The following is a 228,985-nucleotide window of genomic DNA, read 5'->3' on the forward strand; positions in this document are numbered from 1 at the left end:
TTGTATTGTCTGATATATTTTAATTACGATATAAATTATATTTTTATAAGGTGCTGTATCGTAAAGAGCTATATTTGGGAATTTGAGATTGCATCAAACATAATATACTCATTGAATAAGTTGCGCAAACTGATTTGATGTAAACTCTGGCCGAGCAACCGAATGAGCTGCCAGATTTGTATTATGTCAAAGTGAAATTCTATTCGAATAAATTTATTTATTTATCCTGTTATCATTCCAACAGTTGCATGTATATTGAATATATCTCTACGGCTATTATGAATTGTACTGTCTCAGTGACGGGTAATGTCTTATACGAAAAATTGTGTATAAGATGTTTGGCTGTATTTAAGGCGGTCATACACGAAACTGCAAGTCTGACAGGTAATAGCTAGTGCTAAATGCCTATAACGCATATATAAATGTCTATAACTAGAAGCAGATATGACCATCGGCCAAAAGGTCTTAAGTCTGTGTCACCCGTCGTACATAAAGTTACGCGTATGACTACTTTAGAATGTATGTCAATGTGTTTTATAAAATGTATCAATTGTACCTAAAATAAATGCCTTGATGATGTTAGTTTACGATCATAGATTAAGAATATATCGTGATTCAATATTCTAATTTCGAATGTCAGAATTCTGACGTGATAAAAGGTATCGTTCAAATGTCATAGCAGTGAACTATTGTTAAATATGGCATTGAGATATCTTGTCGAATTTAATCGACGGGTACTAATACTACGAGAATTATTATTATTCTCGTAATACGAGAGCCCAAAAGAAATAATGGACCGATAGTCTTGTGCTATGAAATATATATAAAAATGTATTCTCATTTGATTGATTCCTGAGATTGTTCATCTTCTTCAAAATGTGTCTACATTTTACAAAATTTCAGCTATGAAGTAGTTTTACAGTGGTTGGAATAACTGCATCGAATTTGCAAACCGTTTGCGTATACGTAGTAAATACGTTTTTGATTTTCAATTTATTTTGTTACTATCAATGAATATGTGCCGTAATTCATGCCAGTATGAGTTATACCGGTCGGTTTGCAGTTTCGATGAAGTTGTGCCAAACGCACTGAATCTGCTTCAAACTGCAATTTTAAAGTTGGCGTGCAGTTTTAGTGCAGACCGTATGTGTGGTAAGTGACCGAATACAACACCCTTTTTTATCTAAAAACGAATCAGATACACATTTTGTAGTGTCTATTCTTAAACATTTGAAAGAATCATGTGTGTTTGTAAGTTTAGGTACAATATGCGTTTTGCGAAAAAAGATCCGAAAATTATTTAAAATAAAAATATTGTTATTGGCATAAAACTATCGGTCGATAGATATTTCATTGCTGTGTCATATCCTTATATCCTTTCAAAAGGCAATACTTTAGAGTGATAAAATTTACATATTTAATTCCGTAAAAAAAAATAAGTTTACTAAAATTAATATTTTAATAAAAATCTAAATGAGATGTGATTATTCTATCAGGCAAATACTTGTCTGAACACAGAGAGATTTGGACTGTATAACAAGAGTTTATAAGATGTTCGATTAAATTATTATACAAAGTTGCAAGGCTTAGTACGATCCTCGGTCAATATTTCAGGAAATTAAGACGAAAAACTCGTGTAGTCCACATCTTTTCGTGTATATCCTCATATTCAAAATACAATTCTAAATTATATCCATATAGTTACATCAACGAATATTTAATTGATGAATAATATATGTACGATAATTTATATATAAAAATGTAATTGTATGTCTAAGTGATTAGATATTTGAAAATAAATTATTTTTGTTTTAAAATTGTATCTAATGTATATAAAACGCCCATGTCATCTGTTATCCCTTACTTAGTGATCAATTAAAACTTGTATCGAATCAACTGATTGTTTGAATATAAAATCGATTAATGGGTACGTTGGTGGCGATTTATCGGATTATGTTTTATCTGCGAGATAAAAATTAACGTCATTAAACACAAATAACAAAATTATTTGTTTTATCTGTAACAGAAATATGGCCTAACTCTTATGTCTATATTTAATCAAAGGTAAGTTTGGATTTAAAGTACGTATATATTGATTAATTTCTTGGGAATATAAAAGTAAATAAAAAGTAAATATATAAATCTTATTTATACATTCATATCAGAAAATAAATTATTATGAATGATGATATGATGATCTTGGTGCCCAAAAAACATATAATTCGCTGTTTTGTGCTCCGTGGTACATCAAACCGCCACTACTGAGGAGAGATTAGACTTTGATATAATTAAGAATGAACGGCTTTACACCCTTTCGAAGCCAGAGGTGTGTAACATGGCCAAAAAATCGTACTAACATAATCAATACCTTAAAAAATTTGACGGCCCGACTCCAGGCTCAAGTCCTGAAAAGTCTAAGAGCCCCGAGAACTACAGCCATTTAAACTAGTCACTGTATAAACGAAGCAGTCATATGCGTTTATCAAGAATAATATACATGTGATGTTAAAATTAATTAAATTAAACTTGGTTACCTTTTAAAAGTTGGCTCTAGAGAGTTCCTCCTTATTTTTTGATTAATTTATGTCTACGACGAATTTATTACAGGTATTTATATCGGGCGTTTTCTTCGAAACGAGAATGGTCGCTTGAATAACGAGTAACATTTTTATTAATTTATATATAAAAAAAAGATAAAACTACGGTAATATATGTTATCACAGAATATTCATGTTTTATTATTATTATTTTTATTCTATGGTTAGAAAGAATGTTACTTGTGAGATGACGTCCAACAGAGAAGTATGGAAGAAGAAGACATGCTTCGCCGACCCCAAGTAAATTGGGATAAGGGCAGGAGGATGATGACTCTTTAATACCAGATACTCATCTGGTATCAGCTAGCCCTTATAGCCTTACTGCCGCATGCAGTCCAAGACCAGTGATAATCTATCATCTAAAAATCCAGATAGCATATAAATCCGTCAGCCGTTGGATTTTCCGTTCAAGATATTTCCTTAATTTATTCCTACGCTGTTTATATTCTGATCGGATCTGAATATTCGAATTGTCGTCAGTTTTACCTAATCCAAGCTATGCAATTATTTCCCTAATGGTATGTGGTTACCGTTGCAGACATTAGCGCCATATTGCGCCACTAACCTTGACAACTGAGATGTTAAGTCCCTCGTGTTTGTTACACTGGCTCACGCACCCTTCAAACCGGGACCCAAAAATACTAAGTACTGCTGCTGTTAGAATATACGATTACTGGGCAGTACCCACCCAGGCGAGCACGCACAAAGTCCTACAAATCATATCATTCAATAAACTAAAACAACGATATAATTTGATAATTAAAACCCGAGTGTTCTTTCATCATGTAAACCCTTTTAATTGAATAAGTATTAGATTAAAACGTCAAAATTATTCATCACTACGTTCTATGAAGGTGAGTTTGATATTGTTTGTTTGTTACCTACTTCCTGATTGTCATAAGGACGAAAAGGAATAACTCAGACCTGAGAAGAATTTATCAAAAAGAAATTGTTCAGTAGATACTAGGTATATATATTGAATTAATAATTTTTAAGTAATTGTCAAACCAAAAGTAACCTTGAAGCCTTCTTGAATAAGTGTTATTTTGATTTGTACCGTAAAGGTATCCGTGAATGTAAAAACCAAACGATGACTCGAGTTCCAATGGTTGAATCCTGTAAAAATTAGGTAAACAGTCCATTTCGAAGAACATTTTTGCAATTTTACGATTGTGTTTGCGGTGAGTTTTGAGTTTGCTTACAGAATGAACTGTAAATGCCCGTCATCAAACCACTAACGCGCAGATTTGAAATATTGAACATTATGTTTATTGAAAAAATATAATTTAATATACACTAATATGGAGTAAAATAAATTATAACACAGACATTCGAAAATATAATAAATATATTTTTGCTCCGTTTGCACACACAAGGAAAACCGACAAAGTATGTAGTATACGCACTCCATACAAGGGAATATCTAGTAATCAAATCAAAATTATTTGCTCAATATATAAAATTACACTTACTTATTGATTGTTCTGACTATCACTGGTTCTGAAATGAAAATACCTTGACCTGAGAAGAACCGGCGAAATAAAACCCAGCCGGTTTGTTTTGGTTTTTATCAATCAAATATATTAAATAGCCACGAGGCGATCGTATCATTCCAAAGTTGTACTATCAACTATGAAATAATAAACATTTGCATACAAGCGTTACTTTCATAAACCTTGCCTCACAAAACTGTTACTGACTCTGCAGCCTTAAGCTGGACGGAATCACAGAACTATATGCTGTTTGCCGACAAAGCATACGTCACATACATACGCGCGACAATAGATTATACGTGTCACGTGACTAATCAGGAAAGTTTAATCTTCATCTTAATCATAATCATCTTAGTTTTGCTGTAATATGAAAAACAAAAATAACGTGAAAAAAACATTTTAACATATTTGAATGTAACGTCTTTGGGAAGAGGTTTTATTACGTATGTGATCAGCTGCTAACGTCAATGTACTTAAACGAAATTGTGCTACGGCAGTATTACCGACGTCGCCCGTAAGCGGTATTATTCATATAATATAAACAGGATCTGACACAGGTGCGGCCGTGGCCTTATTTACACAGAAGCTGAAAGAGTCCTCTTAAGTTATTTTACTTGGAATATTACATTTAGTTCTTCAGACCGACCGGGCTGGGATAACGTAGCTATAATCATCTTCTTCGAAATCCAAGACATATTTTTGTCTAATTATATCGTTTATTTTTTTGTAAATGAAGACTGAAAAAGTATGCCTTTAGGCCATAAGGGTCTTTAAAAAAATTAAAAAAGCGGCCAAGTGCCAGTCGGACTCGAATACGAAGGGTTCCATACCATTGACTAGGTAAACAACGGTAAGTACACATATTTCATATTGTAACCTTTTTTAGTTTCTCTTTTCCTGGTGTCTCTCTGTAACCATGGAGTCTGACTGTATCCAAATCTTGCAAGCACAATTCGACTCATTTCGTGGTTTTTAACATAAATAAGTAATAAGGTAATATAATGCCTAAAACTGAAATGAAAATAAAAATGAAATGAAAAATGAAAAATGAAAAAAAATATATCCCGCTGAGTTTCTTTCGCCGGTTCTTCTCAGGTCCGAGGTGCTAAATTCCGAACCGGTGGTAGATTTTTGACAATCAATAAGCAAGTGCAAACACTTCTATATTGAATAAAGATTTTTGACTTTGACTTTGACTTTGAATGCAAGTGATTACCAGATAGGTAGGTAGCAAAAATCCATCGGACAGGGCTAAAATATTTAATTGTTAAATAAAACTAAATATTTTATGAATATTTTAAGCGTTTACCTGGAGCTGATTTTAATAACGGCCAAAAAGCAGCAAAAAAAACCACTTGAGAGAGCTCAAATATTTTTTGATTATAGTTTTATTATTAAATGAAAAATACAACTGGATATTTTGTAAATATTTCAAGTGCCTACCTGTTGCCATTATTGATATCGAGCAAAAAAACGAGTTTATTGTATTTGTTGTTATAGTGGCAACAGAAATACATCATTCATGGTTCTTGAGATACAGCCTGGTGATAGACAGACGGACAGACAGCGAAGTCTTAGTAATAGGGTTCCGTTTTTACCCTTTGGGACCTTATAGTTAGCGGTGCGCTGAAAATGTACAGGATAGGCATGTATTCGCCTGATGTTAAGTAAAAAATTAAAAGATCTTGCAAATCTATAAGATATATATATAATTAAGATATATGTCAATGTCCGAATTTTTCACAAAGGATACACAAAGGATACCTTTGAATCCGAATTTCCAAGAGTAAATTAGAATTAAACTTTTCTTTATAAAAAGTCTCAAGAACCATCCACACGCGCCTTAAAGGCACGAATGTAATTACCTCGGTTATTGGAATGTCGTTTATTAATAGAATATGTTTATTCTAAATAAATTCATTTTAAATTAAAAGGAACAACATCGAGATATATAAATTAAAACAAAAAGAAATTGCAATTGAAATAATCTCAAAATATCTGTCAGTTACTACTTACTTAAATTTTTATCTACGAGTATATTTAATCAAGACAGAAAAGCGAATATTATGTCACAATTTAATAAGTATTAATAAAATAGATATTAATAAAGGATTTCGTTGTTTTATTTCTCTTTTGAAAACTTCAATCTGCGTCTGTATAGGATATCACGCCCAATCGACTCCACTTGAAAAACTTATATTCGCTCTTAAAGATCTTGATGAGAGCTAAAATTCGTGTAAGAACTACTTATAGAACTACAAGTGAAGGAAGTGAAACTTCTTTGCGTCAGAAACGCTTCATGCATACTTACTTACGTTCTACTCAAATTTGACCTAAAAATTCTACTTTTATCGCACCTAAAGCAGTGCTTCAGAGAAAAGTAATACATTGTTAATTAATTTCTCCTCTAAAAATTTGAACGAGGTATATTTAAGCTGAGTTTGAAACTAAGCTTAAAATTTCAAAACTATTTCATTATTTGTTATACGAGTGAAATGTAAATTAATTGGGTATAAATTGAAAATAAAATCAAATATTTTACATAACTCTTTAATTAAGAGCATATTTAGGATTTCCTATTAATATCAAAAATGTGTTGCTAAATTTCACTAATTACAATTATTTTCCCCAAATAGCCTACATGGACATGATATTTTCCAACATTCCATCGGACATTTTTATAAAACGTCTTAACCTTACGTCAATTCTTAAATACAGTGTCCTACATTTGTACTGTACCATTATGTCATGACAATTATCTTCCAATGTGTACTTTACCCTAAACCAAGGGTTAATGTTTATATATTCTCACTAATTTACCCGAATGTAACTACTATTTATTGTACATAAAATTAAGACTATTTCATAAATATAGCATGTAATTAAAACACCGATATTTAAAATCCATTTATGTACAGCCTCGGATCTAAGGGGAGATCTTAAACTAGATTTTATAATTTAAAAAAAAAAGTCTTAATATTTAAATCGTTACATAATTATTAGAGTTAAATAATTATTAAAGATGTGAAATGGTTCAAGAAATGCCACAAATTTCCTACAAAGTACATTCTTAGAATTTTTAAAATCAATGTTTATAATTTCTAGAGGGTAAGGGAGAGGACTGTTAAGTTATTTCTTCAGCTCAGAGAGATCTTAGACCCGAGGCTGTTTGTTTATTAAATTAAATATAAAAATAAAACGTGGAATGAAGTTACAGATTTGGAACGCGCCGTCGGTAAAAGCCGTAATTATTATACGAAGGCATATTTTTCTTATCGTCCGCTTGATATTTAGCTAGCAATAGAGGCCAACTTTTTTCACCTTCTTGAATGTTAGGATTCGCTTCCATTCTTTGACGAATCTTCGCAGCCTTTGCGACAACCTCCGCGTTTAACATGTTTTCAAGATATCGTAACTTGTGCGGAAGAATTATCTTCGTTACCTAGAAAAAACGAATGTTTTAATTTATTTAAACATGTCATTTTATAATGCGGTATAATTTCTGAAGTTTATTATATAACGTTTTATTACTCGTGTTTTATAATAATATTTCTTCAATCACTGAAGTGCCTGAAGCATATTTCATTACCATTCCGCGTAGTTGTCTACAAGACAATTACTTATATACGTAATACTTAAATAATACTTTCAAGGAGATGAATTGTAATTTAAAAACGACTTTATATCGAAAAATTAGTCGTTGGCAATTTCTTGGGTGATATTAATAATAATATATTATATATATATGTTCAAAACAAACACAATTAAATATACGTGCTTATGAAACGAAATTTTTGAACGTTAACAAATGTTGAAATTACTAATGATATAAACAGAGCAATTAAAACGGGCCTAAAATTAAGTTCAAAGAAATCGTGAAGAATTTGACTGTGGGCCAACTTTACAAGAATGGCAGTTTGGGAAAGAGAACACACACATGATGCTATCTCTTTTCAATAAGCTAATATCGATCGCGGTTTTTGGAGAAACGTGAAATTCATCCTGTAAAAACGACGATGCTTGAAATTTGCTTTTATTATGAGTATTGATTTTAATTTGAAAAGATATACGAACAAATAAAGATGTAACTATTACTAAATATGCAAAGTCATTATTTATCTCCGTAAATGTAATAAAATATAGTAATGCTGTAGGACTTTTTGAATGGTTAAATTATAGTTTAGTTGTAATGTTTGAATTGACTCGATTATAGTTTTATAATAACTTTATTTTTAGTGTATGACTCTATATTATACATGGTATGACTTCGACACCACGGTAAAAGTTAATACATTTTTTAAATCTTCACGAAGAAGGTCTTAATACTTTTGTTTACTAAAGTAAACAGTGCTGCAGAACATCAATTGGTATTATTTACTCTTCAACCATTCACCGTGATATTTGCTGTAAGATATTTGAGCCCGGATAATATTTTATATTTTACGCTTGTTTATAGACGAATGATATCACATTCTTTTTTTAAAACTATTGACATCTCATTTGACATCGAATATTAAGCAATGGAAATAATTTAAAATGTCATTGAAAAATAAAACATACCGTGCACTTGTCATCTGTTAGAAGACAAAACTTAATCAGTCAAGCGAGTCAATCATACGAATGGATTAGTCAAAATATAGTAAATAAGAATGAACGACATTCTCGTGAATTTTTTACGATCAATTTATACCAATAAAATAGTGGTATATTATTAGCAGCTATCTTTAATTTTTTTACATTATTCTTCATCGGATGATGGATTCTAGATTATAATCAGATCGTTACATTTCATACTTTAGCAGCCTGTAAATTTCCCACTGCTGGGCTAAGGCCTCCTCTCCCTTTGAGGAAAAGGTTTGAAGCATATTCCTTATATAGATTAATAAGTTATTATTTATAAATACAGAAGATCATAAATAATATAAACAGACAGAGTCTGCCGTGTTTCTCTAGTAGGTACGGCATAATATTTTAGTAAAATGTAATATCGTAAGCGGTCTTAGACCAAGGTGTGTTTAGAATGTCAACACAAAGTTTGTGGTTCCGACAAAATAACACGAGGAACCCGCTGGGTTTAATAAGTATAGCAAATTACGGCTTGGTTTTAGTACAGTTTGCTACTCTACAAGCAAGTTAATTTCATGCCAGATAAAATTAATTTACGAAACACAAACAGATTCGAGGAGAGTCGAGGTGAACTGGTTGTATCGTTATGCGTTTCGCAGTAAACAGACACATATTCCGCCGTGATATAATTTTGATGGAGAGTTTTAGATAGCGTTTCATATATTTTGATTAAGATATTATTTATATTTGCTGTTGGTACCGCTCACTCATAGGTTATTCTACCGATTATTATCTCCCCAATACGAACAATATTTATAGATTTTTAGATTTTTTTTCCAGGTAGTGGCTACACACACAGGGGATATAACGTCTTAGTTTCAATTGTCGATGTAAGGAATGGTGAATATTTTTTACAGCGCAATTACATTACATACAGCGGTAGGGACCACTTTCCATTAGGTGGCCTATATGCTCGTCCGCTAAATAATACCATAAAATACTGACCGATTTTGGTCGCAGTGGCCAAACTCAATCTATCATAATCCGATGGCACGGCTGACGGCATATCCAACACTTCCGGAAAGAGTCTCAGCGCTAGTTTTACATGCTAGTAGGCACGGGTGTGCAAATAATTCTAACTTTCAAAACCCGGGCCGATGGTGTAAATTTTTCGACGGAAAAATGCAATATCTTTTTTCCGACCTAGCTTTGAATCAAATACCTCGGGAGATGTGTCCTTATATCTAGCCACTAGACCAAGGAGCTGCTTCACTGGGACCGTAAAAAGTATATAAAGCCCCAAAATACGGCAATATAAATTATATCTGTGTTGTGGTGAACAAAATATTGAGGGAATGATAGTTATTTAGTTGACCTGAAAAACTACGTATCATCGATAACAAGACCCAATTAGGGAATTCCTTTTAAAAACATAATAAAATTGTAAAATATTGTATCGTGTGTGTATATATATATTTATATTATGTAATAGGTAGGCGGACGGGCAAATGGGCCACCTGATGAGCCTTGGGAGCTTGGGACTATGGGCCTATGTTATGACCCTTGTGCCTCTTGTTACACTGGCACAATCACCCTTCAAACCGGAACACAACGATACTAAGTATTGCTGTTTGGCAATAGTATATCTGATGAGTAGGTGGTACCTACTCAGACGGATTTTCACAAAGTCCTGTTCATTCTGAAAATTTTGACTAGAGGAATTGACAAGCATTCAGAAAATTGGTGGCAAATTTTCTGGAACAGACCACTCGAAAGAAGTAAATATCAGTTAAAAAATGATTATTTAATAAATATCGGATTGAAATATAAGCAAACTGTGCACGAGACTCAAAAAGCAGGGTTTGTTTGCATGAACCGTTCGTAACATGATTTTAATGGAAAACCAATCGTTTTGCGGGACGAAACGTGCACGCAGCATACAAAATAGCTTATTTGTATGTAGCACTTGTTTTTAATGGGAAATATTTATTAATGAAAATGAAAATGAAAATTACCATTTTATATACAAATAGCCGTGATAGCCCTGTGGTTACTAGGCGTGAATGTTATCATTTGATTCTGAGTTCAAACCCGGGGCAAGAATCATTGAATTCGCGTCCTTCATAATTATTTATAATTCATCTCGTGCTCGGCGGTGAAGGAAGACATCTTGAGAAAACCTGCACGGGGTGCACAGCTCACATTGAAGCAGCGTGGTGGAGTGAGCTCCAAAACCTTTACCCCACCTTAATCCTTTACTCATCAGTGGCACCGACTGTTACTTACACAAGTAACATTTTTTTAATTTGGAATAATGAAAATGACTTGTTTACCTTAAATAACAAAAAAAACTGCATCATATTTGTTCAGTATTTCGTCATTCCAAATACTGGTTCATATACTACAATTAATTTGTCATCAATATTATAAAGAGGAATGTTTTATTATATAACAATAAAAAATATTTTAGCGTGGAGCGGAGGCACAGCTTGTGTCCGTATATATACTGGTTTAGTACGTAGGCAGGTTTTCAGTTAGGCATTACAGCAAAAAAAAACATCTTTGTTAGTAAATACTTATCTAGTCGAATCAGCTTATAGCCATTATTAATAGTCAACGTTGAATTATTAATTAGATGACAATTAGCTTGAACCTAAATCGATGATAAGAATTACTTATAACCAATAATCCCAAGCATACTCAACAGCAAAGTGACCCAGAGGAAGAATTCAGATACAAAATATTTAATTAATTTTCGAACAAAGTACTAACACTGAAAACGATATTGTGCGAACACGCCCTGAACTTGACGTGCGCAATAAATCCTCAGGGAGTCGTTAATTAGCAAGTAACGCCTTTTAAAGAAATTACGCGTCATTTATATATTAGATCATTACCATCTCGCAGGGGTCTTTAAATTAAAAAAATAGGAGGGGGCGAACTTTTATTACATGGGACGTCATCATTTTGCATTAGAAATTTATTATTCAAAGAAGTATGTTGATATGAGTAAAGGTTTTAACTGATTATAATGAACTTGAAACTCACTTCAGTAGGGTTATTCTGTATCAAGAAACTCGAATCTCACCGCAGAAACTGAGCGTGAAATGTCAGTGTTGTATGTGACACGATTATAATAATTATATAATTCATAGGATACACATCAAAATGGCGTATCACTGCAAGTCGGTTGTCAACATTTCACGAGTGAGATACGATGTGAATTCTTAGAGAATCGCAGATCACGAGCGTGATCTTTCTTAATGTGATATGCAACATTCACTATAATAATTATAATGATCAAATGGCTTAACGTTTCCAAATGGCTTATCATCGCAAGTCGCTTGTCAACATTTCACGAGCGAGATAAGAAATGAAGTCTCACAGAAACGCCTGTTGTCGGAAGTTGTCAAGCAGTCAATTGTCGAATATAATGGCACTGTGTGTGTGTTATAATCTATACCTATAATAAATTGGAGTGTCTGTTTGTAATATTAAAATAACCCATTTTTACCAAATGCGTATGTATGTGTATACGGTACATATACCAAAATAACATTTTTTACAATTTTTGTCTGCCCGTCTGTCTGTCTGTTTGTTCCGGCTAATCTTTGGGATGGCTGAACCGATTTCAACGGGACTTTCACTGGCAGATAGCGGATGTAAAATCCAAATAATCCAAATAACTTAAATTCCAACAACGCGCACGAAGTCGCGGGCTTAGCTAGTTATATATATAATTTAAAGGTAAAAACCGTCAAATATTAGATACCATCTGTTTGCTAATGTCTTTATAACGAATTTTACTAAAAGTATCAGATTTTCTTTCTTATATTCAATAAAAATTAAGAAACCACATCTATGGAATAACGATAAATATATTTACGGGTTCTATCGATTACTATAAATTGATTTGTGTTACGTATGAAAATTGGCGAACTGATAATTTACTTGATGGATGGGCTTAGAGCGAGCCCGCCAGTCTAGGTACACAGTAATATTTAGTCCTGTTGTGTTCCAGTTTGATGGGCGAGTGAGATAATGTGACATCTTTATCCCATTGACGGGATGATTAATATTTATTAACAATCAATTTTTAAAGGGTTAGGTTAGGTTAGTTTTAAAGCTATTACCAGTTGACCATATGACTTTCACAAATTAAATACGAAACGAACTGAGGCCTAAACAATCAAACAGAAGGCTGTAAATTGTAATGTTGTCGAAAATATCCGTTAATCCATCACCGGGTAAAGATACCGTTTCTGACTGTCCCTTGAGAACCCGTTCATATGCCGAGTTAAAATGTATTTTATACGTGAACAAGCGATCAGCATCCCCAGTTTCATTAAAATTTATACAATCATTTTAACGTAGGCGTGTAGACAAAGGGCGTTAGTTGCTTATACCCATATATGTACATATCAACAAATTGATGGGCACTACACACATATATTTAGATATATATTTATTTAACATTAACATCCTATAAATTTCCCACTGCTGGGCTAAGGCCTCCTCTCTCTTTGAGGAGAAGGTTTGGAGCATATGCCATGCTGCTCCAATGCGAGTTGGTGGAATACACATGTGGCAGAATTTAGTCGAAATTAGACACATGTAGGTTTCCTCACGATATTTTCCTTCACCGCCGAGAACGAGATGAATTATAAACACAAATGAAGCACATGAAAATTCAGTGGTGCTTGCCTGAGTTTGAACCCGAAATCATCGGTTAAGATGCGTTCTAACCACTGGGCCATCTCGGTCCCTCGGTTATTTTGTTTTTCTTTATTATTTGGAATTGGTGATTACGATTTCAGTAAAACAAATTGTTAACTAAGTAATGGTATTGTTCAGTTCGTCATAGCAGCTGGATAGATTCAACCATACCTCGAAATAAAATCAATACATTGTTATCGAAATGATCTTATCGTCTTTCTTGGCAACGTGGCGAGTGTCAACATGCAGTAATGGCTTGAATTGACAATTTATGTATATAAAAATGTATTCCCATTTCCCTTGGTCACGCCATAACTTGAGGACGACTTTAAAGATTGCATTGACCTTTTTTAAGGAATATACCCAATAAATTGGAAATACTCAGAAAACTTAGTGCTTTTACCGTTTATTAACAGTTTTTACGGGTTTTCCAATGAGGGCTGTTAGTAAACAAGACAACGTATGTTGGGCCATCTTGTTTATTACATCTCTCAATAGAGTTTTTTTTTATATCTGTCTTAAATCAAAAATTAATACAAAATGTATAGAATTGTAAAGGTAGAAATGTTATGAATAATTTAAGTGATTTAGATAACAATAAGGCCATACTTACGATATTCGCCGTGAAATACAATAACAAAAGCGAAATACTCAATTTACAGTTTCGCATTATCGATTCTTTGTTGCTTATCACTTAACTGGTATTTGCTAACGAATGCTATCGAGGAAAGCTTCTGTTTATGAAACATTCTTCTGTTTGTTGTATGACTTAAACGTGACCAATAATTGTTTACGTTTTAACATAAAGCACTTTCATATGACACACAAAACGCTGCGTTTTACGGTTACTATTTAAAAAAATTGAAAACTAAATTGTCTTTTTATTAATTATTGTAATTGTTTATTATAGATTGAACGAAAAAATTGTAAGCACATTTCATTGATTTGTGTTGAAAATAATAAAATACCATTTTCATATAACAATGTAGACACTTAGATTAAAAACACGAATGTAATCGAAAAGTCGATCAATAATATAATATCAAAGTATATTTTCATTCTTTCGGTAAAAAAATACTTTTTTTTTTATTAAAAGTAAATATAAACTAGATAATAAATGTATACGTCAACGTGAAGTTTGAATTCTAATACTACGAATATTCAGTTAATTTTATACTCAGCGATTTTAATAGCAGTGTGAGATTACCTTAACACCAGATTTGTACTCTTAGTACTGTACTTTGATTGCTTAATGTTAAACAGCTTCATGTTATGTAACGGATAGATTTTTAAAAAGAGTTTCATTTTGATTTTAATTAAATCTGAATAGATACGATAAAAAATATTTTGTTAAAATTCATTACACGAACTCTATATTAATTTATCCTTACTAATATTATAAAGTCGAAATGCAATGCTCTTTCATGCAAAAACTACTGAATAGATTTTAGTGAAACTGTACAATAATATAGCTTATATATCAGAATAACACATAAGCTTTAAAAAGATATTGTGTGAATAATACCTGACCAACAATTAAAACGCGAGTGAAGCCTACATACTATTAAAGCCCAAAAAAGATTTTTTTTTAAGGTTCGATGACTAAAATCAAGAAACGTTTCCTTTTCCTTACAGATGAAAAAAATGTCTACGAGGCGTAGCTGCTACGTCAGCGTCTACCGTGTTCAATGTTCTACCTTGATTAATTATATTACTAAATATCTTGGACTATTTTTGTCTCGTGTTCTTCAATCCTGTCCACTTCACCCTGAATGATTTTTTTACTACGTCTTATATTGTTGTCTCACTTTGTAACTTAGGCTCCTTTTCACTTATGTCTGGGAAGCGCGAGTGAGTCATGGCACTGAACACGTTTGAAAAACTTTAGTTTTCAGCTTCAAAGAGAAAAAATCCTTTCCATTTTGCAGTATTTAATTAATATTTTAATAATGCTTAAACTATATTGTGTGTAACGTATATTAAAATAATATTATAATTCGTTATAAAGCGCTTGCAATTATGAATATTTTTTTAATATCAAAAGTATATAAATAACACCCTGTATCATGCTGCGATCCGCATTTTTATTGTAAATATGATTATTTATAGGGGCACGCATCTGCGTGTCCGTATTGTTTCAGTGAGATAAAAGTAAGGCTGTACCTACGCATACGAAAAAATAACAATAGAGATGCCAGTTTTGTTGAACGTTTTATTCTTTCACTGGACCAAGTTTGTATATTGGTTTAGCAAGGGATATATTCTGGGCCTAGTAAAGATTTGGTTCATTCTTATTCTAATCGAAGTGTCATCAATTTATATAAATTATTTAAAATTCTTAAAAAATATATCTGTGACTTGAAGGAACATACAATTTGTTGCTTTTTACTTTTATTTATATATTTAAAACATTTCGCGATAGTAATATTGGTAGCAAAAGTGTTATTTTATTTTAATTTTATTTTCAGTATGACGACCAACAGTAGACACAAAATCACATAAATAAAAAATAAAAAAATACATTTCAAAATTATCTTGGCCAATGTTCTAATATTTACAGGATTATTATTTATTTATCTATATTATGCATGACTGTTACTGAATTACATTTGAACGACTGGGTACATTCTAACAAAATTTGCTATGGACGTCGATTGGAAATGAATGTTTACTGGAGTAATTAAACATATTTAGAATTGATAGCGAGCGATATGCGGTGATTATTAAATATCAATAACGCTATTTAGGAAAATTATAAATTATTCAATATAGACACATACTTTTAGTTCTTATTCAAACGTAAAAGTAAACGACGAACGATTATTATCTAGTAGGATATAAAATAGTAATTGGATGAAACTTTTGTTTCAAGCTGTACGTCTATATATGGCATTGATTTTGAGATTGAATAACGTGTAATGAAATTAATTATTTAAAATAAGTTTATAGAACATATTTATGTATACCATCAAGCTCCCAAATTAATGAGAGGTCTTTCTACTGATCTGTCTGCACAAAGACCTACCAAAAACAAAGACACTGTATTGATGCGTGTTTGAGCTAATTTTATAGATCTAGTGGCATAAAATCTTAGACCGCATTGACGCTATAAAAATTTAACTAATATTTTTTTGTGTGACTGCTTCTAAAATACAATAAAAAATATATTGTTAATGGATATACTCATGTGTCTCAGTACTCTATGTTTTTAACGAATTCATCTCAGATAAATAGTAATAAATTTCATTACAGAAACGTAAATTTCTTATAAGATGAATTAATATTGATACAATAAATCTAAGAATACGCATTATTTGTCAAACTTTGAAAGGCAATCCCATTACAATAAACCTCTTAACATCTACATAAAATAGATTTAGTGTTTAATAAACAAATTCTTACTTGACATAAGCGAGATTGTTTGAGCTCAGTTCAACTAAACTAAGTACATTAACCAAATAATTCCATTGCTTTAATAACGAAAATGTTTTGTTGTAATTCGTACTTTGTATATAATAAAACAAGTTGGAAGGTATTTAGGAATTCATTGAGAACTACATTTCTATAAATAATTAATGTGATTATAATTTTTTTTTAAATAATTTCGTAAATGTTTTCGTCATTTGTTGCTTTAAGTAGTTCTGATATATATATCTATTGGCGCGTCTTAGACTCGAATGCCGTGTCGTCAAACGTCATGACGCCCTCTCATGCCGTCATGCTCACTCGACGCTGCTCTCCAGTGTGTGCGTGGTGCGTATATATACACTAAATCACTTCTCTGTGTTCCTATTGATACAGGACACAAAATATATTTATCTTTGTTTACAAAGAAACTTTATTTATATGTATTAATTTATTACATTTAAAAATTTACATTTCACATCTGCTGGGCGTCCCGTGACGGTCACATTTCGCTTGAGAAATATTTTCATCGAAATGTATTCGTACATGTGTATTTTATTAAAATATATCGAATCAGAGGCGATTTATAAATTTCATCAAAGAAAGCGCTTAACTATGCGACGTTGCAAACTTACAAACTGCTTTAAATCAATCAATATATTTGAACTCTCAGCGAATATTCTGCTGAATATTCATGTTATCTTAATAAGAAACGTAATATTTCAGAACAAGTACAGCTGCTGACGAGTAGACGGACTAAAATGAGATAAAATTGTATTCAATCAAAGAGTTTTAAACATACCTATGTTTGCATGATTGTATGTTTTTTTTTTATGGCATTGGTTGGCGGACGAGCATATGGGCCACCTGATGGTAAGTGGTCACCACCGCCCATAGACAAAGGCGCCGTAAGAAATATTAACCATTCCTTACATCACCTATGCGCCACCAACCTTGGGACCTAAGATGTAATGTCCCTTGTGCCTGTGATTACACTGGCTCACTCACCCTTCCAACCGGAACACAACAATACAGAGTACTGTTATTTGGCGGTAGAATATCTGATGAGTATGATTTTCTTAGGACGTTTTCAGTAGTTATGAATCAAACAAGATTATATTTGTGATGGTAGTTTCTTATAGACTATAGAAATTTACTTTTTTATAATTGACTAATTATTTTCATTTCAGGAAACGAGTAACAAATGTGCTTTTCGCTGGACCTTCATTCATTAATCGTAACTAGCTGCTTGTCCCGACTTTGCTCGGCTATATTACAGATTCTGTAATTCATGATATTTTTGAAACTATTACCGTTAACGCAGCGCACGCAACGGGGTAACGGTTCCCCCATTTTTGCAACATTTTTCATTGACCCTCCGCTCCTTTTAATTGAAGGCATAAAATGATTTTTTTTCTAATTGGACTAGTCATTCTTGAGATTAATGCGTTTAATCAAACAAACAAATAATCTCTTCAAACAAGCATTATAAAATTAATATAGATATGACAATTCTATAAAAAAAATTGAGTTTATAATTCATCTCGTGCTCGGCGGTTAAGAAAAACATGGTGAGGAAACCTGCATGTGTCTAATTTGAAGGAAATCTGCCTCATGTGTATCCACCATCCCTCATTAAAGCAGGGTATAGAATTACACCTAATATGCTCCGTACCTTCTCCTCAAAGAGAGAAGAGCCCTTAGCCCGGGCTATATAGCAGTCATGACGATTCTATATAACTTGTAAAAGCCTACATTAGTGTATTTTTATATTGAACGTTAAAATAGAAATTGCAACTTCGAATGACTGTTATTTTAATACAAAAAACTAATTTTAATACAAAAGACGAACGAAGTATTATTCACAACCGCTCGCTCGTAAACTCGGTGTGAAAACGCAACTCTATATCGCCTCTCGCGTAAATACGCTGAAACTTTTTTACAAGCCGACAGTATTATGCGAGTTTGACACGTGATCGGCTTATAAAAAAATATTCGTATGAATTAAATCTTCTAAAGTTCAAAGTCAGCATCGGTACTAGCGGGTTGTACCGCACGAAATTTATACAACACACAGACCCTCCATTTTACTCTCTCGAGGGATGAATTAAAAAAAAGCAAAATGGGTAGCAAAACCGCTAGGTTTGAGCGTGTGGAGGTAACAGATATCTATATTTGCTATATTGATATTATATGTTTTTTTAAATCTTTTTTTATCCTTTTGTATCTGTGTTAAGATTTCTTGAAATATCTGTGATATTCAAATATGAGTCTATATTTTATTTAGAATTGTTTTGATCTTATTTATATCTGTCGTTGCTTTGTATCGAATAAATAAAAAAAAAAGACACATACATTTTTTATTCTTAGTTGGACGTTTTGTAAATCGATCTGATTGCTTCTTCTCTTCATAAAGATTTTTGTGTAAAACAGCTTCAAAAGTTAAGTATGCAAAAGCAACAATGGTAAGGTGAGAACTAATCTAAACATAATATAAATAATGATTTCATTGATATATTTTCGAACTCTATTACACGAGAAATGCATATTAATTGTATTTGATTTTAATAATAAAATAAAATAATAATAATCATGCATCACTTACATAGAAGCGAAACTTCTTAAATATATCGCTTTCTCTCTCTTTACGTCGTATTCTCTCTTATGTACCGGAATGACTAAAATTGTCGTCATCCTATCATGCATACATACAGATACAAAAGGATTATCGTATTGCTGCCAAATTACTTTCGCTTCAAAAATATTTAATAATAGAATCTCTCATGTAATGATTTAATATAAACATATGTATATCACCGTAAAATTCTAAATACCGTTAGATTATAATCTATCTCGCGCAATTATTATCTGTCGAAAAATTGTGAACGGTTATTCAACTTACAATAAAACATACAATTTAGATCGTTAGAAATTCTAACTAATATATTTATTTTTTAGCATTAGCAGCCCGTAAATGTCCCACTGCTGGGATATGATGGATGCGGAATACACATGTGGCAGAATTTCGTTGAAATTAGACACATGCAGGTTTCCTCACGATGTTTTCCTTCACCGCCGAGTACGAGATGAATTATAAACACAAATTAAGCACATGAAATTTCAGTGGTGCTTGCCTGGGTTTGAACCCGAAATCATCGGTTAAGATGCACGCGTTCTAACCACTGGGCCATCTCGGCTCAATATATTTATAATTTATCTTTAATTAGCTTCGGTAGATTATAATCAACCAAAAAGTAATGCGTTAAATTCTAAATGCGTTTCGGTTCACAATCTTTCGAAAGTTTACAACTTTACAAGATAGATTATATCCTAACGGTATGTATAATTATACGTCGACATATACATTCCACCTATGTTCCCGAGTGCAAACCCCTTGAGCACTCAACCTCCAATTTGAAATTCGGTGGCTATGGGATGTATTTAAAAATTTACATTAACACGGCGCTTACTTGCTGTGTCTACTTTAAAAATAAACACACCCAAAGGACACGAGAACGAATTGACATTATATGCAAATCTTTTAAATCCACACTCGGAGCGGCTCCGTTTAATTGTAAAACTCGGTTGAAAATAGATTTATTCACTTAAGGAAAGAAAATTGCAATATTATCTAAAGTGAAATGTTTGATTATAAAATATATATTATAAGCATAGATTTAAGTTGTTTTTTTAACAATATGTTTAAATCGATTGTAACTTACATTGGGCTCAGGAGCATACGTAAAAAAATATATAACTCTTTGTACGATAATTGTCTACTGAGAATATTTAAAACTATACAAATGAAAGTAAAATATACATTAAAATTACACATATATACGTTGGGACATTATACAGGTACATTAAATTTAACTTTTATATAAAATATGGCCACAGCGTGTTTTAACTCATTATAATGTAAGCTGTAAAGCCTTTAACACAGACGTACGGTTCAAAGCACGAATAAATCTCACTGTATATTTATTTTGTATCTATTTATTTATTTGAGGACGTTTACCTACTAAATTTTATACCTATACTACAAATCTAATACTGTAAATAAATATCTCAAAAGAATTTGATGTGGTGATATCTTGGTGGAAATATTAGGAAATTGTTCCCTTAAGTGACGTTGCTAAGCAGTGGGACAGTAACTTAGGTAGTTGTAGCCTATCAAAGAAGGGGTAAAGATAAACATACCCTTGATTTACATATTCCGTGCGACTTGCTAATAGTGATATATTATTCACTACAAATAGTTGATGAATATATCTTTATTTACGATACAACACAACTTAACTACTCATATTTACATTAACTTGACCTTCTAAAAACATAAGATAGACTTAGCTGACATTCAATATGCTATTAATGTTAGTAATACATATAGAATCACTTAAACATAAGACGTTGAGTGAAAATAAACTATAGGTATATTATTCATGTGCTATGAGTTTCGTTTGGTATATATAGCACTCTCACTTTACTGCACTTTGTTATAGGGTTCAAAATTAAAAACTAGTACTTCAACTTCCGCCTTTATTATTCTCAAATACGCAACGTCAATATTTGTTACTATTCACATTATATATTAAAAAGAAATGCTAACGATAGCTTGATTAAAATTGTCACAGCGCCATCTAGTATTAAAATTATGAAATAACCATATTGACATTTAGACAGATTTAACTCCTTTTGAAGTGTCGTGATTATGAAACAGACATGTACGATACAGGACGATGCGGTGCGTAGTTCTGTACGCTAGAAGATAAAATAATTTAATTACTTGGTACGTATGAATCACCATATTCATAGCGTTTGTCTCCTGAGAACGGAATTATTCCATAACAATTGTTTATAGTACCGTGTGTAGTTGGTATTTATTCATTTGGTATGAACAGATAGTTTATTTTTTATATCTAACTCTGAGATGACATTAAAAATTTATTTCTAGAACAAACCAATGATTCTCATTGGAGACTTTAGTTTCTGCAGCCGTATAAGCTAGTTATAATGAGAGTTTTTTATATTATACTGAGTTTATACATGTTTAAAATAGAAAATGAAAAAGTTAAGTCTAAATTATGTACGAGATAATTAAGTGTTATCATATAAGAGAGAGTTACACGTTTTACGTAATTTTGTAATTTTATAAAGCCGTGCATGTTTAAAATATTAGTTAAGTACGCTAACCGTTTAAGGGTTGACGGATTTCATTCTCGTAACCGAGTTAACGAGCAAAGTCCGTAACTAACATCTCATTCAAAGTTAATCAGTTATCCTATTAAGTGCTTAACACGGTGGAAGTGAAAAGCGTTTTTTGTGTTCATAATTTAGGCAAGATATTTATAAATTTGTATATAGACGACGATTTGTATATTATATTTAAATTTGCAATGGTGTATATATATTTTTACAATGTTTATGTAGTTTCGTATATATAATCATGTAGACTCTACATTATACTCTAACTTGTAGAGTATAATGAACCATAAGTAAATGGCTTTTGCCGCGCGAAATTTATATAACTTTAATAATAGCATACCACATTTGACCCTGTGAATTAGTAAAATAGTCCCGGGACTCAAACTATCTTCACAAAAAATTACATCTAAAACGGTTCAGCAGTTTAAGCTTGAAGAGGTAACAGACAGAGTTACTTTCGCATTGATAATATTAGTACGTATTGTGCCTTATTATTATTTTTTTATGTGATAGGTGGTAAACAAGCAGCTTTTCCGTGAAGGTTCTACTATAAAAATCATGGTTTCAAGAATTCTAGCAGTATATTTCTGCGAATCACAATCCCGATTTTCTGGTCGAAAAATGAATCCTGTCACTAGTGGTAACAAATGGTCTGTTATATCTATTAAAAATATTTTCCAAAGTTTGTTCCCTTTGACATATTCGATCGCATAAGCATTAAGTCACAATGTTAAAAGATCATATAAATTAACATAAACAGTTTTAGAAAATCATACTTAAAACGAATTAAACACGGATTATATTGACAAACCAAATCATCCGAATAATAGACATCGTTTATCCCTCCTGATGTATCAATCGAAATGAAATTGTGATTTATGTGTTTATGTGTATATATGTAATGTGTCCGTGACATTATTGAGGCATCGATATCCATAAATATAAATTATCATACGTGTAATGAAAAGGCAAAATGGTAAGGCGCGTTTCACGGTAGACGTTCGAATATCAAGACTTGCTTAGTTGCCTAAACGATTATTAAATAAACATTAACTCTTGTGATAATGTTTAAGCTGAATAGTATTTTATGGCTTGGCTTCATGACGTCAATTTATCGCTCGTGCTGCCCCGTGGATTGTAACGTGATGATATAGTATATCGATTCTATTTTTTTAAATATTATTATTACAAATACAATCGCCGGTATTGTACATAAATACAAATGCAAACTAAACTAAATTGTAAGCAATTTGTGTCGATTTATGTTATTCGACGGTAGAATGAGTTTGACGGCGTAAGCGAGTGTCATGCCGTTACCCCTAAGCGCCGATAGATGTTTCTACTAACCTATAGACCATACGGTGTATAGGACTGACTACAGAGTCAGTTGTTTTGATTGAGTGAACGTAAGTTATATGATGATGAACCAAATTCATGTGAAATTGGCCTGAGTCGTTTTAAATCGTTGAGCTGTTAAATCGAAAGTGTTTCGTATATACCTTTATAATATGAATATAGAAAACGATTTTTTATCCCACATATTTTCCGAATAAAGAATTAGTCTAGCAGTGTTCCAGCTTAAGGCCCGAGTAAGCCAGGGTTAGATGGTTTATATGCGCAGACATCTAATCATAAGTTCGCCTATGTATGATTTAATAAATACAACCCTCTGAAAGATATTTAAAAATGTACATAGTAAATTCTTAGTGAAGGCTTTATGTCCTCTTGAAAAAGGCTTAGAGCTTATTCCACCCCGCTGCTTCGGTGAGAATTGGTAACACACGTGGCAGATTAAAATCCGAAAACTCAATGATTAGGGGTAACATGAAGATATGGAACCATTTAGACTTTTATTTATTGAAGAATTATAAGAAAAAAGATACAAATACGTTGAAGCATGACAAAACTACTACAAGTAGGATCTTTACAAGCAACGCGTGTATCAACACGAAATGGGCGCTTACGATGACCCTGCACCAAATGCAAAAGATATGCTACAAGCGTGCTACGATCGTTACGAACGGTCGTAGCATTAAAAAAATTATAAGAAGCGAATTTAAAAATAAAATTAATACCTTGGGCTATTTTAAAAGAAGCAATCAACTATTTTAATCCGATACTAATTTCGAGAAATTGCCTCATAAAAGGATTTTCTTTTAACCTATTAATAAAAACCTTTGGCTTATATAATAAAGGGATTATGAGCTATTTTCAACTTTGAAATGCAAAATATGCTTTTTATGGGTATTAAAATAAAGCTATGACGTGTAATATGAGAGAGCAAGATACATATTGGTACGGGCTCGCTAACCAGATCAAGTAGATGAGCACTTTCTCAAGAGTGTAGACTTAAGTGGAGGTTGGGGGGGGGGGGCTCAGTCATCTTTACATAAATTATTGAAGAGCTCAGTGGCATAGGTACCGACTGCTGATGAATACGCTTTGAAAAGTTTTAGTAACAGAGACGAATTGGTGGTTTGGTTTTTAAAAGATGTCTCTCTGTCAATGTTTGTTAGTTCAGGTCACTTTGCAGCTGCGGACGATACGCAAATGTACGCAAATGTACAAGGCATGATATAAAGAATTGAACTTCTATAGTTTTGATAGTCTAATAATCTCAGTATACATAATACTGAGATTATTACATTTAAAGACACTTTCTTTATGCCTCGAACTTTTGTACCCATGTTTAAATCTTGCCTACGTGACATTATTATATTATATTTATAACATATAATATTTTATGCATACATATATTTATATTTGTATTCTAAGTATAGCCTCTTTGTAGGGAAACTTCTTTGAGCGCATCTAGAGCACAATTTTAAAAGTCAAATTTGAGTGCATAGCTCTTGTAAAGGTTTTAAATATTTCGAAGTTTTATCACGTGTTCCGTATATCTTGTAACAGACGCTATATACATTTTATTCAATGTAGGTTCGATTAATTAATTAACAATAAATAATTGAGTAATCTTTATATACACGAGTACGACGCCCTGGAGTGACACGAAACTTCTGAAAACTGCTGGATTAGTTATTAGAAATTAGTGATTTGTATTTGATTTAGATTTTTAAGTGACCTTGCGATCAGATTCCATATTAGTTTAGGCATCAAAATATGAAATAAATGTAATTATTATTTAATTCGTACGAAGTCGAGTAAGAGAAACTTGTCATTTAGTTATTTATAAAATTTATAAATAAACACAGAACTTTGTAATGTCGATTCGAATCTATCTTTACAAGAGCCGCATATTTCCTGCCCATTCAAGAATATATAAAAGGCAAGCACAAACTCTATTATCGAAACATATTGGCACCTAAACGTGTAGCCAAATATCATGTAAATACGAATACTATATTCGAGTTATGAGAACAACATAAAAATACGATATTGGTAATATTTTATACGGTTTTTCATATCTCAGAGTATTTTACTGGTATACGGAGGGTACGGTATATTTTATTATTTGTGTAACAATTGTAGTCATAGTATATTGTAGGAATGTTTTTTTTTACAAAATAGGTCGCGCCTATTGGTCAGCTGGTTAATATACGCTGTGACAAACATTAGTCATTTCTTCCATCGGTTACTTTGGGAATTAAGATGTTAAGCCTCATGAGCCTGTAACTACACTGACTTCATTCACATTCAAACCGCAACACAACAGAAGTAAGTATTGCTGTTTGTCGGTAGAACGTCTGTTGAAAGGGTACCTACCCAGGCAGACACGCGCAAAGTCCTACACCAAGCGTAACTTATTACCAATAATAAAATTAATGTAATTGTATTCCACGAATTTCTTACTGATAAAGTATTTTGAATAATTAATATCTACTTATAATTGTACTGGTGACCATTTAAATACTAGCTACTGTTAGCTATGTTTAAATGGTTAGCATCGCGTCACCATCGTACTACTAGCAAAAATAAAACACATTCTCTTTATTGAAAATTTTAATGTGTTCCTATTTCTTCCTTTAAATTCATAATATTTTCAAGCCCATAAAGATATTGTTCAACAAACAAAAATAACATAAAGGCTGCAACAAAAGGGCAGTACGGTATGTCAGCGAGCACTCTGTGGCTTAAAATTCGTAGTAGTTTACGCTTATGGCTCTCAGAGATAATTTAGAAAACTCGACATTGTTCATCAATTTATTTAAAGTCATTTCTCGAAACATTTATTTTTATTTAGTTAAAATCAACTTCAAATATTATTTCAAAAATACTAATATTATAAATGCGAAAGTAACTCGGTCTATCTGTTACGCATTTACGGCTTTACTGCTGAACCGAATTCGATGTAATTCGTTTTAAAGTAAGCTTGCACTTCAAAGAAAAACAAAGGCTACTTTTTTATACCTTAAATGTATGGTTCGCACCTAATACGAGAGCGATATATATATATATATAAATTGGAACAGGACACTACCTGTTCCCACCATTATGAACACTCACAGCACAGGCTCGCAAGAATGCAATTGTTTTTTTTTATTAATAAAGGCCATAAGATAAAGGTGATAAGGTTAAGTATGCAATAAATGTAAATATTTTAGATTTAATATATCGCGTGGGCAGTTTTTAAAATTAGCAGAGATGGGAGTTATGATAAGATAATTTCTTTTTTACGGGCTATTTCACGTTTGTTCATCTAAGCCGAGTTGTTTGAGATGGACTTCAAAGGCGTGTACAAGTTATCGCTTAATTTAACTTTAAAATATTGCAAGATTTCTATTGAACTTTGTATTCAAGTTTTATTATAAATTAAATTTTTATTCGAAATCATTTAATCGTAATGTTTGAAATTGTTTTTATTATAAAATATGAAAAAAATATTAATTTTGGAAAAATATTTTCATTTTCAAACGCCTTTAGCTTTATCTATTATAATCTATTTTATTCTCGAAATAAACAAATGAATTCAATTTAATACAAAAATAAATTATGTTCTCATTAGGTATATGTAAGGTAAAATAACACTAAACATACATGAGCATGTTATACTTCTACAAAGTATAAAATTCCTACAGTAATTGAATTTAACAATAAAAGAATCAAACTTATCATCAAAAGAGCCGTGTAACCGATCGGATATCTCATCGGGAACATTATTTAAAAACTCACCGAAAGTTTCATCCTCAATTTCACCAATTCAATTGGATTAGTTTTAAAAATTCTGCCATAGATGTCTTGTACTCATAAGCAGAAGTATAAAGACTAAATTTCATATTTTTAATTTTAAAAAATGACGACCATTCCATGCGAATTCTCATCCCGATTTTCTCACGCTAAGGTAATAAATAAAAAAAAAAAATACATTTGTTTTAATTCATAAATAGAAGAAAAATACTGATTTCCATATTTCTGATACGGACAGAAACACAAGCTATCAGTCAGTCATTTTAAAGTAAAAATCATCAATAAAGTAAAAAGTAAAAATTTTATCAAGCCGACTCGATATAAACCCGGTACCACATCAAAGTATACGTATTTTAAAGACACATAGATCATTAGGTTTATCCCTTACTCAACCGTGTCTGTCTGATTAATTAAACGTGTTTACGACCTTTGTAATAGTCGGCTCAAATAATGTAAGACTTACGAGGAGTTCCTCTTTACAGTGTTACACGGTTACGGTGTTAGTACTTGATAACTATCAATAAAATGTTATAAAGATCGTTGTATGTATAGTCGAAAGTGTCGTTTGTCTAGTGTCTCTTATAACTTTGTAGATTATGAAAACCTGGGTTCAATCCCGGGGTCGGGCCAATAAAAAGTTTTGAGTTAGAACGTTGCGTTTTCAACTTGCCTCGGAAAGCGTGTGTGTCTTGCACATGCGGGACGATTCTGTATCCCGCATTTTCGACTTCACAGGACTCTTTCCGTTCGTGTGGGACTGTGAAAGTAAAGAAATAATTAAACAATTTGAGTTGTCGTATACACTTGTGCCCTATAATGTGTTTGCTGGACTCCCCTGAGAACAGTCCAGGGTCATTATCATTATCATCAACATATAAAATCAGTACCAAAATACGGTACAGTGTACTCATAATCGATTAGCGCCACCTATTAGCAGTATATTAAACACGCTTAAAAGAAAATTATATTTTTTAAGTCACAAATAAAATTATTTCTTAGAATTATAGATTTATTTATAGATAGCCAAATTTAGTCGCTCCTCCCCATTTCTTAATCTTTATAAGTTAAGAAACTAAGCTAAGTCTATCACATCACGTTTTTGGCTTTTCTTTATAATGTAAAAGTGACTTTGATCGTTCTGCCTTACCGCCTAGACGACAAAATCGACCGTTCTGAAATTTAGAACACCGATATTTTATGGAGACGAATATAGACTCTGTTTTGTCTCGATCGAATAGAATTATTAATAATATGAACTCGAATTGAAAATATCACTGTATTAAATTTCAAAACTATTTCGTCGATAAGATCCAGTGCACAATATAGATCTTGAAAGATTGTTCGAAATAGTCCGCGCAATAACATGAATATTGGTGATGGAAGAAACAACACTCACAGATTTCAAAATGTCGTTAGTTACAAATAGTATAATAATTGACGACCTCCTTTGTCGAGTAGTGTTTACGCCGGTTTTCATGGGTACGCCACTCCGAGGTCCCGGTTTCGATTCCCGGCTGAGGCGATGTAAAAAAAGTGCATTAGTTTTCTATGTTGTCTTGGTAGACCCAAGAAGGTGTTGGTGGTACCATCGTTACTTCTGATTTTCCATAACACAAGTGCTTTAACTACTTTATTGGGATCAGAGTAAAGTATGTGATGTTGTCCAATATTTATTTATTTATTTATAGATTATAGCGTGTTCTATGATAAATTGGTCGCTCAGAAATTACGTGAAACATTGGGTGCGTAGATATCCTTTTACGAACAAAATGCAGCGATAAATTGTTACACTGTTACAAACACTTTTGTTATGTATTTATAATTATATTTTATTGTTACGGCTTAGGTTGGACAACTAAGAGAAGTGTACGGTTAAAAAAATATACATACTTATATGGCTATCTTAAGGAAGAATTAAGATGAATCATATCTTTTTTTTGCTTGTCCGCTTTTAACATAGTTTTAACATGTTTTAATATTAATTTAATTAGTATATGCTGCATATGAATATATTTTTACCTTTTGTATGTTTAGCATTAATATTAAATTCAATAATTAATAACAATGAAAAAAACGATAATTTGTTTTAATTTTTTACAATTAAAAACTAGCGAGCATCCGTTACGTTTTAATTATGAGATATCATGTGTCAATGAGAACGAATTTTTGTTGTATTTTAAATCTAACTTATATATGAATTACATTCATATAGTTATTCTGATAGAACAAACTCGAAACCCACCGTAGACCACATTCGTCAAATATAAAAAAATAATTAATCACAACATTGAAACGCATAAAAAGAACACGGTTTTTAACATTTTATAAGTATGAGGCGAATTCAGTCTTCATAAAATATCAAAGCTGTCTTTACAGAATCAAACAGTATATCCATATGTATTATATCTTAAAAAGTATCCTCTTGTCATAAGTAGAAGGTGAACTTAAAATAATAATGACAACGTTCTTAACGAATTTGTGCACGGACAATCTCAATGATTAAGCCTTCTGCCCTGAATATATTAAAATACTCATATACGTAAACAAACCTAGAATCTGTGTTTATTTAATTTTAATATCTATAAAATATACTTTAGCACACAAGTCCTTAAATATAAACAAAAATATATCTTTTTGTAATATATATTATAAAAAATATACTTACCTAAATAGTGTATAAAATAGTAAAATATGAGTTTATACAAATGATTATTGAACAACAATATATAAACATATATATATGTTGATTTTCTTACCGAATTTCTAGACATTGAGGCCTGCTGTTAGATATCGTAGCGCACAGGTGCACGGTGTATTCCCTTACCGACATGCTCAGTTGAGACGGATATCCGGCACGACCGGCGGAGATCAGGCGCAGAACCAACGGATTTACCAGATTTCCGAGACACGGCAATAGTATCGACTCACTAACCCAAGCTGATTCATTCAATCTTTTTTTACAAAAAACAATTTTAATAATTTAATTTAATAATTAAATTACGTTACGTCCTAATTTGCTAATTTTATAGTTAAATTTTATAGTGAAACTTTAATTGTATAAGATTTTGTATGCGTGTTACGTTGTGAGTAGAATAAAAAAAATAATTTAAACTCCTTCATTTTGTCATATGCTTACGTTTTGTAAAGAGGCATATTTATCTAGTTACATGTGGTCTATTAATGTTGTGCTATTTTACTTTAAAAAACAATTCCTTCACGTCAGAAAAATAGGAGGCAAACTCTTTTACTTGCATACAGGAGAGAAAGTCCTACAGAATTGGTTTGATGTTATTCAAATGATCCCAACGAGTTTCTAAAAACTTTTACTCACATTTTAAATATTAAAATATACAACTTAATGTAAGTAACAATAAAAAATTGATTGTTTAATATAGGATAGAATATTATTGTTTCTAGAATATATTGTAATAATCAAAAGTGTATTTTAAGTAAAGTTAAGCATAATCGCTTTATTGATAAATAAATAAATGTTATTTTTTTATTATTATCAAATAATAAAATAAGTGAAAAGTCAAACCAATAAGGTCAATGAATAAATTACTTACAAGAATTCGTTTTTCAATTTTATTTCATTCATTCCTTCGGGACTTATAATGTATTTTTATTTCTTAACCATTTTTTAAACACTTACACAATAACTTAAACGATAAATATTTTTTATATTTATTCGCGTTCGCTGGAACCCAGGTCCTTGGAATGTGCATCTTTATAGGATAGTTACTAGATCAACGAGCCACCAATTATAACTAACAAACACATCCTTTCAAATAATAAAATGTAAGAAATTTATAAGTTATTTTATTATTATACTTATTGCTGATGCATTTGTGACGTATAAAACAATTTCGATGTACGTTTCATTAGTAACTTAGTATCCATTTTCGCCCGACTCCTTTTTCGTCGACGTCAACATAATATACCGTTGAAAACGCACACTCGCGACGCAGAACAATAGTTCTCGTAACATTATTCGGGTTAACGTGAAACCTAATCATACACATCCGAGGTCTAAAATTTGTATACAAACTTTTAAACTCAATAAAACCGATGTCAGTGTTGGTCGACGAAATTCACACTCGTTTTAATTCAGGAATATTTCCCGTGCTCCGAAGGCTCTTTTTCGATTGATCAATGTAAGAAACATTTGAGATATACACAATTATAGCGTATATAGGAGTTTTGGGCGAAGGGACGAAGTATTTCGAGGGGACGCTACCCGGGCTTAGAAATAGAGACGGCAGTAATATTGTTATAGATATTCGATATTTCGAGCGTTCGTTAATGTTTTTGAAAATTTATTAATAATATCTCTTAATCAGCGTTCATACTTGACAGTAAACATCGATCGATCCAATTAATTTTAACACAATATTTTATTTTTATTTAATCAACATACGTATATTTTTCTTAGTTATGTTGCAGCTTTTGGTTTACGTTAAAACTAAATTAGTCTATTGCAATATCAGTTGGTGAATACTGAAGTTTCAGTTCATTAGCTACGTTCAGTTCGCAGTTAATTCAAAACATTTGAGCGATACGTGCGCTGTGTGCAATCAAAACATAATACAACAACTGAATAATAATAATATATGCTATCTGCTGCAGATTTCTAGTCAGACGCGGCGTTCAAATGGCAACATGGATGATAAAACAGAAATAAAAACCTCTAATGGGTGCGTTAGGGAGGCTAGATCGCAGCGTCCCGAGCTTATACGCATAGGGCGGTAAGGTGTCGGTAAACGTAGCTATAAAACTCGGTACGTCACTATAAGCGAACTTACTTGAATCCAACGGAGCTGCGGAACGCTCGGAGCGTTCAGTCGGTTCTCGCGACTACCAGCGGTAAAACGCGTTAGGCTCGGGACGCTCGCCGAACCCAAAACTTCGCGCTCATCAATAAACAAACATACCTCCGCCCTGTCTTTCATTACAGAAAGGTCAAACGCCCCGCGGTATGGACTGAATAAGTTCAATTATTTGTAAATATGACGGTTAAGACCGTTTTAAAAATTTATTTTATGTTCAAAATCTACAAACAGTAAAACTTCATCACCGCAGTCATCACCGATTAAAGGTATGTTTTTATTCTAATGTATATTTATATAAGCGTTGCGAAAATGTTTTAAAATTTGCGACTGTTTACAACAAGTTCTAATTATATGTAAAAACTTTTTCGAATACTTTCGCGAGACGTAAATAGTGTTTGCTCTATTATTTGCTTTGAGATTAAAATTATATGGTCTTAAATTAAATACGACGTGAATTACAGTACTTTTGCGAGAGCAGTTTGTAAAATAGGAATCCGCGTCTGATAACTGTGATTTAGACGTCTAAAACTTTTGGGCGACGGAAAGAACTCCTATAAAGATTATTTAAAATTTAATGACATTTTATTCTTTAATATTTGAATTTTATTTTGGAATATATTACAAAGACATTTTAGATTTCACAAGATATCGGTATACGCTTTTAATATCTGTAGCGCGACCGTTCACATATATATAAATATAGAAAAAAATGTCCATACGCTTTTGTTTCGAATAGAAAAGTTAAAATAATTTCTAATGCTGCTTATGCGATCCATTTTTTTTATTATCTGACACGCGCACCGCGAACTTTTTATTCTAAGTCCTTAAATATATAAAAATATGAATTAAAAATAGTTAGTGTATAAATCACAACCACGTGGAATGGTGGCAAGAAAGCTAGCAGCACTTGAATAGGTTGAATTGAGCCTAAAATACTAAGTATATAATTACCCTGTTTAAATATGTTTTATGTCGTTTTTTAGAAATTAATTTTATATATCCTGTATGTTTAATATTTAAATTAATTTCACTTTTAACGTAGATTTGTTGCGGCATTTTAGGTGTCTTATTTAATTAAATATTGTCATAAATATTTTAAATACGTGCTTGATTTAGCGCATTTAAAACGTCTTATGTCCTTATTAATTTCAGTAAGTTCGAAGTTCTTTTTTATGTTAGTTAATATTTAGATTATTAAATAAGGCTGGGTGTGTTGGAATGCAACTATTCCACGAGAAGTGAAGCATCGTTATTTGCACGCAAAGTGGTTTCAGATAGTATTTGAATAAAAAAATGTAAACGTGTACGTACTATAATAATATCAACAGGCTTAAATCTTCATTGAACGAGACCATTTGATTCATTTTTTCTCGATACAAACGCGCAAAAGCAAAAAGATTCGTTCGTTCAATTTCATTTCATTTCTATTTATTGAAAAATATGTCTTACATATAAACAGTTAGAGCTTATTTTTGTTGAATCGTAATAAACATGAAAAACAATGAAATATACATTGCGGCACTTGACGGGCATTAGTTACTACTTATAAAAATAATAAATCGATGTAATGCATTCACAACTATTACGTTATTTTGAAAACAAAATTTACGAATATTTCGAACGAGTTCCAGAATTTCTCAGTACAAAGATTTTTACCCCTTATCTTCGAATAGCTGCAATGAGGTCCTATAATAATAATATAGCATTGCAGCTACTATAATAAAAGTATAGACTAATTATGTCATAAACAGCTCCTTCGAGCTTAAATGTGCTAAATGTTCGAGCACCATTTACTTGAATACCAAAATTGATACTAAGTGTTCCGTGCGCAGTGGGTTGAACCGGTTTTTTATGTCATGGCGTACGTGTAAGCGGATTAGGAAATGTATCGCCTCTGACATACCGTCAGAAAATACGAATCATTCCTCATCACCAATACGCATCAACCGAAGGGAATGAAGACGTTCCCAAGGTTGGTGGTACATCGTCAAGAAGCAATAGTTAGTACTGTTCTGTTCCGGTTTGAAGATTGAGTAAGGTAACACAACTACTGACAGAGACCTGTTGACTTACTTACCCTGTCTGTTTGGCGGTAGAATATTATCTGTGAACCTAGGCAGACCGGCTTGCACAAAGCCCTACCAAAAAGTAATGATATATTCTCTATAATCATTCCCAACAAATGAGACCTGACGCCAACAAATTTTTTCGCATCCGTCCGGTAGATACTAAAATTCGCAATCAAACCAACTCAACTGCTTATATACAAAGTACTAGTCGCCTACGGGTTCAATCGCGTTTTAGGGGTCGTTCGTAACTATTATTTGACTTCGCTCGGTTCGTACCAAATTTTTATCAATTTGAAATCAGTCGTTTGGGCGTGAAAGAGTAACTGACAGACAGACACACACAGTTACTTTCGCATTAATAATATTAGTATATATTAGTGTAGATATGAAACGTTGTTTGTCCGTATCTTGAATTCAAACTACGACTATAGCCAATCGAAGAAGAAATAAAGATAAACAAACCTTAGATTTATGTTTTCCTGTGATTGGCTAATAGCTCCGCTATTACTATAAACAGCTCCTGATTAATATATCTTTATTTATAATACACCATTTAATTTAACTACTTATAGGTACCTACTTTACTTTTATTTCCAAAGTTTCTTTATCAGTGAATAAAACACCACTCATTCCCAAGACAAAGACAGTTTATTAACTTGTATTCCTAGTCTTATATAATTTCCTTTGACAAAGGATAGCGTGATGCAGAAACACGAATAAAATGAACCACGACATCTATTGATAAATAATAGAAACTAAATATTCTTCGATATTTAGAACGTTTTTCGCGAATCCATAATGAATGTCATATTTTCTTATTATTATATTTTATTATTCAAGCTCTCGACCAATGATGTCGCGTCGGAGCGATGTCAAATGTTATTTATTTTGTGGTTGGAATAGACTTTAGATATCCAATTTTATAATATATAATATTATGGATAACGAATATATGCTTCAAATTATTGATATGAGTTGAGTTTTTTTAGACATAGCTTATTCAGTCAACGTAGTTGGAGTGTACAATGTCGGTGCGGGCGCTTTTCAGGCGATGGCTTCCAAAACAATAACAGGCACACAAAAACTTTGTACGTCAAATTGTTAGCCGTCCACAATGTCTAAAGAATAATCTGGCGGGTCCAAATATTATGTTTGGATATTTGTTTTGTTTACACGATTAATCAAATATTTTTGGATTTGGGACGGTGAACGAACTACGAATGGATAGCATGACTTTGTCATGGTGGTGATGTTCTCTTGGCCGATTTTGACAACATACTTCCCAAGGAAACTAGCCAATTGAACTATCTAAACTTCGAGCTGACCGGAATGAACTCAGGCGCAGAATCAACGAATTTACGAGCTTTACGAGGCACGTTGTCTATCAATTTCTGGATTTCAGGCTCCTATTGAGAATTTTTTTTATATGAACCCAAAACTTTTTTGGCCTGACCGTTATAAACCCTTGGCTTTTGGATCTAAAGTTAATAAGATATCTTCTAATAAGAACGAAACATTTATGTCTACGTGATAAAGACTATATTATTATTATTTAAAAAAACACATGCGGTTTTTGTAGTTTCCCGTGTAAAGTCGGAACACATAGCTAGTAGTTAAATACCCAACGGTTCAACCTAACGACTCTCTAACATGCGAACTTTTATATAGAATTTTTGTAAGCGCCTGTACGTTTTAGAAAGAGCAATACGTTTTGTATATTATATCTATACTAATATTATAAATCCGAGAATACGTCTGTCTGTTACTATTCACGGCTAAACCACTGAACCAATGTTGATAACATTTGGTGCGACGTAAGTGAGTGGGTGTACGTGTACCCATGGGTGAATTTGTAGATTGAGGGTTGTATGCTCTTTAAAGATATTTAAATCAAAACAATGAATTTTATTCAAGTAAAGTATATAATAAAGTATTTATGAATCGTCAATATTTCAACTCTACTACTGCTTCGGAAAGCAGCCTCCAGCGAGAAGAAACGACAAGAAACTCGCATAGTTGTTCTTTAAACCATATTTATTAGTCCATAAGCCCTGTGATTGCGCCCGAGTCTAAATCTAGGCGTTTTTTTTCAAAACGTATTATTTTAAATAATGATAAGATTTGTTGATTAATTTAGTATATATTTTTTTATTTGTTAAATGATAAATTGATTGTGTTTGCCACTAACTAAACTTAACGCAGGCAATGCAGGTTTAACGCATAAGTTAGAAAGAGTGCTAAACAAATTATCCCTTTGTGATAAAAACATAACACGATACTGGTTCAATTAGAGTATTATTATTAGTTATTTCTTCTTGGACTAATTATCTCCCAAATAATGGGGCAAATATTCCAGTCACACGGGTCAATGACCAAGTGTATCTGGGGCGTGAAAAAGTCAGTCAGTACAGTCAGTCAGCTCATTATCAGATTCTAAAAACTTACGTACTATTCGACAAGTATTTAAAATAGCAGCTTTTTGCATGGTGATGTATGTGAGAGGTGGTAAATCAAGAATTTTTAAACTTTGGTGTAAGTGTTTAGGTATGACTCCGGTAGTGGAAAGCACGATAGGGATAATAAAAACCTTATTTAAATTCCATATTCTTATTATTTCTTCTTTTAATTCTGTATATTTATTGATCTTTTCCGTAATAGTTTTTAATAAGTTATGTGTGTTTGGAACAGAAACATCAATTAAGTAAGCTATTTTAGATGATTTGTTAACTAAAGTTATATCCGGTCTATTGTAATGAATCTTTTTATCAGTAAGAATTGCTCTATCATAATATATTTTTATTTCTTCATTTTCTAAAACGGGGTTGGGTCGATATTCATAGTATGGTTTTAGTGGAGTATTTGTGAGGTTATATTTGTGTGCAAGTTTTTGATGTATGTAGTGAACTATTTGGTTGTGGCGATGGGTGTAATCTGTTTGAACTAGAGTAGGGCAAGCTCCTGTAATATGTTGTATATTTTCTGGCATTCTGTGACATTTTCGACATAAATCTGATTCTATTGATTCTTTAAGTATATATTTTTTATAATTTCTTGTATTGATAACCTGGTCTTGAATAGCAATTAGAAAACCTTCTGTTTCGGGGAAGAGGTAACCTTTTTGTAACCATTTATTTGACGCATCTAAATCTATGAAATTTTGCTCTAGATCGTGGATATGCCTACCATGTAGTTCTTTTCTTCTCCAATCTTTAATTTTTTCATTTATTTGTTCTTGGATAGTTTTAAACTCTTTATTATTATTTTTTAGGTTTAACGGTGTGAAATTATCATCAACTTCTACTATAGCTGCATGTATCTTACTAGTATTTGCTTTATTGTAGAAAAAATTTTGAATATTATGGATTTGGTTTTGCCAAAGAATTTTTAAATCAACTACCCCTCTTCCTCCTAATTGTCTTTTCAACGTTAATCTTTCTATAGCTGATTTCGGATGGTGATAATTATGTTTAGTTAGCGTGACTCTAGTTTTTATTTCTAAATTCTTAATATCTGTCTGAGACCATTTGATTATCCCGAAGGAGTAAGTTAGGACCGGAATAGCAAAAGTATTTATTGCTTTTATGAGATTTCGCGAATAAAGATGTTTTTTGCACAGCTGGTTTACTCTTTTGATGTACTCAGTGGTAAGATCTTGTTTTAATTTTGAGTGATTAATATCCTTAGCTTGAAATATACCCAAATATTTATATAAGTCCCCTTCTAACATCTCGGATATATTTATTTCCTGACTAATTTCATAATTTTTCTCAATTAATTTTCCTTTCTTTATAGTTAAAGTTTTGCATTTATCTAAGCCAAAATTCATATTTATATCTTTACTAAATTGCGCTGTAATTTTTATCATTTCTTTCATTTCTTTCACAGATTTACTAAATAGTTTTATGTCATCCATGTACATCAAATGAGAAACCGCTATGTCACGTGTTAATTGGTATCCAAATTTAGAATCTGATAGTATTCTAGATAGAGGATTTAGGGCGAGGCAAAACCACAAAGGACTGAGAGAGTCTCCTTGGAAGATGCCATTTCTAATATGGATTTCGTCACAACTGATTTTAGATGTTTTTGTTGTTAAAGTTATTGTGGTTCTCCAATTAGACATGGCCTCTTTCAAAAATTTAATAATATTAGGATGAATCTTATATGTTTGTAAAATTTGAACTAACCATGAATGTGGGACACTATCAAAGGCTTTTTTGAAATCTATATATGTGACATACAAATTTCTATTAAATTTATTTGAATGTTTTAGTATGGTTGAATCTATAATTAATTGCTCTTTACATCCTCTGTGGTTTCGCCTGCATCCCTTTTGTTCCTCTGACATTACATTATGTGCTTCCAGGTGTGAGACTATCTTATTGGTAATGCAGGATGTGATTATTTTATATATTGTTGGTAGGCATGTTATGGGACGGTACTGTGATGGGTCGTGGGTGTTTTGGTTTTTTGGTAGCATGTAGGTCAAACCGGTTGTTATAAAATTTGGGAGTGGAATTCTACAGTTAATTAGGTCTGAAATTATTTTTGTTAGAATATCATGTAATGACGTAAACTTTTTATACCAAAAATTATGTATCTGGTCTATTCCAGCAGCTTTCCAATTTTTCGTTTTCTTTAAAACTACAGTTAAATCATCTAATTTTAATTCTATAAATTCCATCTGTTCCATATAACCCCACTTCTGATTCTCTTCTTCAATCCATTTTGCCTGTAAATTGTGGTCACTCCTTTTTTCCCAAATCCCTGCCCAGTAGTTTTTAAGTTCATCTTTATTTGGTATTTCTTCTTCATTGTTTGTACTATTCGAGGTACAACTATTCAATGACCTGTAAAAAGCTTTTTCGTTGGTACAATATAATTTATTATCTTGTTTTCTATTAAGTGCTTTCCTGTATCTTGCAAGTCTATGTGATTTTAAAGATAGTTTCTGTTTAAGAGTGTCGATATATTCTTCTGGTTTCTTGTTTTCTCGTTCGTGGATAGTGTGCAATTTGGTATTTTTAAATATTATCTCTACTTTTTCTACTACTTTTTTAGATCTATTGTCTTTTAAATATTGAGTTAACCTACCAATGTCTGCTCTAAGCTTTTTTATATCGTTTTCTAATCTATGTTCCCAAGCTGGCTTATGGCTCTTTTTCTTCTGTATGCTTGAATCTATATTTCCTGACTTAATTTTATAGCCAAGTTTTGTTATTATTACTAAAGCTGAACAATATATTAATGTATGTAAATGCAGTAGGTCGGAATCTAATGAAAAAAAGGTAGGTAGTATATGAGTATTGAATGTGTAAATCAGATCATGAAGTAATTTACTCTCTTTTAATCGCGGTAATTTTGGTCGGGTTTTAGGATCAGTACCTTCAAATTTAGTCAGTGCTGTTTCTAAAAGATTCTTTAATTCTTCAATGTTTTCTTGTTGTGGGTTTTCTAAGGTTGTAGATTGAGTATATTGTACTTCTGTATCGTGAACTAGGGATGTTAAATTTGTCTGTGTAGAAGCATCAGATTGTGTAATATTGTAAGTTGTAGGGCTAGTAGTATTGCGTGTCTGAATTAACGGTTGTGATTGTAAATGGGGTGAATGCAACGATGTATCTGTTTGATTATTTAAATCCACTTCCCTTCTTAATTGTTCAGCAATTTCTGATTTAAGATGTGCTATTTCATCTTCACTTATTAATTTATTTCTAATTATTACTCTTCTTTGATCTGCGATACGTTGTTGACTTACATTCCAATCCGGATATTGTGTTTTAAATTTGTCGAATAGCCGTTTAGGGTACATAACTTTATCAGTTTCTAATTTTGTAATATAAAGATAAGTACGCATAATAAACAAGTTAACTTCTTTGTCCCACTTCATGCGTACTCTGGGTTTACCAGCCTTGGTGGTCGCAGGTTGTGAGCTAGCGGCTCCCTGCAAAACATCCTCAGTTGGCCTGTTAAAACTAACAGCAGAATTTTGATTAGCACTAATAACGGGTAAACTATTGTCGGCTGTAGATAATTGTTCGGGGGGAACCCGCCTGCTCAGTCCCCCACCGCCAGTGGATCGCATGCTGTAACACCCAGCACTGGCTCCAGGTGTGCCCCGGCGACCCCCGGGTAGCGGCCCTATACGTAATCTCTCTGAATGTTGCTCCATGTTTGATGGGTTACCATATCCTTGTTTGCCGCATAAGTTTCAAATGTATGCGTGTCCGCCCCCCACGTGGTCTGGTGTTCGACTCGGACGTAAGGTTGGATTTTGGGGGGCTTATTAGTTATTATTATTATTATTATTATTATTAGTTATTACATAGACGCCGACTTTGTTTTAACGTTGTCTGTGAATAATTTTAAATACATTGTTTTGTAACTATTCCAATAAAGCTATTAACGATACACTAAAAAAATTCGTAGATAATCTAAGCGTAAAATTTTTTTAGTCGATTTTGTTCCGCCTAAACAGAATTTCAATATAATTGAAGGTACATAAATAAATGCAATAAAACCGTCCCGGATCAAATTTAGCTTCTTAAATTATTTCCTTTTCAACAAAATGATCAACTTTATTTTTCAAAAACCGTAAACTATAGTGAAAGAGTAATCTTCGTGTTGACCAATTAATAGCTGTATTCACAGAAATCGGAACAGGTTTATGCATTTTATAAACTGTCTCTCTGCTTGAATCACTGTGTGTAAAATGATTTACGTGCTGTGTCTGTAACGATATTTTTTTAAACAATTACATTTGAATTACAATTGCCTCTATAGCTTTTTTTTTACATTACATTAACAACCTGTAAATTTGCCACTGCTGGCCTAAGGTTCCTCTCCTTTTGTATATTCCACCATGTTGCTCTAATGCGGGTTGGTGGATACACATGTGGCAGAATTTCGTTGAAATTAGACACATGCAGATTTCCTTATGATGTTTTCCTTCACCGCTGAGCACGAGATGAATTATAAATACAAATTAAGCACATAAAAATTCAGTGGTGTTTGCCTGCGTCTGAACCCGCCAATAATCTGTTAAGACGCGTTCTAAGCACTGGGCTATCTCGGCTCGACGTATAGTTTTATAGTTTTCGTAAACTTATAATCGATAGATTTATTATAAACAAACCACGCGACCCGGCTTCGCTCGGTTTATTGCATTTATTAATAAATAAAATGGTATAATATAATTATTTAAAACATAGCACTCAGGAACAATACAGTTTTAGACGAGAGTTTTTTTTGGTATTGTTTAATTAGTTCCTGAGATGAACCCATACACACTGACAAATAAATTTTACCTCCTTATATCATTAAAGATTAACGCTGCATCACATACCTCAGATATCATACGAAAGTTAATTTTATCAAGACTTATTTTAAGCAAGAGGAGAACGCAATCAAAATAAAATAATATTGTTATTTATTGACATTGTGGCAATTCGTTGCTGTAAAAAGTAATACTGTAGTTTTAAAATGTAATTTATGAATGTTTAACGTATTTCTTAACATTTCAACTTGAAAATAGAGCATCGTAATTTATAATAATTCCAGAGTAACGTGAAACTCGAATAACAAAAGTGTCCGATGTCCGGCTAACGCAATTGCTGATTCGATGCAATGCGATGCAAACGCTGGCCTAAGCGTGCATTTCAGGTAAATATTTTTGCTCATACGTAACATCGCCTGCGCAAATGACTGCGCAAATAACTAGTCTTTATAATTAGCCGTCGTATACGAAATTAGGACATTATCATAACAGTTTTGAAATATTAGAGCACTTTAAATGTGAATATTTTTAATCTTATTTTTAATGTTTATCATATATCTGTGTACGGAAATTAAATAAATCATTCAATAGCATATTGGTGCTAGAGTGGACGGATACGAATAATACGGCTTTGATTTGTTTTTTTAATACGAAAAACTAATACCGACTAATACCGCAAAAATCTAAAAGGAGGTAGAGAACCTCCTTTTAGATTCTAAGTAAGGATTTAAAACGAAGTTTAATTATTTCAAGTCCCCTAACATTTTCTCACTTAAAGATAACTTACTTTATTCGATATATATAACTTCTGACCCGCCCCGACTTCACATGGATGCAATTTATTAATAAAGAAAATGATAAACACTTACATAGCTTTCTATCTGAGAATAAGTACTAGAATTGGATAATAAGTTCGTCCGAAGATTAACCCCTTTCATACAAACAAAAAAAGTGTACTTCTTTTAAATATACAATACTAGCGACCCGCTCCGACTTCACACGTGTGCAATGCTGTGATACTAAATATACTACAGAATGTCTTTATATACGACGTTCACAGTTTTTCAGTCATTAGAACCGCTATGTCCTTGAATTTTAAATCCGTAATATCTTCGAAATTATTCATTAAAATAACATGCTGTAAGTGTCGATATCGATCTATATTAAATTCACAACATATTTAAGGTACTTAATTGGATAAGGATTAATGTTGTATTGCTTAAAATCGTTTCGCAAAAAGGCATTATTTCTAGTAAAAAGTAAAGGATAAAAAATGCTTACTGCAGGTAATTCCTAAGAGATAGACATATACCATCGCGGAGTTTTTGGAGACCTTTTTAAAGTGTACTATATGCAATGCAATGTGTATATAAAAGATTTAAAAATGCATTTAATACAGTTGTATTTTTTCCTCGTAACGTAATTTAACATTACACACACACACACACACAGCAAAATAGTATAAATTTTTCAATCGAATATAATAAACACTAATATTAAATAAAATGAGGCATAAATTTTTATGTATAGATTTCACAACGGTGTTAAATATAAGAAAATATTGAAACACGGACTGCAGATACTAAATAGCAAACGGACGTCAATGTTCATTCATTGAAAATTCATATTCCACTTTATATATAGCTGGCATAATAGATCGGCTATAAATGACGAAACGAGACTGCTTGGACCGGTTCGAATTGTCTATTGAAGTTTTAACCAAGTCTGAAATAAACTTCATCCAAATAACATAAAATATTTTTATTAAATTAGCTTAACCTTATTATGATCTACTGTCGGTTTGTCTATTTTGTTTTTTATAGAAGATATTTATATATAGCCGTCTCGTATCATAAATTATAAAATCTACCTAATGCAGTATTCCCATAACAATAGCTAAAGCGTTACAAGTTGAGATTTAAGTGTAAACATCGGCGACGCTCTTCACTCTCGTGGCCATGGTAAATAATAGAGCGAGACAGATATACATTTAAATGGACAATGTACTGAAACTATTTTACAAAAGCTGAAATGCGGACAAGTCGACTGTCAGTATGGAAAATAATGAACTCAACGATGTATTACCAGTACAGAACCATCCAAGCCTTTGTGTAAAATCTTGATGTGGGAAAACGGTTAATTAATTTGTCCAGCTAAATAGCTTAAAGTTGGGAGGCCGACATTATAGCCTGTGCCCAACAGTGTGACATTTGCGCATGTCACTCGATAAAACAATCATATATATTATTTTATTCGAATTGTACTTTATTAACATTGAGCTTAACGAGAAATTTTGTGTCGTCATTATACACAATAAATCTTATTGTAGTATGTGTATTATTTAATTTTATTATACCAGCTCGGGTGATTATGTTTTAATTTAAAAAAAAAAAAAAAACAATTTTTATATTATAAAATCAACAGTCAATTAACAATATACTCGTTACACGTGTTGCGTACTAAATTTTCATTAATCCGTTTTTAACCCCTATATTTATTAAGTGTTTAATGAAAATTCGTTTATTATAAGGTCTTATGATTATGAATACAAAAATAAACATCCTCTGACGTTTAATTTGGAAAACAGAACGTGGTGTAATCAAAGATACAATTGATTGGTGCGACGTCATTGCTCACTGTAGAACGTGTTTCGTTGCGTTTTCATTGAAACCGTTGGCAAATTGTATGTTTGCAAATATTTGTATTACCACTAAATACATTTTATAAATGTATTTTGTATTTACAGAAACTTTTGTTTTGTGTTGACAACACTATACTAGACCTATTGTAACAAAGTCACATGAAAAATCTGAGAATTTAATTTTAATTATTATTGACAGTGTAAATGTTACATAATGATACATTTTCTTAATGAAAACTAAATATGAGATATGGAATTTTACTAATTAGAAGACATTATATGCGTTGTCTTACAACGGATCAAAATTCCAATATAATATATTTACATATTGAAATTACAAAAACAATTCGGTCAAGTTTATAGTCTTAATTAAATCTTAATACATAATTAAAATAATAGTTTTTACTATTTTTTAAAATATCTATAGATCCATGTTTTGCGAATGTAGAAAGGAAAACTTCAGATTTACATAAAGGGTGCGATACTAAATATAAAAAAATTTATCGCAGATTTTCAACAAATTGATTGAAAGTTTTTTTGAGAAGTATTTTAAGTCAATAATTGTAAGCTATACTTGTAATGTAAAACCTCGGTCAGACACGATGAAAAGATTTCTTATATACAGTCATGTTATAAGTCAAATGATATTACGTTGGCATTCAGACATTGGGGAAACAGTTACTCTGTCGTTAAAATATTGGTACGGATATATTTATCCAATTGGACAGTGGAGTTCAAATGGGAATTGGTCTGTCTAGTAACTTGTTGCCTCTTTAATTAGACTTCTGAGAGTAAATATTAACATATGAGAACATATCAAAATGAAGGCAGGTTAAATTAAGTTACTTCTGTAACTTGTTTGATTGATATTAACATAATAAGTCTTGTCTAGATTACTTTACACTTCACATATATTAACTGCCTGTAAATATCCCACTGTTCGGCTAAGGCCTCCTCTCCCTTTGAGGAGAAGGTTTGGAGCATATTCCACCACGCTGCTCCAATGCGGGTTGGTGGATACACATGTGCAGAATTTCGTTGAAATTAGACACACGCAAGTGATGAATTATAAACACAAATTAAGCACATGAAAATTCAGTGGTACTTGCCTGGGTTTGAACCCGAAATCATCGGTTAAAATGCACGCGTTCCAACCCTTGGTCCAAGTCTAGATTACTCAGACGCTATTTCACACGATTGGATATTACATTGATAATTTTTTTTTAAAGTTATTCATTTATTAATAAAAGACAATCGTAATAAGCAACATAATTTTTTTTCAATTTTACAACTCGTAACAAAACCTTATAGAATTTCCATAAAAGAGACTTTTATTGTTTTCTCTGACACACTTTACATCTGTATTTAGTGAGTACGTCCCATTTCTTGTACGCTACGATCCATAATAATAATTCGGAGATCGACCACGTAATGTTGATCGAAATTATATTTTGTTTAACAATAAGTTGCATTACTTTAATCGTTTATTCGTACTCAATGAATAAATAAATACAAACTATTGACTATCAAACTTATTCTAAAAGTAAAGTGTGACTTTTATTATTTAATAAAAATAGTCGTACCCTGATATACAGATGTACTTTCGATTAGTCCTTATTTTTACTTCGTATTTTTCTATGAAACGACTGAGTACACGAAAATTTTAATACACAAAAAAATGTTAATTTTCTCAAGACCTGCATGTTCTATAGATACCATTAACCTCAAGATCAGTATTTATTACAATAAACGTGAAAATGATAAATCTTCTCTTCTCTATCTCTTATACTTGAGTTTGAAAATGTTAACTGCAAGTATTTTGATCACTTTCGTTATTAGCGCGTCAAAATATACGTATATGAATACAGAACAATTGGAGGCGTGAACTAAACAGAAGTTAATTTTGGACACTGCATCTATAATCTCTTTATGCTAAAACATACTTAGTACTGACATTTAAAGCAATTAAATTATTATTTATGTACTAATTACGTACTAGTTATCGCCCGCGTTTTAAGGGTTGCTCGTCAGGCATTAAACAAAAAAGTAGTCTATGTCCTTTCTTAGAGTTCAAGGAAACTAAATTTCATAAATTTCAGTGGTTTGCCGTGAAAAAGGAACATACAGAATACATATATAATATTAGTATAGATGTACTAGATATCTAAAATCGAGTTACAAGGACAAGCGTGTGCGTCTCTTAGTGAGAGACTAATGACCGCAAATAAATAGGTGAAGTTCAAGCGCTGCCCAGCCGATGACGCATCCCCATATCCGACACAATGTTAACTCTCTGCTCCTGTGTTTCGCAATGAATTTTACACTTTTGCTTTATTTGCTATCGCGGGTAGCCGTCAGTGTTTGAAGAAATCGAATTGATCTTTTATATATATTTTATTTTGTATAATTAAAAGTCATAGAATAAAAGTTGTAGCTTATTATCGTAGTAATATAGTTCTACGAGGTGCTTTACAAATAATCCGGTTTTATATGTGAATATTTGTACAAAGAGATTCACCTCGAAACAGAGCTTGCATGGTTAATTTTTTTTTCGTTCTTTATATTTTTCTATCGTAATATTCCTAACACAGAGAACATATATAACTTTTCTCGTCTTATTTTCTAATGTGATACAAAACCCTCTCGACGCGAGTTCGACTAGCACTTGACCGTTTTTTTTTCATACTTATACGTTTTTTCATATATATGTCAAACATCATAGAAAAGAAAATGGGGGCTTATAGCTATTAAATGGTGGTTCATTTTCCCGTCTGCCATTCCGCCGTGAATAAGAAAATGCATTAGTAATTATCGTATGAATCCGGACACTTAATTTCAGTCTATACACATTAATGATGTCACGTCAAACAAATTGATTTATACAAACGATGTATCTGCTTCGTCGGGTTTTGACTAATATCTGTTATAAATTATTATCTATGTTACGTCATCACAAATTCAAAATGGCGGGTATTCTACCGCCGCCATTTTGAATTTTGAGCTCTCATGTCTATACCGTATACAAATAATATTTTGTACTTGAAATAAAAATAAGATGACGTTGTTTCGTATAGATTATAATATTCTTGGTGGTAGGGCTTTGTGCAAGCCCGTCTGGGTAGGTACCACCCACTCATCAGATATTCTACCGCCAAATAACAGTACACTGTATTGTTGTGTTCCGGTTAGAAGGGTGAGTGAGCCAGTGTAATCACAGGCACAAGGGACATAACATCTTAGTTCCCAAGGTTGGTGGCGCATAGGTGATGTAAGGAATGGTTAATATTTCTTTCAGCGCCTTTGTCTATGGGCGGTGGTGACCACTTACCATCAGGTGGCCCATATGCACGTGCGCCAACCAATGCCATAAAAAAAAATAATTAAATGTATATTTATAATTATTATTATTGTTTTAATAACGCCGTGTGATTTTAGCTGAGTAGAATTAAGTACATTCATCTTAAATCTTTGTGTGTCATAAGAGTCGCTAATTTTATTCTGAGTTAAGCTCCAAGATCTTTATTACTTTGCGTAAGAAACCATATTGTGGTAGAAAAAGACCATCAGGAGCAATCCCATGGGCTAATGAACGCGGTCATTGAAGTCAGCCATATTTGTTATCCTGCCGTGATATGTGATATATTACCATAATCACGCAACATAATACTTAATTAAATTTGAAGTAACATTTTTTTTTTTTTTTAGATTTTAAGAAGACTAAATACAGAACAGTCATTGGTCCAGTATGGTCTTATCGTGGCGATTAACCAATGAGGGATCAGATGTGCATTATTTCGTCTGAACATATTTAATATCGGGTTATGTAATGGAATTACCATTCAATCTACCTCAGACATGAGCTTACGAAGCGAACAAAGAGAAGCCTACTTGATTAAGCAGTAATCACTGATCGCTCAAAGGAGTTTTAATATTTTTTTAAAATATGACTGAATCATTCATAGGTTTCTGAGGCTTAAAACTGTGGTAACAAAATTTATTTATATATTGAAGGCCAATACTACCTTAAAATATGTTGATACTAAAAATACAATAACTAGAAAATAAAAAAAATACCGTTTTTCATTTACTTTTCCAAAATAAAAGTATATAGAAGCAACACACAATTGTAATAAAAATGTTAATCACAAAATAATTAAAGAAATTACTCTAATATGTAAGCAATATTAATATATATATATACCAAAGAAAACTAACTAAATTTATGTATGGCGACGCAGACTACGTAGGTGTGGTTGTGCAATAGCGCTAATCTGTAATAAATATGTACTACACAGACCTGATGATGATCCTGATCACGTCGAAATTCTCAAAATAAAATAGCCAACTGCGCAGACCATCATTGCAGTGCACAATTGTGTGCGCAAAAACATGTGCGCCTATTCCCTTATACTCATATTCCGATGAAAGAGCAAATCTCACACGACCGGAAAGATATAAGCGCAAAGTAAATCACAATATTACTGATATTATAAATGATTAACCCATAAAGCGTGACTTTGTTATAATAACTGAAATAAATATACAAATATATGTTTGGATATAGTTAGGCGGACGAGCCAATGGGCTACCTGATGACAATGGCGCTGTAAGAAATATGAATTGCTCCGTACATCGCCAAAGCGCTACTAACCTTGGGTACTAAGATGTTATGTCTCTTGTGCCTGTAGTTATACTAACTCAGTCACCCTTCAAACCGGAACACAACAATACTGAGTAACCAGGCGGGTTAGATTTTAAGTGGCGTTTCAGAGAGTGTTAAAATTATTATGTTTGTATTTACTTATCATAACATTTATAGAGAAATGACAACAAAGCGCATTTATGGAGTAAATTAGCGAGCGAATATTTAAAAAAAGAACTCATATATTTAAGTAAAATATTGCACAAATTATGTGTCTAAATCGTGGATCGTAATTCGGATATTCGCAAAACATTGAGTACTCGCATTTTTATTTTATGTCATACTTCGAGTTTAAGGAAAATATCACGAGGGAACTTACACGTGTCGGATGATATTTTGCCACATGAAACAATTTCCGTGGCAGGCTTCTGTTCAGCTGAGTGAACATTTATGGTTTGTTAATGCAATACTACTACTAAGCCCTTGTTCCTGAAAAGTTGGTCAAAGTAAGATTGTCTAATTGGCTTAATTTGATCGCTCGTTGATTGCCAACTATATCATCGACTACCACTGGCCAATCAGAATCAAATTAGTTCATTTGACTTTGATAATTGAGCCTCGATAGTGAATATACCGCAGACCATATACAACCTCTATGGGGATTTAATTGTGTATACTCATATTTTAACTCATTCGGTTAATATTGCAACATTTGGAACATAATGTTAAGGTTTAATAAAGGTGTATTGTTGTTGTAAACTTGATTGCACTAATTCATCACACACGAAGTAAGGTGAAATAAATAAAACAGAAAAAATTACAATGGTGCACTTACGCAACAAGAGATATCTTTTTCAGGCAACCTTTGAGGTACTGGGACAATAATAAATCAAGTTTGTAGATAAAAACACAAATTTATAGCAGGCTTGATTAGATCAGATAACAAAAAGAAATCATTAATAAAAATAAGAAATCTAAAAATGTATATTATTAGTAGCTGTGCCCGCGACTTCGTGCGCGTTTGTATTTAACAAAAACATTATTGGCTCGCGGTACTGGACATCGCAGCGTGACTTTACCATTATTTTATTGATAATTCTAAAATAAAAGTAAGTTACTCCTTATTACATTAGCAAGTCAAAGTGCCGTCAAAATCGGTCCAGATATTCCAGAGATTAGCCGGAACAGACAGACAGACAAACCGACAAAAATTGTAAAAAATGTTTTTTGGTATATGTACCGTGTATACATACATATGCATTTAGTAAAAATTGGTTATTTTAATATTACAAATAGATTACTTGGTGGTTTACGGTTTACTCAGGGGTAGGGCTTTGTGAAAGCCCGACAAGGTTACCACACACTCATCAAATATTCTACCGCCAAGCGGCATTACTCAGTATTGTTGTGTTCCGGTTTGAACGATGAGTGAGCCAGTGTGACCACAGGTACAAGGGACAAAACATTTTAGTTCCCAGGGTTGGTGGCGCATCAGCGATGTAAGGAACGGTTAATATTTCTTACTGAGCCATTGTCAATTGGCGGTGGTGACCGATCACCATCAGGTGGCCCATTTCCTTGTTCGTATATATATATATAATAATAATAAAAAAAAAACAAAATAAAATTATTCGTTAATATTTAGAAAAATAACAATGATATCAATATTGCCAGGATAAAAGACCACGTATCTAAATCAGAATCGAATCTAAAACATAAAGCTCAGAAAAGAAATGAATTATCAATCGAACTTTCATTCGAATCAAGTCGCGGGAAAAAAGCTATCGCTAGCAATTGACCTACTTTCAAAACACGACTCTAAGTAGGGTGATGCCGAATGAGAATGACGAAGTCTGTCATAAAGGAATTATTTGACAAAGATATAAGTACGTGTAAATAAGGATACTGTATTGATATTGAAATGATATACGAGAAATGGGCGCTCGTAACACAATTAGCGTCTTTTAAAGCAGTGGATTGTATCTGCATAATTATATTATATCGACTGTATAGGAATCTCGTTTTTCAAATAGGTATTTCGAGTTTTATTATGTGACCTTGACAATATGTAAGGTAATAGTAGCCCGTTAATGTCCCATAATGTCGTTATGGAGGAGAAGGTTGCCTACATCACGCTTCTCCAATAAGGTTGGTAGCAGTACCTCATGATGTTTTCCTTCACCGCCGAGCACGGGCTGAGTTATAAACACAAATTGTGCTTGACTGTTGGTTTGAACCCGCATATCAGTTAAGATGCGTGACAATACGTGAAGAACACTAATTGAGGAAACGGTACAGTAGAGATAGCCAACTTTAGATGGGATGAGTGAGTCTAGGATATGTCTAGAAGTGACAGAAATGTGAATTATAATATATACCCTAAGCAGAACTTCAATACAGTACGCGGGCTCATTCACCTTCCGAACTGGAACACCAAGACACCGATTGAATTTTGATACGCCCGGTATCCCTTGGTACTGGTGCACGGAGTCGATAATAAGTTATTGAGTTTGTGTGTCGAAAATTCTCAGTAACAGTCCGGAGTCTAGAAGCTGGAAGTCTCACGCGTGAACTCTTTCTGAGAGTGACGGAATAGATAATGCACCGGTATTTGCGCGCTTGTACACTAAAATATATCTTGGGTAGTTGCATAGTCTTCTTTGAGGTAGGCCAAACCAAACGATTTTGGTTGACCGATGTCAAGTCATAATTTGATGCTCAACCAAGGCATATTTTAGCTGCAGTCCTATCGCTGGTTTAATAACAATTACGATGTATGATACCGACTCTATTTTCTAAAATCTAAATAGAGTGTGTCCATGCCTTTCAAGTTTATCCAGCACTCTTCAACCATAGATTATTTTTTTTACGTTTCAGAATTTCTGGAAACACCTTATTGCTTACATTGTTTATTTTTTTGCAAGAATATTAAAACACTAGATGAAAACCCGCTCGGTTGAAATAAATGAAACTAAATAAATACGGTTTATAATATAATTTTCATATAACATTTTCATAAACGTTGTGATTATCAAATATCTATATTTTCTATTTATCTGGTGAAAAGTAATGATAATCAATCTCTACACAGCTTTTTGAATGCAGCCGTAAACGTCAAAAATGAGCGCCCGTTGAATTGTCATGTCATTGAATTTCATGGATTTAATATCGAAATAAGTATGTCGATTATATGAATTTTGTGGATATATGTTAATGATCTATAATTGTGAATAGGTTTCGATCCGGTCTATCCGTAGATCTGCACGAAATTAATAATATATATATATATCATCATTACATAGTATAAAAGAAAGTCGCTTACCGCTGTCTGTCCCCATGTATGTTTAGATTTTTAAAGTAACACAACGGATTTTGATGTAGTTTTTAATAGATAGATTGATTCAAGAGGACGGTTTATATGTATAATACATGCACATTATAGTAGAGAAACACCGATAATTTTAGAGGTTTTTGAAGTGATGTCGTAAATAAACACATTTTTTGCGCTTACATTGCAAACGCTGGCTGGTCAATCAAAATAATGTACTACAGTATTGTACACCTTTAAAAGGTCTTCAAAAAAGCCCGTGGTGGTATATGTCTATCTCTTAAGGATAGCCCACTACAACCATTCTTTATCCTTTACGTTTTACGAGAAATAATGGCTTATTTTCGAAGCGATTTTAAGCAATATAACATTAATTCTTATCCAATAAAGTACCTTAAATACATTGCGCATTTAATATAGATAAATATGGCCTCTTACAGCATGTAATTTAAATGAATATTTTCAAAGATATTACAGATTTAAAACGTAGGACCATAGCGCTTAGTATAATCTAACTGAAAAACTGTGATCGTTGTAAGAGATTCTGTAATATATTTCGTATAAAAATTGCACCCGTGCGAAGCCGGGGCGGGACGCTAGTTATACATATATATTATAAATGGATACTTTATTGTATCTAATGTTAGGATCTAACAAAATGTTAACAAATCAACACGTCCTTATATATTATTTAAATATTTTTATTATAAAATAGAACGACCTGTGTTCGTATTGCTTTTACTGGTGACAGGTTCATTGTTAGTCCCGAGAATCGGAATTGCGATTCAACGATGTTGCTAGCTTCCTTGTTACCATTTAACGTCAATCCAGTCACGATTTTAATAGTAGCAACACAGTAGCACGGATGAATGTATAATTATGTATGTATGACCTAAATTTAATCATTTTTACTCTTTTGTTTCTACATTATATATACATAAATTAATGTTGTGTCGTATGTGTATGTCTTTGTATAGTTGGTGTCGACAGTTCAGAAGGTTTTTATTGTATTACAATTAACGTACGATAGCTGCTTGCGATTCTTTGGGAAAGTTTTATGCTTTAGTAATTCTAAAATCTCTACATAGTATAAAATAAAGTTCCTTTGTTTTTTTTTTTATTTTAATATTTTTTAACATAAAAGTTGTAAGTTATGAAGCCGTGTGACGTCAGGATGCGTAGCTAATATTAATTATAAAATTTATTATTCGTACAACAGAACACATTTATTTATTAGAGTTCATGCTTGTTCTTTTTAGAGTGTTAATTACCCAACCCCTTGCTAACAATAAATAATAGTTGTATTACAGTTCCATAAGTGCACAATGTTTTGTCTTATTTTCTTCAATTACAATTTACTGATGACAGAAAGAGATAAATTGCTCTGTATCCACTTATAGTCACGCAACGTTTAATAGCATATTTATAACCATGACAATATTATGTTTTAACAAAAACATTATTAAATTGTATTTATATACATTTTATTATCAAAATCAGGATTATTCAAGATAAGTGGGCGTATATTCAAACGTTTTTATTTTTGAAAGATAAACAAATTAATGAAACAAATCAATTTCAAGTTTTTTTAATTAAACAAATCAAATACACAGATAAATTCACGATAGACGTTAATATCGATTTGTTAATATATCACATCCACAAACACACATAAATCACTGAATCTATTACAAAAGAATAAAGATAATGTCGGAAATTAGCGATATATAGCGTGGCATACATGGTGCGCGGGAATTCTTGAATGTATCCGTCGATCCAAGATGGCCGCCCTGCTACCATCAACGTGACGCATCACTAGAGCGCCGTTCAACTATCATTGACGCTTTTTTCCAACCAGTATAAATAAACAAGATGGCGCATCATGCGCCCTCATATTTATCTTATTTACTACATAAAAAAATTGCATGTGATTGTTAGTACTCCGCAATTTGTATGGTTAATAGTTATTGTTATTATGAAAGTTACGTAAGGGCCGTGATGGCTAGTCCGAAGTATATTAATATATTTTATCATCCATATTTTTTTACTAGAGAAGCCAGGATGTTATTTGCTAGTATGATTAACCCACGGCAGCCGCTCCCTTTAGTGGTCAATAGAGCACCCAGCGGTAATCAATTTTAATTGTTTCATGTCTCTTTCGAGGTGAATATTTTGAATCTGTTTCATATTATTCCAAATTAAATTCTCCCTTACGGAATCTTGTCTATATTTTATAGTTTTGTCTGCGTTTATCGTGGTAGCATCCGACTGACAATTTTCTCTCTGACTGCGCTGACCTAATTGACTATGTCTCATAAAACATATAAACATACTTTATGTCGGAACTCACCTTTCTGAAAAATATAAGCAAATATAACGAACAAGTTATATGTTAAGTGTAGCAGTAATTTTGTTGACAATTTAAATTTCCTATCATAACAATAGTTTGATATGTTATTTTGATTCCACTGTTTGCCTGTAAGTTTTACACAGCCTACCAAAGGCTGGTGATGGTGAATGCTTATATAATCAGCTTTATTTAATAAGGCTTTGTCGGCCATTAAAATAGAGCAATAGAGCATCTTGGTGGAAAATGCTCCAAAGCTTCTCCTCAAAGGGAGAGGAGGCCTTAGCCCAGCAGTGGGGAATTTACAGGCTGTTAATGTAATGTATGTAAAACTATGAGATAAAGAAAAAAATCAAACTAAATTAGCTTAGAATTGTTTATCTAAAATAAATTGCATTCAATTATGAAAATAAATAAATTTCATATACGTTGGAACGTTTAAATGTTTCTAGGACGCATAGAAATTAATATTTCCGTGGACATTGTGTTATTACATTATCAATTTATGTTTGTGTTTGAAATTGTTGATATTAACCAATTTCGAAGGCAATTCAAATACAATATTAACGGGTCCGCTAATTAATCGCTTATTAAATAAAATTACTCACTAATTATTTCGTAGTCAATAATTTGGAGTGCTACTGCCAATTAATTGCTGATAAAAAAAATGTCGTCAAAATTAAATTAAATAAAAAAATATGAAATTGTTTTTAATTTTATTTTTTATGTTTAATATTGGAAGATGCAGAAAGATATCATTATACTATAGAAAGCCACCACTTATCATAAAAAATCTCTTTAAAAAAAAAAAAAAAAATATCTATTATTTTATCTCTACTGGTTGAACGCCTGCGTCTTTGCTTCACTTAATTACACTTTTTTATTTGCTAACTAAGCAAATATAGTCATAGTATTATATGTTTTATTCTTCGATGTCTTCAGCATTCAAGGCGTTCTTGCCTTTATCGACTTTTGAATGAATTCCGACGTGAATTGAAAGTTTGAGTGTCACTGTTCTAGAGTTGTTCCTATCTTTACCACAGATCCCTCCCTAATAATCCTTCCTTACTTCTCTCTATTGATCTCATAACTATCAGCGTTTTGACCGTGTAAGGAATTTTTGTCTTTGTCAGTGGCCAGTTTACTAGCAAAAGAAAAAGTTCTCATCAGTTGGTGGATTTGACCGCCATATTGTATCTATAAATATATGCATATACTACAAATGTATATAGAATTAACTATCCGTTGATTGTTCGAAATTATTTACCGGTGGCCAAAGTCTTTATGTTCCCTATTACAAGGAGTAATTACAAAGGCTCCTATATACTGAAACCGTTTAGAGCATTTCCGAGCTCTGGAGATAACTGAGCTCCTAAATCTGGGAGTGCTCAGATTTTCGTACTTGAATTTTACACTGGCATTGGACCAAATTTGAATTTTACACTGGCATTGGAGTTTCAAATTTCGTTTGGACCCTAAAGTTAACAGTAAGGAAACAGATTTTACTTCCAAATAATAATATGATATCATCCTTTTATGTGACAAAGTCCTATATAATATCTCTGTCTTCAAATAAATTACTTTTTTCGGCCGAATTAATTATATTTGATACTTTTGCGGAGTAAAGATAACTTCCGTATAAATTTCAAAATAAAACTTTTCTCATCAAACGAAACTCTTTGCTTATTGTTGTAAGTTAACCTTATCTTTTGTAAATCATATTGTTAGACTCCCAAATAATTGAAGGGTTATTCTTGAGGTTTGACAAGAATAGCAATATTCGTTTCTGAAATGTCAGAGTGAGACGGAATACGATGTACGTGTGTTCCATATTAGCAATCGCATATTTTGGGAAAGCCTATTTATTACATTAATATTTGATAAATACTTCCAGATGATTTAATCACTAGCGACTATGTATATATTGCGAAAAGAACAGATGATCTAGTTAGAATCGAGTTAGAATCTGGATTCCATGGAAGATAGCAAAATGTTAATGCTAATTCAAGTTATAACCTAAATTGTTTATTATTTCTAGACCAGTAAAAGGTAAATGCATGGGCTTTCTCATGTGTGAGTGGAAAATCCAACTGACACTGAAGCAACGCATAGGAATAAGATTCAAATCTCAAAAGAAGAACAGGAATTAGCCCAACAGTGGGGCAGTTATAAGCTGCTACTTCTACTTTATATTTATACTTATGTCAAAATTAAAAGTCATCATTACATATTATAAAACAAAGTCGCTTATTACTATCTGTCCCTGTGTATGCTCTGATCTTTAAAATTGCATAACGAACTTTTATGCGTTTTTTTTAATAGATAGATTGATTCAAGAGGAAGGTTTATATACATGCACAATATAGTAGAGAAACACTGATTATTTAAGAGGAAGCCGGGGCGAGCCGCTAGTAATTAATAATAGCAAATCGTGGACTTGGTATGGTAAGGCTTTGTGCAAGTCCGACTGGGTATGTCCTACCCAATATATTCTAAACTGTAGTCCTCAGTATTGTTGAAGGGTGAGTAGGCCTGTGTAATTTCAGGCATATGGGACATAAAATCTTATTTTCCAAGGTTGGTGGCGCATTGTCAATGCAAGGGATGCTTAATATTTGTTACAGTGCACACAGGAGACCACCTATAATCAAGTGGCCCAATGAATTAGTCTGCCTTACAGTGAAAAGAAAAAATGAAAACTTGATTAATAAGCGCACATCAAGAAGCGAGACGTAATTTAAACATCGTCACACTAATTTTCTAGTTTTGATAGAACAATTAATAGTGCTAACACAAAACAATTCCTCTAACTACCGACCCAACATCCGCCAATCTTCAAACAATACAATGATTGCTCTTGTCACGACAATGGCATCCTTTATCAAGCAAATGAGATATGTCAGGAGAAATTCGTAGAAATAAATCTCATGTCTTTTGTATTTATGCTAGTAATAAATGTCATTTAAATATATAGGGTATGAATTGTCAAGAGTATCAAACGTACGTGCAAGATTTTGAAGGAATGTTATGGTGAATTTCTCGTTCCGTTAATATCCACTTTAATGTGATTAGAATATACAAATCAAGGTTTTCTGATTCAAACACAAATTTCGTTGGATTTTCATGTATTAAATTTGTGTTTATAATTTCTGTCTCGTGTTCAACGGAGAACGTCGCGAGTAAGTCTACATATGAGGGAAGAAAATCTGCCATAAATGTATTTACCAACCCTCCTTGGTACATCATGATCGATTATAAAATATATATTTATTGTATTATTGACATATTTGAGTTTGTGGGAGTTTAAGTTAACACCTCAACTGTTAATCTTGGAAAGTGGAGTTTATAGTAGATTTCAAAAGTGACTCTCGCGCCACCATACTTGATATTCTACGACGTTTGTGTATGAACTACGAACTGTAACAATTTGAATCAGACGCACTGCATTATGCAGAACCGGCTTTTAGACACGTTGAAGGCGGCTCAATTGCTTTGATTCAATTGTTTGCGATGATACATGCCTGTGGCTACCGTAACTTACGAGCCGAGGAAGCACAATAGTTTCTAGGCCCACATTTCTATATGCCCACTGAATTTTTATCTACTTAAGTTGTATTTTTTAATTCATTTTATGCTCGGCGGCAAAGAAAGATGTCGTTAAAAAAAAATTACGTTTCGTTTGAAAATCTGCCACAATATATTCATCGACACACATTGTAGCAGGAGTGGAGGCTATAGCCCAAGCATAGTAGATAAATTGGCTTTTGATGAATAGTTTACATGGCTTTAAATGTAATGTATTTTCAATAAAAATCAAAAACCTATATAAATATTAGACAATGTTGGTAGTGTTGCGAGCTTACTTGGTTTTCGTGAGAGCAAAAGATTATACACATTAAATATAGTTTTTTACTCTTAGAGCGCCATCTATTGTTATAAAAATAAACTTACACTGCAACTCGCTCTGTTTCAATTTAAAGTATGTTCAACTTTTCCTCCGTTAAACGTTTGCGGATTCCATAGTTTTTTAGGGTTCTGTTGTCATAACGACTGTATTATATTATTGTACACATTATGAATGTTTGCCATTTTTTTATGGTCGATTGTTTTGGAGCATGTTGCGTATGGTATATCAATAGCTGAATAATTTACTATTTAATATCAATTTGACTTTTCATGTACAGAACCAACTTAAAAGTCAATGTTACATTTATTTTTTGTACTGGGATTCGAGCCGACATGTTACTATATACCGTAGTATGACATGATTTGCGGCTGAAACTTTAATTTAAAAACTCATTTATTTTATTGTGAGGTATTTTTTTAAAGCCATTAATGTTTTTTTTTTAGTTTTTGTAACGTTTTGCATGCGACTTTAATTGAACTACTGGCGTCCTAGTTACACATCAATATCGATTTATGATGAACGATTAAAAATATGTATGTGATTGACATCACGTGATCACATTTTGACGGAGAGACGATAGAATCTAATCGAATGCATTTATCTAAGCGCGATGTATAAGAGATAAAATTTAGAACCGCAGAAATTGCATCAGTGAAGACAGGACGGGTCGCTCGTCTAAAATACATTAATTTTAAATCTATATTTATAAACGAGGCGTTATTTCTTTTGAATTATGATAAAAACAAAAACCAACCAATATACATTTATACATAGCAATCATACCAAAACACGCAGAGCGTTTCGTAGTTTTTAGTATGTACTATTATTGAATGAAAATCACAGTGCTGCATTAATAATAATACTCATTCCAATTTATGACTAATCACGTGACAAGCATGAATATCATGTTTGTGTATTTTATAAATATATATCCTACTTTAAAGAGCCTACTTGAATAAAGTATATTTTAATTTCGATTTTTATACAGACGTTGATTCGTCTTGGTCGTTTGAGTACACTAACACACACTTTTTAAACTAACTTTTAATTGATTATTTATTCTGCTTTTAAATATAGAGGTGAGGTTAAATGCATATTCATATTTATAAATATGTATAAACTCAATTGCATTTCCAAGATGCGATTATTGATTCACCAAACGTGTTTGAACGTGGGTGTCACGGGTCGCCCGCAGGAATCATGAAAATTGATATATATTGACAGAAGCTATCATTAATAATAAGGCCGGCAACGTGGTAGTCACTTCCCATCAGGTGAGTCTCCTGCTCGTTTGCCACCTTTTTTCATAAAAAAAAAATTAAAAAATCTTAAAAAAAATTAATATGCAATAAATTAATTCGAAAAACAAAGAGATCCGTTACGGAATAAAAGTATTTTTCAATGTTATTACAAACGTATAAAGCAACGAAATACATACCCATAAGAGTCGGTCTTATCTCCGCTAATAGATGATTTACATAAATTTCCAGTCGATAAATCTTTAATAAAGGGTGTCCTAAAAATATGTATGCTTGTTGATATGACTGGCTTGCCATATCTAGCGCTGTGGTTGCGGCAATAATATTGTTAGCCTGCAGCGACAGTATGATGTGCTTATTCACCGAAAACGGCTTTCGTATTTGAATTCGTCTTACTGAAATCGACTAACAATTTGTGATCTTACAGAACACCTGGGTGATGAAATTCTAAAGATTTCTATAAAATTTAAAATTATGCCATTTAAAAAAATATATCCAGCAAGCGAATATTAAATAATAGTAAGAGATAAATAATAATAATAATAATAGATAAGTTCTTCTCTCTTAAGGAGTAAGTTTGCAAATTCAACACGCCGCTCCAATGTTTGGTGGGCTTGTGGCAAAATTTCATCCGACAATTGACATGATCCCGGACAGATTCCGTAGAATAATTTCTTTGGAATTATAAACACAAATCAATGTGAATACTTAGTGTTTGCACGGATATCAACCACTGATGTTCAGTTGAGATCCACGCGCTCTAACCCGTGAGTCATATCGTCTTTTAGATATTCATTATGGTGCAATCACAGGTCGTTTAGATATAATGTGTTTATTTATCTTATATTAAAACTTTTAATATATATGTATATGTAATAAAAATTGCCATTATAAGTAGTTTTTAATACATAATATATATATATACATAAATATTTAAGTAATTAAAATGTCGATTGTTCGTTTCGTTACTTAACTCTACAAGTTCAAACGATTTTTCTTCGCCTAAAGTAATAAAAAATATTACGACATTTAATTAACGCTAATTTCCTTTTAGACAACTTAATATCCGAATAGATGTCTACTTATTAGATGTAGCTACGCTGGACGTAAATTAAAATGTATACAATATCTTTATTAAAACATATAATTCATAATAAAGTCTATGTCATATTTCACGATATAGCTATCTCCATATGATCTTCGAGTGTTATGTGTTATTTTATTATATAACTACATTTTTATATTACATTATATTAACAGCCTGTAAATTTCCCACTGCTGGGCTAAGGCCTCTTCTCTCTTTGAGGAGAAGATTTGGAGCATATTCCACCACGCTGCTCCAATGCGGGTTGGTGAAATACACAAATGGCAGAATTTCGTTGAAATTAGACACATGCAGGTTTCCTCACGATGTTTTTCTTCACCACTGAGCACGAGATGAATTATGAACACAAATTATATACTAACATAATTATCTAAATATATATAAAATATTTTATCAATTCTTGTTTTACTGAAAAATACTTCTAATTCCATTATTCATAACTAAAGAATCAATTCCAGACAATCGTTTGTATGTTTCCATTTTAACAATTTGTATTATTTCCGTTGTAGTATTTCTAGTACCTATTCACTCGAGAAGTGCTTAGACCGACAATTTTCTCTCGACATAATAGACTTTATTTCAAAAATGCCATAACCTCCTCTTACTGCTAGCTCAGTGGATTGGTTGTTAAGATCTTAAGGTCTTAGGAATGTCAGTTTTTCTTTCTAGATAATATGTTGAGGAACAGCTCCGATTTTCAAAATTTGGGAGGCCTTGGAAAGCAAGCAAACTGGTCTGTACCTGTTGGAAATTGAGAGAGAAGATTTAAAGAAAGCACCGTTGCGTTTGCATAATACTATTTTAATATATTTTGCATTTAGTAGGTAGGCTGCAAATGTGCCAACTGATGGCGATTGGTTATCACCATCGCCCATTATCGCGTAAATATTGCGCTGTAAGAAATATCTTGGACCGACCTACGAATATCTGATGAGTTGGTTGTACCAGCTCAAATGGACTGGCACAAAGTCCTACCACTAAGTAAACTATATGGTATATGTATGTATATCTATTGAATCGTTGGCTAGTCTGCGTTAAGAATGGACACCAATGCCAAAATACACGATAAAAAGTATGACGTCACAAGTCTTGCACATAAATCGTACAAATATATCAAATTCTCAATATTTGTAGATTGTATTAGTGTTTTAGTATTGTAATGTTTATTTTTTATCACATTTAGAGTCATTTCTTACGATATATTTGATAGAAAACTTTATGAATCTTAAATAAGTGAAATAATTTTTATCGCATTATTTTCATCTTGAAACCATTAACGGGTTTGTTGTTTCGGTCTTTGCGTAGTTATTGCGGAATAATTAAAACAAATAAAAGTTATTTCGTTTAAAAATATTTGTGGGTTCATTCAATTTTGTAAATTCTTAACGTTTGTAATTAAAATTTTAAAGCGAAAACAATTGTTCGTTCAGCGGAATTCATTCGTGTTATTTCGTTTGGAAAGTACAATTTGATTTCTTGACTTACGTCCAGCTTAACCTAAATATTATTCGTGAAAATATTGTTTTAATATCATTCTTGTTTTTAGTCGTGAACACATTTATTTGTAATTCTTTTTTAAGAATAAGCAAGCATTTATAGTAGATAATCTCAAAATAAAAATCTTATATCGTAAAAATCCTTTGAATTGCAAAGTATCAAGATTAATCAAATGTCAAGTTTAGGAATATAGATTCTGTCTAGAATCTCCGGCAAGAAATTCCGTACTTGCTCTGTTCATATAATATTTTGTATCAGATACCATAACATATTATATTTTTCAATGAAATTAATAAATTCTCTACGATTTTTATCTATAAAATCCTGTACGGAATTATATGGCTGATATCTATTGGCATTTTGAGATAAACTTTCAATTTGTTACTTGGCAGCTCTTATCACGACCAATATCGCTTTAGCAGTTAATATTGTATTAATTATATTAATATGGATTACTTACGTAAAGTCATTTATTTAAATATGGATGGTGATAAATATTTCTGGGATTATAACTTCCACACCGTTTGTCCGATCACCACGAAAGTTGGTGCATACATGTCTTTTTTCTACTTGACCTAGGTCGGGCTGGGTACGGGCCTACCTCATTACCTCATTACCCCTCAACTGAAAAATCTCTTACCGGTAGCATTCAAATTGTTTTGACCTACAAGGTCAAGGCCTCATAGGCCTAGAGTTCAGTCAGTTCTTAATGTTGTCACATGCGTGGGTTGTCTTGTCTGGTGCTATCAATCCTCCAAATTGTCGTCAATACTCTGTCGGGTCAGATGGTCGGCGAAAACAAGGTTGAGGACGCCTATAAGGTGGCCTTGCGTGTAGAGGTTCAATACCGTGGAGGTTTCACACACATTGCGTTCGTTGAGGATTATTTGTATTTATTTTTTCTTAGAGATGCTAAGCACTTTGTTCAAATTTGCGGCTAGATGGCGCTGTACCACATTAGCTACTATGCTGCGCAACGGATCGCCATTAAAATTAGTATCAATATTACCATAGAATTGCAGGGAACGTTAGTTTATAAAAAATCTAGACAGATTATTAATTAAAAAAAAATATTGACCGGAAAAATATACCATAAAAGGCATACAATTTCAATAATCTTTTAGGTATATTTGAGTTAGTGAGTTTATAAAATTTAACAGAAATTGGTCCGTTATATTAAATACAAAAGTTTGGTTGTTAAATAAGTGTTCGATAACTGATATAGATCGTTAATACCTATTCAGAAAAACGTATACCTAAAGACGCACTGCGTTTGGGTAAAGGGCTTAGTAAATAATATATGCACACAACGTATACGACGGTTTTGCTTGTGTTTATATAATTCATGACCTTATTAACATTTAAATTTCAATTGTATTTTTCGATATTTTGTTCAAACAAAGTTCACGTCTAACGATTGTTTCGATACATAAGACGATTGTGCCGTGAAACGGCAGAGATTGAGAGATTGTGTCTTGAACAAAATAAATTTTAATGAGATGTTTCTCAAAAGTAGTTTTGCAAGAAAGGTCAAATACAAGAGAATATTTTTGTCGAATCAGTTCTAAAATACTTTTAAATTTAAAAATCGAATGAGATATTGTGGCGAAGGTCTCGAGCTTAGTGACCATTATATTTATAAACAGATATAAAACAATGTGATATTAGCATATTGCTGTCTCTTTCGGTATTTTAAAGATCATGTATAACATCTCTTTATTTTCGGAAATAAATAAATAAAAAATGAATAGAAAGCTTTTGTGGTTGCGTTGTTGAAATTTCATGTTCACTGTCAACACGAGTTAGTCCCAAAATTTGATGGTACATTTTTTTAAGAGACATTTACGCGCAATATCTTTCGCAATTCTACGAACATATGATACAATATTTTGGTATGCTTAGGAAGGTATTTGGCAGAAAAAAGTGTGACTTCGGGTTACCTCGAAATAAGATTATATAATAAACAATTTTTGTACTTTTTATGGTATTTTCAGTAGGACAACCAACAGTAGATATTAAATTTATTATCTATTATTATCTATACAAATTTATATTATTATTAAAATGATATAAAAAGTGTATAAAAAACTGGAATAATTTACATAATTCTCTAAATTAGTTTAAGTGAAAAGTTTTTTATCAATTAGATTATTAATTTTACGATAGTCTGAAAAAACAAACGAATGACGATGTGAAGTAATGTTCGATTTTTCTTCAAAAACAAACCAAACTACTTGAAGCAATTAAAGACTTGTAAATGTCCAACTAAGACCTGTTCCTGTCCAACGAAATTTGTATGTAATAACATTATAATATTTTTTGTCAATAATAAGGCTCCCCTTGTAGCCTCTTAAGTCTCCACTCTTTCGCCAAACCACCTCAGCCATTATAAAGTAAAAGCAAGTGTATTACCTCGAGATATTATAAAAAATAAATCTCATTTCGAGCTTAAGTCTTAAACTCAAAATTATAATATTTATGTTATGAATTTCGACACGTGAAGTCCTGGAGCTACGAAAACTGTGGCCCCTCTGATCTTGTGTATGAACAACAATCACGTCAGCCGCTTCGGCTCCTATCGCCTGTGCTTTGTTACAGCGGGCGGGGGTTACCTCCCTTCGCTTCTTGGGTTTACGAAAACATTTTACGAGGCACACAAGACAACTCTCTGACAGTTCTCTTTGATCTACCACATTATTTGAGAATTATGGCAATTTTCAGAGAAATGACTGGCTCTACACGAGTATTGTACTGGCAAACAAGATCAGTATCAAATAAAATAAACGTGAAAAATATAAATCATTTTGTTTTTCGATCAAATGGTTACTTTATAGTAAGTGGTGACATGCAGTCACTAACTAACTAACTCAGAAATTAGTCGGTGAGAAAACCAAATACTTTAATAATAATAACATTAATTTTAGTCTAAAACTTGAACTCATATATTTAAACATAATTTCTGTTTTTGGTTTAATCTCGTTGTTCGAAGGAAATTGTTTCCATTACTTAAATTCATTTGAAGGCGTTACCCATAATAGAAGCGGGAATAATTTCAATGTTATGCATACCACAGAAATAGTCATTGCATTTTGGCTCTTATTATCTAGCAGCTAAGGGTTATATTACAATATGTTTAATAATTGAAAATATTACAAGATAATTTACTTGTATCTACGTTATAATTTTTAAAACATTCAAGTTTTTTCTTCCGAAAATATAGTTTTTTTTATGTATCTACCTTGAATTCTGTCACCAAGTGAGTTTTGGAAATAAACTCAATTTAATATTACAAAAAGGAATATCTCAACTAAGAAGCAAGTTTTTATTGAGTTTAATAAACAGTTAAGATTATAAATGAGAGTGTAACATACTAAATTTACTTGAATTTTATTATGTGGATTTTATTCATTGCTACGCATCTTTTGAAACAAAGTTCTTTTGCGTGACTTACAGAAGAGCGTATTGACAAAATTCGACACTTTTTCCTATCTTTTTTTTTCAATGATATATAAACTTTTTATTTATTCTTTGAATTCATAAATAACAATTTTACATTATATAATTTAATTATACTTAAACGTTGTTTATTTACTGAATTGTTTCAGTCATTTCACATAATATATGGCAGAAGCAACTTCTAAGTTCCGAACGGGTGTCCTACTTCACATCAGGACTAACGCTGGTCCATCATTATAAAATTAAGTATTCATGTAATGTCATGTAACCAAAGACCTAGAAAATTGCATAATAAACGGAAAACTAACAAATTATATTCCTGTTGTATTACAGTTGGAAAGCAGATGCCTTAATTCACATTAGAATTTTCTTTCCTTGAATTTGTTCATTGAATTTTATATTGAAATTGAAAACGTTACGTAGAAAATGATACATCAAATCCATCACTTAAGTTCGTTCAGAAATTGTACTTTGTAGTTACGTTCTAGATAATTTTTTAATGGTTTAACTTTAAGTGAGGTTTACCAATAGGGTTGTTGTTTCAAAGCTTTGGATATCAATCAAAATCGTAGAGTATTTTCCTCTTTTGGAATTTATTTGCCAAGTATATTGGGCATTAGTTATATTACGGAAAACGTACCGTATCAACTAAATATGCGACATACGGACGAGACAAGCGAGAATAAAGATATCCTATTGGTTAAAATAACCAATAGGATATCTTTCATCGTCTTTCGTCGTTAGAATATCTATCATCGTCGCTAATCTGCCATTGGGCTGATAGGTACCGGTACTAATAGGTATTTTAAAGTAAGTGATAGAAGCAATAACAGATGTATTTTATGGCATAATTATAGATTACTGGTAATGAATAATAACAAAAAAACAATAAAAACAGAAGTTCCAAATCACAGTTTTAAAATGCGGATTATTATGAAAGAACTTTGGTCTTTTCCAATAATGGTCGATAAGATTACACTACAAATGGTATCAGTACTGTTCCACAACAAGTTCACGTGGCGATGGCTTGAATTCAAGATGTGGTGTGGTGGAGGTATATGTGAAGGCAACTTCAACCGATAAGAAAGATATTGAATTGACTGGCATTTATGTCTTAACCATATTTTACCGCCTAAATGTATATTTTTAAAGTAGATTACAGTTCTGAACATGTATTTTCAGAGTTAAAATGATCCGATTGACAGAATAATGTTTGAAGAAATTAGATAAAGTGATTCAAGTGAGCTCTTAGTCTGACTTGTTTCGTTGAAGTCAGAGCTCTTCAAGATTTGGTTTCTTTCAAATCAAACAATCTTATCTAAATTCACAACCTTATTTAGATCTATGCGATTTGTCCACTGTAATATAATAATGTCCGTTTGACCGATTTCAGCCGCGTCGGTCCGTCTCAAGGGAGCCCGGTTAAGGTGATTCTCAGTCCCATAATCCAATAGGATAGCAAATTCAACTCGATAAAAAAATGGCTGTTCGTGCTTTCCGGCGTTTTCAATTTTCAGACTACGGCCTGCTTTCAGAAGCATTAGGAAATTGGAAAACATTTTATTGGCCTGTCATGGGGTTTGATTGCATGATCTCGAATTTCGCGACCACTATTAGACTAACGTCATTATAAAATGATTTATTTAAAGTTATACAATTTTTAACAGATTATTATCAAAGTATTCAAATGATTTGAGATTTATTTATTTAGTGTTATAGAAAAATGGAACTCGGCCTGTATTAAAGTGGCGTTTGGCAACCCTATGCAAAAAGGGCTATCTTACTCGCCAATGCAGTAATTGCAGACTTACCTCGACTATTCTATATCATTTCTGTGATTGTTCTTGCCTTGAAGTTAATATAGTCCAAACAGATAACAGTTTTAATCGTAGTATCTGGTTGACATTTTTATGTATTATTTAACATATCATTTTAATATTCTTTGTAGGAAATTAAATATCTGTTAGAAGAAGAGCATCATTTTTAAATTTCGAATTTGTAAGTTTTTCTAATCAAATTCGGATGTGAGACATTTCAAAAATACAACGTTTTCTTAACTTTTTTTTTTATCTATTCGTGAAACTAACGTAGTTACAAAGGCAGTAAGTTAAGGGACATAAAAGTTATTGCTTATTGGTTACCTTATACGGCCGCGGCTCATAACCTCATAAAGTTGGACCAATAACAGATATTGTTTTTTGTCAAGATTTATGTGTACTAACCGTACAGACTTGCGCTTGATCTTTCTGCGATCGTTATACTTAACCAACAATACGCACACAATTATGAATATACATAACATTACCCATTGTTATGTATTGAGCCGAGATGGCCCAGTGGTTAAAACGCGTGCATCTTAACCGATGATTTCGGGTTCAAGCTCAGGCAAGCACCACTGAATTTCGTGTTCTTAATTTGTTTTCATAATTCATCTCGTGCTCGACGGTGAAGTAAAACATCGTAAGGAACACTGCATGTGTCTAATTTCAAGTGTCGAAATTCTGTCACATGTGTATTCCACCAACCCGCATTGGAGCAGCGTGGTGGAATACGCTCCAAACCTTCTCCTCGAAGGGAGAGGAGGCCATAGCCCAGCAGTGGGAAATTTACAGGCTGCTAATGTTATGTAATGTATGTATGTATTAAAGAGCGATATGTAACATTAAAATTACCTTCTATTTATTTCTTTTTGCACGATTTTATTGTTCATAATTGAAGAAAATGACAAAACTATTTAAACATAATTGTCGAGCCGTAATTGGGTAGACTTGAAAAGTTTGTAGTTTGACGTTTGTAATTATAATCTCATCAAAACAGTGATTACGAAGGAAATGGAAACATTTTCGATCGATTTTTGATTTTCGAATTATAACTAGGTCGTTGTCGAGATTTTTTATTGCCTTTATCTAGTATGTAATTTTGATAATGTTTTTTCGGGTAGAGATATCGACTCCATAGAGTTATATTATTATTGATTACATTATAGTGACGTTCAGTTCAGGACGTATAGATTGTTTGTTATCGTTCGGTTGTTTTGAAGGTGTTTCACGTGATGTAAACAATATTCAACCTCATCGATCTAAATTATTCTGATACTCTGAAGTGGTGAGTTTTGTTTGTTCGTTGTTTTTGTGAACTGATGCATTATGAAGTGATTTAAGTAAGATTTGAGGTTTAAGAAAAAACGCCGTAACATATATTATTATAAAAGCAGTTGGTTGATAATTGTTAAAAGTCAAAACTTTTTATAAAATGTATTTTATTTTAAGAATGCGTTTTATGTACAAATACAAAACGATTTACAAACTTTGAGCTCACGTATGTATATATAAAAAATAAACAGAGGGCTTACGGATCGATGTATTTTTAGCTTAGGGTAAAGCTGGCAAAAACGGAAGGATCGCTTAGCGTGATAAAAAACACCTTAATCGTATCTGTGCGAAGTTAAGGCAGGTAGTACGGCTTGCTTAGCTGGAGTGAAAGAGACAACTGATTACCTATGGGGTTCGTCTTTTAGGAGAAATATTTATTTCTAAGACTTTTCACATGTCCTCGCAATTTCGGTTAAAATATATAAAATATATATATATATATAAATATATATAATATTATATTACACGTTTTAATGAAAAATGATATTTTCATATGCAATTATTTGGATTAAATGCTTACAATCATATACAATTGCATCACCAGTTTATGAAATAATTTAAAAAAAGTACGTAATTCTGCGAATTCTTAATGTATACACAGTACTTTTACATTATTGTATTAATGTTTTAGTATCTAATTGGCGGTTTTGTGGAAGTAAGTCTAGGTAGGTAACATCCGCTCATCATAAATTATACCAAACAGCGATAATTAGATTTCTTGTGTTCCATTTTGAAAGGTCATTAAGCCATATGGTTGAGTAGTAGTAACTACAGACACAAGGGATATAACATCTTAGTTCCTAAGCGATATAACATTTTCTTTCCCAAGGGATATAACATGTTAGTTCCCAAGGGATGTAATACCTTAGTTCCCAAGGGATATAACATCTTAGTTCACAAGGTATATACCATCTTAGTTCCTAAGGGATATAACATCTTATTTCCCAAGGGATATAACATCTTATTTCCCAAGGGATATAACACCTTAGTTCCCAAGAGATATACCATCTTAGTTCCTAAGGGATATAACATCTTAGTTCCCAAGGGATATCCCATCTTAGTTCCCAAGGGATATAATACCTTAGTTCCCAAGGGATATAACATATTAGTTCCCAAGGGATATAATACCTTATTTCCCAAGGGATATAACATCTTAGTTCCCAAGAGATATACCATCTTAGTTCCCAAGGGATATACCATCTTAGGTCCCAAGGGATATAATACCTTAGTTCCCAAGGGATATACCATCTTAGTTCCTAAGGGATATAACATCTTATTTCCCAAGGGATATAATATATTAGTTCCCAAGGGATATACCATCTTAGTTCCTAAGGGATATACCATCTTAGTTCCTAAGGGATATAACATCTTATTTCCCAAGGGATATAATATCTTAGTTTCCAAGGGATATACCATCTTAGTGCCCAAGGGATATACCATCTTAGTTCCCAAGGGATATACCATCTTAGGTCCCAAGGGATATAATACCTTAGGTCCCGAGGGATATAATACCTTAGTTCCCAAGGGATATAACATCTTAGTTCCCAGGGGTGTTGGCGCATATTATGAGAAATAATAATTAATATTTCTTACAGCACCAATTTATCTTGCCATCAGTTAACCCTTTTGCCAGTCCACTTGTCTACGTGACATAAAATATCAATATTTACAAACAAGATACATCTGCAATTATAATAATTATAACAATTATGATATAAGGTTTTAAAGGTTCTATATGATACGTATAACAACTTTGATCTAAGCTCTTTTGTAGTGAATGTTGGCAAGGCTTTAACGCTTGTACTAAAACTTTGTGTGGTCGCTTTGTGAATTCTAAAAATGTCTAAGCGTAAAAAATTATACATAATATATTTATTTGCTAAAAAGAAAGGGAAATATAGAGGCTTATTTTTTATGTCTATATTATGATGTTAAGATGCGAGTATTCTCTTGTATCTATTATACCACCTAGTTTCTACTGTATAATAAATTGTTTGTCGACTGAATCGACTTCAAAAAAGGAAATTCTCTATTCAACCCGTATATATGTAATTTTCTCAAAAATTAATTATAATTTAAATGTTGACTAATTATGTTTACTAACGTAACTTATATTTAAATGTTAGTAAAAGACGGGAAAATATTTCACCTGAAGGTAAGTGGTTACCCAAAGATAAAACACAAAAAAATAATGAAAACATGAAAAAAAAATTGTTTACCTAATTATAAAAAAATCATTAAATACCTTTTTACAACTTAACTTTTGTAATTATATTATTTGTAATATAAAAAGTATCTGGGCGAGATTCGCTTTTCAGGTGAGACAAGTTATATTAGAGCAGTGGACTGAATGAGTCACGGCGACTGTAGCCCATTAGTTGGATATTTACAGGACGACTTAACTTTTTATTCTACCGTCATTTTTAAAGGATTTATAGATAAAGATTAAAGCAATCAATCGGTATAATAACATTGGATTGAATTGATTCAGGCTCAATGATAAACACAATATAAAAGCACGATACTAAATCCGCAATATGTAAAGAGTGCCAAGATTGACAGCGCCCATCGTTTTTAAAATTTATTTCGTTAAAAAAGTAATCCCATCCCATTGACGATTTTGACGCGGAATTTTGTTGAAATCTAGGAAAATATTGTTAAAGATGTAAATTGGAATTTTTAATTCGGGAAAAAGTGATGAGGCCTTTTAAAATTGGCATAACTTTCTGCTTATTTTTTTTTATTAGTCAACGATATTCCAAATTCAAATAAGCAAGTAATTGGAATTTTATATTATAAACTAAGCTATTGTACTAGCCCAAGGTCGCTCAAGCAACGGTCTATATATCGTATAAGCAAACTAGTAATTATGTAATTAATTCCTAGAATAATGAATGGAAATGTTATCGTTATCGCAGCATTATGGTCGATAGCGAAAATAAAACTTCTGGCAACGATGCCTCGAAAATAGATTTCAGATTACCGTACCTCGGACTAGCCGTCTAGGCAACGGTATACTTAACGGTAACTTTATTCTTTGGTACTGGACTGGTTAAAATGTCCCTAATTGTGACTTAGTAAGGTTGTAAAGGCTTTTTGATAAATTTATGTTAAAGTACAAAGCTTTTATCAGCTACATCTTTAACAATTGATCGTTCTTCCAAAGATGGTGCGAAGTATATCCGTTGCAATATAAACTAACTCGTAGATGCATAGCAGATTAAGTACAAATAGGTTACCTTTTTTTACATCAGAATTTAAACATCCAGTTAAGGATCAACTTACGAGATAAGTATTAATCGAAAATTATATTATTATATTTATATATATCCACAACAATATATGGGTACATATAATAACTAGAAGTCATTAACTAGCTCACTTTATAATTGAATTATATATAAATTTCTTATTTCATGTATTATGATGGCTGCCCGACTAAACAGAATTGATATACAGGAGGGAATGGCTGCTAGGATTCTCGACACCGTTATAGGACGCCATGATTTATACAGTAATGAGCTGATATGATTTGCTGTCTTATTCCTTTGAAAATAGGTTATATTATTACCAGATTATTCTACTCGCAATGTTTGTTTAGTTGATCATCATTTAGTAATGTTCAGATGATGTTATTTTATACTAATCCTGGCGCGATTCTATAATCAGGATCGGCTCCAGACAAGACGCAACTCAATTACCTGGTTTTAAGTAAGAAACATTACAAAAGCATTTTACAAACATAAGATATAATAAAATAATCATTTTAAGGTTGTACTGACTGATTTCAGTCACGGCACCCTATCATTATGGAGACTAGCCAAATAGGTAGGACGTATTATAAACACACACTGTACTATGTGTCAGCAAACACAAACACACGTACACGCTGTTACTACACTCTTATGATGGGAAGGCAAATCCGACACGAGCAGAAAATTTCCATGCGCGTGCTGGACTGTCTCATGTACTATCCGAGGCATGGTATACGCACTGCCGACTTCCACGCTTGGAACTACTACTGAAAACGTTTCGTCTGATAACAGATTTAATTTATTATGTTATATTTAGCAATCATTTGTATTTAATTCATTGTCAAATTTATCGATGGTTGCCTAATTTGATTTGTAAGTGGAATGTAACACGCCATGGTATTCTAAATTGATGACTATAATTAATTCGAATATATTATTCCGTAAATGCCGCTTGAATAATTAATGCCTACTTAACAATGATTTGCGCGAGCAGTCAATTTATCGGTTATAAAACAACTAATACGTACTTAAATGTCATAAAATATTTTGATACTATAAAATGTTGATTGTTTAATAATAATAAGTAAATCAATTATTTGATTATCCTTGAGCAAGTTGAATTGTCTGATGTTTGTTGAAAAAAATGTTGTATTTTCTCAAATGATGCTTAATTTGTGTTTATAATTCATCTCGTGCTCGGCGCTGAAGGAAAACATCGTGAGGAAACCTGCATGTGTCTAATTTTAACGAAATACTGCCACATGTGTATTCCGCCAACCCGCATTGGAGCATGTGGTGGAATATGCTTCAAACCTTCTCTTCAAAGGGGCAGGAGGCCTTTAGCCCAGCAGTGGGAAAGTCAAAGTCAAAGTCAAAAATCTTTATTCAATATAGAAGTGTTTACACTTGCTTATTGATAGTCAAAAATCTACCACCTCTCACTCATAAATTTACAGGCTGCTAATGCTAATGCTAATGCTCTCAAATGGAACATACAAACTGATATATGAGTGCAAAGCATAGATACTGGAACTCAGAGAAAACATTACATTATTTGATTATTTATGATTTTCAATTATTTTGATTTCAATAATCATCATCATTTCTTTATTTCCATCCAATCGAACCTTATTCCTTTGATACAACTTTTCACTTGCGGCTTCGCTTTCGTGTTAGTTGGGTGGGGGGGGGGGGTATTCATCGGGGTCCTGTAGGTTTTAGTTTTCATTAAGGTTCAAGTTTGCTTCATACCTAATTTCGTCAAATTCGGTTCAATGGTTGAACTCTTAAAGTGTCCCAGACACACAGACAGTCAGGCAGGCAAAAGTTATTTTCGCATTTATAATAATCTAGAGAATATATATGAGATTAATTTTGGACCAATTTGTTAAAAAAACGCACATGTACTGTACAAACTGCGGGCGAAAATGAGACGCGAAGTGCTATTACCAGAGGGTAGCTCACAGGTTCTACATGTAAGCATGTGCTGATTTTCTCACGAAATTTCCCTTACCAACCGATAACGCAACATGTTGTAATCAGACAAATACTTTATTAGTTTTAGAACCCTCAGCGACCGCGCAAGATCAGTAATTTACATCAACTGGATCGTTAGGAATTCTCACTAAACAAGCTTCCCCATATTATTTTAAGAAATAGAGCAACTCGCAAGTCGCGTTTACTTGTTTCGTTAACGGATAAAAATTGTCATAATAATCCTTATAATAATTATGATAAGGATTACCAATATAAATAATTATTAAATTGCATTTTTTTAGTAAACCACTCGTTTATATAACAATACAATTGCGTTTAGAATATTTTTACACTGACCACGTGATCGTTTTCGTAACATCAAAACAGTGCGTTGATTGTTTTAAGCGGTCGTATATAATTTTATGTTTGCTTCAATGGTATTTGTGTAATAATTCAATTCGTTTGGTTATTATGAAACACTTTACGATAGCAGTACCCCATAAATAGGGTTGTCACAATTTATTGGCATTCATTAAAAAAGGCAAAATGTGTAACAAGTTCTTATATGTGATAATATAAAATACATACTTTATGTTTTCACGTGAAGCTATGTAAATGTACGTAAATTCATTTTTTATTAGGGACACACATATATAAAAATAAATCATAATACACATAACATGTATTAGTTGAATTTATAACTATATTTATTATGAACATCTAATTTAACATAAGGACAGTTATTAATGACTAACGTTTACTTTACATGTACAAAAACACCATTAATTTAAATATTAATCCAACAATGTCAACCCTAGCGTTGTTGACTATTATTCAATCATGGCGCACAATGCGCCTCGCGTTCTTATCCCCTAAACATATTAAACATTGTCTAAGCAAAATATTTGTTTTAGCGCTCAACGAAAACGCTTGCTATAAAACGTTGCTCATAATTTAACTCTCACTAATACATCATTGTAATTTGATTACGTTGTTCATTTTAAACTTAAAACTCATTCTTCGTTCATTCTACTCTTAAAGAGTTCGATGAACCGTTAGTAATGTATTGAATTAAATAATTAATTAACCGTTTAACATTCTTTAGCCCGGCTTTGTTTCATCAATTAGAATTGCTTATTCTTTTTTTTTAAAGGAATTTGTTTTTTTTATCTGTTCTAAATTATTTTTTCATTTTTCTATATGTGATTTGTGTGCTAGCTATTAGTATACAGATATTTAATCCTTGTTGTACAAACACACAAATAAATAAACAATTTAAAAAAGAATATAATTAATTATTGTATCGTAAATTTTTAATCTATATCGTACGTATTGGGATATATATATTTGATGTGGACTTATTCTATCCGAATCCGAATCTTATTCTATTAAAGCTGAAACGGATAGCTATATTATTAAAAATTTAGACATTACAATTTTTAAAGTGATACTTTTCAGGAGTGCTACTTTTAGTACAACAAATATAGTTGTTTAGTACGAGATAATTGGGTTAAAAGCAAAATAAAGTGAGTCGTATATTAAATATTTTCTGAACTAGATTTTAAAATAATATATAAATAAAACTAAAATCGTTTCTTATCTTTATCGCTTAAGTCGAGTCAAATAAATCGTTTGTTTATTTTAGTGTTTAGTTAAAGTTTCAAAATAATACATTTGTACAAAAATATTTGGAATACAATGCTAAAAATTAATTTGAAACTTTGTATTTTCACATCGGTCGTTGTGTATCGAAAATGACTTTTGATAAAACTAATTATTTTTACATGATTGCGCACCTTGCGAATGAAACGATTGCATTCAGGCTTAATATTAAATTTTGTTAGTGTAATTTATAATTGTTAAATTTGAGATGAAAATACCCGCCGAGTTACTTTCGCTTCTTCTCTGTTCAGTGATTATTTCCGAACCGGTGGTAGATTTTTTACAATCAGTAAGCAGATTTAATGTTGCTATATTGAATAAAGTTTCTAACTTTGACTTGATTTTAACTGGCTAACAAATCCAACTTCGCTCGTCTAAAAATATAACTCAATGATTATCGGGTATGTTTTTTATCAATTAACTCCTAAATACATAGGATAAAAATACAATTCATTTTTAATTTATGATTTTCCTATTAACTGCCCCTTTGTTGGATTCTTTGTTTCGTTGCTGTATGAAAGAAGGACAGACTAAAAAATCATTAAACATTCTTTTACTTTTATCTACTTATAAATAGACAATGAATGTTCAGTACTTTTTTCTCTTTCTTTTATTTCTTTCGTAACTTTATATCGTTTAGTAATAATAGATTCGTTATATATAACTTTATAGGAAAAAAAAAATTATAAGAAAAAATAATTTTTAAATATCTCACTGCTGGACTAATACCTCCTCTCCCACTGAGAATATTTTTGGGGGGGATTTATATCACCATGCTGACTCAAATTGTGCCGGTATTGCACGCGAATTAAACGCAAATTATGCACACGAAAATGTCATTGGTGCTAGGTTGAACTCGGAATCATAGGCTAAGATTCATACGTTTTAACCACTGTCACATTTCAGCTCGGCTTTTTTTGACATTAGCAGCCTGTAAATTTTCCCACTGCTGGGCTAAAGGCCTCCTCTCCCTTTGAGGAGAAGGCTTGGGGCATATTCCACCACGCTGCTCCAATGCGGGTTGGCGGAATACACATGTAGCAGAATTTCGTTGAAATTAGACACATGCAGGTTTCCTTACGATGTTTTCATTCACCACCGAGCACGAGATGAATTATAAACACAAATTAAGCACATGAAAATTCAGTGGTGCCTGCCTGGGTTTGAACCCGAAATCATCGATTAAGATGCACGCGTTCTAACCACTGGGCCATCTCGGCTCTTAGCATTTTATTATGCAAAAGGTTAGAAGACAAGTTCTTGAACTGGATTCAAACTTACGTTGTTAGAAGTTCAAACTGTACTTTGTTTTGGTCAGTTAATAAAGACTTTTATTACTATTATAATATTATTACATGTTTAATGTTCTGTATTATCGGAACAATTGTGGAAGCAGTATGTAACTTTGGCATATACTATGCAGCCGATGACTCGAGATCGAGAAATGTACCGTCATATAGTTCGCCTAGTACGGCGGGTAGTAACTTAGAACTTGGTTTTAAGCTTGCTTGCTAACTGACAGTTACGTTTTTTACTATATTCCATTTATGTATTTCTTATATCATTAAAGCTGTTGATTGGTTAAAATGAATTAAAATATGTAAACAAAAATTGTTAGTGACGATCCGGGGTTCATAAAAAGTTATGTTTTCTTTTGAAAAATTCTCAGTCAGTCTTGCTTCTAAAAAAAAAGAAAAGCCGTTGTTCCTGAACTGGTCTTGGTGGTACTAGTGGTGGTGGTGGCGGATTTACTGTCCCATCTGATTTTAAGAGTGAGTGAATAGAAAATACGACTTACGCAAATACTTGTGCGTTATACCATACTCTGCGTGCTGTCTGGTCTCCTGTAAAATACCGTCGCAGCCGAAATCGGTCACGAAGGCATCTATCTTTTCATTATATTTTTGGAGTGCATTACAATCAAAATATTATATAAGATGCCTATGGGCAACAATTATAACTGAATTAGGTCCATGGTCGTCTACCTACCCAAATGAAAATATCTTTTCGAAAATACTTTTATGTAGCCCATGTAGTTAAATCGATAAAATTTTGCCTAGAGATAAGCAAAGATGATCTTGGGAATATTTTAAGATTGCGGGATCAAATCAGGTCATTCGAACCGGTGAAGAAAAATATCTATAACAATAAAATATAACTTTATTCTATAGTAGGAAGTATTTTCCAAATGCAATACATTTTATATCAGTCGCTGGACTCTTAGTAGACACAATGTTCTTCTTTTGTTATCGTACTATGACAACTTCAAAGGCGCTATTTATTTCAGTAACATCTTGTACTTATAAGTTGAACATTTATTTTTATCATATGATATTTTCTCGTTTAAACATAGTCAGTATTTCTTTCCTGTACCTTATTTTAATTTTATAGTTGCCAAAAGAGCAGCAGGCTCACCTGATGGAAATTGACCTAATTTGAGTTTGTAATTATCTCATTATAAGTGGTGAAAGAAAATATTTTGATATTAAGGGGAACAGTCTACTAAGTCGTAACGGTTACGATACGAGAGAGTGTATTCCGATCCAATTTTGATTATTAAGCTCAACTGAATCATAATTATTGTATTATTTTGTTACTAAATACTAAACCCTTTGTAAAAATGATGATGAAATGTAAAAATCGACTTTATAAAAATGTGGTGGTAGTATGTGGGAGGGGGGGTTTCTGAGGCCACTTAATTCCATTCCATTACATTGACAGAAGCATGATAAATTTACATTATTTGCAGAAAGTATTAATATTTTTTTATATATTAAAATATTCCTTTGTAATAAATTTATTTTTTGGGGAACTGTGAGCAAATTAACACAACAATATAACCTTAAAATTCACCTAGAACTTTTTTTAAATTATATACATGAATGTTATTAAAAATAATTAATATGCTCAACGTTCGTCGTTCATATATTAAAGGTATATTTTAATTCGCTTTCCCAAAATATTTTATTAATTATCTCTGCTCAAAACGAAATATTATTAATGTTGACTCTGTTCACGCAGAGAAAGCAAAGTCCACAAAGGCCAATTAAAATTAGGTGAGATTCGCAAAATGATTCGACAAACCCGACCGTACTTCTGCGGATTTGAACAGCACTCATTATAAAACGTATACTTGAAAAATAATATCAAATTTAAACAAAAAACTGTCTTTAAATTTCTGATGAATTAGATCAAAACGAGTGTTAAATAAAATAAAAAAAAAAAAATATATTTAACACTGCCAGTGTTGTTTACAAATTTTATTTAACGCGACAATTTCCGAAGAAAAATTGTTACTTATAATTTTTCGACGTCAAATCATGACTGGGCTAATTTAAATGTGACTAAACGCAAAGTATACTCGCCCAAGCACACAAGTTATAGACCAAATCGTTTATAAATAATTCAGAAGTAACTAATTGGAGTTCGACATAATTGTATCGTACCGTGTGTATAAAGTTTTATATAAAAGTTCAAATTCACTTTATAATTAGATTTGTCTATTTGACACGTCCATTTTGTATCCCTTATTAGACTTAGACACGAAAATTGCATTGTAAACACAATATCTTCGTGAGAACTAGTCATAATTTTAAAAGGTAAATTCAAACTGTGATTGTTTATAAAATATGGCCACGATTGCCAATTTCAAGAGAGACCAGCCAGGACATATTATACTGCACAAGTGAATATAACACAGGGGAACTCTCTATTTCATCACATTATCCGATGGGATGACAAAACGACTGCAAAGAGTTAGGGCACAGGAGTATCGGTTCTACTTTCTTTCTGATGCACTGGAGTATAATTTAAAACTTCCAGACTTGAGAATCATTCGATAGAAAACTCAAGACTTCCTGATCCGCAGCCTTGTCAGCCACTTAACGAACAGAAGCCCGTATGGTAGTCACTTTCCATCAGGTTAGCCTCCTGCTCGTTTGCCACCTATAACATAAAAAAATATAATAACAATAATAATAATGTTGTCTTAGATTTTCGCGATTATTACACATTGAAATAAAACTAGGCAGTCTGCCTGTGACCACGAACACTGCAAAGTGCTCGAAACGTCGGGATGTTAAAATAAAATAATTAATATACGCGATTAAATCCGTTAAAAAACTAGTTTTATTTCAACAATAATAATAATTTATTATTATTTTGTAACACCTTATATTGATCGGCTTCTTTTTTATTTCGTTTGTCTGTCAAGAAGTTCTCAGCATTAGCCCGGATTTAAGAAGTTGGATGTGTTTCGGAAAACATGTAGACCTTATCTCTATGTTTGATTTCTCTCCTTAAAAAACGCGCTGCCGTCTCATCGGGCCTTAAGTGTAAGGAGTGTCAATCTTCGACCTGATATTTACAACTCCGTGCCAGAAAAACTCTATAGCTTGGTGCTACAGCGTTGTGGTGATGACTACTTATCATCGATTGGCCCATTTGTCAGTACGCCTACATAAAATCATTACTGTAAAACATTAGTCACTGATCTATTGAAAATTTTAGGGATGATAGATTTATATAGATAGATAGATACTCAAACACATTTGAAATGAGAACAATAATTTGACTATAATAATAGTAAAATTTACAGGTTACACATCCCGAAATGGTATCATCATACTTCTGTGTGGCTAATACATAATAAAACATAAATAAAAATGTAAATTAAACAATGTTAAGCGTCGGTAGGTGATATCGCCTCGAAATTTGACAATATGATTAATAAGCCGATTGAGACAATATTTTAATCAATATTAATATATTGTAGAAGATATATTGTTCTTGAGTTTATACGAAAGAGTCAGTTAACTCTATGTGATAGGCCCTTTGCGAAGAAATTGCAAAGAAATTCTTATACCCTTACGTATTTTCTTTGAGGTCTTTTGATAGCGTATGATTGTATGCTTTGTGAGTAATTCAAAGAATTCGATCAGATTTGGAAGGGGTCTGTTTATTAAAGGTTTAACTTCAAAGGATAATTTTGTTATTATATGTTTTAACTTTGTAGAAGAGACGCTTCATTAGACGGATACAGTGTAAACAAGCGGGAACAAGCTTGTTAGAATGCTTGATGTCGCTGGAACAGCCCCGCTTTAAGACGCTGAAATTATTCTTCCATCACAGTTAAATATTTTCATGTTCCCGTTTCGGTTATCGGGAAAATGTGTAAAGTACTAGTAAAAATTAACTAATTACTTCTCTGACTCAACTGCATAGATTTTGTTATAGTTTTGGACAGCAAAAAATCTGTTATATAACATAACTTCTAAATTGACTTTGTATTACTTGCGTTTTTTCTTAAACTGAAAAAAAAGACGTAAGTAAATGTTTGTGTATAAAAAGTTCTTACAGTGGATACTCATATTAATAATAATTAGTGATATCATACATATACATACAAGCCAATTCATAGCCTTTTCTTTGTTATATTGAAAATTGTAAACATGTGTAGTAGTAATTATAGGAATGATTTAAACTCATCGTTAATCATGTTTATTTACCGCGATGACCAAATTATATGGGAATAAAAATTTCATCTATTCAATATCTTCTTTAAATGATATTATTTTAAGACAGCATCAAAATTATTTTCTTATAAAATCCAAGTAAAGGACATTAAAATGTCATTTACAATGCAAAATATTTAGCAAGATATATTTTATTACAGCTTGTCACAACACCACTCAGCATCCCACACACGAGACCAAATGTATATTTTTACATATATCAGCTTAAGATAACGAGCAATACGGAAATATACATTAATGTATGTATATCTCGATTCTCGTTATATTTTTATATGTGTGTTCGGGTGTTCGGAATCGAACCATTTGTTGTATGTAACTAAAAGTTGTAAGCCTTCCAGATATGCCATTTCTTTCTTATAAATCGCTACAAGCAGCTACAAACAATTTTGCCCAGAAATTAGAACAGTGAATTTACAAATAAGGATTACATTTGCTGGTGTCAATTATTAATCCCATCAAAAACATAAATGTAAAAATGAGAGCCAAGTTAAATATTATGATATATACCTTGGTTGTTGACTTCAACGACAAAAGAAGTGAGATCTAAATTTGTGCCAAGTTAAATAGTCCTTCCTGAAATTTACTTATAACTACATAAAATATAATTTCTTCTTATAACTTGGGGTAATATATTGTTGCCTAAGGTCTGACTTGGCTAGTTCTCATATACGAATTATATTATAGCCTTCGTAAGTTCTAAGCCTGTTACAAATGAATTATAAACACAAATTAAGCACGTTAATATTCAATTGTACTTGTCTGGATATGAACTCGCAATATCTGGTTAAGATTCATGTTTTCTAGTGACTGGACCATCGCAGCTCTTAATGTACGTATATACTAACTAAGCAATACTGAATTATAATTTGTTATTCTAAACACAACCTACAATTTGTGTTTATAAACATATAAGAACTAGCCAAGTCAGACCTTAGGCAACAATATATTACCCCAAGTTATAAGAAGAAATTATATTTTATGTAGTTATAAGTAAATTTCAGGAAGGACTATTTAACTTGGCACAAATTTAGATCTCACTTCTTTTGTCGTTGAAGTCAACAACCAAGGTATATATCATAATATTTAACTTGGCTCTCATTTTTACATTTATGTTTTTGATGGGATATCACTACTTTTTGTATATAAATTATTAGTAGGTACTTATTAATAACAAAATTAATACCAAATGGTTTTTGTTAAACTATTCTATTTTCTTATGTTTATGGGGTATAATTGTCTTTTTTTTGATACGTTCTTATTTTTCTTGTAGGTACCTCTGAAATGTTCGAGTGAATTGCCATTCAGTGTCCGGATTTTTTTTACGCGTTTTCTGTTTATACTTAATTTGGCCAAGTAGGGGTGGTATAACGAGCGCAGACGGTTGTACTCTACAAAAGAGCTCTCTTGTGTCTTGATTTGACTTGGACCTAAATTGCTAAGATGTACTCCATCTAAGTTTTTAACTCTAGAGAGGCCAACGTAAGCCTGCTCTTTACTTAATAAAGAGGAGCCTATGTCGAAAAGAGCACCGTCAAGGCGAAGGCCTTGTGATTTGTGTATAGTAGTAGAATATGCTAAGCAAATAGAGAATAGTTTCCTTTGAACATATATGTACATTACTTAATATCTGTAATTTGGTTTTAACTTCTAGTTCGCAAATTAAATTATGTTTAAATTGAATTGTTATTTTACGTGCGCTATTGCTGTTGTCGACGTTTCCAATGTACCTTCTCTATTTTTCCATTGAACCCATTCACCAGTCCTTTGCTGACATCAGCATGCTTGCTCGATACTGTTCTTCCAAGCAACAAGGATCCCCGTTTGTAGCGCTAGAGTACAAACTTAAATCATTCCAGTTACGATATACATACTCTACTACAGTCTCACGAAACCTATTTTATTGTTGTATACTAGTATATACTTAAACAAAAAATATGCAGTCGAATAGACTAGGCAGCTTCCATCGGAAGGCATTGAAATAATTCTTATGAGCGCGATTGCCACTCGCTCAGACACGTCCGCGTTAAGGTTTAATCGCAACGCTCCTATCCCGCTGTTCCGGCGTCGCGTCGCGCGCCGTGTCCCGAAATGCATATTATGATTATTTTTTTAAGTATAATGATTTTGCACCATTGATGTGCGCTAAATGCTAGTTAATAACGTAATAAATACCAAAGACGGCTATACTAATAAGTAATAAAACGGAAATATTTGGATTTAAAAAACTTAAGGGTGGTATTCCACTTGTTATATATTCACGTGAAGACCTTAAAATCCACATTAAGACCGGCTGTCATAAGTTTTGATTGCTGGTTCTTACATCATTTTTTTTATTACAGTTATTACAGGAACTAAGTATATAAGTGTTCCTATAGACCCAATAAAATGAAAAATTATAATAAAATGATAAAAAATTACCAGTTTCAGATTTTTTCCTTTATATTGGCCTAATTACCTACCTGCATGCCAAATTTCAACTTTCTAGGTCACCTAGAAGTAGGATATAGTTTTGATCTATAGGTCAGTCAGTGATAAAAATGACGATTTTTAGACGTTAATATCTAAATAACCATTTGAGATGCGCTTATGAAATTTGGAACACATATGTATCTCGCAAGTCTCAATATATGAGCCAAATTTGACACATTTATGTCAAATAGTTTTTGAGTTATGAGGAGGTTAAAAGTGGCCCCAAATGGTTCGTGTAATATTACACACGGTGCTGCACGCCAGTTCTGCTATACTAGAACTTGGCTGACACGCTACCGCGTGTCTAGATAGTAATTATTTAATAATCAACAATGTCCTTCTGATCGGATTTCTTCTACAGTGGGAAATCTTATTTTACCTATCCGGATGACAATCATACACAACCGTTGACAATTCTGTCGCAAGAATGCTTAACAATATTTTCAATTTGCAGAAGTGTTAACTATCCCAGAACATCAAGATCCTTATAAACAAGTCACTACAACTAGAAGTTAAAAATAATTAATATTGCTACGACAAAAATTAGAACAGCCCGTATATGATATTTGTAACTAAAACGTTACTCAGTTAGACGTTACACCAGTGAAGCGAAGAATTTATAATGTATATCTTACATTACGTAAAATGTCACACGAGAGATACTTTGATACATAATTATGAACCAATGTACGTTGTAGGAGATAGTTTCCAATTTCAGATAGTCAATAAGTCATGTGTAAATCTTTCTTCCTATATATTAATAGCGTAAGCCAGTTTTTCTCACAGAGATTATGAGACGATAGCTGCACATAAAAAATCGGTTATCGGTCTAATTTTGAAGAGTTCCAGCAGAAAATTAAAAAGGATCTTGATTGCAATTTACTAAATGATTACAATTTAACAAATAATTAATTTTAGAGAGCATCTACGCGTTACTGACCGATTAGATACCGGTGCTAAGGCTGTATTACGGATGTATGTACAAAATTAAAATAAATCGTTACAGACAAACTCCAATTCTAACTGAACTAATATTATCTAAATCGTTTAAATAAGGTTTCTTTGTTTTGTAGAGTAACTTGCAGTTTACAACGAAATTAAATAAAAACAAAACCTGCCATAGGTTTTAGGAAATTCCTAAAAAATCTTTTAAATAAACGCGAAGTTTCGCGGGCGAACGCGAAGTTTCCCACTACTATTGAAAGAACATGTGATAACTTCAATCTTCACAACTATTATTATTAGAATCGTTATCATTTGTAAATAATACTATATAGTTCGTTATAATAATTGGAAATAATAGGTTAAAACTATAACTAATCAACACGAGATCTCTTTAATTTATTAGACTATAGACTTGAAACTTAGCAGACACTCTCAAGTGGAGATCTACTAAGATGAAGATAAGTCATTATAATCTGCATTACAAAACTAACTTGAATTACAGATCCAAAATTTGTGAGAAATCAATGTTTTGCAGACATTCTCCAAGAAGACCGCGAGAACGAACCGTTTGAAACGATTTTAACAGTTCTATTCTGTGAGAACATATCGTATCTCACTCGAGAAATGCTGAAAACTGAAAAAAAAAACCTTTCCCGATAAACTGTCTAATTCAAAAAATATTTCTTCAAATCAGATCAATAGTTGCCATTGATGCGTTGAAACTTAATTTATTAGCCTTCTTTGATTATTATAAGTAATTTATTTTACTGTGGTTTTTTATTTTCACTTTATTTTTCATTATTGTCTTAAATATAAATATATTTGTTAATTTGAGAAATCGAACTTTGATTATAATTTTGCTTAGAATAGCAGTGTCATGGTCCCGTGATGAAGGGATTATTTATTATTAATGGAATTTAAATTCCGTGATACCGTTGAGTTTCCATGCGCTTTTTAGTAATAACACTGTAATTATTATTTGTTTTTATTATTATTTTCGCTCAATAATAATAAAGGCTAATCTTGATACTTTATGTTATCTATTTGATAAGTTTAGTTTAGATATTTGACATCGGTTAATTTGGAGTATTCTAATCCTGATGTATTTTGTTTTATTGTAATCGATCGCTATCCAATATGCTATTATTATTAAACTTAAGTGATGCTTTAATGAGATATAAGTAACTATTGGATTCTGTATATGCACATAGGATATATGCTTATATAAATGTCGAGCATAAAAATCCTTTACAACCCTCGTTTACTGCTTTAAGATAAAACCATATACTAGAATTGGTTGATTTTTTTTTTAAATTTATAAACAAGTTTATATTTAAAAAAAAAATGGTTTAAGATTTATTGTCGATTTGTGTAATAATATAATTACGTAAACGAAACAATGAAATATCTTCTTATGAAAGATTAAAAAAAGAATCAGTGCAAGGAAAACCGCGGACAGTCGTTAACTATCCTTGTAATCTATATTAATACTGGAGCTACGAAATAAACGCGAAGCGTTTGTCTTACTGAAACAATAAATAACTTCGGATATTACTTTTGTATGAAATATTTATCGTATGAACGTGATTATAATAACCATGGAAATGATCTAATTGCGTTTCAGCGTCTTATAAATTACTGTAACACAAATCGTAGTTTCGTTTTTATACTATAAAAATAATTTGTAATTATTTCTTCTTCAATGTTAAGAAGTTCTGGAGCTGTGTCCGAAGTGTTTGTAACAAATATTGTCGTTAAAAATTATATCATAATTATTTACATTTGTGGTCTAGAAATCAATTCGTTAAATATTATTAAGTATAAGTATATATTATCAATATAAATTAATAAAAAAATATATTCTTAAACAAAAGAGTATTTAATATAAAAAAAAAACTTTATTTCTTATCTGGGTCAAATGTGAGCTTTTATGTTATTACACCGCTAAAATATCCAGAGCTTATATGTTAGTCAGAGATAAGAGTAAAAACGAGAACACTTCTTACATATATTTTTTTAGGGAATTCCAAGAGTCCGTAGTTAATTAATTTTGTTTATTATTCAGTTGCCGACCTCTGCATCGCCACCATGCCTCTCATGCAGTCTTGCTGTTGCTGGCGAAGTCTCCGCCGAGGATGCTACGCTTCAGCAATCTACACTATGGTAAGAAAAACTTTCTTATGATGTTATACGTTACTTTTCTTCGCTTCGACGTTCGGACCGATGTACTTCGAAGTACAATTTACATTCGCATAGTGGGAATTTGAGCAAGGATAAGTACCACCTACTCCTTACATATTCTATAGCCAAACAGTAAAGTTTATTAGTGCTGAACACCACTTTGAATGGTGAGTTTGAATTATGCCCATGCTTAAGAACACAACATCTTACCATTACGTTACGTCCCCATGGTTGCTGATGCATTGGCAGAGACATGACTGTTGAATTAATCACAGTGTCTATCGGTGGTGATGACCATAACGTGCCAGATTACATATTTTAAATAAAAAAAGCATCTTATCTATATTAATATTGGGCTATCTCGTTAATTCCATATATATTTTGTAGTCACAATAAGAAATTATATGAAAATAACATTTATATGAGCATTACGAAGTGTTTATCGTAATAAGCCGTATCGAAGGTTGAATAGAGATAATTAAACTGTCAGATAAGGCACGGTTAATTGGTCTAAGAACACCGATTAAAGAGAATACATACTTAGAAACTCATGCACACGATTTTTCTAGCTTGCGTTTCGTGAAATTTATCCGATTGAGGTGAAGAGGACCTCTACCAAAACGTTCTACTAATAATATTACTTTTATTATTTTCTTAAATGGCCTAAAAAATCAGTTTCGAAGCGTCAATAGCGCAATGGTTTACAGGTCCGCCTAGCGATGTAAGAAGTCGCAGGATCGATCCTGACCCCTTGGGCTAGTGTCGTCCCCACTCCTAACACAAGTTATAAGCTTAGAAGGAGGGTTAAATAGGTATATTAGTAATTTCTTAATTCATTTGGAATATTGATAGTACTCTTTAAAAAATAATACAAACCTTAACACTCTATATACAGTATTTTATATTTTGTCATACTTTATGTATTATGGATTATTAATATATTGTTTTAAAATGAAAAAAAAAGTTAGTGTAGGCCACGTCTTCCAGTAAGACGACATGCTCGAAGTCCAGCGAAGATCAGCTGATGTACAGTAAAATTATAAAAATAACGCCAACATTTATAAAAGTAACATGTTAAAACAGGGGCAACTGTGAGCCCGTGGATGTTGCAAATTAAATAAAAAAAAAACCACAACCTAACTATAATACATTTTAATTATTGCACGATATGAGCAAAAAATTATAGTATCCATTTAATTTATACTATTTAAATGTATCTATTTATAAAGTTCCACTATTTGCTGTTGTATTTGTTAACATTCGTATTTAAAATCACGCAAATGAAAAGTCAATGAAACAGATGTATTCAAACAATAATCCACTTTGGGCGTTATAGTAATAAGGCTGAATATGAAATGGCCAAATAAATTGATTAGTAGAAATGAAAATCGTTATTTCTTTATGGAAACAATAGGTTAATAAACTTATATAGATTTCATTTGTGTAATTACACGACTATAACATCCTGCTGATATTTTTATACTATTAAATGAACAATTCTCGTATGTATATTAGGGTTATGAATAAATTTAGTGGTGTAGGGTAGTTTAGTGGTGGTATTTGGCCAAACCGAGTATCTAACCAGACGGGCTTGTGCCAGCCTGGGTAAGTACACATCAGATATTCTACCACCAAACAGCAATAATCAGCATTGTTGTGTTCCGGTTTGTTAGGGGTGTGAGCCAGTGTAACTACAGGCAAGGGACATAACATCTTAGCTTCCAAGGTTGGCGGCGAATTCGCGATGTAAAGAATGGTTATGGAATGATAAAGGCCTCCTCTCCCTTTGAGGAGAAGGTTTGGAGCATATTCCACCACGCTGCTCCAATGCGGGTTGGCGGAATACACATGTGGCAGAATTTCGTTGAAATTAGACACATGCAGGTTTCCTCACGATGTTTTCCTTCACCGCCGAGCACGAGATGAATTATAAACACAAATTAAGCACATGAAATTTCAGTGGTGCCTGCCTGGGTTTGAACCCGAAATCATCGGTTAAGATGCACGCGTTCTAACCACTGGGCCATCTCGGCTCCACAGTACTATATTATAAAAATAAAAAAAAATATTTCGGTTAACTCGGACTTGGCTCTAACATTTCGGTACAAAATTTGTGTTTAGAAACTTAATGCAAAACCATTTGCTTTAAGTTTATATATATATATATATATATATATATATATATATATATATATATATATATATATATATATATATATAGTTGTCTCACTTGAAAAGCGAATCTCGCCCAGATATTTTTATATTACAAATAATATAACTGTAAAATGTTGCTGAAATTTTTTTTTTATTTTTTATTATAAGATAAATAATGATTACGTTTCATTTTCAATTATAGATCTAATCACTCACGAAATCGCCCCCCTGATAATTGTTTACTAGAATAAACTTAATTAATCTAATTTGCACTTTTTTGCTGTCTGTACTCTGTGTCGCCTCACACACACTAATACATATTAAAAGCACGAGCGTAACTCACTCATGCCAAAGCACGCCGATACTAATACAACGTGGTAAGGCGTGCCTTCGTAAGTGTATAGATCTATTTTTAAGACTGATATACGTCATAGCATTTTTAATAGGTAGCAAGTAATAGTCTCTTTGGAGAGATCGTTAATACTTCATTACACCACGTTGCTCCCCGGGTTGTTGTTTCAGATATGACTGTAATCACGTAGGAATATCACAAGTAAAAATTAAGCTCGTCAAAGAAAACTCAGTAGTAATTGTCGGGTTTGTAACCGCGATGTTCAGTTAATATACTTGTTATAAACAATAGACTATTTCGGCTCTCATTATATTTATTATGTAGCTGAAGTGAAAATACGTTCTTGTTTGAACAGGAAAAATCCGTTCCAAGAGTTTTCAACTCAGACTCACACGAAAATATGAAAATTAATTTTGTACATAAATACTTAGAAAGCTTTGTAACAAGCGAAAAGGGATTTTAACATTAACTATATTTGTTTATAAATAACCACACAAGAAATAAATAATTACAGGCAAAGAAATATGCCAATAAGTCCAAAAGCGCTAATATATTGGTACGATATAATACTTAAAAAAAAAAAAAACGATATAACTACTGTTTAAAAATAATTACAATGAAGCCTCTATGAATAAATGACTTCAATGAGTTAGTCGGCAAAGACATAGTAGTACTATTCAAACCCTACCTATTCAAATCTTCTTCGCCTTCAATATCAATTTCAAGAATCACAGAATATCTGTAATTATACTTTGAAATTTTTCCCTTCATCTGCACTTTTGAGAATCTAGCATCAAGGCATTTCCGAGTACTTCAGTGAACCATATAAAAGGGTGTTATGCAAATCTTGAATAAAACCATCCCGTAGTAAGGCATAAATAACTCTAAGGCTGAGAAAGCTTGTGCAAGAACGAAACTATCCAGCGCTTTAAAGTGATGGAAAAGAAAAATATTTGCTTTGAAACACACGTCCACATACAGTGTATAACGCTGTACGGAAATAAGTACGTTGAAAATTGCTAGTGGCATTTTAAAGACTCACCAGTTATTCTCCCAATGAACAGTGCTTTGGTATACATGATTGTATTACGTCTACGGTTTGTGAAAACGTGACGTGACGCCGGTGAACGTGGTGCGTAACGTTTATAAGTTTAATTATATAAACAAAAGAATATGCGTAATAAATTAATTCTATCCGTTTCGCGCTTATCGACCACACTCATATAAGCACTGCTTAAAGGATTATGTCAAAGTATGTTGTAGTAGGAATAAATATGAACGAATAAAACACAATACATTTGTTGAATAACAGTCTACAAAAGCGGCCCAATCCTATAGAAAAGATCTCTGACAAAGAGGATTACTGATGATCTACATAGATATAATAATATAATTTACATAAAACTATGAAGTGCTGTTTAAAATTTGAAAGAAAATGTAGAAAGATAAGGAAAAGAAGATTGACCACACGACATCTGACGGATTCATTCGCGATAGGTTAATGGAACAAAGTATGCGTGTCAATGTAATATATTGATTAAGAATAAGATTTCACTGGAAATAAGGTGGTAGGCGGATTTGTAGCGTAACTAATTTAATATTGACTGCATCAGAAGGCTCTTGAAGTTAATTGATATTATCTTCAGCCTTCTGTTACCGATAGCTTGTGAGTGAGATGACAATGTTTTAATAATAATAGACATAATTATAGATATAATATATTTTCAAACCAGAAGAGCTATTTCGTAAGAAAGGTAAAATAATACATAAATTAAAGTCACTTCCATAAATATGACCACAACTTGAATGCGCGGAAGTGCAAACTTATTCGTATTAAATTATAATGGAGCCAGATTAATATGGAGGAATATTCTTTAAAATATTATTTCGACAATATTTTTGAAAGTCTATAATGAAATTAAAGTAAGTATTATCAAAAATAGCCTGAAGACATTACGGTGTTTGATAAAGGCCATTTATATTTGCTTCTCTTTCGAAGTGTTTTGGTGTTTATTTCAAAATACTGCATCGCGTTATAGTGTATGAGAAAATTTTTTTACCGACTTATAGATATTTCCTGAAGATTTGTCTTCGAACTCGAATGATAAAAGTGGGCTTTTGAAATTGTTCTTTTACGAACCGGTCCCTTGTGCTTCGTCTTCATCTTAAATCAGATACAACCATTGAAAACACAGACCTCAGAACAGTAATGTTTTTATTATAGATCTGTTCAATGACGACATAAGACATTAGAATGTGTGAGTACCTAGAGGATGAGCTAGTGTGTGTGAGATGACAAATGAAAGAATAAAGTAAGCAATAAAATAGATTATAATTTTTATGTTCACTGATAATTTTATACAGACAGTTGCGCTTTGGTGAGTCAACTGATCTGTACTTGTGGTATTTTCTAATGTTATCTTTGTACGATATATATAATTATATATATTTGTATAAATAGGTGTTACTATTTATATTAAATACATTTTGATTAATTTTATATTATTTGATAAATGCACCTAACACTGTTACATTCAGCAGTGCTAGGAAATGAGTTGTATTATATTACTTTATAGAGGTAAAATATTGTAAGGGTCAAGAGAAGCCGTTGGATGCGGGTAGCGCTACACCGACTATCGTCAAAAATCTGGTGATGGGCAAAAGCCTCCCCAGCTTTGGACCGGAAGTGTTTAATGTGGACGATGACGAATATGGTGAAAAAAATTATATCATTAAGTTTTTTTAAATTATCTTAAATATAATATATTTAATATTAAATATACAAATCATCGAACAAACTATTTTATATTTGGTATTCATATTGTTATAGCAGGTGTATATTTTTTAGAATGTAGCTTATGTTTAAGGAATTACTAATGTTGTAAATGTAATCCTTGCTATAGAATTGTCCGTACATAGTCAATTCACTTTTCTTGCCCCTTGCATTCCCAAGGGCATTGGTTACACAAATATCAAGATTTCAACAGTCAAACGTTAGTTAGCAAATTTACCAATTTACGTCCACGGTTAGCAAATTCAATTATGGTTTTCGAAAACCGCTATCGAGATTCCGGCATCATTAAAGTCATTTCCTCGTTAATTGCAACCACGATCAAGGTTGGTTGATTGCACTTTACAAAATTCACGGTACGTGCAAAGTGCTTCTATAATGTACTAGTTAACCGTTCCGACTTCGCATGAATTAAGATTTAACTCTAAAAAGTTTGAAGCGAAACTCCTTTGGATATGATGAGAAGTACGGGTTTAAGTGCAATGTTACTTTATGTGCCGTTTCTGAAACATAAAGTTGCATTTATTATATTAGTAGTGTTCTACTAATTAATTTCTCAGTAGTAATAGATGTAGATAGTAGAAAGTATACAAAGCTCCATAAAGGAATTAATAATTTCGTAATTAATCTAATTGTTACAAAATTAAAAACACTATTTAAGGTAACGAAGAGTAAATTATTATGGATTTTATGTTCATTACTTAAAATTGATTCCCCATACAAACTTCCAACTCTCTCTTCACACCCTAAAGGGATGATTTCCGTGAAAAAACCTATGTACTTCCCCTAGACTTCTGTTATCTACATGTGTTAAATTTCATCGAAATGGGGTCAGCGGTTTAAGTGTGAAGAGGTAACAGAAAAAGTTACTTACGCATTTATTATTGTAGTAGGGATAATAAGTGCGAAAGGTAATATGTTGACCACAGGGTCAGGCAAGTCAAAGTTATTGAGGTTTCATTTAAAAGATAATCTCAGAAGCGTCTCTCAGTTAGGAAGTTTGATGTTTAACGAGAATAATGGTGCCTCGTAACTTGGTACTCGGTCCCGATCTCTCGATCGTCTAAGATCAGTGAACTATTGGATTATCAGATTGAAATATCAGAGAGAACATCAACATTCGCGTTCAATTGTTTGCTTTAATATCTTACGTGAAAGTGGCTTGTCTTGAGAACGGTCGCTGTAGTTGTAATGCCGAATTATTAGGATATATATGTCTCCTTAAAATTGTCAATACCGTTAGATAATAATCTATGTATATCGCGAGATTGTGAACTGGCGAAAGATTGTGAACCATAACTTACTGATTACAATTTATCGCATTCTTTTTCGGTAGATTATAATCTATCAGTTCACAATATTTTGGCAGTTTACAATCTCTCGAGATAGATGACAATCTAACGGTATTTCCGATTCTACGGTGATATATATAAATATTGTATTTTATCGACATTTTTTTATTTTTTTTATTTTATCCTATAGTTTGTTGGATGGTCATATGGGCCACCTGATGGTAAGTAGTCACCACCGCCCATAAACAATGACGCTGTAAGAAATATTAACTTCCTTACATCACTCAACTTGAGAAATAAGACGATATTGTTATGTCCCTTGTGCATATAATTACACTGGCTCACTCACCCTTCAAATCGGAACACAACAATACTGAGTTCTGTTGTTTGACGGTAGAATATCTGATGAGTGGTTGGTACCAACCCAGACGGGCTTGAACAAAGCCCTACTAAGACATCACTTTTTAAAGATTCATTTACCTCATAGATATTATCCTCCACGTTAAATACTATCGGCATGCATTAGTATGAGTGGGTTACAGCTCGTACTTACAACCGTACGTAGCAGTTATCTTAGTGTGCGTGATACAACAGAGTACAGACAGAAAAATCATACAGAAAAAGGATTATTAAATTTGTCGCGGAAGGCGCGTTTTTGTGAGTATATATATTTATATATTATAATATTTGAAAAGACCGACTGTTGTGTTTTTCTCGGTACTTTTTGGCTACAACTATGTAGGTACATTCCGAACCGGTGGTTGTTTTGCATTGAATATAATCCTGTAAAATAACGATCACATAAGTGCTCGTGTAATTCGACTTGTATAAAGTATATCTTCGTTTTGCCATTATAGTTTTTTTATATGATTTTATAAATCTTAAGTACCGTTACATATATAGGTATTTCCTCTTTATTAAAAATAATGTATTGGGAGTTGGTACTGTCAGAAGGGACCGATACGTAAAATATGTGTTCTGAATTCATGATTCCTTCCTACATAGAAGTGACGGGTATAAGTGACTGAGTTATTTCGGATGTTTTGTATCATTCTTAATCGCAACACTGATGTTTCAGAAGTATCATCTAATAAATGATGGGAATTCCTAGTTGTCACGTCAATAAAAATAGCGATAGAGCAGAATCTAGTTTTATTTGGAACATTGCTATATTTTCGTAAATTATTATCATTCGACGTCTTTCTGGTAAAATAAGATTGTAATAAAAAATAAATATCAGTATTAAATTGATATTATTGTAGACGATTCAGTCTTTCAAAGGTTTTAGTGTGGGTGTTTGATGTATACCCGGAATCTTACGACTTGCTTTATAAATATAATTTAATTAATTAAGATTAAATTAGTTAAGATTGATTATTATTTATTGTAGATATCTGCGACATTAAATTCAATCTTTGATATTCAATATTTTGTTCTTGCAGTCTCTATCAATCACAGCAGGAGTTAAACTAAAAGACTTTTTATAAACTTTTTTATAGTATATTTTGCTATCGCTACTTTAATAAAGTTTTTGTTCGTTAAACAAAACTGAAATGACCGGCTGATTTATTTTTAACTGAATTAAGAGCCCGTAAATACAATAAACACGGAACTGTATTAAAAGTATTTAAGTATTAATATTATGGTGAACGGACGGACGGTAATTGAACATTTTTCATAAATAGAATTCAGCCATTATTTTTTGTAAAGTGGCAAATGTTATGTTTAGATTTTAATATAGAAGCGAAAACCTTGTCCTCATAAAATACGCATATTGTGGTTTTTTATCCAATCCGGCTTATGCCTGCTCTGCGAAAATTTATGCGTCTGCTGTTGGATACTGGCGTTGTACGCATTAATAAAGTCAATTTAAATAATACATAATATGTGCGTATATAATGTCATTTTAAGAGCGGTGATATCCCAGTGGTTAGGAAAAGGAAGGTGAATTTCTCTGATGATTGGGGGTTCAAACCCAGCAAGCACCACTGATTTTTCATGTGTTTAATTTGAGTTTATAATTCATCTCGTGCTCTGCGGTGAAGAAAAACATCAGGAGGAAACCTGCATGTGTCTAATTTCAATGAAATTCTGTCACATGTGTATTCCGCCAATCCGCATTGGAGCAGCGTGGTGGAATATGCTTCAAACCTTCTCCTCAAAGGGAGAGGAGGCCTTAGACCAGCAGTGGGAAATTTACAGGCTGTTAATGTAAAAGATGTAATGTTATCATTATAGATATATTTTGGATCCAGCAGTGTTATTCCGTAAGAACTCACTTTGTATGTTCATTTTACTAGTGAAATGTTGACAGCTGACTTACGGTGACCCTGATTTGTTGCGCGAATCCAAATGTAATATGTATAATATTTACAGTCGAGTCGCGTCCTACTGTTTGACATTTCACGATCGTGTTCCGCGATGAGCTCAGATGCTGTTATTATAAAATAGCTCGGCAATTTTTTCATTTATTTATTTCAACTAAATATTGACATTTAAATACAATTTCATACAATGCAGGCCGTTATTAAATTTAAGGATATTATATTAAAGCATTAAGTATTAAATTTTTTTTTTACATGCACGTCTGTTAATATAGTTGCTTAGGTAAATGTCTTTTTTAATTTCTTATTTTTTTTTTTATTATTTTTCTTTAAATTGCACTTCCACTATTTTTTTGTGTTTTGTGCATTAAACCTACTTTTTGTACAATGACATTGTGTTGTACAATGACATTGTGTTTTGCAAGAAACTATATAATGTAAATAAAACAAAAACAAATCTTAAAATTTGATTGTTTATAGAAAATTTCAACTTGCGTACCAAAATCACAAAAAAAGTGACCAAACCCGGGTTAAGTCTTCGATTTCTTAAAAAAATCTGCACAGAGTAATACCGACAGTATCACTGTAGAGTTTTTTTATAATGTCACAGTTAAGAAAGTCAGTTTTGTGTCAAATTGCGAAATGTTTTCACCACTATCGAATCATTTGTGTTTTCTCAATATAGGGATAATATAGAGATATTGAGTGAACACAAATGGATAATAGGATTTTTTTCGAAATTGGAACTATCAAATCATCCTTCGACATTGTTAATAATAAATAAATTATCTTACACTAAACATCTTTAAAGATATATTTAATTGAACATAATGTCGAATGTATAAATGTCAAATATCTTTTAGTATCATACTAAAATGATGTTCATGTAAAATAAACAATAAAGAAAGAGCTTGTAGAACTGCGAAGACATTTGAAAACTTAATTTCTAGAAACGTTTCATCTCGAAAAGTTACATTTAAAAACGTTACAATCTTGAAATATCTATACACGAATATGGAGTTTTATAAACATAAAATGAACTGGTGTAAATTTTGGTCACCCTACACACAATGGCGGTGGATTAATGATCACAAAGCTTAAATTAATTCATGTTTAATTCATACCCTTACTAACTTGGCTTAGTACGGATATCATATGTCAGCCGCTTTATGTTGCCAGTTCGTTTATTACTACAAACATTCGACCGCTCAAACTCCTCACAGTATTTCTGTATAATGACAACTAAAACAATGCTTCATAATTTAATACTCAGACGAACTATCAATTTAAATCGTGTTAAGCAAATTTAAACTTAAAGCGATACTGATTGTTATGGTTACGAAAGTATTTTTGTCAGAATGTAACATTTGTAATGCTTTTCTTTGTAGAGCGTGTGTTTTTTGTGTACGTGTGTGAGTGTCATTTTTGTTTTTTCGATATACTCTTATCTTTTCAATTTCATATGAAATTTAGTTTTATTTTATTAAAGTAAAACCTCTGAAATATTCGCAATGAATTTTAAAAGGCTCTAGATAGTAAAAAACATACACATAACAGTATGTACAGGCATTAACCTGAATGTGCCGTATTAAGGTAATAAAATATGCAGCATTTTTATCACTAGTCTATAAAATTAAAACGTAAAATATAAATAAAATGGAAAATTGGTTAAGAAATAACGCACGACTTTAATTATTATTTTTATAAAGTCACTTTTTATTTTTCAATCATGAAATATATTTTGCAGCTATAAAATAAATTTGATCGCCGCACACGTCAATTGGTATGATTCTGTCATTGCATCACAATTCTGATTCGCACGTGACATTGGCGAAATAATCTGTATCTTTTTGGCACAAATAAAAGCCAGAAAAAAGAAAAAAAAACAATTCTGATTCTTTAGGTGAAAAGCGAATGCTCTTGAAAAAATATAAATGACAGAATAGATAAAAGATGAAAGGTGACTATTGATTATTATTAATGTTTTTTTTATTTAAAATCCATTTCTTTCTATATCACAGAAATCCGAATTTTATTTATACTCAATCAAGAAAATAAAACCTATGGTAAATTAAAGCTCAATTGACTCCAATAATGGAAAAATCAAAGACACTGTTATATTTAAAAAAAAAACTGTTGGGATGGATTATTCTTCCATAAGCAGTTTTGTCCATATAACTTTTTAATTGCAAGTAACAAATTATGTTGGAGTGTTATATATAATGTTAATACAATTCAGATCTTAATTTCGTTTTACTGTTTTTAATTTAAGTCACAGTTGTTGTGTTATTCAATAACTTAAAATTATGCCAGATAGACTCGGCGTAGGTCACTTGGGATAAAAGAGCGTTTGAAAAATCAATTTACTATAAATTAGAATAATTGATCTTATTTAAAATTAATATTTAGCGCCACTGACGATAAAATGATTTTATATTTAATAATTTTGAACACCGTTCGCCAGGCCGGTGTAAACTAAGTTTATATAAAAATGAAAGAGGAAACATCACCAAATTTCCAGCTCCACGTGGATAATGCTAATATTTAACAGGCTTGCCATGCTTGAAGTAGCACCAGAAGGAATCTGGACACACTCAACCAGGAATGCAGCAGTATTCTATTCTATTCTAGTATTACTATTCGTTTCTTCCCATTCGTATTTGTCTGTTGTTCAGTATCTGTTGACTGTCAGTTCGATCAGTCCATTTTAGTTGTTCCAAATTCAAACATATTAAAAAAAATAAAAAACAATTCTATTTTGCAACGGAGTAACGAATGATCAGTACAGAGCACGGAGCGACATTAAATGTGATGGGAGTTTTGAAAGGCCAATGTATTTTAAAACACTCATCTGATCTAATCTAATAAGATTATTGCATTTAAATGTTTCCAACACAATCTCCGTCAAAAAAGTTTGTTTTGTAGTTCAGATCGGTATCATTTTAAATCTAGTCATGGGGAGAGGCAGGATACCATCTTGTCATAAAACTGTTACCCCAAAGGTTGTTGCTAAAATATATTTTTTTATTAAAAAGACGGAAAAAAAGATCTTTATCCGCTACTTAAGTGGAATAAGGATGCGATTCTACCGCGGATTTATGACTGAGTGTCCCAGATTTATGATTTGTGGCCAATAAATCACGAAAGTTTAAGGTCTCAGCAGAGTAATATCATATTAGCTATGGTTTTGTAGAGATAAATTGGACAGACAAAAAAAAAACTAGGTATATAAAACTTGAGTTTAAGATAAATTGATGTATGTTGCTCGTCCGCTTACCTATATCATAAAAAATGTAAATAATATACTAATCGCTACATATACTATAATATTTGATCAAAATGGTTATTAATTTCATGGAGTTTAATCCTGATGAAGAGTAGTTGTCAATCGAGAGCACTCGGAAAGTTCAATCTTCGATAATCAATTGAACGGATATAATTAGTGATGTGTCACTAGTGACGTGTGTAAATGGGTAGTGTATTTTTTGCTATCGTCGAAATCAAATGCAAGTCCTAATCAACGTATTATTATTCATTTGTATCGTTTGTTAGTTTCAAAATAAACCTAGACGACATTGTATATATTTTATTTATTAGAATTTTGTACCGCTGAGTCTCTTTCCCCGATTCTTCTCAGATCTGACGTGATTCTTTCTACACCAACGGTAGTTTTTTTTTCTTGCAAATCAATAAGTAAGTGTATGAAAGTGAAATCAAAATCAAAGTCATTTGATTTTGATTCATTTATACAGATACGAGAAGTTGTAGATTTAATAATTTCCTACATTTTAATTGCTTATATTGTAGATTTACTGAAGTAATACTTGATCCAAAGTGTCTATTTATTTATATATTTTTAAAACTAATAAATCGAGGCATATTAAATTATATACGAATAAGTTTCTACGTTTTCAACAGATAAGTAATTTACTCAGCGAAAAGGCCATGTCAGCACGACTCCTCTTTTATACTTAAAGAGGAAAAAATTGGAGTAAAAATTGGAAAGGAAATCAGATTCCTGATTTAGATAAGTTCAAAGAATCGCTTATTTTCTTTAACGAACCAGTCTAATTATATATTATTTCAAGTAACATACTCTGGAGCTAGATACATGTTTTTCGGTAGAAATAAAAAATCTTCGCTAGGAAGTCCGGTTTAATTAAAATCCACCCTATTGTAACCAACGGTATACAGATACAAAGAGACAGTCAAATAATATGCAAAAAGAGCGCGTTGTTACTCGGTATGTCAGAATCGTCGTATCATGAAACGTCATATACAAGTATTTTAAACCTTTGACTTCATGGAGTAGCTACCACCTTCCTGGGGCAGGGTATTTGATTCTATATAAAAATCCACACAACAATCTTACCTATCCATCTATGAATAACTCAAAAAAAAACAATTGTTATTTGTTTTTATATTTATCGTATCATTTGTGGTTTCTCTGTTGGTCTGTATCCTAATGGTTATTTAAACCAAAATATACTAACATAGTTTTATCTTTCGCAGATTTACTTCGCCGTCACGATTGTGACGATGGGGCACTTCATAGACGTGGAACATCGATATCTGAACGGCGATATGAAGGAACCTGAGTCCGAAAGCTTCTTGGAACCGGATAAGATAACACCAAGTGAGTTCGTTTTTCTTATTGACTCAATTCTATATGACATGGTCATATTTATTATCTTATACTTTTTTTATTCTTCTTCTTCTTATTGTGCTTCATTACTGAATGTCGTGCTTGTCCTGAAATGCTTTCACCGATGTGTCGACTAACCGAGGACAGAGTGGTGTGGTCCTCCACAGTCCTCAAGGCAGTCGGAATATTGAGTCTCGTTATATTTTGAATCTGGTCCGACCAGCGGGTAGGTAATCGACCGTGTGATCTTTTGCCTTCGAATTTCCCTATTACAACCAGTTTGTCCAGAAGATTTGGTTGTCTCAAAATATATTAGTACTCGTTGGTAGCATATAGTGGATAGTCTAGTAGTACTCTTCAGTTAATCCAGAATTGACTTGTTGGTTCTTTTTGCTGTTCACGCTATACGCAACATTTTTCTGTAACACCACATTTCGAAAGTCTCGATCTTCTTTCGGTCATTTGCACGGATTGACCATGATTCGGAGCCACACAGAAATATCGAGAATACCAAAGTCTGTTCGAGTCTGGTCTTGGTGGTATTCGACACTTTTCTGGTTTTCCAGATTCTGGTTAACGTACTCATAGCTGCTTTGGCCATCTGGGTACGTCTCCAAATTTCTTTAACACAGCTGATTTTTGATTCCTTATACGTAATCCCAGATACACAAACACATTTACATATTCCAGATCCGCGAGGTCTCGAGTCATGCAAATGTTCTAGCTCGGTATACTACCATGACTTTAGTCTTCATGTTATTAATGGAAAGACCAATCATCTCACTTGCACGCTCGACTCTTCTTCTATATTTTTTGTAGGAACATTAGATAATAATAATTATTTATATACTTAACCTCACATTTGCAATATGGAAATCAAAATGCTATTTTCGTCAAATTAAAATATGATTTTCTTTTGTTGTCCTGAAAAATAATTCAAAAACGGACAAAATATTTAATTATTTGTATATTCTCAGCCATGACCGATAAACTATCCTTCAAAGCATGAAAGGGGAAATTGAGGTTAAAAGTAATAGTTGGCAGATGAAGTCGTCGCTTAGAAAAAAATTACCAGGATGAAAATGAAGTACCGAAAGATGAGTCAGATAAGATAAGCTCATTGGCCAACCTTCTAAAAACAAAAGCTGGGCTGGGTAACCAGTCTCTTACAAATATATATCGAAGTCAACTCTATTAAGATTAAAGTCGAGCTCGACTGAATCGGAACGCGCGCAGTCAGTAGTCACGAGGGATTGACGCGAGATCAATCTCAAAGTTCACATCGTTTCGTAACAAAAAGGTAATAGTCTAGATATAAACCAAATCGGTGGTCCAGTGGCATTTTTTAAGGATTTAAAGGTTCATATTCAATGTATGGCTAGAAAATAACCTTCATTTGCTTTCTTATTAAATATAAATGTAATTGAGCTGGAGTTTCACTGTATCCAACGAAGCGATATTTATTTTACATTGGAAGCCGTATAGGGACCGTTTTACCTGTTATCTGACAATTTACCCTTTAAATTCTAATTAATTCCAATGGCTTCGCTGTCTTGGCTTAGATTGAAATGAAATATTATTAGCCTTTAAATAAAGCAAAAAGTAGTACTGCAAGTAAATTATGATTAATTTATAAAAAGGCTTATTCAATTTTGCTAATGCCTAAAGGCGCGGTATATTGTGAGTTTTACGCCAATTGATATGAGAGCATAATAAAACAGGTAATAGCTGAATGGTCGGATAATATTTCAAGGAACAATTCTGAGCGCGTGACTTCTCTTGTCCTACATTCAATTGACAAAAAAACAGCTTAACCATATTGATAAATATTATTATGTTTTGCCCTTGTTATGTCAATGTCGTAAATAGTTTGACAGACGTTGACAAATTACGCTTGTATAGTGTTACTGATTCCGTTGTGAGCAATATGACCAAGGTACTTTGTGAATACTTAGCTCTACTGACCTTAACAGCAGAGAGGACGTGAGTAATAAACACCGCTTTGCTTTTTGAGCCTTTTAATATCATCCGAATGACGTTCATCCTTAGAGTGTCTCCTATGAGATAACAAATCGGTTCAGTACCTGGAAAAGAATTTGACAGAACCAAAATTCATGCTTCATCTTGTTTACGTCCATACACTAGAAAGAGATAGTATATAACATATTTTAAACTTCTAAAACATAGAATGTGTGTGTTGCGACGGTGAATATGTATTTGGGCTTAAAAAACGGCTCACTTTTTTTAAGTTCTTCTTGGAATTCAGCTCCTCTGCCTTTATACTAATTGTATACTGGGCTTTTTTATTGCACACAGCTCACAGTTTTTGGTCGTTAGCGTGTCAGCGGCCGCCAACCATTTGCACCTTCAGTCTGTATTTATAATGCTAAAATATGAAATTAATATATCACAAATAACTTTTAATTTCATCTTTTCAACTAGATTTCTAACTTGACATAGATAAATTGTAACTTCTCATTTTCACATAAACTTCAAGTAATTTTCAAAGAGTTTCAAAATTAGTCTTGAATAATTACTATGGCTTATTAAGTTTGCCTCCTAAATGTATGTACGTTTACAAACAGCGAAAATAATGTCTGAGGCTGGCTAAGAGGGATGTATTTGTCAGTTTTATGCTTCAAGATACGAAATTTGTATTAAGACTTGTACCGTATGTTGATATCGTATTGTTGTATATGAGGTTATATTTTGGTTTCATTGGGGACCATATGTTCATATATATTATTATTTAATGTCACGGTAGCTTATTTAAAATGGTTTCTTAACTTTATCATATTTTCACTCACTTGCTGACTTAGTAGATATTTTCAATTGAAACATACTTCAGTTCGAAGGCACAATAAATTATTAGTTAAGTTACGAAAGTACCGAGACTCTTCAATATAATGGCTTGTCTCGGAAAAGACCTCTCAGAAGAGTTATTCGAAAGGTTAATAGATGTAGTATCTTCCAGTATAGGGCGAACTTCCTCTTGTAAAAAATTACAAATATATTTTGATATCACTTTTATCAATGTTTGGAGCCGAGGCGTCCGAATGATTTGAACACGTGAAACTTAACCGAAGGTAGCAAGTTCAAACTCAGGCATGTTCGCCTGGTTTTTATATGCTTCAATTGTATTTATGATTCATATCGTGTTCGATGTGTGGCCTTTCACCTCGGAAGGAGAGGAGGCCTTAGCCCGGCAGAGGTCCATTGACAGACTACATACGTCGATAGTAAATAATATTTTGAGTTTAGCAAAAAACTATCATAGCAAAAGCCTCAACATGCCTATATTCTAAAAAATCAAAATTAATATTCAAATAATAATAATAATGAATAATATGAAAAAGAATAAAAATTGTGGATACTGATATTGATCTCTTTCTTACCGATTTCAGTCTTGGCGCCCATTTTCAACTGAATATTAAGCTGCACGACCATTTATGGAGATGTATTCTTTAATATCTCTGATGGAATAGTAATTCAAAGTGACATTGGATATACTACGACATGAAATTGAATACTCTTAACTCCGGACTAATACGGAGGATTTCATTGCAGTTTTTTTTTTTTTTTTATTTTAATTTGGTTTGGAATCCAGGGTATCTTGATAGAAATCCTTGTAAGCTAGCGACTAGATCGGCGACTTAAAACGCGATACATGTAACATCAATATAAGGAACAAACATAAACTTATTGCGCCTCTTACTCAACGCCAAAGTCAGTAAATCTTTGTCAGTGAGGTAATGTTTAGTGTTACGACAGAATCTCAGAAACACTAGAACGCCATCATTATGTTCTTAAGTTATTATATGATTAGGAACTTTCTAGATAATAGCACACATCGGTGATGAAACGATTGCCAGTTATTACAAATTATTCACGATTACCGACATAGAAAAAACCTCGCTGAGTCTCTTATGAGCACATTCAGTGTTGGGTGTTTTCTTTTCCAAACTTGTAGTATTTTGAATATCATTAATTTTATTACGCTTACAAATTGAATAAGGAGGTTTTAATTCGAGTAACTACGAATATTGCTAGAACCTCCTTACAAGTTTTTTTTCTAAGCCTTCGACTAAATTATATTATGAATAATCTTAATATAGATATCGTTGATAAACTTGGTGATATAAAACCTAATACACTTCTCACTTTTCGCATTATATTTTTATAAACGCTTTAAATAACTTTATTTGTTATTATCAACTAAAGTTTTGGTATATCTAGAGAGAAAAATGGGAATCTGAGCGAAACCTTAAAATCCATATCATCTCAATCTCTTTTTTTTTAATTTTTTCCTTTTAATAAATATACTATAATTTTGTTAAAAAGTCCTATAATTTCAATTAGTCTTCAAGTAATAATTACATTGTATTTGATATAGAGGTTAACGTCCGGTAAGGTTAGGGCTGAAACATTTTATTACTTTTGCCTGTTTTGTTCGTAAGTATACCGGGCCTAAAAGTACCAAACAATATCCGCGTAGCATCATGAAAATTTGTATTACATGTTTGTTTTTACTTTTACTTTAAGATATGTGGAGCAATTGCAGACCTTACGGTAACAGTGGGGCTATTATGCTTAGAACATAGTAACTGTTGATATCAAATATTTGTTGCAGATTGATATCAAATCAAAAAGTTATAATTTTTTTATTTTTTTTTTCGCTGGAAAAACGCTGTGTATGTGGGACTCGCCGGTGCCCAAGATGTTAGCGGCACACCGGAATACCCACTAAAAAACCAGCGGTACCCTCTCCGTCTCATCGGTAGGCGCCACGGGATCGCTTTCGCATACTACCGTGACGCCCTGACGGTCAGCCCACCTATGCGGGCCTCCAATTCCTAGGGGGGATTCCCGGGGTACTAAGAACCCTCCTAGCCCCTGTGGCGCCTATTGAGGCGGGAGGAGAAGGTGCGCGTAGCGTTGTTTCCTCCTCCCCGGTCTTCTTCGGCGGATCGGGTCTGCAGCAGCATCAGTATTATGGTCCTATGCAGTAGCATCATAATCCATAATACTAATTTATCGAATGCAACATATATCAATGCTCATATATTTGATAGTAACAGTTGATATGTACACTTTAACCCATCGACGCTGGCATTGCCAGATTTACAAACCACTTCTTGACCTTGGTGTCTACTCTAGCGGTATACAAAAAACCTTATTTTACCCTCCGGATATGTTAAAGCTAATGGATTACGAACCATTTAGTAAATTGACATTAAATCTGCTTTAAAAAAAGGAACGAGTTATTTTATATTCGAAGGTAAATTTTTGTATTTGTGTTTTGAGATTACGTATAAATCGTTTGATCGATTCGGATGATTTAAACTTTATTCTATCGTTACAAATTGGTTTCCATTTTGTCAATATCATTTGAAATTACTTTAAATTCTTAAAAGGATTGGAATTGACTTCAGACTTTTAACTCATTGTTGTTGTTCACGTCTAATTTGTTTAGCGTTTTTGTTAATTAGCCGTGGCATCTAAGCCGTCAAATTTTACGTAGAACATCAAATTAAGCATTGCAACCATTGGTTTTAAATTAGTTTATAATGTCAGTTCCCCATATACTTTACAGACAGCTTCAATATTGACACCGGCACTGTCATCTTTTGTCAATACTGCCAAAGGTGTGACTCCAGATAAGTAGGACCTTTCTTATGTACGGATTAGCGGTTTTAATAAAGACGGATTCATTCCTGTCCTTATTTATTTGACATTCGAGAGAAGATTACACTGCATGGTTTAACTAATCGCTCTCAAACAATACCTGTAGATACAGACTGGACATTGTAATATGGATAAAAATTGTTTAGGTCGGTTTTTGAATATTTTTCTCTGATCTGCCAAGGTCAGCTGTCGTATTGAGGTAATTATTCTTGAATTATAAAATAGAGGCGGCAAGAAAGGGCTCGTGTGAAAACTAATAATATAGGTTACATTACAGTTTCGATCCGCCGGTCAGTCTCCCGTTGTTTATCCGATGTCGACGGGTGACCAGTGACCTGCAAAAAATTCATCATCCATACAGATATTTAACTAGTCTTCGTTCGGTTTTCCGTCGTTTAAACAGCTTTATTATCAAACAATATAGGACGACTAAAATTATAATATCATCTTTGAAAACAAACTATTTGAATATCGAACAAAATAAATGATTTTATAAAAAAAAAAAACAAAATACTTGCAACTACAGTATGTCTTGAAAATTTACTTTGTATCTCAGTTGTAAAATGTGGATAACCGAACGTACATTAATTGACGACCCCACTCATCGTTTAGGCTACCCCTAAACATTACAACTTAGTATGACTGTGGAACACAAGGTGTGGTTAGCCAGTGTTATTACAGGCACAGAGTAAACTTTACTCATTAGAGTGTTCATTTCCAAGTCAGTTAACCTATTACATATTAGAAAAAAAAAATCTTGTTCTGTTTTTATAACTTTGTGGAGTATAAAAATTACCAGTCAGGACCATAAAACTTACCAGCTTTAGGGAAATTCTCTATTGCTTTTCTCTAATTATATATGGCTATTCACAGGAAATATAGTTTTAAAAAACGACCATATGTATATATATAACGCGAGTGAAATCACAGGACAAAGTTTCTTTTTTTAGTATGTACTCTCATATGGTTGAACGATAGTACGTCTCCCAAAAAGATACCCCACTCACCTTCTCACCATATATTCTAACGCCAAGCAGCAATTATTATTTTGTTCCGATTTGAAGGACAAGTTAGCCCGTATAACTACAGGCACAAATATCATAAGATTTACTTCCCAAGTTCAGCACTGGCGATATGAGGAATAGTTAAAAAAATAGGCACCAACCTCTATGAGCAATGTTGACCACTTACCTTTAGGTGGTCCATTTGTCCGTCTGCCTACCTACGTCAAAAATTGAACGTTTGAATAAATTGCTAAATCATTTATTTTTACACAATTATCTCAATAAAATTAGAAATCCTTTACTATCTTATGTCCAAGCACTAAGCATAAATGCCTTGGTGGATTTAGGGCCATGCTTATTTGTTTGTTAATTTAATTAAATATCACATGATAACCGAAAAAACGAAAAGAAACTATAAACCATAGCCATGAACGAATTTAGCACGTAAGAACTCACGTCCTATACTGAATATAAACCTGTAATTAAATAAGTCTATTTTCTTGCATTTATATCTAAAAGTGTTAGTAATATAACTTCTACTTTTAAAACAAAACGGAAGATGTCGTGGAACACAGTTGGAACGAAGTTGCTTTCAATATTATACTATGTATTAAATAACAAATACAATTATATAAAAAAACATAATTGAGTATGAAATTTTTTTAATTAAAAATCTCGTGTGAATTAAAACAAGGATTGTATAAACGTATACAAACGAAAGAGATAGAGAAGAAAAGGTCGCCGGGGTGAGTGACATAACGTTTTTCTTTACGTGACGTTTTCTGCCAGCTCACTCGAATACTAGCCCCTTAAAAGAACATCTTGTTTATATCCAACTCACGACCGAGTTTCAGCCAATGTTAAAGTCTGTCCAAATATATGCCGATAACTGTGCAAGTGTGTCCGTGAACATTGACTTACCGATTCCCTCACTAATATACATCCACGATCATATTGTCTAAGTTTCAAGTTTTCTCTGACAGAATAGCTCAACGATTATTTAGTTAACGAGTTGTACTTGGTTATATTATCATTGTGCGCGAAGCAGACATAGTTAAATCGTGAAACGGAACTATTTAAATAAGCAAAATATATATTATGTAAACAGGCTCTAGATCAGATAGAAAACATTAATACCAATTGTATAAATGTAATGTCGTTCTTTTGATTGGTTTGGATCAAGGCCGTCGTTATCAAATTAGACTAGCCAAATACGCCAAATATAATGTACAAGTTTGTGCACGAGTACCTATAATTCCCGCACTTTCATAATACCTATCGGATTATGTTAGTGACGCCCGGTGTGAGCTAAGGAGACAGGCTTAACGTTATTTCTAAGGCACGGGAGCTTATGCACCCCCAAATTCCAAATTCCGAACTGTTACTGAGAAATTCTTGCTGATATATTTAACTAGTCTATCTCATGCATTAAACTAGACTGAATAAAATCACTAAATGCTTTTGATAAATACAGTCTTTTTACGATCAGCCGTGAAATAATATTGTAACAGAAATTATTAAATTAAAGAACTCTTGAGCGGTATCGTGGTATCTTCAGGGTTTATGTCAAAAAGTTTTATGTATTTAAAATTAACGAGTTTAAAATTTATTTAATTCTCAAAAAAGGTAAAAAGGTTACGACCCAAAATGTATAATGATTACTTACCTGTTGTTACGGTCGGAAGCCGCATTGAAAACCCATGTAACATAAAATGATGGATTAATTATTACGATTAACGTTTTAATGCCTAGTTATCCTTCTTCAAATTCGTTTTCAAATTAATGGCTAATTAATTAGAATTTGTAGGTTGAAAATCGAAATGGCGAAGTTGAATAAAGATTATATAAATGGTTCGTGAAAAAGAAAAAGGCACTCAGATTACAAAACAAAAGGCAGGAGAAAAGCGAATACGAAATAAAATTCGAATGGAAATTCCCGGTAGTGTGACGATGATTTGTTGTTATGTCAAAAGTGCTGTGACTTTAATAATTAACTATTAGCAAATTACGAATACGAATTTATATTCGCTCTCGATATGTAACCCTCCTTCTCCCTTTTATATAATATTAGTTTATGGAACTGTCTTATTTAAATCCTTGCAAGATGGACAGATTCAAAATAGGAATGTTCAATTTTAATATTTACGATAATTGCTGTCGTAGAACCAGTCAGAACAGATATGATTCGATCGAACAGCACTTGAAACTTATACCAAGTCATGATTAAACGCTGTTTTGTTGTGTTTTGTTTAAATGTTATAAATGGTTTTACTGTCACAAATGCGTACCATTTTCTGACATTTCGATATCCTTCTGTACGTATCGATTTGCTTACACAACGGCACCAGCTAGTCTAGTTACGTATATCTAAACTAACTATAAATTTTACATGAATAGTTTATTATAATGAAAGATATTTTTAAAATATTAAAAGAAATAATCACGTAGGGCTTTTTGCAAGCCCCTCTGGGTAGGTACCACCCACTCCTCAGATATTCAACTGCCAAACAGCATTAGTCTAGCAAGTCGGTATTGTTTAGTTACGGTTTGAAGGGTGAGTGAGCCAGTGCATAAGCGCAAGGGACGTAACATCTTAGTTCCCAAGGTTGGTGGCGCATTGGTTATGTAAGGAATGGTGAATATTTCTTACAACGCCATTGTCTATGGGCGGTGGTGACCACTTACCATCAGGTGGCCCATTTCCTCGTCCGACTACCGATATCATAAAAAAAAACATTAAATACAACTACTTCAAATAATATATGAAAGACGGATTGTCAGTTTTTAATTATTTGAATAATGATGTTATTTGTGTGTGTATGTGGCAGAAATCGTTACGTAACTGGCATAAGCGTTATGCCCCCTCCAGTCGCCTAATCCTCTTCCTCTTTCTCTCCGTCTCTTTCTTTTATATACTGTTATAGATATACTTTTCCTATCGTTTTAATTTACAAGGTATTTTCATAACAATTTTATTTCTTGTAATTTAATTATCCTCAAGTGTGCTTAATTTATTCCATTGTGTTTTACTCGATACATAGAGAAAGCAACTTCGTTGAAAGCGGGTGTACCGCGACGCATCTTTTTTTTATTAAGTTTAGTAGTATTACGTGTGTGTATTATTTATTAAAGGTTGTTTTTCTTTGTTACAGTAACGGTATCTTTGAACATCACCCTGCTGGCTTGCAGCACACTTGGACTCGTCGCTTGTATACTTCTAATAATTGGCATATATAAGGTACTTATTTCTTTAATATCTCTTACAAGGACCCGACTCCGTCAGTGTGTATGATGGATGGGTGGATACAAAGGTCTTCTAATTTAAGTGGCGTATTATGTTGCATCGTTCGTGTTTTAATAGGCTATGGATCCTAGGTTCAAATCCTGGGTCAAATAAATAGTTGTCGGTTCAATAATTCAAAAACAAAACAATTTTAAAAACAATGTTGGGTATTTTCATTAGTCATAAAGTAAATAATATCGATAGATATATGACGGATGATTTACCCAACTCTATCACGCTGAAGTACGTGAATATATGATTGCTTACTCAAATTTTTAAATCAACAATTTTTTTTAAAATCTATCTCTTCTCTACATAATCGAATTACTCTACCTAAAAATAATTCTTGGTTTTAATAAAAAATCAACTATTAATCTATTGGAATGTTATTAAACTTAATGAAACTCAACAGCGCTCATCCCGTTTAGGTTAGATTTATTCAGAAAAATCAGGTACTCAATGTTTAACGACCTTATTGTCATAAACATTATTCATGAGAATGAAGTATCGAGTAGATGAAGTGTAGCTTATACGTTTACATGCATTATTTATTTTATTAATTTATATTAGATTTATATAACACAATATTATCCTCTATTATATAATTTTATAAGTATTGTAAAGGTTCGAATAATCCGTAATAAGTATCTATACACGATCTAGAACACCAAGTTCATATAGTACACACTCAGAGATTATTTTATAAGGAAATCTATAATAATATTATCAATGGTTTGGAGACTGCAACACAGATTTGTCTAAAGTATTTCTCAAAATATTCTCCCTAGAATAGACATAAGAACTAATTTGAATTAAATGAAACTAATTGGTAAGATTTAATATAATGGTATACTGTTCGCGGAAATGTACGGAACCTAGCAATTATATATTGTTCCAAGGAAATCTGTACCAATGTAAATTACGAAAACGTTTAAATTCATCATAATATAGATTTTTCTTTTTTACATTACATTAGCAGCTTGTAAATTTCCCACTGCTGGGCTATGGCCTCCTCTCCCTTTGAAGAGAAGGTTTATAGCATATTCTACCACGCTGCTCCAATGCGGGATGGTGGAATACACATGTGGCAGAATTTCGTTGAAATTAGACACATGCCGGTTTCCTCACGATGTTTTCCTTCACCGCCGAGCACGAGATGAATTATAAACACAAATTACAAGTAATTCAGTGGTGCTTGCCTGGGTTTGAACCCGAAAGCATCGGTTAAGATGCACGCGTTCTAACCACTGGGCCATCTTAGCTCATATTTTACATAATATAGAATACCTAGGAATTATTACATATCCTAGTTATTCTATACAATTCCTCTACGAAGCCAGAAATTGTGATACATATAATACAATAAATTAAGTCTATATATTTTATAAAAGTTCTTTTCTTGATTTATTTCAAAGTGTTTTCCTTAAAAAGTCGTTATAAAAAAAATAACCAGCTTAAAATCATAGATCGTTTCACTAACGAAGGCCTGCATTAGTGTGTGATACTCGTGATAACACATGTAGTGTTAGTGTGCGTGAAATGACTATTTTAGGAATAAACACATCAAATATATATAAATTAAATTCCATTTGTTAGTTTACGCCAATAATTTAACGTGAAGGCGAGCCTTTCCGATTGAACAGTTCTATGCATTCTTGACAACTATTCCATAGCAAAGATTTAAACAGAACAATTCAGAAACGTGAATTTACCAATAGTTATATCGCTAAACAGGAATATAATTGTTATGGATGAGTGAGCCAGTGTAAATACAGGCAAAAGGGAGATCACATCTCAGTCCCCAAGGTCGATGGCGCATTGCTGATTTTAGGAATCGGTAAAATTTCTCACGGTGCCAGTGACCAGTCCAATATGCCAAGTTCACCTAGCATTGCTTTAAATAAATCCTTTCTGTATTAAGCTATAAGCTATATTTATTTCAAATTGTATTTATTTGATTAGGGGCCTTAATTGTGATCTATTGACTTATAAAAACTCAATTGACTTATAAAGACATTATATACAATAGGTCTAGGTATAAATAGGTATTGGACAACATCATATACATTACTCCGATCCGAATGTAAATAGCTAAAGCACTTGTGTTATGGAAATCAGAAGTAACGACGTTACCACAAACAACCGGACCCAAGACAACATTGAAAACTAATGAACTTTTTGTACATCGACTCAGGATCGAACCCGGACCTCGGAGTGACGTACCCATGAAAACCGATGTACACACTACTCGACCACGGAGGTCGTCGGATCTATTAAAATATTAAATCACAAAAGTGTTAATAACTGCTTAAATGCCTGAAATATTTAGAACAGAATGTAAATCCTTCAAATTAAGCCTCCATGCCATTTAGGTAATAATATTATTATCTAATAACAATGCATGTTTTAACTAAAGATACAAAAGTATTTAAGCACGGCATGAACTTCTGACTTTCCGAAGTTATGTCTCGCCTTCAGCTAGCACTGGGCTGATGTAGACTATACCTTCTACTATAGTATAGGCCTCTTACTGAGAAATATAGCGCTGCTATTATTAATAATTATTTTTTTGCGGTCATGATTTATACATTTTTGTCGTTGTTAAGGCCTTAATGATAATAATTATTATAAAATATAGACATTATGCAATACAAGATAGAATATATTATAATAATGACTTTAGGTATTATTTAGGTACTTTTTCTTTTTTTTAATTATAGAATGAAACCTCGTATCAAATTACATTTATTTCCACTTGCTCTCCTATTTAAGTCATTTGGGATAGATCGATAACCTTTAAATAACGTAGCGTTATATCTAATTAGGTACTTATATAAATAAACGAATCTACATATTATTGTACTAAAGAAATTAGATTACTAAATTTATTGAGTCATTACCCACGTCGCCCTAATTAAACGTTTTCTGCCTAATTCTGAAAAACCGTGATTCCGCTGCTTGTTATTTGTACAGAAAAACTTAAATGTTAGTGTACCTATTTCTATCTTGAGTCGAAATCGTCACACATCCCCAATTACTACCTCATATAATAATATCTTCTAACATCTTCTAATTCATTTTTGGATTTTGAATACCCTTCCCAACCTTCTAAAAGGTGAATTGAGGTGATTCCATCCTTGAGGTACAAGCTTGCTAAGTATTACATTTTATTTAAAATCGTTTCGTGGTAGATTAACAGACACATAGATAGGCAGTTTCATTCGCATTATTAATAATTATGATATTACAATCTATAAAACATAATAATTGTATAAAATTAATTAAAAATAAATGAAGATCGTTTCATGTTCGTATTTTACATTCATGAGGCAATTTAATTGAAATCCATACATGGATTTCATTTGTAAAATGACGACCTGATTAAGTACATTAAACACTGATTAAAATCTATGTCGTGAGTAATTATTATATAATCAAATGTTATATTAGTAAGATAACCTAAAAAATATCGGCGCATTTAAAAGTGACTATGAGACCTACTGAACTTAAAAGGTAAACCCTCAATAAGGTAGATCACCCACGGCGATTTCACACATTGAAGCTATATTAGGAATAGTTTAACTGTCAAATATTTCCGTTGACAGTTTTAGAATTGCCATTGTTGAATCCATATTGATTAATTATCAATTAAATCAACCGTAATGTTTTTAAATTTATTTATGAAAGGCAAATAAGAAAATTGATCACCTTCGGCCATAGACACTGGCAGTGTGAGGAATATAAACCACTTCGTACATCGTCAATGTACATCCAATTATTGAAACTAAGATTTTGTCGTGACTCAAGTATGTAGTTACAAAAGTTCACTCATTCTTCGAACAGAAATACACCAATACTAGTATTATTGTTTGGCGGTGGAATTTTTGATGGGTGTATACCTATACAAACTTACACAAGGCCATACCAAGTTTGCAGGGTACGAGTAAGTTGGCCAGAGTGTGTGAACAGAGGAATAAAATAAAATGTATTAATATATTACATTCATAACGATTTCATAAACATACATCATAGAAAAACGTATCTGACTACTTGGAGGTATTATCCTAATAGCGTAGCATTTAAGTCCTTTTATGCGGTTGATACGAGCAGCCGCCGGTATGTTGAAAAAAAAAAACTTACGCTTAAAAAGGTTTCATAGACAATTTGCTAATTGTTTTTTTTTTTTATTATCAATTAATATAATTAATTTAAAAAGAACAGTTTCTAATTCTTTCTCCGTTCTGCAAAAAATATCAGCACAATTTCAAGACATTAACACGCTGAATCGATGCCAGATACACGTGTACTAATTATATTTTAAATTGAGATATTATCATGAAACTTATCTGAATCTAGTTCATTAACCTTTCACAAAATAAATCAACCATTGCGTACTATAGTACGTAAGTACAATTCCACTCCAAAGAGAGATTAAAATGAATGAATATTTTCAGTTTAAATATTTTTGAAGAAGTTTTCTTCTGGAAAAATGACTTCATTTAAGGCTCATGGTGAGTATATTTAATATGGATAGGACTTTTAAGCTTGCTGTTAAAATTAAAACAATGCTCAGTTATTAAAAAATATATATTCTCAACATGCAAATACACGAATAAACCAAATACATTTTTTAATATTAGTAAGATAAGGTTCACAATGTAGCACAGATAAACAAACGATGTGTATTTAAAAAAAATGATAATCGAATCGGAATCGATTAATAAAATCGATTTCCAAATGTCGATTAATAATCGTCCCACCATTTGGAATTTTCAATATCACGTCATATTTTCAGAATTTCCTCCTCGTTCTAGATATGCGCTGCGAACGGAAAATGCAACCTGTTACCTAAACGACGTATTTCCATTTTATATTTACAAAGAATAGGCCTTCGGTATTCAGATGATATTTTAATAATTCGAAACTTTTGATCTCAGTTAAAGTTTGAGAATTTATCAACGGAAAATCTCTTAAATTTTTTAGTGGTCAATCCGGGATTTGAACCCAGAACAATGGGGCTTGCAACCGTAATAACTAGACAAACGAGGCACTTACATTTTTCAGATAATTAATGAGCATAGCTTAGTTTGAGTGGTATTCGAAATACTATTTTCAATAGTAGAAAACTAGGCTACGTATTTCTGTTTAGGATTTGCATACAGACACATAAATATAAATATATTTAGTGAACAATACAAACTGTACTTTAAAACTAAAGACTTAAAGACACAAAACTTCTCAGAGATTTTTATATAACAAAAAAAAACTGAATACTCAATCTGTGTTGCAATCTTAATACTATTAACATAAGGTCTACAATAGCTTGTTGCAAATATAATGCATATGTCACACATGATCGCTATAGTATCGTAGTAAGGGCTATTATAAAGTGCTAGGTTCAACAAACTGTATAACGAATCGGAATGAATCTGTGACTTGATTACGTTTGTTCGCTATCACGGAATGTGAGCCCATAGAAAGTATAAAGTACTGGAATCACCACGAATTTATAAATGTATGTAGTTAAAACGAATTGATCTTTAATTTGAAATATTTTTTTGCAACCTCATATAATTTATTATTTATGACGTAACTTAGACGTAAAAAGTACTTTGAAACCTTCACGTATAGGTACTAATTGTGCGTACAAAGCATTGAGAGTTAGGGAATACAGAGTTCATCTATGTTGGCGAACACATTTGGACACACATTTTGGCACTATCGATTACAATTTATATTTTATTCTATTCTTTTCCGTTTTAAGATCAATATATAAATAAATAAGGCACTAGACTGCAGTTAGATTATATTAAGACAAATTCGTGTAATAAGTTCATTGCTTGTTCGAAAAAGGTTGTTTTGTTACTGCGACAGAGGTCTAATTATATATATTTTTCAGATCCAAATTAAATTTACGACTTTGTTTCAGGATATAAAGTTCATGCTGCTACCTTGGGTTTTCGTGATGGGACTGGAGACACTGGTCGAGGTCGTTAACCTCGTTTACTTGTTCTACTTACAAACGGTAAGTAATGATATGTTAATGTTATGTATTCAATTTAATTCACTCATCTCAGGCTTACTAGGTCAATTATTTGAATGGTATGGAACTGCTTAATTCGACCTAAGTGTATAATACGGTTCTCGTAAAGGTCAAGCTCTTCATATATATAGACTTAAATGACCGCGTAATAATTAAAATTTCAAATAATTTTAATTGAAATAAAACAGGTTTGGGTGGAAGTTGGTCTGCCTGCGCGATATAATTCCCATTTCACGTTCATAATTTTCTTTTTTGCTATGCATAAACTGATTCAGTTTTGCGATTACTGCTTGAATGAAATTGAAAAAGGTTTGTTGGTAGTCGATAACGTAAGTGGTTCTAAATGTACGCATGCGAACCGCTTATGGACATAGGATTAAATATTTATTTGTGAAGTATCGTGCAAATATGATTAGATAACACCTCCTGATCAGCTCAGATCTCGTATTTACGTCGGTCGCGGAAAACATCGTGAGGTCGCATGTTTTGAACGTAATTTTCTCGTACATCCAAGATTAGTGAGACGTGTTTGAATAATAACTCTAACTTTTACACAGCATACTTACTTAAAGTTATTGAAAAAAATATTTAAAATGTTTATAATTGCCTCGTCCGTGCCAATGAGCAATAACCTTGAAACGACCCCCTCCAAATATTTACCAAACCAAACTAAACTACATACATCCGAACAAGATTATATTATTCATATTGTGGATCGTAATTTTTTGTATGGAAAGAAAAAAAACTCAATCGTAGTACACAATTTACTCTATGATTATAATAATACAGTGAAAATATTATAGCAGATAAAAATTGCGTTCGTCTGAGTCTTGTAGCTTGATAAATAGATAATCATTTGTAACAGACGCTTCTAATTTAGCAGCAATTCTTTTTTAGTACTAATTTCTTTGGAACCAAGAGGATCGAGTGAGTTCTAACTAAAATTTAAGTTTAAGTCCAAGCAAACAAATTATTTAAATGGCATTTTATTTTGCATGTTAGGCATTGAAAGAAAACGTCACAGATAAAGAAGTGTAGGGATATTATCGAGTGCTAAGTTCAACAAACTGTATAACGAATCGGAATGAATCTGTGACTTGATTACGTTTGTTCGCTATCACGGAATGTGCGAACGTAGAACGTATAAAGTACTGGAATCACCACGAAATTAGAAATTTATGTAGTTAAAACCAATTGATCTTTAGTCTGGAATATATTTTTTGCAGCTTTAATTTAAATTTATTATTTATAACTAACTTATGCGTAAAAACTACTTTGTCAGAAACCTTCACGTATAGATACTTAGTGTTTGGCGATACTTTTAATTTTTTAATTGATTTCTAATATATTTTCCAAAACTGAAGAAACATTTTCCACGTAGTGGAATATTCATAGTTATCAAGATAGTTTCGGGATGTGCCAATAAATATTCTTACATATTACACTTGGGTCTATAAGATATATTTTATGTCTTGACTCTTCTCGTTATCGTCTATTCCCGATGCAATTAGGATGTAACTTTTTGGAATGGAGCACCGTACAAACGTCAAGTGGTGCCAATTAGTACTTTTAGCAACAATATCCAGTCTATTTCGCATCTATTTTTTGAACCGTAACTTACTGCTTACAAGTTAAAGCATTATTTCTCGGTAGATTATAATCTATCAGTTCACAATATTTCGGCAGTTTACAATCTCGCGTGATAGATTAAAATCTAGCGGTATTTACAATTCTACGGTGATATATATAAATATTGAATTTTATTTTATTGTTTTATTTTATGATCAAGCTATCTTGTTAGACGAGCGAATGGGCCACCTGATGATAAGTGGTCACCACCGTCCATAGACAATGGCATTGTAAGAAATATTAACCATTCCTTAGATCACCAATGTGCCACCAACCTTAGGAACTAAGATGTTACGTCCCTTGTGCCTATAGTTACATTGGCTCTCTCACCCTTCAAATCGGAACACAACAATACTGAGTACTGCTGTTGCTGCTCTACCTACCCAGACGGGTTTGCACAAAGCCCTACGGTATTATTAACGTGTACTAAAAGACCAGATGCGATAAGGTGAGAAGTGAACTTTAGTATCTTTTAAAAAGTAAGATACAAGACACGTGATATGTATGAACGGAGTAGAAGAATTAGTTATCTCTTTCTTACTTTACTTATTGTAACTTTTCATATATTTTGCTCTTTATTTTTGATGAATGTTCGAATAGCACGTCAAAACAATAGGTCGTCGTTTCGTTTCGCTCCACTTTTATTAGCGTACTGTTCCATCAGTTTAATTAAGACATACACAGGCAGAAGGCTATAAGGCACGATGTTATAACCTATTGCAATCTGAGAAGAAAAACATACATACATACCGTATATTTACGTTTTCCATATTTTGGCTAGTATTACAGCTATTTTGTGTACTACGAACAGTTCTTTATTAAGATATCATTATTTATATAGTACTTATTACACTATTCCACTTATCTACTGATATCCAGTTTCATTTATTGAGTTTCTTGCCGGTTCTTCTCGGTAGAATCTACATTCCGAACCGGTGGTAGCTTTACTTTAATTCGTTTGTTAAATGACGATTCAAAAGTGCTTGTAAAAGCCTACTCGAACAAAGTATATTTTGATTTTGATTTGACTTCCAAAGTTTCGATAACAGCACGTAAACATTAAAAACGTACGCGTACACGTATCAACGTGTGCGTAGGTTTTAAAATATAAAAACTTTTGTGAATCAAATTTATAAAAATATTTTTTTTTATATTTGATGTCTTGAAATCTAAGCGAAAACCACTTGATTGTGTTCAATGAAACTCAGTACGATGAAAGCTTTTATCCTGAGACAAGATATGGAAGACTTTTTACTGGAAAATAAATAGGTTACACGGGGCAGGTCTCTAGTTCCCAGTCGTTCCAACCGAGCCCAAAGAGAGCTTCTCTTTTTATATGTGTACACTTCAAACTCGAATGTAAATTATTATTATTTATTTATATTAATCGTTTAACTACGATCATACTTTTTTATTGTTCTCAAAGTTTCAATCAGTTGATAATAATCGGCCTAATGCGACTCTCTGTCTGACCGTACGTTAATAATGGGTATAACATTTAAAATTATTTAAATATTTGATGATCTGTGGTGATAGCAAATAATTTATTTTAAAACATATTGTAGTACAAGACAAAGAAAACTTAACTAAAATGTAAATTATGTATAATAAATATAAGACTCCACAACATTGCCTCATTGGAATCTTTCAGGGATACAAATTACAGTTATTAAATTTTAAGCAGCGAGACCTTTGTGAATAATGGCATGTGACCTTGATCTCGGTACAACGATAATAAAATAGGTATTTAAGCAGTTATGTGTAAAGATGGAAGACGGAAACAGGTTTAAGACTTAAAGGGAATATCGTAACAAAAGATACATTGTGTTACTAGACATAAAAAAATCAAAGGACCGTTACGCGGGATATATTCTGTTAAGATGTGGATCTACTCAACGTGCAAGGTGAATTGTACGATTGGGAAAAAAACGCGTAGGTCTCTTCAACCAAAGGCTTCGTCTCGCACGATTTGTTTGACAAATCACATGGCTATTTGCAAAATAACAATTGTAAATAAAACAATTAAAAAATAATAATAAGAAGAAAAATAATCACAAAACAATGAATAACACCTTTCATTAATAATTGTGAGCTGCGCAAATATAAAAACAAATACAACAAACATTGCCGAATATTTTTCGGATATTTAAGATATGCTTCGTATATTTGGTAAATTTCTTTACGGCTTTGAACTCACATATTTTAATTAGGACTCATGCATTGACTGCCTCTGAGTTACATATATTGATTTTGCTTAAATCCTGAATATTCAAGATAGTAAACAAAGCCGCTACCGCCGTCTGTAAGCTTTGATCTTTCAAGCCACGCAACGGCTTTTAATGCTTTCATCAGTAAACAGATTGCTTCAAGAGGAAGGTATAATACTTGCATTTTATAGTAGAGAAAAGCCGTGAACTTCATCTTTACTACCCGGAAAAAGGCTTTTTATGTTTGTTTTTCAATCTAAAAGTTGTATATTGTTTTTGTACGCGTGTGAAGCCGAAATGTGACTGTAGTAATAACATAAAAACACAAATATTAATAAAGAATACCGTACAAAATATATCTGCTGATTACGCAAATATTTTTCATCGATACCACGAAATATTTTACAAAAGAAGCAAACGCAAGCATCGTGTTCAACTCAAAACATTCTAACAACAGTTCAACCCAACTTTATGTGAACAAAATATTTTCGATGTTCACAGAATTTTACAGACACAATCGATTTTTTCAGTTTAGCAATTTCGATAAAGCAATTCCTTGATAAAGCCCTTGGTAACATTTTATACCCTCCACGTAAATTATTTCCATACACTGAGGCTTACGTGGAGTAAGCAAGGCACGTTGTTATCAAGAGAAGTCTCAAGTCTAACTACGGACATTACTTTCCTTACTTCAATATTTATTTTGTTACGAAACTTAATCGAGTACTTGGACTTCCTTATTTAATAATAATAGTTAGTATTTTTTTAGCCAAAATACCATAATACTAGTTATAATAGTGCATAAAGCGAATACATGCAGTTGCAATAAATTCCACTTTAAAAGACCTTTATCCAATGGTTGACTAGTCTAGATGCATTAAATTTAACAAAGTTTGAAAGTTGTATGTTTTCGAATGTACTACATTACTTGTGTATGATACGGTGTATTATTTGTAACTAAAAAATAATGGACCACTGCTGAAAAAAGATCTACTTCCCTAATGAGGAGAAAGTGTCATGTTTTTTCGACCACGCTGCTCCAATGTGGTTAGTGTATATATAAAAATAATTATATTGCTTAGGGTTGAACATAACGAGGGTATTCTGGGAGAAACGGATAAGTAGCGAAACTGTTATAATGAGAAAAAGGCAATTTTAGTTTTGCATGATCACGGGTTAACGATGAAGCATAATTACAGAACATTTTCAATACTTATACTCAGATACAGTATCTAACATTATTTTGTTTTATGCAATAATTGTCATAAAAGTTTAAGAAAGATTTGCAGTTATCATGTTTTATCTTATACGAAAACTAGCTGTAAATCTCTTAAACGCGCATTAATCTTTACATTAAAAATAGTTCTCTGTCCGTATTATATAAGTTTATGCTATGATATTATGTTTGATCTGTTAATATAAAATACAATTTTCTTTAAGTGTTTTCTGGGTGAACAAAGTAAATTGTTTTATTCCGTTAACATTGTATTTTTTTTTTTAAGAGTAAACTGCTGGATATATTCTTTACGCAGGAGAAATTAAATCCGTTGTTAAAGCTTCGACAGATATATGTTCTTACCAAAAACGACTAAAACTGAGTATCCAATGTGTCAAACTAAATTTTTAAATTTTTTTTCACTTATTCGGTTCTGCCGGAATACCCTCGATAGTGACTTGGTTAAATGAAAAAGTAATATTTCAGTACATTCTTAGTGTGTCTTCGTGCAGGTAAGTTTAAATATGAACGGAATTTTTTTTAGCTGAATAATATTCGTTAAGTTCACTTTGAATTGGACCTTTTAGTAAAATGGCTAGGCTATTAATTAAAAGGCTAATTATAATTAAACTAGCTGTCTGCGACATTTATAAATAGTGCGGAAATTCACCCAATGCATGCACGATATTTTGCTCTATCGTCAAGCACGATGAAAACTGTGATACCTGCTTATTTTAATTTCCGAGTCACCTAAAATAGCGTCTCACAGTATATTGGTTTAAAATATCTTGCAAGTGAGATACGAATAGAATTCTTACAGAAGAACACTGCTTTAGAGCTGTTCTTTAAAAAGTACTCGAAACAAATCTCAGATCACGAGCATGAAATGTATATGTAATATGTATGTATGTCTATGTTTATAACTATATAATATGCGACATTTACTACAACAATTATAAAATGTATAGGAAACTCGTATTAAAATTGCGTTTCTAATACTGTAGTTTTGTTCTCAACATTCCAAAAGTGACTATAGGATACTCAAGGTGATCATTTTGTTTTTTTTCAAGTTATGTTCCTGATCGATCAATTAGGTAATTATTATGTAGTACTAGACAAATATGATCTTTAATATAATGTATTATAAATACCATTTAATTGAAAAGGAGAGATATCACACTGGAACAATTTATTTATTTACGCGGGGATCACAGAAAAATTTACAAAACGCCTAAAGCCTTTCGTTTCGGGCTGGCTCAATAAAGAAGTTGTCATATCGAAACGAGTACGAATACTTTACGATATTTTCCACTTAAAATTTAAGTAATCAAGAAACCTCTTTAATTTTCTGCACATCCATGATAGATATTGGTTTTTGTGCGCTTTTTTACGTGTACTTAGTTTACCCTAACCGTTGAACATTGTAGTGTACACAGATCTATAACGGTATATTAATTACTATTAGATTTATATTTTATATGAATATATATTATCTGTGCATTTATGAATCTGTCATCTCGTGTGACACATGTCGCAAAAGCGCGGGAAAAGAAGATATACTTATGTAAAAATTGGCGCGCAGTGAAGACGGTGTGTTTGCACAGCGAGCTGGTATTAAAATATAATAACTATTTAATCTAATTGGTAAATCGATCTTACATGTGAACATTACAAACATAAATAATCAAAAGCGGAAATTTGTTTTAGTTTGGTTTTGTTTTTGCCTGTGTATATTAAAAATTGTTCGAGTTCGAGCTTCGAAGCTACAAGCATAATTTTTAGATAGGAAGGTCTGGGCCATTCGATGCTCAGAAGCATAATTGGAATAAGGAAGATGTAATTGCATTTTGGATGCTTAATCAACACGCTCGACTGGACTTGTTATGATGTCAGGGTTGTATAAAACAAAGAAGGAGAAGCGGTTCTATCAAGCGTCTTTATATACTTCCTATATTTATGATATAACTTACATATATGTTTAATTCATTTGTTCAATAGTAAAGTGTCTTATGTTCACCAAAATAACTGGACTTTGTTTCATTCAATGATGTTTAAAAAAATATCGACTCTTTATTTTTTCTATTGACGGTAAACAGTCTGTCACATACAATTCTTTTTTAGATTTAGTTTTAAAATATTTCTATCTTACTATGTCAGCTCGCTCCTATTTATATTTTAACGATATTAGCTCAACTACCTACTTAGTGTTTTAATATTAGTATAGTCTGATAAAATACAAGAATATTAAAACTTCTACAAGAAGTTTTCGAACTTTCACATTTACACTAATTATGACTGATATTATATAGATAGTATTAAAATTATCATCAATTCATGAGTTGACTTGGTATGTGATGCTGATTAGAGGGTATATGATGCAAATAATGCAAGAAATAAGTAACGAACTTAAATATTTGAAAAAAAAAGCGAACAAACATTTCCTCAAACAGGGTAAAAACAAAAAGAATGGCCTCAAGTCATGGAGAAAACTAGATAAAGAAGGAAATTGCACAAAGGTTGTTTAAATTGTAGTGTGAGAAAATATATGACCTTGTACTTAAACAAAATCTCAGTGCATTAATAACTTAAACTTATCAAATAAAAAAAAAATATGATTAATTTAAAAATGGAAATTTTTATAGGGGTTATTTTTCTCCTTCATTTAATTGGTATAGGGGATCTCTTAATTAATTCGCTTGATACTGTTATATGCTACACATATCTAAACTAATCGACGAGATGTTTTTCTTGTAATGTTGCCCGGCTAAAAAATTCTAAAACAATATACATATAACTTATACCAGAAAATGATGCGCGTTTCGAATAAGTTTTTTTCGCTTTTATTTCGACTGGTAATGTGAACTAAAACGAAACTTACAGCACAATTGTGAAAGATCGTACTTATAAAAAAACGTTTCATAAGGTTCGAAGTTTCATGAAATTAACAACGCAACGCAACGACATTAAAGATTCGTTACTCGTTACTAAAAAATAAACCAGTTACCGATCTACAATAACCTCGAAAAAGACGCGGATGATGGTATTGACATTTTCAACGATAACCTAAATCTATTTAGAAAACAATTAGTTTCAATATTTTCAATTAACAACTAATAATAGTGATTAAATCTATTTTCTTATTCATTTCACCATTTCATAATTTCATTTTATTTTTCATTGTCATAACTTTTTCATATTTTTCTGTATAATTTTTTCTTTTCATTTATTGTAAACGTTTTTTGTAAAGTATACAATGTATTCTTAAGTGCTGATGTTATTTGATTTTTATAAGTGAAATATTTCGTCTACAATCTGTGTTCACATAGTTGTTGGGTTATAACTTAGCTTGCTTATAATGTTTACTTATATTTTAAATGTGTCTTTAGTTATAATCTGTTTTGTGGACCATAAATAAATAAATAAATAAATAAAATAACAAATAACTGAATCTAGTAACACGCATCAATATGGTGTTTGTAATTTACTGTTTTCAACATTTCATAAGTGACATACGGAAGTGAAATGAGTTCTTGCTTATTACACAATAAATAATGCAATTCCGTATTCGAAAATCGAATTCAGTTTTTGATTTTAAAGATTACTTCTATCTCTGATAAAATAATATATTTTACTATAAACTTTGTAATAATGATATAATCTATTTATTCATTAGGTAATGCAAAAAAATACACCGTCTTAAAAAATGTACAAAGTATAAAACAAGGTAAAAATTTAAAATTCTTTTTTTTACATACTATTTCATCATTTATACTCACATCTCGTCCACTTACATTTAATACCTGTGTTTCTTTAATTAGCGTATATCACACTGAAGTTTTATTTTATATCTCTGCAAAAGACCAACACTTCCATAACCGGTATCGAGTCCAAAAAGCAAAAAAAATTATATAAAAACATTATAGATGACTTTTGTCAAATCATTAACAGATTTGTGTATATTATTGTCTGTCTGTTACTATTGATTTTTCTCTTAAACAACCGAGTTCTTAGAAATATTAAAGTATATAAAGAATATTTTATACCGCTGATCAAAATAAAATAAAATATACTGGTTAAAATATTGAATTCTCATTGGACGCCGATTGCCGACCAATGACCATTCAGACTTAAGTCTAATAACAAAATCAGACTTTGATGCACGTTTCAGAAGCAGGGGTTACATATTTTTATTATAGGTGAAGTTACCTATAATCTTTTAAGCCAGTCAGTCCATATTATCTTATATCTTGGTAACTATTTTACTGTGTATCAAGAAAAGTACTAATTATAATCATTTAAAATTCCAGTTTTCTTCATCTAAAATTAAACACTCACCTCATTATATTACGACCGTCCATTTCCTTTAATATTTGACGTGAATTATTGTCTATTTACGACATTTTTAGTAGCAGTAAAGCTTCCTTGGATATCGGGTACAGTTCCCTATCGGTACCGAAGAATTGATCAGCGTAATTTTCTTAGACATCTAGTTTTAGTAGTCATTAACACAGAAATAAATGTTACGGAGGAATTTTATTGGAAAGTCATAGCTACGTATTATATTTTATTTTAATGTTTACTTAAAGATGACTTTAGATTCGAGATGATTTAGTAGACGGAATGCATGCCTCTTAACCAATCAAACCTACGAAAGTATCAAGTTTTCAGGCAGCAATGAAATTATCAGTAACTCATCTCCTAGTTGAAGAAAAACTGAGTGAAAAGCCTGTATTTAAAACATTACACATTATATTAAAGTACGAGAGTTAAGACAATACCTTTTCTTTAACTAGAAAAAAGTTGGTTTAAATGCTTAAAGATTTTGTTATACGAACTTCATTTACAACTGTAACCGTAGATGTTAGCTGTTAAGCTTACGCTCGATACATTGATACAAATTAAGCTGGACTCGTTTCAATTTAAGCGTTGTTCATATCGTTGAATTTTACCAACATTGCTTATCAACGTTACTGAAAATGGGTATTGCGAGCACATTCGCGTCACAAATGCCACGAAGTTCAGTTTCACGAAACCGCAAGCGTGGCATATTTCAGCAACTCGACAATCTTTGTAAAGTTCTGTGTGTTATTAGTCGTGATGTAATATTAAGATTCTAGTAAATTAATGAAGATAAATATTTATATGTGACCATTAATATGCAAAAAGGTAAGTGGTCATACGTGATAGTCAATTAAAAATAATTACATGACTATACATATGAACTACACTGTATATTATGATTTTTTATTTATGAATTTATTTATTGAGCCAAGATGGCCGAGTGGTTAGAACGCGTGCATCTTAACCGATGAATTCGGGTTCAAACCCAGGCAAGCACCACTGAATTTCATGTGCTTAATTTGTGTTTTAAATAATTCATCTCCGCTCGGTGGTGAAGGAAACCTGCATGTGTCTAATTTCAACGAAATTCTCCAAACCTTTTCCTCAAAGGAAGAGGACGCCTTAGCCCAGCAGTGGGAAATTTACAGGCTGCTAATGAATTTATTAAGAATAGCTGAACTTTACCGATAACACAGAAAACCCCCATCTTGATGGTTGAACCAAAAAAGTAATCAATAATCTCCGTGACTCAAATTATCTCTATACTCAATTTCATCTAAAACAGTTCAGCAGTTTAAGTGTGGAGAGGTAACAGACAGTTACTTTCATATATATTAGTATAGATAAACTTTGCTTGAAAAATCTCAGCGCTAAGTTTTTGCACATGTCATACCGTGTTCTGACGTTTAAAGTCATTTCTTTTAGCATACAAAGCATTATAAATACATACATGAAAGTTTATGGAAGAAGACAACCATAAAACCGCTTTGAAATAAACAAACTCTTTTCCAACTAGTGAATATTATTATTAAACTTATAAATTAAAAAAAAAAATGTTTATAGAGTACAATTGGCCTTTTAACAATTCGCTTCGATATCACATAAGTATAATGAAGCTTTAATTAGTCTGTGCACACATAAAATGACGCTTCGGATCACATTTTATGAGTTTTTGCAACTGACGCAAATTACGAAATGACGGAACTACGACATTTTAGAAGTCCCTCGGTTAACTGTTAACGGTACCAGACAATCATTCATTAAACAATGTAATGAAATTTATCAGGATATATAAGATTTAATTATCAAAAGCAATTACGTTAGAAAGTTATTTAGAGTCCAAATAAAATCTTGATAAGGAGCTTATGACGTCATTCCGTAAATCTGGCTTAACAGTCAAACTTTTATGATGTTTAATTTTATAAATTATTTGAATTTTAGTGCCTGGATTTGTAATTCGTAGTAGGTATTTTGTATTTAATGTATTTCATTAATGAATAGAGATTATCAATTCATTTAAATATCCAAGCCGACTAGTAGGTATAATATTATTTTTATGTAAATGTTTCTAAACGCCAATAGTTTGCTTTCTGCGTCAGTAAGATACATAAATAAGTACTTTGATATTAAATAACCTTGAAATACTCGTATTACTAGGTCTTGGCAAGTATGCACCCTGCTATGTGTAGATCTAATAATTCATAGAGGCTCACTTATTTTTACCATAGTCGTCTCACACACTCTAGAAAGAACATAGACAAACTATCAAAAATTAAAATTACAAACTAATATTTAACGAATTAAAATTTATTTTACCATTAATTTCAGTACGAGTGTGCAGTAGCTAATTTCATTTCCGTTACTGGCTGTTGAGAAAATTCACCTATTCTCTATTTGAATAATAAACATTCCATGTTTAAAAATAAATTTATTTATTTAAAACATGAACTTTTCTTTCGTTAGAGTATTTGTTACGCTATGCATGTTGTGGGCGGCTAGAGTTAATCTTCAAAGGGATTTTTCTTAGCAAATCTAAGCCTGTTCCTCAGATTATCTTAAAATAACGACGTTTATCTTTGTTTCATTTTTAAATAATGTTTGAAAATCTTCAATAATGAAGTTGTTATTTTGTGCAGGGTTAAAAATAAACGATCTACTTTTCCCAGAACAAACAACTTTAAGCCTAACAATTTTCTTACCTAAGTACGATTGGGATAAATAAGAAGGCTGCATTATAGTAGGTCACTATAATAAATAGACTAATTTATGAAGAGAAAACAATTTAAATGGATCGCCATTTTACCATGTCACCATTTGCCGGCTCTTCACCTGTGTTCACGATGCGTCTTAGTTGTCGTCGGTATAATATATAGAATTTTCGTATGACACGATTCTGCAACCTTTGCATCTGCTAGGATATCTTTTCGTCGCACATTTGTTGAGGACGACCTTCACTTACGTATCAGGCATTATGTGGGTGTTAGATCCTTCTAGGTTACCGTACCTTGGACTTGAGAGATACTTTTTCTACACATGTACTCAAGTACAGAGTGTTAGGCTAGGTCTTGGAGGTTTCAACGCCGATAGGTGGGCGAATATATGCTAGCTTAAAAAGTTAGATACTCAATGACAGAGGTCAATGTATATGAGTTGAGTGACATTGACATTCAATTGACAGTTGCAATTTAGACTGAGTATTTAATGTTTCTCAAATCAGCACAATTTTGTAAGTTGGCAAGTATTTCTTTAGTTTTATAAATAATAAATAAAGCTATTTGCTCTCGAGGAGATTACTCAGAGTATATTCTACGAAGCTGCTTCAATTGCAGAATATTATCAGTAAGTTCTTAACCGATGTTTGCGCGTTCAAACCCAGGCAAGTACCACTGAATTTTCATGTACTTAATTTGCGTATATAATTCATCTCGTGCTCGTCGGAGAAGGAATCGTGAGGAAACCTGCATCTGTCTAATTTCAACGAAATTCTGCCACATGTGTATCCCGCATTGTAGCACCGTGGTGGAATACGCTCCAAAACTTTCTCTTTAAAAGGATAGGAGGCCTTAGCCAGCATTGGAACATTCAAAGGCTGTTAATGTGTGTTACCTTTAATTATAATTATAAATAATTAAGATTACGATTTCCATCCACTGACCCATATCGGCATTTTTATTCATAAATATTTGAATATATCATTCATATAAATGTAGCATCGATATCTGTGCTCTAGATATAGACGTTCTCAATATCGTAGGTATTTCGTAAGCTGAAATTTCGGATATTGGCGATATTCCGTAGCCGGTGAACTGCATAATCTCTCTTGTGTCCTTGTGGCTTGTGTAATTATATTAGTTCAATTACCGTTACCGGAAGCCAACAGATAATTGCTACGTAGTTTGTCAAATGTCATGTTAGGCAACATCAAGCGAAGGAGTTTAGTTGTAGTAAAACAACCTATATATATTCCAGTTAAACCTCCGCCCTTTTTGAAGGAAAGGTTTAGAGCTCATTCCATCACGCTGCTCTAATGCAAATTGGCAGATATACATATGATAGATTTTAATCCGTCACATGAAAGTTTTCGAAGTTTTTATTCATCGCCTAATACGAGCGGTTTTTTGAACACAAATTAACCCAGGTTTAACTTGGCTGCCTTTTACGCCTCATTATTTATTTTAGTGTCACCAAAAATATTGCTGTACTTGAAAGAGACATTTTAGGAAAACCAAATTAAAAAAAACCAGCAGCTTAGAATCTGTTATTGATGAAACAAACATTTTAAATATTAACCATTATAATAATTTTAACTATACTATTGAAGTAGAGCTTAAAGGAGACCTTTTGAAAATTGATAAAAATGACATTTATTAAGAAGATAATCATCTCAATTTATTACAACGAATACGTAATTTAACGTTCATTAAATTCGATTTAATTCAATACTGTTTTTATCAATTGATTGCCAAATAAATGAAATGTTATATATTGGACAAATCTCAATAACTCAGGATAACAATAATTCAAATGTACAAGATACATACGATGTATATATTTGCCACAGACTAAAATAGATATACACGATAGTAATAATTACCAGATAATCAAATACAATCAACAACAAATGCAACGAAATTGTCGGAATAACTAAATCTGTAACTGAAATTGCAATGTATAATAAATACTCTTTTAACGATAATCCATCAAAACAATACGCATTTCATGGCAGTTCATAGAACAAAACAATCAGATAATTCCACTGCAGATATATGTAATAGCACGAACATTTTTAACGTTGATTTATATAAGAGCAATTTATCAACCAGTTAAACAATTATAAAAATGTAAAATAAAAAAATTAATTACTCGAGTAACAGTTAAGAACATAGAAATAGTTACTATATATACTAATAAATACTCAAACAACTTAATAATTTTAATGATAAGTATATTAGTTATAGACTATTGAATTGTGTGTGTGTGTGTGTGTGTGTGTGTGTATGTGTGTGTGTGTGTGTGTGAGTGTGTGACTATTAAGATGTTGATAAAGATGTGAGGGATTGCTTGCAGGACCAAGCTTTTATTTTCTTTGTATATGCAAGCACTTGAAAACTATAGAACGTATCATATGTATAATAACCAATCCACCGGAATCGTCCGTAGACGGTTATGACAGGCTATTATTTTTTTGAATTCCGTTGATTCTTTCCCCCTTTTAGCCTAGCGAATCGTTCGGTTGGAAGCTAGTTGTAAATAGAAATCAACAAATGCCTATTTCAAAAAACAAGTTGGTCTAAGACTCGTGACGACGACTAGTATGGTATGTAGATTTTGTTTTTGATGGATTAGTTGTATCTTATTTACATTTCGAGTTATATTTTAATGTAACTGCATGTTTTTTTTTTATTGACAGATAGAATTAAAATCTAATTATCAGAATTCTAAATTGATGACAAAAAGTTTGCGTTGACTTTACGACGAATTTTCTTCATCCACTTGGAATTTGTCTTAATTGAAGCTGGTACCTCTCCTTCCTCGGTATTGTTAGTTTTCGTGGGATTCTGGGTAGGATTAATTTCGGTGTAAAATAGATTTTGTATCACTCGATATTGAAAACGCCGATACGATATTTTACAGTTGGTATATTTTATGGATTGTAGATCCTACTGAGAATCTTTTCTCCCAATACAAATATTTATTTTTAATAGAATTCAGTTTCTTATTTATCCCGCATGAAAATAAACAATAACTAGCTCCACTGTTTTTTATCTTCTATACTGTACAACTTTTATTGAGAATTAGGCCTTATTTATAAATGTTTTATATTGTGTTTAAAATGTAGTACCATTTGGGAGGCAGTAAGTATAATTAATATCATACATATTAAATACTACATTGTGCTGAAAAGCATAGTAAATCTGTTTGTGGTAGAAATATGTATAATGGTTTTTATCATATGCGGTTCAGTAAAATAATGCGCGGACCCTCTGTTATATAAATGGTATTCTATGAATATTAAACTGTGAATATTTTTTTAATTCTATATTAAATTAAAACGTAATTCGCTTTGTGCAAAAGCAGAGCAAAAGCTCTAGATATTAGTCCTTTTACAACGATCTATTGGCAATATATAAAAACACATCAAGACTTATATCAATTAGCAAAATTGTTATCCTTACTAATATTAAAAATGTTAAAATGTGTTTTTTTTCACGTTTAACTTACCACCAATCATTATAAATTTTTGCATTCATGTTGTCTGTTGTAAAAAGAACGACAAGAGACACTCATCCCCCCACATTAAGTTGCGATCAGAAATTATCATTTTCCTAATTTTTGTACCTTATTTTGAGACAATAAATGATGCTGAACGTTCTATGCGTTAAGTGAATATAGGCGAATGATATTTCCATGAGGAGCCCTTATTTTTTCCTTTAAATAATAAAAATGAAATCGATTTACGATACCCTTAAGTGTAATTCGTTTCAATTTCATACAATACGAAAAGTTCTACAAGAGCTAAGAGAGAGTTTTGAGACCAATTCCAAATCACAATGGAATACTATCTTATTCCACATTAAAAGATTACTTGAAATTTGAAATGTGAAATGTTTTATACAGGATAAAAGATTGGTGAGCTTAAACCGACTTAAAAAATAATGTTATCCGTTTGAATGTATATTTTTCTCGTTGATTTAGAACTTCGTCTTATGAACCGATTTGAAGAACTGTTTTTTTTTTTTTGATACATTTCCTATTTAGTACCGTTTGAATAAAAAAGTTCAAGTCGGTTACTTTATTGATTAAATAAAATTTATATTATCCTTTATTTCAGTATATGAAGTAATAAAATGTTCGGTTCGCGTAATTAAGATTTTGATGTAGTTTTGAAGTTTAAATTGCTCTAACTTTGTGAAGTGTTTTTCAACGTTCCCCAGTTAAGTTTTGTATAACAGTTGTATTTATGTTAAGTTACCCATTAATAAAAGCAGATAGTAGTTAATGGACTACTTAGAAAGGTACGATTTTATATTACATTTTTTACATTAACAGCCTGTAAATTTCCCACTGCCGGGTTAAGGCAATCCTCCCTTTGAGGAGAAGGTTTGAAGCATATTCTACCACGCTGCTCCAATACGGGTTTGTGGAATATACATCTGGCAGAATTTCGTTGAAAGGCAGGCAAAGTTCAGTGATTCTGTCTGGGCTTGAACGCGAAATCTTCGGTTAAGATACATGCGTTCTAACCGATGTTATAATTATGTAACCAAATCAAAGTATCCTTAATATATGTTTAATATCTGTATCGAAGTCTTAGAATTCAAAAGAGTGACTGTAAGTGGAACCATATGTTTATTAGCCATTAAATTATTGTCTCGTTAGACTATTGTTTAAATATAAGGCCATAAAAGCGAGGTTCTGGGTTCTAAAGAAGGATTGTCGTCCCGCTATTATATTCAAAACAATTAGTTTTCTAGAAGATGTAATTGGAAACTAATCATTGGCTTGCTACTTACGTTCGCGAACTTTTCAAATAAATAATATTAGGATAAAAGTATGAAGATAACTATCAGAATGCTTGTATTTTGAATATCGAACATTAAACCGTTTTTATTTTCTTAGACTCAAGTTGACTACTCACTTGTATTAATATGACGAAACATATTTTGAAATTTATACGACAAACGAGTTCTCGGTTTGAAGTAAACGAGTCTGGTAAGTTCATTTAGAATGTAATTAAAACTTTATCTGTTAAAGCGGAGACCCTTTACGGATAAATAAATATATGTTTTAACAATATACAAAGGTTAAACGGGATATTATCTTTTTTTTATTTTTATGGCATAGGTTTGTTGTCGAGTATGGGTATACTACGGGTGTCTGTATTTTAATGTGCTTAAATTGTTTTTATAATTCATCTCGTGCTCGATGGTGAAGAAACTCATGCCCAGGAAACCTGCATTAGAACAGCGTGGTGAACTAGTCTTCTAACTCCAAACCTTCTCCTTAACAGGAGAGGAGGCCTTAGTTAAGTAGTAGGACCTTTACAGGCTTTTAATTACTAGGAGAAACCTGTATTTTTTTTAAGTACTAAGCTCCCAAAGATATAATGAAAGGAGACATGCCGCTTTCAGGCAGGCAAATAAAAAAAATTTAGTATGTCAAGCCGCCATGGAACGACCCATATTAGAGGTATGAAACAGAGATACAGTACGCCACACAAATAGATTTCTTACTTCACTCCTTGAATCTGAAATGGAAACGGCAAGTCGTAAAGCAGACAGACGGACACTCGATTGACGAAGCCTGCCCTCGTCCTATACAAAGGTCATAAGGGGAAAAGGAAAAAAGGCAGAACTTTTAGAATCAATGGCAATCAAAGGCGAAATATAGAAAACAATGGAATAAGTTGGAGGAAACCTTTGCCTGAAGAGGGACCTTTAAAATTGTAGAAAATATATTCATTCCTAATCAAAAAAAAAATATGACAAGAAAAATATCATAAATATACAAATATTGTAAAAAACTTATATAGATCTAAAATTAAATAACGTAATGGAATGAAAAATAATAAATAAAAAGGATTATTATTTATTATTATTAAGTGAAAAGCTTAGTAATACTTTCTATTGTTACAAAAATAATTAGTATGAACAAAATAATGAATATAGAATAAAAATAATTTCCATACACATACACGTCTGTGTATGTGTGCGTTAGTGTTCGTGCGTATGTAATTATATTTCCTGATAGGGAATAGTTAAAGGGACCTCTTTGTCGGACTCAAAGTCCGAGCACAAAGACAAGGGCATCATATGTTTGTAATAGGTCAATTTCACGAATGATTGAAAAGGGTTGAATCCGCTACACACAAATGTGACTGTCAGTCTATTCCAAAAGTTTTGAATGATATTTGATTGATGAATGAGATTTATTTAATAAAATGGTTGTTCAAATTAAAGCCACAATATTTCAATTAAAATTCTACAAGTAGTTTTAAAACATCATCGGAATTTTGATTCTACTAAGATAATGCCCAAGATGCTCAGTGTTAATATTCTAATAAAAATTATATAATTCATTAACCCTCCTCCTCATTCCTCTTTCACTAACTAATAACAAATTTAACTTTGTAATTACTAAGTACCTATGCATTGCGTGATGTACATTAAAAGTGCATAACATTTACAATACCAAAACATGATCGTTGTGCAGAATTTGGTTTCATTACCCCACGAGGGCACCATCACCGACTAAAGGCTGGACACGCACCCGCAAGCCCCCCGGTGTTACAGATGTCCATGGGCGGTGGTAGTCACTTTTCATCAGATGAGCCTCCTGCTCGTTTCCCACCTATGACATTACATATATATAATTATTAACCTTATAAAATCTTGGTATCAAAGTTGTATTTCATGACCAGTAACATTAGCGTCAGCGTCCAAAGCCAGTAGCAGACATGGTATTTTGACCCAACTATACAACCAAATATGATACAATTGTAAACGTTTTATAATAGTTTTTTTTTCGAGACTTGTCTCGTGGTCCTTCGTTCAGGTTTAAACATCACCACTTCACCAGTTATTTTATTACGAAATAACGTCTTTTGTATTATTCTTCTACGGACCAGACATTGGCACTTTATAAAGCTGTTTTTCATGTATGTACAAAGGGGTAACCTATTAGGTCCCTTGGTTTGTAGAACAATGAAAATGTAGGGAATAAATTTTACTTCTCGAAGTGCTAGTGTATATGTATAAACCAGAGAACTATTTGCTTATTTAGACCATATCCTTAGGAAGGTCACAAGTTTAAACAACGATATTCTTCCAGATTCATTTATTAACACTATTTTCACATTTATTTTACCCACTAATTCGTGTTTCACAATACATCCCGTATTTATATTCAAATTTGGCCTATAATTCTAATTATTTTTAAAAATAATTAGAATTATAACAAAACACTGCCGCCGCGTTCGATTTCTTGACATTCTTTTTCTTACCGGCTAGTATCAGACATTCGGCCAGTATTAATCGTGAAAAATTAAAATATTACATTACAACATATTCTAAAAATAGTCAATCGACTTATTTAAACTATAGTTATACAATGTTTAAAAAATTAACTCTAACAATATGAGGCAATTTAAATTCATCTTCAACCGTGATCATTTTCATATTGTAAAGAATAGTAACTTCTTATAACAATATAGGTAGTGCTCTTTTGTAGGAAGTTGTTTCATGATCTTTATCATCCACATTTGCTTTCATTTAGGAGTGATGCCACACATTTTTACTGATAGAAGTTTCTAATGCCTATCCAAAATAACTTGGTGTAGTAGAACGCAGGATTCTTAAACGAGGTCGTAGATTGGAATCTAATTAGTAGATTCTTAAATAGCTGACAGCGAAGAGAGAAGTTGATACGATATATATTCTATTCTAGATCGGCGTGATGGCATGGATATACTTTTGTCCAGCAAAAAAAATTGAGTATGTCAAGTCAAACGTAGTTTACCTAATAGACTAATTTGACATGTCTTAAAAATTTTGAAAATATCTCAAGAAAAATATATTATAAGTCAACACTATGAAGCCAAAAAATTGCGTAATGTTTACCACTTTTTTGGACGTTTATTATGATATATTATATTTTGTATATGTATATATATGCCTTCGGGTGTATAAGCGCCCTAAAATTGACATTTCCTTAACGTTCCTTGAATGTGCTATAAGATGGTTCATCGGCGGTTTACCGTTTCCAGATGAAACCCGACATCTTTAGACAAGCGTGGTTACTTCAGGATGCTGAACGGTCAATGCTCCGTTGTATGATTTGTGCAACCTATCACCAACGTACTGTCTTTGGCTACTTCTCGGTAAGTGGTCAAATCGATATTGAAAATTTATACATAAAATACCCGTGAAATGGTTCATTAATTTAGTCGCCATACTAGATTTTAAATTATTTCGAATTTAAACTAACATTCTACTAAATACCAAATTTACGTCTGGGAAATTTGATTTATTTATATGTTACAATTGCGTAATTATTATTAATTTAAAAATCGAATCCTTTTCAATTTTTTTTGATAAAAGATACTTACCATTCATTTGTACCTATTCTCCACACCCATTCACACTATGAATTAACTCGTACTTCTATTCAAATCGTGTATAAATACATATCTTAAAATATTCATTAATAATATAATTTATATTAAAATATCTACGAAAAATTTGATTTGATTTTCTTCTTTGCGTTAGTTTGATATTAGAGGCACAAATTTTGATGAATGCACACTGTGAAATAAAAGCTGGACAAGATAATAAAGTTGGCAACGTCATCGACATGTTAATTTTTGATGTAATTATAATATTCCTTCAGTGGTATATATAATATAAAAATAATATAAAATCAATTCAACGCTTAAACTTTTTCGGAGTAACAAACGATAGCCAAAAAACAATAATCTTACACTAAGACTAATAGAGAAGAAAGAATTAAATTAGGTGCATTATGTCAAATCTAATTATTATTATATCTGTGTTAGGAACGATTTCTGTCATTAATATTGTAATGCAATGTTTAATTTCGTACTTAGTTTAATGTTTTGCAGCTTGATATCGTTAAAATAATAAAAGCACAAATGTATATACGAATATACATACACACGAAATACATTGACGCGTTCGACCACCCTTGACGCAACATGCATGTATATGAATCTATGCTAAAGTCAATTTCACGAATGATTGCATTCAGTGTAGCATTAAGATGTTCATTAATCATCCATAAGTCGTTGCTCGGTCAGCGATTGGTAACGGAATCGTGATCGTGCATAATGTACGAGGGATAGCTGGAAATATTTTCGATATTTAGGTATTTAAAGATGATTTAGGCGATACGTCAGCAAACGTTTGTGTTTGTCATGGTAGGAGTAAGAAGTCCGGATTCTTACGATCTAGATAAATTTTAATAGTTTCGAATTACGAAATTGTGATCACGAATTGTTAACTAAATAGTTTTATTTAGCAGAAGTCTGGCCACGACATCTCATTTGAAGAAAGGCATGAAAACAAAATAAGGATTAAGAAGTAAAAAGCGCATTCCTTTTTATTCTTCACTCTTAATGTTTACGATTTAGGAGTCCGGCATGACAAAATAGAGATCAGGCGCTCATCAGAGATCAAGCAGTCAACATTCTAATTCCAATCTGTTAGAAGCCCATATAAGCTAGTCACGACCAATGAGGAATTTACCATTCGGTGTAAAATTCATCGATTCTGATTTGTGTACAGTTTGCGCAGTCAAGAGCAAATAAGAGGAAATGCTTTATTGAGTTGCACGCTCTAGATCAACTTACGTAGCTCACACTATTTCCAACACCTTCCACCAGTTTAGGTGTACAAAATATTGGCCATACTAATCTTTGTATATTGCATATCATTTTGCCATATACACGCGTTGTCGTGAAAATCGATTTGTTCAAGGAAGCGTGAAAATATTTGATCATGTAACCAGACCATCAAACATTCCAGTATGTGACCAAATAGAATCAACTTATCTATTTCACGTGTTGCGGTGCATCATGCGCTTCGCGTTAAAAAAAGTAATAGATTTTGATTTAGAAAAATGTATATACTTGCGTATATTGCGGGTCAATCGCGTATATAAGCTTTACTGAAACATTTGCTCGATTTGTATTTATAATTATTCTCGTGTTCAGCTGTTGAACATCCTGAGGAACCCATGGATGAACCAAGGATGCTTATCTAGGGAGATAAAATAGGCTCTATAAATTTAGCTTAAGAGAAGCTTTTGCAAAGAATATGCATTATTGATAACAGTTGATAAGATCTGACTTACACACATATATTATCCTGGGGATTTCTAATTAGTCTTCATTATACACTTCAGTGTACAACGTTTATAATAACGAAGATCTTTTTTATGAAACTGCTATTAAAATAACCGCGTAAATTGAGTTGAGCTCATAATAGCCGACGAGAAGTGTAAAATCTCCGGAGCCTTCGACTCGGCTTAGTCAAAGTATTCATTTCAATTTAAAGCTAACTCGTTACGATGAAGTTTCAAAAGATAACGCGACTATTACTCAGTTTAATTAAATACACACTAACACATCCATAAACATACACACAAAGTCATTTTAAAAAGTCAGTTTTAATTAGTAAGTGAGTAACAAACGGTAAACGTCAAAGGCCTCTCTGATTAATTTGAAGTTAACGTCTATGTACATGAGATAGAATTTCATCTGACTTGTTTCGTGGCGTTATAGTACATTAGGAAATTGTGGGTTACAATCCTAGTACAACTAATGTTTTCATTGTTTTCACAATTCATACTCAGCGGTTAAGAACAAAGTCACAAGAAAATATGTTTCGGATGGAATTATGACAGTGACACAGGTCTACTAAGATTATCCGTCTTTGTGTCTCCGTTCCTCTGTATTTATTTCCAAGCAATTGTTTGTGGGGTTCAAATATATTACCTATATTTTCTTAATGATTTGTTGAAGATCTTTTATGAGCGGTTTTGAGCTCGACAAGTCGTTTTTCCTGGAACTTGGAGCGTACATTTCTGTGTTTATATTCACAACCAGTCATAAGTATGTATTATAAGCTCACTCGTGTGAATCGCAAGAGTTCAAATACATTTCTTGTTTTATGGTCGTTTTGAATATATTCTTACCCATTCTTAGTAATGTATTTAAATTAATTAATTAATAACTTAAACACTCAACACAGAGTTAGGTTTGTAATTTATTTAGTATTAGTTGATTTATATTTAATATCATTTCATATGTGGAATAAATCCACATGAGGTTCCCCAGTTCCTCTCGTTTTATTATATTCCGAAACATGGATTATAGTATACTCAATCGATTCCTAAAAATATAAGAAATACTACTTGGATTAAAAATATAATTATATTGTTCTTGTGATTATTTTTTTCGCACTTTCTTTGTGTTATTAGATTTAAAAAAAATCCAATAATAAAAGACTTATGACCCTAGACTAGTCTTTTAAAAAATTGTATAAAGTATTCCTACATGTGAGGTAAAGTGAAAATTGTGGTAAAAATTACGTTCCCTTTTGCTCAAAGTGCACGAACTCATATTTCGTTCAAAAACGTCACACGGTGACTGGTTAGTGTAGTAAAATTAAATAATTATTATGAAAAGACCGAACATTAATGTCAACGAATAAAATTATATATCATGGTTCCTTTTTTAAATAATAACTTCCCTGAAATTAGTAGTTTAATATTTTTTTTGTCTTGAAGGCTACTTGATGCATGTCGCAATTGCCGAATACAAAAATAGACTTGGAGAAATCCTGACTTTGAAAGATTATGGTACTTGTACTTTGTATTTAGGTACATTGAGTCAGTCGAAACACGGCAATACAAAGCATTCAAAGTTAAACTCAAATCAATAAAGAAGCATTACACTTACTCATTTATAGTCAAATAAAACACTACCACCGGTTCGGAAAACAAATTACATTGACTTGAGAAGGACCGGCGAAAGAAACTCAGAGGGGGGGGGGCTGAATATTGATGTATGTTAGAGTAAATAATGTAATTATGCATGTTATATGTTTCATGCCAAACTCTTTCATTCCGATAAGTGTGATAGAGTAAAACATTTCCAATACGTTCTTACCAGCACGCCTGAGTCCTCATTACATAACAAACGAACAAGAAACTCAGATTTGTTCACAAATTAAATAACACAGATATGTAAATAAAATAAAATTAAATTGGTTTGTAAACATCACATTAACAGCCTGTAAATTTCCCACTGCTGGGCTAAGGCCACCAGTGCGGGTTGGTGGATACACATGTGGCAGAATTTCGTTAAAATGAGGCAAATGTAGGTTACCTCACGATGTTTTCTTTCGACGCTGAGCACAAGATGAATTATAAATACAAATTAAGCAGTGGTGCTTGGGTTCGAACCCGTAATTATCGGTTACGATGTTGATGATGATGACGTACTAACCACTGTGCCATCTCGGTGAACATAAACAAAACTTAATTTTACCCTTTTCATCATTTACATAATCTTGTATTTCTTAATGCACGATTTTTTTTATTGGTTATTAAGATAACATTGCATTAATTAATTGCTAAGCTTAAATATCTACGGATATTTTTATAGAAGAAATTATTGACTTTCGCATACGTAAATTTTTAACGAATTCAATGTGCTCGGAACGTTGATCTCGCTTTCCTTGTAACATGTGCTTGTGAAGGATGTAGTGTTTTACGTATTCCACAGCGCTGCGTTATGGGAAATCTATCATTTAAATCGTAGTTAGTGGTAGAACTTTGTGCGAATTCGTCTGTGTAGGAAATATCACATCACATATTCATCCGCCGAGATGGCCCAGTGGTTAGAACGCGTGCATCTTAACCGATGATTTCGGGTTCAAACCTAGGCAGGCACCACTGAATTTTCATGTGCTTAAATTCTGCCACATGAGTATTCCGCCAACCTGCATTGGAGCAGCGTGGTGGATTATGCTCCAAACCTTCTCCTCAAAGGGAGAGGAGGCCTTTAGCCCAGCAGTGAGAAAATTTACAGGCTGCTAATGCTAAAAAAAAATATTCATCCGTCAAACAGCATTATTTTTATGTACGTCTTGGTGGTAGGGTTTTGTGCAAGCCCGCCAGGGTAGGTACCACTCACTCATCATATCTTCTACAGTCAAGCAGCACTCCTTAGTATTGTTGTGTTCCGATTTGAAGAGTGAGTGAGCCAGTGTAACTACAGACACAAGAGAAATATCATCTTAGTCCCAAGATTGGTGATGCATTGATAAGTAAGGTGTGGTTAATATTTCTTGAAGCACTGATGTCTATGAGCAGTGGTGACCGCTTAACATCAGGCCTATTTGCCCGTCCGTCAAACAATAACATAAAAAAAAACAATCTTCTGACTTGAAGGGTTAGTGAACTAGAGTAACTACAGGCACATGGGAATGTACATTCTCGAAATTGCGGCACATTGGAGTTCTAATGAGTGGTTACCACTTGAGCTAATTTCTATGGGCGATGGTGACCACTTACGCATAACTATTTTATAATGGAAAAGAAAAACATTTATAAGATTATCTATTTCTTGGTAATACTATGTTGTTTGCTTTTATAATTTATATCTTTTTTATAAAGATAGTAATTGATAATCTATATTTTTTTTTAAATATCACGCTAAACCTTCTAGAACTATTATTTCCACTTGTACGTTGCATGATGGAGATAGACTATCAAAACGCTGTAAAGCTACTTTACAAATGGCTCCATTGATCTTGTGGCGATCTTATATTAAACTTCTGATCGGGGCAGAAGTTATTTTGTTTTTTGTGACAAAATTTTCATTATCTGAGCCGTCTTCTCCGTAATCGACTTTACATCACTCCTGAAACTATACGGAGTATATATAATTACTCCTATCATCAAACATATAGCTTTAATATTGTTATAAATACAAATAAAACAAATCTTAACGCTACAGATTGAAGTAAATAACGACAGTATTCAAACGTCATTTAGTATTCCCTTTGAACGATTTAATTAGGCAGGTATACGTAAGGATGTTTTTATGAATTATTTATTACGATAGCTACTAATTTTGGATTCAATGTTAGTATACGAAAGATTGCTAAATATATATGAATGGATTTATAATAAATGATATAAGATCATGTTGTAACCCCATGAGATATCACATGTGTTTGAAAAATTAAATAAAATCAGACATATTATAATTAGGCTTGGCACGATAAAAATAGTTTGTGCCTGTGTTTCGTACATGTAGAGCTCAGATTCGAAAGGCAGACGGAACGCGTGGAACGTTAAAGAAAAGTCACTTTAATTATAAGGTTTTAATTATTATTTTGTTTCTTAACTATAATGTTACGCTCGCTCGCTTTGCCTTATCTATCTAATCTTAGTTGTGGAGCCAAATAAATAAATAATGGTAACTTTACTGAATATAACCAAAATTAAAAATGTATAATCTTTTTTTTTTTCGCTTTACGTCAAATATTTACAAAAGTTTTGGACAACGGATATTGAGCTGAAAAAGACAATTCGATCTTCGTTTTATTTCCATGGACAAAAATCTAAATTCTTCTAAATCAAATATTGACAAAGCGGGTTTTATACAACGTCAGGGAGATATAGATTTTAATGTATACAAGTCCGCATATAACATAGCAGTCGTTCATTTGTATATTTTAATGTTGGTCAAATTATACAATAAATAATTCAATATACTTTTTACACAGCACGTACTAAATTCGATCAAAATAAATCACATATTTTAGTAACCGTTATCTGTGAATTTTACAAGAATTTTAAATATACATTTTTGGCAAATGTAGTTAGTGGTTAGTGGTCTAGATAGTTTTATATTCACAAAGTTGAAATGCATTCAACAAATACTCGCCGGCTATATCGAAATACTGTTCGTATTTTGTTCCCTTGGGCTACTGTCGATACCACTCTTGGCTTAACGATTATTTACACGAAACACCAGGATAATCCACTACGTGTTAACGGACTAAATTTTGCTCGAAATAGACCTTTTTTTATTCCTTTAAGCCAAATAATCATATCGATAAACTAATTTTGGTGCGTATAACCTCGTTATATTTATTCATATTTATTTAATAAAATATGATTTTCTCGCCCACGGTTGTGGTACATTTTGTTTATGAATTCATAAAAGTTAGACGGACTGGCAAATGATGGTAAGTGGTCACCACAGCTCATAGGCATTATCGTTGTGAGAAATATTACCATTCCTTACATAGCGAATACGTCACAAATATTGTGAGCGTAGAAGTTATGTTCCTTGTGTCAGTAAGTACGAGTACATTGGCTCACTCACCGTTCAAACTTTAACATAACAGCAACGAAGTAGTGGTAAAATAAGTGATAAGGTAAGGTGGTACCTGGTGGTAGATTGACAAAAACTAAACATATGATGAGATGATTACAATATTGTATTAAAACATGTAATATTAATATGGCTATAGAGGTCATAGAGCTTAAAATTTCAGAAGCGGCAATTTTAATAATATAGACAAAACCATATATGTAATACCAAATCCTTTTACGTAAATTGCTTTAGTATTTTTTTTCAGTAAGGGAAAACGAAACAAAAAGTTTCATTTATAAATATAAATTATATTCTGCCATTTCCATTAATTTATTCAACTCTACCCAAAAAATAATATATAATTAGTTTATTAAAATTGATGGCGTATATAATAGTGCGCATACTAATTACTTAAAAACTGCTAACGCTACTTAACAGAATATTAACCGAATAATTCCGTTATATGTAGTACGTAAGACATTTACTCTTTTGCAATGAGATACAACTAATACGGAGTCGATGTGGCCCAGTGGCAAAACTACGTGAATTTACCAATGAAGACTGGTTGAAATTCCTTTTTTATGACATGATTGATTTCGACCACAGCCCCAATCTCAAGGGAGATTATTCAACTATGCAGGACTCATATTCCGTGACTCTCATTATCCGATGTCCGATATGACCGGAAAGAGTTTAGACAAAGGAACAACGGTTCGGTGCTTTCCGAGGCACGGGAGAGTACCTATATACTTTCAATTTAAAGATTTTTTTCTGAATTTTTTTGAAAAATTCTTGAATCATTAATCAGACTAGTCACTGGACGAACGAACATATTGGTAGGTCGAGTAGCAAATGTAGTAAATGTTTGACGGCATCCATGGACATTGGCACTGTAAAAAATATGAACCATTCAACCTTCCATTCGATTCCAAAAGTGATTTAACGAAGAAAATATTTACATACAAGTTCAAGATTCAATAACACGTAAAAAACTGTTGTTCCGATTATAGAATCCACAAAATATTTATAGGCCTCACCTCGCCTTGAAAACGACAACCGTGACGTCAGGCCTCTTAAAATTCAACACAATAAACACACCGTCCTGACCATTCCTCGTTATTGACCTTTGATTTTATTTCGATGAAAATGTCAAATTAAATCATTTTCGAAATATAAATTTCAATCTTGCATCAATACGCGAAAGAATTATATAACACCATTCAAAGTCAGTTTTTGCCTATTTAGAAGTTAAAAGAAGTTCTTGAAGTCAACCGGGATCTTCAGTTAAGTGACGTTAATGGATTCCGGGTCAGAATTAATTAATTAATAATTCAGAAATGACAGTTAACGTGCTTAATTTGTATTTATTACGCACTAGTAATTGCCCAATTGTCGAAAATCAATCGTTATTTATTAATAAGAGTAGTCTGAGCTGAGCCTGAATTTATCAGATACATTACCAATAAAAAAAAAAACTATCAAAGTGTTAGTGATTTATAATTTGGACATGACGTGTGTTGGCAGTGTGAATGTAGACTATAATTGTTTTATGTTGTTGAATACTAGCTGATACTAGCCTGATTCACTGGGCAATTATTAAAAAAGGGATAGACCTACGGAATTTACAAAAAATATATCATGACATTCCTCTTTTGACAAAATATGCTTATAATGGGTTCATAGTTTTACCTTTGCGTATAAAGATGGAGATTAGGCTCTGTGGTCCTCGTAAAGGAGCCTGTATGAGCCACACGTAAAGGTAGTCACTAAGGTAGTAATGTGATGGCTAAGTGTCAACACCCTCCTCTTACAAGCAATGTGGTCTGGGAGGAGAGATATTACGAGCTGTAACTCTTCTTTTAAAGTTTACTTGATACCGTGTGCATTATGACAATTCATCACGTCTGAATACCATGCTGGTATAGCGACTATATTATAAGGCAGCAGTGCGATTCTGTGAGAAAATGCTTCAAATCTCACTCGTGAAATATTCGCAACTGAATTTCAGTGATACGCCATTTTGATACGTGTTTGTTGTATATCACATTCTGACATTTCAAACACATGTGCTGCGGTGAGTTTCGAATTTCTTGTTACAGAATAGCCTAACAGATCTCGATCCCGTGGCAGTGAGTCTAAGCAACTATTCGGGCCAGTAGTAAAGTAATGAATATTTCTTTCAAAAATTTCTGCATTGCTGCCTGAAGATTGTAATTCAAAAGTGTTACCATGTCCTTGAATATCCATAAATCGATTTCATTCTTAGAAGTGAGACGAGCAAATTCGCCTCGTGCTAAATTCAAACATTATTTATTCAAAAAGGCTTCGAGCGATTTTGAATCGTCATGTTATTAAATACAAATACAATTCGGCGTGTAGATTCTACCGAGTGAGAAACTCGATAGTGACTCTTTTGCTCAACTGAAATACACAGTCAAATATCATAGTGTTTTAAAAAAAATGGAAAAATCTTACACAGACGAGTACTGCTCAATCATACCACAGCTACAAAGAACTACTTCCGGTTACAAAGATTCAGTAACGATAATAAATCACTGTTAATATATACGATTTAAAAAAAAAAAATCTTTTACATATTCCATTTCCCATATGTTATAAAGATATACTATAAATATCTCACTGATCGACTCAGACTTTTTTGTCACCACAATTTTACACCACATTAATAAATTAAACAAGGGGCAGAATTTCATCCAACATATCTTTGCTCGTGATGTATTCCATCGCAAACGAGCACGAATTGAACTACGAAAACAAATTAAATAATTATGAAAATTCAGTGGGACTAGAATTGAACCTGTACCTTAATCTTTTATTAAGATCAACACACTACAACGATTGCATGTCAAAACGAAATAATTTTCGATATCTTTCTTTTGTTTCAGCTTGACTTCAACCCCATAACATCGTTCCTGTTCACTCTCGACTTTTTCATCATCGTGTTGAACGTAAGTACTTAATTTTCTCTCCTTTCAATTAATTAAAAAAGGGCGCGTCATAAAACTTTTATCTTTACTCGTCGTTCAGCTTTAATGCATTGAGTCAATCGAAAACGAAATAAACCTCGTGAAAAAATATTCTTTATCGCTTGAAAGAATTTACCGTTATATTCGCGGGTAAAGAAATATGAGATTGAATCCACTATTAGATCACGTTTTCTACGACCTATATTAATACTGATTACTTAAATTTGAATTTAGAATCAATTTGTGTTTCTTTTTTTTTTTTTTTGCGACAAAAATATTCGAATGTACAAATTAAGCGTTTGAATCTGTATTCCAGCTATTTCTGAGTTAATCTTTGTTTTGTCCTGCTTTTACGGTGTAACTGAGCAATGTTACTATGTGATTTTTTTGCAAAGAGTTCGTTTGTACTCTCGCATGTGACATAGATGAATTTTGTTTTTCAAAATAATATGTGTACCACTATGGCCCTCGTGGCATATATCAGTCGCTTTATTCAATACATAAATTTCGTTCCATGTCAAAATGACTTAACCGATTTCGTTTTGATTTATTCTTATTATTTACGTCAATTATACGGGATGCGTTTTATTCAGAAAAAGGTGTTTTTTTTTTTTAATTATGTATCGTAATTTTATGATTCCCGGTTCACGTTGAAATGAATTTACGAAATTGATTACAATCCAACGAAAGCTGATGGTGATTTATTGAAACTTTCATTTTAATCTTAAATTTGACGTATAAGTCCATAAATTTACTTGGAGGTAGGGCTTTGTGCAAACACAGCAAAACTTGCTACACAGGCACAAGGGACATGGCATCTTAGCTCCCAAGGTTGGTTGATTCATTGATGTGATGTAAGGAATGGTTAATATTTCTTAAAGCACTATGGGCAGTGGTGATTTGTGAGGTGATTTGAGAGGCCAATTTGTGTCTTAACTATCACATACAAAAAACGCACACTATATTTATAGACATATATTATGGATAAAAGTAGGAGGAACCGTTTAGTGTGTAAAGTGCTCATACGCTGCTCGAAGAGGTAGCGCGCTGCCGACGACTTGTAGCTACGAGTGACGTGACTCTTAAATTCGGTCCTATAACTTCAAAAGACGAAATAACTTTAGGATAAAAGTACATGCGTGGACTTCAAAAACACATTTATTTTAAAAAGGTGCCCTTTTTTCCTTTACCGTGTGATGTCCACTTCCACATATTAGAACTTTATTTTTAGTGAATAACTTTTAAGCAAGACTATCTTCATATTAAAAAAAAAAGTAACTTTAAATTGAATTCCCGAAAATTCATCACCGAGGGGATGTACACGAGGGAGTCAGGGAGGTATTAATAATCAATACACTCCGCTTTTTATCTACCGTATTCAACATGTTTGAAATTCGACAGGATTTTCCGTAAACTTTGTACACATTCGCTAAAATGTTATTAACAACATCTACCCCACTTGTTGGTTTGTTCATTTAAATACTTACACATTTAAATCTTGGTACGAATATTTTCTTTATGATGCTTTAGAACCTTATTTAAAATTATTAAATATCGATTACATTTGTCTTGGTGTATAAAAGAAAAAATTTTGTCCTTTGGAAAAATTTACTAATAATATACTTGATATTTTTATTCTTTACTTGGACTAAGCATTTTTGACGGTGGAGCTTTGTACTAGCCTACAGCTAAACAGCAGCACCCAGTATTGTTGTGTATCGTTTTGAAGGGTAGGTGAGCCAGTGTAACTACAGGCACAAGATACATAATATCTTAGTTCCCAAGGTGGCGCATTGGCAATGTAAGGAATGGTTAATATTTATATATATCGCGCCATTGTCTATTGGCGGTGGTATTTACATCAGGTGGCCTCTTTGCTCGTCCGCCTAACTAAATCATAAAAAAGCGTGTAGATTAGCCTATTTAAATAATACATGACATTTTCACAGTAAAATATTTGAAATAAAATTTGAATATACAGTTTCAAAATAACTCTAGTTCCAGCGGATATATCTTAAGTATACACTGACGTGTTGTCCAAGTTTTGCTGCATTATTCTGTAAGGGTACTAGTGGTAAGGTTATTCTCGGTACAATACGAATCTACATATATAAATCTTTCAGATTAAAGAACAAAATTAAAATGATAATTCTTGATATCTTTGCGTCTAGAAAAAAAATGTACTCTGCTTGTTTAAGCAGAGTACATTTTTTTTGCATGTATTATACACATTATTCGTCCTCGGAATTACTCTGATGGAAACCGCATTAAAATCCATTGCATAGTTTAAAAGATCTAATCGTACGGACGGCGGGAAGCGACTTTGTTTAATACTATGTAGAGATTCGATAGAATTTATTAGTTTCATGTTTCAAAACAATCAAAATTTCAAGATTACATTCTACCTTCGATGTTTCTGTATTTAATTAAGAAAAGATATGATCGCACGGAACATTATCGAATATACAATATTGAATTATTTTTGAGATTTTGTGAAATTCTTTCGTCATATGGATCATCAGCCTTATGTAAAATTAAGGTGTCGAGGAAAGAAAAAAATACATAACGAAGACATTCACTGGATAAAGTTTAATATGCTGACATTTGGAAATTAATTAATCCATTGATGAAAGAGAAATAAACTAAATATTAATTCGCCATACTAGCTGAACCTACTTTACTTTACCAGCACACAAACTGTCAGCACCGTTTTACCCAAGAAGGGTGAATTAAAGATATAGAAGTATCCTATGTCTTTCAGGACTCAAAATATGTCCGTACCAAATTTCATATAATATTCGTATATATAATATTTATATAAACTTAATTTATACTGTGTAGTCGATTTTAAACGTTTTGCTGGAAATGAAAAAGAGGATCTCAATTAATCGATCGAGCAAGATGTTTAATTTACAGACCTTTTCTTTTTTTAGGTTTACCTTTATATTTTTAATTGAAACTTCTATTGTTATTATAAACTGTTTTTCAAACATGTTTGACAATATCTATTGATATTATAAATTGACAAGCCAAACGCGGAATTTTATAAGAGATGTGTGTCGCGAGGAGGTTAACACTACAGACGTCCTAAATTCGTTTCGCTACTGAGAACTATTTACAGAAAAACTCTTTATTGACTCTTAGGCTTTGAATTCTGATTTCAATTTGTCAGTCTGCCACATTTGCTTCTGTTTACATATTTTCGTATATTATTGTTTATATATTATCATTGTTGTATTTAGTTGTTGGAAACTTCAATAAAAAAAAATGCTATTAAATTTATAGAATTTCAGCACTTATTCAAGTTGTATTAGTAACGAACACAATTAATATAATGAAATAGCTTTTGTTTCATTTTCTAAGGAATCATTAACAGCCTGTAATTTTGCCACTGCTGGGCTAAGACCTCCTCTCCTTTTGAGGAGAAGGTTTTTAGCATTTTCCTCCACGCTGCTCCAATGAGGGTTGGTATAGATGTGGCAGAATTTCGTTGAAATTAGACACATGCAGGTTTCCTTACGATGTTTTCCTTCACCGTCCAGCACGAGATGAATTATAAATACCAATTAAACACATGATTATTCAGTGGTATTCGCCTGGGCTTGAACAATCATCGATTAAAATGCACGCGTTCTACCACTAGGCTCACTCTAAAGAAAACTACACACATATATTAGTTGGATTTTTTTAAATTGAATATATGATAGATTTATGATCCCTTTCGATTTAAGCCGAATAGACGAGGTAAGCCTTTTTTTAATAAAACATGGTATACAAGAGTAAAATTTCATTGTGATATTATAAGTAGAACTTTGAAAATTTTTCATACACCAATAAATAAATTCAACTCTTTTTTTTCTTTTGTGATATAGTGGTTGGATGGTAGTCACAGTCATAGATATTTGACTTTGATTTGTTGAAATAACACCATCAACTTATCACTAAACACTTAAAATCCACAATTGATATAGTTAACATTCAAAGTGATACGTCTTTAAAGGTGTAAACAATGTCGACCTTCAAAAATATAAACCAAACTAACCTATAATTGAAATAAGACATAACAACGATAAAATACTATATTGAAAGATTTAAAAGCAAATAAGAAAACTAAAAAAAATCGGTGCCGTAATAAATATTAGCCATCATACATCACACCTATGCACCACGAAGCTTGTAAAAATTTGTGATTTCTGATTTCCCTCGTGCCAGAAATTACACCAGCTGGCTCAACCTTCAGACCGGAACATAATACTAAGTATTGCTGTTTGGCGGTTTCATAAGTGACGCTTGGCATCTACCCAAATAGGCTTTCACTATGCTTTATCATTATCATCATCCTCCTGCCTTTTGGGGTCGGTACAGCATGTCTTCTTCTTCCATACTTCTCTGTCTGACGTCATCAATGTTACGTCTCACAAGTAACATTATTTCCAGCCGTATCATATCATATCCCTATAATCAGCGTGTAAAAATTTCCCTAATAAATAAGACTTCTTAGATGTTCAATATTTATAATATGGCGTTAATGTTGATTGATAAAAAATGAGTACAGAGTTTCTCGCTAGTTCTAACATTACGAACCGTGGGTAATTTTACATTGAATCAAATCTTAAATAAACACGATCCAAAAGTCTAAAAGTCTTTTAATTTTATAATCAACGAGATAAATTCATTATAAACGACTCTGTTTGAGAATACAAATGAGAGCCAAAATAAAAATAATGAAAAATGGTTCTAATTATAAATTGTTTTCGTTTCCACCATTTGTTTTGACATTTCACAAATTAAATTAGTTTGTTTATTTTGTTAAGGGTTTAATATTTTCTTAGGATTAAATGAAATTATTGAACAAGTGTATGGTTGATTTGTTACATAAATTTTTCATTCTTTATTTTAATATAATAGATTCTGCGGTGCTTATTCTGTACGAAATCAGTCGTAAAATCGATTTACGATATTACGATATTTTGATGCCCGTGTATTTTAAATGTTTTAATCATTATAGCCGAGATGGCCCAGTGGTTAGAACGCGTGCATCTTAACCGATGATTGCGGTTTCGAGCCCAGGTAAGCACTACTGAATTTTCATGTGCTTAATTTTTGTTTATAATTCATCTCGTGCTCGGCGGTGAAGGAAAACGTCGTGAGGAAACCTGCATGGGTCTAATTTCAACGAAATTCTGCCACATGTGTATTCCACAAACCCACGTTGGAGCAGCGTGGTGGAATATGCTCCAAGGCTTCTCCTCAAAGGGAGAGGAGGCCTTTAGACCAACAGTGGGAAATTTACAGGCTGCTAATTATAATTATAGTCAATATCTTACAGTATTTACTCATATTTTCTGATCGTTTTACGCGGGGATTCCGTTAAAAATTATTAATTATTCTTCGTTATCCGTAGTTACGCTGACTCACAAGATATTGCTCTTTGACGGTAGAATATATTCTTGCGCTAAGCCTGCCACGGTAAATAAATCAAACGATCTTAATATTACGTGAATTATAATTTGAAAATAACTAATAATAATTAAGTATCTTAAAATTAAACTCAATTATAATTTAAACGATTAAAATAATCAAACGAACAGACAAAAACAATGAAAAACTTGAAGAATATCGCTTTTAATTACTTTTCGTTTCGAAACATTCACGAATTTACGTCTTTGTATTTAAACAAAAGAACATTTTACAATCAATTTAGATACCATTTTCTCGAACACAATGTACAAACTTTCTACTAAAATAAATTAATACTGCTTGAGTGATACGTTTTTTTATTCAGTACAAACGTTAACAATTGAAATGTTTAAAAGACTCCGATTTCGTTTCCGAGCATTAGCACAATTTAATTATATCTGTTAGAGTTTATACGGATAGTATTTCATTATTTTAAACAGAACATTTATTCCTGTAAATGATTAAATAGTGATCGAGTATTTCCAAAGACATTAGTATAACAAAATAAAAGACATTTATATTCGAGTTGGGATCATAAAATAAATTAAAAAAATATACCAAGTACACAAAAGTAAAATATCATCGGATGTCATTTTTATTCTTAAAAGGAACATCAAAAGAGCCGAGATGGCCCAGTGGTTAGAACGCGTGCATCTTAACCGATGATTTCGGGTTCAAACTCAGGCAGGCGCCACTGAATTTTCATGTGCTTAATTTGTGTTCATAATTCATCTCGTGCTCGGCGGTGAAGGAAAACATCGTGAGGAAACCTGCATGTGTTTAATTTCAACGAAATTCTGCCACATGTGTATTCCACCAACCCGCATTGGTGCAGCGTGGTGGAATATGCTCCAAACCTTCTCCTCAAAGGAGAGGAGGCCTTAGCCCAGCAGTGGGAAATTTACAGGCTGGTAATGTAAAAAAAAAAGAAAAACAAAAGACAATAAAGTGTTCCTATTGGTTTTCTTATATTCGATAAAGTTTTAAATATTAATTAGATTTCAATACATTAATCAAATACTTGCTTTAAATCACGAGTTCGTTCGGGTAAAATTCATACAAAGTTACACCTCCCATTTCCCCCTTGAAATTGAAATTTTCAAAAATCCTCTTTAGTGACTGCGCGTCTATATCGCGAAAGGAGTAACTAAGCTAGATTTCAACTCAATCGAACCTATAATTTCAAAGGGCATTCGCTTACATGCGAGTATGTATTAAAGTTTTTTAAGTTCCCGTATAAGACAGAAAAAAAAATTGTATTTAGGACTGTAATTTAATTTATACGATGAGTACTACATATTCATGATAATATTTATCATAGATAACTCATAGCGTACACTTCAAATTACATGAAATAAAAATAATTATTTGGCCATTTTTTATGTATATAATAATTTTGTACATACACCAAAATGCACACATTAATAGTAAACAAAACAGTTATATAAATAACCATTCCAATATTGTAACACATATTATCTTTCTCTTGATAGTGATAAACTAGATGATATATTTATAATAAAAACATATGATATCTATGTAAGAATCATAAGAGTAAAACGACGGACAAAATTGAACTTTCCAGAGGGGTTGGAATTAATTACGGTCATGTATAATGCTTAGTAAGCACGACCTTTCTCGAAACTCGTAACACACATACATACGCACGCACACTAACATTTACACGGACATATGCAAGTACACACACATCAACTGTTATTATGTGTGTAAGAGTAGATTTTTATTTAACCATAGTAGTTTACTTGGTAGGAGGGAAGAAGAAGAACTCATCATATTATGTCATATCACCATAATAGTAAAGTCAAATACCGTTGTGTTAAGGGCGAATCAGTCAGTATAACTAGAGGCATAAAGGCCATAATTCCTTAATCCTCAATTTTCGTGTCGAATTCGTGATATGAGGAATTATTAATATTTCTAACAGTATCGATGTCTCTGGGCTGTTGTGGCAACGTTTGCTTGAATACATGAATCTTGGCTGGCCGACTTATTGCGGGCTTAAGTTCGAGCAATTGATTTACATGCCTAATTCATCTCGTGCTCTGCGGTTAAGGAAACCTGCATATTTCGGATGCAATTCAGCCACATGTGTATCCATCATCGTGTTTGAAGTTTCAAAATTTATCCATCGGATAAGATGAACTCCTGCTACACCACTGTAAGCAAGCTCTTAATTTACTTTGACTTTTGTGGAATTGAATTAAAACTATATTCACACTTAGGACATAGAAAACATAAGAAGACAATGGCAACGTGTACTGTCACTTATGGTCATGAGCCATTTGCCTGCCTAAGGAAAAGAAAACAATGCTAACATGATGAACATAACATGAAATAGTGAAATTACATATAACAATTTGTCAACAATGTAACGTTGTGTAATCAAATTAGTTTTATAATGATTAATATTTTTGGATGAACATTATGGGATTATTAGAAGAACCATTAGGAGTTAAATCTCGAGTTTCGTGCGAGATCACACGATCACGTTGACAGATCTCAAAAGAACTTTGTACAATCAATCTTAATTACCTACAGCAACTTTACTTAACTAAAGTAGCAGCGTATTTAACCTTGAAGAGATCAATTCGTTGTTCGTATTTAATTATTATTTAGGATATTTAAGGCCACCGATTTAGAAATTGGGACAATTTATTTGATTTTATTGTCAGATTTCCTGAATTTAATTTGGTATTTTTTGGAAGGACGTTTTTGAGACTATGTCTTTCTATGTAGGCACCTTAACCTAGAATCCTACATAAGCATGTAGGTTTAAGAATTTCTCTAACAAAAGACGATCTGTAAAAGTGGTTCGCTGTATTCATCAACTGACATAATACAATAAAAATCGAAATACACTGTTTTTCATATATATATTTACATTGATATTTTGCATGTTATATTAAGTTCAAGGTAAAGTTCTAATTACATCTTCTATGTTATATGTTTTAGTCAATCAATCAAGAGTCCGACGCAAAAAGGTTTCACTTCTGTAGAATTTTCTTAGTTGCGTAACATTGATACAAAAAATATACTTTTTTAAATGCACATCAGAAATTAATTTTAAGAGCCCCGGGATTTTCAAACTACCAGAACCTTAGAATCTGCAGCTTTACAACCCATGCCCACCAACGAATACTACTTAAATTTAACAAAAAAAGATAAGAAGACAACAAACAACGGCCGTAAGCGATGACAGATTAGCCTTTTATCGCGTCGCGTACAATATTTTACGTTGATTTGACGTATAGATCTATTGACTACCGAAGGCGCGACCCTCCACTTTAATTATCGGATTTCATGAGTGACGCTCGTGATAAGAATAAAGACAGGAAATTAGTTATATTATGATTACTTATTTTTTTTAATTTCACGTGTTATTCAAAAGAAAAGAATAGAGCTATAATGTATTAATGAACATTACAATGCCAATTTTTTTATCTATATACATATAAAACCATTGGAGTGTCTGTTTGTAATATTAAAATAACCGCTTCTTACTAAATGCATTGTAAGCCTAAAAGTTGTATGTATTGTTATGAAAATTTATCGGTTATTTTTAACTTGGATTTTTGAATCGTAATTGTCTTTGTATTTATTATCTGTTCGTTTCGTGGGACGGCGTCACTGCGTGGTTGCCGTGCACCTACCGATACTTTTTATTTTGAAACGATAAAATTATTTGTACTTCATTTTACATCAATTATATGTAAACGGACGGTTACCTACGTCATCAATGTATATTTCCGTTTTTTAAGAGGTTCAAGTTACTAAACCTCTTTGTACAAAAACCAGCCACGTGCAATATCTGACAAGTTTTGCCGAATTTTCATTCCTCACACTCCCGAAGGAGTGTTTTTTTATTATATCTAATTGAATAATATTTTTTGTGGTTTGTGAAATTTATAGGATTACAGCAGGTATGTATATCATTTACACGGTACATATACCAAAAGAAATCAATTTATGTCTGTCTGTCAGTTTGTTGCGACTAATCACTGGAACAGCTGGACCGATTTTGACAGGACTTTCACTAACAGAAAGCTGATGTAATAAAGAGTAACTTAGGCTACAGCAAAAACTTTTTTGTTAAATACAAACGCGCACGAAGTCGCGGGCAGAGCTAGTAAAGTAATATAGTCAAAGTCAAAGTCAAAGTCAAAAATCTTTATTCAATATAGAAGTGTTTGCACTTGCTTATTGATTGTCAAAAATCTACCACCGGTTCGGAATTTAGCACCTCGGACCTGAGAAGAACCGGCGAAAGAAACTCAGCGGGATATATTTTTTTTTATATATTTCAAGATACCTTCTAGAATAATGTTTTATAACGAAATTTTCTTAGTAAATACTCCTTGCATTAAAACAAATCTTTGTAACGAATATCTGGCATTATAAATTAGTGCTAGTGTAAATATTTTAATTGCTCATGATAGTGGGTTTTAATTATTTTACTGCTATAGACCGAATATCGAATGAATCTCGTTCAATTCTCACAATATGGTTCCTAATGGGCATTTCATTCATTGCAGCTGCATTCCATAATACTAAATGCTAATGTTTTGTAAAGCGTAATTCTGGTTCAATTTTGCATATTTTGCTGTTCAACGTGGCGTCTATATCTTATACTAAAAATAAGACCAGCTGAGTTTCTTTCACCGCTTCTTCTCAGGCCATACCCTGACCTGAAAAGAACCGGTTTTCTTTTCCGAACCGGTGGTAGTGTTTAATTTGACTATAAATACGTGTTGTTATGGAGATGGATGCGAGTTGCCGAAGAAAGGCCATAGTGGCGTGCATGTGGAGAGGCCTTTGTCCAGCAGAGGACGAATATGGGCTGATGATGAAGTGTTATGCTTCTATATTGAATAAAATAATTTCATCTCGATCTGCATTGTACCCAAACGGATTACTCATACAATACATTTAATGTTTCTATTTGAGTATAATTAATGAATCATATCGTCAATATTTCAATAAGAAAATATACTTTAATATCAGTATGTTGATCTTTCTTCGTTGATTTTCTCAACAATTAGCTTAAAAAACGTATTAGTAACACACATACCGTTCATCACGCACACATTTAAAGATATACATACATTTTTATAATACGTGAACTTGTTTGAACTTTTCTTTATATTATTATTATTTCTAAATGAAACCGCGACGTATTGCGAGTCGTGTATTAATATATTGTAAGTCGAGTGTAGGGTAAGAGGCGTTAAATGTCTGCCTGTCCGTAAAATATTCAGGACGGGAACACGATTAAGACTCAATGCCATATAAAATGTATAAACCGTTTTGTGTTTACGGCAGAAGTTCATCGTAAAATATAACTTTTATACTTGCTCTATATTTTCTTCAACATTAAAACTGACTATTAAGGTTCAAACACATCTGAGCTAGAAAGGATGTCCTAGAAGTCTTAACTGAAAGTCAAACCTTATATGGTTAACTTTACAGGAAGTTTTTTAACAAACTAAATTTATTAATAATTCGCCGTATACACGATGGGATATTCCATCGGAACCGAATTCTATATTAAGAACATCAAAAATACTTCCATACAAACATTCACCCTAATTTCATTGACGTCAGGGGCGAATATCCTAAAAACACTACCATATTATTATAAACGCGAAAGAACTCTGTCAGTAACCTGTTCATGCTTAAGCTTCTGAACCAATTTAGATGGAATTTGGTATGGAGATAGTTCCCGGGAAGGATAAAAACTACTTTTTTAATTTAACTCCCTCACGAGGGTAAAATGTGGCGTGGCTTATGATAGAGGTAGTTTTACAAATATAGCGCGGGGTAAGCCGCATGTTCAAAATCCGCATTGTGGAAAATCAAAACTTCAATGAAATTATAATAACAAAAAATCATTTGGAAAATTTATAGTCTAAAATACATTTACGACGACGAAGCAGACGACACTAAAAGGCGAGTATGGTAAAGTTTTTAAATAAGAATTTAAATCCATACTTATTAGCTTATCGAATTCCTCTGGATGCAAGCGGAATACGATATCTAACAAATAGTACCCACAATAAATGCCACACTTCTTGACCGCAAACCAATGCATATACTTATTTTTAAAATGGTTTGAAGTCTTTACGAACATTCTATGAAGAAATAAATAAATTGTTAGGCAATTTTCACCATGACTAGAAAGCTAAGTACCGAAACAAGGACTAGCGAAGTCGAAGACTCGCCTTTCTATAAGAAAGTCAAGGTCATATTTGAAGAACCCGACCGGCTCTTAACAATTATTAAAATAGGACTATCGAAGCCAGAAGTTAGCCTCGCTGTAAGAAAGTCAAGGTCGTTTTTGAAGAACCAACTAGGTCTTAACAATTATTACAAATGTATTTTAGTATCTGAAAACTAAACGTAGGTATTTTTGTTTCTCTCCATTTTTGTATAACATAGTAAAAAAAGTTGTGTTAGGTTAATAGATAAAACTGTCCTTTTCCATGCCGTGATAATTATTAATTGAAACAACACTTAGCTAAATATGTAATTACCTTTATTTTTAACCTATAAATGGTGAATGTTTTGTAAGTTGTCCTTAATAATAAAAATAAAAATAAAAAAAATAAACGCTTAATTTGACATATTAAACGATTTTCGAACTTAAAATAGGCGTATTAAATAAAACAAGTGAAGTCGAAAATCATTATTATTATATTATTATCGTTTATTAAAGTACCATGTGAGGTCGAAATTCATTCATTTCACAATTGACGCATAAAATATATAATGGTAAAGCATAATTCGAGCTATATAAGTTTTATTTCCCTAGTTTTATGCTTAAAGCACTATACACTTATGCTATTTTACTCTGCAGTTTATTTGACGGTAGGGCTATATACAAGGCTGTAGCTATTTACCAACCGCTAACATCACAAGTTTTATCACCAAACAGCAATACAAACATACATAATATTTCTGTTCTGATTTGAAGGGTGAGTGACCCAGCGTGACAGGTACGAGAGACATAACGTATTAATTCAGAATATTTCTTACGGCGCTATTGTATATAGCCCGCTTGCCAATCTCCTAAACTATTTTCTTTACAAAGTCACAATGAATGTCTTAATTTTTGCCTGGAGATAGTGTAGGTCAACACCTTTTTTTTTTAAACTGAAAAAAAAAACAAGCATGCATTGTTTGCAAACGTTCCTGTTCAATTGTGGCGAGAAAAGATTGCAGTGAATAGTTTAGTTTAATTTCAAATTCCAATGTTTCACAATATCGCTGGTATTGTACCGCTGTCTGTCGGTCTGTGGATGTCCAACATTTACAGACCACGGTATTGAATTTAAAGCATTTTATTTTTTACATAAAACTAGAACTCACGTTGCGCTTGAATCTAAACAAACTGTTACAACTGGCGACTCGCTCCAACATCATATTAATATCATTTTAATGTAAACTCACGAGTAATGGTTATATCTTTTATAAAGAAAAAATAAAAGCAGACAAACAGCTTATACAAATACTCGTACCGTTGCTGGGCAAAGAGTTTCTCCGCTCTGGAAAAGGAAGCTTGAAACTTCCACGCTATTCGAGAGTTGCAATTGTGAAAGGGTTTTTATCTAACACATACAATTTTCCTTCACTTATTCCTGAGATAAATGATAAATAATTAAATATGGAATCCCAACGGTACTTACCTTAATTTTAACCTCCAATTTTCACCCTAATATTTCTTATTGTTATAAAAATGTTATACTACCTACAACTAATTATATAACTATATAATTTTGAACGTGAAAGTCAGTTTGATTGTTACGCTTTCTCGTTTTAGCTAATCAACCGATTATCATGATTTTTTGCATAATTTTGCTACATAGTACCCGCTCTACCTACAAAACAAAGAGCTGAAACTAGTATTTATATAAGCCTACGTACAAACGTATTTTTTTATTTTTTTTATTATATTATATAATCCTATAATGTAATACCATATAATACCTGTAATCAATGCGATGAATAGCATTTAACGAAATTACGCTCGAATAGAATAAATAATTGTTTTAAATATAATGAATTATAAATATTCGCAATGAAATTTCGATTCAAATATAATAATATTTGACTTTGAATGGAATTATATGTAATAATATATATGTAGTATACATGCGTATTTATATGTAGTAATATTATTATATGTAACTTATAAATTTACATTTACAAAATATATTTTAAGCGTTTCTCGTTGAAGTCGTAGTTTGTCGATAAAGATAATTAAAATTTTCATCAATTTCGCCGTGTAGTTAATTAGCTTTACGTGTAAAATAAACGACGTTACGCAGTGCGCAGTGTGACAATAATGGCGGTTATGCTTTCAGTTTTTAAAGCTTATTTTGCTCGAAATTATATCTTCATAGATACATATCATATCTAAATATACTGTTACATATATATGTAACCGTAAAATTGTATTGACTAATATATATTCGAATATATTTTGTAAAAAAATTACAAACACAGCATTGAATTTACATTGATACGCGTCAAATTTAGATAATTTTTATTTATTTAGTTTGAGTTAGGTTAGTGTACTCCTATTTATTTATTCAACTTCAAATTCAATTGAAATATTATTAAATTGACTCAATCCAAAGCCAATGTTATTTAAAAATATATATATACGCTTTTCATAAGAATTCTACTGTAATGAACAAAACTAGTAAACCAGTGAATAAAACATAATCATAAAAATAAAATACATAAAAGCTGTAAAAAATCGGTTCTAGCAGAGCGTGGTTTCGATCCACGGACCTCTGGGTTATGGGCCCAGCACGCTTCCGCTGCGCCACTCTGCTGTTATATGTAGCTGGCAAAAATAACGTACTATTCATAAAATATATTCATGAAAATACAAAATTTCATCATGAATCTGAAAAATATCTCTATCAGAGCATAAATTCTAAGGTAGCGTAATTTTACTTAATTATTTCTACTAAATTAATGAAAATAAATCCTCACTGAAGCGTACGACTAGCGAACCAATATTGCTGTATTTTAATTACATTAATAAATAATCTATTAGCATTAGCAGCCCGTAAATGTCCCACTGCTGGGATAAAGGCCTCCTCTCCCTTTGAGGAGAAGGTTTGGAGCATATTCCACCACGCTGCTCCAATGCGGGTTGGCGGAATACACATGTGGCAGAATTTCGTTGAAATTAGACACATGCAGGTTTCCTCACGATGTTTTCCTTCACCGCCGCTGCACGAGATGAATTATAAACACAAATTAAGCACATGAAATTTCAGTGGTGCTTGCCAGGGTTTGAACCCGATATCATCGGTTAAGATGCACGCGTTCTAACCACTGGGCCATCTCGGCTCATAAATAATCTACATAATAAAAATTTAACAATACAAAAGGCCACTATGAAGCGTAAATACATAAAGTTTGTGTTCGTTAGTCAGAGCGTGTATTGCGTAATAACGTTATCAATGTATAGATTTTAATAACGTTTTATTTAATTTGGGTACATCTTTACCCCAAGAAGTATAAGGGTCACACACTAGTATTAATATTTTTTACTTCTAGATGTAATCCATAACAAACGTATGACCCCCGTTCTTGCGCTCTGCGCTGCTGTTAGTCGCTAAATTAATTAGTGTGTGTATGTAAAGGGATGATTATATATTATGTAAATTATTACACATCCATTTAGCTACCCGGAATTATCTTCAACCTTTTTTAGATCATTACCTAAAAGCAAAACCACTTACTCAAAAAGTGTTAATAAGTAATTGATATTCTTCACATTAACTATATCCAAAAAATCATTTTTAGTGAGCGTCTATATCGCGTAAGGAAGTATAAATATACTGGATTTCATGTTAACCTGACCTGTTCTAGAGATCTCGTAATGAGGGGTATTCACACTTTTATGTATAATTATACATATACAAAATAACATATCAAGGTAACAAAGTATTTTGTATTTGTAAAAAAAATATTAATTAATTGAAAAAAAAAAACATTAATAAATCGACACTTACTAATTTCATCCAAGTGAACATTGCAATTGACTGACAACTATCTCAATAATCTTCAAATATTTCATAAAATCTAATAGCGCTATTTGGAAACGCACACTGCCATCTGTTAGCAGACAGGCACATGTCAGGACATGAATTTCATGAAAACATGATAATAGTCGCACTCTACAGTAAATAATATGGTTGAAATAATTTTATTAAGAACGAAATATTTTATTTCTTGAAGTACATTCAGTATTCAATACAAATATTAAATATCTTTCAAGAACACGCCACGCGTTATTTTACGGCAAGAATAAGAACTAGAAGAAATTACGCATGTTTATTTATGTAATTATTGTTATTTAAAGACTTAAAATATTTTAACATCAAAAACTAATTTAAGAAACATGAAATAATTTACTACGTGTTCATTTCGTTACCAAGTCTCCTAGTTATATTAAGTTAACAACTCTCTTTACGAACCAATACCATTAAAAAAATATCTGTCTGCACTGTATTCAAATAATTGACATTGAGCTACGCTGTTGGTCTAGTGGCTAACTTAAAGACCGATATATTCTATGGTGCGTAAATAACACGGGCGCCAAGCTTTGACGGCTTTGAAGAAATCCTTTTTGGAGCCACTCACTCTTCAAAAAAAGATAGCCAGAACACTGCTCTACCTATGCGATTGATGTGCTATAGATCTCAAGAACCTGCGCCTAAATCGCAGATTATTACAAATTATCTAGTAATTTTGGACTTGATCTGTCAAGATATTATTCGTAGCTGCTTAGTTTGTGAGTTCGCAGTGTTTGTGTAAGCAACAGCTTTACGAGGCTTCCGAAGTACGGACGCCCCGCGTTTTGCGTGGTTATGAGCGATAGAGACACTTCTGTTTGTGCATGTACTTATGTTAGATCCAGTTGCAACTATTTCTAGAATGCCCAACGTAAAATCAGCTAGGGTAACATGATTTATATATAATAAAGCAGAGCAGTGAATGAAAAAGAGCTTCATCATTAACTTTTCACATTTTATATCGAATGAGATAAAATATCAGAAGTAACATTTTTTTTAAATACTTTTAATGTTTCGTTAATTGTATATTATTTTTAACATTGTATACTAATATTACTAAAACAAAAACAAATCTGTATGTCAGTCTGTTGCTCTTTCGCTAAAGCCAAATTTGATGAAATTGGCTAAAACTGCGAGCGACAGCTAACAAATAATATATTTCCATTTTTGTGTCAAAACACGGTCAAGCGATTAATAATATTGCGAGTTACTTATTATTCGAGTTTGATAAAGTGTTTAGCGGTTCGTAGTCGAACTTTGATTGACAGTAATTAACTTTTACAAAACATTGTTACTATATTCTTTTCCTTCATCAAGATTCTGTTATATAGTTCATTTATTTTTTAATAATATTGTCTTGTCGATAGTATCAAAACTTATCAAACAAAATCGTACGAATATATCTATGTTATTTATACCATCTTTAATTTCATGCGATGTGTTTTTGGCTTAGGAGCGTACACACAAAAAAGGAAAGTCAGCGAAGCACTGTGATATGATTAGATCTCATCACATATTCTGCCATCAAATTGCCATACTTAGTATTGATGTATTCTGGTTTGAACGTTATGTGATTCAGTTTAACTACAGACACAAGGGACACGACTTCTTAGTTCCAAAGGCTAGGTTTCTTACAGTAGCAATCAAATAACCCTTATGCAATGCCTATCAATGAGTTTAATTTAAGAAGTGTTTCTTCAAAATGATGACCAGTACCTTCAATATAGTAACAATAACAAACTATCACAATTTCGTGATAAAATAAATTATCAACCGACAAACCTCGGGTATTTTACTTAGTTCAAATGAATTGTTTCACATTAACACAAATAGTTTTAATAAATGTTACCATTAAATAGTTTCGCGGTCCCAACGCTTTCGGGTAATTGGCCTGAAGCCAGAATTAATTCCTATTTTCGGGGAGGGTCGACCATAGGCTGGTCATTTGCATAAATTCTATATAATTTGAACAGTCCGTTTTGAAATCTTAGATCGAGTCAAGAATAAAATATAGGGATTAATTAAATGTCTTATGAAAATGGTTTGGTCAGCTGATGGTTCTTGTTATTACAGTTATAAATATATATGTCATAAGCTAAGTATCGATGTACATGTATACGTAGGCAAATTGCTTAAAAATCCAATTCTAAAAAAGGTCTCGTAGTAAATATCATTTTGCCTTTTTCTAATGCCTTATAAAAATCTCGTAATTTAAACCTCGGAAAGCGATATATATCTAATTTCATCCCAATCAAAAAACGATCGAACAGCTCCAGTTAAATCGCTCCCATGTAACTTAACGCCATTTCGAAATCTTAGGTTCCATTAAGAAGAAAGGAATAAATTAAATGTTTTTTAGTAATCATTGATTTGATTTTCCATGTAAAGTAATTTACTTAGTATTATAAAATTAAATGTGTTACTATACAAACATATTTACGTTTCTGTCATTTAATGATTTATAAGTTTATATAAATGTATTATTTAAAATAGTGTTCCCTGTGTACATGAAAAAAATTTACGGAGTTTATTTAAGACGGAATTGTCTTAAAAGCTTAAAATTTGTCGTGCTTTACGGTTTTAATTACGTAGAATATGGATTATATTCATGTTGACAACGCGTAATACTTAACCGAAGATTTTAAATTTAAATAACAGCATGTTGAGCAAACCACTGAGTTTTCGCCATACAGAAAAACTTCGGAAAGAAACCTTCAAGAGTCGTTAATAAAAAAATCCAATCCTTAAGAGAAGAGAAGCGTTTGGCCAGCTGTGAGAGATTTGATTACTTACTGGACACGTAATTTACTTAATGACAGTTGTTAATGACGCAGACTGATACATATGGTCTCATCCAATCGCAATTGGAGTAAAGCAAAATACAAGAGCTATGAGCAAATCGCATGGAATATTACATTGTTATCTTTGCTCCGTCTTCCATTGTAATAGGGTTTACAATATTGAAGGGTACGTCATTTTTACATTTGGGATTAAAGCTGAAATCAGCTTTGTAATTTTTTAAATAAGTGCATAAACCATATAAATCCTCAAAATTTCAATTTACTAGCTATTAAATATCTTTTTCTACTATACTTGTATATTCCCGAAACCTGGAATCCCCAATATCTAAGGCCTTCGCTATAATTTCGGTACAATTGATTTAGTAGGTCTCTGTTGAATAGAATAGCGTCTACGTTTCATTGTTGTGTGCGTATACAGACCTCCAAGTTGATATATTATGAATGAATTCATTAAGATTTCGTACTTAAACAATCAGAGGGTTCCTCAGAGATTTACTTTTGGTCCATTTCTCTTGCTCGTATTCAAAGTTGACTTATCGTGGCTGTAACAAAACAAACATGAGATTGTTCTGAATGCCCATAATACCACTTTATTTAAAAAAAAGGTGGCAATTATTACAGAACAAGGTCGTTTCGTAAAAATATAAATAAATTTTAAATAAATCGGGATGTCGATCTATTCAGTACAAGGAATTAACATAAACTTGTTTCTCCTGTTACCTGACTACAAGGGGTCGGCAAATCTGTACACGCTTAATTTTTAATTGAAAGATTAAAGAAAACCGTCATAGAACGCTTGTGTTTTAAAGGTTATTGTAATTTTAACGACGTTATAGATGACCGGAAATTAGACCTAAATAACTGTCATTATAAACTAAAATTTCTGAAAAAAAAATAACCACCTGAGTTTCTTAAGCCGATTCTTCTCAGGTCTGAGTCGGTTCGGTTGGTGAGAGAAGTTATGGTGAACCGATGGTAAAATTTCGACATTCAATAAAAAAGGCTTCTATTTTGAATAAAGATATTTGATTCAGCGATCCGATAACAAACAGACAGAATTTAGAATTTATAATATCCTGATATACATATAGATAAAGCTATTTACATAATACAAGGGTTTACGTTGTCTTGTCATGTTAAACCTCAATTTAAACAAATGTACCTGTAGACGGTCACAACGCCACAAGACCGGCGTTATTGAATTTTGTTGTGGTTAAAACAGCAATCCTGTAAACGTCAAGACCAAAGACAAGACAAAGATTGGATCCTGTTACTCGAAATATTGGTAAACCTAATCAAGTTGGATTCCAAGTTTATAATAGTATCAATGAATAATGGTTTTGACTTAACTAATTTATTCAAAGTGTTCGTACTGTTTGCAAACAAAAATGTAAGTTATATATAATGATATAAGAAAACGGAAAAATTAAAACATAACATGTGAAATAATAAATTATTTTGAGTATTTATTGTACTTTAGACTTTGTGGGAAGTAAAATTTCATTTGTTTTGTCAGTTTTGGCAGAAGAAGTGGTCTAGTGATTATGAGAGTGTAGGAATAGTGCAATAGAGTGCATTTTCTTCTTTTTTGATTTGACCTAAAGCGACCCCACCCCCTCTTTGAGAATTCTCCAGGGGAATTATGGCAATCCGTCATGACGTAAATCGGTACATTAGTAAATTGTCATAATATGAAAACTATAATCTATTACGATTTATTGGTGAACATTAATTTGGAGTTCATAATACACTATGATAAAGATAAACTTTCATTAAAAGACTTCATTTACAGAAGACTAATATTGCGTTCATATTTCGCAGAAAACTTTGTCACTTAAATAAATATTTATATAATATTTATTGCCTCCAGCTTTGCATCAATTTAATTAGTCATTTATGTTCAAACGAATAGTAAATACTCAAAACTTATGTTAATTTAAAAACTTTTTTAAATTATGCTGAGCTAAAATTGCTCAGCGAACAGAATCGTGGGTCGGTGGTATGCACCACTTAATTTTCAAATCATCAATTTATGTTTAAAATTCACCCCGCGACCGGCTATGGCAAAAACATTGTAAAAGGTGAGGTAAGAAAATTATAACACTGATTGTAAGTACCAAACTTACAGTCCGTGTTACAATTTTAGAATATTCTTACATGCTGTGATATCAGGAATGCAAGCATTTTTAGAACGCCACAAAATATGAACACTTGGATGATTGTAAAAATAAAAATGCGACAATGATATGTAAATGGGACCACTCAGATTATAAAACGAAATGCAAATGGAGCGCGTGGAACATTATATTAAGCAACAAATGCGAATATAAATTTAAAAACGAAAGTAATTTCGCGGTAGTGCGAAACGTCCCGTCTTTTGTTAATATTTAGAAGTGCCGTCGCTTTAATTAATGACGTATTAACAAATTGTTTGTCACTACACACACTACTGGAAATTTACATTCGATTTTGATCCGCGTTCTATATCTGCCTTTTGTTTTATTCTCAAGTGCGATTAGCTATATTTAGTTGACAAAAATTTCGCTTAAGTATTTATGGTTCAGGAATTAAAAAAAAAACAGAGTCACGATGGCAATTGTATAATTAGAATTTTAAACAATATATTTTCCTTACCGTTAATCGAAGCCGTTCGTTTTGATAATAAACTTTCTTATGACGTAATCAACAATATTATTAATTAGGATAAATATAAAAGCGAACAAGAAAGCAAATAATGTAGCCAATGAAATAAAAGAGGTAATTTTGTTATCAAGTAATTTACAATTTAAAATGATCGTACTTTATTCCTTTGTAAATATTTAAATTGTTCGTAATTACGAGTATCTTCGCTATTCGACCCGGTAAAATCCTCATTATTATTTATATTTAAAAATAGAACAAGAAAATAGTTTTGTCGTTTGAAATGTTATCTCGAATCGTTCAATCGAATTTCTTTAAAGTTGTACTAATGAGTCTCGGTCCTTCCGAGAAAGAGAGAAACGATTCATACTTCAGAAACAGTAAGTTAGCCTTTGATTCTGCTTCTACTTTTTCAATAACTATTCGAATTGCATGAAAACGAAGCGAAGCATATTTTTGTATTTACAAATCGAGTATCACGAACACTAAGATCCCTTAAGAAATCGATAATTATCCTTGATACAATGCTAGGGGAGATTCCGTTGTACGAAACGTACGTAATAAGTGTTAACTTGAGGTTTCACTTAGTTATTAAATAAACATGTTAATAAATCTTTGCTACTAATTTGCTTAATATATATATTATTGCCTATTTTTATACAGATTTTTTTTTTATTCATTGGAAAAGTTACACCATCATCTTATCACTAAGTACTTAAAATTAATATCTGACTTGAGTAACATACAAAGTGATACGTGTTTAAAGGTGTAAACAACATTGATAAAGATGTATGTATATATATGTTTATACATCTATAACAAAAAAAGTTCAGTATTTTTTTCTCCTACGGTTGTATACTGTTTTTATAAATATATTTCAATATATATATAGGTACCAGGTGTATCCGTTCTTATTTTTACTGTTCGGCATCTGTAATATATCTATGCCTGTGCCTTTTTTATAATTTTGATGTTTTTTTCTTCGTTCTAATTTGCGGCCAATAAAATCTTATTTATTTTATATACTTTTTTTTTATTTTCAATAAAAAATTATGTTTGTATTCCGAAAACTTAACGAAAACGATTTTTTTAAATGTACATTAAAAAAGTTATGCATAAACATCATGACATCAGCATGACGAAGTTTAACTGATTTCAAAAACAGCCTACATTTTAATTGAAACTCTCAAGTTCCCGCTTATTTAAAACAGTTGGTTAACTTTACACAAAGTTTTTATAGACTTCTTTTTTTAAAAGATCAGCCTCTAATTGCAAAAGGCATCTAAGAGCACCCTGAGCGATCAAGCGGACCAAAATGTTTTTTAAAAATTTGTTTTGTTATTTTTTTGATAAAACACTATTTGGTCATTATTTACCACTTGGTCTTAAAGTCTAACAAAGATCATTTCCGACTCTATCCCACATACATGATAGTAATTGTACAAGAGCCGGTGTTTGTTTGGCCAAATACCTTGCAACAATTTCAGAGAAATGATTGTCGGGGAAAATTATTTGAAAATACTTAAACTTAGTTTAAACTAAATATTCAATTGGTCTTACCTATTGTTTAGTTTAAAATATTAAGGATTTGGAGGATCTTTTGCTTTTGATTGATTGTCAAAAATCTACCAATGATTCGAAAATAAATACCTCGGACCTGAGAAGGACCGGCGAAATAGACTGAAAGGGATTTCAAATAAACCCATTTAAAAAAAAAGTTATCTGAACTCGAGTAACTGCATAAGCTGGGTTTACAGTCTTAATTACAGCCTGCATCTAATGACTCACTGGTTTGACAATATTTTGGTCAAATAGAGAATTTTTTATCTAATAATGCCCAATGGAGCTCGTCAATGTTTGGGGCTTTCTGGCATAGATTACCCGCATAAAATCATCGCATCGATTTATGTCCAGGCAATGTGACGATAAGCTTTAGTGTTATTAGCTAGAAGTAAGGGAGCATTATCAATGTATAATAATAATAATAATCGGAGAATATATTCAATGAATATAATCAATGACACACATTCTAAAACGAATTCAGGTTGTCGTACTTTAATTGGGCAAAACAATACTGCGATAACTGATCGCCTTGATACCTTTACAATCGGTTCCTCCTGTTAGTTTCGGAGACATATGAACACTGACATGTGAACCTGGAATTTAAGAGCTCATTTAGTCAAAGCATGACTGAGCAATACAAATTATTTAGTAATAAAGTTCTATTATATATAAATAAAAATAAAAAAGCCTTTATTTTTACTACATGAGTACTTATTGTAGGTTATAATAATGTTTAGTAAAATTATATATTACGGATTCGTTTTGTATGCACAAATAAATATCAATGAATGTTTGTAGCAGTTGCCGCTACGGCGTAGGCCTCTCCTATACCATTCCATACATCTCTTTTCCGTGTCTTTTGAACCCATTGAGATCCACATCTCTAAATAAAAATCTCCATCCTTTATTTCGTCTTTCCTTTTTCTTTTCCTGTCCCGTGGTATAACTATTCTGTCACATTGTCACTATTATTACACATCCATAGATATGTACTACGTATTGGGCATTTAAGTAATCTATTTCGTTTTCGTATAACTTTTATTTTTGATGTTTCTTCTAACGTAGTCGTTGCCAATTTTGTCTGAAAGCTTTAATTCAAAAATATTTCTTTCCTCAATTCCTTTTTTCAATGATTACCTCTGACAACCGTATGTTAGGCGTGGTAATATTGCTAGTTCGAAAACTTTTTTCTTTACATTAATTTTACTGGAGTTATTTTTCATTATCCCCAATATATTTCCAAACTTAACCTTCGGTATATCTCCTTGTCTGTATTATTTTCAAATTATATTAACTGTCCAAGATATATATTATCGTTTTAATATCCAATCTTTTCATTTGCTTTCCTCATTTCTTTAGATTCTCGATTGGTTAGAATTTCGATTTTCATTGTATTCAATGTCAATCCTAGCTTTTAACTTTCCATCGCAAATTCGCTGACGATCCATCTCTGTCTCGCTTTCTGCAAACACTACAATGTCATCCGCAAAACGCAGCTCCAATAACTCTCCGTCCATAATTATTCCCTATGTTTCCCAATATTGGCATCGGAAAATAGATTCGAGCACCGCTGAAAATATCTTTGGAGAGAGAGGATCTCCTTTTTACCCCTCTTTTTATGGGGAATGTAATACCTTCACGTTCTAGGAGTACTTCTGCATGACATTTTAAGTGTACATTATTAATTATATTTATATATTTTGGGTCACCTCGTTGTTTTACTGATTTCCATAGAGGATCGAGATATAACGAATCAAATGCTTTCATGAAGTCTATAAAAACATATTCTTATATATTACGTTTTCCTGTACTCCTTATTTCCTTTACGTGTTGTAACTTGTGTGTGATTTATAGTAGAATATCTTTTGAGGAACCCGCTTTTTCTCGTGGTTGGTTATCATCTAAACAATTAATTTGATATTTGAGAACATTTTATATAAATTCGTCATAGGACTATTTATCTGTAGTTCTCTAGGTCACTTCTATGTTCTTTCTAAATAAGTAGAATAGTAGAATTTAATTTTCAATAGTAGACTTAGACACTGGCTGCATTTTCCATTCTAAGTATATAAGAGAACAATATTTGTTGCGGTTTCAGAAGTGAAATAGAGAGTGAATTAAGCTGTTCATTAGTAACGTTGTCGTTTTCAGAGGTCTTGTTATATTTTTGAGATTTTTTTTAGAGGACGTTTATAATTTCTACTCAAACGTGTTTTTCGTGCTGTTTTTATATCATATTTATAATTTTTATTATGTTACTTTTATATGCCTGCACTTTTTTGTCAGACAGAATCTCAATTTAAATTTTTGTATTAAAATTGATGTCGAAGAGAAGAACTCTACGACGACGGATTCTTCACGAATTCCTGTATTTGGATACTGCTTTTCAATAAAGACTAATATAGATAATATTACAGTTTATAAGTGTTTAAAACAGTAAACTCTCTGTTTACTTACTCTTTTCGAGATAGGCACACTTCTAACTTCCGAAATTCGTATCGTTACTCAGAATTTCTTGACAAAACTTATGTGACTAACAGTTTTATAACAGTCGTATAATATAACCAATAAAACATCAAGGTAGTAAAAGACAGGAAAAGAATAAAGAGTCCTTCGAAATAGTATAATTTTTTACCAAAAATGCATATCATGACATAATCGTTCACAATTTAACCGTCGTCAGGCACCGAATAGCGGATGGCCATTTGTGGTGAGTTCGCGCATTTGCCTAGAAACTTTATCAAGTTTAATAGTAAGTCAATTAAGGGAATGGTGATTACGAAATGAATGTAATAGAGCAATTATTTTTAATAAATTTTTATTCTGTTTGTCTGTACGGAAACATATAAGGAGATCTTGGTAACATTCTTTTAAACAGCGATGTAATTATCTGTGTTTCTCATGATAGATGATTGTGTTAGTAATTTACCTGCGTCTTAGAACTTTTGTATACTTATGTATATCAGTTATGTCTAGGTCTAGGTTCTGTCTTCATTTGTCTGCTAAAGCGGTCCAATGGAGAAGGTACCACTGGTTTTTGTGGATATTCCAGTGTACTAGAGCGCACTAGGCATCCTGGGTACCGGCGTAGCTAGGTACCATATACTTAACCCCTACTTCATGACAGGGAAACGTTAAATGCGTTTTTCCGGAGAGAAAAAAGACTCGGTAGGTTCTGTAGATTCGGATAATATATTTTCGGGAAATTGTTTTTTTTTTCAAAGACAAAAAAATTTAAACCAACAAATCCTTGTAAGAATGTATACAGGGACACATAATAATCGAGATCTGAATTAAAAAAAATAAAAACAAAACGAGCGTCCTGTTATTTTATACCAAGTGTGTTTGTGATCAGTTGAACGGTATACGAGTTGATCAACTGCAGCGTCATCTAGTGACGAGTGAGATGAAAAGACGTGTTTTTATGTACCTCAATTGAAAACTACTACTAAGCTATTTAATAAAACTTGTATCAGAAAATGCAACGCGTTTCAGAGAAGGTTTAAATATATTATGACAAACAATGTCTGTCTACGGCTTTTCTTATATATATTTATGTTTATCGGTGAAACGGTGTCCAATTTTATTAATCTCAAACGTATGTACATATATCAACATTAATTTTTAATATTATTGAGAGGCATCGCTTTAAATCGACGAGAACCCGTTTGAGTTCCTAAAAAAATTTGCTTTTTGATATATTTTACAATTGCTAGACTTTGATTTTATAACTTTTTTGCGAGAATTTCGTTTGAAATTTTAGGCTTAATGAAATTACAAGAGGAAAAAGAGTTCCTCGTGGAGTGTAAACTTTTCATCCCATCATCTACCCTTGTACAATATTTACCGGAGTCTATAGCTTGTTAAATATACACAAATTCCTTATTTAAATAGAAATATTTATATGTAGAAGCACAAACTGCATCTCAAATAAATATGTTGTCATTTATTTGATTTTGAAAATTCAAAATAAATTAAAAAACACGACGAATTTTAAGAAATCCGTACTAAAATTGTTTCTATATTTATATTTTTTCTACTAATTTTCAATTTATGGTATAACATTTAGAGAAATATTTTAAATAAGAACATTGAACATATCCTCTATATTTTGAACTTTAACAACATAGGCAACAAGGTGTATTAAATATGATTGGTTAGTTTGGCTAGGGTGGCGTGGGAGTGATCGACCTGCTAGGGGATGAGGTTTACGTCCTCCCATCCACATCCTGCTTATTGAGAATCCATCCGCTAGATGTCACTGAACGAAGTTAGATCGCGCTAACGGAGTGCTTTCCTGAAAATATATATAGGAACGAATTTATTGCTCAGTAAGAAAACATAATACTGCCATTCAATAGTATTACTAAGTGTTAAGTTTTAACGGCACATGTAGGGCTACAAATTTTTGGAAAGCGGTCGTGTTTTAACCAACACACCGTTATATATACACAAATACCTTTAAAACGAGTCTAATTCGTACAAGTTGACTTTCAAGTTTTCAGGCTCCTTTTCTCGAGGAGATCATTTGAGCCGTTAAATAGTTATGAATCCATTTGACTCAAGAATTCACAAAAGACATTTGTTCGCTAAAGAAAATAAATAAGTACCGTGATATATTTCAATAGTTTCAGACACTTGGACACAAGCCTAATTGGCAGAAATATGGGGGATAGTCCATGGAAAGGAATTGAATTTATGATAGAAATATTTTTTGCTTTCATTTATTATTATTTTATTTATTTATTTAACTTTATTAAGGAAAAATTTATTATAATTATATAATGACTTACTTATACTATGTATTTTATGTTTTTAATAAGCATAAACACAATTCATAATCGTAATATCAATCGATGAAGAATTTCATAGTGCGGCGCTAATACAAATAATAATAATTTGAACTTTTGAATTAAACTTATTAATCTATGCATATAATAAAATTGAAGTGTCTATTTGTAATATTAAAATAACCTTTTTTACTAAATTCATATATATACACGGTACATATAGCAAAATAAGTTTTTTTTCTATTTTTATCTGCCTGTCTGTTTGTTCTGGCTAATCTCTGGAACGACTGGACCGATTTTGATGGAACCTTCAAGAGAGTGTAACCAGCTGTGTACAGACACAACGGAACAAAACATCGTACCCGTGGTTAGCGTATTAGCGATGTAAATAGTAAATATTTCTTACAGTGACAAGGTATATGTGCTACCATATACCATCAGGCGGTATCATTTAAAAAAAAAGTTCTTTATCTGTAATATTTATTAGATACTCTATTGAATTTACTTGAGAGACGTGAATCTTAAACGATGATCCTACTTCAAACACGGTTCAGAGATTTCATAATTTTAATGTCCCTAAATTATGGTAATAAAGCTTCGTTTTTTCGGAGACGTAGTAAAATACCATGAAGAAAAAAGTCTAAAAAAATTCTTCATGTGTTGGCAATCCGGATTAAGGCAGCATACAGGATAAGCTCCAAACCATAAGATCGAGAGGACACGAGGACTTTTCCCTGCTGTGAAACAGGCTGCTACTTTATTATTATTATCACTTTATTGAAAATTTATAGGTAGATTTATAGGTAGGTAATGGTGGTGAATGATCACCTGGCCTCATTGCTATAGTAAAGTACTAAGTAAGAAATATTTAACGTTCCTTATATAATGGAAACTAAGTGTCCCTATAGTTACACTGGCTAACGCCTTCTTCAAGTCGAAACATACCAATACTAAGTATACCTGTTGTTGAGTATGTGAGGGTGTACCTACCCAAACGGAATTGCACAAAGGCTAAGGTAAGATAATTAATTGCTTTTGAGTCGGATTCTATATATTAAAACAATATTTTGTTATGCATTTTGTGAAGCTCTGTACAAAATCTATTATTTTTGGCACGAGTATATCGTATAAAAACAGTTTACGTTCCAATCATTGGTAAGAAGGAACGCTCGTCGAATTTCAACGATTCCACAAAATCTATTTATGAAGGTTTATCTTTGAAGAGATAAAGGGAATTTTATTTGGAAAAGCTTTCGAGCATAATTGAAGGAATAGAATTAAAACAAGTAAAATAACCATTCTTGTTTTTTTTTCTACATCATTATGATAATTTCGTAAAATAAAATAAAAAAAGAATTTGTTTCCAAATTTTTGTTTCATCTAGAGGTTTGAACTTTCTTTCATTATCGTTTTATCTAAGAATGTCATAGTTCATAGATGTTAGAGTTCTATTCAAGTAGCGGAGATGAAACAGACAGTTACCTTTTATATATAATAACTGATTTGAAAACAACAACTTGATAACATAAATCCATGCGTCGATCACTCCCTATTTCATCCCCCAAAAATATAATGGTCAAGGAATCAAAACTATTTATAATTGGAAGATATTTGTCCTCGGTATCTCCATAGAAAGATCAAATACAGAATGTCATAAAGGACTTACTCCCTTATCCGTGAGCAAAAGTCAGTGGTAGAAGTGTGATACTTAGAACTAGTTTGTAGGTATCAAGAACATATGAAAGGAAAGAGAGCTGCACGGAATAGTTTTTAATGTTCTTAAGCACCCATCCGTAGTAAATTCAGCGTCCGTACGATGGCTGTTCTTTGATGACTCTTTCGAGACACTTCGGGAAGAGGTTTGTCAGTGTGATACAGGATCAGGTGCTAAAGTAATGGAAATATATACAAATTAAAATATTTTCAAAGTTAAGTTGATGGTAAGTGATTTTTCAAGAACGTCTAGGTAAGTACAACCAAATATTTTATGAGTTGATTGTACCAGCCAAAAGATACTGAATGTTATTGTATTCCGTATTGAAAATCGATTGAGCCAGTGTAAGTACAAGGGATAAACTCTTAGTTTCCAAGACTGGTGGAGCATCAGCGTTGTAAGGATTGGATAATATTTCTTACAGCAGATGGTACCATCTGGTGGCCCAGTTCCTCGTTCTTTTACCTATAGCATAAAAACTATATTAACGTCGAACCGTTAGTTTGTATTTCGAATTAAGAAAAAAAAAAAACAAAACACAAATAAAAATGTTAAGTCTCACATAAAAATATAACGACCATGCTCTACGTTTTTATAACGTTATTAATAATATAATCAGTTTTGTTGTATAACAAACTCGGGCGACTTCCTAGTTTAATCTATTAATAATACAAAAGCAATAAAAATCTGGATTACATGGGAACTGTCACTAAGTGGCAATGGTTGTTTGGAGGTATGGCATCCAGTGCATTGTTGCGCACGCATTGTTCAGAACTGTATTCAAGATCGGCAAAATCGTCTCATTTCTGAACATCCAGCTTGCTCTTTAACAAGAGTAGAGAGATTCGCCTCGATGCCTCTTGGTTATGTTCCATACACATTGAATGGACGCTTGATATGTAATCACAGTACCAAATTAAGTTATCGCCTGCTCCGCTTTTGTTCCTGCAAACTATGGTATATGATATGGAGCGAAAACTAGTGACTTATTTTGGACAAGCCAAGTAAATTCTCATATATTATATTAAAATTAAATTTAGGTAACTGCTTCCCTTTATAGAAAATACGAGAAGTAAGTTAAATTTCCGGAAGCTATATAATGTACGTCAGATGAAAATTTGATTTATTGACTCGCTTTGTTTGAGGGTTTTCGACGTGGAATGGTTTACAGAAGAAAGTAATTTGTTCTAAGTTACTTTATGTAAGCGTAAGCCTACATTTGTTTGTTGAGATTAATTTCGTACAGTCATGTCCATGCCTTCTTGCAATAATCCTGTATTTGCAAAACTCAATGTGGGTAATGAAAGTTTTGCTTTTGAATGATTAGTTTATGGTATCAGAATTAAATTATGTTTTCGCTAACTTTATCAGATATAAAAATACATATAGCATAAAATTATTATGTAACATTTTACCAAAAATGTTATCTTACTTTAGTGAACTTTTAAAAAATAATGGGTTAGTTGGTTAGTAATTTTTAATATAATTTTTAACAAGGCCCAATATCGCCAATGTACCGCCGAGGTTTGGAACTGAGGTATCATGTCAATTGTACCGAAAGTTACATTGGCTCACTCACGTTTCAAACTGGAACACAACAATACCAAGCACTGCTGTTTGACGACAGAACGTAATTATGATGAGTGGGCGATAAATTTTACTGAATACTACTACTATTTTATTATACTGACTATATAAAATCGACGTATTACTTATTTTATATTATCGTTTAGAAAATACTTAATTAACCTATAAAATTCTTATCATCCTCAACACACAGAGTTTATTAAAAAACGAAAATTATTCACTTTCAAGGGAACACCACCCCACATAAATATACCCTTACAGGAAACGTCGACCCGATGGGAACAATTTATCATATACGGTTAATATAGGAGGTTTTATAGATGGTGTTTTAGAGCCAACGAGGGTTCGGGGCGTATGTGATAATATACTGATTCCGCTGTATATTTCATAAAACTTTTTATATATTTTTATTTATTGCTTAACACGGCATACACATTTACCTTATTAGGGTTTAAATCAGTTCACTCACGAAAGTGCGACCCTCGACGTTAAATTATCGACGTGCATTAACAAATATAATGTTATTTTGTGTTTATTTTTTGCTATCTTTTTTCTTATTTAGTCAACTCACACACTCTAAAACACCTCGTAAGCAGGAGCGTCACTCATACTAACGGATCCTTGAAATTGATCGTGGCTGGGCGCACCTTGTTAGTAAATAGTTTCAGATAAGAAGTGATTGAACTACATGACATATAAAAATGAGTGTGATTAATGCGTTAAACATTTCTCTTAAACCACTGGTGATGACAGTGGTAGAAGAATTTTTAGAAGTTGTGACATAAATATCAAAGGAAATATAAGCTGACATAAATATTCGAGGAAACATGAGCTGGCTACGAATTTTACCCAACTATACATGGTAAGTAAGGATCCCAGAAAACGTTCAAAATTATTCAAATAAAAATATTCGCTAAGAAATATCCCTCTGTGTCTGATGATTTCATAAAAATAGAAATATGAAAAATGTCATTGTTGGAACATTTGATGCATTTTGCTTTTTTATTTTGAAAAAATAAGAGGTAGAGGAAGAACAGAAAAGTTTAGTCTTCTCAAGTATGAAGTGTTTCTTTCCCAACCTGAGTTAGATTTTTTTTCTTGACAATCGATAAGGAAATAACTTTGATTATCTCGTTGGTCTAGAGGCTAGATATAATGCGGCGGATCCCCTGGGTTCATTCTCAGTAAATGCCCAGACGCTGGAAGTTGGTAGTGTGTACACTCCCACGCCTCCGAAAGCATGAAAATCGTTAATCCGGCGCCTGAACCCTTTCCGGTCATGTCGGATTTGCCGTTCTATCGGATAATGAGACTGAAGGAATAAAAAGTGAACCTGTTTACACACACACTTGTGCACTAATATCCTGCGTAACAAGCTAGTCTTTCTTGATATTGGACTTCATGAAGTGACTTTGACTTTAATTTGAGTCACCAAATTCACTGCTTCTGCTTGCGAAAGACTGGCCGTTTTGGAGATCTTTGCGGGGCTGTTATCAACCAGTGGATGTTTTTCGGCTGGGATAAAATGATGATGGTGTTGGTTGCCTTAGAAATTTTCTGTGACTTATCTAAAGAATTTGATTGGTTGCTTGAAACTCGGATCAGGAAACTTTATCACTACAAAATTAGAGAATGTGCGCTCGAAATTTTGACTTCTTACCTTAATAATAGAATTCAGAGAGTTGACTTTAAAGAAAAAAGGTCAACTCTTCTTCTCTTTTCTCTCTTCTTGAACTCTTCTTGGACCTTTTATGTTCGTTGGGAGCAAAAATGATATAGTATTGTTTGCTTATGATGACTCCTTAGTTTTTAAACTTAATTAATTTTTAACGTTAATGATCTTAGGCATAATAACACAACAAAAATCAATAATTGTAAAATTTAGTACACAAAATCTACAAAATGTAATATTTGATGTACTCATCAATGCTGAATTTCTTGGGCTGTTGATGTCAAGTTGCAATGGGTGGTAGACTGAATAATAAAAAAACAAAAATTGTTAAATTTAGTACACCAAAAGTGTAAAATGTAAAAGCTGGTGTACTTATCAACTGGGAATCGATGGATCCAGTTAAATCAACTAAATTTCTTGGCCTTACTATTGATGCCAAGTTGCAACGGGTTCCCCATATTAACGGATTGGCGAGTAGACTGAGTTCTGCAGCGTTTGCAGTAAATAAATAGATTATTTACCGATGTTGACACGACTTGCTTAGTATATTTCCGTTACTTTCACAGTATAATGTATAATGGTATTACGCTTTGGGTTAATGAAGCCGCTATCCATACGATATTTTTGCTGCAGAAAAGGACTTTTTGCGCAATCCATAACCTAGAAGCTAAAGACTTATTGATAGCGTTGTTATAAGGAACAAACATAAACTTGTTACACCAAGTCAACCCTTGAATGCTCGACTGTATAGAGTCAGTAATATTTTTTTGTGGGGCAATTTATATAGGTGCACAACAGGATCCCATAAAACCATCTATGTGCCACTGTTGCTAAATAAAAAAAAAATGGTTAAAGAACCCTTGCATGCAAAGTTTATAATACAATTAATGAGTTCATGGTTGATATCATATCTTGGGAATTATTCGATCGCCTCCTTGCTGTTTCTTCTTGTATTGAATATTTGTAAATAATCACAATTGTCAAAAAATGATCTGTTGGTTTATTTCGACGGTTCTTCTCGGGTTAGGGTATTCTTTTTCCGAACCGGTCAGTCAGTGTACTGCTTCTATATTGAATAAATCAATTTGATTTGCTTTGATTTGATAAATATCAACCTCTTTTTAAATCAATTACTGAGTCAAACTGCATGCAGGTACAAGTAAGATAATCAAAAGATAAGTCACCCCTCCAACGTAGTGCTCCATACTTCCCAATCAAATCGATCTCTGCGAGAATATCACACGGTGCGTTGCATCATCCACCAGCCAAAATCATCAGACACCTGACATTTGAAAAAATAATTTTAAATTATATTCAGCTCCTGTGATGTAAGCTCCAAACCATGTTCTCAGAGGCGTTAGCTCAGGATGTACCATAAATTTACAGGTTCTTGATTTATACTTTTTAAACAATTATTTTAATGAAAAAACTACTGCTTGAGCTATTATCTAAAATTAAACCACTTCTTAAATCGTTCATAGACCACCACCAACGAAATTTATGTTTTCCTGTATAGATACGCTGATACACTCGCCATTGATACAACAATAAAACAAAAGGCTGATTGGCCGATTAAACCCTCTTACTATAACTGAAGAATGAAATGAACCAATACAAAGGCAATTAATTATTATTATTCAATTAAGAATTAATAATTAAATCGAAGTTGTAAATTTTTCATGAAATTTAAAATTTGACGACGAAGCTCGTTTGACTTAGAGATCCGATGGTTTTAAAGGAAATAAGTAAACATGAAAATTGCTAACGACGTTATAACGTTATGAATAAAGATTGCTTGTTTAACGCTGTTCCTAACAATATTTTTTGTATCTGAGGATTTTGTAAAGGAATATCCACGTAGTGCTACTCTCATTAAAACTTTGTGTTCAGTTTTTTTTTTCTTATATTAGTAGACGAAAAAACTTATAGATGTAATTATTAAGGTACGACTAATATAAAATTCTGATAACTCACAGTGACTTCTCAGAAATAAGTGGACAAACATTTAAATCACAATAATTGTTGTTACGTTTACTATTAAGATAATTTTTCTTTGACGAAACTACAAAACAACGGGTCCTTGTTTATTATTATACAGATGCTATACGGATCATAAACTGGCCAAGGCTACTTTCAATATCGGTAATATGGGTAGTTCCTTTGGGTGTCAATATTTTCAATATACTTACGTTCACTTTTCTGTACAACGAAAAATAACTAACAGTATATTTTCTGTGAGATTTTTAACATAATTCAGTTATTATTTTTACTCTACAAAGGCAGAATCGATTTTGGTACTCTTAGTTTTTACGTCATAGATTTTGGACAGATAGGACACACGATCGCGTATGATATAAGTTTGTGCGTTACCCGCAAAAAACTAGCCATTTGTCGTACCTCTACAACATTTCCCGTACTGCCACAATCAGTATCGGAATACTTGGTGCTTATCAGCTTCATCCATTTGACCGTATACAACTCAGAAAGGCTCAAATTGTTGACGATCAAACTCTTTCCGACTTACTTTATCCGCATTGTTAACGGGGAATGTTCTGAGGTTTGTTGTTTTTTTTAATTGTTTAGATTAAACTCGGCTGCTAAATTATACCTTCGGACATCAACTCAGAATACCTACCTATGTCCAAAAAAGTGTGTGTGTGTGTGTCTATGTACTTAATATACAACATATGGGACATATTTATCACAATAGTAGTTTGCAGGATCTAATAATTGCCAATCGCTTAGATTCCTTTTAAACGTCTCAGAAATACGTTTTAATGATTATTTAATTAATAAATATCTGGGTCATACAATAGTTTTATTAAAAACCCAACATTGGAAACTTAGGTAATTTTTCCAGATTAATAAAATATATATTCAAAACTTAACTCTTAAGGAAACGAAAAGGAGAGACGTGCGAGAATGTCAATGAAAAAAGCATTCATATTTTAATTATCTATCAATCGATATAATATATTAAGCGAAATATTTAATATACATTTTTCAGCGCGTATTATCGGGAACTATAGCACCTACCAATTTAGAATTCAGAAGGCATATATCTCTTTTTGGTTTCACGAAATTCTCGCCTCGAACCTTGACGCGGGTAATAAAAACATTTTTATACTTACAAACAGAATTGGCATCTTAGAGTACCTAATGTTCCAAATAAATTACAAAGATATCTTAAATAAAATTATTTATCAGAAAAATAAATATCCACAAGGTGAAAACGAGGGAAAATACGCATATGATGATTATGCGTATTTTCCCTCGTTCTCACCTTATAAAATTCAGCCACATGTGTATTCCGCCAACCCGCATTGGAGCAGCGTGGTGGAATATGCTCCAAACCTTCTCCTCAAAGGGAGAGGAGGCCTTTATCCCAGCAGTGGGACATTTACGGGCTGCTTATGAGTTTATTATCTGTAATCTCCGAAGACAGTGTATTCCGTCAAAGATGTACTTGCTTCTGAAGAGCCTTGCGTTTATTAACTCCAATGCAAGTTTGTGAGAACTTCCGAGAAGAAAACTCAATACTAACTGTGAATCTTATAGGTCCCCCATATTAAGGGATTGGCGAGTAGACAGTTCTGTGGCATATTTCAGTTACTTCTACAGTATAATATTTTACGCTATTATGCTTTGGCGTAACTCGGCCGCTCTATTTTTGCTACAGAAAAAGGCTATTCGCGCAATCTATAAGCTAAAGAATCATTAAGGTCTACATCTAAAGAAATTAAGATATTAACTGTTGCTTCTCAATACATATTCTTTAATGTTATGTATGTACGGAAAAATATTAATGATTTTATGAGAAAATGTGATTCTCATAGCATTAGTACAGATAACAAACGCAAACTTGTTATTCCTGTTACTCGACTGCATAGTTAGTATCTCTTTTGTGGGGCAATGTATACAGTTCTACAACAGGATCCCAGAAAGCGTTCAAAATGCTTATGTTGCCAATTTTTTTTTATGATTGATAGTTTATGATTGATAGCACACCTTGAGAATGAAACGATCGCCTTCTATTCTATTTCTATACATATTCAATGTATTTAATAATAAAATTGCCAATAAAATGACCTTCTGCGTTTCTTTCGCCGGTTTTTCTCAGGTCAGGGTGTTTTCTTTTTCGCACCAGCGGCAATGTTTAATTTGACTATCAATAAGTAAGTGTAATGTAAAAATATTGAATAAAGGAATTTGAGTTTCAGTTTGAGTTTATCATAGATGTATGAATATATCATATTCTTTAGACTACAAAGTATATAGCTTAATATATAATATCTCATTTCCCATCTCTAACAAGCAGACTCAGCTCCGCAGCATACGTGGTTAGAAATGTTATACAACTATGTAGAAACATGGAATGGGTAAAATAAAATAATTAAAAGAAGGTCAATATTCTCAAATAAATAATTTCAGTATTTCTCAGTGACAAATTTACAACACCGGTTTTTATGGGTACGCCACTCCGATGTCCCGGGTTCGATTCCCAGCTGAGTCGAAGTAGAAAACGTTCATTAGTTTCGTATGTTGCCTTGGGTCTGAGTGTTTGCCGTGCCGTCGTTACATCTGATTTTCCATAACACAGGTGCTTTAGGTACTTAAATTGGGATCAGAGTAATGTATTTGATGTTGTCAAATATTTATTTATTTCTTCAATTTTAACTTTATAGAGAAAAATTTCATCCAATTTACTAGATTGCTATCAGTATTCTTATTATGTTGGCAGCTAGAAATCAAGCATTATTACTGCACTGTAACAACAACGACTGAGGATTTATGATTAACAGGAATATAAAATTCACGCTTGTCACGTCAAATGTCTAAATTTAAAGCGAGTGAAGCTACGAAGCGCAGCTACTAATTTAATCATGTATACTAAAACCTCCGAATCGCGCTCCGTCTCCTAGTAAAAGTTATATGTGTATATTGTAATGTTTAATTAGACATTTCAGTTACGTCTCCCTCTTTTTACAGAAGTTTGAATTTTAATACCAGTGAATTAAAAAGTCGATAATAAAAATAAGACTTATAGTTAGACTTCAATGTAATTCCAAATCACAGGAAGTATTTCTCCTATGTATAAGATTATTCTGATAAGTTCATAGTATCTGTGATACCAAGTGATACTTTTGCTGGTTTTCCCAACTGAAAATTGTGTTATACGTCAGTGTTACCACTCATTCTCCCGCATTGTACCGCTACACTTTACTTGGCACTCCTGTGTGTGGTTTGAAAGGTAAAACGGAAAGTCTAATGCCTCGTGGTTTGTATTTATTACCGGTTTGACTAGTGATCAATCATTTGTGTCTGTGGACAAAAGAGACATTTACTAAATCATCAAAATAATATAATACCGGCACTTATGTTCATCAACAATCTTTCTGAACTATTAACGTATTAATACAAACATATATTGAAAACCTTGCTTAGATCTAAACAATTCGACTGCTATCTAAACAAACACATTCACTTGATAAACTTCGTCTTGTATAATGAAAGTGAAGCTTAATGTAATATTATATTAAAGCACAAAGACAATACTGATGTGTATATACACCTGCTAAGCGTAGTATGTCGGTCGTGACGCGTTCTATGACCTTGAACCCCTAACCGACTTTCGTGAGAAAGAGACAGTACTATACTTACATTTCACTCTCGTTTTCATGAGCTAACATAAGTTTATCGTCTGCTCCGTACCATAATGTTTGATATTGTAAGTTGGAAAGCTAACTAAGAGAATATTCATTTTTAATTATTTCGTTATTCTATTGTTTATTCTGTAAACGTTACATATAGATTTTTATTTAAATTTACATGGTAAGGCACACATAAACATGTCGTACAACGTGTCATGGTACGATATCGTGACGTGAATTTGTAGAACGTTGGTTTCACGAAACGACTTCGTGCCTACAACGTTAAATCAAATAAAAACTTGTATAATACTTGAGCCATAGATTTTTTTATGGAATTTGTTTTTAAACTGAAATAAACTAAATATAGCCCCACGTTATTAACTTTTGAGCTCCTGTTTAAGGAGTAATATTTAAGTATACAGTGTACATCAGTTGAAATATAATTATTCACCTATCAAGGTTTTATAATGGAATAACTTTAAATTAAAAATTACCTTTATTCGATTGAGTTCCCGTTAGGAGGAGGAGGGTTGAAATTATTGCAAGTAGTCATACTTGCAATAATTTCAACCCTCATATGGATTATGCAAAAGTTAATTGTCAAAAAATTAAAACAAAATAATCTGTAAGACTGTCTCAAAATTAAATTTGGACCGATAATTATTGTCTTAATATTAACAGAAGAAAATATAAGATTAAAATTGATACTTTTTTTTTAAATAAATTTTTCTATTTGTATTTTTTACTTAGTTAAAAAAAAAACGTGATAACTCAAAATTTTACTCAATTTTGCTTTATGCACATGGAAGTTAAAATTATCGTAAATAGTCACCCTATCAACTCCTAACGGGAACATGTCGAATTACCAATAACCCTGTATATGTAAAAGGGCAGAGACAAAAGAAATAGTTAAACCAATTTAAGCAAACAAAGTATATTTAAAATAATAGTAATTATACTTATTTCTAAATAGTCATTAATTGATATTGATTCTAAATCATAATTAATTCGATATATAAAAAAAATTAGGTAAATTACGTAATTAACAGAATAAATAGAAATATACGATCATATAAACAGTTCAGAGCACCGATAGTGCCGTGTTCAGCAACTAACAACTTCTGATCTGTTGACATCTGTCAACCTTATACAAAGATTTATCAATTGCTCAACCGTTACAAGTCCGGAAGTTGATTAAAAAATATTATCTCTCACACATCGTTCGTATTTAAAGTATGATAAAATGAGGTTTAATGCACCGTTGCTCTAATTACATAGCCGGTTGCAAATCTGTGTAGATCAACTAGATTTCAATTGGTCACATTCCAATAGCATGAAGGACTGCCTACCACCTACTCATCAGATATTCTATCACTAAATTTCAATATTGGTTCAATTATGGTTGGTTTGAAGATTGTCTGAGCCAGTGTAACTACAGGGGATATATCATCTCAGCTCCCACGTTTGGTGAGCCATTGGAGATGAGAGGAATATATTTTACAGCGCCACATACATGTGGTAGTGATCGCTTACCTTTATGTAGTTAATTCAAACTACTTTTATCATATAAATAAAAATGTGACTTATGACCTTTCTACAACCCACCTTTGTACCCTATTATACGGTAAAAAATACATGCACTCCCGTCCATATTATGTATTTTTATACTTAGCATTTCCATAATGCCTCGTATTGGATGCTCGCAATTGTACACACTATGTTCACTTTAAAGGGCTATTGTTTCTAAAAATAAATTTTGAAACGTACTGTCATGCAGTAAAGTTCTCAGCAGTTTCTGGTACAACTAAGGCCAATACCTAAACTTCAAAAGGCCCTATATAGGCTTTGTTCGTATGTGAATCAAACAATGCACGTGAAAGCGAAGCGGAAGACTACGTGACCTGGAATCTCATGTTAAACTATGGCTACAAATATGTGACCAATATATTTTTCGGTCACACTGTTATGGCCGTAACTCTTCAAAGAATTCGACGTCACAATAATGTTTGCACGTCTTCCTCAGACTTAAGTGTTGATTTTTCAAGTATTATCTTAGCACCAAGCACTTCGTGGTCGATATCTAAAAGGCTATGAAGATTTTCTCATTATTCTACGTAAACACAAAACAAAAACAAATAATAATTAATTAAACTGAAAATAAAACATTCTTCTAAAATAAAACTCCAATTAAAATTAATTAAGTCTGTAACGAATTCCATAGATAGTATTTATAAACTTTAGAAATAAAGCGATCGATAAAATCGACGTTGCGACGTTCGTGGAATAAAATATGAATTGCCACAACTTCACCACGAGCGTTTTGAGCTTCGGACTTAACACTTAACTTTCCAAGAACCATTTAGTTTTCAATCCAATTTTTTTGTATAGAGGATGAAACACGACGACAAAATCCGAAACGACAGGTTTAAATCTAGGCAAACATTGTATTGTGCTTATTTTACAATTCATATTCAATCTTCAAACAAAATTCAATCATGTGTATTGCCATGTGTAATCAGGAAACCGTCACCAGGAGATGCCTCTAGAGCCTCTTGGTAACGTAACTTTTCTTAGTCATTATTTTTTAAGTATCATTTAAATATATTTTATTTTGATTTGATTTAATCTTTTACAAATATCATTAACTCGAAAACGTGTATCTTCCAAATAAAATATTTCATAATCATACTCGTACAATTTTATTTTTCGTCAAAATGTCGTTCTTCATTCCAACATTAGCTTTAAAATCAAACAAAACAAAAGTAAACGGGATTGAATACATGAGCGTGAATTTTCTGTACAAACAAGTTGATGTTGAATGTTTAGTATATATAATTATGTATACTGAACTCGTAAAGGCCGCTTCGGAAAATAAACAACGCTCTTAGACCGTATTATATCGATGTAGTAATTTGTAACCGCACACTGTACAATTGTTGAATAGAACTCCCGTTATCGTCACGAAATTTCTAAAATGTTATAATGTTTAATATGTCTATAGTATCATTAATCATCATTAATTAACGTGTTCTGATTTCCCTTTGTCTGAAAGAAAATGTCTCGGTTCTAAGAGAATAAGCAGTTCGATTCTAAAACTATACAAAAAATTTATCACTGATCCATCTAAGCTACATTGTTTTTTCTTTGCGTCTATAAAACTCTGTAAATATACTCGATTCTCGATGCTTTACATCTCATTCAATACTGTAATATGACGCTTCAAAAGTTCTTATACTAAGTCTATTTTAGGAAAGAATATTTTAGTTTTGATAATAAAACCATTGACAACAGTCTATAAAATAGAGCCTTGTAATATTTCTGGAGTGAGTAAGGAAAATAAGTACAAATTACACATTTAGTATTTATGTGGTAGTATAGTATACACGCAACGTCACGCACACGCGTCATTTAAAAGCGACGAAAGAAAATTAAAAGGTAATGACAATCTTCAATTCACGATACTTTTAAGGGACATTTACAGTGTATGTGTGTGTGCGTGTGTGTGTGCTATTAAGAGAACTTTGTAGTTTTTAAAGGCCTTCGTTTTATTATGCCTCTGAAACAAGTCAGAATTAATTGATAGTCAAAGAACTTGGCATCTTAGAACCTGCTATTTGGTATTAACGCAGTAACCTCTTCATATGGAATCGATGGGTTGCCATACCCGCAACCTAAGATGTTTACTTGAGACGTAATATCTTATTCCCCGTTATACTGGCTCACTCACCATTTTACCAGAACGCATTAACAAAAAGGATTTATAACTCTTTGGTGATTGTGTAGTACCCATGAACGCGCTATTATTATAAAGCTTATACAAGACTGGGCTTTTGTTTGTTTATTCACCTCGAGGTGAAGCTTAAAGCTAAGTGTTGAGAGGAAATCAGCATAAAATATTACCGAGCAAGATAGAAAATTAATTATTCCATTAAAATAGAATTGGATGGCTCAGTAATTACGGGGATCTTAAACCACATGGTCCCAATAAACACAACTGTCGGGTTTTGTATTTGTTTATAACAATATAATATCTTAAACTTATTTTTAATAAATAAAATAATTATAGTAAACTGTTACAGAAATTTATATATGTAAAAAGAGGAATACCTTTCTTCTCCCTGACATGTCTCTTTTCTACTGAGACTGTTGTAGGCACTCATTATATATAATATATATACAACTAGCTGTGCCCGCGACTTCGTGCGCGTTGTTTGGTTCAGCCGTTCCAGAGATTAGCCCGAACAAACAGACAGGCTGACAAAAATTGTATTATTGATTAAATTGGTATATGTACCGTGTATACATATGCATTTAGTAAAAATGGGTTATTTTAATATAACAAACAGAAACTCCATTTTTTTTATATGTATAGATATATACAATAAAACATATAATTAAACATTTAATGATCTGTTTAAGAGGGTTAAAAGCGTATTAGTTTAATTGGCACACGAATAGCGTCTCAGCAATTCAACAGCAAAACGTACAATTTTGTATCAAATGAAATGTATTTTATTGAAATGAAAACTTTACAATAAAACGGCAAGAATCTTGCATAGTTGTTCTTCTAAAATAAACTACATTTACAACGGACACAAATGCCAAAATTTTTGTTTTTAATCCAAAAAATACACATAATATAGTTTAATGTCTACGTTTAACATTTAAATGTATTGAGTTATGATGACAGTGATTATTTCGTTGTTATATTATTATTGAAATATTTACTCGCTCTTTGTAATCGGTCAAAAATATATATTTTTTGGAGAAAATCATTATATTCATAGTATGAATACAAAGCAATTTTATTACGCTTTTTACTTAAAAAATATTGTTTTTATTGGTTAAATTTTAAATGATTTTTAACTTGCATGTATATTATATACATTGTACTATATTACGATCTAATGCCAATGCGCCACCAACCTTGGGAACTAAGATGTTACGTCCCTTGTGCCTGTAGTTATACTGGCCTACTCACCCTTCAAACCGAAACACAACAATACTGAGTACTGTCGGTTGGCGGTAGAATATCTTATGAGTTACCCAGGCTGAAAAAGCCACCAAGAAAAAATTTCAAAAATATTGAAGCGACTTTAAATAACACACAACAATCTTCCGCTGGTTTCTTTCGCCGGTTCTTCTCAAGTCAGGGTGTTTTCTTTTCCGAACCGGTGGTTGTGTTTAATTTGACTATCAATAAGTAAGTTTAATACTTGAGTTTGAGTTGAGTTTGGTTCTTTTTAGATCCGATGGTAGTATTTACCTAACTTACTATTTATAAATAGTATACACATACATAAATCAAACTAAACAAATACAGTGTATCCTTTACTTTTATTATACATTATATATCATTTCTTCATCTATAACATTACCCGTAAACGTTAAAAATGGCCGCCCGTTGAACTATCACGTCATTGAATTTTATGGATTTCATATCGAAATATCTCGATTATACGAATTTTGCGGATACATGTTGTCGATTAAATATACATTATTTTCTAACGATCTATAATTGTGGATACGTTTTGATCGGATCTATCGTAGACCTGCGCGAAATGATCACTAAAGATGTATATATATATATAATTCATAGACATTATACTTATATGCATATTTTCCGTAGAGCAATAATCAAATTTATTATATATAGTGTATATATAAAAAGTTTGTATGTGTTTTTAAACTTGTTTTGTTTCTACCAGTCCGTTTCGAATCAAATTATTTTTACGCATTTATTGATTACGGTTATTGTCTAAATAACGTCATTCTATGACCTAAGGGGGCGTAATAGTAACGTCTAACGCGAACGGTTACTCGTATAGCAATAAAAATATTTTTCAACTAAGTCGTCATTAAATTCAAACTTTTTAGCATTAGCATTAGCAGCCTGTAAATTTCCCACTGCTGGGCTAAAGGCCACCTCTCCCTGTGTGGAGAAGGTTTGAAGCATATTCGACCACGCTGCTCCAGTGCGGGTTGGCGGAATACGCATGTGGCAGAATTTCGTTGAAATTAGACACATGCAGGTTTCCTCACGATGTTTTCCTTCACCGCCGAGCACGAGATGAATTATAAACACAAATTAAGTACATGAAAATTCAGTGGTGCCTGCCTGGGCTTGAATCATCGGTTAAGATGTACGCGTTCTAACCTCTGGGCCATCTCGGCTCTTTCAAGTCAAACTTTTAATAAGCATATAAAAAAATTAATATTTTATTAATGCATGTCTATTTCTTTCTAGATCTACGCTATGGTGTGCGTGATTTCGCAGTTTCAAGAGTATCTAGACGGGAGAGGCACAGCTGCTTTCGACTACTCAGATAGGGTAAGTTATTAAAGATCCCACGAGTAATCAACGTGTATGATAATGACAAAACTTTAATATATATCACATATAATCACAAAGGATAAAGACGAAGATAAAGGTAATATCTGAATAAATTTAACAGACTTATAATTTTGGCATTTATTTCTCATAATTTGAAAAAACTTACTATCTCTTCTATCCATATAAGGATAAAAAGAGATAGCAAGTTTAAGACCTGTAAAATTACATTAGTTCAGAAATCGTTTACAGTAGAATTCGTACGAATAATTGGAAAATTTAGATTCCGTTATTTGGGGTATCAACGTTAATGTATTTCTAATCAAACTTTCGTTCGAAGATCATATAACTTGACATAAAAATACGAATACTTAATAAGTCGATTTCAAAGAAAACTTTGTAAGAACGAAGGTAGATCAAAACGTAATAAGTAATTAAGCCCAACGAGCGTACATGATATTAATTACGAGACACCCGTCTTGTACCCAAAACCAACTATTTCTATTAATAGCTCTCACATTTAATATAGTGCAGACACCAGACAAGATTATTCAACTGATTTGTATAAATTCCTTTTTTCTAATAAGTCGAATATCGTGGTAACTGACGTGGAATTGACGGTGTACCTTCTTGGAGCGTTCAAGAAAAAAAAATTCACTGCTACCATCAAATAGTCTATCTAGTTCTTATTTATTTTTTACTTGTAAAGGTGTCTTCACACTATTTCTTACCATGAGAGCATGGTCTAGCACTAGGAATAGTCCTAGTACGTGTCACATAAAAATAGCACGTGTCACAGTCGTTGACGCTCCGTGCATAGCATGCGACGTTTTTGACGTTGACAAAACGATGAAATAACCAATTAAACATGAGAACGAGAACATCTCAGAAATAAATAGATAATATATAATGTATATCTTATAAACAGTCCAGATACAATTATAAAATTGATAACATTGTATTAAGTTTGCGCTGTCATTAACTACATTATCAGAGTCACGCTTGCTCAATTCGCTCACTTCCCCATAAACAGAATGCCATACGATTTTGTAAACGATAATAATGTCGATGAAACTAAACTAAACTAATAATATTGTAGCTTACGTACGTATAAACTTAATTCATCAAGTTACTCTACTCAGGTTGAAAGCCATGTTTAAAATTTATTTATTTGTTGTTTTAATTTGTATTTATTTCATATAAAAATAAAGTTTTTTTTTGTGTATACAGATCTATAATAACGTATTCGTTAGTATTACATTTATATTTTATATGAATATCTGTTTATTTATGCGTCTGTCATCCCGAGTGACACACGTCGTAAAAGCGCGGGAAAATAAAATATATAAATTGGCCCGTGGTGAAGGCGGTGTGTGTGCACAGCGATCTGATATTTAAATATAGTATCTATTTAATCTAATAAATAAATCGACCTTACATGTGAACATTACAATATTTAACTACAATTTGAGAAAGTTTATCCAAAGAAGAACCTTATAAAAATTTAAAAAAAAGTAAGGAAGTTCATTTATTATAAACAAGGTTATGTCAAGTGCATAACTGAAATATTTTTTTAATTGGTGTCATTACCAAAAATCCCTTGTTAAATTTAAAATAGCACCAATGTTAGCCTAATGATAAATGATCAACCACTTGATACTGAGTAATGGCACTATGAGAAATATTAGCCATTCTATTCTTACACCGTCAATGCGTCACGTTGTGCCATTACTAATACTGGCTCTGATTCTGACTACCCCGCCCATTGACGCTCAAATCCATTAAAGACAAAAAAAATACACAGAAAAAAAGGTTCTAATTTTAAATTCAGTTAATGACAACGCAAACTTAGTACGATGTTATTAATTTTATAATTGTATCTATCTGGATTGTAAATAAAATTTATTCTCTCACTTCAAACCATTACACAGTAATGCCTACCTAGATAGGCATGCCACAACGCCTATCCATTTGTGTGTGTGTGTGTGTGTGTAAATACGTACATTCATTTGCGTATGCATATTATTACATATGTTTATATTTAATTCAAGGCACGTGTTACGCTTTACAACCTAACACTAAAAACCCTTATAATTAAAGAAACTTTACTTGAGGGTAGGGCTTTATACAAGCGAGTAGGTACCAATAGCAGTTTGTGTTACAATTTGACGAGTGTGTCAGCCAGTACACAAGATATTATGTAACATTTCAGTTCCCAAGCTTGATCAATGTCTATAGTCTATACGTCTATATCTATGTAAATAAGTAAATAATAATATTATCCACATAATTTAAAAAAATCCGGTTATATAATATAAATATCTAATCGTCGTATTATACGTTTAATACCAGTTTATTATATCTTTCGGATTCACCTGCAAGATATTAAATGACCGAAATATCGGGCGGCGAATTAAATGTAAGCTAAGTTCATATCTGTGTAATGTGGCCATAACGAAATGTTCTTAACTGATTGTGGCTCGCGGCTACGCTCGCGTTTTATAGTTTGGTCGTCAAGTGTAACATATAAAAAGGAGTCTTATATAGTATGCCTATCTTTGAAGTTCAAGCTTGCTTGAAAACTAATTTCAACAAATTCGGTTCAGTGGTTTGGCCCTAAAAGCATTTCTCTTATGACATATTCTTCTTTTTAATATATTTATGACAAAGGCTTAATAAGGTTGCATTCCGTATACATTCCATATATTAGATCAATCGAAAATCAATTTTAAGTTGTATATCCAGTTTTAAAAACTGACGAAAATCTAGTCTTAGCTTCAAACAGCATACCCTCATTTCCAAAAAGTATTTTCTTTTAATTTCCTTTCGGATACAATTGAGAATCATTTCATGTTTTTTCCAAATCGTTTTCCACATAATCAGAATCATCGTCGTAAAAGCAATTGCATGACTTTCCAAAAAAAGGCTATTTCGCCACAATGCCATCGAAATTACGAGCGATCTAACAATACGACCCTGGCCGGTGTCATTCATAAGCTACTCAGCCTATTGATGGTTGACATGTTAATCAATCAACTTTATACTTCAGTGTAATGGCCGTGTCGTTTCGTCCATATAACGGATTAGCCGCCGAGGTCACAGAATCTAGGCCTAAAGCAAATCTATATCGCTGGTAAAGGTAACTTTATTCCATACCTTAATTATCAAAGGATCGAACCGTTCCAGATAACTCGTAGCAGTTATCGTTATATCGCTAGATGTGAAAAACATATCTATGACGATTGGTTTAAAACTATAATAACAATAAAATATGTAATTATTATAATATTTTAGTATCTTAGCAGTTTTCTTAGAATTTGAAATATGTTTGATACTTTTTAAAATTATTGTTTCTACGAGAATTTGATGTAAAAAAATAAACAAGGATAATTTTAAAAATAAAAGGTATTTATAATTTTGTTTGATATTTTATTACGAACATTTATATATAAAGTCTACGAGTTTTGCTAAGAGATGGCGTTGTTTCTATTTTAAATTTGGAAGTAAGAGGTAACTATATATGAATTAATATATGACGTAAAGATTATTTACAGCATTTCGTTTGTCCTGTCGTTGTGTTTTTGTCTGTTTCACACCAACCACCCAACCTGAATTATCAAATAACTAGGTCCTTTGGATTTTCTAAGTCGTAGTACAAATGATTCAACTGCCTTGGTGACCGGCTAGCTTGTAAGTCAGAACCTAAAGAGCGAATTAAAACCGTTGGTCGAGTTGGTAAAACCGGTTATATTCTGTTATATTTTCCTGTGAAAAATTCTTTAACAGCCCTGGCTCAGGAAGCTGGCAGTTTTACTCTACCTTGCTTTAGAAAGCAAGTAAAGTCATTCGTCCAACGCGTGTTTTCAAGTGGATCTTATAAAATTATACTTTCATCGGTTTATCAGAGTAAGGTTTAGATTTGCGCACACACCGGAACACTAAAACATATCATGTTCACGTTGTTTGAGCTAAGTTATAGATAGACTGTATTTTATTGGTTTATATTAAGGTTAAAGTCTACCCAAATTTTTAAGTTTACTCAATAATTATTATTTTTTTAGCTTGCTGTCGTGCAGTACACTGCTACCGCACAGCACACGACTACCACCAGCTCAGCTCCAAGTGGACGCCGCCGTTCAGCCCCAAGACCATTGCCCAGCCGATGTGACCCAGAAGATTTCTCCGAAGCCCCCTCTCGTGCCATAGGTAAGCTATAGATCTTAATTCTTAAATTCAGAACAATAATTTTAAAAGAATGCCAAGAATGGAGTCGTTACGACATCACATAATAAACTATATTTGCATTTTCTAAAACAAAAATGTATTCAATTAATAAAAAAATAAATTGCTAATTTATTTTGAACAATCATACTTCAAAAATTTTTGCTCTTTTATAATCATGCATTATTGAAGAGGCAAAGAATATTCGATAAGTACTTTTAAGGTCAGCTTGATATATAATTTATTGATAGACAAGGAGAGATAGAGAAGGGAGTATTTCATTATGAAATGGTTCTCGGTTGGCTTAAAATAATCGCAAGAACCTTCTTCCAGTTTCCGTCTGCTAGATCGGACATTGGATACGTTCATTCATTTTGCATCAGTCTAAATATTTAAGTTGTTAAAGAATAATTGCTTTAAAATTAAAAGTCTTAAGAACTAAAGATAACCTAAATAACATGAAACGTACTTCTTGCCTTTCTGAAATAGTTTCGAGTTCGAATTAAAACAGTTCTTGTACACGATTGTAAACCGGTTAAGTGTGACGAAGAGATAAATATCCCAAAAAAAAAATATAAACAATTCTCGTTTCAAAAAAAAAAAATTCTTCTTAATTTTTAAAATTTCAAATATTCTTATACCCATTAAATATTTACAATCACAAATTTTCTGAGCAGTATCTGTATGAGACTTGGAAATATGATGCACTAGCTGCTCCGCGCAGTTCAACTGCGTTAAATTTTATTGCACTGCTTTCGGCCGTCGTACTGTTATGTTGTAATAGACCTTTCTCAATAACTGTGCTACACATATTTTGAAAGCTTTACATGATATAGTAGACTGTTTTATAGAATTTCAAGGAAAGAAAAACGAATGGCATATATTTAATGGCGTCAATTCTAGTTTCGATTTAAATATTTAATAAGAGATATTACATAATTAGCTTTCTGGTGACAAGGCAAGTAAGTACAGGCTACCTAGCTAGTATCAAGTCCGTTTATAAGATATCACTATCCCAAATTTTATCGAATTTCGTCAAGGCGTTTTTGCGTAATCGAGTAACAAATATTCAAACATACAAATGTAAGATAAAATACATATTTATAATACAAATGAAAGCTTCCGGTGTGAGACCGTCCTTTTCTAGGTATTTTTTTTAATAAGACTTTCATTCTAATTAGGCAATCATATTAACTACTAAAACCGACATATAATTTTCTTCACTTCACTGTTGGGCTAAGGTCTTTGATAAATAGATGTGGAGTTTATTCTACCACGCTTCCACAGTGCAGGTTAGTGGATACACAAGCGGCAATACATGCAGGTTTTCTCGCGATCTCTGCCACCGAGTACGAGAAATAGTACAAAAAATAATCACATAAAAATTCAGCGGTGTTCTCCGAGAAATTACCGCTTATCTTCCATTTAGATTCGCATCTTCTAACCACTGGCCTATCTTGCCTCTTTTATTATTTATCTTTATGTAATATTTACGGCAAATGAGATACCTGATCGTAAGTAATGTTTAACAATATTTACGTCACACCAGACCATATCAAAACAAAGTATGGTTATTTGGCGACAGAATTCATTTTATATGCTATGTTATCAAAATCGTATTTAATTAAATATATAACGATATTAAAGCATTTCACTCATAATATATTGCAACTTTTCTAGTCTAAATTTAATATTTTATCAGTAAATTTGTTACTGATACCGACACAGATCGATCTCTGTTCCGTTGTTTATGTTTTTTTATTCTCTTAAAAATCGTTGATCGTATAAGATAAATATTTTTTTTTAATTGATTGAGTTTGGTTTTCTACAAAAAAATATATTGACTTTTTTGTATTGTTTGAAAAGAGAACAAATATTTTTTTATTTAATATGTTTTGCTAGTCTGACGAGTCACAAGACTCTTCACTCATGTGAATTAATATTTTCGTGTATTATTACACAATCTATTGTAGTAACTCTTCGTTAGTAACGAAAAAAATTACATTATTATGTAACGTTAGATATAGTTATTCTAGTTGAACGCAATAGTTACACATGATCGTTATTCAGGATTACCGTGATGAAACCAGGGTTGAGATTCAGAGTGAAAGAGATAGCATTAATGTCATTATACGTCACATCATGTATACATACAAATAAAATGACTTAAGACTTTTTAGCTTCGACATAGTCTGTTATTTTTAGGATTTCGTACACACAGGGTGAAAAATGACCGTATTACTAAGACTTTGCTGCCCGTCCGTCTGTCCGTCTGTCACGAGGCTGTATTTAATGAAACGTGAAAAGCAGATACTTGAACTTTTTATAGATGTATTTCTGTGGCCGCTGTAACAACCAATACTAAAAGCAGAATAAAATAAACATTTAAGTAAGGCTCCCATACAACAGACATAATCTTTTGCCGTTTTTATAGATAATGGTACGGAGCCCTTCGAGTTCGACTAGCACTTGGCCGGTTTTTTTTTAAAGTATATAGCCAAAATTTAAAACGATTTGTGTTTAAGCTATTTATGACTAGGGGGTTGGGGGGTGTCAGGTAAATATTAACTTAGTATCTTTCCGTACCCCCTGACAAAGTTTATGCAAGATTATACGAAATTCGATGAAGTAGTTAAAACGTGGAATCGTAACAAACAAAACAAATTTGCGCTTATAATATATCAGTTAGGAATGCTATCATCAGGGTGTCACGGCAGCATGTGGCGCCCGCCACCAAGATGGAGAGGATACCGCTGGTTTTATAGTGGGTATTAGGGCGCAGTAGCCGTCTTGGGCACCGACGAGTCCCACATAATCCCCACTTCATGTGGGGGGAACGCGTAATGAGTTTTTGCAGCGAGAAAAACAAAAACAAAAAGGAAGTGCTATCGTAGTGTTCCTTAGTTATATTATATATTGACAATTATGTTTCTCATTACATTTACCATTTCTGAAGCCCTTTTTTTAACAAGACTCGATTGTAGCAATTGAATGGCCAACCAACCCAAATCATCTAGTTAACAAGACCCAGTAAATAAGTCTGTCAAAATGACCTGTCACGACCTGTCCATTGTGTTCAGTGAACAAATACATCAAATTAATGTCCGATCGTTTTTATTTGCTCGAACTGGCGCTTGTAATGGTTTGCGTTTTTTTTTTTTTTGACTAAAATAAAATGGTCGATCTTGTTTTGTTTTTCTGTTTAAGCAATAATAACGTAATATTATTGTTGATTTATAGCGTATTATATTGGTAGTTTTAAAAATATCTGTAGTAGGTATATTGTTGAATAACGACTACTTTATACTACAGTAAGTCAAATCTTCTTCTATTTCAAGGAAAAGTAGATAAATAGATATATAAAATCTTCTTTTTAACTCATATCACAATAAGGAATGAGTACTTAATAATTAAGTACTTTAATTTTTGATTGCTCATTACATGACGGATCAATTATGTCAATTTACTTCGGCAATTCAAACATAGGATAAGCACTCAAGTTGCTGTTTAAAATGGTACGAATCTTGCTTAAAAGGGACATGTATTTATACATCGTTGCTGCGTAGTAGCGTAGTAGTAATCTACACGAGTTACGGCGTTCGTAACGCGTGCTACGGAATCGAACAGACCCAATAGCCCTCTGAAATAATTGTAAAACCATATGTTATTTGTTTATATTATTTATTTTTCTGGCACCGTTTGTATTTAAAGTATATTTTCAATAGAGCGTAAATAATAATTTACAGATAAGTTTAAAATTATCATGCGATGTGTGTTCGATCCAGTGTAGACTTAATATTAGCGCTAGGCAACATTAAAATAGTTTAGTGGGAAGAATAGTCTTAATGCGGTTATTGTTTCAAAGTTACGCCACTTCGAGAGTGATTTATTACACGAAGATCTCCCAGGATTACACCAGACATTATACCATGATTAACGATCGACTATAAGCTAACATTTTTAAATTTAAATATAGCATAAATACTATATTATTATTTAAAGTATTATTTAAATATGTATAAATGGATGAAGATATTCGATTCGACTTTGTGTAAGGGCTTTGTGTAAACCCATCTAGTAAGGTACTCTAGGTACGTACGGTAAGGTCACTTATCATAATATATTCCACTGGCAAACAGCAATATTTAGGTTATTGTTTTGATCCAGCTTGTAAGCTTAGTGAGCAAATGAAACCACAGACACAAATAATATACAATCTCAGCTCCCAAACCTGGTGGCGATGTAAGGAATGGTTAATGTTTCCTACAGGCAAATGCCTATGTGCACTTATTATCAGATGGATGATTTTCATTTCAGCCAAGCCTTTTTTTATTATTGGATTATTTGTTGGCATACAGTAGAATGCGCTGTAGAACGTCGAACATATATTATATTGTGCTTAGTAAATATATTAGCATTAGTTTATTGAAAAGCTATTTTATAAAAATAAATTCGAGATAGACTCAATCACGCAGGCGCGGCTCTTCAAGTTAATTTTATTTAACGGAGTGTATTAGCATGAGTTTGGTATTCTCGTGCCTAAAAAGTGTCTTAGTGTGCGTGTTACGACTAAAAGTAAAGACTGCAAAAAATACAAAACAGATTATATCTTTGGAACGAAGTTCTTTTTCGCGGTTTACAGTTGAGTGAACTGGCAGAAATCGTGACTTAAGAGAAAAGCGTTATGCCTCTCCCAGGCGACCTTTCCCTCTATTTCCTTTCTCGCTGTCTATATTGTATAGGTTTTTATGTAATATTACTAAAAATGGTCTAAAATGAAGTTGATAATCATTATTCTTAATATAATTTTTAGTGAGAATTACACTTCCTAAATTAAAATAAAATATTTTGTTACTACAATTATTTGATACGGGATATTTACCATGTTTATTTTTATTTGGTGGAGCTCGATATTTCAACATTATCTACATTAAATACAAAATCTTGTTCACGAGACATAAAAATCATGGTAAATATCCCGTATTAATTACTTGTAGTAATAAAATAACAATTTAAAATCTTATATAAAATATTTTGTGTTTATTTTGCTTATACAAACTCTATAACGGGGTTCTATCCCGCTGGGGCTCTCCCCCCTCTCAAACGGCAATCCAGAATCCACTACTGACTTGTCTTTCAAAGCTTATATTAGTAGGTAATATCTGCTTTAGATCATAAATAAAAAAGTCATAAAATTCTATATACAATTGTAATAGATGGTAAAAAGCAAGGAGTAAGTGTACGTTAATTTCCAAGCATGTTTTTTAGATTTAATTGTATGCTTCAGTTAAATAATGGCTAGCTATTAAGGCTTCTGGTTCCGGGTTCCTAGGTTCGAAACCCATCCAACGTATTGGTTTGTCTGTCAAAATATTCTCAGTGTCAGACGGAGTTTGGATGCTTAATGTTCATACAAATTTTATTAATCATTTTTTTAATTGACTATTTAAAATTGCACTTAAAGGAGGCTTCCCTGAGGAAAGTTTATATTGATTGGGATTGGATTGATAACAAAGACATTGTAATTCATACAATTTCACGAGTCAGCAAGGGAAAAGCAAAATGTAAACAAAAAAATTAAATAACGTTTTCATAATGTAATAATTATGCAAATCGCAGAACAGTACCGATTCAGGCACGTGTGTTCTGATTAAGTTTAAATGTTTAAAAAATTGGTACCATTTAAGCGTTACGTAATGTTTTTCTGTTCTTTTATTATTTATGCTATTAACTTGAAATTCATATACGTATACAAAAATTATATTTTTATAGTATTATCAATTAAAAATAATAATTAATAAAGCCGAGATAGCCCAGTTGTTCGAATCTTAATCGTTGATTGCTAGTTAAATCCCAGGCAAGCTTAATTTGTGTTTATAATTCATCTCGTGACTTGCGTAAAGGATATCGTGAGGAATACATCGTCTAATTTCATTGAAATACTGCCAATGTGCATCCACCCGAATTGAAGCAGGGTAATGGTATAGCTTTTTGAGCCCTTAGTTTAGCAATGGGACGTTTACGTTTAATTTTATATGATTATCAATGCAATCCTGCCGTAAAAACCTAAACTTAGCTTAGTAGTTTTATCAGTATTTTTAAGGATAAAATCCTAAATTTTCAAGGACAAAATAATTCTTAAGCCTTTGAAGTATGGGATGGAATATATAAAAATATCGTGTTTAATTTCAAGCGTTCAAAATTTCCGGATTTAAATTTTTAAAATTTTTCCATCTCGGATGTTTTTAATACACTAAACAAATTTTTCAGCGCAGTCAAAAGCGAGAGTGTTTTGTATATAAAGACTTCAATTCCCTTTTTATACGCTCGTTGATAGATTTTCGGGAATCCAATTTTTAGTTATTGTCTTTTTAGCATACGGCAACGTCCACGGCAAGTTTCAATTTTGGATAATTATTTTTACACAGTTACGAGATTTTTAAACACAACCTCCTGCGTTCTATTTTAGAAAAATCTAAGTCTCTAAAAGTTATATAAAAAATTAAATTACACTTTGCTTGTATTTACACTATATTGGGTTAGAGGCAAATTATGACACGTTATTTTGTACGTTATGCGCTATTATATAATTATAATTACGCTCAAACAACAGGAAACTACGCCCACGGCGACTCGGTTCTGCTGCTGGGGGTTTGAATTCATTATTTTTAGATATCAAAGCTTTTAATTTGTTTTATTTATAAAACAATATTGCTTTGGATCGCAGACAGACTTATAATATTTTTTCTTCTCAAATCACAACTACCTATTGTAAGAAAATCTTCTTTCTATAATTTTTAAACTTGAATTATTTCTTAAAAAGCCACACTTAGCCGCTATTTCATCAATTTATATTTATCCTTATAATCAGCTATAAAACACACGCCATTTTTATTTTGTTATTATGTAATCCTTTTTAAAAGTCCGCCAAAAATGTTTATATTATTTCCACAGATAATATAATCATGGGTTCAGTTATTAGTCGATTAACAAAATTAACATTCGATTCCAGCAGACAATTATTATAGGTTCGAAATATAAAATAATTAACAAATAATTTTCTTAATTAAAAAAATACTTTACCACCGTAGAGACTACCAAAATTATTGTATTCGATATTATATAATTTGTAATTAGCATTACAATTGCTTGGAACTTACTTTCGATATAATCGAGAATCGATTGTTCGATTAATTTGCAAATCAATAGACTTAATTTAACGAGAACATATCACAATAATCATTAATTAACTTTTGCCTCCGTTATTAGTCAAATCGAAACACTTTAGTAAGAAAGATTTAAATTTGATATAAATTGAAGACACTATATTTTTTTTGACAATCGATTAGCATGAATCGATAAATGTACTACGCAAGCAATTCGATGGTATAATATTATAAATGACGTACATGCACGTGATTATGATATTTATGGGGTCATTGACACTCGAAATAGAAGACTACATAGTCTTATAAGATAATTACTAGACTATCAATAGGATAATGCGTTTTTTTATATTTATTTCTCGCTCATCTTTTGTAAAAGATGGACTTAATCACGTACGTTTAATAAGCAGTATCCATATAGAAAATCAAATATCAACTCAACCATAGACTTTATAGTAAAATGGATTTAGAAATGGCTTACGAATTATAAATCGGACAATGCGTAATCTAAAATTAATCTTTATTTATATAAATGTTCTGGACGTGTGTTGTTAACTGAACTACTCCTGGACCGATTTTGATGAAATATTTTGTATGTATCTGTGAGGTGCCTTGGTTGGTTTAGATTGGTCCTTAGGTGGTGTTGCAATTGGGAAGTAAATAAAATTCTTATTCTACCCGGACGGAGTCGAAACTGGCGCCTATTTTTATATATTATTCAAAATCCATAAAGTCCGACCGCCATGTACACCGTATATGTCCCAAGCCTGGTTGGTAGATCTTCTCCCGTCAGGTTGCTCCAATACGAGTTGCTAATATACATATATATATAAATTGATATTATTTTACATTCGCATACCTGATAACATATTATTTTTGGTAATCGTTTTTTACGGTTGGGCGGCAACACATAATGTAATTTTTTTATGTGTATGAATAAATTAAACGCAAATAATAATAATTCTACGTCTATTGTATATATCCATAAAACAAAAGACATAATTAAGGCCTCTATCTACGTCTATTGTATATATCCATAAAACAAAAGACATAATTAAGGCCTCTATGCATTTGCTTGATAGCAGATTAGCCATTTCTAATATTGTCTTTAGTCTATAGTACCAATATTTGAGGCTACGTAAATAGTCAATACAGTGTCATACCAATATTCGTTACGCCTAAAGGCAGTGCAAATAAAGCGTACGTCTCGAGTAATCAAACGATATCGATATTAAATCGAATGTTCCTTAAAGTAACATTGATTGAACAAGCAAGAGAACGATTTGGGTTTTTTTTGGAACGCACTGATACGAACGGAACAAAATTAAAGGAGGGAGGAATTCACTCGTAAATGAACGATCATCGATTTTAACGAATAAACGATTTCACTTTCAATTTGTCATAATATTACGTTGAATTGATTATTATGTAATCTATGAAACGAAATAAAAGCCAATTTTAATTATAAGTTTAGTTATGATTCACACTTTAGGTCAGTCATAAAGAAAGATGCAATAAAATAAGCGTTAATAAACTTTAATTTATTATATTTTAAATTAAAGTTTATTAACGCTTTTCAACTTTAGAATAGAATTAAAATTCTAGAATTAAAAATAGTTACTGTATAAATCATGACCAGGTGGAATTTTGTCTAGAATGCTAGCAGCATTTTCCTGTTGTAGCTCAATTCCGATCCTCTGAGCAAAAAATGAACCAGCTCTCCTGATAGTGAAGGGAAAAAAAATTAATTACTATATTTTCCAAATTAGATTTTTTTTATTTAAATAACACAAGGTACGTTTACTACATCGCCGATAGGGCGATAACGCCGTGCGCGCGCGGGTCGCGCGGGTAATGCCGACCCGGCGATACGTTGTTATGAATAAAACTTTTTATGCGTTTTGAAACATGATGGATAATAATATCGAAATAGAAGAGACCTATAACATTTCAACTTGTGAGGAGCAGTATATATGTGAGGTAGGAAATAAAGAAAGGGATACTATGAATTCAAAGAGGGCAAGAGAAGATTCTGAATTACTGGAAGAAGAATCAGAATGGGATATAGTACAAAACAGGAAGGAGAAGAGACTAAGGAAAGATAAATTTGAAGTTTACGTTTCTTGTGAAAATAAATTACCCAAACAATTTGGATTGGCCAAACTTTTTAAAGAAAATGGTATTCAACATGTAGTACGCATAAAATATTTACATCCATATAAGATACGAGTGGAATTTCAAAATGAAGAGAGTATGGAAAGTTTTATAAAATGCGAAGAGTTTGGGAGAATCGGTTGGAAATTTCATAGGCCATTAGAAGTAAGTTACACTTACGGGATCATCAAATCTGTCGACCTGGATTTGTCTGAGGATGAAATCTACACAAATATTAAATATGAAGGGCCGGATAATTTGGTATCTGTGCGTCGACTTAACCGCCGAGGAAAGGACCGTGAAGCTTTATGGGTGGCAAGCGAAGCTGTTCGCTTGTGTTTTAAAGGGTCCTTTTTACCTAAATGTATTACCGTAGATGGACTTAAAATTGATGTGGAGCCATACGTCTTTCCTGTGTCTCAATGTTCGCGATGCTGGAAATTAGGACATTATGCAAAAAGATGTACTTCATCAAAAGTGATATGCCCAAAATGTGGAGATTCGCATCCTAATTGCGATACAAATGTATTTAAATGCGCAAACTGCAAAGGAAGGCACATGGCTTTGTCAAAGTTATGTCCGATGTATATTAAAGAAAAAAAGATACGAGAAATTATGGCTGAATACAATTGTACTTATAGAAAAGCGCTTGAGGTATACGTTCCTCCGGATTCTGATCAAAAGCTAAAAAGAGCTGATCAAATAATTAATTATGATAATACGCAATCGAACATCGGAACAATTTTCGGCACTCAAAAACCAATAATAGAGACAGGTATTGTTGAAGGAAATATCCATACTGAGGAAGAAGACATTCAGTCAGGAAAAACAACGACACGTTATAAAAAAAAGAAAAGAAAGCGTCAGAAGTATGATCGTTCATCGGAATTTAACTGGAGTGTACCATCGGATAAAGAGTCTGTTGCCGATACCAATGAAGGTGAAACAAGTCACGATAGTACTAACATTAAGGACACTAATAAAAGTGGTAAGATAACATTAAAAGAATTAATAGATAGAATTAAAAACGTAATATTTTTAAATAAAATTTCTTTACACGAAAAAGTAAAGAGAGTATTGAAATTAGGTATAGAATTTTTAATTTTGAATATTGTGGAGTGTTTTTCGGATTGTTTGTGGCTTAGAAACATATTACAATTTATAGGTAATAATGGATAAAAATAAAATTAAAGTAAATATTATACAGTGGAACTGCCGCAGCTTGAAATCAAAATTAATTGCCTTGGAAAATCTATTATCACTAGAAAAAGTTCACATTGCTGTACTATTTGAAACGTGGTTAGAAGAGAACGAAGTTATTAAGATAAGTAATTACAATATATTTAGGGTTGATAGGAATGACGGTTATGGTGGATTAGCAGTTTTAACTCATAAATCGATCAAGTCGCATATGCTGAATACTATGAACAACAGTAACTTGACCCAAGGAATATATGTTATTCAAATAAAACTTGGCAATTGCTACGATATAGAAAACTTAATAGGTGTATATTGTACATCGGTAATCAGAACAAGCCAAAGTGATTGGGATTACATCTTTTCCTTTTACGACAGTAAAACTATTATACTTGGGGATTTTAACGGACATCATACAAATTGGTCATGCAAAACAGACACAAGAGGAACTCAAATATATAATTCAATAATCAATAGTAATTTTATTTCGATAAATAATGGCTCCGTGACTAGAATAGCTGTAGTAAATGATCAGGTACGACAAAGTTCTCCAGATATAACTACTGCGTCCTGTGATATAGCGCAAAAATTAGATTGGACTGTTCTTAATGAGTCTTTAGGTAGCGATCATTTAATCATAAAAGTTTCATTTAATTTTATTACTAATTCAAAATTTTCTTTACGTAGAAATTATAAACGGGCCGATTGGTTATCGTACACAAATTGCCTAAACTCTTTGTTTAACAGTTATAATTTTTCCAATGATCTCCAAAGGGACTATGATACTTTTGTAGATTTTTTAAATATAGCAGCAGAGCTCCATATACCATACATTAAATTAAATCAAAATCCGGATAGTAAGTTTTCGCCAAAAACATATTGGAATCCAAATTTGTCAAAATCCGTTGCCGAACGCAGATTAGCGTTAAGCGCATTCCGTCGTAATCCTATCTCCCAAAATTTTGACCTTCTTAAAGAAAAAATAGCTCAGTCACAGCGGCTGATGCGTCAAGCAAAAGATGTCGACTTTAAAGGTTTTTGTACTTCGATAGACCAAGCTAGTACGTCAGTCGAAATCTGGGATAAAATGAGGTGGTTTAAGGGATTTAAATCTCCTAAGCATGGCATTGACAAAGAGAGGGCGACACTAGTTTTAAATAGTATAACGCCAGATTACGCACGTCCATTGCAACCCACATTTACTTCAGATAATCCCGAATTAGAAGTTGAATTTACTCTTTCAGAATTATTAAAATGTATACGATCAAAAGACACCTCTCCTGGCCTGGACAATATTTCATATTCAATGATTAAGCATATTCCTTTTAATGGCAAAATAATTCTGTTACGTTTATATAACTTGTTTTTTACGCATGAATTTGTTCCGAGGCAGTGGAGAGAAATCAATATCGTAGCTATTCCTAAACCAGGAAGAGATCCTCATTCCTTGTCGTCTTTAAGGCCAATTTCGATGATGTCCTGTATATGCAAAATTTTTCATAATATGATAAAAATTAGATTAGAATGGTTTTTCGAACATAATAATTTATTTTCTCAAGATACAGTGGGCTTTAGAAAAGGAAAATCTGCTTTAGATAGCTTAGTTACGATAGTCTCAAGGACACAAATCGGTTTTTCGAATAAAATTCCAACGGTTGGCTGTTTCATTGACATCGATAACGCGTATAATAATGTAGAAATTACAGCCTTACTGACTATTTTAGATAAATTTTCTGTTGGGTCTAAAGTGTGTGCATATTTATGGTCATATTTAAGTGAAAGATATTTAAAAATAACTGGAGATAATTTTTATATTTGTCGTTCTACTAGTAAAGGCTTAGCTCAAGGAGATCCCTTGTCTCCGTTATTATTTAACATCATTACTATACATATTTGTAAAAATATAAACAATGTATATGTATCTCAATACGCAGATGATTTTGCGATTTACGTAACAAATCAAATTTCGAAAAGCGTTGGACATCTACAAACGGCATTAAACTATTTAAGTAAAACCTTCTTAGATATTGGATTAGAAATTTCTCCCAGGAAAAGTAAAGTTTGCATTTTTAAACGAAATTTTAGAAGAAATACAGTTAGATTGAACATTTTTGGCGTATTATTGGAGGTTGTGGAAAGCGTTAAATATTTAGGTGTCTGGCTAGATAAGTCATTGAGATGGGCTATACACATAAATAGTGTAATAGAAAAAACACAAAAGTTCATTAATTTATTTAAAATTTTAGCTGGCTCAAATTGGGGAATTCACCCCAAACACCTTAGACGTTTGTTTATAAGTATAATTAGAAGCAGGATAGATTACGCATGTTTTCTTTACGACAATGCTGCTAAAACTCATCTCATTAAACTCGATCGTGTTCAAAATATGGCAATGCGTTTGATTGGTGGATTTGTTAAGAGCACCGCCATTCATGTGATGGAAAGCGAACTGTGTCTGGTACCGTTGCATATACGTAGAATATATTTAGGAAGCAAATTTTTATTTAAAAGTATAGCACTTAATCAAAATCCAGTGTACACTAATATTGTAGAACTTAATGCAAATTGTCAAAATTATTATTGGAGATCTAAAAAGTTACCGTTATTAATAAACATTTATAGAATCTTTAACTCTTATAACATATATTCTGCAAGCAAGCCTGAAATATATAATTTAGATACATGGGTCAATTACATAGATTTAGAATCGGTAATTATGCATGATATACCTGTAATAGTTAAGTCAAAGAAAAAGTGTAATACTGGTGATATGAAATTAATTTGTAGTAAATTTATTAATGATAAATATAATAATTACCATAAAATTTTTACGGATGCATCTAAAAAAGGTGAAGATGAAGGAATAGCGTTTTTCGATCCTCAAATTGGAAGTTCCATTAAATTAAAGTTAGGCCTAAATATTCCTATCATGTCTGCTGAACTTATCGCTATAGCTGAATGTCTTTCGTATATCAAGTCTCTCGGAGGTAAAAACTTCGTAATTTTAAGTGACTCGAAAAGCGCACTTCAACATATAAAAAGGTGCTCCTGGGGTTATAATGGAATTCCAATAGCCTTTGTTATTTTAAACCTTTTAAAGGATTTTCATAAGGTAAATATTAATGTTAAACTGCAATGGATCCCAGCTCATGTTGGAATTACTGGCAATGAAATTGTTGACAAACTAGCAAAAGAAGCTATTGTTGATGGTTGCGTTATAAATTATTTACCAAGTTGCTCCGAAAATTTATATTTAGCCAAACAATACTGTTTCAATCTTTGGTCAGAATATTTTAACGAAAGGTCGCGAACCAAAGGTATCTGGTACAGAACAGTCCAACCATGTCTACTGCAGAAACCTTGGTTTGAGAATTCCAATATGAGCAGGAGTGACGTAATAACTTCGATGAGGCTTCGATCCGGACACATCCCTCTGAATAGTTTTGCTTTTCTCATGAAGAAGGTTCCATCTCCTAACTGTAGCGAGTGCGGAATCATAGAAGATGTATATCACATATTGCTGGAATGTGTACGGAACGAAGCAGAGAGGAAGCAAGTTGAAGCTGCTTTACCTTATTTTTTTGATTTTGCATCTTGTAATAGTATCTTGGCCTCACCAAATTCAGTTGAGGCTAAGATGCTATACAAGATGGTTCATAAAGGTTGTAAACGTAGAATGTAATATTTTGTAATAGCTACTATGGGGGTGGCATATTCTACTGTATAGAACAAACCCTCTAAATAAAATAAACAGATTAAAAAAAAAAAAAAACACAAGGTATATCGTCTTCCAATCGAATGTCGAATAAATAATCTTAGATTCCATGCAATTTGCTAATAATTCTGATATATTATGATAGACAGACTATAGACAGTTCTAATTTAACATACCTTTAGATATAATACAAATAAATTCGCGAATACATCATTATCGTTGATTATTCAATATGGATTCGCGATTGGTTGAATATTCCAATATGGCGTCAATTCAATGTCAAAGTTGTTTAATTTGCGTTACTCATCTCGTGGTTGGAGTAGAGTAATTATTAATACTTAACTGAGTAAAATTGCGACCTTTTTTTATAAAATAGCTCCCTATTGTTCATGTTCATGCTCACTCATGTTTCCAACTGGAACACACTAATAATAATCGTAACAGTTTGACGGTAGAATATTGGTTGAGAAACTACAAAAACGGGTTTCCAAAAAATCCGACAACCAAGTACACTGTATCACATGGTTAGACAAAGGTCTCATTTCTGTTTTAAGGAGAAGTTGTAAATATTTTTTCCAGTGCAGGTAGCACAAGTGAATTTCATTTGAAATAAGCTGATTTTCTCATGACGTTTTTCTTAATTTTCTAGAACGAGGTGAATTGTAATCACGAATATGGTACATGAAAATTCACTTGTGCTTGCCCGAATTTTAACCAGTATTTTTTTAGGTACATGTATTTATCAACGGTGTTATGTTGGCCCTTATATAATTCGTCTTATATAAACGTCCAAGTGTATGAAATTCTATAAAATATTCCACATTTAGACGATTTTAAAATTGGAATTTACATATCCTCCGTTTGTCTGATAAGACGTTTTTAGGCACTACTCGATCCATTTATACGATTTCTACACTGGACTGCTATATATACTTAAAGATAAAAAATATGTTGTAAATGATAAAGTTGGTTTAAAAAATATACTATAAATTAAATTTTGATCGAGCCTGCTGCGAATTACGCGATCTCGTCGCACTCCGATCCCAATTTGCGTGTTGCATGGACTTAACGGATCGGTTTAAAGTATTTCCTTGATTTTATTAAACTGGAGCGTAAAATGGGCTAATTCGCTCAATTCCAGCTCAATTGCAATTAAACGTTGAGTGTTTTGTAAATAAAACGTATCGATATTTCTTAAGCTATTATTCATTAGGATTACTGACTCAAGCAATTACTTTCTATAAAATATTTTATACGTTTAATTTATAAGAGGTGAATAAACTCGTTCAAGTGCCACTAGTTCTAGTACTTAGTTCGTGTATATGATTTATCTAGTGCTCAGCTTTGGAAACGTGGATGTGTCGAATGAAAATCATCCACTCTCTTTGGATCAGAGTGATGGAATAATTTACATACCCATTTACTAATTGGTATTACTTCATTGACTTTATAAAGCGCTTGTCATTTTAGCAGGCGCAGTCGTAGAAGACATAACGCTTACTACGACATCACAAGTTAACTACATTCAACGAAATAAAATGGGTTAGGGTATTTGCTAGCGTACACAGAACACCTCACCAAAGTGTGAATCACCAATCGGATGAATAGTTTAGGAATGTATAGAGGGCAAACATAGAAACATTAATTTTTATTTATCTATTCATATAATAAAATCGTAACTGATTGAAATTGAATGACAGCAAGCGTGTGCACGTAAATTACAATAATATTTAAAACGCTCCGAGTTACAATACTATTTTTAAAAATCAATGTATTATCTCTGTAATATATTTAACAAGATAGTTTAATATGACCTTATCGTAAAAAAATAATTATATGTACATATTACTTCGCATAGATCTATACTAATATCATAAATGTGAAAGTAAGTCTGTCTAGTAAGTCTGTCCGTCGCTCTTTCACTACCAAACAAATTTGATGAAATTTTTTATGCAAGTAAACTTGAACTCCAAGGAAGGACATCAATCCCTAAAACGCGAACTAAGCCGCGGGCAACAACTAGTCATGAATATAATAGTTTAATTAAACGCGACGCCCCTGCAAGGCCCCCGATATTGCAGATGTCCATGGGCGGTGGTCTCATGCTCTTTTGCCACATAAATTATTAAAAAAACAAAAGAAAAAATCTCACACGGAGATGTATAACAGAGAATAGTTTTTTGCCTTTTGTATTATTTTAATATTTTCTTAAATACAACACTGTTTACCGTTAGTCTTTATTGAAAGATTTTCCAAATTTACGAATTACACGAGCCAAGTCTGCATAATATAATCGAAGTTTTTATTCACATTTTATTTTTTTCGTCACACTCGTTTCGATTCACTTTCACTGAAGTTTCGCTTATTTGTTTTAAATATTTGATCATATTCGATGCTAATAATTTTTTTGTTTGCGTATAAATTATTGACTTTGATCAAAATAATTCGTCTAATCTGCTTGAACAAATTCATATTGCAAACACCTTTGTTAAAAGTATAACACCTCATCTTATTGACTCCACTGGTTCATTTTTTCCCAAGAACATCGGAATTGCGATTCAACGGGAAAATGCTGCTAGCAATCCTGCCACCATTCCACGCGGTCATTATTTGTACAGTAACTATTTTTATTTGTATATAAATTATTACATTAGCAGCCTGTAAATTTCCCACAGCTGGGCTAAGGTCTCCTCTCTTTGTGAGGGAAAGGTTTGGAGCATATTCCACCACACTGCTCCAATGCGGGTTGGTGGAATACACATGTGGCAGAATTTCATTGAAATTAGACACATGCATCCTCACGATGGTTTTCTTCACCGCCGAGCACGAGATGAATTATAAACACAAATTAAGCACAACAAATTCAGTGGTGCTTGCCTGGGTTTGAACACGAAATCATCGGTTAAGATGCACTCGTTCTAACCACTGGGCCATCTCGGCTCATTAAATACATAATGTTTATTTTAAAATATAGTCTTATAAAGCTGATATTTTCTCATTCGTTGAATTGCTATTGGACATTGTAAAAAAGACAGGCAACTTTTTTTTTAATTCTTTTCAAAATTCAAAAACATAGTCACTACTACGAACCATATAGATATAATTATTATGATAATTACTCTTATAATTTATTGTGAATTTTAGCGATATATGATAATTTAATACATTAACTTCATAACACATTGCGAATATTTAAACAATTACTCTGTTATGGAAAAAATCTTAATTAGTTTTGTTGTTCTTGTGCTCGGTAAAAGTTATTCGGCAAACCTTGAAACGTAGCAAACAAGCGGTGAAAGATGGTAAAACTATGAAGCCTGGAAAAACTCAGTTGGAAATAAAATAACAAGCACATGTGTGCTTATTAGAAGAAGTAATCATGTTAACTGTCTTAATGAGAAAATACGACTTCAGACTTGCACCATAAATTCTTGGTATTACTAATTTTCTCTCCGATGAAACATATATCTTAAGTTATTACTTATAAAAGCCCAAGGTCAATATTATATGACAAATTGCCAACTTCAATCTTATTAAATTGAACTATTTGCGATGTTTTTAGATATTCTTCTTAATTAAATATAAGGATTCATCAAGAAGAGACCAAGTTAGGAATGGAGATGTTAGCGTCGATCAAATCTTTTATATAATTTCATCATGAAAACAGTCTCAGGGAACCAGTACATATTGAATTGAATTCTGTGACATATATTGCCAGCAAACAGCCGTAGATCAGCAGCAGTAGATCGACGTATTAAAATAAGATGCACCTTTCATAAAACAGGGACAGACTTTTGAAGAGTAGCATATTTAATTGTACAGTTAAAATTTATAACAGTATTGTAATTATTAATCCTGTACATTACAAATGTCGAAAAAAAGACACTATTTTTTGGTTCGCTTTATTTAATAAATACTAGAATCGCACGTGGTCGATATCCCCAGTTTTTGGACGAAAATTTGACAGATAACCTTCAACAATTTTTCATCTTACCTTATCGACCGAGACGTTACAGAATATTTCAAATAAGAACTTAACTTTATGAACTTATTATAATATAAAAGCATTTTATTCCTTACATTCAAATAACTAAAAATAAAAAAGACTAAACTAAAACCTATAAAAGATATAATAGAATATGCAGCGCGTTTTGGAGGTGGATATAATTCTTGGCATTCATCTGCCGACGTTTTTGCTTGTAACTAATATAAGATATTATCTTTCTAGCTTCCGTTCTCTCGAAACCAAGCCGATCTGCCGTGAAGAAACATGTCCAATTTCCCGATGAACAAAGCTGCATCGAGGAAGCTAATGAGGCCCCGAACGGTGATGAAAAACCAGGTAAAGTTTTACTCAATCTATACACATACCTTTAGTTGGTGTCAGCCCATCTGATAAGGTTCCTTATCACATATACTACCACGAAGCAGGTAAACTTCGTACTGTTGTGTTCTCGTTTGGACGAGTGAGATAGTAGAACTACAGGCATAATAGGTATAACATCTTATCTCCCAAGGTTACTGGCATTCGCCAATGATAAAAAAATCTTACGGTACTAATAATGTCAATGGGTGGTGACCACTTACCATTATTTGCCTGTCCGTACACTTATTTTATAAAAACAAAAAAACTCTAAAATGATACTGAAAACCAGGTAAAGTTTTAGTCAATTTATGCACTAAAAATCATCTCTAACTGAAATTCCTTTATTCAATATAGAAGCATTACTCTTACTTATTTATTCTCAAATTAAACACTACCACCGGTTCAGGAAAGAAAATACCCTGACCTGAGAAGATACAGCGAAAGAAACTCATTCGGTAATATTTTTGTTCATCTACTAATAATACTTATGGTACATATGACATTTACTTAAATTACTGGCTGCACTTAATCCTTGGTTCTACGGGATAAAACTTTGTATTGTAGAGGTATTCCTTATAGAAAGTAGATGAACGTAGGTGTGACTACTAAGAATTGTACATAATTCATTTTCTAAGGGTCTATCGCATTTTGAATGGGGATAAAATTTATAGATCGTAAACTTTTTAAATCGGTACATTAGCATTATTTTTGAGTAAAATATAAATGTTACAGAATGAAAAATTATATACTTATAAATAACATGCCTATGAATTTTCAATTATTTAGAAAATTAACGTCAAATCAAGAATGATTTATTTCTGTACATTGTTACACATGAATAAATTAAATCAAATAAATCGATGGATTTGCAAGATTTAAGAATAGAACGATACGATAAAGAAAAGCGAAAACGGCCGTGACGAGTAATGATCTGTAAAGCTAGGGTCGTGATTGCGAAACCAAGCAACTTAAACGTCACTTAACAACTCTCTCGTTTGCTCACTTAGTATCTTAGATAAGGTTGGGCAAATCTAATCTTTCTATCTTTTTTTACTATTAATTCATTTCAAAAATTAAAAAATCACTGCCCAACTAGTCAGTGATTTCTAGTAGATGATCTCTTAAAACGTTATAAAAACTTCACACGCAATTTTTACCTAGTAAATGTCATACTGCCCAAAAAGTTTGACTTGAAAGACGTTTATAATGACATTCTTAAAAAGGAGTAGGCCATTATCACTTATTACGACTCCACACATAACTTGGAACGTGCACGTTATATCGTACGACGAGATTAAATGTGGCAATTCGCTCGGAATTGTGTAAACCGTTTGAAAAATTCCCTACAAATTTATTCGAAGTTTTATCTATTTACGTATTTACATATAAGGTCAATATTACATGTTTGAAATAACACCATGTCTTATTATCTACACTGTTAAAAGGATAGTGCATTTTTCAACCAGATAATCTAAATGGCAATACAATGCTGCTAGCATTCTTGCCACCATTCCATTCGGTCGTGATTCGTGCAGTGGCTATTTAAAATATTCATTTCTTTAAACTTATTTAAGATATTGAGCTTTGCAAGAATTATTCACATTTAAATATATGTTATTGAGGCTTACATATATAATTAAAATCACTGATATACGCATTGTTACTAAATAAACGATGTTTGTATTCTTAAGCACGTCGGACGTTCGAAATTTCACGTGTTTATTATATTGATAATTGATTTTGAGAAGTTCATCTGATTGAATTGATTAATTCAATCATAAACGAAAATTCTAGACGTTCAAATAGAATTTCAATATTACCTTTACCGTTTATTACGCATGGTACCTAATGAATGGTCATATCTACAAAAAAAAAACGATAATTTTTAAACTTAAATAGTTTAATTTAGTTTTTCTTAAATTTTGTTTTTATATTTGACATGAATATAATATTGCCGTGCGTTTTCACTGAAACAGTTCAATTCTACATTCAAAATTTTTACAATTTACTGTCACTCATAGTTACATGAATAAATCGTTTTGTTAACAATTTAAGGGTATTTTTTTAATAAATTTGAGCGGCCAATTAATGGATATTTCCAGTATCATTTATCATGTAGCTTTTCTTTTTCGGATAGAATAACGCTTACTTAAGTTTATCGTCTTAAAATTTGTTATATTATAATGGAATCAGAGACACGATGTTATTGAATAAAGGCAGGATAAGATGAATGAGTGAAGGAATTTATTTTCTCTACATATATTTCCAGAGGTACCTTTAAATCATAGTGCATCATTGATGAACTTCAATTCAGTAGCATGTGCCATTTGTAAGGGAGGTTTACTTTGAACATTTAGTAAGGTATCGTTTATCCGGGTACAAAATGAACTTTAAGAGTTCCATTAGATAATATGGGTATCACAAACCAACTATTGGTTTGCTTTATCCGTCCAACGTTTGTGGTGTGTTACAGGTGACATATTGACCTGCGAATTAAATTATTTATGCTCAGCGTGAAGCCCAGCTTACCTTCTGTTAATTGAGGTTATATCGGTGAATATTTTTGACCAGCAGTCATTCGTGCGTGGCCTCCCGTGGTTTAATCAGAATAAAAATATAGAATCGTTTCTATGTTAATTTGTTTCGCTTAAGTTACGCAAAAGGTAACATCGTTGCTGATATGCCGGCGTATTTAAGATCTTTACTATACTTACCGTCTCAAGCAAAACTGCTTCCTATGTTTTCTGGTATTCTAAATAATCTAACTACGATATTAAAATGGTAAAAAGTGTAGTGCATTTCTTACAAATTTGAGGCTATCCACCATCTAAGGGATAATTTGTTTCTACTCTTAAAGCCTGAACACAGTCAGCATTTATCATTCATTCCAAACACATCGATGGATGGTAGTGTAAAGTTGACAATCCTTACCAGCTTGTGAATCAAACGAGAGTCTATTAAGTAATTGCCATTAGTAACAATAATGATAGTTGAGTCGACATTCCGTGTCCCAATAATTGTTGGCAAGGTTAAAGGTAATTAACCCTTACTATAATCCTCTTCAGTTAGGTATGTCCCACTTATATGAACACATTATGCAGACATTCCTTATGATGTTAAGATAATAGAATATATGAATAGGAATCATTTCAATGTATACATAGATTCAAGGAATACTTTCGATCGACATAAAATATCCGGTATCGAAAACGTGTCCAAGACAATTCCTTTTTTTTTTAACAAACTCACTTTTTACGGATCGATACTTTTCTTTAAATCCGAGACGTCGGAATGTCAACCGAACATAGATATGAAGAAATTAACTCGATTGATTTTCATGATAAATGATTAGAATGGTAAAAACAAATAGCCTGCTTTATTAAACCCCTACCACGTCGTTTGCCATATGGCTCCCCGCCAAACCAGAGATGACTAACGCATATCTAATAACATTATCATAACTATAACAGTTATTTTCAAACATCGAAGGTTAAACTAAAATCAGCAATGCTATTCTGTAACACCTCACTTCGTATTTCATTCGTAAAATGTTGAAAACCGAATTCAGTGATGTGTGTATACATTAAATAGTTTAATTACTATAGGCGATGTAGCAAATCACGGTCTGATGTTTCACAGTCGTGTCTGCGGTGAATTTCGAGTATGTTCTTGCAGAATAGCTGTACGGTACGATGTAAACAATTATTCCAAAATACTTTAATATAATGAATTGCAATTTAAAATAAGAACTAAATGAAATGGACGGCATTCATTAAATAAACTTATAATTTAAATATAAAAGAAACCTTTCCCAGAATACATATCGGTTTAAATTAATTAATAAAAATATATATTTATTTATTGGATTTAGTTATTCTAATAAATAAATTTAAAGATGTACAATATGTATTTTATTTAATTTGATAACTTATCAAGTAATAATTAGAAAATTGAACGAGCTGATCCATGTGTAGAGAACAGATGGACCTCAACACGACCAAACCCCACTGAGATGTTATTGAATAAAATTTTATTAGAACTTATTAGCTATAGGTATAACTTATCATTTGTATTACAACTATTTATTAATTGGCAAAAGTCTTCCCCGGGTTCATTTCAACAGTTGTTGTTTAGAAAGTATCGATTTGTATTTAAATTAAAAATAGCTTGAAGGCCGCTTCATTTCCACGCTGTTTTATCGTCGAAAAAGTAATTAAGAACTTAAAGAACTTTTTACTTTCATTTAGATACATGTCTCGATACAATTAGCTGATACAAAAGGCCTCGTCTAGTTAACAAACACATAATGATTTCCGACCAATTCCCTCATGTGTAACAATTCTTTGTCGCGCCCTCATTTATTTTGACGTCTCATTTATTGAGCCGGCGCGACGTCAAGTTTTGGATCACTTTCATATTGCTATCATGAATTAACTTTTGTACAGTGCTTATATTGTTTATGAAAAAAAAAATTAAAGATAGCGCAGTGGTTAGAACATGTGAATCGTAATCGATATTGCTAGTCCAAAAATGGTTTGCGGATTACGTGATAGCATTTTGACAAAGCCCGATTTCTTCATAGATTTTTTTTCACCCATTTTTTACTACGTAGGGTAAACTATCAAAACCCATTTACATTTGAATTGAAATATGAGATATTTACCAGCTAAAACCCAAGTCAGAGAAGTTCCAGGAGTGAGCAGAATGGATGACAAATATATGCGTATAAATATCTACACATACTAAGGGTGCATCAGAACTAGGTTACTGACCTCCACTTCTTTCACCAAAGCCTTGGCTAACAAAATCATAAATATAAACAAATTTTATTAGTACAATAGGCATGTCCACTTCAAGTCAAACAATTTTAATAATACCAAAATCATTTAATCCGACTTTATCGTAAATCAACATCAAACTCTCAAAAGGTTTTAGGAGGCCAGAAAAGGGATCGACTCATCACCGAAAACTATGCCAAGATTAAATCAACTTACATTAAGACGTATACCTCTGAATATTCGGGCGAATGTGTATAAATTACTCAAGAGATTGGTCCAAATAACTTTGTACATTACTTAAGACGACCTATGTGTAAAATCCAGAAGTGACGTGACTTAACAATCGAAATACTCACAATACAACTTCGTATAATATAAGACTACATTCCCTGAGGATTATATTTAGCCATTTTGGTTTCCATCTAATAATATCGTACGAAATTAATTACGTTTTACTTTTATTTCTATAGCGTTGTAAAAGAGCGGCGTTGTGGAATACGCTCAAAACCACTACAAGATTAGACCTTAGCAGGGATGTCGGGACTCTAGGGACCCCTTCATCGTTTTCCTACCTTTCTGAAATATATATTTTTTCTACGACAACGCAGTTTTATTCTTAATTACGTTTTATTTTTACCGTGTTATAAAGATACCATCGTCCAAATCAATAAAAAGAAATTAGTTTAAAAAAATAATCTTTACAAGTTATTTCCCCGTTTTAACAAGTTTTACCAAATTTCCTGTAGAGAAGTCAGTTGAAATACTTCCGCAATAGTCTAAGAAATAGAAGAAACACTGTACAATGTTAGATATGTTTATATCTCATATATCATTATACATACATATAAATGTATTTGATTTGGACCTAAACAATAACACCATACAAATTTTTTTTACTAAATTTGTCCCAATAAATTTCCAGTACCCGTATATCAATGTGGAATTCCAAGGCTCGATCGTGATTCCTTGGACTATTTTCGTTGACAATAATTTATGGTCGTGGTTATAAAGGATAAAATGCATACTAGTAATTTTCATAACGAACTTTACTAACTAGTTTTCTGTAGAAAAATAACATGAAAAATAAGCCATGCTAGTACTATTTAAAAGAAAGGTTTTGTAGCCTTGACCTCACTCGTCAGTCGAAGTACCAGCTCTTATAACGTAATATAAAGTGTGTTAAATAAGTTACAGAATAAGTCACAATAGAGCGGTCGAAATGTGTGATAACGAAATAAAATAATCACTTTCGTTCCCATGATTGTGTTACAGTTGGAGTGTTAAGAGTTTGCACTTAAACGTCAGACCTTCGATTGAGCATTTTATATATAGAATTTACTTGATTGTATAATAATCAATTGTGGTTTTATTTTATAAGACTAATGAGATATTTCGGCATTTTTAAAACAGTGGTAGGATTTATCGCTTAAGCTACCAATATCAATAAGTTGTATTGTGTTTGTTGAGTGTGCCAGTGTAAAATAGGTATGGTGATGGAAAATCTTATGTCCATGGCAACAAAAGTAGTTTTGTAGTCGTGCCTTGAGACATAGGCTTAACAGGATCTAATCTTAAAGTATAATACATCCAGAAAACGTTGAAGGTTCATAACAACTTAGTTCCCAATTTTGGTGGCGCAATTGCGGGGTGAAGAATGGTTAAGATTTGTTCAGGAATGTCTAAGGTCAGTGATGACCACTTTACGGCCAGGTGGCCAAATAAATACGATGAATCGATTATGATTTAGTATTTTTGTTCCAAACGTAATTTGTTAGCCAACAGTGATTTCGACCGGTTAGGAAATTTTATTATATATTAATATTTTGTATGTTGTGGAACGTTTACAATATGGAAGGATTACAGCAATCATGATCCCAAGCGTTGGGTTGTGTGACCTTTAGATAATGTCAAAAGTCAACTCAACCCAACGTTTAAGATCGAACTGATGAATCTATGTACTATACTTCGTAATAACTTTAGGCTATTTAATAACACGAAATTCGAATCTCACCACCGAACACGATTGTGAAATGTCAGAATGTGATATGCGACATTGACTATAATATCTAAATGGCATATCACTGAAAGTCGGTTGTGAGATGTCACGAGTGAGATACAAAGTGAATTTTAACAGAATCGCTCTGTTGGACGTCAATTTAAGTGACAATTGTTACGTAAATAAATAAATTAACAAACTGTTATTTAGCAATAATAACTTTAATATTACAAAATCTTACTAATTACTTCATGATAATTAACAATATATATTTTTTAATTTTAATAGATAGATGGATGTGCAATTAGGCCACTGGTTATAAGTAGTTGCCGTCGCTCAGAGACAGTGGAGCTATTAGAAATATTAACAATTTTTTATATTACCATTATATAAGCACTCCATAACAACTAAGATGTTATGTGCTTTTTATTATAATTACACTGACTCACTCACCCTGCCATCCAGATCACAATAATACAAAGTAGAGCTATGAACGTGCAGAGTGAATGGTACCTACTCAGACGGGCTTGCGCAAGTCTGAGCCTTCTTACCAACTATTTCAATTATTTAGTTAAGGGATTCTTAAATATATTATACTTCCAGACGCCCGCGTCATCAGCTCTCTCTGGATGGAGCTGGAGTCGGAGACGCCTGTGCCGGAACGCTGACGGCGTCGAAGCGAGCAGTACTACCGGCCAGTGACACGCGCTCGCAACGAGAGGCGTAAGATGTCCACGGCCGGTGTACCGCCCGCAGACCAGACGAAGGATTCCTATCTGTAAGGAATTGGTGCGACGATTGCTTTAAAGATACGCGACACGGCAAATAATTAAAATTTCACCAGCGCGGATTACGGACACCGATAATATGTTACTCACATTATGTAGTTTATTCAATATTATCTCTCTATCAACATATTCTAGATTAAAGAGTTATTTATACTATCTACAGTGTATAACAAGATATATTTTATCTATAATGCAAACATTAATACAGTAAAATAGTACATTAATTATACCTTTAAAACAGTTATTCCAAAATTGATTTAGCGTTGATCAATAAATATTTAAGACGATATTTTCAAATTATAACATTTTTAACCATTCACACAATAACAAATTTTGATACATAAATTATGGATTTCATTTCAAAAATATTTTCAAAATACACACACAGATAATGTAATTTATTTCAAAACAAATAACACATTTACTTTTAATTTACACATGATATAGACAACTTACATTAATCACTTTTATAAATCTCTATATTTAAAAGCTTCATGTTAGAATTATATTCCAAATCGATTATCAATATTAACCGTGTAATTTAAGAAGTCATATTTAAAAAAAAAAAAACAGAGTAATATACCTTAAGTGTATGATGATATAAAGGAAAAGGTTTTTCATTAGAATTAAAAAAGCATATACCCAGTTTCACAATTATATTTAACAATGATGTTGTGTTTAATCTGTTGTTGAAAGTATTTGCAATAGTATTTTGCCAGTTAAAATAAAACGAATCATATAATAGTTACTTGCACAGATTATTATTGCATTTAGTATTTTTTTTTTATAATCTGTAATTTTATTTAAAAGTAGCAAGTGAGTCGTGGAAATACGGATGCGAATGTTATTACATCATGTTGCTTATCAAGACAATTTCCTTGTGAATAGAGGAAGTCTGAGAACCTTAATCACTGAGAAAGTGTGTGTTTTTTTTTCAATATATGACAGGAAAATATTTGTAATGTCAATGTAATATACCACGTGACTTGAATATAGTAAAATTATCCCTTTGCAATGAATTACATTGAATGTAGTAAACAAAATGTTCATACAACTTTTCCGTGCGTTTACGACGTGACTTGCGGTTAAGAGAATACGGTAAGGATTTTATGTCTTAAAATAAATTAAAACACATATCTTTGTCCCAGAAAAAAATAGTTGAATAAGGACACGAAAATTTTAATGTTTAATTTTTGCATACGGTTGCTCTATGTACGTAAACATGTGTGGATCCAGTTCATCAATAGTACAGTCACAGACCAATAACTACCGATATTATTCTGAATTCGAAAAAACTGTCGATTAAATTTCTTATTAATCATTTCAATTAAATTTTAAAATTAAAATCTGATTGTCGTAATCCAAAAAAAATGATGACAAGTTTTAAAATTTTGTGGTAAATTATTTATCGTTATTTTATTTTTTTATAGGAAACAATCGAAATATTTCAATAGCGTATGTATAATGAACCGCGCAAGTTCAGATCTAAAATGTAAAATAATCCCATTGAATAATATTGAAAGAGGTACTTTCTTATTTGTTGAAATATTTGCGTACCATCGCTGAGGGTCGTATATGTTTCTCTTTCAATTTGTTTAACGGCTTTCGCGGTAAGTCCTTTACAGCCTTTCGTAAAGTTAACAATATTTATATTATTTTTGTCGTATCTTTAAGGCGATTGTGTTGCCAGAGTGAACAGGGTACTTGAATGATGTAATGTATATTATCTGAAGGGGAAAAGTTGTATAAAATTATTTTTCTTCGTAATGATTGTTATTTTTAGTTAATTTTTAATTTAATAAGTTCCTAAAATTATGCTAAATATATATTTAAGTATTTTGTCATTAGCGATTCTTTAAAGTAGAAACGATGATATATTGAGACCAAAAAGTTTGATGTAGATACCAAATATATATTTATAATTCTCACTCGAATTTAAATACAAATATATTCGTAACGTAGCAGATAGAGTTAATACTTATTATAAATTAGTTCGTTGTTGAGTAGAATGGCTTTGTTGTTCGGAAATTAATCTTGTAGGTTCAATGTTCCTGATCTTCTTCTTCATAACTTTAGTAGATAAATTGTTTCAAATCATTTAATCGTTGCAAATATTTAATTATCAGTAGAAAATATATTATGAATTATTAAATATTTATTAAATATATTGTAGTAAGTATACCAAAGGTTTAGACTTAGATAATAAGTACTAATTGCATAGCAAACACTATTTCACGCTGTTACGTAAAATAAAAACAACGGTAATCTTTTAAAATTAAATTCTCGTAAAGATATATTTAAATTTTGTATAATTTTTGTTTTTTTTTTTTTTAAACACAAACAATTGAATAACAATTTCTATTAATTTATTTTGTATGTCAATTATTTGTTTTCTTTAACCTATAAAAATGTACGTCACCTGTCAGGAACAGTGGCGAAATACAGATCAAAACTATTGATGTTTTTTCTTTTTTTTTTTAAATCGTTTTTTTTTTTTTATTACTACGTTAACATATTCACTATTTTAAGATAATATTAAATGTTATAGATCTGAAAGTTTCACTATAAATGTAATAGATACTATTTACTGAAAGTAATGCTATAGTCTAATAGAGTAATTAGCCACAAATGAACACTAATAATTGTCTATCTACCCACAATAATGTAATTTAATTTAGATTCAAATAAATTATCATATGCAAGTAAGATTTTTATTTTATACCTTTACCACCCTATGTCGAACAGTCAAAGATTGTTGCCTCATGAAAAAAAATCACATCTCAAAACTTCATATTCAAATTTTTCGTTTACTCGCCATTTATTTGGGATTAGCAAAGTGTTCTCCTTTAAACTCTATATTTATAATTACATATCCACAGTTACTGGTTTGTTACATGACATAGGGAATATGATAAGATAGGCAAACGTATTCAAATATAAATAACTTTTAGTGCGATGTGTACAAAACTAATTTCGACTCAGTGTATCTGTGGGATCAATGTCTTAAGTAATAAAATAAAATATGTGTTAAACTGTAATCTATCTTACTGCTAAATTTCATTGAAATCCGTTCAGCTGTTCTGGCAGGATTGAGTTTCAATCGAATGTTTGATTGATGTATCACTCGACATATAAGTTGATATTCATGAAGCATGTAATAATACTTATTATATTTAAATTACATATGTAATTAAATGACAAAAAATAATGATTACTTAGTTTCTCATCGGTTCTTCTAGGTAGAATCTACATTCTGAAACATAACTGATAAAGGTTTTTTTAAATAAAGTTTATGAATGTGAATTAATTTATAAAGTGGTTTAAAAGCCTATCCAGGGTCACGAGGTCACAGAACGAGAATATTTCCTGTCAAAAATTTCAATTTATACTGGTCTAGTGTCAACTAACATGTATAGTTACGAATAAATCCCGAATTTGAAACCAGACGTGGAGGATCATACACCTTCCCTGTTGGACCTTCTGCTGACTTCCCATCCGGATGGCTACCAGGTTATCGTCGAACCCCCTCTGGGCTCGTCGGACCACTGTCTCGTCCGAAGTACAGTGCCGGTTGCGCGTTACTCACGACCTCGTTTCGTGGGCTGCCGCCGAGTGTGGCACTACAGGTCAGCAGATTGGGATGGGATGCGGTCCTTCTTTGCATCCTACCCATGGGGGCAGGTTTGTTTCTCGCCGGATGATCCGAGTGTTGTTGCTGACTCTGTTGCCGATGTGGTACTTCAGGGTATGGAACTATTCATTCCGTATTCTGCGGTCCCCATCGGTGGCAAGTCCCAGCCCTGGTTTGGTCGTTTCTGCAAAACGGCTTCACGCAGAAAATGGGAACGCTACCAAGACTGGGCTAACGCATCAGCGTCTCGTGATGTAAATACCAGCGCAATCAGAAAGGAATATAACTCTGCCTCTAGGTCCTTCAAAAACGTGATTGCTAAGGCGAAGACGGAGTACATTGGCAGAATTGGCGAGAGACTGGTGCGCCTCCCTTCAGGAACACGTGCGTTCTGGTCTCTCGCCAAGGCTGTCTTAGGGAATTTCTGTCAGCCTTCCTTACCATCTCTGCACAAGGACGGTGAGTCATTGGCCCATACAGCGAAGGAGAAAGCTGATCTTTTAGGCTCTCTCTTCGCAGCGAACTCGACTCTGGATGACCGAGGAAAGTCACCACCAACAATCCCACGGTGTGATACCACGATGCCGGAGGTTAAATTCCGGCAAAGTGCAGTTCGTAAAGCACTTCTTTCCTTGGATATTCATAAGTCGAGTGGACCCGATGGCATCCCTCCAATCGTGCTACGGACTTGTGCTCCCGAGTTGGCGCCGGTCTTAACGCGTCTTTTCCGGCAATCCTATGCATTCGGCGTCGTCCCGAACTCCTGGAAGACTGCTTTGGTGCATCCGATCCCTAAAAAGGGCAACCGCTCAGACCCGTCCAATTATAGGCCTATAGCCATCACCTCCTTGTTCTCCAAGGTAATGGAGTCCATTATAAACTGCCAGCTCCTGCGGTACCTAGAGGAGTACCAGCTGATTAGCGACCGCCAGTACGGTTTCCGTCGGGGTCGCTCAGCCGGTGATCTTCTAGTTTACCTTACTCATAGATGGGCGGAAGCAGTTGAGAGCAAAGGGGAGGCATTAGCAGCCAGTCTGGACATAGCGAAGGCCTTCGATCGCGTGTGGCACAAAGCGCTTCTTTCGAAGCTTCCTTCCTATGGGCTTCCCGGGAAATTATGCAATTGGATTACCAGTTTTTTGGCAGATCGGAGCATCAAGGTCGTTGTCGACGGTGCATGCTCTGACTTAAAATTCGTCAATGCTGGTGTTCCACAAGGCTGCGTTCTATCACCCACTCTGTTTCTTCTGCATATCAATGACTTGTTGCAAATCAGTAACATTCATTGCTATGCAGACGACAGCACCGTAGACACCTCATACACCGGCCGTGCTAATATTTCTCGGGAAAACGTCGAAGAAAACCGGAACAAACTTGTATCTGAAATCGAGTCTTCGTTAAACAAAGTCTCGAACTGGGGTCGGCTAAACCTAGTTCACTTCAACCCCAAAAAGACGCAAGTTTGCGTGTTAACTGCTAAAAAAACACCATTTGTCGTATCTCCACGATTCGAGAACATTCCGTTAGCCGCTACAGCTAGTATCGGAATACTTGGCGTTGATGTTTCGAGTCTCGTTCAGTTCCGCGGTCAATTGGAAGGCAAAGCCAAATTGGCATCAAAAAAGCTTGGTGTGCTCAGCAAGGCAAGACAGTATTTCACGTCGGCCCATCGTCTAAGACTATACAAGGCGCAAATTCGGCCTCACATGGAATACTGCTCTCACCTCTGGGCGGGTGCTCCCCAGTACCAGCTCCTTCCATTTGACCGTATCCAACGTAGAGCGGCTCGAATTATCGACGATCAAGCCCTTTCCGATCTGCTTGATCCTTTGGCTTTGCGTAGAGATGTTGGATCGCTCTGCATCTTCTACAGAATTTATCACGGGGAATGTTCCGAGGAATTGTTCGAATTAATCCCGGCTGCTGAATTTCACCTTCGGACATCTCGTCAAAATTCCAAATATCACCCGCACCACCTAGATGTCCGAAAATCCACAACAGCGCGATTTTTAAGACATTTTCTGCCTCGCACAACCACTCTGTGGAACCAGCTTTCGCCGGCGGTTTTTCCGAACCGATACGACTTGGGAACCTTCAAGAAAAGAGCGTACTCTTTCCTGAAAGGCCGGCAACGCACCTGCAAGCCCCCCGGTGTTGCAGATGTCCATGGGCGGTGGTAGTCACTTTCCATCAGGTGAGCCTCCTGCTCGTTTGCCACCTTATGACATAAAAAAAAAAAAAAAAAAAAAAATTAAAGAAATATTTTTCAGTAGCGACCTTATGTGTATAAAAAATAGATATTTTTTATACCACCTAATATGTACACACAAACAATACATTGCATTACATCTATCGGTCCATTCAATGTGTCATTCTTTCCAGCTCACCAAGACTAAATACATCCATTTTCAGTTCCGAAACAATATATACCGTAAACGTAAAAATAATGTTTTTCAGTGAAAACTGCGAAAAACCGCCAGCGAGAATCTGGCCAACTTTTTGAAATAGCGTGGAATTTACTATTTTCTAGCTTCATATATTTAAACATCAGCGCGCGTACAGCTTTCGGTCTGTACGAGAAAATAGGTAAAAAGTAATATTTTTATAATTTTAACGTAGTCATTGAACCTCTTTGAACTTTTCATGATCGACTATTTTAAAGTGGTATTTACGCAGCTCGTTAAGATACATAAATATATATGTAATGTAACTTATATAACATTTGTGCCCGTTTATGAGTTTGGAGAAAGATTGTAAACTCTTAGGTCTCTAACGGCAAATAATGTTTTTCGAATCGACATCATTCGATCAGCTCGTTCAATATTTAATAGCAACACGCCGGAAAAACAAATTGCTAAATAATTTGATGAGCAACCAGCAACTATATAACAATGCAACTATGAAGAGAAATATTATCGCATAAAATAGATAACTTAGCTTACAAAAGAATAAGGCTGCTATTAAAGAGAAATCTCGCAAAAAGAATTAAATATTCGACATAGCAGTGCAAAAACTGTAGATAAAAGTTCAGCCAAGTGATATAAAAGTACATTCATACATAACAAAAGACAATGGAAAATTACATCATTGTCAGAACCACAGGCGACCATCTGGAGACTTTTGTTACGGAAGTTTTCGAAGATTCTAGAACCGAGACACCTAATATAAAGAGCTTGAATAATAAGGTACATAATAAAACAAAACACATGTAAATAAGGGATTATAATCTTACAGTAGATACAGTTGTTATCGGAAGTCGTTTTAACATAATTTTGTTCAATTTAGTGTTAGATCAGACTTAATTAATAACATAACCTATACATATAATATACTATCTATTAAATACATAAAATATATAGCATTATTTTAATACACAGACTCGTGTTTCGTGTGCAATGAAAAGGCCTTATACAAATATAACTGTGATATTAGAACAATTATTTAACACATCGGTAAAATTATATTTATCATTACTGGTCGTCGTAAGAAGGAATTGCATGAAGCCTTTTAAATTTAAAATTGCATTAACAGATCGATTTCTAAATTTACTTTAACAATTTCACGTCTCATTCTTTTTGATAGTGCAAGATAGAGACGGAGCATTATTATGAGTGGGACGAACAACGAAGTCATCGACGTAAGTATTAACTAGAACTACCTTATAACCTTTAGAAGATTATCAATTAATTAAATACGTATTATTTATTAAACAATTCATATCTAATGGGTGTAATACATTTTTATTAGTAAACTATTTCATTGTTCTAGTTAAAGCGAAGCGAATTATATGAAAAAAACTTTTAACGAACACGCACGCAGAAATTGTCTCGTTCACTTGGTTTCGAATCCGACAAAATCAAGGCTTCGGTATACACTAAGAGTATTCGATAATAATAATTATCGCATAAAAAAGTCGATGTTAAAATCGTATATAAAAAAGCGCGAGCAGTGCACGTGACGCAAGATAACGTCAGAAAATGTTAAGATATAGAAACGCCAAATCGATATTGGAACGATACTGTCAGCAATTTCAAACCAAAATGCCGGACAAATATTACATTGGGAGACAGTTGAAGTTTTTTTTTTATAAATGTATAAAAGTAGAATTAATTATTATACAAAAGG

The 228,985-nt window shown here is 32.3% G+C and overlaps 1 protein-coding gene across 2 annotated transcripts; it reads left to right on the forward strand.

The window, feature by feature from the left end:
- The first annotated feature begins 31,945 nt into the window (after positions 1-31,945).
- On the forward strand, positions 31,946-221,553 carry LOC125076181. 2 transcript variants are annotated; one of them, XM_047688191.1, is made up of 11 exons: positions 31,946-32,222; positions 86,542-86,639; positions 100,083-100,206; positions 110,057-110,142; positions 116,117-116,212; positions 136,389-136,502; positions 146,444-146,506; positions 190,765-190,848; positions 194,910-195,054; positions 213,530-213,643; positions 221,045-221,553. In XM_047688191.1, exons 2-11 carry the CDS (start codon positions 86,565-86,567, stop codon positions 221,107-221,109), a joined length of 966 nt encoding a protein of 321 aa, XP_047544147.1. In that variant the 5' UTR covers positions 31,946-32,222; positions 86,542-86,564; the 3' UTR covers positions 221,110-221,553. The 2 variants fall into 2 exon arrangements, with proteins under 2 accessions (XP_047544147.1, XP_047544148.1); XM_047688192.1 differs by lacking the exon at positions 136,389-136,502.
- Positions 221,554-228,985: the final 7,432 nt, after the last annotated feature.

The sequence above is a fragment of the Vanessa atalanta genome, chromosome Z (genome assembly GCF_905147765.1).
Source record: "Vanessa atalanta chromosome Z, ilVanAtal1.2, whole genome shotgun sequence".
Taxonomy (NCBI): domain Eukaryota; kingdom Metazoa; phylum Arthropoda; class Insecta; order Lepidoptera; family Nymphalidae; genus Vanessa; species Vanessa atalanta.

Bases quoted from the DNA above. Each gene is read 5' to 3' on its own strand.
- LOC125076181 (XM_047688191.1), top strand. From the start codon at position 86,565: ATGCCTCTCATGCAGTCTTGCTGTTGCTGGCGAAGTCTCCGCCGAGGA. The intron at 86,640-100,082 runs GTAAGAAAAACT...TATCTTTCGCAG, and splicing joins CTTCAGCAATCTACACTATG to ATTTACTTCGCCGTCACGAT. The intron at 100,207-110,056 runs GTGAGTTCGTTT...TCTTTGTTACAG, and splicing joins ACCGGATAAGATAACACCAA to TAACGGTATCTTTGAACATC.